General features: G+C 38.9%; 7 protein-coding genes across 9 annotated transcripts; 2 read left to right on the forward strand and 5 right to left on the reverse strand.

The window, feature by feature from the left end:
• The first annotated feature begins 4790 nt into the window (after positions 1–4790).
• Positions 4791–185288, forward strand: frmpd3 (FERM and PDZ domain containing 3). The gene is made up of 17 exons (XM_066649571.1): positions 4791–5135; positions 94149–94236; positions 157775–157887; positions 159036–159190; positions 159751–159853; positions 160036–160081; positions 160528–160632; positions 167377–167484; positions 172673–172804; positions 173312–173431; positions 175766–175902; positions 176596–176722; positions 177974–178063; positions 178166–178345; positions 178455–178590; positions 179225–180088; positions 180608–185288. The coding sequence occupies exons 3-17, from the start codon at positions 157847–157849 to the stop codon at positions 183391–183393; spliced, it is 5130 nt and encodes a 1709-aa protein (XP_066505668.1). The 5' UTR covers positions 4791–5135; positions 94149–94236; positions 157775–157846; the 3' UTR covers positions 183394–185288.
• Positions 185289–188610: 3322 nt separating this feature from the next.
• On the reverse strand, positions 188611–199102 carry znf711 (zinc finger protein 711). 2 transcript variants are annotated; one of them, XM_066649823.1, is made up of 9 exons: positions 198835–199102; positions 194732–194817; positions 194075–194174; positions 193376–193864; positions 192993–193151; positions 192419–192556; positions 190998–191135; positions 190671–190814; positions 188611–190584 (listed from the first exon to the last, which is right to left on the reverse strand). In XM_066649823.1, exons 3-9 carry the CDS (start codon positions 194151–194153, stop codon positions 189407–189409), a joined length of 2325 nt encoding a protein of 774 aa, XP_066505920.1. In that variant the 5' UTR covers positions 194154–194174; positions 194732–194817; positions 198835–199102; the 3' UTR covers positions 188611–189406. The 2 variants fall into 2 exon arrangements, with proteins under 2 accessions (XP_066505920.1, XP_066505921.1); XM_066649824.1 differs by having other exon boundaries at positions 194719–194817.
• A 630-nt stretch (positions 199103–199732) lies between these two features.
• On the reverse strand, positions 199733–219238 carry zgc:66447 (SLAIN motif-containing protein-like). Its single transcript, XM_066649692.1, has 9 exons — positions 219054–219238; positions 216702–217321; positions 211889–212028; positions 210357–210500; positions 208176–208316; positions 207344–207658; positions 206436–206576; positions 202214–202511; positions 199733–201777 (listed from the first exon to the last, which is right to left on the reverse strand). Exons 2-9 carry the CDS (start codon positions 217310–217312, stop codon positions 201708–201710), a joined length of 1860 nt encoding a protein of 619 aa, XP_066505789.1. The 5' UTR covers positions 217313–217321; positions 219054–219238; the 3' UTR covers positions 199733–201707.
• A 7076-nt stretch (positions 219239–226314) lies between these two features.
• On the reverse strand, positions 226315–232575 carry tmsb1 (thymosin beta 1). 2 transcript variants are annotated; one of them, XM_066649786.1, is made up of 3 exons: positions 232434–232575; positions 229725–229834; positions 226315–226813 (listed from the first exon to the last, which is right to left on the reverse strand). In XM_066649786.1, the coding sequence occupies exons 2-3, from the start codon at positions 229822–229824 to the stop codon at positions 226776–226778; spliced, it is 138 nt and encodes a 45-aa protein (XP_066505883.1). In that variant the 5' UTR covers positions 229825–229834; positions 232434–232575; the 3' UTR covers positions 226315–226775. The 2 variants fall into 2 exon arrangements, with proteins under 2 accessions (XP_066505883.1, XP_066505884.1); XM_066649787.1 differs by having other exon boundaries at positions 232429–232530.
• Positions 232576–235332: 2757 nt separating this feature from the next.
• LOC136673654 (solute carrier family 25 member 53-like) lies at positions 235333–242374 on the reverse strand. Its single transcript, XM_066649252.1, has 2 exons — positions 242230–242374; positions 235333–237340 (listed from the first exon to the last, which is right to left on the reverse strand). Exon 2 carries the CDS (start codon positions 237334–237336, stop codon positions 236494–236496), a length of 843 nt encoding a protein of 280 aa, XP_066505349.1. The 5' UTR covers positions 237337–237340; positions 242230–242374; the 3' UTR covers positions 235333–236493.
• Positions 242375–244358: 1984 nt separating this feature from the next.
• On the reverse strand, positions 244359–251988 carry prps1b (phosphoribosyl pyrophosphate synthetase 1B). The gene is made up of 7 exons (XM_066649251.1): positions 251581–251988; positions 249903–250086; positions 248530–248628; positions 248317–248441; positions 247979–248152; positions 247527–247686; positions 244359–245992 (listed from the first exon to the last, which is right to left on the reverse strand). Exons 1-7 carry the CDS (start codon positions 251700–251702, stop codon positions 245900–245902), a joined length of 957 nt encoding a protein of 318 aa, XP_066505348.1. The 5' UTR covers positions 251703–251988; the 3' UTR covers positions 244359–245899.
• Positions 251989–256359: 4371 nt separating this feature from the next.
• On the forward strand, positions 256360–259941 carry kctd12b (potassium channel tetramerisation domain containing 12b). The gene has a single exon (XM_066648998.1). The coding sequence runs from the start codon at positions 256985–256987 to the stop codon at positions 257837–257839; it is 855 nt and encodes a 284-aa protein (XP_066505095.1). The 5' UTR covers positions 256360–256984; the 3' UTR covers positions 257840–259941.
• Positions 259942–288358: the final 28417 nt, after the last annotated feature.

Below are 288358 nucleotides of genomic sequence, written 5' to 3' on the forward strand. Positions count from 1 at the left end.
CACTCTGAAAGCTGTCAGAATGGAGAACAGCTCCAGGGCTGACAGGTAGGATGCAAGGAGTTTGGCTGATGGAGTGAGGTAACACCTAAGTCAAAAGGTAAGGAGGTCAACTCGTACTGGTTGGGACTGCACAACACAAGCCAAGCTCATATTATGTTCCCCTCTTCCAGCTGGAATTTGAAGCTATGTGTAAACAAGGCTCTCCAGGAGGAGTCACCCCGGCAACAATTCTCCCAACCTGAGAAGGCGAATCATTGGATTGACAGGAGAGTGGTTTCATTCACTGGTGGAGTGGAGGGAACTGTTTAGTATGCGGCCCCTTACTCTCTGTAAATGTCCCCAGTCCTTCATCAGGCTGGGTGACATAAGCGCCATGCTTGGATCTGGCTCAGTCTAAATCTCTTTCACTCTCTGTCATTCCCCTTCCCATTCTTTATAACTCTTTGCTACTTTTCTAATTTTCATTATTTTCCCATTATTGTTTAGTTTTAGTTCCAGGTAAACAGATGCCATGTTGCCTAACGTAGCAATCTGCAATCTTGCTCTTAGTGTGCAATAGTTTCTTGACTATTTGACTGGCCACACAAATGGTGCTTTTCCACTGCATGGTGCCTGCTTGACTCAGCTTGGTTCTCTGATTTTTGCTTTTACATTAGCCGCATTCAATACTGTGTACCTGGATCCGGGTACTTTTTTAGTAAATGTAGGGGCTAAAAGTGACGCATAAACCTTTCAAAGCGTTGATTACAAGCCTTTTGTAAAATCTCCAGGTACTTTGTGTTTATCCAACTCATAATAGCTGTTTGTAAAATATTGCCATGGTCTTTTGAAGCGGGACATGCTAAAGATGCTATATATGCCATATGCAGAGATGTGTAGAGTTGAGTAACTTAGGTACCTTGCAGTGGAAAAGCACTGCTAAATGAACCTCCTCCGTGGGAGAATAAAAAAAGAATTCTATTAAATGTTTGGTACAGTGAAGCTACTAATTTGTCACTTGCTCCAGTGCTTCCCTTGTGTTTCTGATTGCACATCACAGTCACAAACACAGGGGATCACATGCTGTTTGTGTATGTCTCAGGAAATGCACAAAGACAGCTAAGAAACGCAAGCCTGTGGGGAAATCAAAGCCATATTATCACTCCAGTAAATCACCATGTAATATATGTCCACTATTCGGACATTAGCACCTCCAACACTTCTTTCAAAATGAAGAGTAATAATAGTTTATCTGTCCTCTTTTTGTGTTGTTCTATCATGAGCATATTAGTGAGGTCAGGTGCTGTTTTTGGATAATTAGAGCCCAAAACCCCTTCCAACTCCTCCCAAAGGTAATGGCTGGTGCTCAATCACTCCACAAAATTTAGTTCCATGGCTCCACAGCCCAGTGCCAGGGAAATATACCCATCTAGCCAATGGTCACCTTAAGCTCTCGAGGACCTATTCCAGAGGAGGAAATTTAATTTCAAGAGAGGATTATACAAGCTGTGTGTGTACAGCGGAATATCTGTGTCTACAATGGTGCAACATAAAGTACCTGGAGTCACTAATGTTTAAGAGTTGTCTACAAACTTTTGGTCATATATTGTACCATGCTTTCTATATGTTCTACATGTTTACCATATAAAATATGTATGCTTTCTTGATGAATCCAGAGCACATTGTAGATTAAGTTAAGGGAAATAACTAACTAACTAAATAAAAGCACAACTAACATATGAAAACACTCATATTGTAGACACTAGCATACATGCTAAAATCACATTTATAAGTGCAGTCAGGGTTAATGCTTCAATGTTCATTAATTCATGGGGTTATTTTAAGGGAATGTCAACAACTGTGGTGGAAAGGCAGTTCTAATCTCTGCTTCTAAAGTGGAATGGTGTGTCTGAGGGAAAATAATAACTGTTGTTAGGATGTGGGGTGGCATGGTGGTGCAGCAAGTAGTGTTGCTGTCACACAGCTCCAGAGATCTGGGGTTGGGGGTTTGAGTCCAGATCCTGGTGACTGTTTGTGAGGAGTTTGGTGTGTTCTCCCTGTGTCTGTGTGGGTTTCCTCCGGGTGCTCCAGTTTACTCCCACAGTCGAAATACACACGTTGTGGATTGGTGACGTCCACGTTGTGGATTGAGTGTGTGAGTGAATGTGTGTGTGTTACCCTGCGAAGGACTGGTGCCCCCTCCAGGATGTGTTCCCATCTTGTACCCAGTGATTCTAGGTAGGCTCCGGACCCACCAGGACGCTGAACTGGATAAGCGATTACAGACAATAAAGGAATGAATGTTTGTATGTGGCTGAAGTTTAAATTAAAGTTTTTATTCACTATTTGAATTACCACAGAAACTCATTTGTAACTCGAGTTTAGTTTTCTAGCACTTTCTGTAATGCAGTTTGGGGACATTTTACCCTTAAGTTATCTGATCCAGCAAAATTATGTCAATATTACCCACCTATGGAACAGGAATGCAGCAATCCTCATTACGGTTTGTGCTTTTCAACGTTTGAAGTTCTCTCTTTTGACTGAAAAACTCCAGATGGCATGAGCAGGGAGCAAGAGAGAAAGCCTAGCATACCGGACAGAGACAGTTTGTTTTTGTACTCATTCATTCATCCATTATCTGTAACCGCTTACCCAGTTCAGGGTCACGGTGGGTCCAGAGCCTACCTGGAATCATTGGGCGCAAGGCGGGAATACACCCTGGAGGGGGCGCCAGTCCTTCACAGGGCAACACAGACACACACACACACATTCACTCACACCTACGGACACTTTTGAGTCGCCAATCCACCTACCAACGTGTGTTTTTGGACTGTGGGAGGAAACCCATGCGGACACGGGGAGAACACACCACACTCCTCACAGACAGTCACCCGGAGCGGGAATCGAACCCACAACCTCCACAATTTTATTTTTAAAAAAGTGTTTTTATTACAATTGTGAACTTAATCTTTCATGTGAATTTTATCAAATTATGTACAGTACTGTGCAAAAGGTTTTGGCACCCTATTTTCTTGAGTACAAATTCTGTTATATGTATTTATTTTATGAATTATTAATTACTGAGTCAGTACCAAAACATTTTAGATTTCCTTTACCAATAATAATAATAATGTTAAAAATAATAATAATATTATGTCTGTAAACAAATCAAATTATTTAAAAAAAAATGCCCCTAACCCTTAGCAGTTTTTGTATGAAAAAAGAAGTGTGACAGTCCAACTTCTTAAAAGAACTGTGTCAGATTCTCCAAGACAGTAAAACAAGTCAGTAAAACTACCATCTAATTTCTTTATAAAACTGTATAAACTGTACCTAGGACTAATATTTAAGAAAAAAAAGCAACTGGTTGTTATATATAATACTGACTTTCTTTCATTTATTAATAATTACTGCATATTGCTGTCTTTTTTTTCAAGTAATAAAGAATTCATTCCATTATTCTTGTAGTCACCTTTACTTTCCAACTCATTTTTGCATGTGCCTAAAACTTCTACACAGTACGGTATTTTATGTATTTAGCAATGTAAATATTATTATTGAGTTTACAAGATTACAAGATTTACAAGATACATTATTTTTATGCTGAAATAAATGCTAAATATCATAACTGACTCTCATTCTTACTCTCTCTCTCTCTCTCTCTCTCTCTCTCTCTCTCACACACACACACACACACACACACACACACACACATGCAGGCAAAGCCCCTGTTTCATCTTCTATCTACCTTAATTTTGCTTTTATTTGTATTATTTTTTTAAGTTGTTCACACTGGAGCATGAAGGTGTTTATTGTTTGAAACAATATACTGTTGAAGCTTCTGTGTCCGATGCTAAAACTATCCATGATTTTTTTCTCAGCAAATCAATCACCAGAACTACACTGAAATATTATAATAAAGGTAAAAAGAAAGTTTGTTATTCATGTTACTCTACACATTTATCTCCCTCCCAAAAACAATGAAGTATTATATGTGTAATAAAAATTTTAAATCTATAGACATTACTAATATAAATATAATTCCACTTACACTTTTTAATCCTACACTGATTATTTTATTTCACATTTAATGTGCATTTAAAAAAAATCTAAAGCCTTAAGAAGGGACAAGCAAAGTATGTGATTACTTAGTTACTGCTTTTTCAATTGATCAACTGTTCTTCTATATACACCATTCTAGTGTAAATTCTGGTCAATTTAATGGTAATAAAATAGTGCAGTGACATTATCATCACCTGGAAGGTTAAAGAATTGAGTATCAACAGAACCTAATGGAGCTGGTTACAAAGGTTCCTAAAAGCTATCACATAGGACCTTTTCATATGACCAAAGCAAAAAGTACAGTTCCAGGTTTCCATAGGCATATTTCCCAGTTCTATCAGCATAGAGGAAAGGTCTATATGTTTACAGCCATACATACCTACACACCTCCCTCTGGAACATATGCACACAGCTTTCCTGCTCTTTATGTGAACATGACTGGCACGCAGTCTATCTCCAGACCCTCCCCTTCATTCTTCACTGATTGATGACGACGGAAGAAGCATCCCTCTCTCTCTTACTCCCTCCCTCCTTCTGTCCCTCCCTCTCTCCATGTATCCCTCACTCCCTCTCTCTCTCTCTATCCATCCATCCCTTCCACTCTCCCTCTCTACCTCACAGTTCCCCCTCCCTCTCTCTCTCTCTCTCTCTCTCTCTCTCTCTATCTCTCTCTCGCTCGCTTGCTCTCTCTCATCTCTGTGCTGCAGCCACATTCGCCAGATCTCGCTGGAAGGAGGAAGAAAGGAAACGCATGCAGAAACAGAGAGGAAGAAAAAAAAGGACGGAAAGTTGCAGCCAGCGGATGAGCGCTGGATCCGTGTCGGCAGACTCCCACCAGAGATGTAGGAGGTTCCAACCTTGCAAGTCTGCGAGTCGGTGTGGTCCACTGGGGGCCAGTTGGAATGACCCGCGTGAACGGGAGCACCCTGGAAACCCTCAGTGGGGCTACCCGCTAGGATCTGCCTGTGATCCCAGCCCCGATAACTAAGCTACTCACCCACCTGCCTGGCCACTAGACCTGCCTGCCTGGGTCAGAGGCTATGATTCCCAAGGCTCTTATCAGCTGATGGATACTGAAGCAAGCAGCAGCCCAGGTAAGACTTGATTACCGGTTCCTGACTCAACAGCTTTAACCTCTAGGGGGGACCAGAATGCTCAGATCAAGGAACGTTGCTTGCCTCTGCAGCGTGCCTACTGTCCCTTGGCTCTTGTTTAGTCTGCAGCCAAGCTTAAGGTCCAGTCAGTGGTGTTAGCACTGGGAAAAAAAAAGCTTGACTGAGTGTGGGTAACTGTTCCTAAACATGGATTAACATGCTCAGATTTATGGGTATTCATTATGCATACGTTCCGCTAGGCTGCCCAGACAGGGAGCCTATAGCAAGCTCAGAGAGTTCAGGGTGAAAAGTCATGCTCTCTCTCTGCCTTCTTCTTAATCTCTACCAAAGATGTTCCTTGCTTCTTTGCATCATGTTTTAAGTCTCCCTTTCTGTGACAGCGACTTGGATCGGTAAAAGATGAGCAGTTCCTGAGAAGAGCTAGTGGGGTTTTAAGTTGAGAGTGGACAGCAGGGGGTGGAGGGGATAACTGCAAGAGGGATTCTGGAGAAGAGTCGGTGTTCATCTACAGGTTCAGTGGCTATGAAAAACAAAAGCAGGCAATCTTTTTAGATTTGAACTCTGTTCACGTAAATCACGACAGATCCCTCACTTCTGTTTCCCTGCAGTCAGTGCCAGCACAAAGACTCACAAATGATTCATCAAGTCATTGGATATTGAAAAATCAGGGTCATATCCATGCATGCATAATACATGCTAGGCTGTTGTCAGGTATTTCTCTACTGGGCGAAATTCTGCCTTGCCTCACAACTAATAGAGATAAATGATCCACTCAGTGAAAGGCTGAAGTGCTCAGTTGTTTGTTGGAGCCGAATGCAGAAGTATGTATGAATAAGTGTTCAGTAAATTAAGTGTTTGTTTTTTTTTTCCTGATTACCTTTAGATTTCTTGAAATCTTTCTCTTTTAATTTACTCTGTTTTTGTGGCTCACCTTCAAGGCTGTGAATGCTCTTTGTACCATGTACCTTTGCCAGTCCTCTTTCTATTAACCTTGTAAGAGTTTCTTCAGAGCTGAGGACCATGGAGCTGGTTACTAAGATGAATGGCATTCAGCATATAGAGACTGGTCCCTTTGTACCTCTAAGATTGTACTCTAATTTAAACCAATGACATACATTACCATAATATAGGCTGTCTCCACTAAACAGGAAAGGTTTGGCAGTAGAAAGCAGTTCCAAAAGGGATTTCTGAGTCTAGAAATGGTGGAAAGGTCAACCTGCCCACTATGATTGTCAAGAGAATAGATACCTCAGGTTTGGGGTAGGGACCTAACATGGGGCCAAACAACAACCACTTTAGTGGGGACAGGAAATAGTGGATATTCTTTGGTGATAGCAACAGCAGAGCATGTCATTAATGAGATTAATAAAAACCTGAGGTTTTCAAAGGTCCTAGACATAGTGTGAATCATAGTTTACAACTTAGCCCTACCACCTAGACCTACCCCTTCCATTTTGCAGAGGGGTAGTGTCTCAATTTTTGTTGGGAAAGAGGAAAGAGGGGTAGGGCCAAGTGGTAAGGGTAAATACACCTTGAAACTGACTTTTGTTTTCCAGGGGAACACTTCAAACAAAGAGCTATGAATGCAAGATGCCACAGACGTTACGAAAAATAAAAAATTAATAAATACATTTTAAAAACCAACACAAATATTAGTATATTCTCATTATAAAATTACTGTTATGTTATGTATTATATTATCTTAGTTTAACATACTTTCAGTGCAGTATGTCCATTTATTTCATAACATGCATAAAACATTATTAGTATCTTTCCAATGTCTCAGAATTTCCAGTTTCCCCTTAGTTAGTGATGAAATAACATTCTCGCACCTTTGACTTTTGCAAAATTTAATGTGGAACCAGAAGTTTCAAACAAAAAGTCACAGATCCAGCAGATTCAGCTTAATATCACAGAGAGTTAGGATTGGGTGATAATATAGGTCTGTCGAATGATTTTGAAATCAGATGATTCACTAAATGTAACTATATTAATGTATAGCAACACTCTTCTGCTATCACTGCAGACTGGCAGCAGAGCACTACTGAAATACTAACTCAGTTCCAAGAGGTAGGGGTTAAACATGAGAAATGGGATTCATCCTTTTTCCCTGGGCTTGTCTTAGTTGCTTTCTACCACATTCTAAAGGCATTTATGTAAGGATACAATGACTTGCCTTAATGTTTTTCCTGGTCCATCAAGAGATATAGCACCGGAGAGATAGTTATCAACCCTGTCACATTCTCCCTGCTGATTGGGTGCCATATGACCTGAGGGAGGTCAGAGGCTAGGCTAAAAATAGGAACATGACTCCTGCCTGTTAGCACAATATGCCGAGGCAGTCAGGGTGAGACTGAAAGCCTAAAAGCATGTTACATTCAGACCACTAGAAGAGTATGATGTGTAGATCTCCCAACGAAAATAAATAAGGTATCAATTTGAAATCTGATATTATTGAATCAGTGTTCTAGCAGTACATTGACCCACAGCTGCAAGGATACCTTATTTCTAATTCTCTAAGACACTGGCTCTAAATCTAACAGGCAGAAGAGAAAATAAAATACAAGACAAACAGGCCATGAAAAATGCTGTTTTAAAAAAAAATAAATAAAAATCTTTAAAGAAATAACAGCAGTTCTCTAGTCAACTGGAAACAGTCATATCAATAAGAGGCATGCAATGTCATTGTGCTCTAGTCAATCGCAAGCTCAAGTTGATGCAAAGGCAGGAGAGGCCGTTGGCACGGGTTAGTGGCACTGCAGTGGCATATAAAAACCCATTTCAAAAAACATACCCGTGCCAGATAAAACTAGTCCGTCATGGCAATTACAATGGAGGGGCGGTTAAACATGGCAAACGAGGCCTCCGTCACAATCATCCTCCAGGACACTCCAGTCTTAGTGGTTAACCGCCGCCGTTCCATGCCACTGCTTCTAATCATCCGCACAGCAGACCTGCTGCTTTCTTTCCCAGTCCAGCTACTTTCATACATACAAAGCAGTTTGCCAAGCCTTGGGGGCATTTCGGAAGAAAGTTGAACACACTCATGGTATTTTTCAACGTGCTAAGATGCATTCTTTGAAATACATTCTAAACAATAATGCTTCCACTCAGGCGCTTGGCTTTAATTAGTATAGAACCCTTACATTATGCATAATACATTTTTTCATACATTACATTAAAAAATTACATAGGGCCCCTAATATAGCTGTTTCAACAATGAAAGTGGCCCAAGTTTTACATAGATATAAATATTATCAAATAAAGAATTTCCTGTTTAACTCATCAAAATGTCATCAAAATGATTCTGAATCTCTTAGCTCTGTTTAAATTAAATTAATATATTACTGTTTTGATTCTGTGTTGAGCTGCTAGTGAGCAATGAGGGATATTAAGGACCTCTGAGATAAAGAAGGCAGCAGAACTGCAGCTTTTTAATGTTAGAAATAAAGCATTTTAAAGAATATTAAGTATAGTACAAATGTTCATGCTATAAGAAGAAAATGAAAATAAGTTGCAGCTCTATTAAAATCTTTACAATAAACTTTGATGGAAAAAAAAATGATCCTCTAAAACAAATTGAAATTGCAATTTATCTGCTGTGAAAAAGGTAAATTTCAAGGTTTATTCATGGAACCAAATGTTTCTTCTATGTCAGGTGTATTCAGTTGTGGTTCTGGAAGGCCAGTGTGAAATTAGAGTTTGGTCATTTCCCAGTGCCAAAACACTTATTGAGCATGGTGATTAACTGATGATTTGATTGAGGCATGTCAGAGCATGTAAAGGTAGTGTAGGGTTAGGGGATTGTACCTTGGCTTTGTGTCAGAAATGCAACCAATTGCAAACTATATTTCATGTGAATTATATGAATCCAGGGGTATTTATTCAAATATGTTTGAATTAATGATGACACCAGACTGACTACTAGAGTCCATATTAGATGCCCTGTGTACTGTTCTAACTGATTCAGCTTAAGGAGATTTGAGAATATACCTGTTCAATAACATCCAGAGTCACAAAGTTGAAAACTGAGTCTAGACGGCATGTACTGAATTGACCACAATGCATATTTCTGTATTTCTTATCAGTGATATTGCTAAACATTTTAAAGCTATAATGAGGGTGACTGCCTATTTGTTCTGGTTCACTTTATTTAAGTTTATACCTAATTTCAAATCAGCCAAAATGGTCTAATACTTTAAAAAGCCAGATCTTAGTCATACTAAGATGAGCCCATAGATCAAAAAGCTCCTCTGTCCTGTGTTTCATTCTTTGCATACTCAGCTCTGTCTGCATGCCAGCCTGCTTATCACTTTTAATACATTCCCACTGCATAACATATAATGTACACCAAGGGTCCAGTAAAAATGAATGTTCTTCAAGGGTTCTTTAGTAAAGGCAATGGTTCTAGTTCGATATTGATGTATATGGTCCTGTACAACACATGGGTCTTGAAAATCATTCTATTTGGCACCAAAAAGAAAAATGGTCTTCTATTGATATAACGTCCATTTTACAAAAGAAAACTCCCCTTGGTGTTACATAGAACCAATATCTAAAAGATGCTATGTAGAACCTTATACAACAGATTCTTCATTAATTTGAAGAGTCAATTCACCATGCAGACAGTGCAATATATATATATATAACTCATGGTTGTAATTGAAACCATCTCTGACTAAATAGCCCTTTTTTTCTTAAGAACCACTACATAATATTTTTACCTTGCAATAACAGCTTCAAAATCATTCTGATACTTCACTGTTCTGTAAAAGGAAGAATAAATCCTCTGCCATTACTACTCTGGGCTCAGAAACTGCACTATGTGACTTGTTCGGGACCATAAGAAACCACTCCCAACTCCCTACACCCCCCACATTGGTTTCAGTACAGTGCTGTGAAAATTAATTACACTAACCCAAATCATACCTAGTGTCCCATTACGAATGAAGATTAAGTAATCATGCCATCAAACTTCCAAAAAGTGCTAAGAATTTGGGGGCCAAACCAAAACTTTAAATAGTGAACTTTGGTTGATTTTATGTTGCTCATACTGGGCAGTTTGCCACGGGTGATTGTGCATCATGTGGAGATGCCATTTTAGGGCTAGTGGCTCATGACAAACTTGGCCATGTCCATCTGGTAGCAAGGCCTCTGGCTGTCATCTTATTATGGACCACATCCATAGCTCAGACTACATCACGCTTCTCTATTTTTTTTTTTTTTTTTTTTTTTTTGCTTTTATTTCTTTATTTCTTGCCTTTTTGAGTGATTTCCATTTAGTTCCCATGGAAACCCCTTTGTAACTCATCGCAGGATAGATGAAAAACGCAGATACGCTGCTCAGAGAAGGAGCTGAGGATGAGAGTCCACCTACTCACTGCCAGAGCACTACAGTTCTCACCAAAGGCAAAGAGCAGCCACTTGCCACACACACACACACACACACACGCACAAACAAGCACATACCCTTCTGCCGCACCCTCGTCTCAGCAGCACTAGGGCTTAGCCAGCTAATTCTCTATAATACACACTCGCTCCCCTCGCTCTATCTCGCTCATCTCCAACTCGGCAGAGGGGTCACCTCTTCCCGGAGGCTACTTATCATGTGGTACGGGTTTCTAAAGACGAGATTTTATGCGAAAAACACACAGTATTCATATCCAGACTGGGCAGAAAGAGTTATAAAAATGCTGTGTAAATATTGTCTTTGCATATGCTAATTCAGTCCATATTAAATGAAGCACTTGGCTTGAACAGGATATTCCATTTTAAGTGAATACCCCCAGTAGGATGTTGGAATGGCAAAGGCAGTGGTCAAGGTCTCTACATGAAATCTGTTGGAATTTGGAAATCTGTTTGGGTTTTTATGTAAGACTGTGCAACCCCATATTATGCTAATGTCTTAGCGCTGAACTAGAGAAAGTTTATAGCTAAAGGGATTATGTCCATCTCCCTCCAAAATGGATTCATTACCCCAAAAAAATGATTCATTAGCACTGTAAATGTTCTCAGCGTGACATTTTCATTCTCATCCTGTTTTTATTAGGTTTGTATATGAATTTATAAGCAAGCACATGGCATTTATTACAATGCACGTCATACGCCTGTGTGGTTCCTTATAATTTGTCCTAAAAACAGTTCATGACTCTGTATATTTCTACTAATAAGAACATATGTTGATGAGAATATTACAAGCATTACAATAGATTATAACAATATTCTATTCTTCATAACTCACATGAGCACATGATTATTTGCTAAGTAGCCTGACATTTGGAAGTTATGACTTTTTGTTTGGTAGCGCAGAGATGATACAGGCCTCACAGCTCCAGGGTCCCAGGGTTTGGGGTCAAATTAGTCTGTGAATACTTTGGTGTGTTCTCCCTTTGTCTGCATGCATTTCCTCTAGGTGCTAGGGTATCCTCCCATAGTCCAAACACACATGTTTGTAGGTGGATGGACTGTGTGAAATGACCCATAGATGATAGGGTGAGTGTGTAATGAATCGCCTTCCTGCATTGTACCCAGATTCTGGGTAGGCTCTGGAGTCATGGCAACCTTGAACAGCAAAATATGAATAATTGAAGGAACAGACATACTTTTGTTTTGTTTTGGATGTACATGTAACTATGTAAGAACTGTAATGGTATTATATGCCATATAAAGGCATTAATTAAGCCTTATGAACACAGGATTCATAGGAACCCACATTACTCATGATCCCATAAGTAGTGCAGCATACACTTTCAGAAAAACCTGTCACTGTGGTAATAACCTCAAGGATTCATATTCAGTACATTTAGTCAGGGAACATAATTTTACCATGTTCTATTATATTTGTAGATTTTAAGTTGTGTTGATTTCATATGCCCCATTTTATCTCCAGGACTTTTATTATGTTCTTTTATTTTATGCAAGTCTACAATTAAATCGCCTCTGCTTACCTCTAGGAAACACAACTGGATTTTAACACCGTTGTTGTACCTTTAGTGAACAATATTGGATCTGTACCATATCTTTCTTTTTTTTGGAGAGTGTAGCTGCCTTCCCAATAGCAGACACAGCTTTGATTCCTAGCTCGAGCAAGATCACTGTGCTAGACTATTAGGCAAGACTCATACAGGCCGATATATGCTTCTGCATGGACTTAATGCACATTCTACACTTGAGCGTGCACAATTGTGAGCATTTATACTTGTGCTTTCTTGTGTCTAAGTCGCTCTGCAATTAATCTACAAAAGCACTAGGGCTGAATCACAAACATCCTCCTCAACCTATGTAGTAAATTCACTACACTATGTAGGGTGTAGGGTGTTATTTAGAAGTTTATGTGTGATGCCAGGAAAGAAACAAGTACAAGGCTGGCATATTTTGTCACGTGTTGTCACTCCTTGTAGCACTTTTTTTCTTTCTTTCCAGGAGTCCACATATTTCCCTTGTTCCGTGATACCATGATAAACTAATGTCTGAATTTGCTGCAGGTTTGTATTGAGGATATTTCTGGACTTCCTTGATTAATTTCTTCTCAACTTGATCCATATTTGTCCACCTGTGGACCAAACACAGTCGTTGCGGCACATAGCTACATTCCTGTGATGGGGGCTCATGTACGTGAGACCTGTGCATTGCTTACAGTGTAGGTTCCACACAGACGCATAAATTGGCCTTAACACTACATTAGCTTATACATGGAACAGGATTGAACTACTTGCTCTGCATAAGAGCATCTGCCCAATGCCATTAGTGTAAAAGCCAAATGCCATTCTTCAGCACAGTCACTGCTATTCAGCTAGACCACTTTTTGGTTGAGGAGCTGAGAAAAATGGAGCAGGAGTGGTGGTGGTGGTGGTGATGGTAGTGGTGGTGATATCAATGGTGGCAATGTGACGCTCTCGAAAACACACTCAAAGCCGGAGAGTGCTCGAGGGGGACTTTAAGGGTCCAGTAATAAGGTTTCCTTTGATGTCAGCATTCTCCGAGACCTGAGGAACCAGCTGTTCATAACTGACACCATGTTTCCTATGACGGCAGTGTGTCAAGAGCTCAGTCAGACCCTGTTTTGCTGCTTATTAGTGTGACAATGGGGCATGCACGATTTCTAAATGCATTGCATCTCTCAACACAGGAAGATGTGTAAAAATATCGCCAAGAGCCATAAAGCTAATTAGACTATTAACTATAGCACCCTCAACGACCCTGTCTCAATCACCATCACTCTCAGCCCAGGACCATTCACAGTGAAGCCCCCAAGGCACGATGACTCACCTCCACATTCACAACATGTGTGTGTACACGCATCAGCTTCCCGCCACAAAAATTAATCAGCCTAACAGACGCTGCTCCTACTAATCTAAAGTGCTAATCATATATGAATATGCATTCCAGACCATATGTTATTGGTGCTGGGGTTGTGCAACAGACAGAGTTCAGAAATGATTCAGTTTTGTTAGTAAATTTTCTGACTTTTATATCATACATTTGCAATCCCTAAGCCTGGATGGTTTATTATCCATATAATTATTGTTATAAACAATAACATTGTGATTCTGACTCAAATGTACACAACCTGCTGCATGTGAGTATACTGTGAAGTGTATTTTCCCTCAGGGTAATATTATACAACTACCAAATAACTACTATATAATTATTGTATATATTTTTATAGCATTTCATTAAATTACAGCTCAAAATTTTTTACGCTACCAACAAATATGCAGAAAAAAATATATATATATAAATAATCCAAGAATAATAAAACAATAGTAAATAAATTAATGCAATTACTATTTAAAAGTGATAAACCAGTGAAAATGGAGGAAACATACCTGCAAAATATACCAGTCAAAATAAGGGAAAATTAAAAAGATATATATTAAAGACACATTGGAATTACAACAACTATAATAAAAAGAATAGAGTAAAATAAGAGAAATCATAAAAATGAAAAACTGAAACTAGTTAATCTTTAAAGCAAAGAAATTCATTCTTTTTTTCTCTTGTTTGCTTGCTTTAAATCAGTGATAGAGGGACTCTGAGAAAATTTTACAGGTAAAATGTTCAAATGTGTATCTGTCTGTTACCCATAGTCTTGGCTATCTATATTCCTTCAGTCTAGAGACTGTCTAGAGACTTGTTTATAGGAAATAAATAAGGAGGGGGGGGGGGTAAACAATAAACCAAAACAGAATGCTGCTTCTCCACTGTTTTTATGTTTCATTCATGGAATATGAAAAAAGCTAGCACTAGATGATTTAGATGATAGGGAATCATATATAGAGGAGTAATGGTATTAATGGATTTGAGAAATAGTTATATATTTTCATAATTTATTCTAAAAGTAAACTGCAGAAAATGTAGGGAAGCTAACACTGGTCTGATATGATCTTGCTTTCTAGTTTGTATTAATATTCTTGCTGCTGTATTTTGTACAGTCTGGTTTGTTTATTGCAGTTGAAGGATATCCCATATTGCAGAAGTAGAATGGATTAACTTTGTAGCATCTTGCAGGCAGTAATAGGGTCTCACTTGGGCTTTTTACCTGAACTGAATGCAGATTTAGTAACATTACTGATAAATATTTTAGAGCTTGCAGTGCAGAGTTAAGCAGGTTCCTAACCTCAAATGTTGCCTGTAAAGGCAGATTTCAATGCTTTTTTTTAATTTTTAAACCAAGTAAAGATAGTGGCTACTAATATTATCGTAACACATGGAGCACTTCATTAGGCTCCACAACACACACATAAGCGTGCTATGACAACTATCATAAACATGGCCTGGTGGATGTCGAGCGGATTCACTACCTGCTTCAAGTGACATCAATGTTTCCTGACACTGTTCTGAGTGAAATATCTTCATAGCTTACTGCATTGCACAGTGACACAATGCTGACAATGTGACAAAGCTTATATCCTCAAAAACACTCGCTTATTTTCAACCAGGTGGATGTGGCAGGCTATGTCATATCATTATTAATGTTTATGTCATTCCACCTCAAAAGGCCAGGACACAGCCTAATGTCAGACAAGATCAATATAAAAATGGATGTTCTGTCAACATGGCATCAAAGCAACCTTGATAAATGAATCCTATAGGGGTGGGGAGGGGTCATTTATAAATGAGTATATCATTCTACATCAGTTGTCATGGAGGGCTTATGTAGGTGTCATGCAGCCCCATAAACACTGGTTCACAATATCATTTAATGATATCTATATTCTGCAATGTAACTGTCATGCAACATTGTTAATATAGTGTGATTCTTAATACCATGATAGACCTGGGCAATCATTGCTTTCCTCTGTTGCATGTTGGTCTTCCCTTAACTTTTCATTAGGCTGTGGTTGACATTACGTGTCTGAGAGGAAGCACCTGCTTGTCCACATTTTCTCAGTGTTAGTGACACTGGATGCATTTATATGCAATTAATAACACAATCCTTATTCAAGTGGATGTGTAAACAGCATACTCGGATTTCTGAGATTGGAGTAAGGTCTAGAAATCAGATTAATAAATCAATTTAAGGGGCACATCTGTAATCGGGGAGCTGCAGTTCTCTATGGTTTGTTTATGTTCAGAAGCTCCACATCTTTTAAGGTACAGTAGGTGTGAGAAGAAGAATGACTATTTGTAAGTGGCTGAAGTTGAACTTTTCTGTAAGATTTTATTCACTGTTTGTATTACCACAGAAATTCATCTGTAACTCAAGTTGTTTAGTTATATAACGCTTTTAAAGCAATTTTATAAAAAGTGTCTTTTGATTACAATCCTGTATGTAGACTTTAAGAGAGCTGGATTTAGCTCAGTACATGCATTCTCATATGCCAATTTCTTTTGGATTTCTATATATTTATAGCCATCTTTAGCACATAATTTGAATTGATCACACCATTCAGGATCTGAAAAATCGTCAAGTACCACTCGCTCCCACCAGACCTTTCTGTGGACATGTTTAGCCCCTCAGTTTTCTATCTGTAACGGTGGGACACACATACACTGCATCCAAGAACATACGCTCGTTTCAATAAAGCTTGTCTGCATCTCAGCAGCAGTGTGGAGAAAGCTGTGAGAAGGGCAGCACTCTTTAATAAATCATAAAAAAGCAGTTCCATATCTGCAGGTAATGTGGGTCCATGTTTACAAAGAGCTGCACATCTTTCTGTGATGTTATTGGCTGTTGCAAATAAAAAAAAATCAGGTCATTGCCAGATTCATGTAAACTTATCAATTATTAATGTGAGTTATCACATTATCTGATTTCCTAAGTCATGTAAACGTGTTGGTCAGATTATTTGGATTATTAAGTGCATGTAAACACTCAAACTGTGTGCAATAGGGGGAATTCAGCTAAAAGCTAATGTTATTCACCAGATGTATTTGCATGTATCCTAGCATTCATAGCCAGGCATTGTGAAGGTAATTACTTTCAGTTGATGTTTATGATTAAGAGCAGTCTTTTATATTGTATGTGTATTGTATAATGTTTTAATTAACCTCCAATTAGAACAATGTCCATCTGAGCACAATGGGAGGAATAAGGCCAAGTACAACAAAGATTCCACAAAAGAAAAATCAAAGAGGGAGGAAAGGAAAGAAAGCTAGTGAACTAGGCTATTCAAGGCTATAAAGCCTTCAAGGTACTAAAACCCAGCCTGAGCTAAATCTTTCATCAGTGTTTTACACTATAAAAAGGGAATGTGGAGAGCATATATATAGAGATATTTATTTAATATTTCAGGAGAATTTAATGGATTTCTACCTTTATCTATTACTAGTCCTGACCGTCTTTACTCCCTCAGTCAAGAGACTCTGGTTGGTTTACAAGAAATAAATTTGAAAAATGAGAGTCAACAATGCATCAGCCCTAGGAGGAACATCTAACGGTTCCAAGAAACACAGTCCAAAGCAGAAATGAAGCGAGGAAAAATATTGAGGCCATGCTAATGGGGATCAAACTCAATCTTAGTGTTGTCTCCTGGCTCCTAACTCAAGCTAATGATATTGTAATCATACAAAGTATAGCACATCTGACAAGAGTACCCTGTTACAGTAGCATATGATAGACAACAAAATAATGAATTGAGGTCTACTAGGAATGGCTTCTAGGATTAAGAAGCAACCGTATGAACTGCAGCTATAACCTCTATCCTTGAATCAATGAGATCAATTTTTTTTTCTATCTCAGCAGGCAAAAGGAAAACAAACACAATCCTGTAGTGAATTAACCCTAAGCCACAGCCTGCAGCCTTTGTAAAGTCAAAAGTTTGAAATTCCTGAACTCAAGGCCCAGTTTTTAAACTTTGTGGCATCGCAGCACACTTGCCACTATCATCTTGGTTTGAGCTAAATTTATAATAAATGTTTATAGCAATATAATCTATTTTCAGTACTTCATATCCTCACTGGCCAAAGAAAAACATTTCCTTTTTTTTTCTTTGATATTTTGTTTACTACATCACTTGAACACAGCACCTGTCTTTTACATTATGTGAAATGGTCCCACTTTATATTAAGTGTCTCTTATAACAGTGTAGTTACACATAACCAACATATGTAACTACAGATGAATTAGTACTTGTTACAGATGGATTGCAGTAGCAAATCTGTATGTAAATCTGTAATTACATATGTGTATCAACTTCAGTTTTGCCTTTTGTAATCACACATATGGATCTTCATAGTTGTAATAACATACTCTCTCTCATGTAACTACACACATGTAATAACATAGGCGCAATTACATTAATAATCAGACTGGACCAAGGAATATTTGGAATCTTTGCCGCAAGGCAGGAACTCACCATGAACAGTCCATTTGACACTTGTTTATAACAAATTCACCAACCAATATTTATTTATTTATTTATTTATTTTCTTGTGGGAGGAAATCCCAAAACCTGGAGGAAACCCACACAGAATCAAGGAGAACACACAGACAGTGTTTCTTCAAGTCTCAAACACACAATCCCAGGACCCTGGATCTGTGTGATACTGACACTAATTTTGGCAACATGCTTGTAAGTTAATATATCTAAATACATAATATAAAGTAGTGCCATTGTCAGTATGTATGAGGAATAAAGTCAAAACACACCAATAGTGGCAGGGCCCTTCAGCCATGGTTGTTAAGGGAGGAGAACAAACTGTTCCTTCACTCTGGGGATTGAACCAGTGACTTTTCAGTACCAATCCTGCTTCTCTTATCATACCTTTAGTCCACAGCTGCACCCTATGGATTTGTTGGAGTTAGACACAATTAAACATGCCCTTATTACCATAGAAGAACCAATCAATCAAATTTTATTTATATAGCTCTTTTCACAACAGAAAGTTATAACAAAGCAGCTTTACAGAGATCCATGTCCAAGCCTCCTATGACCAAGCCAAGGGCAACAGTGACAAGCAAAATCTCTCTCAGCGCATGAGGAAGGAACCAAGACTCATACAGGGGAGCCCATCCTCCTTGGGTTGACACCGGAGACACAACTGAGAACAGAACGGAAGTAAAAGTGAACTGATGACAGATAAATGGGTTATAGTAATGTGAAGGTAAAATATTAGAGATATATAAGTATGGGGGAAGAGGAGGTGGTCGGTGATCTTGTACAGGATACTCAGGGTCAGGAGCTGGATCAGGGCAACACCAGGAGGGCAGCAGGAACAGGGGGTCTCAAGGCATGAGAGAGACAGGAGAAAGAAAACCAGACAAGGAGTTAGTAGGTTCATGGTAAATCAGGGGCAAAATTGTCCTACAAAAAAAGCTTCCATGGACCAGGCAACAGGTGAGAGAGAGAGAGAGAGAGAGAGAGAGAGAGAGAGAGAGAGAGAGAGAGAGCAGTCTGGTTGGCGGTTACCAGAAAGCTAACTAAAAAGCTGTAGGTAGTATGACAGGGTAAATACAAAGTAGTGATAACCCTTTGGAAGACTGCATTATCGCAGTCTTAAAATGTGGTCTAGCCGTACACAAAGTTAAAACAAACAAGAAACATTGTTGTGAGGATCTGATGGCATAGAGCAACAAGAACAACTATTGACTGATGTTCAATCGTTTCAGCATATGTAGAAACTCTCCTCTCACAATAAAGCTAATGAAGATCAGTGAGTCTCATCAATCCGTAAGTTATGGCACACATAGCTCTGCATTATCACTTGTAAAAATATACTAAGATATATGTCCAGTTGTTTTAAATTGGGCAGCCTGAAAGGATTCAGTGAGAAATTTATCTATTTATGCTGCTGCTCACGTATCACTTTGGAGCCAGTGAGCACTCTGTTCTCAGACTTCATTTAGCTGAGTACAGCAATTAGTCCACTGACATTCAGAATTCAGAAAAATGCCATGCCAAAATAGATGAATCCTATGCACAGCTTGCGTCACAGACTCCTTCTTCACCATGTGTGATGTGGCATGATGATGCTAGGGGGATTTATATAGAGGTCTGCATCTCTATAGCACAGTGCTGGGGTGTGGGGTTTACATTTGAGTGAATGCTTAGCATTGGGTATAATGACCTTAACGCTGATAGCTCTCTGTGGGCAATGCTTCTCTGTAGAGTTTCTACACACTGTTTGTATAATTAATAGTCTGTATTGTCAGCAACAAGGTGTTTCTTAAATTACATTTATTGGATGTGCTGTCTCTTCCTCCCACAGTCCAAATACACACGTTGGTAGGTGGATTGGTGACTCAAAATGTCCGTAGGTGTGAGTGTGTGAGTGAATGTGTTTGTGTCTGTGTTGCCCTGTGAAGGACTGGCGCCCCCTCCAGGGTGTATTCCCGCCTTGCGCCCAATGATTCCAGATAAGCTCTGGACCCACCATGACCCTGAACTGGATAAGCGGTTACAGATAATGAAATGAAATGGATGTGCTGTCTATACATTAAGACATAAAAGATATTTAGGACATGCATGAGTCCCAGAATTCCATCCAGATATTGGGACGTTTGCTTGTATATTTGCATAGTCTATGATGTCTATTGTACATATTTTTGGCATAGAAATTAGCATAGCATAGTGTGTAACACCTATGGTTTACCACTGTTTTGAGAAGCCAAAACCAGGCAAAATAGTGATACATAATTGGTAGTTTTGCATGTCAATCATACTGACAATTGCTGACAATTGATCACACTGAGGCGGCACGGTGGTGCAGCAGGTAGTGTCGCAGTCACTCAGCTCCAGGGGCCTGGAGGTTGTGGGTTCGAGTGCAGCTCCGGGTGACTGTCTGTGAGGAGTGTGGTGTGTTCTCCGTGTCTGCGTGGGTTTCCTCCGGGTGACTGTCTGTGAGGAGTTGGTGTGTCCTCCCCGTGTCCGCGTGGGTTTCCTCCAGGTGACTGTCTGTGTCTGTCATAAATGTAAGTGTAAATACCTGATTCACAGTGTCTCGCTAAAAGGAAAGACTGGAAAAATCTATGTTCACAAGGTCTAAAAGTCTCATTAGAACTCATGCAGTGCCATATGCTTGATTTGTTTACCTTTAGAACTAGCTACGTGGCTGCAAATGCTAAGCAGTCCTGTGGCGTTGTCGTCTTGGGATGAAACACCGAGCCTATGTGGAGCACATGGGAGACAGCTTCAGGGATGGAGTGCTGACTTATCACATCATTAGGATGGAAAAAAAAAAACTCCTGCCACCTACGAGGGGAAGCTTCGCATGACACTGCATTAAGTACACATCCTGATTTATGGGACTTCCTGTTTGCGTGCATGTCAATTTATTTCCTGCCTTATCACATCTGCTGTCTCTGATCCCTGATGATTCCTGTTGTGACTCGGGTCCTGTGGAATCATTTGTACGGTTCAGTCTTAAGAGTTTGCCATGTGCAAATCTGGCCCTCTGCACACTGCCATCTGTCAGTGCCTTTACTTCGGGGCTTTCTGCTGAGCGCTCTACCTCCATTTACTCTTGCAACTCTTTTAATGTCTGACAGGCCTGTGTGAGCTCCCTGCTCAGGGCAACACACTCAGTCTGGACTGTTTTGGAGTTGTGTTGAGAGATGCTAGACACTGTTTTTTGGGAGTCGCATGAGAGTGCATAATTTCTATCTAAGACAATCCACCTACTAATGCACAGTATGTCTCCAAAATGTTGGTGACACGTTTAATCAATGTTATGACTGAAATCAGGAGCTGCTACAGTAAGGGTTTATACTCTAAGCCTTTGTAAAGCATGCTGGAACATTGCTGTGAGGATCACAGGAACATTATTTACAGTCAATAAGATTACAGTCTATACTGACTTTATTCACTATACAGTTACATGGGTGAATAAAGTGGATTACATGAAGGGATTTATCTATTTAACATATCGCTCTCCAATCAAAAACATGTATCTCCATTTTTGTTCATTTATAGTTTACTACATCCTTTGAACACAGGTGCTATCCTTCACACTGTGTAAATACTGAATGATGAATGGACCAATAGAAGTGCTCCAAAATTACTTGGAATAAAATCATTTTACAGTGACTTCCAGTGAATTTGAAGGCTTCTCTTGTAAAAATGTTTTTGATTGAAGAGCGACGATATGTTTATTAATTATGTAATTAAATGACATGATTGAATAATTTCCTAGAATCTGTTGAAATAAAGAATGCAACATGTTGGCAGTTAGATTACTTACATTAGCCTGATCACTCAGTGTCATGGAAATGGTATGACAAAACCAAAAGGGAAAAGCAGGTGTTCTGGAGCATCTGGACATATAAAACTGTAGAGAGACCTGAAAAGAAAATCATTGAAAAGCATTTAAAAGGTAGAGGATGCTGCCGTATTTCAGCTTCATAAAACTGACTCATTTTTGCTGTTTCAGGTGCATTACATCAGGCAGAATGGACTCCAAATTCAGGAGACCACTAACTCTCCATGAAAGTAAACACAGATCAAAAATGCTACAAACTAGTGCTGGGTGATATGAGCACAAATCTATATCATGATTAATTGCATATTTTACCACAATTTCGATTAATGAATGATTATTTTGTTTTTGTATTTTTGAATGAACACAAATGAGAGAGAGGCAGTTGTTTTGCTGTTAGAACAGTAGTTCTCCAGATTCATCCATGTTGTCTTTAATTCATGTGCAAATACACTGAAAAAACGTCATTTATTTTCATAATATTCATTCATTCATTTGCTATCTGTAAACGTTTATCCAGTTCAGGGTCACGGTGGGTCTGGAGCCTACCCGGAATCACTGGACGCAAAGCAGGAGCACATCCTGGAGGTGTGTCCTCCAGTCCTTCACAGGGCAACACACACACTTGCTTTTGAGTCGCCAATCCACCTACCAATGTGTGTTTTTTTGACTTTGGGAGAAAGCCGGAGCACCTAGAGGAAACCCATGCGGACACGGGGAGAACACACCAAACTCGTGGGTTATGTGTGCCCTCTTTCCTCCATCAGCAGTAATAGCATCATTCAGGTCTCAAGTGCACCAGAAACTAAGCTCTGTAGTATTTTCCCTGGGCTTTTATTTTGGTAGATATCTTGTTCTCACTGCAGAAAGCTTGGCTTGAAATAGGGTGAATGAAATCAACGCAAATCTAGTTATTATAGAATATGGTACAATGAATATGTAACTTTGAGGGTATTTTGACAGCAAAATATACCACCACAGTGACATTATAGAGCACAGGTACACTACTACCCTTCTATTTCAACCAGAAAGACACCACGTTAACAAACATTACAAATCTTTTACACATTACAGCCATTTTTAGCCAGGGTGTATAGCTCTGGGATATTATTAATCTAGTTTCTCCTTTTGTTGATGTACAAGTGAATATCTGAGTCATGCAGAGAAAAAAGAATCCCATAAAAATCCCTAAAAAACATTAAAAAAATGTTTAAGGGTAGACAACATATATCTATGTTTGATTGGGGTTTTTGATTTTTGAGCTAGAGTTAAAGACATTAGGGTTAACAACAGTAGTCACGGTGGAGGAGATTCAAAATCTCCCAAAATAGTAAATTTACAGGAGAAAGAAAAAACCTTCTTAACTTCCAACGGAAGCCAATGGAGTACAGCTGGGTGATTGCAGTCTGTCACCAGATATTCTGGAGTTTGGAGACTGGAGGTTCAGAGGTTTCTTCACATGCATACAGAAGAGCATAGCTTGGTCATCAGTTTGTCACCAGTTCCATCCCAATTCAGTCTGTTCCCAGCAATTTGGTTGTAGTTTTCTGTTGATGCAAGATGATTCTATGAAGCCCACTGCATTTAACCTGTACAGTGGTCTTTATTTATTTATTTTTTTAAATAAATAGTGGCTGTAGAAATAAGTTTCAGGTGTTTTATGTTTAACGTATGAAATGAAATTCAATATTCAACATCTTCCCACTCTTGTTATTTTATAGCAACATTTGCATAGTATTAAAATGTCAATTGACAAGTCTCGTTTTATTCAACAAAAAATATCATAAAAATAAGTAGTCTGAAAATGAATTTTTTTCCTTAATAAAGTGACAATTGATGTTTTTAATACTATGCAACAGTTACCAAAATGGCAAAAGAGCAGGAGAATATTTGAAATTTAAATTACAATAACAAATTACATAAAAAAGCTTAAAAACTAATTTATACACTTAACTGATCCACTCACATTCCAGTGCGTTTCGTAAGAATGGAAATTAAATAAACTATGGATACTTACCCTTAAGCGCAGTATGATTTACTAAGCTATTACTATGCTATACCACAGTGTGCCCACAATGAGTCCATAGGAAAAAAATATCCTATACCCCCTCCTTATAAGCCCCAGTGTGCCTCCAATAATCAGGCACAATTGCAGTCTCCCTTTAATGTATGAAAGTATGGATAAAATACCAGTCAAATGATTACTGCCTTATCCAAAAGCTCATACAAGGCAGGGAAAAATATAATTTGTGGATTTGAAACCCCAGTATGACTCAAAACTCAAAATCTAAATGTCAATCAGACACTTTTGAGCAAAGCCTGGTGTTTTGTGCCTTGAAAGTCTAAAGATTAGCTACCGCAGCTGTAAATTAGAAGTTTGAGGCATGACTCATGTTGCAATGTGGAAGAGATGACATTAGCTGGAAAATGAGAGAACTCTTTACTACCCACGTCTAAAAGCTTTTAAAGCAGACCTAGTCACAGGATTACGCAAAGCAACTAATATCTCTACAGTGTGCTTGGAAATGTCAATGAATCACCCAGCAAAACTGCCAGCATACTTCAGAGTAGCATCACATTAATCATAATGTCAATTGAGTTTTTTTATTTTTTTATTTATTGCTTCAAAACCTGCAACACCAAAGTGTTGTCAGTATACATGGTGTAAACAAATACACCTGCTTTTGCAACAAAGGTATTGATAAGAAGACTGTCACCACTTTGTAGCAGTTACAGATTCTAGTTTTCTCAAAATGCTTTCCTTGATGTTGAAATGTTGCTGTGGCTGTAAGGGTTTGACTGCATTCAGCTACAGGATTTTTACTGAGACCAGGTACTGATGTAGGAAGGATAAGTTCTGGATCACAAACAGCAATTCAATTCAAACCAAACATATTCACTGGTGTTTCATCAGTCCAGACAATGCAGATCCATAAGGACTAAGACCCCTTTAGCAAAGATGGGAACTCAAATCTGAGACTCGGATTCAAGTCGAACTTAAGTCACTCTAACAGTGGCATCAGACTCCACTTCAAATGACTCAGACTCAAGATTCAGGACTCGTAAACATGACCTGACCGCTTTTTATTTTTTACCATGCTATCTGCAGCAAAGCACAACCTACCAAAATAAAGGTACTATATTTTTTTATTTGGTTGATTTTTTATTAAAATTTAACAGCCCGCTTAAAAATAAACTAATGTCCACTCACAATGATGTAATCCGAACTAGTCCAAAGACCCCTCTGCCACTGCTAACTCCCCGTATGAGAGTTCACGCGCTCTCCTTGATTATTCCACAGTTCCATGAGTTGGATTTGGAGAGGGAGCACGAGGCACAGGAGGAACAGCCAGCACATTAAACGTGCTGTGTGATTTCCTATATTAATCAATGTGGCCAGTCACGTAAAGTGGGATTAAAAATCCTTCCCGCGCAGACCTGAATTTACCATTAATTTTTTTTCTTCAAAGATGGAAAAATGTTATGCTTCAGATGCCTGGGCTACACAGACAGCTAATAAAGAGTCATAACTGATGTTGAACACAACTAAAGAGATCTGTCCCAAAACCTAGTGTGTTTCCTTTATAGAGAACATTTTACGTCACAGTCTGAGCACTCCCAACACATAGTAGGCACTGACAAATTTTTGTCTGTCCTCATGAGGCAGCTGATTGAGACACTCTAATTATAGAGTGTTTGTTTTCCTGCCAAATGCAAAACTGGTGTTTTTTCTGTTTTTTTTTTTTTACCTCAGTGACTAGAAGTTAACATGATAATAACACATCAATTCAATCTCAATTTAACGTGATTCACAAAGTTTTATACCATTAACGCAAATTCTTTTTGGCCTTGCGAGTGTTCTGTAGTTGACTTGACCGAGCGCGGTATCTCTCATTAAGAGAAGAGGAGTAAGTGAGTGATGAAGAAAGGTCTTTTTAAAACATTCATTATCTGTAACCACTTATCCAATACAGGGTCGCGGTGGGTCCAGAGCCTACCTGTAATCATTGGGCGCAAGGCAGGAATACACCCTGGAGGGGGCACCAGTCCTTCACAGGGGAACACAGACACACACGGACACTTTGGAGTCACCAATCCACCTACCAACGTGTGTTTTTTTTTTTTTGGACTGTGGGAGGAAACCCACACGGACACGGGGAGAACACATCGAATCGAACCCACAACCTCCAGGCCCTTGAGCTTTGTGACTGCGACACTACTTGCTGCGCCACCGTGCCGCCCTCTCTTTTTAAAACAGTTTAATTATATTTTAATTTTAATTTTTAATTTTAAACAAGTTTCATTTCAAAAGTTTTCCAGATGGCTCACTTGAGAAAGTAAAAGTGAGCTGCTTTATCATTTAACAGTGTGACCAGACTTGTGTCCCTAAGCAGCTAGCTTGGATCAGTAAAATAGAAGCTGTGCCTAACTACATTATTTAAAATTAAGACCAACCTGTTGTTGCTGTTCAGATTAACTGGTCTAATTTAACTGGTCTAACCAGTTGCCTAGGCCTATGTTCTATTAAGAAGAGTTTGATGGGGTTGGTTTTTGTATGCACTTTGCATTAAGTGAGAGTTCAATATGCTATAGCACTGTGGTATGACACTAAATGTTTTTAATGCTTTGTGTAATTTATTTTTGTTTGCGCAGTACTGTTTAGTCTTATAGGCTGTGACTGAATACAACTCCAGCACAATTGAAGTTTTATTTACTTTTTATTTCCTTTGTTATACATATCTAAACTGAGTAGTAGTATGTGAGTATGTGACACAACAGTGCTCTAATCTATCACTAATCCAATTTTGTGTTTTGTAGGTTCAGTATTACTGCAGACTGCAGTGAGTGAATAACACTCCCTTAGTTTTCTCTTGTCCCAGCAGTTTTTAACTTTAGTACATTTAGCACAAAATGTGTTCACCATTTTAATTGGAACATATCACTTAAAAATCCTTATTTTCTATAACATTTACACAAATTAAGAAAAATGTGATGAATCACGCTTATTTTAATCTTCCCATTTTCATCGGAATTTTAATAATTTTTACTCTGGGAGAAGACCTAAATGGATGGGAGCTGTTCTTGCGTTGCATCCTGGGATTGCCTTTGCGGCTAATGAAGGGTTCGATGCTGCCTTAAATTTCGGCCAAATTCACAGATTCGGATATCTTAGTAGACAGCATAATGAGGTATTTAAGAATTGGAACAGCTTACGTGTCGGGAGCGTGCAAACTGTGACGTAAAATGCTCTTTAGTAAGACAGCTCACTAGGTTTTGGGACAGACCGATAGACTTTCTCAGTTCTTAGATACCTCATTATGCTGTCTACTGAGATACCTGGCCGAATTTTAAGGCAGCATTGAACCATTCCTCAGCCACGAAGGCAATTCTATGATGCAACACAAGCACAACTCCCATAACCCTATTTCATTCTTCCTCTAGAGCAAAAATAATTTAAATCACAATAAAAACAGGAAGACTAGAATCCATCGCACTGAAACACTGAGACTACGCTAGACAGTGAGGTAAACGCAGGTTGCGTGCAGTGGGAGGGAACAAGCCATGACACAATCACTGTCTAACTAGAATATCTCAATAATCTGCCTCATGAGGACAGACGTCTGTTAGAACGCTGTCTCATTATGCAGCTGTCTACGTAGTCAGTGCCTACCTAGGTTTTGGGACAGACCTTACATGCTACTGCTCCTTAAAGGAACAGTAGGTAACAGCTTGCATTTTCAGCACTGTCATGAAATCAAGGGTGAGAGTTTTTAACTACCAAGAGTTCCTCCTCCAAAATTTACATAGTGCAGTTTATGAAGTTCAGAAGTAGCAATGGCAGGCTCTGTTCTACCTGTTATAGGTCAGTGGAGCATCAAAATAATTTTGAAGCTGTAATTCTATGGTTAAAATTTTACATAGTGTTCCTTTCATTCCCAGCGCTTGTCACCAATGAGTAGGTGTAATTAAAAAATAATGACGCAGATCTCTGATGATCTTCAGGTTACTCAAACCTTATGTGTACCATGTTGTGTCAACAGTCCTTTCTTGTGGAAACTGTCTTTCTCTCATTTCTATGTAAATGTTCAGTACAGCGAGTTATTATTAGCTACACAACTCCAGGGTTCTTGGGTTGTGGTTTCAAGCCCAACTCCGGGTGACTGTCTGTGAGGAGTTTGGTTTGTTCTCCCCATGTCTGCGTGAGTTTCCTCCAGGTAATCTGGTTTCCCCCCCAGAGCCCAAAAATACATGTTGGTAGGTGGATTGGTGACTCAGAAGATTGTCCATAGGTGTGAGTGTGTGTACCTAGCCACTGCTTTGCAGTGCTGAACCAAAGCCCAGATGAACGAGGGAGGGTTGGGTCAGGAATGGCATCCGGTGTAAAAACTGTGCCAGATCGATGGTGCAGATCACAGTTGATCTGATGTGGCGACCTCTGACGGTTTATTGTTAGCGACAACTTTCACTGCTTCTGAAGCAATGTATTGCACTCTTTTGTTTTACAGGAATTCAGTTGTCAACAAAAAGAAGACTGTGAAGAGCTTAGTCAAATATATATATATATATATATATATATATATATATATATATATATATATATATATATATATATATATATATATATATATATATAAACCTGAAACATTGAAGAAACTCTGAATGTTACAAACCGGATTCCAAGAAAGTTGGGACACTAAACAAATTGTAAATAAAAACTGAATGCAATGATGTGGATATGGCAATTGTCAATATTTTATTCGTAATAGAACATAGATGACAGATCAAAAGTTTAATCTGAGTAAATGTAACATTTTAAAAGAAAAATATTTTAATTCAAAGTTTCACAGTGTCAACAAATCCCAAAAAAGTTGGGATAAGTAGCAATATGTGGCTGGAAAAAGGAAAATGAGCATATAACGAACAGCTGGAAGACCAATTAACACTAAGCACTAATACCAGAATGGTGTTACCCAGTGTAAAATAGCAAAGACTTTTACGTTATCATCATCAACCGTGCATAACATCATCAAAAGATTCAGAGAATCTGGAACAATTGCTGTGCGTAAGGGTCAAGGCTGTAAAACTCTACTGGATGCTTGTGTTCTCGCCATGTCATCCGGACCAGAGAGGACAAGGATAACCCAAGTTGTTATCAACGCTCCGTTCAGAAGCCTGCATCACTGATGGTATGGGGTTGCATGAGTGCTTGTGGCATGGGCAGCTTGCATGTCTGGAAAGGCACCATTAATGCAGAGAACTGTGTTCAGGTTCTAGAACAACTCATGCTCCCATCTAGACATCATCCCTTTCAGGGAAAACCCTGCATTTTTCAACAAGATAATGCCAGACCACATTCTGCAGCAATCACAACATCATGGCTACGTAGGAGAAGGATCCGGGTACTGAAATGGCCAGCCTGCAGTCCAGATCTTTCACCTGTAGAGAACATTTGGTGCATCATAAAGAGGAAGGTGCGACAAAGAAGGCCCAAGTTAGAGGCCTGTATTAGACATGAATGGGAGAGCATTCCTATTTCTAAACTTGAGAAACTGGTCTCCTCTGTCCCCAGATGTCTGTTGAGTGTTGTAAGAAGAAGGGGGGATGCCACACAGTGGTAAAAAAAATGGCCTTGTCCCAACTTTTTTGGGATTTGTTGACGCCATGAAATTTTGAAACAACATATTTTTCCCTTAAAATGATACATTCTCTCAGTTTAAACTTTTGATCTGTGATTTGTGTTCTATTCTGAATATAATATTAGATGTTGGCGCCTCCACATCATTGCATTCAGTTTTTATTCACAATTTGTTTAGTGTCCCAACTTTTTTGGAATCCTATTTATTGAATGCCAGTTTCTTTACAGTGCATCCAATTGGCCTGAGGGAATAAACGCTGATCTTTTAATCTTAGGCCTCTCACGCTTGTTTAGAACATGGATTACCATAAGCTGGCCAAGTTTGAAGCTTTGTGACTGCTTCTGTTAAACCCCTACAGACCACCTGTAGAATCCTACTCTTATTCTCTGCATTCATTTCTGACAGTAATCTGTGCTTTCATTGTAAAATCTATGCACTTCTGTCTAATCACAGACTCATTTCTAGTCTTTGCTACAGCTACACTTTAAATGGTCTTACTGTGAATTTACACAAAAATAAAATACTAAAAAACTCCACATGCAGATAGATATTTGATAATTCTAATAGCTACTCAATTCAAAATAACTTGATTTAACCCTGTCACTAACCCTAAGCCTAATCCTAGCCATATCTTTAAAACTAAACCTAAGCTTAGCTTTAAGCTCCAAATGGTGAGAAGCACCAGTTTTTTGTGTAACTTTCTCTCACAGCAGTTTACAGCACAGTTTCTGTAATACTTCTTTGGGTACATAACAGAGAATTTGTGTGAAATTAGAGAAACATCGCCACCAGTGGATGGGAGTTTGCTTAATGATTGTAAAATAAACATAATATCCACATGTTACAAATATCTGGACTGCTACTTTTAGTAGCACATGTACTAGTTGCTGGAGGTCTTGTTGATCTCTCATATCAGTCCCAAGGAAATGGTGGGGCAAAACAGGTAGCGCTGCTGCCACACAGCCCCAGTCTCCTAGGGTCCTGGGGTTTTGCATTTAACCCTAGCTTTGGTGTGTTTTGGGTGTGACTAGGTAGGCATCCTGTGCTGTATGTGTATTTCCTACCCTCCTCCAAAGTTAAATAGTGCAGTTTCTGTAGTCCTGAGCCTGGAGTGACAATGACAGAGGTTGTATTCTCCCGATTACAGGACAGTGAAGAATCACGGTTATTTTCAAGCTTTAATTCTACAGTACAAATACTACCTTTTTGCTGCTTTAAGTATCTTCCTAATTTGCTGTTTGACCTAAAATTGTTCAAATAGAGTTGCACTCTGGTTTCAGCACAGCATGAAAGATTGTTCATATTTAGTCTTTGAGAAAACCTCAAACATCCCAATAATAAAGCATTCCCTCAGGTTCCAAATCTCTTCTACACCCGTAGGTAAAAATATCCAAGTTCATTCACAGCAAAAATTCTCCCCTGTTCCTGGTATTCTTGGAAGATCACTAGGAACAGGTTAATGCCCTCATGTATGAACATGATGCTACATCTGTGTAATTTCCTTATCTAATCTCACTGTTGCCAAGAGGCATCATTGCAGATGCTCTAGACAAATCCCCAAATAAACACTCGGTAACACTTCCTTTGAGTCCTGAATTCATAAAAAGAAATTACATGCATTATGATCTGAAAACATAACAATGTAATTATATAGTATCTAAGCAAAGTGAGGTATATTTTAAATTGTAATAAATTGTAAAAAGCTTCAGTTGTGATTGTAGCCACAGCATAGTGCTGAGTAATATGAGCGCAAATCTAAATCACAACTAATTTTACATTTTACCATGATTACGATTAATGAATTATTATTTGTTTTTGTATTTTTGACCCTCATAGTTCAGTGACGAGGCTTGTAAATATGTATACTTTGTGCTGTAAATATGCTCCAGTATTAAATATGGGATATTTTTTCTAATGTTGCTGGAAGCTTGTGTTTACCTTTGACTTATTTTTGTTCAGTGTTATCTTAAGTATAGTCAAAACACAACACGTACAACCCACAGCATGGTTTTAAAGGACAGTACATGAACACACAGTGGGGACATAGAATAAAAATAACAGATATGATCAATATAGACAAAATTATGTTGATTAGAAGTTCTGATGATTCTGCTGATTTCAGTTAATTTTCGATTAATTGCCCAGCCCTACCACAGCATTTCAAATTTTCAACAGAGCTGCCCGTCAGACCCCTCCTCTGAGACCCCTAATAAAATCTTCAAAGAGTATTATAGATATACATGGTGTTCATAGAAACTGTTACCAGGTACATTTATAAACAGAGACTCATTGTCCATTTTATCAGCCCCAGTAGGTTTACAATATTTATACAATCAGTCCATCTGTTGCTCTGCATACTTTCTTTCCCTCTTTCATTCTGGCCTCCTGCTGTCATAAACCCCACAAGACCACAACAGGGCAGATAATATTTGGGTGTGGATCATTCTCAGTGCTGCAGAGACACTGATGTGGTGGTGGTGTATTATTGTATTGTGCTGGTAAAAGTGGATCAGACACAGCAGTGCTGCTGTAAATTTTAAACACTCTGCCCACTCACTATCCACTCTATTAGACACACCTACCGTGTTAGCTCACCAGTGGGAGTCCAGACCATTAAAGAACAGGTGGAAATGGAATAAACTTGCAATTGTAATTGTAGAAATGGTCAGTGGAGCTGACAAAATGGAAAATGAGTGTGGAAACACAGTTGTCTTTTGACGTTATGGCTGATCAATGGATGAAAGCATGCATTTGTATAGCCTTATGAGCTTATATAAAGCTCATGTTATATAAAGCTGTTCTGGACGGGTGGTTGCTGGGTCTCTAGCCTCGTGCAGTGCAGAAGAACTAATGGGAGAAATGTTGAGTCTGACTGGGCTTTGAGTCTGACCCAAGGCTCCTCTGTTGTTTTAGAGAGCGGTAAGTCATGCCGGACTCGGCCTGGACTCCCTGTTGGCATTTGATAAGTGCTGGCCCCTGCCATGTAGAAATAGCTGAGGGTCACATACATCAACGAGCTTCACTCTGTGTTCATTTTGATTAACAGCAATAGTTCATGGCTCTGAAATCACGGGCCTTGAGAACAACACACCTTAAAAGCCATTAGGACTCAGAGCAGATACACTGATTACAGGCAGACAGCGAATTTGAGTTCACTTCTATTGAAAAAGGCAAAGTGAAGAGCATGTGACATTCGTGACCCACTTTTAGTGCATTGAATACAGTGGCTACTTACTTCAAACAAAAAGAAAAGCTAAATATCACCATATTGAAAAAAATTATATAATAAGAGAATAATGCAGCTATTCAAGCAGAAAAGCATTTATAAACATCCCTAAAACTACATATACCTGCACGCATAGCTCTGTTTATGTATTTAATGGGAGTGTATCTTTAGTCCTTTATTTTTACAGATATAGATGCTGCACCATGTATTTATTTTCAAATGTTTGACATGGGTTAAATGTTCATCTATTTATCTATAAGTGCATTTATTCTGTTTTTGGGGGATAAGGCATTGAAGCCCCAAATGCCTGTTGGTGTCGGGGAAGGCTGCCCGCCACTCTGAGTGTGTGTTCACAGCCCCAAGTGCACCAGTGTGTGTGTGTTCACTGCCACTGATGGGTTAAATGCGGAAGACACATTTAGTTGTACGCGGTACAATGACAAATAATTGCACAATGCCATTATCATCATTATAATAATGGTAATGTAAAGATGGTGATGTCAGTGTTAGTGTTTGTGAATGTAACGTATTAATACTTAATTTTTAATTAAGTAATTATTAATGTATTTATTTATAATAAAATACCTGTTATTATTTTAATGCTGCAGTTACCATAAAATAAAGAGCAGGAGAATTATTTACCTTTTAATTACAATTATACAATACATGGAAACTATATACAGTGTATATATATATTACACACACACACACACATATAGTAATGATGCAGATTGTAAACAATGGCCAGTGAGAACATGAGAGCCAGAGAGAGCCAGAGTGTAATTTCTAGGGCTGTAAATTCCAGCTACCCCATGGTAGTAAGGTGGGCTGCGGAGCATTTTGGGAATGCACTCTTGTGCTGCAGTAATGCAGTCCAGATAAAAGTATTTACCGCTCAAGAGACGTGTGCACCATTACAGCCATCCCCCTGCTTAATTGCACCAATCCCAATAACGCATTGAGGAAAGAGACATACATTTATTTTTAGCTCTGATTGGTTATTTGGTGGTTATGACATTACATTACCCAATGTTGGATATATATATAAAACTCATCTTCTCTTATAGTACCCACTTGATAGATACTTTTTTTTAGTATCTGCTTTCGTGTGGTTCCAAACGAGTCGAGTAAGTACTAAAACATGATGTGCAAACATTGCAGGGTGCTTCTTGGCCAAAGAGAATCTAAGCATTTTTAAAATCTCCAATTAGCTTTGAAATTAGCTTTTCATAAAATATGCCATGGTCCTTTGAAGAGGTACAAATATTCCTTGGACTGGCGGTCGCAACAAAGAATGAATAAAATATACTACACTCATCTTTGATCTTAATGTTAGACATCACTCTGTTCTAAATAAAAAAGTAAATAAATAAATAAAAAAAACCACAGCAACATGTGAATACATAATGTGTAAACAATGCATTACAGCCATTGCTGTGGTTTCTGAAGGGACATCACTAGCTACATTTCAGGGGGTACCAAATAACCAAAACAGAGTGGAGTCGAGTGGAGTGTAGGCTATTAGATTCTCATCAAATTTCCTTCTTAAATTAAGAGTAATAATGAATGGTTTGTCCTACTTTTGCTGCAGTAACAGCTGCTACCCTAGAGGAAAAAAGACTTATGTTAGATATTGCAGATATCGCAGTGAGTGTTTGATGGCATCCAGCCACAAAACCATTAGCCAGCAAATTAGTTGGGTGAAGAGTTCTGGTTCACTGAAGCCACTATAACTCATTCCATTCCGTTATATCTGATGGTACGTCATCACACCAGAGAACATTATTCCACTGCTCGACAGCCCAGTGCTCAACATCTCATGGTGCCCAAACCATAAGCTCAAATGTAGTTTCTCCAGAGTGTCTCATTGGTAGGTGTACATATGAACATCTGAGTTACCTTAAAGGGGACATATTTTACAATTTTTCATAAGTGAACACTGTTCTAAGGTCTTAATGAAAGGTCTGTGACATGCTTTGGTCAAAATACCACAAGGATCAAACACCACAGCAGCATTCTCCCCTGTCTGTTTCAGCGCCGGTTGCTTTATATGAGCTCAGTTCAGTGTGAGGGCCCAGGAGCAAGAAACAGAAGCTCAGAGTTTTAGTATGTTTCAGTTTCTTCAAACCCTTTTTACAGGCAGAATATTTAAAGTGGCAGCACAAAATCAGAACAATTCATTTTATCTAATGTTTTCTATCTTAGGCATCCCACAGAAAACTGATTGGATTGTTTTGTTTCACAGTTTGTTGGTTGGTGTTCACAATATTTTTAATTATTATTATTTTTTCAGAATGTGCCCCCGTTAAATATTTGAATTCCCTCATTAAAAAAGGTTTAAACAAGCCTTTGGATATATTGTGCTCATTTTGTGAGATAAGTCCAATAAGAATTTATATTTATAAGAGACCTAATATAAAACCAAGCTGGATTAAACAAAGGCTAATCGTTGCTTGGTTCATATAGGTTTCATTAAGGTTTATTTAACACTGATGGTTGTATTGTGCCTTTCTAAAGACTTGTAATTAACTCAGTGACATTGTCGTCAAGGAAATGCCACTATGGCTTCAATATGGCTGAAAGGCCATGCTCTTCAAAGTGCACCTTGTATAGTAATGGCTTTTGATAATTAGCTTAGATCATGACTAAGCCACATAATTAAGTCCAATGGCTGAGAGGGTCATGAAGTAAGGTATTTACTGAGTCTGATCTCGCGTTGGAAATGTTACACAGGAAAACACCAAATCCAATTTCCCATGTCTTAAATGCTGCACCTAGAAACTGTACTCATTAAGCTGAGATCAAGCTGTGAAGTGCAAACTGTTTAAGAAGGTAATTAACCAGTAATTAACACATTATTAACAGAGTAAAAGCATGGGTAATGGGCACCAAAAGAAGCACTGGCTTGTTAAAAATGTGCTTCAACAAAGAGCTAGATGGTGCTTTATCATTCCAGCCAAGGCACAGACTGCTGCACAGTCCAATGTTGGGAGGCTTTCAGGCATTGCTGGGTTAGGGTTAGGTTGCAGCTGCTTTAGAATGTCCCATTCTAATGTTAATGCTTTTCTAAGGTGCTTATACAAACCATATCAACAATGAGTCCACCTTGGTCCAACTTAAAAGATCTGAATTTTCTGAAATATTTTTTTATACCACTTTAAAATAAGACTACACTGATAAACATTTATAAATGGTTTGATATATGTTTAATCAATGGTTATTAAATAGGTTGTAAACACCTTAAATATCATTAATAATCATTCGTAACACCTATATGAAGGGCAACAGTGACCTGATGTTTGCTGAATATTGAAAGTGTCAGATATCTTACTAAAAATGTCTGTAAAAAATGTAAAGTAAAAAATGCACTGAGAAGGTGAAATTATTCATTTGTTAAGGGGCAGCACATGATCATTAATGTTTAAAAAGACAATCTGTTTGTAGATTAAACTTCATTAAACTTAGATAGATGGTTAAACTTATTAGCAAACGACTGGCCTAATCTCGATAGTAAGATCAGTATCTGACGAGATCTGAGGTTTAGCAGTGTAGATGGATGTGGGTTAATTTGGTCATCTGGGGACTTGTCTTTTCTAGCAATGTGTTATAACTGTTTATTAATGACTTTTAATGTATTAATGTCATAATAAATAACCAATAACCATTTTTAAAGCAGGTACAAACCTTTGTATTTGTAGTCTTTTTCTAAATGAAAAAAAACATGTATGTATAAAAGGATATATACAAAGAAGCATCACAGTCTTTGATTTGCTGTTTCCCGAAAATGCCAGCAAGGCCAAGATCCATCCTGTTGTCAATACTGACCTCCACGTTCTTCACGGTACAGCTGTTTTATTGATGTATATACACACACTGTTCTGTGCATTAAGTGGAAAGGCCTCAGTCTATTTCCCTGTAATTTATGCCTCAGAAGGAAAATTCTATTTAATAATCTGGAAATAGAACACATAAAATGGCAGTGGAACGTCCCCAGCTAAATATATTGATGATGTAACTTTTAGGGTGCAGTTAGATGTGATCTACACCGAACGATGGATTAGGAACACATACCATGCATCAACACACAGTGACCATATAGGAGGAGAACTTTGTAGTTCTATAATACAATGACAATGGACAAAAGTCCACCTGTTTTTCTGCATACTTTCTTCAAGGGTCAGGACCCGGTCCACCACATAGCAGGCAAGATTTTGGTGGCGGATCATTTTCAGTGCTGCAATGTGTGTTGCACTGATTCGAGAGGATCAGACACAGCAGTGCTGCTAGAGTTTCTAAAGCCCTCAGTGTCACTGCTGAACTGAGAATGGTCCACCAACCAAAACAATCCAGCCAAAAGCACCCTGTGGGCCATGCCCATAGTCCACTGATGAAGTACACAGTACCAATGATGGAGGTGTGTCTAACAGAGTGAACAGTGAATTGACACTGTTTAACTGTCCAATCCACTCATACCAGATGAGAAGGTTGTATAGTTCTAAAATCTCTACACCTGACATCAGAAGCAGCACAAAACCAGAACATTTTATTTTATTCCACTTTCTGACTTAGGGAGCACACAAAATAGTCACTGGGACCTTTTTGTTTCACAGATTGTAGGTTGGTAGACATGCCATGTCCCTCAATTCATGTGCACTTGCGCAGAAGAAGTGATTTTTTAAATACCAAATTCCCTTTAAAGAGGTTAAAGAAATGAATTTTTAGTAATTAAACCAATACTATAATATTTAAAAATATATAAATAAAATACTTTTAAAAAATCATTAAAAAAAATCCTTCGGAGTTTAGTCAAAATACATGTCTGTTGCCGTTCTTTAAACAACAGCTTTCCCACTCTCTTTGTTTTTGTGCCTCATCATAATGTAATATTAATGCTGGCTATGATTATCACCCTGATGGAACTATTATCATTACTGCATCATTAGATTATATGTGGTGTAATGTGCTGTCAGTGGCAAATAGCACAAGGTTGTTTTTATTCTTTCATTGTATTTGCTACTGCCTATAGTGGACATAAATTGTCCAGTTTTATTCATGAGGCAGCTTAAACAATTATACCCTAAAGTTTTTGAAAACTCTAAGGAGTGGCTAATTTTATTTTGCTGTGGCCCACTGTTTAGACATGGGCCTATAGTCCCCAAGCCCAAAAGAGGGGTATAAAACATCCCAGAATTGGGCTTTGAAGCCATGGATCTGTGGTTTATGGGTAATGAAGCACCATCGAGTACATGAAGGATGAGTTTCCTCTGCCTTTGATACATCGACATTAGCAGCAATGAGCACACACACACACACACACAGAGTGGTGGACAGACATCCCAGCCACCAGAGCGCCTTGCTCAAGGGCACCACAGCTGTGGATCTTCAGTGAGGAGATAGCTCAGTTCCTCAATACCCGCAGGGCCAATTTTCTTTTGGAATGGAACCAGCAACCTTCAGGTCCTAAGACCACTCCTCTAACCATTAGGATATAGAGGCCCCGGAAGAGCAGATACTGTTACTGAAGCAAAGGTGGGGCAAAGCACTTTTACTGTACACTTTCAGAAAACAAAGGTACAGGTACATTATTGTCCCTAAAGACATAAACAGTGTAAATGTAGTTTTGAAGATACAACAGCGGTGTTCAAGTCCAGTTGTGTTCCCTAAAGATACATTGCATTCTTTTCTCCAGGAGGAGAGGTGAATATTTGTAAGTGAGCGTAATCTAATGTACCCATCGTGTCCTTGCTCTGTACGCTGCAACTTGTGATAAACCCATACACATGAATGATCAAGCTCTCACGATATTTTCAATGAATTGCCAGGCTATTTTATTTTAATAGAGCAGAGCAAATGCAAAATTGTGTTAATCAGGAATAAACGCTGCAGATGTATTCATGAGATGGACAAAGTGAGATAAAAACAAATTTTTATTTGATGTTTACCAAAAATGTCCACAGGCTTTTGCATGCGCTTTGATTTTCATATTCAAATGCGAGAGGGAGCGGCACTTCCACATTCGGAGGTTGCGTCGGGGCTGTCCAGCTGTAATGAAAAACAAGCGCATGGGAGATTGTACAAATGTAGCATAATGAGCATTCTGCTGCTGGAGATCCATGCCATTAAAAGAAAAGGGCTCTTTGCGGGGCTAATTCTCTTCATTAAAATGATCAATGATAATGAGCCAGGTCTGTGGCAGGTGTGAGAGCACATCACACTGAGCACCACCCCTCCTCCCCCCAAACACACAAAGTCTAAAATAAGAAAAGTTTGGAATGATTAGTTGGCGGGGAAAATGAATGATAAGTGTCTGAGCGGTTGTGCTCTGGTGATAAATCTGATGATTAGAAGTCTTCATGTAATGTAGCGTTAATCAAATATTGCATGTAATCAATGCATTCTCTCAGACTACTTCAAAATTATAAGTACACTGGTTTCATAACTGGTAAACTGGTATTCTAACATGAAAAGCTGTTTTTTTTTCTTTCTTTAACTCAAAATAAAACAATAATATTGTTATTATACACTAACAAAAAATGCAGTCCAAAATGGTCATTATAGTCTTACATCCCACTCCGGTGGTATACACCAAAATATTAATTTAGGAGCTGTCAACAATATCTCCAATAATTCATGCATATATGACAGCCATTTGTAATATATCTACTTAATGACTTATTATGATTCATATGATTTATCTCTAAGTAAGCTCCTGTCCACTGGGGGCACACTTTTGCTAAATCCATACAAACGCTCTATTACACCTGAAGAAGAGCTACAAAAACAGTGCTGTAAACTCTTCTGCGGGGATCATTGCACAGCAGGATGGCAAAAGAAAATCCTGGTTATGGTTAGATTATGTTTATGTTTTTGGTTATTATTACAGTTATGTGCAGGTTTAAGTTTTCACTCTGGGTATGTGTCAGAAATCAAAATGTAAATGCATTAAGGGTGAACTATGTTGAGAACACTTTTGTAAAAAACCTTGAGTAAAATATGTACCAATATACTCTGGGAGCAGGCCATGACTGCAACGCTGCTATTTTTTTGTGTTTTCAAATAACTGTAGTCAAGGCTTTGACAATAAGAAATCATTCATCCAGGAAAAATTTTAATCAGAATATCATGAAGGCATGTGTTTTTCTCTCTGTGGCGGAGTGAGTGGAGTGTGTTGTCATGCCACATAAGCTTCATTGGGTGTGAGGATCCATAAATATCAGGGTGTGCATCAATTAATATGTCTTTGAAAATAATTACATGCTTTTTCTTAACAGTCGAAGGCAAGTCAAATCGCCCAAAGGGTGCTTGCTCTCTCTCTTTCTCTATCTCTCTCTATTGATTAATGATTAATTGCATCAGTTCATGCATTTAATTGTGATTAATTATACTTTTATACACACTTTTCATATTTTTAGATTGCAAGAAATATTTTCTGGCAGTGATTTTGGCTAGGTGTTATTAATCATGGCAATATACAGGAGCTCATGAATACATGCTGATTGCACAGTAAAACAGTGACATAGTGGTTCTTTTCAATACAAGAGTTTGTGAAAGCATTTGTGGGGTCAGCCAGCAGCAGAAAATCATACTTTAAGCATCAGGTCTTGCGCTCACAGGCTGACATTCAGACATTTGACAGAATGCCATGCGGATACATCCTGATACAAAGGAAGGTGAATGTAGCATTAAAAAAAAAAACATTTCTATGTGAATCGTGGTATGATTGGTTCAACTCTGGTTTGCAACAGGGTTAACCATCCTGCTATCTCACCCTGGTAACTTGTGGCAAAATATTTAAATGCAATAAGAATATGTAGACATATGTATACAGACAAGCCAAAATCTGGCTAACCTTCTTTACTCATTTTTCAATCTAGTGAATAGTAGATCGACTCATTTAATGCTGATTTTGATGTTGTAATGGACAAGACAAATTAAATATTGGGAGCAATTGTTGTATTTTGTGCTGGGTTAGTCTGGCAGCTGGTGCAGCTGAGAATGAGTTGTACCATGTTTTGCTTGTCAACTTTCATTGTATTTCTTGTAAAATGTGTAGTAAAAGCTTTTCTTTTGTCTTTAAACTGTGATTAATCTTTCTCAGAGTGGAGCAGTGTTCAAAACGCTGCACTGAAACCTGATATTATTTTGAGAAATTTAATGTCTCATTTTTGTTGCTGCCTAAGTGCTCCTTGACAATAAACACTGTCTGAGATTTCCTTCCAGCACCTCTCTAAGAAAATGAGAATCTGAAAGTTTACTTGGAACCCTGTACTTTACAAATCCAATTATGAGTCACCTTTGTGAATCGGCACAATGCTTTTGAATTCTGTATTCATAAGGCTAAATAACAAAATGAATTAATAAGGCATTACACAAAGAAAAGGGGATGCAGTGATGTGGTATTATGGTCAGATTTCAGTCATGATATTAACAATATTAGCCGGATTGGGTATCGGGTAATTAGGCTGATCCATGGGACCAATCAATTCCATTTAATTTGTTTGTGGCATCTGCTACACCATACATCTTCCAACAAGACCAGCAACATGGAGTGAGCCAAAGAGTCACCTATATAGCAGTATTTGACAGCAATGTGAAATATCTGCAAAACAAATGTTTCAGTGGCTTCAGTGGATTCATTTATGGTCTTCAAAGCAAGTTGATTTATCACTTTATGTGAATTGCACATTGCAAAATTAATAATGATGATTAACAATCATTTAAAAATATATATTTACCTACTTTGGTAGTAAAAATGACTTCTTTCTCCTTAAGGAAAGACAAGGCATGCGTACCAACAGTGAGGCATTTGTTAGATGAGATCATTTCTGGTGTAAGGAGGTGATAAATGATAATAAATGAAGGTGGATGGAGGGCTGAAACACTATCAGTAAAATTGGTCTCATGTACTGGCCTGGAGATTGGGATCTTCAAAAAGTGCAGGAAGGAATGGACTGTCCGCTGTGAATTTAATTAGATGTCACATAGCCTTAACATATTGGAGATCTGGGACAAATTGTAGGTCATAAGGCCAGACTAACTCTCCATCTGGGGTCGGAGCCTGTCTACAGATGCGTGTGGGGCAGCTAGGTTCCTTGATTTTCAAAAGGACATTTAATAGGGAGACCAGGAATAGATTGAAACAAGTGATTACCCCGTGAAGCCAAGGTCCAAATTATATATTGTCTCTAATAATGGGGTAGTTACATATTACAACTGTATGTAATGACAATATATCTACTAGTACTTATGCTTTAAACATAAATACCAAATGTGCAGCTTATGTAAATATATAGCCGAATGAATTGCAGTTTCTTACTTATTATTATGTAGTAACTACAATGCAATACTTGTGTATTTACATGTAATCAAGCTAATTGTGACTGAAACAATGGTATTTCACTGCTGCCCAGGTAGCAGGCCTCATAGAGTCTTCTGCATTTTTCTCTGGTACTCTGTTTCTAAATCCAATTCTTAAGCTGCATCTGATTGTGAGTTAGTGGACGGCTGCTCTCCATTAAGAGTACTCATTTGCATTTTTAATGGTGACACATTGGTTGATAAATGCTCCAAGTTTCTTGCGTAAGCAAAATGTTGTTGCCGGAGGCTACCTGGAACTCTACATTGGGAGTACGCTAGAGAAAACTACATATATTTTTTAATGTTCTTAGTAGAAACGTGAAGTGATGAAAAAAAAGCACAGGGATGTTTAAGGAGGAGTGGCACACACTATAAATGAACTTTAGCAAGATAAACACTTTTTATACCTCAAACTACAAACTACAAAACGCAAACTATACATAACTGCAACAAATGAGAATCAAAACTCCTTCAATTTCTGAAGGGGGATTGTGGATATTACAAATACCCCATAGGCAGGTTAAACAGAACAGACTGAGGCAAGCTGAAACAGTCACTAATATGTCTGATCAACAGGCACAAAAGCAGATTTATATTCATTTAAATCAGATAAGCTTCCAGCCTCCATATACTTAAATGTATAAATATTTATTGATACATTTATTTAAATAGGGCAAACTATATAAGCACAATATTGGGGCATATTGTTTTATTAATGGATACAGGGAGTTATAGATTAATCTGTGGATGTTAACCTCTCTGTTTGTTGATTTGGTGAAGTACACTTAACTAACCCCACTGTGGCAAGCTGTTGTTGGGAGTTATTTACAAGCTTCAAAATACTGATATTTCACAGTTACCAAGAGAGTAATTCAATTATACCACAGTTAGCGCCAACCTCACAATGAGGTTGGCTGAGAGATGTTGCAGGAATGCCAATATTGCACAATAATTTCACTCTGACCGAAGCTCTTCAAGTATTACTCTTCTACATGCAAAGTGCCAGTGCTTACAAAACAGCAGCGGGGATCATTTTATCTGGAAGGATGTTGATAAATTAATGATTTTTCTGTCCTGTGTATCCTTTAATCTTACAATAAATGGTGGTAATGGAACTGTGGTATAATTGCAAAGATATCCTCAAACTTCATGTTATAAGATGAGATATAAGTTGGTTTGTGGTTGAGTGCTGATTGTAAAGTGTCCTTGGGTTTCTAGAGAGACACTATATAAGTCTAACATTAAATAAATAAATAAATAAATAAATAAATAAATAAATAATGGCACTGGTGTGCTGCCAAAAATCTGCCAATATATTTATGTATTTATTTATTTATGTATGTATTTATTTAACGTTAGACTTATATTGCTTCTGTCCAGAACCCCAAGGACACTTTACAATCAACACTCAATATCTCGTTATAGCACTCCTGCTCATGTATTATTGCTTAATTACAGAATTCTTTGACTTAAAGACAATAATCAAAGAAGTAATATATAATAATAATAAATACATTCTTTATGGTGAATGATGGGATGTCTTTCTAAATTCAATCAAAATTCACAGAGGTCAACATAAGCTGTCCGCCATGTCCCTGAAGGAGTACGAGTATAAGAACGATATAAGTACGAGAGTACGAGCGCTGTAAACTTTTATGGGAGAATATTACACAAGTAAATAGCAAAGGAAAAGCCTACCCTTCGTGAGCTTAGAGCTAGGCTTTAGTTTAGGGTTAGGGTTAAGCCCAGGGTTTTGGTTATGGTTTTTGTTGAGAGGCAGACTTAAGGCAGATTTTTCACACTGGGCATGTACCCAAAATTCACATGTATCCATAAGTCCAAGCTGGATGACACTGCTATGACAACAAAGAACAGATGGAAGAGATATATTCTACTAAAAACAAATTTCTGTGTTACATCATTATTCTTGTTGGTGTTTCTAAAGCAGCTTTATGAAAGCCCCTCCTCCAGACTGTCATTTGTGTTCCTTTTGAAAGCAGCAAAACACCAACGGACAGATAACGTTTATAATAACACCTCCAGGGCACTGAGTAATCTATTATTCTCTTCCAAAAAAAGAATTCACTATTCCTGGTAACTGTTATTACTGAAAAGTCATCATTGTTGATACAAATCCTTGTATCTCCACTTCATGTTTTTCAAATTTGCATGCAGTTTTTTTTAGTTCTTTACATGACATTTAATTGCAATTGAAGTATTTTAGAAGAACTTCAGAGATAATAGCTGTTGTCTAAAGTTTTGGTCAAAATGCCATAAGGATCAAACACTACACAGCCATCCAAACATCCCCATTTTAACAACTGGTTTTAGCACCCGTTCTTTTAAATGATAATAAGCCACTGCTCACACCACCGTCAAGTGTGCAGCAATGATAAGCGAATAAGCAGAATTTCTTTGCCATGTTTTTCCAGCTTTAGTTGGTTGTCTTCTTTCTCTTTTCTCTATTAACATGGGTCCAGTGTTGTGATTAAAGTGCTTATACTCAAATGAGGGGGAGTTACAATTCTAAATTCTCCACACTTGAAAAATCAGAACAGCTTGTTGAATGCATTGTTTTCTGACTAAGGCAGCCCACAGAAATCTGACTGGATGGTCTTGTTTCACAGTCTGTGGGTTGTACTCCAGGCACACGGTAGTGTGTAAATGCACTGAAGGATGTATTTCTTCATAATATTCTCCATTTTAATTGTTAAATAAGTGATATATTTAATGTAGTAAAATCATGAATTGACCAAGCATGCTAAGTTGAAGCTCTGGCATCTCTGACAGAAGTGCTACAGCCAGTATGTTCTTGAAGAGGTTCATTCTGGAGCAGAGCTCTGTTTGTGTTAGGCACTGCCCAATACCCAGTACAGTTTCAACTCCATGGGTTGCCAGGTATGACACCCAATAGTAGACACAAACATAATGTGCTGCAGCCAAGGAAGTGAGCAAGCAAACAGAGACCTTAAAATCCTTGGTATCCTTCTAAAAATCTCAGTTAACAGAGATGGGGTAAAATGAGAGGAAATATGAGTGATGTATTGGAAAGATGAAGACAGCTTAGAGCCCAGCAGGACTATAAGATAAATCCCTAGTTGGCTAACTTTCTCTTGAACAGGTAACAGTAAGACATTTTCAAAAAATCATAAAACTACAGTCACATATGTATGGATTAAAGGTGTAAACTTAATGGTTTGTGTTTTAAGGAATAAGAGTTTTGTTTCAAAAGCTATCTTTAGCCTCACAGCCTCCTATTTAAGGTGGAACAGAAAATTCATATAAGAATCTGGTGAATAATGCCAACTTTCTTTTATAACCTCATAAACTGACCTATTTTAAATTGGAAATAAATATTTGAGTATGAAATCAAACATCTACCTCTGTGATGTGGTGAACCATGTACACCCTCACCAGCTTGCGAGACATTATATAAAATTATAGATGTTAAAATCATGTATAAATAGAATTACATGTAATCCTTGGTAGGGGGTTTTACTTCAGGAGATGCCAGCGAGTGCACGTGCTTCTTTTATCCACTGATGGAGATATGAGGAGTTACTCTGCACCAAAACCTGTAAAAAAAAAGAAAAAGAGTGAAGATGGATTAATGATCATGATCATGTGAATATATAAATTCTTACCAGTAGATGTAAATGTGTAAGTTCCAACTGTGTGCATGATGCTATACAGATGATGTGTTTGATTCAAATAAGTTTATTATACTTACTCCTGGGGCAGGAATGGTATGGTTTTGGGGCGGATCTTAAAGTATTAGTGTGTAATGGATAACACGTGAGCCAACTGCTAGCGGTGTGTGTAGTTGTGTCAGTGTGTTCCGCCTGTGTTTTCTTTTGTCTGTCTTGTTACATCACACTGATAACATTTACACCATACTTCCAACAAGTCATTCATCAGCGTCGACCCACCTGCTTGGACCTCGACCTTAAGCCCACATGTAAATCTAAAATCCTCATTTACTCTTAAAAAGCAATGGGCTACAAAAGGTTCTTTTAGCAATGCCATAGAAAACCCACTTTTGGTTCCATAAAGAACCATTTCTTCTAATGTGTTCAAAATGGTAAAGAACCTTAAGATCAATAGATACATTTTTAAGGTTTTTCACACACAAATTTCCGTAAACAAAATTGTTCTTTATGGAACCAAATGTGGTTCTTTTATGGCATCGCTCAAGGAACCTTTTTCAACACCTTTATTTTTAAGAGTGTGGTGTAGTACTATCTAACAGCCTCCTAAATTGACATTTAAGGATCAATAAGAAAGATAACATCAGCTTTGTCTAGTGAAACATTCATTTCATTCATTCATTATCTGTAACCCTTATCCAGTTCAGGGTCGCGGGGGGTCCAGAGCCTACCTGGAATCATTGGGCACAAGGCGGGAATACACCCTGGAGTGGGCGCCAGTCCTTCACAGGGTAACACAAACACACACACATTCACTCACACAAACGGACACTTTTGAGTCGCCAATTCACCAACCAACATGTGTTTTTGGACTCTAGGAGGAAACCGGAGCACCCGGAGGAAACCCACATGGACACGGGGAGAACACACCAACTCCTCACAGACAGTCACCCGGAGCGGGAATCGAGCCCACAACCTCCAGGTCCCTGGAGCTGTGTCACTGCGACACTACATGCTGTGCCACCGTGCCGCCTAGTGAAACATTAAAAAGTCAAATACAGTATCATGCTAATACAGTATGATGTTAAATACAGGTTAAAGAGCAACAGATCATTCACTTTTAGCCTTTCTTTAGAGGTAGTTTTAGTGAGGATGTTTTAGTGAAATGTATGTACACTTTTCTGTGTAAATATGTTGATTATTCATCATCATCATCATCATCATCTCCTTCTTTTCCACTTCTCCATTTCAGGGTCGCGGTGATGTTGATTATTGCACATTATTTTTAGATTTGTAAGATTAGAGATTTGAGATTTGTGTAGGTTCAATTTTCCTCAACCTGGCAACCCAAGTGAAAGACAACTCTGTTTCCAATGTTCACTACAGTAGCCATTTTAAATTCTTGCTGTCAGTATTACATATTGCTCCTTTAATGAAGTGGAATTGCATAAGGCAATTATTAACAAACATTTTGCCGAGATTGAACACTGCCAACCCAACACCTAAACTATGATCTGAGCCAGAGAGCAGTAGGGCAGCCATATTCCCTTCGCCAAACAAGCACCAACCCTGGACATTAGCTATCTTTGAAGTTCAATAACTGGAGAATGTATAATTTATTGGAGAAAAAAACTTTGATCCATTGGTCCGGCCCCCCAGGCTCCCACCAGAGCCATTAACTCCTCGAACCCATTGTTCACACAGTCCCCTCAGTGAGCGATTGAACACGATCACGGCAGTCCAGCTGTGCGTCTTTGAAAGATCTCTTCCTCACATAAAGGACTCCAGAGAAAGCCGGGTGATGGGGGGATGAGGGGCGGTGGGAAGAGTTACACAGCACTCTACATTCTGTTATGCAATGCCAGGTCTCCACTCACCTCATGGCTGACGAGCCAGAGAAAGTGTTCAGAACGCCCACTCCACTAATTACATTAGAGGCCATTAAAAAAGCTACTCCATTGATGGATGCCTGGAAAACTAAGGTACTGAGAGGGGGCACAGTCACTGATTCACTTTGGCAATTTGACGGCACCTAATTGATGAGGTTTACGCAACATAAGACCACAACGAGAAACCCTGGCCACACAATTAATTCTCAGTGTTGCCTGTGGTGGTCCTATAGGCAATTCACTGTAAACTTGAAGGCTAAGGGTCTGCATCATATACACTTATTAATTACTTACACTACATGGTCAGATATCAAAAATGAAGGGCCTTAATAAGTAGTTTGCCCCCATTTTGCTGCAGCAACAGCCTGTAATCCCTGCTACAAGCCTTTGATGGTATTCAGCTACATAAATACAAGCGCATTGCCAGAAAAAAAAGTTGGGAAGATGAGCAAAACATAAATAGCAAAAGAATTCAATAGTGTGTCAGTCATTTAAACCCTACATTTAATTGGAAAAAGTAAATACAATACTTGATATTCATGTTCAATGTTGAAACAGGGATTTTTTTTTTTTTTGGAGCCAGAAGCAAGAATACAAAATCTTACATAACCTTTCTTTAAATTCATTTAAAAACATTTTTGATTGGGAAATTTGCATTTAGAATTATTCAACACTGCCCTATTGAGGGACTAATACGGTGCTGCAATATTTTCTAGTTACACACAAAAGGGCATTGTGCTAAAGAGTCCTCTGGGGGACGGCAGTGAAAAACAGCGCAGAGTATTAGAATCACTGTTGCATGTGGTTCATGCTTAAGGCTGGATTAGGAAACACAGGAATTGTAATCAGAGACTCAAGGGTGTATTAGGACTTGCTGTGTGCTGTGTGCCAAAATTGTCCCGAAGCCAGGGACCAGAGCGCCCTGCGGGATTACAGGCAAACGCTTTAGCTTCCAGAACAATAGAGCGTCAGAGCTGAAGGTCTCCCCACAAGGCTTCTAGTGCAACTTACAAATAACGGGGAGTAACGTGGGGAGTAGAACAGACAGAGGACATTAACCCGGAGTTTGAGGCACAAGAAAAAGGAAAGGAATATCTGTCCTGTTTTATATTAAAATAGTCTAGGATTGTCTTCCTCAAAAACTGCTGGGGTTCTGTGAGGATGTTGACTGGTCAGTTTTAGAAGAGTAGTTCATTGAGTTGCACCTGCTGGATCAGGATCACTCCGATACTAAAAAGAAAATGTAAACAATGCATTAATGAGCTTGTTTAAAAGTGGATCAGACACAGCAGCACTGCTGGAGTTTTAGAAATAGTTATGTATATATGTTTTAACCTCTGGTACCTATTACTTCTGTTGTAAAGTAGGTGCAATTTAAAGCAACATTATGTAAGGTTTGGCTTATAGTTCCTAAGCTCCCCTAAGAGTGTAATGCATTTTTACAGCATTTGTTCATTAAATCAAAGCAAAGGCCAGTGGAAAGGGGGTGTGTTTCCTACCCATCTCTAGAAGTTATATAGTGCAGTTTCTGCAATGCTGAGCCTGGTATTGCACTGTTGGAGTTACAATTCATCCAATTACAGCTCAGTAGACCATCACAGTGATTTTCAAGCTGTAGTTTTAAGGTAAAAATACTACCTAGTGTGGCTTTAAATGATAGATTTATATAGTTGTTTTGAGGATGTGTGAAAATTCCTTTCTGAAAGGACTTTAAAGCTGTACAGAATAGTAAAGGAAGTGTACAAAACCCTGTTTCTTGAGAGTGCTCAAGTACCCAATGCCCAGTTACTGATGTGCCCCAAAGGAGGATCACTAAGAATCTGAAGCCTGTGTTCCACATGGCCACTTTATTTCACTGTATTTGGCTGCTTGGTTGCATATTCGTAGACATCTCCCTAATGTCTGCAGCCTGTACACATCACCAGACTCAGGCTTTATTCCCAGGTGACACTCTGCCATGTCTAAAATGACACCAGTTCTTGTCTCTGCTTGTTTTTTTTTTTTTTTGGGGGGGGGTTATTAATTCTCATCTTCAGTAGGAGAAACACACACCCGGTATGATTCATTGTCCAGCTGTTCACCCTACAGCATCATTCACTGAATATTGATGTACTTGGTTGAATCTGGCAGCTGTTTCAAAATGTGAATTTTTCCTGTGGGTTCCAGTAAAAATTCTTTCAGTTTCATACATAAGACTTTGCCTCATTGTGAACCCATGTAAATAGATTCTGGCGTTTGTATCTTGAGATGTTATAGTCAGCTTTCGTAGCTCTGTTTCTATACGGTGTATAATGTGCTTCTTTTGATTTAGCCATTGTTAAATATTTGTTGGCATGAAATCCAAAGATGTATTTAGGTTTGACCTCCCTCTTAGATGTGACGTTGTATACACTCTGAGAAACCGCCACTGGCTTCTGATTAAATACCATATTTAAAACCATTCTGCTCACTTATAAAGCTCTCAACTATCTCTGATATAAATCTGTCTGATCTTCTTCAACTTTACACACTTAAACACACTCTCGCTTAAGGGGAAGGCCACCCTCTTCCTTGAGTTACTGAGCCTTGAGTCCAATGGATAAATATACATATGAAATATGGACATCTAAATGATGAATGCGAAATGTGATTTTGCAAGTAAAATTGAATAATAAAAAAAAAAGAAATAAAAAATCCAAACACACATACATCTTGTTTCCTGGGTCACTGCTCACAAATATTCATATATTTTTGTCATTGGGCCCCGTAAAACATCCAATGGCCACCTAACTTGTACAGTCTGCTTATTTATTAAAAATATTGTACCACACATAATAAATAACCACAAGTTATTTATTTTAATTTTTTAGACTCTTGATGCCCAGCCTTCCTATTGCTTTGGTCTTTGGTCTTCATGTTGAGTGACAACTCTAGCAGATGCAAATGTCACATCTGGAGTCCACTGCAGCCCTCTGGTTAGTCCTCTGGTATATGAACGAATGACGCAATGGCCAAGAAACATCTCAAAAGCCAACTGTCCAATCATTAACAAACTTGAGAGCAAAAAGGCTGGGCGTCCTATGATCCTCCTGATATTGGTATGAGCTTATGTGCACATAATTCCTTTTCACATATTTTCACAGAATTAGAACTGTACAACGATTAGGGAGTGGACAGATATTTTTTGATAATGTGTCAGAATTAAATCTTAATGAAATTATATATTTTTTGGACCTTCCTTCCTTCCATTTTGATTTTGCTAGACATTGCCATGTATATAGTTTGATATGAGTTATGTTTATTTTTTGTTGCTGAATAATAAAACATATTGATCACACACACATATAAAAAAGAACAATTGTAGCATTAGCAACATGCCTCTTATGACATGTTTCCACTGCATGAAACCTACATGACTCTGCTCAGCTCTTAGTACCAGGTACTTTTTAAGTCCCTGCTTGCTTCTGGTTCCAACTGGTACTAAATGTAGTAGGTACTATATCATGACGTGTAAACCCTGTGGAGCACTGACTGGCCAGACAGACCTGTCAATCACCATGAAAGGCAGAGCTCCAGCACAAACTTGCTGCTTGTAAAATCTCTGAAGTTACAGCAGGTTTCACATTACGTATTATTAGGTTCCAACGCTCCAGTTGGTCAGTGGTCGAGAAAAATCTCCAGCGAAAACTGAACATGCAACAAGGAAACCCAATCTGTGATTAAGGCATGGAGCCATATTCAGTCCAAAAATGCACAACTAGTAAACAGAGCCTAACTTTTACTGCTGGCGTTGTTGTTGTTTTCAAAGCATGCTGTTCTGATTGGAGATGGGGTTTTGCAGCGTCAACAGCTCCATTTTTTGGAGGTATTGCGCTAGTTGAAAATTAACCAGCTTAAAGTGAGTCGAGACAAGCTAAGATGAGTCCAGTCGAGCTGATCCCACGCAGTGGAAAGGCACTCTTACTGTAATTGTAAAAATAACCTGATTGGCTGCCTTGCATTGACCAATCAGTAGTCTCTTCCTGTAACTACTGAAACTGGGTTAAGCTAAACTGCTGTATGCTGAAAATGTGAAAACCAGCAAGATCTCCAGAAATGAACACTTATAAAACCTAAATATTTAGGAGAATCAAGAAACATTGCTATAAACTATTGTGGGAGAAAGAAAGCAGGGGATTAATAAAGTGATTCTTTTTCTTACCTCCTCTTTAAACCACTTGTGTGTGTGTGTGTTTGTTTAAGGCCACTCATGTTGTCACGTGTGGGCGTGTGCAAAATCCAGCTTTAAGGTTCACCAGAGACACTAAAAATACCTTTTACTTTCTTCCACGCTTTATTTTTCCTCACATTGTCCCAGTATATGTGCAAAGGTGGGTCATACATAATTGCAAAAAAAAAAAAAACAGCAGTTACGAGCCTCTTTTCCATGTTTACCACCACACTTGAGAATACAAATGAAATGTCAGTAGGAACCAAAAGTTCAGAGAGCAAAAGCTGAGCACCTCAGACCATTGTGTTTATGATTGATCAGATTTTTTATTTTTTTTGAGCCAATTGTTTAGAATCCTTCACCATACCATAAATCAAAATCTCAATGTCATTTGTCTCTTGTCACATTGTGGCCATGCTGCGCCTCACTTTTCAGATCTCTTGTTCCTCTGGCACCTGCTAGTCTGAGTAGGGTTAGAAGGTTAGGAATGTGGTTAGGATTAGGGGCAGAGTTAAAGATGATCTTTCATCCTGGGTAGGCACCAGAAATTCATGTGTACATCCACGAAGGGCAAGCTACATTTTATAGACATTGCACATTCCCAGTTTTTTTTTCTTCATATATCATGAATAAATATTTATATTCATATACCAAGGAAAAACATGTATCATTTAGTTTACTACATCATTCAAACACAGCAGCTGTCCTTCATATTGTGCGAAAATGTCATGATGAATGCTCCTAAGTTTCTTCCTTCTCCGGTGCATTTAATATTTTAGAGACACATGCTTTTCTTTGGATAGTGAGGATACATTGTTTGAGACCAGGCTGGTGGAAACATATGATTGTGAGAACACTTCATGATTCAAATATAACACATTTTGGTGACTCATAAGTCTCTTTTATAATGTAATATCAAACCTGAATAGGGAACAGAAGTATAAAATATTTAATATAAACAGAGAAAACTTCTTCAGTTGCACTCTCTGTATATAACACCTCAGCATATGTGAAGTCACTGAACTAACAGACTGTTTTTAATGCGCAACATGACTAAAGATCTCTCAAAAAATCTCTCTCTCTCTCTCTCTCTCTCTCTCTCTCTCTCTCTCTCTCTCTCTCTCTGTAATCACTAGTGTGTTAGTGTGTGTGTGTGTTTACTGCCACAGATGGGTTAAATGCAGAGCCCATATTTCGTTGTACTGCTGTACAATGATAATAAAGCATGTTCACTTTTATGTTCCTATATAACAGAGAAGATTTCACAACCAGATATTAATGATATTAGAACCCAGAATGCTGTATTTCAGGAGTTATTAGCCTGGCAAAGTTATATCTACACGGTTTTTGACCTTCCAGCTTGCATTTGTGGTGTGTGTGTTTGTGTGTTGGTGTGTGTGTGGGCGGGTGTCTCTGAAGCCCCTCAACTGTCAGGCCTACAACTCCTGGGACATGTTTTATTCCCCTATTGAGCTGGACAGCTGAGCAGGTCACGGGGCAGTGTAGCGTCACAGAGCACTGCCTGACCAAACAATCCATTTTTAGATGTGTCATGGTGTCATGTGGACAGTTTCAACATGCAAATCAATATATTGACCTAACACAATGGCTGAGAGCTTAATAACAGACTGTATCAGACAGAAGTGTGGAAGAACTTCAGTTCTAACACTATGGACATCTATGGGACATGAGCAGTTTGTTATTAGCTTATACTTTGTGCTTTTCATTCTGCTTCAGAAAGACAAAGGGTGTTCCAGTGCATCCCAGTGTATGTGCCCCTGCTCCCTATGACTCCTGTACTGATGAGGCTTTACAAATGAATTTACATGCTGCATACACAGCATATGGCCACGCAATGTTAGGACACCAGGCAACATTTGGAGTATTTGAGCTATTATCAGCCTTCCACGTTCTGTATGTTGTTCTCTTCATTTTATGGTGCTTTTCCACTGCATGGAGCCTATTCGACTCTGCTGTTTTGCTTTTCCATTAGGCAAATCTGGTACCTGGCCCCTGAAACTGGGTACTTTTTTTTAGTCCCTGCTCGTGCCTAGTACATAGCGAGCCAAAAAGGGACTAAACATGATATGTAAACCTTGCAGAGCACTGACTGGCCAGAATGACTTGTTTACAAGGTTAAATGCGGATCCAAGAAAATGTAGCGATCACATTTGTTTTTATGGCAGGTGGTAAAAATACCACTTAATATTTTGAGTCAAGTGCTCCTTGGATTGGTGGCTGATCAATACTCGGTACAAAATAAACAAAAACAACACACGCATATGACAAGTACCGCCTAACGGCTAACGTTACTGCCTCCTCTGTTTGCGTTTTCAAAGACAGCAATTCCCATTAGAGACAGGGTTTTGTGACATCACCAACTTCATTGTGCGTGGAAGCTGTGTTAGTGGAAAAGTGACCAGGGAAAAGCATGTCGAACCGTGCCGTTCTGAGCCGAGCTGATGCCATTCAGTGCCATTCAGGATCAAGAACCTTACAAAAGAAAGAAGACAATAATGTGATACACCTCAGACAAATTCATACAGATGACCACACAGTTTTCAATAATGCCCATCAGGGCTTTCTATCAACACAGGGGTGAATGCTTAAAAAACATCACATAGGGATGAAACAGCTCTCCTGAATGACATTTGAAAGATATTCAAAGAGAATGAAAGACCTGCGGGATGAATATAAGGAGGTAAGTAATGTACGCTTCGGTATTGTGTACTGCACAAAGAACCTTTTTACTTGTAAATTTATTGTGGGCCTATATTGAAGTGCATAGTGTTTTTCAGAGAGTTTGCAAATGGATGCTGATGCAATCCCACATGAATTTCTCTTCAGAGATGAGGCTGGGTTGGACTTGACAAAAGCAAGATGAAGAGGGTGCAACATCTTTGGCCACAGATCTATTCTGAATATTCTGAGTCAATGTGGCAGTAACTTACTATGTGTCCATCAATTTTGTGAAATTAAAATTAAATATTTTTTCACATTGTACAGTCTTTGCTAAATTGTGCCTCTGCATTTAGCCAATCTATGGCAGTGAACACACACACACACACACACACACACACACATACAAGCTTGCAATCAAAGATACTGATTGTCCTTGTTAGATAAACTACACACACAACTATCACAGCAGAAGAGGAAAACTAAATTAAATACATTGCCATCTGGGAAAATGTATAATATATTTCCACTGATCTGCTTTGGTTTCATCATCCACAATTTCACTCCAGTTCCTCCCACCTAGTCTCCCTTTCTAAACCACATTATGGAGTTATTTCAACATGGTGATAGAAGGTTTATGTCAGGATCCCCCACATTCAAGCCATGGAGGAGGCCTGGGATCAAACTGATGCATTCTCTGTGCAAAGATGGGTTCACCATTGATTCTTCCTTCATCTTCTTGTGAAAGAAGGCACAGTCTGGGATGTGGATGAAGTGCTAAGGTCAGATCCACCTAAGCAAACAGATAGGGCTGCGTATGTGCAATAATATGTTTAATATATGTTCTGTTCGGATTTCTGGTGATTTGTGTGTTGTTTTGAGTTAATAAAATCACATACTGTATCTCGTAGAGGGTCATGCATTGAATTTGTATCATTTACTATTATTTACTACTACTATTTATGTGTGCTTCAGATCAAGGTATATCATATGTAAGACACAAACACATTACTTACATATACAATGCTTATCCTATATATTTACCAGCTGCTTATTCGCATTTTGGTTCCACCATATATATATATATATATTACATAGTGGCCTAGAGAATGGTTTAGCATAGAGCAGAAGTAAAGTTGTTGTTTTAATTATTTTAGTATTTATTTAAGTTTCCTACTATAACACTGAAAAACTAAGACACTCCATGTATAAGACTTGAAAGAAGTGATATATATGTTATTATTCCCCATGTGCACAACTCTGAATGTTGCAGTTTTTGACCAAAATTCAGTGAATCTGGTCACTGAATTCTCCATCGTTTCTACTGCCCCATCATCCTGAAATTGGTCATAAAGTCTGAACCATCCAAAAACGTATTTTCACACTGCACATGACCCGGACCTTGGTTCAGCTTGATCTAGACTAAGACCAGTTCTTTTGGCCCTAACACATTTTAGTGCTTTGTTCTGAATTGTGGTCTGAGATGCCATTTTCTTTGAGGCCAAACTGAAACGTCTGAAAGTCCAAAATAAAAAGGCATATTTGAAAGCCCTTTTAAACATAAACCTAACCCTACCTCCATCACTGACTTTAAACAAAAAAACACCCTAACCTTAATCATAACAATTACACTAACATTAACCTTAACCTTAATGTCAAATTCCCAAAAGGTTAGAAACGGCAGGATTTTTCATCTGTGTAACCTTCTCCTACCACAGTTTACAGCACTGATTCTTTAATTCTTGTTCGTGTTCATAACACAGAGTTTGTGTGGACTGAGTAAAAGAGCACCACTAGTGGATGGGTGCTCACTGTGATTGTAAAATAATTACAAATCATAATCATAACACAAAATTCTGTAAAGCATCTGAGTAGTTCTTCAAGTTTTGTTTGTGACTGTGAGAATAATGTGTTCTAATATACTGATTTAAGTTCACAGACATTTCTGGCTACCCAGGGTGAGCTATCCCTAACCTTAAACTTACTTTAACTAGGCTTTAACCTCTAAAAGCCTGACCCTATATTTAGCCCTAAGCATAAGACTGAAATTAATTAATTCATTCATTCATTCATTATCTGTAACCACTTATCCAATTCAGGGTCGCGGTGGGTCCAGAGCCTACCTGGAATCATTGGGCGCAAGGCGGGAATACACCCTGGAGGGGGCGCCAGTCCCTCACAGGGCAACACAGACACACACACACACATTCACTCACACCTAGGGACACTTTTGAGTCGCCAATCCACCTACCAACGTGTGTTTTTGGATTGTGGGAGGAAACTGGAGCACTGAAATTAATTATAAATTTAATTCTAAGCACAAAAAATTTAGAAATGGCAGTTTTAGGCTTGTTTAATGCTATTGTTAAATTCTAAAGTGAACACTAAACCTAACCAAGACCCTTAATGATGATTGCTTAATGAGTGTAAATTAATAAAGATTTATAATTAGTCAAAATGTACAAATGTAAAGTTGTATCATACCATCCAATGAAATACATGGATCTGCATTTTTGTGGATTTCTACTTTACTGCATTTGAACACAGCAGCTGTCTTTCACACTGTGGGAACATTTTGTGATGAATAAACCAATAGAAATGTTCCAAAATTACTTGGAACTTTCTACGCTGACTTTCATTAAAAGAAGATGAGTCTATATTATATATATATATATTACTTGTCCTACAGAGTTAAGATTTTGGAGATACATGTTTTAGGTAGTGTTGCTCTCACACACAGCTCCAGGGTCCTGGTCTTACAGGTGAGTTGAGCTGTCAAATGACACTGCATTAGTGACAGTTTGAAAAGATGTTTGACATGCTTCTGCTCGTAACACAGTGGGCCCTGAACACATTGCCAGAGCAAAGTTACTCCTTCAAGGGTCCACTGCAACAGCTATGAAGGGGCTCACTTGGGAGATTCTAGTGTGGGAGCTAATGAATGTTATCTTTTTGTTTTCCTTTCATATTTGTGTGGACAGACATCCAGGGCTCTGGGACACAATTAAACATCAGTAGTTATATTTTTAAGCAATACATGTCAGTGCTTCTGGCCAGTCTACTTTCATTAAGGATAAACATTTCAAATCCACACATATACCTATTCTGTTGACCAATCCAAACGCAAGGCTCACAAGGTTCATCAGCTATTTTTAGGTCATGGCCATGTCGTTTGAAGTGCAGTAAAGCTCCCATGCTCTCAACACCTTATTTGTTTTCAGGATTTCAAAAAGTCTCTCTCATTTCCCTGAGAGATAGGACGGGTGAGACATCTGGTTACAAAGAGGCTGCTCTGAGAAGCGAGGAACTTCACAGGCTCGTTTAATCTCCGCCTCTCCACCCCCATTAGCTCCAGCAGCTGCTGGTGTCTGCTGCTTTGGTGCGACTTTTCTCTCTCTCTCTCTCTCTCTCTCTCTCTCTCTCTCTCTCTCTCTCTCTCTCTCTCTCTCTCTCTCTCTCAATTCTAACGTCACTCAGCTTGACACAGACTGGGCAAAACAACAACCAACAAACAGCTCCTCGTTTACCACACACTCAAATCCACACATTCACCTGCAGCTATAACCATCAGAGTGCAATATCTCCACACAGATGTTATGGAGACTTTGAGAAATAATCCAAGAGCAGTGGCAGAGTCATGAAAAAGAAGAGTGTTTTGTTTCAGGCCTTTTGGTTTGTTTGCTTCATATTGTTTGTTTGGTCGGTTGCTTGGATAGTGTTTATTTGTTGGGTAGTTGGTGGTGGTTTGCTGGCTTTTGAAGTATGTTATTGTTTGATAGATTTACTCGGACATGTTTTGTTGGCTGGATATTAGTATTGTTTGTTTTGTTTTGGGCTTTTTGTTTTGTTTTTTTGGTTGATTAATTTTGTGTGTCTGTTTGGTTGATTAGTTATTTTGGTGGATTTATTATTGTTGTTATTGTTATTTTGTTTAGCTTTAGTTGATTTTTATTTGTTTTGTTTGCTTGGTTTCTAGTTGTTGGGTGATTGTGCATTTTTGGTTAGGAATATCTTTTCCTCTGCTTTTTTTTCCTGTAGATTGTTTGCTTGGTTGATTTTATAATTTAGCATCCACTTACAATGTAGTATCCAAATTTTTCCATGCTTTAATTGCTTTAATTTTATGCTCATATTTGTTTACGTTTCTTATTATATTTATGATGGTATTTATTACTTTTTTTCAAGATTTCTCATTTTAATTAAAGCTAGTAAGTATGACTTCATTTCCCATTGAAGCCAAGAAGCAAGGCATGGGTAATTTTATGAATTTGATAGAAGGAGGATACTAACTGTTTAAAAGGTGAAGAAAAATTGTTTTCCAAAGTGTAAACCATATACATTCCTAATGGTTCATATCTGCAGCTATTCTCATTAGGTTTTTAATATACATTTGTTCATGCAATTACTGGAGGCTTACACATTGGTTGATTATGAAAAAAAATGCATGTATTCATTTATTGATTCACTTGTCTTTACTTTACTTGTCTGTTTAGTGCATCAGCTATCACCCCAGTAGAGCACAAAGACATTGAGATCCATTTCAGTCTAAGTCCTCGGTTGGAAACAAAATATGTTGCATTGCTGAAAAAAAAAAAAACATTTGGGCACTGCCAATGTGGGATGAGCCCAAGTGGAAATAGGGTGTGGGATTATAAGTGAGGGAGGACTTGATTGTTGGTTTCAATCAGTGACGTTATTGTTTATACCTGCTTATATATTCACTGCTGTCTACAATTTTTTGGTCAACCTCCTCTCCAAATAAATACGTATATGCCAAAAAGTATAGCAGCCTAGGTATTAATAACATTCATGCATCAATTTACCTTAAGATTCATAGTTATTTTATCACTGCTTACTAAGCAGACTCCAGCCCCCAGTCCACTTGTGGCACTCTTGCTAAAACTATTTTACACTTTTACAAGCTTACAGTTTGTGTTATATACAGGTTTAATGCTGACATTTGTAATGCCTCAGAAATGTATGTGTAAACACACAAACCTTTCATTGTGCAGCATTTATGATTACAAACTTCGATATATACACACTACATATTCTGCGAATGGTCTTTTAGTCAAAAATGTATTAATTCACATCAGCATTGGTCAGCTGATGACCCTCGGTTTGCATGGCTCTCTGACATGTTAAACTGTTCAGTGGCCTTGAATATCTATACACCAGTGCCAATATGTTATGTTAAAACACAAACCTCATGTGCACTGTTGTGATTATACCACCATTCTGATTATTGTTAAGCTTTATGATAAAAAGAATGGGAAAAAGTGTTTATTTATTTGTTTTTTTCCAATATTCCACAAGGTAAACAGTTTCATTGCTGGAACTGTGCCAAAACTAGACATAAGTGGACAGAGTCAGGAAAGTGTCATAGTTTATTCACTGTTTACAGTGGTTTCGGGTAAAATATTATACGCATGTGTACATGATGCCTATTTTGTATAAGTTCAAAGTGAGGATTTTAGTATTTTAGGCTTCAGGAGTTTTCTTGCTGAGCTTGTGAATGAGAGCAGTAGAGAAATGTAAACGAAGGCATCTTGGTTCTTACTGACCCCAGCCCCAGAGAACACACAGGTGGAACACTATCAAGTATTATTTCCTTGGGGTTTTATTTTCAATTCATTTTATAATCTGCAAACTGAGAAACATATATATGGTTTGCTGCATCGGAAATCTTTAGTCCCTGTACTCTTTCTTGAGCTCCTTTCACCTGAGACGCCAATAGACTAGTGCTGAAGAACCTACTATTATTTGATTCCAGCTGGGAACAAACCTTTTGGGTTCCGGCACCTGTTTATGTTGGTGGAAATGCGCTAAATGATTCAAAAGGAGGTTCACAAACGGGAACCAGACAAGTTAAACGTTGATGGAAAAGGGCTGTCAGCTCCACCCCTACCAGCACACATTTCACCCTGCTGTTTTGTAAACACTGGAATCATTGATAGGGTAGATGTGTATGTGGTAGAGTAATACATGAAGAGCTTCAGTCAGAGTGGCAATTATTGGCACTCATAGAACATCTCTCATGCAATCACAATGTGAGGTCAGACCTAAAGGTGGTGTAATATATTGTCAATGTCCAGTTTAAAACATGTATCTCCAAAATACAAAAAAAAGGAAAATTCCTTTCACTGGAAGATTATGTAAAAAGATTTTATTACAAGTAATTATGGCACATTTCTATTGGTGCATTCATTCAAAGAACTTTTCTTGACCTTTATTTTCAAAATATATGTCTGCAAGTAAGCACTATAGATGCTAAATTTAGAAAGTTTTTCCTGCTGCTGTAAACCAAGTCAATTGGCCTGAACAGGAAAAAAATCATTGAAATAAATCAAGGCAACTAACCACATTCACTGTCCTAGCCTGACATTTCAAGTATTTACACAGAAAGGGCAAGAATGACCATGGTTTTCTAAGAGAAATCCAGCAGATCACAACCGTAAACTGACTCTTAAAGAGTATGTGAGCTTTGAACCAACTTTGGAAATTCGGCCTAGTTAGTAATTGGTGTCAAAGATTTGAGTTCCCACTGTGTAAATGTGGCTTCTTTATATGTACATATGCTTCAAAATACACTGAGCTGATTATGATTGCAACTTTACCCTTTATAGCAAAGCCGTTGCTGATGATTGAGCCTATGAAAGTTGCAAACTAGTTCGACCCATGGATTTGGCACCATACTTCAAGCAGATTTCCACATGCTGTGCTAATGCCACTGTAATACTCACTTGAAGCAGTAGCTTGAATGTCTGAAAGAGAGATGTAGGCTATGAAGTGCTTCCGATGCTTGTGCTAGGCTTTGGATAGGCTTCCAGAGAAGCACGATTTGCAAGAGACGGCCTTTTAATAAGGGCGTCTGCAGCATAGAAAGCAATTACTCGCTAGGGGCCCTGAAATGGCAAAAATCAATGATCTCATGCCAAGGCAACCAGTAAAGCCCCCTGTGATATTACACCGTATTCTGTATCCTGTAAACACAGCACTGGGACTATAATATTAAACACCAATATGGGGCCATTCAACAAGCAGCACAACTGGAATGAATTTTAAAAATTCATTATAGATAAAATAGTAAGTGAAGGTACATAACCAACAAAACATGAAATATATGTAACATGTAATATATGTAATATGTAAAAATATATAAATTTGACAGACATATATGTTTATTGTGTTGTTTAAAATGTAACATGGGTTAGAGTAACTGATCGCTAGCAGCTTTCAAAATATGCTCTTTTTTGCCCATTTGCATTTATTTCACACTCATTAGATGATAAAATTTACACTCCCACTTCACTGCAGAAAGTAACAGTTGCAGAAATTCAGCATATCTCTAAATGTGTTTACAGTGTAACTGTATGTAAGAGTAAATGGCTAATGCTTGTGTGCATAAGTATTTCAGTGCGCTATAACAACAGATATGAATTATAATTACCACTAAAGAACTGTTTTCTACCCTGTTAAATATAAAGGTTCTGGACTGTGCTTTAAAAGTAATGAATCAATTTTGATGAAGCACATTTTGTCCATTATTTTATCTAAAACTAAAAGCAGAACTTAGGTGTTAGAGGGAAATATGAGCAAATGAATAAACTGGGTATAATTGCAATTAAGTACATGGACTGATGTGATTCATCAGATTGATTTTTTTTGTCAATAATTTGACATCACTATCCAAATGAGCAAGTTTTGCTTAAGCATTAGCTATCTATTGTGATTTCAAAATGACAGCGCATAGGGCCAGTGCAGGTTTTACAGGCTAGTTTTATGGTGGAGAAGCAGAAAGGCAGAAAGAGTGATGAATGAAGACTGAGGGAATGCTGAGCAAGCGAGGGATAATTTGTTCGTAACCCCCTCTCTCTCTCTCTCGCTCTCTCTCTCTCTCTCTCACACACACGCACACACACACACACACACACACACACACATACACACACACACACACGCTTTTACCTACACACCACCCCCTGCTTAGATTTATTACGTTGCAGATAAGAAAGGCCGTCATTCTGAATACTGTATTAGCCAGCTCTCTCCCAGCTGAAGAAAAATAGGAAGATTTCACAAGCAGCGGCTGCATGCTTTTGGAAACATACCGCACTACCATAGAGTTCTCTTTCATTTATTTATTTTCCAGTAAAAATAAACAGTAAGAATCCATTATTCAAGTTAAAAAAAAAACACTAATCATACATGTATTCTACAAATGTCTCCTCTCATCAATTAAATTGAACATCAAACATTTCTGTATGTGTCATGCCCTCGTCCTGTCATGTCTGTTTTCCCCACCATGTGCTCTCTTAGCACATGGCTCTGTTTGTTATTGTCCATGTCTCCGCCCATGTCCCGCCTTTGTTCCGCCTCCTTGTCCGTCCTCCTCGTTATCTGTTCCAGGTGTGTCTAATTTGTGTTACGTTTTTAAGTCCCCTTGTCTCAATTCCTCTCATCGGTCATTCTTGTTGTTTCCTTTCCTAAGTCATGTTGTGTTGCTTTATGTCGCTCAGTCCAGTCTGGTTGTCTCCATCATGTCATGTTCTCGTTTCACTTCTTAGTTATGTTGTTTTGCGTTTCAATACCTAGGTCATGTTGTTTAGCCTTCTAGTCTGTCTGTCTCTATTACTCGTTTCATTTTCCATTGTCTTGTTGCTCCCAAGTCTGTCTGTCTGTTGATCCTCTTTTAGGTTTGTTCTCTGTTTAGTCCACTGTTTAATACTCTGTTTATGATTCTGTTTAGTTCTCTAGTCTTTATGTACCATTAACACTGTTTAGCACTCCATGTTTATGTTTAGTCTGTTTGGTACTGTGTTTAGGCTTCGTCTGTTTAACTCTGTGTCCTAGTTTAGTTCACTTAGCTCCTTTTTGTTCAAGTCTCTGTTAGCTCTCTGTTTTCTTATTCTTTTTTGTAAATTAAATTTCACTGTTTTAGCCTCCGTCAGTCCGTCCCGTGATTCCTGACAGTATGTAGTGTCCATTCTCTTCCACACACTTGTTTTAATATTCCCACCTCCAAAGTTCAGTCCTAGAAGTTGCTTGCATTTTCTCCTCATCATGACCCAGGTAACCCCCAAACACCTTCACTAATGAGGATCTCATTCTTGCAATAATGAGGCCACTGCTCTGGGAGCTATACATCTTCTTGAGAGCTACACATCTTTTCAGACCCACACTAGTTATTTGCCTTCTCACAGTGGCATGAGGGACAGAACCATCTGTGGACATTTTCAGATCTGAAGCAAGAGACTGGAGTTTAATCTTAGATCTCTGAGAAACAAAAGCCTTCTGAGGACAGTTTGGGTCGTCTTACAGGTCTTGCGTGGCTGTTTTGACTTCCAATTTATCTATTTCTAGATTTTCATTTCACTTGTGATTTTTTGACATACCCCATTTTTCATGCAGGCAATAAGATAAGATAAATGTAATTGTCCCAAAGGATATATGTCTTGTACACATACAGTACCTGTTTTTAAATAAAACATTCATTCATTGTCTGTAAGCGCTTATTCATTTCAGGGTGCAGATTCACTACAGGCACTACATTTCCCATAAGGCTGCAGCATTGCAATGGGCATTATTTTAAATGTTATTTATTTATTTATTTATTTAAATATTTTAAAAAAAGTCAGCTACACAAAAGGAACAGTAATTATTGCTCATAGCGATATATTTGTGTTACAACAAAAATACATAAATACAAAAATAAAAAGTCATATTAAATAATTAAGAGCTGCAGAAGGGTAATAACACAACTCTTTCACATTTTCAGCAAACTCCATGTGCATTTCATAGGAAACGTAGATGCAGTGTTTGCAAATGGTGCAAAACTTAGGAGCTTCTTATGGATATAGAATGCAACTCATAAAATATCTTTAGTGTTCATTTGTTCTTCATTTCGCATCTATGGCAGGGTAAGGCACACTTCAATCTCTTTTTTGCACTACTTTTTTTGTTTTTGACAGGCTGTTTACTAGAACCATTTGTGCCCCTATGACTGATTGGCAACCAGAAGGGTGCAGCTGTGCCCCTCTAAATTCTGTGTGCCCCAGTACAACATGTATTCTGGGAACGCCCATGAATTACTTCAAGGCAGAGTTATGGAATTGAGCATTCACTGGGGGCCTCTAAAGCATTTACCTGAGGCAAGGCACTGATACTAAAAGAGAAGCATATATGTAGGTTCTGAAACAATTTTTTGGGCCAGCCTAAGGATTGTTTCAATAAAGTAGTGTGGGATACTACCTGATTCCTATCATTTTCATAGCCCTTAAGTAATCTTGAGCTCTCAGCTGTACACTAAAGATGAGAGCTTAAAGAAAATGGAGGGCTGTCTGTGGCACAGTGTTGTAGAATGCACCTGTGAATGCATCTATAAACATGAATGCAGGTATGTAACATACAGGCAGAGCAAATGGCTGCTAGATATAGAAGTAATAGTTCTTTACCATGTTGACGCTTTAAGTTTACCAGACTCTCTGGAGACAGGAAAGGTAGCCTAGTAACACTGTTGTCATGTGTCATGTCATGTGTGTAGTGGTATCGCTGAGATTTAGGTGAGATATTTATTGGGAATAGTTCCAGTTTTCGGAAAACATTGAACTACTTGAATAGGTGGATTACTTGTGCACATCGACCACATTATAGACAGCAAAATACTTATTAATTTATTCGTTCAGAATTATTTGAGTTTCAAATGAGCCTTTAATGCTACTTGCCTAAGTGATCTCCCCTTGGGTTGCTTCAAGGCCAGACACCTCTGGCTTTAAAATGCACCGCATTGAGAGACCCCTACACACTTGATTAAGTCAGGAAAAAGGCAGAACTAATTCAAAAGCAACTCACTACACATTAAATATAGAAATACATACACTGATTAGCCACAACATTAAAGCCACCTCCTTGTCTCTAAACCTGCCCATTTTATTATCTCCACTGACCACTTATGTGAATTTTGAGTCCTACAATTACAGACTCTAGTACACCTATCACTCCTCATACTTTGACCCCTTTAAAGCAATTTTTGGTGTATGTATGTCAGTGGCTTTTTGATTTGTTGATAACCTGTAAATAATGGCATTTTTACTAGAATGGAAATGTAGAAAAGGTGGTCACTGCTTTTTGCTCTGTATCTACTTCAGTATGTTGCAGCTTTAACTGTTTAAAAAATACACATCGTCGAAAGAACCTGCTCTTTCCTTGTCACATTCAATGAGATTATGTTTACTTTTCCCACAAGTAAAACCACTTGCTGAATAACTTCAGTCCCATCGTGTGCATTTTTCTTCGCTCTGCCCAGCAATTAGGAATTTAGCCTAGAGTTTACCCAGAGCAGCCCTTATGTTATCAAGAGAATAACAGTTTTAGCTCTTCATTCTGTGTCTAATCAAGCTTTTGAAGCAAAATGCTTCTACCGTTTCAGTGTTGCACCTCAGGTGATGTTTAAATTGCTCAAGTATGTCTCATTACATCTTCATTACAGCAGTAAACAATGTTTGTTAATGCTAAGTAGCCATCACACAAATCCCTCTCCAAAATTTTAATGGGCACCAATGAGCTTATAAACACTTACTGTAAATATGTAACACTCAATGTGTTGAATATACATCATTTGCCAAGGCCAAAAGGTCAGCAGCACATATACAGACCCATTCCAAAAAATTAGAATATCATGGAAAAGTTGATTAATCCAAAGATTATAGATGCAGGGCCCACAATTTAAAAGACTTCAAGTATTTATTTGTTTATTTTCACATAATTTGGGCTTCCAGCTCATGAAACCCACGAAAACAGGATTTCAAAAAATTAGCCAGTTGACCAGTGGTCCAAGGTCTTCTTTTCCAATGAAAGTAAAGTGTGCCTTTCATTCGGAAATCAAGGTCCAAGGGTTTTGAGGAAGACAGTTGAGGGACAGAACCCAAACTGTTTGAGGTCCAGTGTGAAATATCCACAGTCAGTCATGATTTGGGGTTCAATGTCTGGTGCAGGTGTTGGTAAACTCTGCTTTCTTAAATCCAAGGTCACCGCAACAGTCTACCAGAATGTTCTAGAGTATTTCATGATTCCTTCTGCTGAGGATCTGTATGGAGATGCAGATTTCATCTCCCAGTAGGAACTTGCCCATGCCGCCAAAAGAACCAAAGCTGGGTTTGATGCCCATGCCATCACAATGCTTGCCAGCCAGCCAGCTCACTGAACCTAAACCCCATAGAGAATCTGTGGGGTATTCTCAAGAGGAAAATGAGGGGCACCAGACCCAACAATAAAGAAGAGCTGACAGCAAGCATCAAATAAATCTGGTCTTCCATAACTCCCAGGCAATGCTACAGGCTGATTGCCTCAATGCCACGTCGCATCAAGGCAGTGATTAAAGCAAAGGGATTCCCAACCAAGTATTAAAAATTGACATGTCGTTTTGAAAGTACCATATTTTGATTGATTTGATGTGATCCTAATTTCTTTTTTTTTCTGCAAAAACTGAGAAGTAGTTTGGGCTGACTTCACCACAATATTCTAATAGTTTGAAATCCTGTTTTTGTGGGTTTTATGAGCTGGAAGCCCAAATTATGTGAAAATAAACAAATAAATACTTGAAGTCTTTTAAATTGTGGGCCCTGCATCTATAATCTTGGGTGTAAATTGGTATAAATTGGGTGGCATGGTGGCGCAGCAGGTAATGTCGCAGTCACACAGCTCCAGGGACCTGGAGGTCGTGGGTTCGATTCCCACTCCGAGTGACTGTGAGGAGTTGGTGTGTTGTCTGCGTGGGTTTCCTCCGGGTGCTCCAGTTTCCTCCCACAGTCCAAAAACACACGTTGGTAGGTGGATTGGCGACTCAAAATTGTTTGTCTGTGTTGCCCTGTGAAGGACTGGCGCCCCCTCCAGGGTGTATTCCCGCCTTGCGCCCAATGATTCCAGGTAGGCTCTGGACCCACTGCGACCCTGAACTGGATAAGCGGTTACAGATAATGAATGATATTCAAATTTGGTCTGTTCAAAGAATATATATATATATTATGCATTACCATATACATATTATGTAGTCCCACATCTATCGCATGCGTACAAATGTTTGTAGACAACCTATAAACAGGCAGTGTGCACACTTTGATGTTCATTTATGCACATACAGCTGCTATAATATCCACCATGAAAAAAAGCATGAAATGAAATCCTTACACAATGTTCAGTGCCAAGTGTTGGCTAGAGATGTATAAAGCCCACCCAGCATTCAATTGTGGAGCTGTGGAACTGAAGGAGCTCAGTACAGGATGTGTTAGGGGCATATGCTCCCTCACTGACAAGATCTAACAGAAATATATTCTTAGGTCTAGAGTAAAGTATTCTGTAACTAATAAGGGGCAAATTATCTGTTAATATTTTTCTTATTAATACATTAAACATTTAATAAATATTTTTTTAGAGTCCCTTAGTAAAAGATAGCTCTATTTAGAACCACCAGTTTTACACAGAAAGGTTTATATGGTAAAATGTTTCTTCAGACTGATGGAGAATGTACTGAATCTAAGAACCCAAGAACGGCTCTTCTATTGTAACAAGCTGGATATCATAACAATAAGACAAGACCTTTTGTAAACTGTCAGAAAAACTGGCCCTGTGGTGTATCTATAATTAGGGAACAAAACTGTACCATATTCTATTATAATTGTAGATTTCATACACCCCATTTCATCTTCAGGACTTATATTATTTTCTTTTATTTTACATAGTTCTGTAATGAAATATTAAAAATATTCACCTCTCCTTCTGGAGAAGAGAATGTAATGTACCACAATGGGGAACACAATTGGATTTTAAAACCAATGGTGTACTTTTAAAGGTTCATTTACATGGTTTGTACCTTTAGTGACAATAACATACCCCACCATAGCTCATTTTCTGAGTGTGTACAACCACACAACCACAAAAAAAGGTGCTAAATAGAAATATATACAACAGTCTCCATCAATTTTTAAAAGCCTATTTTTTTATACAAATGACTGTTTCACAACCCTTTTTTTAAATTAGCATATATGGTCAATGCTGAATCACTGGTTCTATTTTGTTTTGCTGATTTGTGAAGTGCATGCAATTTGCCCTCATGCATGAGTATAAGTCTGAATCAGAATCAGACTCTGGGACCCAGGATCACAGGTTCTAGGCGAGATTGCTTTGGCTGAATATGAGATGTGCTGTGTTATCAGAATTTCATGCTGCTCTAGAGTTACAGCCTAATACATGCTGAGCAGCTGGGATACATTTTTAAGCAGAATGCTGAAAGCAACAGGGAGAGCTTGGGGGAAGTTTCTCGCTGGTGCCTTATGGGGGCTTTTTGCCGCCTAGAAGCACTTGGCCAACTCGGCTTGCCAGTTTTCCATACGCAAATGAATGTGTGGATTTGCTCACTTTCCTGCGGAAGGAAATGAGGCTAGTGTTTGACTGGCATGTTGTCAGAAAAACTTTGCTGCTTCCGTCAAAATATGGAGAAATGCTCCCGCGAGTCACAGTAATGCATAATAACACGTCAGTTTGAATAAAATGGACATGTGCTATCTTCTGAATACACCTCTACCTGGAGTTGGGCGGCGGCAGAAATATCACTGCCGGAGCTCTTGATGCAAAGTTTTGGCTAAAACTGAGTGTTATTCTAATGGGTTGCGAAAAGGGAGAAAATCTCACACTCTTGTAATGTCGAGCTAAAGCATAAAGCATTCACACAACAAGCCACACATTCCACTATTCCGATTTTTTGCTTAGATCAGATTTGGTTGCCTTGACAGTTCACATTCATGAATGTAAGGCTATGTTCACACAGCAGGTAAAAATGAACCAAATCCGATCTGTTTTTACATGTGACACAGACGTTTGTGGGGCTGTGTTTACAGCACAAATCACAATGAATCGAACTTTTTGAAATCAGATTTGGGCCAGATTTGTATGTGGCATTGACATTCGATTGATATCCAATCTGTGGTAAAGCCACTCTTTTGGAACGGCCAGATCAAATTTCTTGTGATTTTATGGCAATCCAACCATTGAAAATAATTTGTGTTTTACACTTTTATGTTTAAAACATGGAAATGGTTTGGTCAAAGCATTTTTGTTTTCTAAAAATATATTGGGAAAAAAGGGAAAGTTCTTAATCCAGGTTCCTGTTTCAGGTTTATATGGTTATATCAGTTTTATATGGTTCATGTCGGGCGGCACAGTGGCGCAGGTAGTGTCCCAGTCACACAGCTCCAGGGGCCTGGAGGTTGTGGGTTCGATTCCCGCTCCGGGTGACTGTCCGTGATGAGTTGGTGTGTTCTCCCTGTGTCCACGTGGGTTTTCTTCTGGTGCTCCGGTTTCCTCCCACAGTCCAAAAACACACGGTGGATTGGTGATTCCAAAGTGTCCGTAGGTGTGAATGTGTCTGTGTGTGTGTCTGTGTTGCCCTGTGAAGGACTGGTGCCCCCTCCAGGGTGTATTCCCCGCCTTGCGCCCAATGATTCCAGGTAGGCTCTGGACCCACCGCGACCCTGAATTGGATAAGCGGTTACAGATAATGAATGAATGAATGGTTCATGTCAGTATGAGCTACTTAAATGTGGATCAGGGAAATATTAAACTCATGTCGGTGCTCGTCTCCTCTTTGCAGACCACATGTTTGTGAGAGACCCGGCAAATTTGCACTCATAAAATGTTTTAATATTTATTAAATATAATAAAGTCTTTACTCAATACTCAATTTTAACACAGAGCTCATATGAAATAAAGAAGAGACGCTTTTTGTGACACTGTGCTGCACAGTAAAACACCAGCTCGGCTCATTCCTTCAATTAAAAAAATGAAAGTGCTATGTATGAAAGAGAGACATTTGCTTCTGGTCTGGGAGCCTGAAGGATCATTCTTTTGCACATGCAGGTCAGTTTAGGAGCGTGATCTCCTCAGACTGATGTCAGATATAGTTCACATTATATAGACAGTAAATGATATGTTTATGCTTATGTTTTGCCTCCATCATCAACTAAAACGTCCTACCTGTGAGATGTCATGAACTGTGATATAACAAAACTGGAAAAACAGATGTATAGCTAGTTCACATGGGTGGTGCATGTTGCACAGGAGGACAGCAACCAGCTTGTTGACTGCACTTGATTAGGACAAAGAGACAAAAAAGGCTGGCTGTTATTTCTGCACCAAGAGAACAGCTATGTCTCAAATGTTTTCCTTCCACACCATGTAGTCCACAGTGTAGCTCGGTTTCTGTATCTAGAATTATAAAAGCAATTATACTTAGCAATAGACTTCACATCTGCCTTTTGATCTAGTGCCCTGTTTGTGTAGTAGTAGTTTTAGTTTTATAACCTATGAAGGGCTCTATGTAGGGAGTATGGCACTATTTGGGATGCTGCTTGTGCCTATCCTTCATTGATTTTTATGTATTTATTTTTTTGTTATGCTGTTGGTGATGGCTGAGGCAACCACTCTAGGTGCATGTACACACATTCAAGTCACATGTCTGTAAATTGGATACATATTTGATCTAGGACCACATACTAACGTGTCTCAAATCTGATTTTGTCCCCAGTTAGTTTTAGCCAAAATTCTAAATTTCCCATGTTATCCCATTATGCAAATAATGTTGGTGCTTGGCACTGTTTTAAACTTGTATTCTGGTGGTTTCAAAGTGAAGAGAGGAGACCAGTCTGGATATAATGCTGTTTATTGTGCACTCTGGTTGATCCTCAGACTGATCTCAGAATGATCTGGTCACAGGCTGAATCTCAGACTGATCTAATGGTTTGTAAGAGACACACATCTTTATACCCATTTTACAACTTCACACATGGATTGATCTTTTCCTAAAACAGGATCTGGAAGTACCAGGAACTGTCGTAACACATCACTGTCATGAACAAGCCATAAACAACCTAGGCCATATACATCATCTGAGTTCCTGGTGCACTGTCGTAAAGTTAACAGCTGTTCTTATCAAAGGTGTTTAAAACAGGGAATTTGTGATCTCTAAAACAGTCCAAAATGTTATAGGAGAAATGGTACAATTCAGATCCAAAGGAAAAAAACAATACAACAGCACTTTCCAGAAACAAAAACGAATGCACCATTGGGAAGTTCATATCTCTATCAACAAGAAATGGAGAAGAATTTTATTACAAATTTTATTACTCAAGTTGTAGAGAGGGTGCCCTGAATTTCAAAGCCACTGTACACTCATTTACATACTTTTCTTTTGATCACAATCTGTATGCTTCATGCTTTATGATTAATGTGCTCTGAAGTGGCTCAGGAAGAATGATGCAGACTTTTGTGAGAGATTTTTAAAAACTCTTTTCTATTTTGCTCTTTTCTGCTGTTGGATTGTAGTGGGTGGGATTAAATGTGGCTTATCTGATGTCAGGTCTGCCACAGAACAGATCAGAGTTAGCAAATGTGTGACTTCACAAACTTCAAATAAAGATTCTGATTGCAGCACATTAAGCCTCTAAAGTGCTGTTGGGATTGGGGTAATTTATCAGGGGGACATCTCCTTTACACATCTCCTCGGTGATAAATCTCATGCATTCGAACTGCTTTTAAATTATACAGGAAGTGTGAGATTCCTTAAATGCCTCACGGGCATTATTGCTTCTAGAACAGGATGTGGTCGCTCCCACTGCCCACCACTGACAGGTTTCATTCTCTCTTTTTACACGTTACTCACCATGTAAACAAGTGTGGACATTACTTTTAAGGCAGTTAAATTTCTGCATTTCTTGCTCATTTGTCACTATGTTGTCATCGGGCAAAGATTCCTCAATTCTATCTCATCCCAAAAATACTAGTCAGTTACTTCACAGCCTAAATCCGTGGGGTTTTATGCCACTGTTAGCACTGGTTCTGTCTTTGCAGCTACTCCAGAACATCTCATTGAAATGAATGCACCATAATGCAAGTGACCTCACTAATTACATGGGGCGCCTTTAAAATCTGGACATAGGTTGTGTGTCTATTAGTTGAATTAAACTATTTCAGAGAGATCTGCTCTGCTTTGTGCTTATGAAGTTATCACAAAGTGCTCCAAAAACATGATGTGTGCTGCTCTTCATAGAGATACATCATTCAGAACCAACCGTGCTCTTCCAGCGCATCTCTGGAGGAAATGAAAGCTTTGACCTTCAGCAAAGTATTGAGATTTGCCTGAGTGCATTTGACTTGTCCACCTGCTGGGACACGCTCAAGAAACACAGCAGCAGAGCGCACACAAAGTAGCCTGGCTGCTGTCTAAAAAAGAACAACGTCCTCTTAAAGCAAGGCATTCAGGATGAATATGGGACTGAAAACTTCAGTGAAAATATCTTTTGTTTATAACTGGACCAACAGTTTGCCTTTGGAAATATTATAGTGAAGTGCAGCCCCTTTTTAAATTATTTGTAATTGTAATTACTGTATTTACTTAATAACAATATGTTTATTAACGTAGGACAGAGTATATACTATACATACACATATGTAGTTGTTGATGTATTTTTGTGGGTAACAGCACTTACTCTAACACATCAGACAAGGGTTCAATTCTCCATCTGGGTAAGCACACCATGCTACACCAATTAGATTCCTTTACATCACTAGTAAAATCAAAATTGCTACATGTTTTTACATAAGCTATATTATTAAGAGTGAAAACATCACCTGTAATTACATTGTTGTGCATAGTTAATAATAATCAAAGACACATTACACAGTCAGCCTTGAGATGATCTTAATGGTATTCAAGCTTCAAAGGCATCCCAACTACCATTAGTAATCATTAATATAGCATTCCATAAAAGTAATATAATCCATAAATGGAGATATTAATAATACAAAGAAGGTCTGACAGAGAGCTGTCTGGTCCAGCGATGGCTTTGCTTTAATAAATAGGCATTTTATTGACAGAGAGCGAGACCATCTTCCCTGGAAAGGATCGAGTCATCGTTTCCAGCTCGAAGCCTAGAAGATGATTTCTGCTGAGCAATGATCCATTGATAATGGACAGCAAAGCATTCTGGGTGTATCCTGGCTGACCTCAGTAGATGGATCAAGGTTGGACTCCCTTTAGATTGCTTCACATCTATCTAGCATTACTAATGCACCCCAGGAAGCCCTAGTATCTTTCTATAGCCACTTAGAATGCAGGACTACAGTATAATACCAATGGGTAAAAGAGGAGAATCATATTACAAAGGGTAGCACACAATGGAGTCTCAGAAAACAGATGGTGTTTTGGAGTAGTGTGAAGACTATATTCCTAGACTATTACTCAACATATAAATAAGAAAACTATATTTTGATAACCAGCTGCACCTTGAGTAACAGCCTGGGAGCGTGAAGGCCATAGCACAGGCTTCTTCCAAGACAGTTGAAGCCAGCTACTGCCTATTTTGACATTGCCCGCTAACAAGACACCACTGTGCAGCTCAACAGGCTTGGAGGAGAATGTAAACTGCCCGGATCTGCCATGTCAGCCAAAAGATATCAAAACTAGCTAGTACTCTTCTTGTGTGATTTGGGCAGAGTGACGCATCTGCAAGACTTGTGGCCTCATTAATGGCATTGGCCTCATGACCTTCCAGCGATGAGGCCTAAGGTTAGACCACTGCACCTCTCGGGGGTCCACATGTTTGATTTTCACTGGAAGTTTGAAGTTCTTTCACTGTATCATTACCTCATCCTCTAGAGAACAAATTTATATAGGAAGTTTTATTGCATTCTTTTGTTATTTGGCACTAGATCTTGATAAATTGCTCTCAGATTTTGACAGCGTTCAGCCTCAGGAGCATTAGTGAGTGGTCAGGTACTGGTGTCGGATGATTAGTTCTGGATCACAAATGCCACTTCACTTCATCACGAAGGTACAGAATGGTGATCCATCACTCAAGAGAATGCATTTCCACTGCTTCACAGGCCAGTGCTTGGGGATTTTATACCCCTCTGGCTGATACTTGACCTTCAGCTCACGTGTGACTGCTCCAAAGCATCCCACGTAATTTTAAAGTTCTCTACTGGGTACATATTGTGTCCACACCTTAAATTAAATGAATTCATTTTTTAGGACACATTTTACCCAAGATTTGGATATGTGCCATTTGTGAAAAAATTAGCACAAAATATAAACTTTTTTATATTTAACTACTAGGTTGGCCTAGAAGGTTCCACACACTTCAAATTAGAAAAGGTACTGCAAAGATGGAACATGCTTCCAATATGAGTTCACATTGCAAAAGAACTACAACACAACAGCATTGTTGTTTCTAGAAGATAAAAAGAGGTGATCTAAGGCTTATTATTCTCAGTAAAAGTAGATATAACATGTTTATTTTTTTAATTTCACATTATGGCCAAATATTTGTGGACAACTGTTCATCCAGTTCATCCAACATATCTTTTGAAATGATACAGTAACATTACGTTTACTGTTATTTTATTTTCATTATAAATATACGTATATTATACATACACATTTGATCTTGTGCATTTTGAAACATGTTTCTATTTTTCTATTAAGATCAATGCCTACTATTGCTTTTATTTGGTATATCTGATATTATTATTATTATTATTGTTATTGTATTATTACTATTTATTTATTTATCATTAATATTAACTTTTTTAATATATGAAAGGTGCTATATAAATTAAGCATGTTTTTATGAGGATTATGAGCATTAAAAGAAAGAAATTAAACTTCACATCTTTTAAGGTGGAACGGTATGTATGAGGAGGGGGGGAAAAAACAACAGTTGTTTGTTGATGAAGTTTAACTTGTCTGTAAGTTTTTATTCACTGTTTTAATTACCACAGCACTTTCTGTAATGAAAAATTCCCACCTTTAGTGGAGTTTAGAATTTCCACCTTAAGTGATCCAAAACAGCAAAACTTAGTCAATATTCCCCACTTAGAAATAGAACAATATCCTTGTCTCGGTTTGCAATTTTTCTTTTTAACCTTTGGAGTTCTTTACATTGTCTTAAAATACTACAGATACCAGATGTTTTTTAATTACAATTGTGAAGTTTAACTGAGAGACAACCCCTTTACTGAATTAATGTTAACATATCTTTTGTCCACAAAAAACACAACATCTCACCAAGAGTTCCTTGGAAGTATGGTCATCATTATTGTAGTGTATTTCACTGAAAACCATTGGATTTTTTCACATTTTGAGTTTCAGGTGTACTTGTTTGGTGCATTAGAGCTTTGCAGGGCGTGTTTAATGATGCTGTAGAACTCATTCCCTTTAGATCTTCAGCTTCTGAATTAAAAGACTCAGGAGCTTTCCCACCACACCATTTTTACGAAACGGTTAACGCAGAATAGATATGTTACTCTTTTTCACATTCTCGGTGTTTGTTGCATGTTTTTTTTTTTTTTTTGTTAGTTTTTCTCAATCACAATTTCCTGCTTTCACCTTATTTTTATATTTGAAGCATATTAGGACCAGAGTATTTTATTTTAGTGTGATTTAGAATTTAAAGCACGTTCTCATATTCTAACATTGTCAGGTCATTGGTCATCATACATCATTTCTGCAAAGGTTACTTATTTATTTTCTCCATAAGTTAAAGAGTATTTGTACATTCAAATGTGCAAAATATGTTCTTATTTTTAATTCCCCCCACTGAGCAGTTTGGTACAGGGAAATTTTAAATATAAGTCACTAATCTGAACCCTGACTTGGAGATTGGAGTATCTAGAGGCTGTTTTGATTACATGTTGTCCCCATATGATGCAAAAGTAAGTAACTAAGGAGCTTCAACTTCTGAATTAACTTTTACTCAGGGTATGGTTTTTATAGACAAAACAGAGACAAGAGACTGTAAAAGTCTTGTAAGTTTAAGTTTCTATCAATTTAGCTGACCATTTGGACCTATTTTAAATAAACACTCAGAGATCACGTGAAAGAATCACTTGTATCTCAGCATCTGACAAATCAGTCAGAATTTTCTGCATCGTTTTCATTGTTAGCAACTCAAAACATTATCCTTCCAGTTCAACAGTAATGTTAATTTCTGATTGTAGTCAGTGGGTTTTTAAGAATGGAGGATCCAGAGGGACAAATATGTGAGGACTGCGATTAACCATCATACAGTCAAGGTCGGCACACTTGGTACCCCAACAACACAAAATGTAGCCATGACTATGGTTTTGCAACCACACTGGATACCCATAATACTTAGTGGAAGAATGTATTAATTCATTCATTAATTCACTGTATGTAACTGCTTATCCAGTTCAAGGTCGCGGTGGGTCCAGAGCCTACCCGGAATCATTGGGACCTACCAACGTGTGTTTTTGGACCGTGGGAGGACAACACCTGGAGCAGCCAGACGAAACCCATGCCGAAAAGGGGAGAACGCACCAAACTCCTCACAGTCACCCTGAGCGGGACTTGAACCCACAACCTCCAGGTCCCTGGAGCTTGGTGACTGCAACAATAACTGCTACACCACCGTGCTGCCGGGGACGAAAAGTGAATTCATATTTTACATGCTGTGCCACTGTGGAAAAATATAAGAAAATCTATGTAATTGGACCAGGGGCATCCAATACACGTAATATCACCTCTATTATTGTAAAATAAGTGTATAACTAAGTTAAAAGTGGCAAGCTGTAGACTGCCTTAACAGACCTGGGTTAAGCCTGGGCCTAAAATAAAAATGATAGGTGGGCATTTCACATTCACTCTGTAATTGAATTCAAAGTTGGACTTATTTTGAGTCTGTCCAAGTGGTGCATCTTTGCTCAAAGGGTTGCATCATATTGCTGTTACTTGAGGCCAAATAATGATGGTATCATGGCCATCTATATCTGAGGTTTCCCTTGGCTGCTCCGTGGGTAAGAGGGATAATCTAAATCATCCCTTTTGTCAATCTACAGCAGTGCTGAGCACTCGTGTGCATTTGGCACATCACTGGAGAGTCAGGGCTCTCCTTAATGCATCTAGAAGCCATTATTGTAAAAAAGGAATAAGACAAAAAAAAAAAAAACCCATCAGAAACCAAATAAGGACACTGTTGGAGTTCTGAGAATAATGGGCTGACTATCCCAGAACCCATATCTCAACATAACTGAATCTGCTCTCCAGCGGTCTTACATGTGCCTGCCACCCACAATCCCTCACCTCAGCCGCCACGTCCGCATACTTTAGCTTCTACCTTTCCAATGCTTCATCTACTGTATGCTGAACTGTTAACTCTATGAAATAAAATATCCTTTTAAAAAAGATGCAATTACTTGTCATTGTACCATGTACAACGAAACGTGTCTTATGCATTTAACCCATCTGTTGCGGTGAACACACACACACACACTACTGCACTAGAGGCTGTGAACACACACATCCACCAGAAATTTCCAATCTCATGCTTCACCCATCTACCAATATTTGCAGCATATGCATATTCTCAAAAACATTCCCCCTCACACACAAACCTAATTATTTTATTACTGCAGCCATTCGTCAATTCATTAACCTCTAGCAGGTTGCTGTCCAGCATACATGCTAAAGCCCTTAGCACCTGATAAGGTCTCCATGTATACTGACCCTGTGACAAAGTTGATAGAATATGCTTCAGTGTCCCAACCCCTGTATATAATCCACAACTAGAGTCTTCACCTATCCACTGTCCAAGATTTTGTGGTGTTAGAAGGACGTCGTAAGTTGCTCCAGGCAAAAACATAATACGACTTGTCTCCATCACCTACAACTCTTGCCAGGAAATTTTCCACTTCTTTAGATTCTCCCATCGAAGCCATTGGCCTTGTTTTGCCCATGCCACTGCTGTTGCACATATTAGCTCTAACAAGCTCCTGGCTCCTTAGCTCCCTTCCTGCTTTTGTGACTGGTGCTGCTGTTTGACCACTGCATCCTGCAATCATTATATAATCAATTCAGATAAGCATCTTTCAATGCTATTAACAGATTCACCAGTTCAGTTTTAGTCCCACAACTTGCTCGGTATCATTTATCACTGCACTATACCGTCTACCTAAACTCCTCACTGGTCTCTCCAGTACCGTAGGGATCATTTCTCCTTCCACCAAAACATTTTAGAGTTTGATACTTAGAGAAAATTCATGAAACAAAAACAGATCACACATTGCAAAGGAGTTGTCATAGAATAAGAATATGTGAAAAACTCATATGTGACAAAGAATGTCAGATAGAACATTATAATTCCAAGCAGATAATATCCCTTTGGAGTTTTTCTGAAAACCTAAAAGCATTTTTTTAGTCTCCAGTTTATTGTCCTCTATTAACATACAGAGTTGTAGTGCCCTTGGGCAAGGCACCTAACCCTCAACTGCCCTCTGGGTGCTTTGGTTAACTGCTGCTGCCCCATTTTGTGTGTGCTAGGATTATATTTGGACATTCATAATACTGTTTAAGTCTGGTTTGTGGAACAGAGACCAGAACAGTGAAAGAAAGGACTGACAGGTGACAGATGTACACGAGCCAGCTGGGAGTATTATCTTTTTTGACACAATAATCTCAAGGTGTCATGGGTGACATGGCGTGGGTGTCTAAAAAGCAGGTTGTAAGTTGTAATCAAAATTTCTTAAGGCCCAGCATGGTAAAAACCTCTATCATATTATGAAACCTATAAATACTATCCGTAGAGTGCTGTGCAAAAGTTTACTTAATTTTCAACCAGAACAGCCATTTAATGTAAGTTCCTCATTTTTCCATTTTTTAATTTTATTTTGGGCTCCCCCTACAGTTACCAAGTGAAATTTTCTTGAAATAAAGTGTGTGTGTGGGGGGGGTGTATATCCAAATACACATTTGTATATACAAATATACATGTCAGTGTATATGTGTATATTTGTCAATTATGATAAAATATGATTAGTAGTAATTTTACAATCACCAAGTGAGCTGTCGTCCACCAGTGGCACTGTTTCTCTAAACCCATGCAAACTTTTATGTACCCGAAGAAGAATTACAAAATTAGAATTTGAATTAGAATCATTTTATTGGCCACTGTGCTTGCACACAGAGGAATTTGTTCTCCGCACTTAACCAATCCATGCAATGAAACTCACATTTACACACACACTAGTGAACACTTGGGGGCAGTGAGCACACATGCCTGAAACAATGGGCCCAACAGTTGGGAGTTAGGTGCCTTGATCAAGGGCACTTCAGTCAAGATCTGCCGGCTCTGAGGATCAAACTGACAGCCTTCCGCTTACAAGCCCCGTTCTCTACTCACCAGGCCATAGCTGCCCCTGAAACATTGTCAGTAAACTGTTATAACAGTGTTGTAACAGAAACAGTGCTGTAAACTGTTGTGGACAAATGTTACACGGGATGAAAATCTTGCTGTTTCTAAAGTTTTTGGAGCTTAAACTTAGCCTTAGTGTAAGGGTCAGAATTGTAGTAGGGCTTTGGTTAGGCTAGTGGTGAGGATTTGGTAATGGCTAGGATTATGGTTAAGGTAAGGGATATGAAGCACGATTAAGGCAGAGTCATTTATTTTCTGCAGCTACTTCCTCCAGAGTTGAAGACTGTTTAAAATAAAGGTGCTACGAATGTTCTATGAGCAATGCCATAGAAGAACCACTTTTGGTTCCATAAATAACTATATTTACTAATATATTTAAATGCATATAGTACCTTAAGACTGAGTGATGGATTTTCAAGGCACCTGTCATAGCATCTTTATTTTCAAGAGTGAAGTTGGTCCAGAGGCTACCCAAGTTAAGAACACAGCCATCACGAGGCATCACACACTCACTCAGCCACTCACACACCTACACACATGGACTTTTTCACACAGACAATCCACTGTGTTATTGGCACTATCGGAGGAAATGAGAGCACTTCGAGGAAACCCACACAAATGCTGGAAGGACACACCAAACTCCTCACAGGCTGTGACCTGAAGAGGGGATGAACCCACAAATGATTGGACCAATGTGAGCAAAACTGTAAGATGGTGAATCATTGATATAAATTGCGACTGACGGCTTTGTCTCATCATTAAAGCCATGAATTTCTAATGAGAAGAGTGGTTGATATTCACATGTTTTTTTGTTGTTTAGCAGGATGTCATTGATTGAGGTAATTATGTTGCAGGAGGCGATGTCCCCTGGGGTGTCTCTGGTGCGTGTAATTCAAGGTGGCGAAATTTCCCACAATCCCAGTCTGATTTACACCTCCTGGAGCCAGATGAGTTGAGCCGATAGCAGATAACCTAAAGCTGTTAATTAAGCACTGGGCTGTGGAGAATCCCTGCAGGCTCTGACTCTTTTTAAGACCCGCAGGAATGGAATTAGAGCACATCATTCTACAGCTTTTTTTTTTTTTTTCATTTTAATGGAAGCAAAAAGAGCTGGAGGAGCTGTGTAGCATGAACCGCCGCCATTTAACAGATCAAATGTTTTAGCTTTTTGCACATTAGTCGAGAAGCCGCGAGGACTCCTCAATTAAAGCCCTCCAAGTACCCCTCGCTATCTCTGTTAAATCAGCCTCTCAACGAAGGAAGAAGCTAATTAAGTTTCTACACCGTCAAACACAATGCCTTGCGCTGTGCTATCGTAGATTTGTCTTTGTCCTTTTGTTTTTTCTGTTTGAACAAAGACACACCAACTGCTGTAAAAGTTCTATAATGCCTCAGACTAGAGGTTAGCAGCTTGTTGCAGCATTGGTATGCTGTTTAAAACTGCAAAATATGGGTGGTATCATTTTTAGATATACATAGGGTAACTGACCCAGGGCAATAAAGACCAGGTTATACTATAAAATCCAGTAATACTATAAAATTAGACTGGTTTTAAGCATGCAAACAGACTGGAGAGCTAGCAAATCCTAAGGAAACATCTTCTGAATTTTATATAAAACTGTTTTTTATTACAATCTTGAATGCTACCCTTATGAAAGTGTTGGGCCTTAAAGGGCAGACATGATGTAGTTTGAGCTCCCTTGGGTTAGAGGTACATTACACAACCAGTTGTGGACACTTGACCATCACATCAGAGCTTGTTGAAAATCTCATTCTAAACCTTGTTTTATAATATCACATACTCCTGCAGCCCAAACCCTGCAAAACAGCCCCAGACCATTACTCCTACTCAAACTATCTTTACTTTCGGCACCCTGCACGTGCACACTGAACTTAGATTTGGCTGTAGCTGTTCTGTCATATCATTCCCCATCTATATGATCACTGTAATAAAGTGTGTAATGAAAATGCTTAGAAGCAGCTGCACATGAGCTTCAGTCCCCATGCTTAGTGCTAAGGGGTAAACAGTGTTTGTTGTAGTGTTTGCTGGTGGAGTAGTTTTTGATAGAGGACTTATCATTTAACATCAGCCTGACCTCAGTAATGTTCTAATGGCTGAAAACCATCAGATCCTCACAACAATATTGAAAGATTTAGTCGTAATCTACCACTAAGTAAGATTTGGTATTTTTAAAGATCCCCCTTACAGTTTCAGAGTGTAATTTTTTGAAATCAAAGGGGAAGACCTACCCTCCTTCAGAAGTTACATAGTGCTGTTTCTGCAGTGCTGAGTTTGGGATCGCAACAGTAGAGGCTCCATTCTCACTGTTACAGGTCAGTGAAGCATCACAATGGTTTTGAAGCTGTAAATGTAAATTTGGTTAATAAGCAGCACCTACATATTCCAATATTATTAAGTTAAACTATCTTGGTGTTTTCTATCATTTTATCCAAAAGTTGAACTTCCTTTGCTGGTTAATAATAATATCTAGGGCCTGAGAGACATTGAAAGAAAGCATTGAAACATGTTCTATTTTAAGCGAGAGCATCTTGATGATTTCTTTATGTCTTGGCACGATGTGCTGAAGAGCTTAAGCAGAGCAGAGTAGAGTTTCTCAAATCCGCTCTCACTCAAAGACTCCCAGGCCACTCTTTTGAGTGGGTTTGTTTTTCGCCGTGGATCTTCACTACTGCACATCAAGTATATATTTCTCTCTCTCTCTCTCTCTCTCTCTCTCTCTCTCTCTCTCTCTCTCTCTCTCTCACACACACACACACACACACACACTATGCTGCCACTCAGCTGACAAACAACCTCTGACAAACAGCTCTTCGTGTATCAAACTCTCACAACCTCACATTCACCTGTAGGTGTATTTATATACCCTGTCCATGGAGTGTTTGCAGTCAGTGATTGCAGGTAGGCTCCAGACCCACCAAAACAATACTGAATTTGTATAAAATAAATAATGCAACAATTAAACCTATCACAAAATAAAAGTGCATATATATATATATATATATATATATATATATATATATATATATATATATATATATATATATATATATATATACACTCTAAAAAGAGAAGAGTTGATCCAACTTAATTGAATTGCTTCAATTGGTAACAAGTAATTCAATTAAGTTTATCCAACTTAATTTTTTAAGTTTTTGAAGGTTGAACTTAAAAAATTAAGTTGGATAAACTTAATTGAATTACTTGTTACCAATTGAAGCAATTCAATTAAGTTGGATCAACTCTTCTCTTTTTAGAGTGTGGTGGGCATGGCAGGTAGTGTCGCAGTCACACAGCTCCTTAAGACTGGCACTTGGAGGTTGTGGGTTAGATTCCTGGTAGGTGGATTGGCGACTCAAAAATGTCCGTAGGTGTGAGTGTGTGTGTGTCTGTGTTGCCCTGTGAAGGACTGGCGCCCCCTCCAGGGTGTATTCCCGCCTTGCGCCAAATGATTCCAGATAGGCTTTGGAACCACCACAACCCTGAACTGGATAAGCACTTACAGATAATGAATGAATGAATGAATGAATGTATATACTCAACTGGATGATTCTGTATAAGATGGTGAAACAAATTAGTTGTGTTTCCTCATTTATATCTTACAAAATACTGTATTTGTTGTACATCTGACATTCTGAAAACCATCCACATGCACAGAACAGAAGTCACTCCTCTACTTTGACCAAACTCTTTACCCATAGAGACATTTTTTTGCCATACTTGGTTCCGTGATTAAATAACTCACATAATAGAAGTGTACCATATTATGCATAGTGGCAGAACATCACAATCATCACAATATGTCAGCATTTCGTAATCGTTTAAAAATATTATATTGATATTATCACAACCGATATGGCACAGCCCTATTGGAGACATAGTGAATGGTAAACGTGTCTTAAACCGTTTCAATATTTTCTCCTTATTGCTGTGTGGACTCTAAATCTGACTCTGAGGCATCTGCAGATGTAACACGTTACTGCAGAGGAACACCCATCATTTTTCTCAGAGATAAGGAAATGGCATTCATCCATGACTGCAAACAAATTCTGAAATCAATATCTGAGCTTGAGGAAGACTTCAACCTTCAGCTCCAAGGCCCAGAGTCAATGGTGATCATTTGGCTTGAAAACATTAGGTGTAAAATGACACATTTATTGGTCAACAGTGTAAAACTGGTTCTCCAGTGAAGATACATCCATGTGTTTTTTCACAGTTGAAGGGCTTTTTCCACTATGATTGAAAACCAGGCACAAAATGTTCTTAGAAAATAAATAAATAAATAAATAAATAAAACAGTTCTCTACAGTACCAAACAGGCAAAGCTGTTTTTTACAACTGTATATAACCCACTTTAGAGTTTAGAGCTGCTTCCACACTTGCACTTTATCCAGGCATTTGCCAGCAATCCTTAGAGCCCCAAGCCACTACTATGCAATTTTTGATAAAATTAAAAATGAACACATTAATTAATTAATAGACCACTAAATAAAGTTTGTTTTTTTTGCTCCTGGACATTCAGAGGGAGGGAGTGGTTTCATACCCTCCTCCAAACATTATACAGTGCAGTTTCTGCAGTGAAGAGTCCAGAGTAGCAATAACAGGGGGCTCTATTCTTATTATTACAGAGCAGTAAAGCATCAAAGAAATTTTGAACATGTAATTTTAAGGTAAAGATACTAACTGTTGTTCTAGCACTATGTTTTGACCGACAGTTACTGTTCCAGTACATATTCAGTGTTTCTTTAACATATGTGTACAAAGTGTCTTATACTTATCACTGCTTCAGAGAAGCAGCCTGACAATGTTTCATTATACTGTGCAATCCTGGTCTAATGACAATGACGCTGAATAAAATAGGATAGCAAAGAATTGAAGTGTTAGGGTTGTACACGTAATGTCCTTGCAAAACAGCCCTCAAGAAAGTCTTGAGAGGGTATACTTGTAAGGAGCTGCTAAGCATTCCTGCTGAGGGTGTCACCTCCCATTTACCAGGATTTCCATGGCTCATATGAAAGCATGAACTGCAGCAAAATACTGTTTAAGGTCTGGATGTGTGAGTGACATGAATCCTGAACATTAATTGCATATACTAAAAAGTAGTTTTATGTGTGAAAAGGGCTTTCCTAAAGGCAGTGGACTTGGAATACCATCCCTGAAATGACACACTTCTGGGCTACTGGTGTAATAAGGTTTATGTTGGAGCTGCGGGACTAAATCCGCAGAGCTCATTTTTGTCATGTTATTTCCTGTTTCCTCCTTCTGTACGGTTCCGCAGCGTGCCTCTCGCAGATGTGCCACGGGTTTGGGTTGCAGCTTTATCTGCATGTATCTGCAAATCGATGCCTCTGTGAGAAGATGTGTCCAAAGAGCAAAAAACGCCTGCCCTTTCAAGGGCCCCTCGCTGCTTCTCTGCTTCTATCATTTCTAGCCCAGCTCCCAAGATCAATATATGTCTTAGTTAAAAAGATGCACTTTGAAAGCCCCAACCCTGACCATGCTTCTGTCACAAAATGACAGTGGAATCCATCTCCAAAACCAGACTGAGCCAGACTGACTAGAGGAGTGTGACCAGATATACTACAACAGGATTTGACAGATCCTTGAGCTAGACTCCTAATGCCACATTCGCTTATGATTTTAAATTGAAGTTGCTCTGGAAATGCCATAAATCTGAATATACAACAGACACTTGCTGGTGTGATGGTTTTAGATAATGGCACCACTCCTCTCTTTCCAGACAAATAGGGTTCAAACCCCTGCTTATGTTCAAAAGGCAACTTCCATCGTGGAGAGGGACAATAGTCTCGCTGTCAGAACAGGATGATCCTTAAAGACTATAAGGCATGAAAAGCAAGGCTGCAAGAGTCCGTCCAGACAGTGACCAGACACTAGACAACAACAGGATTTGACAGATCATGGCTAGCATGTCTCGTCGATCCAATGAAGGCCACAGTAATGTCAGCCTCAAGGCTTCGATCGATGGGTTCCAAGTCATTGTTTACTCTGGAAAAGGTAACACACCGTAATTATGAAGCACTACTAAGAATAGCAACCCTGATTGAGGCTCTAAGACCCGTGAAACATTAAAAATGACTGCCACACAGAGTTCAGACCTCATATCACAGTCTAAGCAGTTCCCGTGTTTTCTCCCAAATGGAACACTTACCGAACGTGGGTGTGTGTAATTGACTTCCATTTCGAAATACATCAGCATCCATATCTCACATGGTGCACTTACCATAATTACATGGCTTGTTTCTAAACAGGGTTCAATGTATGTCTTTAACTGACGGAGCCCCACAGGTGAGATAGATCTGCAGGAGACCCGTTTATGGAACACTGTGTATTAACAGCATCATACATGTGGGCCACAGTGAAAATGCACACTGGGTTGCACAGTTAGGAAATTGTTGCGGCTTTAAGGCAACAACAAAAGCTTGCGGATAACAACACTGCAGAAAGGAGCTTTGCAGAAAGTGTAAAATTCAAAACTCTTGTCATTTCATGGTACCTACTGTGTAGCATAAAAAATGACAATTATCATTTTATTCAACAACAAACAAAAAGCATAAATACTTTAAAATGGCAAGCAAGAACATTTTTGTCACATCATTCCTTATGAGTTCCATCAAGAAAAAAGCATATTGTATCCAAAAGTGCATGTCAGTTTTGCTTTAGACTAATAGAATGGCAATTTTTATATGAATATTAAGTTTTATTTATTTAAGTTAATAAAATCGCAAAATGGTGATTTCAATATTAGCGATCAGGAAGGTAATTAACATATATATATATATATATATATATATATATATATATATATATATATATATATATATATATATATATATATATATATATATTTATTTATTTATTTATTGAGCTTTTTAATAAAATTACATTTGTGATTTAATACTCTGCAATAGTTACCATAAAAAGACAAAAGAGCAGGAGAATATTTAAAATTTGAAATAAAGTTACACAAAAAAAAACATCTTTAAAATGTATTTGTACACCTAATACATGTTTATAATGAAGCAGACAATAAATATAAAAACATGTTTGCAAGGGGTCCCCACACATGATCATTTCCCAACCAAGCATGGCACAAACCCAGGGCCTAAAGGCTCCAGAGCAATCCAGCAATGGTAGGATCCTACCAAAAGATAGTTTAAATGTTACATCACTGGCCATCTTATTTCAAACATTTCTGTTACAGAGGGGAAAGAGTTTGAGTGCTTGTCACCACTGCCATATTTTCCAGCCCTTTAGTGATGACTAGAAGATGAATAGAGTATTATACAATAATAGCAGTGTGGGGGTAATAACTAAAATGCAGCACCATTTAATGTGCTCGTACCAAGCACAACAGACAATTTTCAAAGCTCTAGCACCAAACTCACAACTGCCTGGGTGTATACGCTGGGATTTACTGTCCATCAGAATGTGTAATTGGAGCGTTCTTTGTGCTCTGGCGCTGTCTATCGTTATATATAAATGATGCACGGTGCTGTCTTCATTGATGGGTGCACGTATACCGAACAGATTTCAAATCTCTAAGGGCTATTTATGAAGGAAACGGTGACTGAAGTATGAAGACTGTCTCCGTTTGTGTGCGCTGTGCCACAGACAAAATAGAAGTCTGTGAAAGTAAATGTGACAAGAGCACCAAGCAAAGGCACTATAAATAGAAAAGAGTAGAAAGACAGATTTGGTTTTGGTCTCAGGTCATGACACTGGGGACCATTATTTTTTTTATTTATTTATTTTTTATTATATCTACTGCTGAGTGTGTGATATTATTCAATTTTATCAAGTGTACAAATACGTTAAAAATGTTTTTTTGTAACATATATTCATTTTTCAAAAATGAAAACTCTCACTCCTCTCCCTCATAATTTAGTCAGATAACTTTTGTGTATTAAAAATTACATTCGTCATTTTACTTCAGATAAAAACTTAAACTTAAACTTAATAAAATAAAAATCAATATAAATTTTTTTTTGGCCCGACTTAATATTAAGTGTCTCTTTTAACTGTGTAGTTGCACATGAACAACATATGCAACAACAATGTAACTACTGATGAATTAGTACCTGTTGCAAATGGATTACAGTAGTAAAGCTCATGTAATTACATGTGTATCTTCAGTTTTGCTTTTTGTAATTACACAAGTGGCTCTTCATAGTTGTAATAACATATTATCTCTCATGTAATTACACACTTGTAATAACATATGTGTAATTTCACTAGTAATCAGACTGGAACAAGATTTTTCAGCTTGTTCCAGTTCCAGCTTTAAACCATTCTGTAATGTGATAGTTCAGTGGATGTCCATTCCACAATGTTACAATGTAACATTTATGAAATTATCTCTCACTCTCTGTCTACTGTGTAGTGTGGTGTACCCACATTGACCACACACAATCTAAAAAGCCTCTTTATTTCTAAAAACCCTCTGCATTTAATGTTTTTAACATCAGGTTTTCATTTCTGACATCAATGGAATATCAAACATTCTTGACTCCTTTACTAATGCATTAGTAAAGGAGTCAAGAAAGATCCATAATTTTGGTATTGGGAAAGCTTGTATGTACAGAAAATGTAAGCATATTAGAAACATGTTAATTTTGATTTGTGAAACAGGGCAGCATGTTGGTGCAGCAGGTAGTGTCACAATCACACAGCTCCAGGGACCTGGAGGTTGTGGGTTCCAGTCCCAATCCGGTTGACTGTCTGTGATTTAGAAAATGTGACTACTGATTGGACAAAATGATGTAATATTCTAATACACTATCTTTGCAATCGTCATCGCGATCTTTAAATCGTCTAAACCAAACCGTGTGTAATTTTAGACATAAAAGAACAGAACAAATCAATCTGTATGCTTTTGCAGCACTTTTTTTTCAAAGAACAGAACAAATCAATCCACATGCTTTTGCAGCACTTTTTTTTCAGTGATAAAGAAGGGATTGGTAAATAAATTCTTCTCATTTGCCATTTTTAAATAACTTTTTTTAGTAAATGGACAATTGTCATTTTTAATACTATGCAATAGTCATGATAATATAGCAATCAAGTGGGAGAATATTTGAAATTTTAATTACAGTTTTACATTACACATTAATGTGGTGCATGTGCACTTTTTGCATTCTATATACAACAGTAATAGAGCATTTGTATAATCACACTGTAATTTATAATAACTTCCAGTCTTCTCTCCCCTGAATGTAGGAGAAATGATAAATGCTTATCTTTTTGTTCAGATTTAACCTTTCCATTTTTATTTATAGCTCAGAATATGTATGCCTTTATCTTTTCATCTTGCCTTATCGTTTGGAAGCAGTTTTCAGTATGCAGTCTAAAAAGAAATCTCAGGTTCTGTCAAAACTTTTTTTTGTTATGTTATGAGTAAGTAGAGAAAAGTAATGAAAATGTAATGAATAAAAACTGTCCTGGCTCAAATAAATCCAGCAGAAAGAATGGCACATAACGTTGCTTTTATGCTGTGGGTCAAGAGGAGGCTTAAAAATGAGACATGAGAATTGCCTTTGTTTTACAGGGTCCAAAGTATTAAAAAACACTCAAATGTGTCTGTATTCACTCTGCACTTCAAATTGTATTCTGTGTCTTAAAAGCATTTCTATAGCCTTGTGAATACTTCAAAAGGTTATGAAGTTCCCTCTGTGAGTGCCTGGTCATTATGTACTTTTACAGATTTACAGTCTTCTTCTAATATATATATATATATATATATATATATATATATATATATATATTACTTATTGTTTAAACACTCACCACTCACTGTATTGGGCTGTATTTTGTGCTGCTGTGTACTTCCACTCACTGAATACATCTGATGTCTGTACTGAGTACTGTATTATGATTGATGTGGATTTGTCCATTACCCTCAACACATATCACTGACCATTTTCTGACTACACAAGACCTGAAGTTAGGGCCAAATAAAGGGATCAGCATTGGCGTGTGGAAACAAAAGCCTGCCATTAGTGTCTCATGTACATATCAAGTACATGACAATATTCCCCAGTCTGCATTCCCACACAAAGCATTAATGGGGAATGGTTGTTAAGTTCCAGGACAGGTGGCTCAAATCCAAATGTCCAGCATATTTGATTAAAACAGGACAGTTTCAATGTCACAAAAAACCTGACCTCTTCAAAGCCACAATTTTGGGGTTCCACCATTTTGTAGTAGTGTTGGAAAACAAGTGGACAATTTTAGTGCACTCAAACTATCCCACAGTGCTCCTCAAAAAATACTTTACTACCCATGTACACTAGTGGATAGTAGATACCAATCCAAATTGGTGAAAACCTGCATGAGGTAATGTACAAAATCATTCACTACTCTCTGGAAATCAATTCCCTATGTTAGTGCATTATATAGTGAGTAATGTAGGGAATAGTGGATAGGGAGCCATTTCTGAAACCGTGCCTAACTCAGGTGACTGTAAGAAGTTTGGTTGTGTTTTATTCAAATTCTACGGTTTCCTTCCATGTTCCTAGAAAAACACAATATAGGTAGGCCACAATATTATGTGCCTGCAGTACAGGAGGCTGCAGTTTCAGGACCACTGCAGTCTAAGGACTACAATGATAAGATTTAAGGTGTTCAGGACACTGCCCTCTAGTGAAGTGGATGACCAATACTCTTTTCTGTCTACTTATATTTAAAGTTTATTCCACCCCAATTTTACACATATATCTAAATACTTCAGTACGGTGGTGCAGCAGGTAGTGTCACAGTCACACAGCTCCAGGGACCTGGAGGTTGTGGGTTCGAGTCTCACTCCCGGTGACTGTCTATGAGTAGTTTGTGGTGTTCTCCCTGTGTCCAAGTGGGTTTCCTCCAGGTGTTTCGGTTTTCTCCCATAGTCCACAAACACACCCTGGTAGGTGGATTGGTGACTCAAACGTCTCTGTAGGTGTGAGAATTTGAGTGAATGTGTGTGTCGCCCTGTGAAGGACTGGCACCCCCTGCAGGGTGTGTTCCTGCCTTGCGCCCTATGATTCGGGGTAGGCTCTGGACCCACCGCAACCCTGAACAGGATAAACAGTTACAATGAATGATTCATTCATTACCCAGTTTCAGTTGAAAGTATCCAGTACAGCATTGTGGTGGGTTCAAGCAAGGCAGGAATGCATCCTGTACAAGGTGCCAGTCCATCACAGGGCTTAGATTGTATTAGTTCTTTCTATCATTTATACATTGGCAGACTTATTCCACATAAACATCACAACTTTATCTAATTACTTACAGTTTTGAAGGCTTATTCCATTTATATTCCATACAAATACTACATACTACATACTACAATATCTTGGAATGAAATTCAACCTCATATTTGAAACACATAGTCACAAAAGGATATAGGTGGATATATCCTAGAAGAATATTAAAAATATTTTTTAATATCCACACGCACACACACACACACACAAGACCAACTCCTGTCCATATTTTCCATGTCATATTTCCACTTCGCTAGATAGAAGTGTCACAAAAACATATGGTCTTAGAAATGCAGTCCTCAAACTCCTGTTCTGCAATTTTGCCCCCTGTGTTGAGTGACTGGGTGAGAGTGTGATGCCCTGTGTTGGACTTGCATTCAACAATTCCTGGTAGAAACCCACAATTCCTTCTGGACCCACTGCAACCCTGAACAAGATTAAGTGATTATAGAATGAAATTCTCAGAGGCTACTTTTACACACCAAAGATGACATGATGCCTAGGAACTATATATATATATATATATATATATATATAAAGCTTGTTTCCTTTGAGAGCATTACCATATGTAACTTTGAGGAATAAAGGCTGATGTCTCTTGTACTTGCCGGCAGAAAAGTTAGGGTCTTTTTTCCTTCATTAGTGGCCAGAGATTGTTTTCATTCACCTTTCTTTGGCTTAGAGACCAAATATCTGATGGATATTAGATGTGCCCGCCCACCCCTTTTCTTTTCCTTTCACTTCTAATTCACAGTAACATGAAGGTGCCCATCCCAACTCCCACTCGACAAATGGCCGCCTGGGGAGTGTCATGCCAACAAGGCTCTAATCTTCATCAGACACTGATCAGTTTCCTGTGATCCTCATTGCTGTGGGAACTCAGGATAATAAAGCATCCACCCTGTTCCCTTGAGACAGGGATTGTGCTTCCTCTTCTGTGCTTTAGTGCTAATTAATATGTATTTACCACTGCTGCCATGTGTCATATCTCTTTCTGGGGAAACAAAAATGCATTAAAAGCAACCTTGAGCAGCCTGCATTGTCACATTAGGGAAACAGAGGCTTCCTCACTGTCCGACTTCATGAGATTCTTATCTGACCTGAAGGCATCATAAACCCACATTTGACAGATTGAACATATGTCATAAATCAGACATAAATAATATTTCATTTAAAGAATTGAACACCAAAGTACATGATCTCAATGTTACAGAGTGATTACTTTAACCCTAAGTACATTTACAGGTTATACCCTGCCTATGAAAGATACTTCTCTAAGCAGCCTGTAAGGTGTGAAAGACCTACTTTGTATTCAGACATTAACTTACTGTAGCGAGTCTGATACTCAGCATAAATCCAAAATCTGCAATCCATTTTCAAGTGAAAGTTAAAGAGCATTAGTGAGATCGGGGACTGATGTTGGCTGATAAAACTTGGCAGAGTGTGTGTTACAATTCATTGAGGTTTTTGCTGGGCTTGAGGGCAGGACTTTTGCGCACAGTAGGCTAGTTTGTCCTCATTAAACTTTTCAAACCGTTTTTAAAGAGCTTTCTTTGTGCAAGACATAATGCTGAAACAGCTGCCACAAAGTAGGAAGCTGACATTACTCTAGAATGAGTTTAGATGCTGTAGAAGTAGATTCCTTCTCACTGGAACCAGGTTCAGCTCAGCTCTACACACTTTTTGGGACCTGGTCCCAGGTAGCTTTTCCATTAACACAGCTGACCTCCAGTGACGTTGCATAACACATATGACAACTGCTAGCTTTGGAAACCACAGCAATAGGGGAAGTAATGTTAAGCATTGTTTGCTCATTGTGTATTTGTGTGTCGTTTATGTCTTTTAACATTAAATACAGTTCTGTGCACAAGATCAGTACAGTTTATTTTTCCTTGTTGCGCCATCCAGTTCTCCCTGGAGTCTCTCATTCAACACATCTCCAAAGAGCATTTGAAGCTCTTCAAAAACAGTTTCATTTTACAAGCTGCCATTGTGAATCAGATAAATATCAATTTATCATAAATGTGATCACTGCTGTAGCTTGGAAATTTCACAAATTGTTAGTTTGTGCTGGGTGTCTGCATTTTGTTGTGATTGATAAGTCTCTTTGGCCAGTCATAGCTCTACAATGTTTATACGTCATGGTTTAGTCCCTTCTCAGTTCCAATGTACCAACTTGTTCTAAGCAAAAAACCTAAGTACAGCATAGTCAAGTATGTACGATTCATTCATTCATTCATTGTCCGTAACTGCTTATCCAATTGAGGGTTGGGGTGGGTCCGGAACCTACCCGGAGTCATTTGGCGTAAGGTAGGAACACACCCTGGAAAGGGCGCCAGTCCTTCGCAGGACAACACATACACACACACACATTCACTCACACACTCACACCTATGGACACTGTTTTAATTCACCAATCCCCCTTGTTTTTGGACTGTTGAAGGAAACCGGAGCACCCGCAGGAAACCCATGCGGACACAGGAAAACACACCAAACTCCTCACAGACAGTCACCCAGAGTGGTTCCTGAACCCACAACCTGCTGACTGTGACACCACCATGCGGCCAAGTATGGACCAAGCATTGGAAAGGTGTCATAAGAGAGACCTAGCCAGTACCATGACAAAATGAACTCAGTTATTCCTTCTCTACCAAACTTTACAGTTTCACAACATCCAAAGAACTCAGATTTCTTCATCTGATGGTGCTAGGTAAGACTTCAAATAATTCATTTGGCTGCCCTTATGCTGTATCCTTGAACCACTCTAGGAAAATACAAACTATATGGTTTACATGTACTACTGAACTTGATCAACAAATACATACCTTTGTGAGGAACATTTCCCAATGGCTTGTCCATCTTTGTGTCAGTCTGTAATCGGATCATCAGTGGATCCTGACACTTTGTAATGCAGCTGGAACAAATTAAATTAATTTTCTGCTTGCACGTTAAAATTAGCAGCAACAGGCTTGATGGGAGTTGTTAAATTGAGCCTGTATTTACAAATATCAAACTAGTAAATGTCCCTTGATGCAATACCTCATTATAACCCCTCTGAAAATTTGTTGTGGTATCTAATGACTGAGTGCCCATCAGATACTGTTTGCTTCAGCTAATTAATCCCCTGGTTGTCCAGGTTTAATTTAGTAGCTTCTTTCTAGGCTCTAAAAGGAATATTTTATATGTTGTTGCAGTGACCCTCTCTGCGTGCACAGAGGTGTTGTGGAAAACAAGATCCAGAAAGATCTACAAGCCATCTGCCGTCCAGGTCCCAGAGAAACCGTAAGTCTTGAGAGACATCTCTTGTACTCTGAGCTGTGATGAAGGGTGTATTGATCTGTGGCAAAAAGACTGGAGGCACATCCTTCCGTATCCCAGATTAGTGCTGTGTCCAAAAGTGTGCTCTACACATTATACAGTACACTATTTTCGAGTCCCGCCATTTTCTAGTTGACTCCAAAAGAATAATGAGCAATTTTCAGTGCACCGCAATGAGTAGTGTACAATGGGTGTATCCTAGCAGATAAGCATAATACACATCTTTGTTTGATAAATTCCTATGATGTCATGTTCAAAATCGTTCACCACCCTCCTGAATTCAGTTCCCTTTAACAGTGCACTCTATAGTAAATAGTGTAGGGAATGTTGAGTAGGGAGCCATTTCTGACACAGCATTAGTCTTTGGCCACTGTGCCATGTTGCTCCAAGCATAATATTCCCACAGCATTCCATCGGAATTCCATCCTTGTTCTCTGCATCTTCACTTCTGCCATCACTTCCCACTTACGGTGCATTAAAAATGAGTAGCTTGATCTATCATGCAGAAGCTATGCTACTGAACTGAGGATAAAGTCTTTTCAACCTCAGGTGACGGCATCGTGGCCTGAGTTATCAGTGCCTGAAAGTGGTCCGATTGAGCCTGAATAGATAGATAAGTAGCATCAGCTCTCTAGGGGGAGACTCTGTTTGTTGAGATCAGAGGACTGGTGCAGTGAAACGAATGGGACTGATCTAGCAGCATGTGGTCTTTGCTTGGGTGAGCAAAAAAATAAAAAAGGAGGGGAACGCGTCGAGGAATCAGAGTCTGTTGCTGTCGGCCGTCTCTGCTTCTCCTATGCATCAAGCCCCTTTTTGCATCTCCAACCAGCCACTGATTGCCAGCTTAAAAGCTCAGATTTGTCACTCACAGAAACAAACAGCAATTCATTTCCTTCCAAATGCTCAGCGGTGGACCATTACGTCCCACCGCAAGCTTTTCCCCTCTCTCCAAAACAGCCCCTTATTTGCTTTAGTCAGAGGAGTGCCACCAGCTGCACTTCTTCACAGAGACCACAATGCATAATATCTATGAGAGCAGGGAGTACCACAAGTGCCGGTAGCAGACACCAAAAAAGTTCAAGCTGTTTGATCTGGCAAATTGGCAAAGGCTTAACACGAATTAAGGGGAGGTTGGTGGCAGCCTCCAGATTTTGAAGGACTAAAAAAAACAAATACGAACAACACAACATCAAGATGTTCAACAAATCTGGTCAATACACCACCTTTGTCAAGTATATCTTTTACAGTTGATTATGCATTCAGGTTTCCCTGAGTCCCCTCGTTTAAGGGCCAGCTGGCCTTGTTCATCAATGCTGGAGTTTTCTTTTGCTAGAGGAATCCCCACCCTGTGATAAAATAAGAAACAGGCTTAGAACTTTAAAGACAAAGTAAAAGCGAACTAATTTTCTCACAGAAAAACTTTAAAAACAGAAACTATGAAAATCTTTTAAGCTAGAACAGTATGTTTGAGTAAAGCCCTATTCGTATGGGATTAGTACCTGTGGACATGGGGGTAAAGTAATTATTACCCCAGTATCTCAGTAGTTTTAATCTCATCTGAATAGACTATTTCGGTCATTTTTCCGGAGTGCACCCTCCCGTTTCAGAAAATTCCTGTGCCATTTCTCTACCGTAAAACACACAGTAAAAATGAACTCAAGTTATATTAATCCCATCCAAATTTTTATGCAGATTTCTTGAGAACGGAGGAGCTGAAGAAGGTGTTTAGTGATGAAATATACAGCTCAGAGGTTGAAAGAGGCACCACACTCAAAACCACAAAACGACCTGTAGGTTTGTTTTGTCCACACTAGTGGTCTCCATACGTGTTATGAATGTATGCCATTACCATTAAACGGTTTATAATATCGGTTATAATAACTGTGTGAAGGATTAGTAATGTTTCTTGCCACTTTCACACCTGTTGTCTATTATGAAGAACAAGAAGATGAAGTCATTTAGGGAAGTATACTTTTGGTGGGAAGGCAGAGATTTCTTATCCTGTGCAAATCCACCATAAATATTACTGACATCTTGTGGACAAATTACACATGCAAATATAATCCTGATGAAAGGTAATGCAAATGTAACAGCAAAATAGGTCAATATTACCCACCTATGGGGCAGGAATAAAGCAACATCATCATCTCCTTTCATGCTTTTCAACATTCTGATGTCTCTCTACCATCCAGACACATTCATATGCAGTTTCTCTGCTCCTGAGACAATTTAGACAGAGACATTTAGTTTGTTTCCCATTTACAGAGCCAAGGCTGCATACACACACCAGACTATTTTCTATTTTGCAAACAAACCAGAGATCTAGCAAATGGAGAAAACATTCTCTTAATTTTATAAAACATGTACTGGACAGTTTAGAACAGTGATTTTGAAACCTGCAAGATGATAAGAAGGGTCTAAGGAATGATCTTCCAGTTTGTCTGTTTAAAGTGGGTGAAGCCAAAGAAAATCTGGAGTAGAAGTTAGCCAATTACAACAAGACCCTGCGTTCCACTGCGATTGACCCTATACTTACATCGGAAATGCTCTCCAAAGAAGCTGCAGAGATAGACTTCCATGGCTGAATGGCAGAGACCACTAAGTTGTCTCAGAGATATCTGGCAATCCTTTGTGGATATGTAAGCTTCTGCGGGAGATACCATTCTTAAATGCTTTTGAGGCGTAATCAAAGAATCCAGGGCAAGGCCCAGACACAGACATTTTAGCGAGCCTCTTACTGCTGTGGTTGCATTCTGTCATTTGTTGGAAAGAAGTAAGGATTGATTCTTGTGCTGGTTTTGCTCACTAGTCCACCCACATCTTCCCAGTGAGGTTCTGTGAACAATTCCCTGCAGGTCTTGCTTCATGCCAAAATGTTCACTGCGCAAAACCTAGTCAAAGACATTCCGCACCCACCTGCGGTAAAGTGATCAAAATTAACAGAGTATTCCTGTGAGGTTTTTTATACATTCAGTGCTACAACAGTTTTCGTCATATATGTGCATGAATGTGACACAAAAGATCATCAGAAGACAATGGAGGGCCATATCTGCCAAAATGAAAATATAAGTCAATTAAAAAATGCATTAATCAATAAATTAAAAGGAAATAAAACAAAAAATGCATATAAGAATATATCCATTTTTGTGAATTTTTAATGTTTGAAGACATTTGAAGACAGCTGACATTCACACTGTGTGAAAATTTCATGATGAATGGACCAACAGAAATGCTCCAAGATTACTTGGAATAAAATCTTTTTACATTGACTTCAATTGAAAGTTAAGAAGGTTTTTCCCTTCTCCTGTAAAGCTGCTATTTTGGGAGCTACATGTTTAAAGTAATATTTAAAGTAATAAAAGTATGTATATAATGTCAATTTAATTTATCCACTTATTTTTTTCTGAATGTATATATTTCTCTGTTACAAACCGGATTCCAAAAAATTTGGGACACTAAACAAATTGTGAATAAAAACTGAATGCAATGATGTGGAGGTGACAACATCTAATATTATATTCAGAATAGAACACAAATCACAGATCAAAAGTTTAAACTGAGAGAATGTATCATTTTAAGGGAAAAATATGTTGTTTCAAAATTTCATGGCGTCAACAAATGGCCATTTTTTACCACTGTGTGGCATCCCCCCTTCTTCTTACAACGCTCAACAGACGTCTGGGGACAGAGGAGACCAGTTTCTCAAGTTTAGAAATAGGAATGCTCTCCCATTCATGTCTAATACAGGCCTCTAACTGTTCAATCGTCTTGGGCCTTCTTTGTCGCACCTTCCTCTTTATGATGCGCCAAATGTTCTCTATAGGTGAAAGATCTGGACTGCAGGAGGGTCATTTCAGTACCCGGGTCCTTCTCCTACGTAGCCATGATGTTGTGATTGCTGCAGAATGTGGTCTGGCATTATCTTGTTGAAAAATGCAGGGTCTTCCCTGAAAGAGATGACGTCTAGATGGGAGCATGAGTTGTTCTAGAACCTGAACACAGTTTTCTGCATTAATGATGCCTTTCCAGACATGCAAGCTGCCCATGCCACAAGCACTCATGCAACCCCATGCCATCAGTCATACAGGCTTCTGAACAGAGCGTTGATAACAACTTGTTCCTTGTCCTCTCTGGTCCAGATGACATGGCGTCCCAGTGTTCCATAAAGAACTTCAAATCGTGACTCATCTGACCACAGAACAGTCTTCCATTTTGCCACACTCCATTTTAAAAGAGCCCTGGCCCAGTGCCCGGAGATCACAAGCATTCAGTAGAGTTTTACGGCCTTGACCCTTAAACACAGCAATTGTTTCAGATTCTCTGAATCTTTTGATGATATTATGGACGGTTGATGATGATAACTTAAAAGTCTTTGCTATTTTACGCTGGGTAACACCATTCTGGTATTGCTGCACTATCTTTCTGCACAACAATGGTGGAATTGGTGATCCTCTTACCATCTTAGCTTCAGAGAGACACTGACACTCTGAGAAGCTCTTTTTATTCCCAATCATGTTGTCAATTGCCCTAATTAGTGTTAATTGGTCTTCCAGTTTGTTATATGCTCAATTTCCTTTTTCCAGCCACTTATTGCTATTTGTCCCAACTTTTTTGGGATTTGTTGACACTGTGAAATTTTGAATCAACATATTTTTCCTTTAAAATGTTACATTTACTCAGATTAAACTTTCATCTGTCATCTATGTTCTATTACGAATAAAATATTGACATTTGCCATCTCCACATCATTGCATTTTTTTATTCACAATTTGTTTAGTGTCCCAACTTTTTTGGAATCCGGTTAATAATTTATTTATTTATTTATTTATTTATTTACCAATTACAATTTTTTTGCATTACATTTTCTTCTATGTGTTTATGTCAAGGTAAGTACCCAGGGAGACAGATTAACGCAGGGTAGGTTTTTATTAAATGAAAATAATAGAAACAAATGAATAGAATAAACTAACTAAAAACAACTAATCAAAAGTAGACCTGAAGAGTAAGGTAGAGACCTAGACACTGAGGAGGCCTAAAACACATCTCAGAATTACTAGACAAAAACACAGACACCTGGGAAAGCTAAACTAAACACAGAGACCTAAACAGACCTAGAAAGGTTGACCCAAGCAGAGAGAGACAGGAATGTAAAATGGTGGACCTACACAAAGACTCAAACAGTACATGGTGGGAACAAGACAAAGCACAAAACAAGGATAGAAATCAAAGGACAGAGGGGCAAAGCATGACAGTAAACAAGGGAGACACAGACAGAGCAAGAACATACTAGACAGGGCAAAAACATGATATCTTAGCTATTTATTGTTGTATCGCCACGATTAATTCACTTAACAACAAATAAATAAAATAAAAACAATAAATAGAGTGAAGCTGGAGTTCAGGCTCTCGCACTTAATTTGTCTTACTGACGTCCCAAAAACTACAATACCCAAGCATAAGACTACAATTGCCTTGTACAGGACAGAACGCCATAAGGGTCAAAATGCATGTGCATATGTATTTGGTAATAGAGGAGTTCAGAGTGCATATATATAGGACCACATAGCCACTACTTCTGAGAGCTTCATCAGCTGCAGGAAACCCTCATCTTATTAAAGCCTTGATTCAAGCAGACTGTACACCTATCTTGAAGCATACCAAATCTCTACTGAGATGCCAGCTTCTGTAATAGACACCATACTTGAAAGACCTTTGGGTGTAATTAAAGACTCTGTGCCGAGTCTCAAAAACTCTAGTAAGCTGGTGGCATTCTGGCTGTTGTTGGAAAGAGGTAGGGGTTGATACTTGTACTGCTTTAACTCTCTAGCCCACACACACCTTCCCAGTGATGTTCTGCAAACGGTTCCCTACAGACCTTGGTTCTTGCCAAAGCGTTAATTCCATAAAAACCCAGTCAAAGATGATCTTTAACCACCCGCTGGGAGTGTTTAAGTGATCAAAACAAGTAGTGTATTTCCCCAAGGCTTCTGATCATTACTCTGCTCCACCCTTTTCGGTCACACGCTCACACTCACATGACCTAAAGGAATTGGGGATAAGGGTCTGTGCAAGACCGCTGTCGAAATCTACTGCAGCCCAGCTCATCAGCTGCAGGAAACCCTCTCATCTGAGGCCTCCAGAGAAGGGACCATCTCCAGTACTGTTTATGTGCCTTTTTCTCACTGGCTCCATGCACGTCCCAGCACAGAGGTGCGCTAAGCTTTGACATTCAGCTTCGGTTCCCCTGAGGCAGCCCAACTCTGATGTGCTGACAGATTCGCAGTGGCTGTGCCTGCCTCTGATGTTCTGATAGAAAAAAGAGAGTGACAGAGAGAGAGAGAGAGAGAGACAGAGAGAAAGACCGAGCCTGAGAGGCTGTTTTAAATATATGCAGAGGAGTTTTGTTTTTATAATCCCGAAGTGCATTTGCACAGTAATTTGACTGCTTACGCAATGACTGAATCGTGTTTATTGATGTGCACTATTCCGTCTCAAGCTTTCTCAACCTTAAAAGCACCTCACTCCATTCAGCTCAATCTGTGCTCGTTGCCATAGCAAGTAAATAAACATCAGTGATATATGCAATTTTTTTTTCCTTTATTTACAGATATGGCATACACACTGTAAATAATGTATGTTTTTTTCTTTCTAATCCAGTGTTGCATTGACATCAGTTTTTTTTGGAAACATTTCAAAATTGTTAATAAAAATTAATCATTAAATTATATTGTCATTAGAGACATATGTCTCTGGTGGTTTTTATATAAGGAATGGCGTCAGTGAATCAGTGTGTTGTTGTTGTGGGTGGAGTTATAGCTACAGTATCTATGGAACAAAGTCAATTTATATTTCTCTATTTGTGTTTCTATATGAGGCAGAGTCAGTGAATCAGTTTGTGGTTCTGTGGTTGGAGCTAAAGCTACAGTATCGACAGAGTGAATTAAATATATGAATACATGTATGTTTATTATTATCTTGTTAATTTAGTTTTATATGTGCATCACTACTTGAAAAACAAACCATCATTAAGGCCAGTTCCAGTCTGACAAACCATTTTGGCCAGTGAGTTTGCCGTTTGTTAAAATCGCTGGCATTTAAATTTCATTTATTTATTTTTTTTTTCATTTAAGTTTTTTAATTCTCCAAATTTGCAAATATGACTAAAAATACTAATGTACTGGCAACTTCAGATGAAAAATAAATTGCTTATGTGTGGAGCTATAGCCACAGTACTTATAGGATGAATCAAATTTATATGTCTCTAAGGGTGTATAAGAGGTGTCTATAAATGAGTAGGTTGTTTTTGTGGATGGAACTATAACTACAGTATCCATAGAGTGAAGTAGATTCAGTGAATCAATGAGCTGTTGCTATTGTGGGTAAAGCTACACCTATAGTATCTACAGAGTAAAACTGAAGTGGGATCAGTGTGGCTGAGGCCTCAGTCGCTGCTGACACGTTGTGATTTTAAAGGGGACATGTCATTTAAAACAGACTAAGTACATTAGCACATTAATTTGGGGATCTAGAGCACATACTAACCCACAAACTGTGAAATTAAACAACCCAGTTTTTTTGTGTGATCTCCCTAAGCTGGAAACCATGGGCCAGTGTGAGTCTTTGATTTTGTGCTGCTTCTTATATACATGGCATATACTTCTAAATACTGCTGCCTCCTAGTCTGAGTCACAGATCACATCACTAGACAGGTTAGAGCAAGCAAAACAAACCCAAGGAGCATGGAGATATAAGATTTTTTATTAAATATGGGTAAAACAATACTAGAAATAGAAGAAAGCAATTCAAAACATCAGTATGCTCTTGTGTCGCAGTTCCAGACACCTCACGTTTGGTTTACCCAGAAACACATTCTCAGGCTAAAACCTGTCGTCTTAACAGAGCTGCTTAGGCAGGGTAAGAAAAGTGTTGTGTTGTTTGATCCTTGTGGTATTTTGACTAAATCATATAAACATCTGCTTTCACTTATGGAAAAAGCAGTATAATATATACTTTTTAATGTGAGTGAGTGTAAAATGCAGCATAGTACAATATATTCATATATATTAGTATAATATATATTAACAGAACTGTACTCTAGCTAATCTGCCAGTATCTTAAACTTTTGTCATTGGTCATTTAGTAGAGAGCTTTTGCATTATGGTCACATTCATTGCTACCATTTAATGCTAAAAGATAATATCAGCACACTTTAATGCAAAACCCTCTGCAGGCTCAAGGATAATTAAATAGTTCCCTGAAAATGTGAAAGTTAAAATCAAGAGAAAGCCTTTTGCTGAAATGTGCAGTTGCACTCAAAATAGAGGCAATGCTAAGGGTAATGGCTCTTACTAAAATCTCCTAAGAGCTCCTTGTGCTTTTTGGTGCCTCTTCAAGCTTAAAAACCCCAAACCCATGATGGAAACACCATATTTGCACAGGAAAGTTTTTTTTTTGGGCTATGTTTTTGTGGTGCAGACTCCAACCACCTGAGTCATTGTCTCATTTTTAGCTACTCCTATCTTTCCTGTACAATCACAGGTTCACATTGAAGTGCACTAGGCCATTTATGGCTTCTGAGAACCCACTGTAACACTTGATTTCACAAACATTGTCAATGGAAAATGTACACACCGACAGCATCTACCTAATGAGACAATCTGTCATAGCCAGAGATACTGCCACGCTGCAGATTAATCACTGCCTTTCCTCTGCAAATGATAATGAAGCCATTATTTACATCTAGGCTTTTCTTTTGCAGCATCTAATCTTACCCAGAAAATACGGATTAGACGACACACATCCGAGCAGCACTGATCACAGTGAAGCTTGTTTGTGATCTTGGTTTTAAATGATTCAAGAATATTCACCAGCGACCTTAGACAGGGAATGGAGCTTAAAGGGCAGGAAAAGTCATCTCATCCCCAGGGAGAGAGGGGAGAGCTGTTTGTTCTGAGGTGAACCTGACCTCACTTTTCCTGCCTCTTTGAAAATTAAACATGTTGTCGGTGTATACCAAACAGTAAACAAGAAACACAAGCTGAAAGCTTTAAAAATATGTAAGAGGCTTAGTGTTACTATTATGTATTAGACCTAATAGTACACACAGTAGTCCTGCAAAAGCCAGGGCCAATAATGTATTCAATTTCCAGGAGATTTTCTTGAGATATTTATCAGATAATTTCTTTGCATAATGACGGGTGTATAGTAAATAAAACATGAGAATATGGAAATAACTGTCTCCAAAACTAGAGTTAAATTGTGTTTTTATATGCATTCAGAAATGGGACTCTGAAAGAATGTGCAACTAACTGTCCACAAGCTTTAAATAGGGAAAAAAAGTAACATGGCTGCTATGTTATGTTGCATATAAAACAGAAAGTTATGGCATTCCCAGGGATTATAGCCTGTCAACAAGATCTCCAAAAAATTTTACATACATTACTAAACCAATCACTCAAGATAATCCTTATATTTGTACTTTCTGATTGATTATAATTCACAGTCGTGTGTGTGCTAAGCAATCTCCCATTCACTGGTGGCACTGTTTTACAATATTAACTCAAACTCTCTGTTCTGTACATGAAGCTGAGCTAATGCAGTGCTGCCCATATGTTAGATTTAGGATGCAACAGTTGGGTTTATGGTCAAATATAGAGTTATGGTTACAGTTAGGGCTATGTTTACGATTAGGGTTTAAGTTCGATTTAGGTTAGGTTATAGTAAAAGCATTACCCAAGCTCAAACTTACATCAGCCCCATCCCCTCTAACAAGAGATGCAGACAATTAAAGACAAGAACTAACAGGTTGAAGTACAGCTTCTTTCCTCAGTCTGTGAAAGCCATCAACCACCCCCCACCCCCCCTCCCACCTTCACTCAATCCTTTCATACCGATGAGCGAACACAGAACACCCACCACTGTTTGCACATATCACTATAAACCATTAACAGATTTGTATTATTTATTTGCATTATTTACTATCGCTAAACTGCAGTTTTTAACACAGTTGATAACACTGTTATAAAGTGTTAACACTGTTATACTGTGTTATACATCACTGTTTTCTCAGTGACAATAAAAATTCTGTTCTATTGTATTCTTAGGTTTATGTTTAAGATTAGAATAGAGTTAGGGTTAGGTTTAGGGTTACGGTTAAATTTATGATTAGTTACTAGTTCTGGTTAAGTTTAGGGTTATGTATAGGGTTAGGGCTGTATTCGTGGTAGACATTTTAAGAGAAACAATTATGATAACAGGCTTCCTTTTTTTTTTTTTGCACCACCTTTTGTACCACCAGACTTCAACATGATTTAACATGAGGCTTTTTGTGTAACTTTCTCTTAAACATGTGTTTCTTCTTTTTCTCCAACACTGAAAACTGAATAAAACATACTCAGTTGTAGGTTTGAGTGGACATAAAATGAAGGATGTTTTTTGTCTTCAGCAGGGTAAAAGCATTATGAAAGGCAGCACTTGAGCAGAACATGAAGTGCTTTACAGAAGCTTGAGGTCACTGGCTTTTGACACTGTGCATGTTCTATACATTGTGGTTTCTATATAGGTGGGTGTCTGTAGACAGGCATACAAGAGTTAGCAGCCATTTTGTTCCATGGATCTTTTGTCTGGATCCACTGAATCAGCCACTATTCAAGTGTTATATACCTACAGACAGAAAAGAATTGGATCTTGATTGACAGGAGGGCAAAAAAACTCCTGTTTTCCCTGAGACGGCAACTGTCACTTAATACAACTCAGCATCAAACATATGTAGTGTTGTATTGACAGGAACACCAGTAGAGCGGCTTGGTGATCACTGCCCAAAAACTGCAGCTAGAAATAACTGTTTCAAAACAGGTTTAAAAAACCTGAGCCTATGGTCTCCTGTGGACTCATCTATGAATATTTATAGTGACATTCAAAAGTATTAAAAGGCAGAGTGCAACTCCTTGGCTGCACTAACAGCTATTACTCTCTGGAAAGGCTTTAGACCAGATGTTGTAAATTTGCTGTGGAGATTTGATGGCATTCAGATCTTCCCAGAGTTTTCTGTACAGTGGGAAGTCCATAATCCACTCCGATCTTCTCCCAGTTCAGTTAGAGTTACCCAACTGTGAATCATAAATATGAATATTTATAACACAGAATTCTGTAATGTGGGGTGCTCACCAACTTTCAGGTCTGAAACCTGACATTAACAACATAAGACCATAAACCAATGAGAGCCGAGCTAGATTCATGGCTTCACATCTAGCTTGCGAGAAACTCCCACCTGCTCTTGGGATGTGGCAGTTCACGAGAAACTCCTGCAATGTTTTGAGGACCAGAGGTGTCTGTTGGGCATGAGAAGAGTGTGTGGTGTTAATAAAGGGCAGATTGTATTGTGTGAGGACTAATATTGTCAAGCACTGACCAATGGGTCTGCATTAGAATTAAGACTTTATGTCCAAAAGTTCTGCCTAGTAACAAACTTATGGGCTCAGTTTTGTAACAAATATATGGGCAAGAGCAGAGAGCTCCAGCTGAGGAAATTCTGGATGACAGAAATGTATGAAATACAAAGCTGTAATTACAGACAGAGTACTGCAAACTTTTAAATAAATCTCTGGTTCCTTTGTAGTTTTCCCTAACTAGCTATTTCCAATGTTATCCCAGGGCTTCTCTTCCTCGTCTATGAGGATCCCATGCAGAGTGAATTACTGTGTTTACAACAGTCTAACACACCTGGTTTAACTCCTGTTCCAGTTACATTTGTTTCCCAAACAGGGCTTTATTATATGTGAGGGCCTGTTTGGCACATTCTTTGTTTCTGTAATCACCCCTAATTTACCACAGGTAATATCGGTTGAAACATCCCATTGAAATAGCCCAGATGTTCATATTACCTCCTCAGTCACAATAACAACACAACAGCACATGCTTCTGAATTTTTTCTAGTCAATAAACATGTGTTAATCAAACATGATTAATACTACTGGCAGAAGAAAGTGCCATGTTCATCCAATCAGAGAAGGCCATGCACACTAGACTTAGACAGTTCTATCACTTTCAGAGCTGTACAAACCTATCTGAATGGACTGAATCTCACTTATCAGTATCTGAAGAACTTCTTCAGCCGAAACTAATCCAGTTCACTCTTTTTAAGTCTTTTTCTTCTAATTCTTCAAAAGATCCTAATAAGAAGTTATTAAGATGTAATCAATGTCCTTCAGAGTTTTTGAGAACTGAGCCACTGTTTTACAAATATTATCAAACTAAAATATCTAAGTTTTGAGGCTGAGGGCCTCAAACAGTGCATCACTGTGATTGGTCCGAGGAGATTTTATATACAATCTTTTCTTAATTATTTATTTATTTATTATATCGGATAAATAATGTCATTATTCGAGGCGGCACAGTGGCACACCAGGTAGTGTCACAGTCACACAGCTCCAGGAATCTGGAGTTTGTGGGTTCAAGTCCCGTTCTGGGTAACTGTCTGTGAGGAGTTTGGTGTGCCCTCCCCGTGTCTGTGTGGGTTTCCTCAGGGAGCTCTGGTTTCTTCCCACTTTCCAAAAACACACGTTGGTAGGTGGACTGCCTGCTCAAAAGTGTCTGTAGGTCTGAGTGAATGTGTCAGTGTATGTGTCGCCCTGTAAAGGATTGGCGCCCCCTCCAGGGTGTGTCCCCACCTTGCAATCGGTGATTCCAGGTAGGTTCCAGACCCACTGCCACCCTGAACTGGATAAACAGTTACAGACAATGAATGTCATAACTCATAAAATACATGCACAAAAACATGGTTTCCTTTTGTGTCATTATAAGGGAAGCAGTCAAAACAAGTGATGCCATGTTTTTGTTTGGTCTCATTGTTCACGTAATACCTCAGGGTTCAGATGTAATAATATTTCACTCAACGTTCACGATTGTAATCAAAAAACTCTTTTTATAAAATTCAAAGACATTTCCTCGCCATTTGCGACAGACCACCTCCAGTCTGTTTGCATGTTGGAAACATAGCCCCAGTGTCATTAAATGAGTGAAAAAACAAACTGTCTCCATCCAGTATGCTTGGCTTTTTCTCTCTCTCTCTGCTCATGGCAGAAGCATCTGGATTTTTTTAGACAATGGAGAGAAATCCAAATGTTGAAAAGCGTGAACTGAAATGAGGATATTGCCCTGTTCCGGCTCCATAGATGGGTAATATAGATAATTTTTACCAATGGGTTTCTGTGGTATTTCAAACTTCACCCTCATCCAAATAACAGTCAGTTTTTTTTCTCTCAAACACGCCTTTCCACTTAATAAGACACTTAGCTTACGAATGTACACAACAGAGAGAGCTGTAATTGCCAATAATGGTTGATGATCCCTTTAAGGTGATTTAAGGGCTGATTTCAACACATTTCTGTTATTTTGTTTGTTTGTTTTGTTTATTTTTTTGTATTCCATCTTGTAGATATGTTTGAATAAGAGCTGTAATGAGCAATGGGGCTCTATGTTTGAAGTTATCAGACCTGAGGGCACTTACACTACCTCAGTCTAAATATTCTGGCATCAACATAAGAACAGGAAGGTGTGGAAATATGAATATTCATTCATTCATTCATTCATATGACTATATCACACATATTTTTTTGTGTGTGTTTTTGCATACTTTGTATGTTCAACATGCTTTTACATTGTGATAAAAGTTATAACAGCATTACAGAAATGTTATATTAACTTTGATTTGACCCTTCTGGTCATCAATTAAACCCTTAAAAACTAATTTTTGTTCATCTAAATTACAGATTCACAAGTTATTCCCAAAACATCCTTTAATGCCTTTAAAGTGTCTTAAATGTAACTCTTAACCTTTACCATTCACTATGCCTGGACCAATGAATATGCAATTATTCCTAACCTCTATCTCCACCCACTTCTGCAGCTTGAGCTTATCAGCTCACCTTCAACTCGGCTCATTAAACACACAAACCCACTGGAACTTCACGGGGTCCGTTCCATATCACCGCTGTACCTCACATGAGGGCTTACCACTTCCCCTTAAGCAACTTTGCAACCAAGAGCAGAACATGTCTCTGCCATCATTTTAAAATTGATGAGACTGAGCTCACAGAATCCTCTCTTCTGGCCTCTCTATTATATCATTATGATAATATATGGAAATCACCCCCACGACACAAGTGGGTCCTTAGGTGTGTGACATCAGAAACCCTACCTGTCTGAATTCGCCTTTTTAAGACTGCCGCTGCGGTTTCAAAGGGCAAATGCTCAGGCATGGTGTTGACTGCTTATTTCTTCCATGCTACATCTTCTAGTGTGTTTAATGTGACAAAATTAAAAGTTTGTGGACATATTTTTATCCAGGAAAAATAAGATTATTCTGTCTTTACTGCAGTAATAGTCAGTCCCTAATCCTATAGTAAGGCTTTACAATAGATGGTGGAACATATATGTGAGAATTTCATGGAATTCCACCATTAAAGCATTAATATGCTCAGGTACTGGGGTTGGATGATTTGTTCAGGGTCATTCCTCGTTCCGAATGAGTTGAATGATGCTGCATCAGCCCAGAGAATATAATTCCACTGATCCACACTCCAATGCTGAAAGGTTTATATGGCTCTAGTTGGTGCTTGACATTATGCTTGGTGAAATTATGCTCATGTGCAAAAAACTAAGTCTTAACTTGTAATATAATTAATATAACTATTAATTATATTTGGCTATTTCCTAGTGATTTTGGACCATTTGTGTTTGTCCATTTATCAATAACCTGTGACCCAATGAATGTGCAATAAGTGTTTTCATTGGTGCTACAGGTAGTGTTGCTTCCAGCCAGCAGCAGAGTACTGCAGTTGAGGGCTCAATTCATGCTTCAGGTCACTGTCTCAGAGTGGTTTAGTGTGTTCTTCCTGTGTCTGCATGGGTTTTCTCCAAGTGTTCTAATTTTCCTTCCATGGTCCAAAACCAAATCCAAATCCAGATGTTGATAAGTAGATCAACTGCAAATGTGTCCACAGGTGTGTTTGTGTGTGTGAGATGCCCTAAAATATACTTGGGGCCCTGTCATCATATGCATATTCCTTTATCCTTATTCATCACAGTGTAGCTTCTGGCCTAAACATCCTTCATTGTGGGCATGCCCACTGTAGAACAAATTAAAAATTAAATGAAACATAAGTCAAACGATTTTAGCTGATATCCAATGGTAGCAGAACACAAAGATACAAAGCCATGGTTATTTACACAGTATATGTGCTTTAGAGCAGCAGAGGATTCATGGGCTTGGTTTCACTTGGCAGCTTTCTCAATGAGTACTGGCTACTTTCCAGTGTTTGTCATCTAGTCCAGCATTGGATTAGCCATGGGGATAATGCGATCTCCTGATTCATTTCCATATTTGATTTTTGTTTTTGTTGTAGTTGTTGTTGTTTTGTAGACAAACACAAACAAAACAAATTTATACAAATATGGCTTTCATCATTTGTTCAGCATATGTTCAGAGAAACAAACTAATAATAAAAAATAAAAAAAACCTTAAAAAAAAAAACCCAAAAACTAAGCTCTTGCTCTGTAGCATATGCTTCTGCAGAGTCCAGGAATCTCAGCACAAAGCATAATAAATATTTCACACTGGTTCCCCTCCTAATGTTCATTCTGTGTGATTTATGCTCTATCACTATTTCCAGTGCTGATGTGATGTGATTTGTCTGATTTTTCACTGCTGTCATAACAAAATTCATTTTTTCCTTTTGTTTTGTTTACACCAGCAGCCTTTTACATTGTGTGGGCATTTAATCAACAGTGGACCAAGGGAAATGGCTGAGAACAAAATCTCCTTACATCACCCTGCATTAAAGTTAAACTTGTATTTCCTAATGTTGCTTTTCACACTTGAATATGAGAGTTAATGCATTATTGCAGTATTATTTTCCATAATGATGGTTTTTGCAGGTCTTTCCTTTGCATCAAAAGTTCTTTAGTTTATAGATTATTTATTGACTTTGCTGGAAAAAAAATGTTACAAAAGAAGAAAAGAAATATTGAAAATCCTTAATGGAAGCCAATGTGAAACCATTCAACTTTGGAACATTTCTATTGGTACCTTTAATATGAAATTAAAGGTCATGCTTTCAAACTATGTCAAATTAAAACAACTACAGACAGGTTTTATTCTGATGTGATTTTAGCATTTGTCAATAGTATTCCTTGTGTATATTTATTATTAATTTACTTTCCACTCAAGACTCCCACTAAAATTGACACAGATGGCCCCTGGTTGAAAACTCTAATATTTAAATCAATAAATAACTAGGGCAAAATGAGAGACAAAAAAAGAAAAAAAAAATGTAACTACAGTGTAATTACATGGATACATTTCCAAGTAATTTTGCAGCATATTTATTGATCCATTCATAATGAAATGTAAACACTTTGTCATGGGCAAATGGCCTTTTCAAATTTGGTCAAACAAACAAACAAATAAATACAAGTATTAGTATAGGGTTTAGTCCTGATGGCAATGACATGAATGGGTTCAGATTCTCATAGACATTATGTTCTTTATTATGACTAAATGGCCTTCAGTACATACAAATAAGTTTGTATTTGAAACCATTAGACATCATCGATTAGCAGCTTCATTATTTGTTTAGAGTGGCACAGTGGCACAGCAGGTAGTGTTGCAGTCACACAGCTCCATGGACCTGGAGGTTGTGGGTATAAATCCCACGCCAGGTGGAGGAGTTTGGTGTGTTCTCCCTGTGCCCACGTGGGTTTCCTCCCACAGTCCAAAAACACACATTGGTAGATGGATTGGTGGCTAAATATTATTCGTAAGTGTGAATGTGTTAGTGTGTGTGTGTCGCCCTGTGAAGGACTGGTGCCGCCTCCAGGGTGTGTTTTTGCCTTGAACCCAATGATTGTGACCCTGAACTGGATAAGCCGCTACAGACAATGATGAATAATTATTGACATAAATCACTAGCAGTGGGTTGAGTTTAAATTCCCACTGTTTACTTGAAAGTGACACAGTGAAAAAATATTTTTTATGAAGTGCTGATTGATGGTGGAACTTGAAGCTAGACAGAGTTTGACAGCTAGAGATTCTTTAGGATCTGTGCTCTGTTGATCCATGCAGCCAAACAGTTTATCCAGCGGGCTTGTAGTAAGCTCACTGGATGAGATATATGTGGGTGTGTGTGTGTGTGTGTGTCTTCATCCTCAATGCCTTCAGCAAGCATTTTGTAAAGCATTTGAAATAATTTCTGGGAATGTTTTTGGCCGCTGCACCACAGCAAATCTGCTCCCAAAGCTGAACTGATGTCTGGATCAAGAAAACTTGCCATTTCGTAAAGTTTTCCACTGTCTATTCAATGTTTGCTTGCACATTTTTGCTAATTTGTCACATTTCACTGACTGACAAGTTTTCATTATTTGGGTTTCTTTGCTTCAGACCAAAGTAGAAAATGCTACATTTCAACATTAGTCAGTTCAAAGCCCTGAGCATTTGGCAGTAATAACAATATCCATCAAACTCTCTGAAACATGCTGCACTCATGGGTTTTATGGATATCTTGTTTTATCTTCTTTTGTCTGATCATCCAATCCAGTACCACAGTAAAGCATATCATAGACACATTAGTGAACCACTAGTGTGCTTCCTTCCAAACAGTCCAGACTAACCCTAACCCAAGCTGCTGTAGGTGGATGCAAATATATGGTTCCTAATGGTATATTATTCTCAGTATCATGCCTAAAGCTTGGGATACAAACATTTTCCAACTTGGATCTAAGAGTAGTAATATTTTTTGGCATGACATGGGCATTGTACTACAATACCAGCAAAAACCTAACTCTAACCATAACTGTACACACTTAAAAATGATGGTTCTACAACAGTTCTTTAGTACATGAAATGCTTCTATATAGAACCCTGAACCCTTGTAGATTCATCATTTTTAAGTGAATTTTGCTAATAATTTTACTCCAAGGTCTTTTTTTTGCCCCAGTCTGGACAGGGTTTTTAATAAGACACATTACAAAGCAGCAAAACAAACAAACAAAAAAATTAATAATCCATTAATTAATCAATTAATTAATTGTACAAATAAATAAAAAAATATTTATATTTTGTATATTAAATATTTATATATAATTCTTAATGACTAACAAAAACATCAAATTTCATACTAAGGAGTAAACAAGGTTATAAAGTGCTCTGTTAAAATTAATTAAGACTTCTGTTGATATATACAACCCCATAAATGTCGTAAGTGGACCACAGGGAGAAGAATAATACTCAAGAAAAATGCAGCTAAGGCCCTTTAGTGAATAGTTTATGTTTCTTTTTGCTATCATCACTTGCAAGAGGCACTAAATCCACTAAAGGGCAGCGTTAGTGTTCTCTAAGCTTCAGTTTGAAATTTAAATGTACAATGTCTGCTGGCCATCCCCTTTATTAGAAATACAAAGGTGGAATAACTACTCAAGTATGTGTCCTTGGTTTCAAGCTGCATTACCTATATTGCTGCTAATAATGTTAATAATACTACTTGCTTTAAAAACTTTCTGCTCAATTTTATTAGTAAATAAAGGGTTATTTATTTCTCTGACCCAGGACTTACACTCCAATATACTGTTGAGTGCAGAAAGGTTTAAACAGTGACAGAATTTTCTTAATTTAGCTTCTGTACACCATCGCAATGGATCTGAAACCATGATGTACCTTGAGTGCAGCTTTAATTAGATTATGCACAAACTGACATCACAGCTCGGACCATCATGTCAGTGTGATGGTTTTGTGCCCCAGAAGAGTGAAATGCACATGCATATTGGTCAGGGTGATGCTCAGTGTTAAGGCTAGGATAGGGCTTAGGCCCTGTGGTGCATTTAGAGGTATTTTGTGTTCATATCACTCATATATGTCATTCATATTATTGACACAAAACCTCCCATTGGTGCATTAACATGTGTGTTTACCATGATACTGGGCAGTTATTTACACGGATTATCAGTGTCACATCTGTAAATTTCAGACTCACATTAGATTACCATCTTATTTCTTGGTCACTGCATCTCAACCCTGGTGATTACATCAGTGCTTCAGTATAATGAAGGGACCTGGTGTAGCTTCTCTTTGGTGTCATGGGTAAAGTCCATGCCTTCTATATGGGGCTGAAAGGGAATGCAAGAATTTGATTCCTGGTATGTACAAATATAGATGAGTAAGATCTGAAAAGAGTCTCAGCGGAACACGCTGCATAAACAATAAAGTCATCTGGCTTTTTTTTGGGGGGGGGCTTAATAATTGAAAATGTCAACAATTCTGCAGGGAGGGGGTGTTAGCGGAGAGAGAGAGAGAGAGAGAGAGAGAGAGAGAGAGAGAGAGAGAGAGAGAGAGAGAGAGAGAGAGAGAGAGAGAGAGAGAGAAAGGGTGAAAGTGAGATGGAAGAGGGCAGAAAGGTGGCTGAAGAGAATAAGAGTAAGAGAGAGAGGTAAAGACAGAGGGGGAGTGAAAGAGAGAGCGAGAGAGAAAGAAAGGCAGAAAGAGGACAGTAAGAGAGAGAGAGAGAGAGAGAGAGGAATAGAGAGAGTGAGAGAGAAGTAAAGGCAGGAAGAAGGGTGGAAGGTGAGAGGGAGAGTAGGGCAGAAAGGTGACTGGAGAGAGCAAGAGTAATAGAGGGAGAGGTAAAGACAGAGGGGGAGTGAACAAAAGAGAGAGAGAGAGAGAGAGAGAGAGAGAGAGAGAGACAGAGAGAGAGAGATCCAGTGAGGCATGAAATAAGCTTTCCTCCAGTTCGGTGCCAGGGGTTTTTGGGTGATGATGGCTGATGTCTTATGCTATTCCTTAATTAAGAACGTACACCTCTCCACTCAGACCCATACATCCAGCGTTTTCAGTCCTCCAGGCAAGTCTAATGCTAATTTGCACAGATAGAAATTTTCCATTAAAGCAGTTCTTGAAGAGTGAAAATGCAGGGTATGGCAACCCACTCCAGTTTAATTGATTTAAATTAGAGCTCAGAAGCCTCTCAGTCTTTAATGAGGAAGGATTTGAGAGTGGATGTTGCTGGGATAGTGTCCATGAGGCAATCTGAATTGGTAAAAGCTTGACCGTTAAAATACAGCTCCTTAAATGAGAACTGCCCACTGGGCCCTGGTTAAAAAGACACAGAGAAGCCATTTTTCACTGCTGTTAGTAGATGGCTATACACTGCTCAGCCGTAACCTAAACTAACCTCCTTGTATCTACACTCACTACATATACAGGGGTTAGACAATGAAACTGAAACACCTGTCATTGTAGTGTGGGAGGTTTCATGGCTAAACTGGAGCAGCCTGGTGGCCAATCTTCATTAATTGCACATTGCACCAGTAAGACCATGTGCATCCAATGGTTCAAACATTGTGTCCTGAAGGCGGTGCCGTGTATCAGGACGACAATGCACCAATACACACAGCAAGACTGGTGAAAGATTGGTTTGAAAGTGAAGTTGAACATCTCCCATGGCCAGGGTGTTTTGGAGGAGCGAGTCAGGAAACGTTTTCCTCCACCAGCATCACGTAGAGACCTGGCCACTATCCTGCAAGAAGAATGGTTTAAAATCCCTCTGACCACTGTGCAGGACTTGTATATGTCATTCCCAAGACGAACTGACGCTGTATTGGCAGCAAAAAGAGGCCCTACACCGTACTAATAAATTATTGTGGTCGAAAACCAGGTGTTTCAGTTTCATTGTCCAACCCCTGTATATATATATAGGGCGGCACGGTGGCGCAGCAGGTAGTGTCACACAGCTCCAGGGGCCTGGAGGGTGTGGGTTCGATTCCCGCTCCGGGTGACTGTCTGTGAGGAGTTGGTGTGTTCTCCCCGTGTCTGAGTGGGTTTCCTCCGGGTGCTCCGGTTTCCTCCCACAGTCCAAAAACACACGATGGTAGGTGGATTGGCCACTCAAAATTGTCCGTAGGTGTGAATGAATGTGTGTCTGTGTTGCCCTGTAAAGGACTGGCGCCCCCTCCAGGGTGTATTCCAGCCTTGCGTCCAATGATTCCAGGTAGGCTCTGGATACACCGCGACCCTGAACTGGATAAGGGTTACAGATAATGAATGAATATATATATATATATATATATATATATATATATATATATATATATATATATATATATATATATATATATATATATATATATATTATATATAATATAATATATAATATAATATAATATAATATATAATATATATATATTTTTTTTATATCCACTTCAATGACCATACAGGATGACTTTGTACAGAATGTAGTCCATCTGTTGCTCTACATACTTTGTTAGTCCCTTTTTACCTTGTTCTTTAATGGTCAGGACCCCCACAGAGCAGATACGAGCTGGGTTGTGCATCTCTGCAGTGACACTGATGGGGTGGTGGTGTGTTAGTGTTACTGCTCTGCAGTGCTGCTCAAGTTTGTAAACACTGTGTCCACTCACTGTCCACTCTGTTAGACACACCCCGTTGGTCCACCTTGAAGATGTAAAGTCAGAGACAATAGCTCATCTGTTGCTGCACAGTTTGTGTTGGTTGTCCTCTAGCACTTCATGAGTGGACACAGAAAGCTGTTAGCTGGATAAATTAGGGGGCTTAAGAGTACTGCTGTGTCTGATACACTTGTACCAAAGCAACACACACTAACACATCGCCACCACCTAAGCCCCAACTGCTCCCAAGGCACTGTAGGGGCATGACTGTGCACTGCTCCGAGGGTGTGTGTGTGGGCTCGCTGCCCCTAATGCACTAGTGTAGTTGTGTGTGTGTTAACTCCCATGGATGGGTTCAATGTAGAAGAAAAATCTTGTTGAATCTTGACATTAAATGCAGGTTGACAAAGTCGCTGTGGTGGTCCTGGGTTGTTGTGACCAATGAAGAGCAGGGTAAAAGTGGGCTAACAAGGTATGCAGAGCAACGGATGACCTACAGCTTGTATCTGTAGTAGTATTACAAGCATTTCACCGTGTCCTACCTTTTTCAGAACTGAAGTTTGCACATTATTCTTTGCTTATTCATGCCTTTTGAACCCCCTGTGCAGGCACGTAGAAATTCTCTTTATCATAAAAACAATACCTCTCTGAGGCACTGAACTAGAGCAAAAAAACAACCAAAAACCACCAGAACAAAAGTAATGAGACAAAGAACCACCAGAACATCAAACTCAACACAACAAAACAGAGGATAGCAAACACAAAGAACTGAGAAAGATAGTGTTTCTTATACACAGACACACGCTGAGAGGGAGCTAACAACTCACAGTGGGAAAAAAAATCTAATTGGGAAGGTGAGACTGGTCAAGACAATGTGGAGAAAGAGGAAAAGCAGAGGTGATGGCACAAAGTGAGGCACAGTGGGGGACAGAATCTGGCCAGAAGAGCATGACATATACCTCACACATCTAAATCATAGACATTTTGACTAAATAAATAACAAAAACACTGAATCTGACTGCAGGGAAATCAAACACTCAAAGCCAAGCTCAGGGAGTAGAAATCTCACAAAAAATGGTAACACTTTACAATACACAATCCATGATACATAAAACAGGAATAAGCGTAAGTAAGTTGTTAGGTAATGTCACACTTAACCATTAATAATGAAAAAAATAGCTTCGATTCGATTCGATTTTAGAAAATTATAATAAAATAATGCTTGTTTTTTTCATTACTAATAATGAATTGTGGGGCGGCACGGTGTGTCTCATGCAAATAAGGTAGACGTGTGTGTGTCACTCTTTCGGCTCAATGCTGGTCCTAACTATTCATTTTCTCATGGTTCACTGGCGTCTGGTATACAGGACTATGGACTTCATTTCCCAGGAGCCATCAGGGAGTTACATAATAATCCCAGCCAATTTCCCACTTGTAAATTGTGTCCGAATGGCTGAAAAAGTATTTACCACTGGGATTCTAGATGATGCATGTGTTTTTGAGAAGTGATGTACAACACAACCATTCACCTCTTCCACTGGAGAAAATGGGAAATTGATCTGTGAATTGTTTCATTATGTTTTCTGAATAGAAATATCAAATACTAAGATCAGATATCTTCTCAAAGAGTGCTAGTTGTTACAGAATGAAAACATTCCTGTCTGGGTTCTTATGCTTGAGTGTCTCATTTGTTTTCAAAGCCTGACAGTGTGTAGGTGCTGGTTTCATGATTTGTGCTCAAATTTCTGCTTGTTTTGCCAGTGCACACTTTGTGATTCATTAGTTAGGATCCTCAAATCTGCACTTATTTCCAAGTAACTTTCATAATTAGGGGCCAACTGCTGTTGAGTTATAACAGTCAAGAGTACTCTTAGGATGTTACTAAAAAGGTAGCTGAATAACGGAACAGAAGTGTTTCTGATGAGCAGGGCTACATTCAGCATCATGCACACATACTTGGAGCTGGAAAGCAAATGCGTCTGTGAGAGGGTTTGGCTGGAGGCGTCAACAGGCCGTTTCGCATACATTCCAACTCATGCAAAACAACTGGGCCCAGGCCATTTCGTCTGAGCCAAGGAGACGCTTGCTGAGAAGATGACCTCTGAAAACACTATCCATCCTTAAGATGTGCCTCACACTCTGCTCTGAGTTTAGCCACAGCAGGAAGTTTCTCACAGTTTTGGAAGATGCTAGCGGTGGTAAAGGAATCATATCATTCTACCAGACTGCCAACTGCAAACCGTGCAACACGGTGTTAAATTCAGAAAAGGCCAGAAAAAAAGGGGAAATGGAAAAATTGGCATTCTTATTAAAATAAAGGTCAGCAAGTGTTGGCTTGAACAGGATGAATGTCTAGGAAAGTCCCACAGAGAAATGTGGTTATTTCTGCTATTGAATCTAAGCAAGATTTGAATTTAGTCAAACACCAGTCACTTTGATCATATTCTGATCAAACAAAGCATCCATCCATCCATCCATGGTCAGAAAGACCAGATGGGGTCGTGGTGCGTAAGTGTGTGTTGCTCTTGTACAACATGGATCAGACACAGCAGTGCTGCTGGAGTTTTTAAACCCCTCACTGCAACTCTGAGAATGATCCACCATCCAAATCATTCCCACTCTGTGGAGGTCATGTGAGGGTCCTGACCATTGAAGAATAAAATGAAAGGCAGCTAACAAAGTATGCTACATGTGGACCACTTTCTGTAACTGTAGAAGGTCAAAGTGAGCCTAGATGATAACTAGAGCTAATAATATGGATGAAGAGTGAAGAAACATGGAAATAGTTGTAATGTTATGGCTGATCAATGTAAGCCCTTACTAATTAAAATTCTGCACTGATAATAGTGCCTCCAACAATAAATGAAGCCTCCTGGACATTTCATATAGTGATGGTTCACACAGTGGCACACACAAAGCTCAGGTTCAAACACCTCTTTAAGATTTTAGTCTGTGTTTATTAAATATTTTGATCTTTTAATGAACAACAGTGAATATGATTAAAGAATGTGGTCACCCACCACAATCTGCTGCACCAGACCTTTGAGAAATCATTCCATATGTTGTTGTTTCCATGTTTTTTTTTTTTACAGAAAACATAAACACAGTAGCGCTTGTAATCAATGCCTAACAAACAGAGAATGTGCCTTCAGATTTTGTGCTTTCATGTACACAATATACACACAAGTCACACAAAAGTTTGTGTAATAACCACATAACTCCAGGGTCTCCTGGGTTTGAAACTTGTTTAGGGCCATTGTACGTGAGGAGTTTGGAGTGCTCTCTCTGTATCTGCGTGGGTTCCCCCCAGGTGCTCCAGCTTCTTCCCACAATCCAAAAACACATGTTGGTAGGTAGATTGGCTGTGTAAAAACTGGCCACTGTTGTGAGTGTGTGAGGTTCTGTGATGAACTGGCATCATGTCCAAGGTGTGTTCCTGCCACGTGCTCAATTAAATCCAGATCCACCATGATTGTGACCTGAATGAAGCGGTACCATAACATGAATGAATGAAATCTACTGTATTATGGAGTACCCATGTTTTTGTTTTTTGTTTGTTTTGCCCTTCAGCATTGGTATGAGGAGCAATGGAACTGCATTCTCTGAGAAACAGAGTACCACCTAACAACTTTGGGATGAGTTGGACTGGTGTTTGTGATCCAAAACTCATTACACACCCTACCTCAATCTGTTGGCTGAATGAATCTGTTGGATGAAAGAATTGCTCTCAATGAGGGAAAAATGGCATTGATCATAGTCTGGAAATCATGCCTGGTTTTTCTAAGGCCTTCAAGCAACACTTTTATTTTTAAGAGAGTAAGAGTATAAGCAAGGGGTGGGAAAGGAAATGGAGGGGGAGGTGGGGGGCAACCAGGGCTCTGCTGATAAACACAATTTACATTTTCCACGAGCGGAGCAGTTAATTATCACTGCTCTCGCAGGCTAATGAAGGAGTCACAGTTGCATTGTGGGGTGTGTGAGGGATGAGGAGAGTGGGTTTGTTGCTGGAATTATACACAGCAGCCCGGCCTTTGCTGGGATTCTTCATGTCATAACACCTTGTGGCGTCTTCCGACACTGCATTCTCCTTGTTTATGCTCTGTCGTCGTTCGGAAGTTTCTCACGCTCTGATTAGCGCTGGCTGTCAGGCGCTGGCTATGGAAGAGCAAGGGCACAAGCTATAAAACATGTCAAAGCATATTTGGTTCTGTATAACATACACTTTAGCTGTACGCTGTAACAAATGCTACCTTAGATATGGAAATCATTATGTATCTAGTCGATATAGATGATCTAAACATTTTGAGTTACATGTTTTACAGATCAGTAACGTGTGTAAATATATAGCAATATTATGTTACTATTTTATATTTACCCTTAAAGCACATATCCTCAAGAACTAATTATCTGGGTTCGATTCCCTGCTTGGGTAAAACACAAATCAGTAGAAACTGATGCTGTCAGCTGGTGTGAAATGCAAGAACTCACACTGTAACCAATCATTTGAAAACATCACATGGACGAAAAGTTCATTCATTCATTATCTGTAACCACTTATCCAGTTCAGGGTTGTGGTGGGTCCAGAGCCTACCTGGAATCAATGGGCACAAGATGGGAATACACCCTGGAGGAGGGCACCAGTCCTTCACAGGGTGACACACTTACACATTCACTCACACCTATGGACACTTTTGAGTCACCAGTCCACCTACCAATGTGTGTTTTTGGAGCGTGGGAGGAAACCGAAGAACCCAGAGGAAACCCACGAGGACACAGGGAGAACACACCAAACTCCTCACAGACAGTCACCCGGAGTGGGACTTGAACCCACAATCTCCAGGTCCCTGGAGCTGTGTGACTGCGACACTAACTGCTGCACCACCGTGCCGCCGGAGACGAAAAGTGAATTCATAATTTACAATAATATCACACCATTTCAGCACAACTACTGCACTGTGTTTGGGGCAATAACCCTAATATTACACAACTAGTTTATCGGTAAAATTGTTTAGTAACAACTAGAAAACAGACCATTTACAGGTTTCACCTCGAGAAAGTGTATTATTCCATTGGAAGATAATTTGCAAACATAAGCTGAAGACAATAATATATATGCAGTTGAAATAATCTTAAACCTAGTGATTATGTCTAATATGTATCATCATGATTTTAGGAGTCATACATTCTACAATTATTAAAGCTACTTCTAAACAACTGAACTCATTTAAAGGGAGCAAAAGTAAACACAGCTTTCTGGGGTCTTAATAAAACATCTCTGACATGCATTTGTTAATATACCACAAGGATCAACAAATACTGCACTTTTCTTAAAAAGACTAGTGTCCAAACAAGCAGTTTTAACCCGGGTTGAGACTGAGCTTCTGTGTAAACCAAACGTCAGGCGCCCAGCTCCAAGGAACGTTTTTGTTTTTGCCATATTTAATCGGCACTCTTATTTCTTCACGCTCCTTGTGTATATATATTGCTCCCTTGCAGTGTCTAATAAAAGTGGGTGTACTGCTGTATCTGAAGCTCTTCAGAGGGGTAAAGCACTGTAATTGGATTGATTCAAACAAGGGGGTGGGATAATTCTGTAGTGCCTGCTCTCCATGCAAGATCTTTTCAGACACAAGAAACTTTTAATGGTTTCATAAAGTAATGAAGATAATTTTGCCTTTTTATCATTAAATAATGTCAGTGGATTAGGATATATTCTATTAATCAAATATATTTAAACAAATGTAGTTGCCTAGAAATACTTTGAATCATCCTAAAATATTCTTATTCATAATCTCATAATTCAGGGTCGCGGTGGGTCCAGAGCCTACCTGGAATCATTGGGCGCAAGGCGGGATTACACCCTGGAGGGGGCGCCAGTCCTTCACAGGGCAACACAGACACACACACACACATTCACTCACACACTCACACCTACGGACACTTTTGAGTCACCAATCCACCTACTAACATGTGTTTTTGGACTGTGGGAGGAAACCGGAGCACCCGGAGGAAACCCACTCGGACACGGGGAGAACACACCAACTGTTATTCATCTGTCAGTGTAAGACGCTGAATAAATTTAGTCATGTAAAATAAGCAAAACTTGACTGAGACTTGAATATTCTTACAATATTCTTACAACAGTCTCATTTATGAAGTGGTAGATATTTTGACCAGACTGTAGAGGATTTCACTTGCTAAGATATCATTTTATGCAGTGTATTTAAAGCATCAAATCACAGTTCCTCGCTCCCAGCTCCGGAATTCCGCAGCTCTGTAAAGTTTGATCTTTCCCCTCCCCCAACACGATGCAAGTCATGAGGAATTTCATCAGACTCCGAGTAGAACATCTCCAGGCAAAGAAAACACGAAACTGTGGAGTGCTGCTGTCTTCCAGGACCAAGTAAATAATAAAATACATTCAGCAACTTTATAGACAGCCTATTAATATGCATAATGTGCCCTCCAGATTTCTTGGTAAAATATCACTACAAAGAAAGGGAAGTTTAATTTTCCCATACAGTATATGTCCGAAACTATATGAACAAAGTTGCAGCTGCAAGATGGAGCCTCTACTCTCCTCAAAAGCTTTGCACTAGACAGTGGAACATGCTTGTGAGGATTTCACAAATTTAAACATGGGCAGATACTGATGTTTTATGATTAGTTCTGGTTCACAAACACCACTCTAACATGTCCCAAAATGTACTGGATGGCATAATCTGTCCAAACAATCTTTACAGCCCAGTGTTGGGGGCTTGATACACCTCTATCACTGTGCATGGTGACCTTAGGCTCAAGTGAGTCTGGTCCAAAGCATTACATATAACTGGCAATGCTTTCCAATGGAGTTTTGAGTACCCCATCTCTTTGTCAAATCAATAAGAATAGGCATAAATATGTGAGGCCAACGCTTTATAGAAAACCTAGAAATCCTTCAGAGTCCTTTAGAACTGAAGTGGGATTGGTTTCAGATCAAAAGCTACATGATGCAGTAAAGCTAACATCAACCTGGAGCTGTTTTTTCCCCCTTTCTCTATTTTTCTTCTCCAGAATCACTTGACTGGATCTTTTCTAAGGCTGCAGTACTAAACAAAGACGATGATGTGAGCAGAAAACAAAAAGCCTTATAGAATAAAACATAGGCTATTGGATGAATAAAAAGGACCTATGCCATTTTCTCCTCACTCCATCACATCCACTTCAACTTTGCAAGGTGCTGCTAGTTAGCTCATTAGTTGTGTTAGGTGTGTTGGGAGCAGAGGAATCTCCAAAATGTGTAGGGCAGTGCCCCACCAGGACCAGGATTGAGAACCACTGCTTAATGCTAACTATTGGCCACAGAAACATATCCCTTAATCCTAACCCTCATCCTAACCCTAAGCTCAAAAATGTCAGCAGCAGGATTTACTTTCCCCAGCTGAGCTCAAATAACCTTCTCCTATAAGAGTTTACTAGTTCTTTAATTCTTCTTCGAGTACATACCATATACGCTGTGTGAATTCACAGAAACTATGACACCAGTGATTGAGATCTCATTTGTAGTGATCACAAAATAACTCCTTGCATCATAGGGTGTCAAAGTTAATGCATAAAAAATGGCCTACTTATTCATTATGGTGACATCACCAAATGGATAGAGGGATGACATTTTATCACGTTCTACCAGTACGGAAGGCCGTTGGGCTCAGAACATGTTGGACTCTCTGTGTTAACATGTAGAGTATAATTTTGTGTTAACACGCAAAGATATTTACATGTTAACACATTTAGAATGTGTTAACTTGATATTATTTTGCGTGTTAACACGTTAAGTTTGTGTATTTGAATTTTTTCATAGTGGAGAATCATGTTGTTTGAGAATAATGATGCTTGAACAATTTAAAGCGTGTATTATTTTAAATCTTAAAGCATAACTCAAACACACACACACACACACACACACACAATCACACACACACACACACACACACACATATATGGGTGGCACAGTGGCGCAGCAGGTAGTGTCACACTCACACAGCTCCAGGGACCTGTCCCACTCTGGGTGACAATCTGGAGTGTGGTGTGTTCTCCCTGTGTCCGCGTAGGTTTCCTCAGGGTGCTCCTGTTTCCTCCCACATTCCAAAAACACACGTTGGTAGGTGAATTGGTGACTCAAATGTGCCCGTAGGTGTGAGTGTGTAAGTGACTGTGACTGTGTGTGTGTTGCCCTGTGAAGGACTGGCGCCCCCTCCAGGGTGTATTCCAGCCTTGCGCCCGATGATTCCAGGTAGGCTCTGGACCCACCGCGACCCTGAAATGGACATATATATATATATATATATATATATATATCCATCGTGTGAGAGAATAGTGATGCATGAACAAGTTGTATAATTATATGCATGTTACAAGTCATTAAGCACCAAAGATTTTTATTGTGAAAAATAAACTTACCAATTGCCGTGGGTATCAGCTACGTTCACAGAGGCTTTATGTTTCATTCTCAGCTACTATGTGTGATGTAAGTCCTTTTATGAATATGTAAGTATGCCCGGATTTGAGGCCTACCATTGGCGAAAACCTTAAGAAACGTGTAAACATGTTCTTTTTAGTCATATTATCAAGACTACATTTTAAGTGTTAACTAGCTCAATTTTAATTACGTGTTAATGTGCATGTGTCAACATGTTTTGAACCCAGTGCCCTTCAAGTGTTATACTTCCTGTAACTGTCTGAAAAGATTTGTCTTTTCCCCGAGTATCATAGTCCATTCAGCGTCAAGTCTAAAAATCACTTCGATTGCACTACAGACTCTCATATTTAGACATATTTATTATTTTTAGAGGCTGCCTACTTTTCATCACATGTAACCTAAGAAGTGTTCGAAATGGCCCCTGCACACCATTCCCTACATTGCTCACTATATAGAGCATTGTCATAGCAAACTGAATTCAGGAGTGGTGGTTACTGGTGGTACTGCTGCATGAGGTGACCAGACAAAACAAAATGTTTTGTGAAAGTGTCCGTTTAGTTTCCTGATTAATATTTATACACTGCAACATGCCAACGCTTTACAAGGCTAGCTCTTGTTTGAATATGTTTCAGTAAAAAAACAGGCTGAGGTTTAACTTGCCTACGTTTGCTACTAGGAAAAAGCTAGTATCCACATCACTATTTGGCATCTACGGCATGTGTTTGGTGTCTCGTATGTTTTCTTGGTACCTGTTAAAACACATGCACACACACACAAACACACACACACACACAATTTATAAAAATGTAAAAGAAATGGTGGTTATGAGTCACAGTTAACAGCACAAACTTATGCAATTAATTATGGTTAATTTTTAAGCATTTCAAACCCACATTATGTACCGATTTTGTGAGATTCATTTGGAATGGAACCTGTAATAAAAGCACAGTGTGAGCTTAGTGCAAATATTTTTTTTTATTCCGGATGCTGATATGTGAATAAAGAACTTGAATTATATTTTGACTGGAAATGAAGAAAACAAAGGATGATCTCTGACTTTTACTCAGCGCTGTAGGTCTAAGTTCAAGTTAAGCTCACTTGCTTTTCCTGGCTTCTGCTTCTTTCAGCTTCCCTTGACATTTCTAGGGAACAACACTGTTGTAACACAGCAGAGAGCAACATCAGATTTTGTTTTGGATTAAGTTTCCAAGATCAGGGATTCAACAGAGGTCCCGATGCGACAGCTTGCTTGCACAAGCTAAATAACTCTCTCTGCATGGCTTTGATTTTTTTGCTTTCTTCTGTGAAATACATCTCTCATCATTCGGCAAGTGCTAAAGGCAGTTCTGACTACTGTTCCGAGATCATTAGGAAAACAGATTACTAAGTTTGTGCTCAAATTGTACATGGTTTTATGGGAACTGACAAGTCTGTCTCTTACTCATCTGGCCACCCACGCATCAACGTAGAGTCCGGCATATTTCCCTGAGTATATTTTACCCGTCTGCCAAGATCTTTCCTTCATCTGTCAGACCATGGATATCCTGCTGAAAACACCGTCACAGACCAGCGACTAGAGTGGTGCCGCTTGGCATTTCACAAAGCAAAAGAAACCTTTGAAAAATGCTTGGTTATTTCACATCAATGGCTGAAGAAATGCAAAAAAAAAAAAAAAGAAAAAAAAATGGCTGTAGTGCACCATGCTGGTTAAGATATTCTCTTCATCTACCACACTGTCCCTTATGACCTGCTGAGAGAGCTGTCCCAAGAACTCACAAGGATCCCTTGTAGCAGCAAATAAAGCTTAAAAATATGTCCAGACTTTTGTAGGCACACCTTATAAACTGTAAATTCAGCTAATTTAATGTGCACACATTGTGAATCCACGGCTTGTATAATCTCAATACAATTTTTTTAAAAAGCTTGAAATGAAATGAGACTCTTCAGGTCTCTAGGCTCAATGCTAAGCAATAGCCAGAGGGGGTCTAAAAACCCCAGCTATGATCTATAAAGCAATGAATCTCTGTAGGCCATTTGTGTTAGAGAAATGAGTTGCCATGTGACACCTTGGAGCAGCTTCCTAAGAGCACATGGTCATCACCATGCTCAGTGTCAAGCTTTGGCTAAAGCCTCTCAGCATTGGGCTGAGCTGTCTGAAATAATGGAGTACTATCCACTGCCTTTGGGATGAGTTGGAATGGCATTTGTACGGTGGCCCACTGACTCCTATCACGACAACATTTACAAAGCAAACAACACAACAACACCTGAGAGTCTTACAAGCATATATAATCAACTATATATATATATATATATATATATATATATATTAGGTGTGGGCAATAAGGCCCTAAAATAATATTCTGATATTTCAGGGTATTTTGGCGATAATGATATAAAAAAAGAACACACTATTGCATCAAAATAAATGTTATATTAATATAACTCTATTTCGTATTTAAATTCTATTTAATTACATTTTATTTTAGTACAAATCTAACATTTTCAAACAATCAGTTCCGTAACTTCCAAGATTTTGACATTGTTTAAAAAATATTTAAGATAGTGATATTTTATATCCAAACCGCCTCCACACAACTTAAGTCACTCCTCTTTGGGAGCAAATTTTTGAACGCAGGGCAAATTTCCACCATACCTCTCGCTGTGCCTAAATGATGTAATGAATGTACGCCATATTACGTGCAACTGCAGTGATGCTGTGCATGATGCTATGATTTACATAAACAAAGAATATCATGATTTTTTTGTTGATATTATTACACATGATGTGATGTGGCACAGCCCTGTATATATGTGTAGTCCTTTACTCTGATTTCTATTTCTGTCCTGGTTGTTGTAGTTCTGTTTCTCAGGTTTGTAGTTGTGTTCACTCATTTGTAGTTCTGTTCTTGGGTTTGTATTTGTGTTGCATTCTTCCTTAATGCTGCTGTGTTCTCAGCTTTTGTTTGCTTCATAAATGTTGATGTGATATGACTCAGTGGACCAGCATACATTTGTGATCCAGAACTGGTCCTCCAACTTTAGTATCTCACCTCTTTAATGTTCATGGTGTGAAATTACCTCAAATACTTGTACACACATTTATGTCCAACATCTAAAGCCTTCCAAGAAAATTAGAAGCTGTTATTGCAGGAGAGGGGGAGAAACACCTTGTTAAACCCTTAATTTCAGAGGGAATGTAGGTATTGTCCAGAACTGTAGGAATGAAAACTGTATGTGTGCATATATGTCCTGCTATAGCTGAATTGAGGAGATAGTTGACTGCAGTGCATGTATAACCTCAGTCTCTGCCTGGGGCACATTAAATGTATTAAAGTGTTGAGGGCAGCCAGGCGTTCACTCATTTTCCTCGAACTGAAGCCTCAGACGACAGACGTATTAAATCAGTGAAGAAAAGCCCCAGGACCATTGCGGCAATCATTACTGGAGTATAAAGAGATATCTGATGAACAGTTAGAATCTCTTTTTCTTTTCCCACTCCCTTCGTTTTTACTTTCCCGCCTTGGATAATGAGGTGGAATTTGCCCAACAAAGTTGAACCTTATCAAATACCATTAAAGGAAATGGACTTTAGATTACAGTAAGATAAATTTGACACAATGCAGTTGTGTTTGAGGAACAGGGCATTGCTTCATATTTGGTGTAGTTGATGTCCTTGAAATATCCTGATTATCTTGAGGATAAAACACTAAAAGTATGAAAATTCCTTGTCCTGAAATCAAGGGAATCAATAAAGACATTGCCTGCTCTTTTTCAATCATATACAAGCATCTTTTTCAAGCATTTAAACCCAGGTGGAAAAGCATTCACTATTATAACATTACAGAGGTCAGATATTGGTGTGGAATGGTTAGTTTTGGATCATAAATGCCACTCTTTTATTGCCTCTAAATCACCTCCACAACCTCTGTCCAGCACTCAGCGTTTTACATGGTAAAGTTAAGCATGGTACATACACTACTTTAATTTTTTTTTTTCCCACATTAGGCTAATTTGCTACCTGGTATGAGAAACCTTTCTTTTACTACCTGCTTGCTTTTGGTTCTAGGCAAGCTGAGTGGGGACTGAAATGTGACATGTAAACCTTACAGAGCATTGATTGGCTCAAGAGAATCTATAAAATCTCTAAGCTACAGTAGCAATCACATATTGTAGAAATATATCCTGGTTTGTTGAAGAGCTGCATTCCTAGTGGTGGCCAATAAAACATTCCAGTGGGAGAGGGACGGTGCAAAGGAATGGAAAAACATTTCTGAACGAATGTGGGGAGCTTTGGTCGGTCCTAAAAAAAGCAAAAATAACACACAAATATATGAGGAGTAAACAATGCTTAACGTTACCGCTCCCATAGTTCCCATTAGTGACAGTGTTTTTTGACATCAGCAGCTAAATTTCTGGGGGAACTGTGGTAGTGGAAAACAAACCAGGTACCTGGTATTAAAAAGTATGTTGAGTCAAGTAGATTGTAGGCACCATGCAGTGGAAAAGCACCATTATATAAAAACAATCCCAAAACAATGTGTGTTTACTGTCATTGCACAGCACTAAAATAAAATGCTGCCACTCTATTTAATACATCCAAAGCAATTTAGACCCACAAACACAAACAAGTTTGCTTCTCTTACAATTAAGCCATTGCTGGTGTATTAGCATCACTTGCGCAGCTTTTACCATATTAGCAATGCTTTTCTATGGGTAATATACAAACCGTGTGTGCACCTTTTAGGATGTAGCCTTGTAAAATTCGCTGAATTTACTCATCATTAAGAAGAGGGTGGTCTGCAAATGATTGCACATAGAAAAAAAAGGCATTGATTTTTTTGTATAATTTGTTGACCTTGAAGTATCATATTTATCTTGAGGATGTAATTCCCCTCACGTGTGTGCTGTTCAACTCAATTCCACCAACAATGGATCAAAATACGAGAACGTAAATGATGTTGTTTATTAATGGGCAAAAGGTCTGCTTATCTTGGGTTCCCAGAAATTCTTCTCATTTTCTAAAAGCTTGAAACAAGTCCAGGCTACGGTGCTTCCAATTTGTTTTTCTGAAATTAAGAAGTGAGTCTTTAATATCAAGATAGATTTTAATGTCAAGGACACAGTAAAAGGTGGCAGTTTAAGATAACTACACTAGAGGAATGACTGAGTGCTGGGTTGTTATGAAGCAGCTGCATTATAAAATAGTCTTTCATCTTAGTCTGCAAATTGATATTAGAATCAGCCATTTAAATTCTCCTCCCCAGACAAGTGCATCTGGCTAAAAGTGAGCTGTAATTTTTCTTCTGCTTTGTCTACGAGCTCAACAAATGACTGGAATATCAGCTTAAACTGTGTGCGAGTCTGAGTCTGGAAAATTAGACTTTAAAAAGATTGTTTGGTCTGTAGTATGCAGCAGTATGAAAAACGAACAGCAATTACAAGGTGCAAAGATAATAAAATGGCTCTGACAACATGGCAAGGTTTATTCATCAAATAAGACATTTTAGGCCTAGAAATATAATGCTCTATAATAAGAGAAGCAGGAATGTAGGAAGATAAAAAGTTCAAGATTGATGGAAGAAATATCAACAGCATTTGAAACAACAAAATCTTAGGGTCCAGGGTTCAGTCCCTGCCTTGAGTATCTGTGTGAGAAGAGCTTGGTGTGTTCTCCCTGTGTCTGTGTTGGTTTCCTCTGGGCGAAGCAGTCCACGGCCGTGTGAGAGACTGGGTGTGTGTGTGTGATGCACTGTGATGCCCTGTCTAGGCTGTGTCCCTGCCTTGATCCCTGTGATTTCGGGTAGGCTCAGGACCTACAGCAAACCTGAACAGGATGAAATGGCTCCCATCCACTGGTTACCAGAGACTCCCGCGGATGAACCCAGGACCCTAAGGCCTTGGAACTGTGTGTTAGAGACTTCCTGCCACATCACCAAGCCTTCATAATTATGTTGTGTATATTCAGCTGAGCCCCAACTAAATCCCACTGAACCTGACAATCTAAACTGCAGTCCTTGTTTTCGATGAGTGAGTGATACGTATATACATTGGATGTCCCATTATTCCTAAATATTTCTAAAGCGTGAAACCACTAAAATGTTTTTGGATGTGGCCATATCTTTTTACTGTATATCATCGCTGTCCAATGAAAAACATGCATCTCCCAAAACTGTAACTTAATTTTCAAACCTTATATTTCAGTAGATGTAAATGTAATTTCAATTGGTCCATTCATCACATAATCGAAGGACAGCTGGTGTGCCCAAGTGATATAGTAAACTAAAAATCCACAAAAATGGAGATACATGTTTTTCACTGGACAGCGACAATAGTCATTTATGCATTGCCTGTAATCGCTTATCCAATTCAGGGTCGTGGTGGGCCCCGGAATCACTGGGCCCAAGGTGGGAACACATCCTGGAGGGGCGGCAGTCCTTCACAGGGTGATACACACTCACACATTCACACCTATGGATATATTTGAGTCGCCAATCCAACTAGCAACGTGTGTTTTTTGGACTGTGGGAGGAAACCGGAGCACCCGAAGGAAACCCACGCAGACACAGGGAGAACACACCAAACTCCTCACAGTCATCTGGAGCGGGACTTGAACCCACAACCTCCAGGTCCCTGGAGCGGTGTGACTGGGACAATATGTCTTTTGATGTGGACTGGGTGATGTCTGTGAGAAAATACAAGACTAAAGCTTGCTTTCATCAGTTTGGTTGGAATTGAGTATATATATATATATATATATATATATATATATATATATATTTTGGCTTTCTGAGATCAGTCTGGCGACCTTCTCAACATTCATTTCTCCTGAGCCACTTTAAGTCATGCACAGCAACACTGAACTTTTCTAAACATCACCTTCAGGAGCTGTTTATGACAATGCAAATGTCTGAATCAGTTGTACCTGCCATTAAATGCTCCCTGTGAGCCCACTGCTACTGATACAGCCCATGTGTGAATAGAGCAGGTAATAATTCAGAAAATTCACAGTGAGGTAGGGGGCATGCCTCCAAGTGTAGGCTGGTGTAAAGGTGAATTTGTACATATTTGACTAAAAAATACAATTCCCAGGATTTATATAATGTGCACTAATAATAACTCTCATTTGTAAAATATGTACGAAATAACTTAGTGAATGCTTACGTGTAATTCAGATTATCTAACATGAGGATAACGGTCCTTGGAAACACCTTTTTATGGTTATGGAAAATGCATATATGATGGACACTGGAAAGATAACTTGATTAATACTGAAACCGAAACAAAGACACTGGCATTTTATGGACTAATTTCAGTCAAGTCAAGCTGGCCCAGTAATTAATTGTCTTTCATTTTCTCTGGTCCATCTGTGCTCACTGGGCTTCTGTACCCTCTACCCACATGTCACTGCTTGCCTAAACCAAACAGAGTATTTCCAGTAGGTGAGAATGTGTCTGATATGGTCAATCTACAGCTGTGCCCTACAAGTGTAAAATGGCAATGACTGGACCTCATTTTCTGGACACTGTCCATAGTTCATATGTGAAAAGGTTTCGGTTAGCACATCTTCAATGGGCCTTAAACTGTTCCCATTGATTGTGTGCCTGGCCTCCGCACTGTGTGTGTGTGTGCGATAACCCACTGAGCTTTGAGTGAGAGCAAAGAGAGAGATCATGTGTCCTCGTGCCTCCAGACCAATCTCCTGGCACTTTTCTGTGAGCCGAGCTAAATGCACTAATGAGAAGCAGTGGCCGTGCCATTTTCAGTGGAACGGAGGCTGTAGCTGGTGTGACTATGCCTCACACACACTCACCTTCATTAGTGTCAGCATGCAGGCTTGTGTGTGTGTGTGTGTGTGCGGAGTTAGGGCTAGCTTGCCGGACTGTTCAGCCTGCCAGATAATTGCACTCTGGAAGGCCAGGCACTTGGTATTCTCAGCACACGAACACAAAACACACAGCCCAGATAAGGCTGCTGAAAAAGGCCATCCATCACCCCTCTGTGCTGCAACGCTACACAAGAGTGGGGTGTGGGAATAAGGGGGGTGGGGGGTGGATGTTGGGGGCTGCAAAGCAGAGCATTGCTCTCTCACTACTCAATATTGCACCAGTGAGATGGCCTGAAATTACACCACAGAGCAAGTCGCACCATGACTCTGCACTCATTCGCACGTATGATTACCTAGTAAAACAGAGAGGTTCTGAGCTGCTGCACATGAGTTTACAGACTATGCCTATGGGACATGTTATAACCCGTTGCCACAAGTTTACACACTTGTCTGGATTCTTATTGAAATGTCTATGAAAGCTTTGGTCAAAATATCTGAAGAATCAAACAAAAACATATATTTCTTACCCTGTCTAAACTACCCTCTTGAGAAGAGCCAGTTTCAGTGCCTCTTCTTTTAAATGAGAATGAGCTCATGTCCATTTCACTAAGGACCCCAGGCATATACAAAAACAATTTGCAAAATAAAAACTGTTTACATCCTGAAGTTGTTCCAAAACCTTCATTATTTACAAGATACTCCTGACCCTTCTGTGATATGTAGCTGAATTCAACAGTAGGTTTCCGTTCAAACCTTCCATTTTCGCCTAAAATTTTGCAGTTGCCTCAGATGTTTACAATTTAAAAGAACTCTATCAAAAGACTTTTGCTCCTGGACTCCTCTGAAAGTTGCAAATGGTAATTTACTTTTACAGCATTGTCCTGAAATCAGGGAGAAGCAGAAATGAGTGGAGGTGGAATCCTACCCTGCTCCCAAAGCTACATAATGCAGTTTCTGCAGTGCTGAGCTCAGAGTATCAGGGACCAGAAGCTCTATTTTACTTATTGTCACCAGTGATTTAAATCCTTTGTTTGAAGTGCGGGCAACACGGTGGCGCAGCAGGTAGTGTCGCTGTCACACAGCTCCAGGGTCCTGGAGGTTATGGGGTTGAGCCCCGATACAGGTGACTGTTTGTGAGGAGTTTGGTGTGTTCTCCCTGTGACAATGTAGGTTTCCTCCCACAGTCCAAAAATACACGTTGGTAGGTGGATTGGCAACTCAAAAGTGTTCATAGGTGTGAGTGTGTGCTTCCCTGTAAAGGACTGGTTGACACCACGATGTGTTCCTGCATTGCGCGCAGTGATTCTGGGTAAGCACTTACAGACAATGGAAGGATGGATGTTTGGAATGTCTAAAAGGAAACCTCAGTTTAAAGGGACATGTAGCCCTAACACTTAGCCCTTTCCTTCTATCCCAGCAAGAATTGAACCTCTTTCCTCACAGGCAAAATGTAGTGGTAGGGTTAAGTGTTAGGGGCAAGAGATTAAATGGAACAGGGCCTAAATCTAGATTTCGGCAGGTTAAATGTATGAATGCTATGTTACTGCTGGGCCTACTCTGTTCTCTGATACAGCACAAAATGTATTGCATCCTCAAAGCATTTCTGGGCTTCCTGACCCAGACTAACCTTCTAACTTCAGCCTAACTCAGTGTGTCACCTCAAAGCCCGGCCACTATGACTTGGAGTCACATTGTTAGTCAGCAGCAGGCTGGCTGCCAGTCATCCGTGAGGCTGAGGGTGAATGGGGGAAATCTGCCGCCAGTCGTGAAGGATGACTGACCCCTCCTTCGGGTAAGAAAGCAGAGAAAGTGATGGAACCAGGCTGCTCATGTCACTCTCACTCTGGCCCTGGTATGCCTTTACTAGCCTCGACTTCAATCTGTTCAGCACCACTGCTCAAATCACGCTATTACAGAAACGGAAGATCCAGACAAGATGGCGGATGGTGGGTGTGCACTGCCAGGGGAAATCCTCAATTCTGCCAGTAACTGAGTGTTTGTCTAAGGTTTCCTCATCACCTATTGCCCCCTCGCCTGACTCCTTATAATGGGAAGTGGAACATAGTTCTGAAAGTGCGTCAGAACAAAATTAATGTTGGCATAAAATGGGGTGCATACATTATATAGACAGAACAAAAATGCATGAATATAGTTCATAGCCATGACATATCAATCATACAAGAGCATTAATAACACCTAAAACCTATGACAGAATTGAGATATTTCCCAGGAGTTTGTAGGGAGTTTATACACCCCTCCAGGGTGTGTTCCTGACAATATTCCCTGTATTATAAATAAGAAGAGTATTTTTCTTGTGCACAGAACACAACCTCCCCTACATTTGTGGAGGGGCAATAGTACAAGGAGGGGTGGGAGGGTGAGGGTTGTTGTTAGGTGTTAGGGTACACATGCCCATGGTGTGACATAAACTAGAACCACCATTGTCTGGTCATCAGAATCTCATATTTAGAAGTCATTTAAAACATAAAATTCCCTAACACCTAAAAAGTGGTGTAGATATAACTATACATCTTTGCTTTAATTCAGTACACGCAGAGATGTATATATGATAAATCAATCCACTTACCCCTCTGCCACATGGTTTCAGCTCAAAAACCCCATCCCACAGTATGAAAGGATTGTTTCCTTAGGTTTATGATGTAAGAAACCCTACCTGTCTGAATTTGCCAGTCTTCGGAATACTGCACTTTCAAAGCTGAAATGCTCAGCCATGACTTTGACTTCACACATGATACATCTTCTAGCATAAAACACCACAGCACAGTCATGGTAACAAGGTAAAACACATACTGTTCGTATGCAACTGTAGGGGTTTTTAAGCTGGAACTGGTCTTTATGCTCATGTGCATTTGCCAGAGAACATCCTCATTCGCTCATTACATGAGTTGTCCCTAAAAGGAAAGGCATATCTGTGAGAGCAATCTGTTTTCTGAGCATTTTTCTGTAGGCTGCTTGGAACTGTTTCTCCGGTGGAGACACTACAACAGATCAAGAGTTAATATGTGTCGAGTCTGCATTTAATTTGCTGTTTCATCACTTGGATCTGACTCTGCGGCAGGAATAAACTATGGCACGGTGCTTCTCTCATCACTATTCTAATAAGGAGAACCCACTGTACCTCCACACCTTGAAGTGATTATGTAATCCACGCCTATCTGTCATATATATGTAATTTACTGGTGCTGAAGCCTCCACTAATCTAATAAAGCACTGGCTCCTCGCAGGCTAAAGTGGAATGTAATGAAACAGAATGCTTGGGCATCTGTATCTTCTGAGATTTGGCTGGGAATGACCAGTGTGCAAATCTTTAGATATGCCTTCTAAAGAGTGAGTTTCTCTCAGTAGAAAAGCATTTCAAACAAACTGTGACCGTGCTCAATGACGAGCATTTGCTCATTCATTCATTCAATCATTCATTTATTTACGCATTTGTTTATTCATCATTCTACCTCTTCTGTAACGTGTAACCGCCTCATCCTAATCAGGATCATGTGAGTCCAGAACTGACACAGAACCTTTGGGACCAAGAAAGGATCACACCTTAGGCAGTGTGTCAGTCCATCTCAGGGCAACACATACACACCCAGTTATTCACACACTTAAAACTGAGTTTTTTTGTCTGCATTTTGTACTCCCATCCACACAAAAATGGCATTGCAGGTCACTGAAAACAGAGGTTTTCAAACACGCTCTCCAAAGTGGAGATTTATGAAAACTTAGTTTTCAGTGGTCTTGTGTTTATGGGAAATAGTAAACTGTTCAAAAATGCTGAATTCACACAGTGTGCCTGTCTGAGGCAGAAATTCAAAGAGTGTCTCATTTCCTACATAGTATCAGGACTGAGCGGACTTTTATTTATAAATAAAGATAACAAAAACAGAGACAGACAGACTTGGATAACGCGACAGGATACTTAAACAAAGAAAGACAGAGACAGAGAGACTTCGACAGAAGGACAATACATGGAGAGCTTAACAGAGACCTAGACAGGGGGAGCTAAACTAAGACCTAGACAGGGGGAGCTAAACTAAGACCTAGACAGGGGGAGCTAAATTAAGACCTAGACAAAGAAGCTAAACAGTCTAAACTTGAACACAGAGAGCTAAACAGAATAAACCTGAACACAGAAAGCTGAACATGGATAAAGAGAGAGCTAAACAGACTATATTGTCAAAGAGAGAAGCACAAGGAAGGAAACAGACAGACCAGACCGACATACGCAAAGAAACACAGAAACAAAGGAACTTAAACGCACACCACAGACAAGGAACACCTGGGACAGATAACGAGAGGGCAGGACTACAAAGGAGGCACAGCGAGAGGGTGGAGCTAAGGCGGGACAAGGGCGGAGAGAGGAACAATAACAAACACAGAACCAGGGTGTGGCACATCCTTTTGCACAAGTCATAATCTACAATGTATACATGCAGATAGCACTAGATTTTATGTTCCCATGAGTAAAAGATGTATTAGAAATATTTATTATTATGTATAACACACAGCTAATGTATTGTGTGGCAGCATCACTAAATGCAGCGCCACCATGCCGACCTATGATTGATGAATTATCAGAAACTATATCACTATCCCCTCTGGCCTTAGTTATTGAATGGCTTGGAGTGTGTGAATTTGGTGGAAAAAACTCTGATTTTAAATACTATTACTTTATGGAGCTATGGCCGACTCCAGACTGGCTCACCAGGTCTATAAATACTGCATTTTACTGTGCTGAGTAATTACATGGATGAGCACTGTTTCTTGACCTCATCTCCCATCAGAGTGATGGTCAATGACCTACAAAGGCAAAGCAAGCATGTCTGGCCAAAACTGCCCATGCTCATTCTTTACACCATCAACCCTTTCGGCTTCAAGCCTGGATATGTCTTTGATTTTCCCAAGCTGTGTGTTATCAATGTTTGCAATGTACACACTTTAACTAGCTGAGTGTGAAACCAAGGGCAATGTGGTCATTCTTTAAGGGTTCCTGAAGACTGACCATCACTGAAAGTAGAAGTAGTAGATCTTTGAGGTGGCAAAGGCAAACAGTGTTTATGTAACACCACATGGAAAAGGACATAGATTTCCAAAACTTTGAAGACACTCCTTATAATTTGTGTACAATCAAGGGGGTGATTTTAATGTTATTACTAGATAGGGTGCAACTGATGTGTGACTTATGAGCTTTTGTGTCTGAATAATACAATATAAATGCTATTTCCTGGTCCAAGATTTGCTGGAATGCACAGATTTATTTACAGCATTATACATTTCTGCGTCCAATTTTAGTTATGCGCAGGAGTTGCAAGTGCCACAGCTGTTACCACCTAGTCACTCTATACATCTGCCTGTGTTATGGCTAAAACATACAAAGTAGAATCTCCAGGTGTGAAAATCTTACAAACATAACGGGAAAGTCCAGGCTTGGTGCACCATGTCCGTTGACATCCTACCTGCCTCTTGACATAGCTGACAGGCTGCAGGCTGCACTGCAAATGAGTTGCTTCTGAAGGATTTCAAACGCTCTTCCTTCGACGTGACATTGTCTAAAGCTTGTCACAACATTTCACAAGCAGCAGTGACAGGGAATGTCGAATACGTGGCATGGATTATAACATTTTAGCTGGGAAACATTTTAATATTTGGAAAACACACCCCTATGCTTTCTCTGTAAATGTTAGCACTGGGCCAGTAAGTTAACGGATTCTCTGTGTGCTGCCACACAGTCTTACAATGAAAACAGATGATTCATGCTTTTTGTGGTGCTGTATTACTCTGAATTCTGCAGTGTGCACAAGCTGGAATTTTAGCCCACTCAGTCTTGCCCTTGAGCTTCTTTTGATTTAAAATAAAATGCCCACTCAATCCCTGTAAAATGTTTCCAAAGTAATGTGTTCCCTCAAAATCTTCAAGTTCAGTACAAAACTTAGAGCTTAGAGTTTCTATTTCTGAGAAACCTACTGTATATATACACTTTGTGGTAGATTTTAATCTATTCTTGATTGGATAAACTGAATAGTCTCCTCCAAGTGTGTTGAACCCGCAATGCTGACTGTTCTCAATTGGAATTTGCAAGTGACTAATTTAAGCACCATTCCCAGGATTTATATAATATGTATGAAATATAAAATACAGTAATCCCTCGCTACTTTGCGGTCCATCTTCCGCGGATTCGCTACTTCACCGTTTTTTTCAAGGGGGTTTATGGCCGCTATATCGCGTATATTGAGGGAAAATCTAGGAAAACCGTGAAAGATGAATAGCTAAAAAGTATTTTTTTTTATTATTTACATGTATTAGACTAGGCCTGTAGGTGACAAAATATAGTATTTCTTACGCAGAGTACATGTATTGTTCATGTCCACATCCGAGTGAAATTTACTTACGCTAAATCACAGTTTAGGAATTACTCTATTAAGGAAACTGGTAGGATATCACATGTAGTTCCAGCTGAAAAACATTATAGAATGACTGTTTAATGCAAAGGGTAGGTTGTTAACAGCACAGGGAGGGTTTCAAAAGTCCAAATACTCATTAAATACATAAAAAATATCTTTCCTCTACTTCGCAGATATTCGTTTTTCGCAGGTGGTCTTGGAACGCATCCCCCGCGAAAAACGAGGAATCACTGTATGTACTAAATGTAATTGTGTATATTAATGTCAATTTAGTGTGAAAAAACAGCCTTAAAAGTTACCCCAAACCTTGAACATACCCCTAATCATAACCCTAAACCTAAAGCTAGGCCCAAGTTAAAGCCTAAACTTAACCTTCCACATAAACATAAAGCTAACTCTAACAATGGCAGTTTTTGTGCTTCTTTAAGGCTAACACTAACAATTAACCTTAAACTTAATTCTAACCCTAAACTAAACAGTAAACCTAACTGTAAGTTCCAAAATTTTAGCCTTGACAGTGTTGGGTGGACCTAGTTTTGGGGTTTTGCCATTTTGTATTAGTGTCCAAAATCATAACGGACAATTTTCTGTGCACTCAAAAAATTCCACAATATACAGGAAATGTATTTAACCCATGTACACTAGTTGACACAGATATCCATAATGCAGTGCCATTTGGTAAAAACCCACTTGAGGTAGTGTCTGAAATAATTCACTACCCTCCTGAATTAAGTTCCCTATATTAGAGCACTGTGTAGTGAGTAATATAGAGATCAGTGTATAGGGAGCCCTTTCAGACACAGGGAGATTTTGTTTTTGTGAAACAGCGCCATCAGTGGATGGTAGCTCTCACAGTGTACACAAGTGAATTATAATGGATCAAACTGTACAAATGTTAATACAATGTTACAATGTGGAATATCTGCAGTGTTCCTTTTTACTAATATGTCTACTGATTTGTGGATATCTTGTTCAAAGGTGGTGATTTTTTTGGGTTATCAAACCTAAAATGCAGCAAAATCAGAGCACTGTCTGTAAACAGACAGCAGGTGATATCGGTAATGCTGACTTATGTCACACGCTCATAACCATTATCACATTGTGAAACCGGAACTAATGCTTTGTCCTGGCCTAAATGGTGAGGAATATCTAGTGTCTGGCAGAAGCTGTTAAAGCTGTCATTACACACTCATCTTCACGCCCCTCAGACGATTGCAGAACACACAAAAATGCCTCACACAACTACTAGTCTGCCCTCAGGCAAGTTCACTGGCACACACTCCAGTCTTCCCTTTCCCTCATGCAGTTGGCAAGAAATGCCTCACAGCTTCAGTTAGAAACCCACCAAGTCTAGACTGCCAGCTTTTCTACAAACAGCATGAGATCATGGGATCTATACAATTTGAGTGTCCAATGGCACAATTAATCCAAATAGACTTGAAACACTATTGTACTCTGCAAAACAAACCACTGACTCAGTTACTTTGTGTTAAAGCTTGACAGCTTAATTGAAATGTGGCTTCCTTCTTCTATTATAGAAGCTTTGCTGCATGAAGAATATGATACTGATTCTGGAGAATAGCCATAAATGACAATAAAAACATATTCTGCACCTTTACTTAGGGAACATAATTGTACCGTATTCTATATTAATTTTAGATTTTAGAAGTTTTGTTGAATACACCCCATTTCATCTCCAGGACTAATATGAAGGTTTTGGGGTTTTTTTTAGTTTCTTTAAGTGAGGCATGGTGGTGCTGCAGGTAGTGTCACAGTCACACAGCTCCAGGGACCTGGAAGTTGTGGGTTCAAGTCCTGCTTCGGGTCTGTGAGGAGTTAGGTGTGTTCTCCTTGTGTCCATGTGGCTTCCCTCCCGGTGGTCTGGTTTCCTCACATGGCCCACGGTGTGTGTGTGTGTGTGTGTGTGTGTGTGTGTGTGTGTGTGTCACCCTGCGAAGGACTGGCGCCCCCTCCAGAGTGTGTTCCTGTCTTGCACCCAGTCATTCCGGGTTGGCTCTGGTCCCACCGCAACCCTGAAGTGGATAAATGGTTACAATTTCTTTAATTACATTCCACAAATCGTCACTGTCCAATGAAAAACATGCATCTCCAAAATATCTACAGTATATAATTATAAAGGAGAACGAAAAACCTTCTTCCTTTCCTATTTTCAATGGAAGTAAATGTAAAAAAGTTATTTTGGAACATTTCTATTGGTCCATTCATCATGAAAGTTTCACCTAATGTGAAAGACAGCTGCTGTGTTCAAATGCTGTTGTAAACTAATCTATAAAAATGGAGACAGCAATTTAATATTCACTTCTTCTTCTGGAGAAGAGAATGTAATGTACTTTTAGGAAACAAAATCGGACCACTGCTGTACTTTTAAAGGTAAATTAACACTAGGAATAAATAGTGCAGTAAAATCATCATTGTTGGTTGTCTCGGGCACATGATAATGCTTTGGAAGATTGAGGATTAAGATGTCAGCTCCAACTGTGAGATAAAGATCAAGAAACCATGATGTCTATTCTCATGTGTTGAAGACAATCTCACTTTTCAAATAACATCATTTCTCCTGCTTTTGTGGCAGGAGAGAGAGGATTATATTGAACGCAGGCCATTTTGGTCTGGCGAAACATATAACTGCCAGGTTGAGTAGCACAGGGCATAGCGTGTCCAGTCAATGGCTTTGTTCACTGCCTCAGTTTTGACGGAACCAATCACATTGCCATCACACACACAAACACAGACATCAACACCTTTAGACCCCCATAAACAAACTCAGTACTGCATTGAGCTGAGAGAAAAAGAGACAGGTACAGCCTTGGTGTGTGAGGTTTTGGGCTCACAGTCACCATGCAGGGTCACAGTAGAGGGTTGTAGTTGAGTCACTTACTTGTTTTGCTGGTGAAGGTCACAGTGCAATGTAATTTCATTAATAATTTCTTGGATGAGACACAGCACAATGGACTTGGCATGGAATCTCTTGGGTATCAAGTGTGAAGGACATGGTGAAAATTGGCATTTCTCAAAATGGTCTTGCCAATCAGCAATGGAGGGGAGATATCCTTATCTCGAAAGATAATGTCATTAAAATCCTATTTAGTTATCAGCAGATTAAGTGATAGAAATCAGATGTGAAAATCTTGAAAGCAATGTTTGAGAATGTTTTTGGGAACCACTGGTCCACTTGTGCTACCAGAGATACCGCACCCCAGGCCACAAGTTTCTCCAAAATTCAAAAACTGGGACTCTGACAGTAAGAATCTCCTGAACAACAAAAACCTATTCCTTAGGAAAAAGAACAAAACTCCAGCCTTGAGCGAGGAGATGCCTTACACCAGGAACCCAAACACACAATCCAAAGAGACAGTTTTCAACTCAAAAGAGGTGTAATATAAACAGAAATTGCACAGTCAATACAGCATGACCCCATGATGCCAAACAAACTCAGTTCACGTCACACCTCTAGCAAGGTTAAAGGTGTCTCTCAAGATTGCACTTTCAGCTTCACGAAGGGTTCTCGCTTAAGTCAGTGGCTGCCCTGGGATCCCTAGGTTTCCAAAGGTACAAGAACAGTCCAAGTGACCACCCTGTTCTTCCAGGTTAAAGTGTTTGTGGGTGTGTTTGTTGGGGTGTGTGTCAGTGGTAGCACAAGTAGACCAGCAGTTCATCTCATGACAGAGAGTAACTGTAACTGTGTAGGCCACAACAGTAAATAAATACATAAATAAAGCTTTCACCAAAAAAAAAATTATATATATATATATATATATATATATATATATATATATATATATATATATATATATATATATATATTACTCAAACATAACATACATGACTAATTTCTAATATTTAAAAAATGTATTGCGTCGTCTTTGTTTTTTACTGTATTTCTTTATCATGTGTATTATATGACTGTGGGTGAACATCGAACATCTGCTCATCTAAACTTTCTTCTTAAATGAAGGCTATTAATCAGGTGTTTGCCCTTCTTGGCTGCTTCTTTTTAACAGGCCTTAACAGCTTTACACTAGATGTTGGAACATTTCTATAGGAATCGATGGCATTCAGCCTCAAGATCATTAGTGAGGTCGTTAACAGGTGTTGCATGATTAATCTTGACGCACAAATGCCACTGCAACTCATCCTAGAGGTATTGAATAGTGCTCTATCACAGTTCTACTGCTCCATTAGTGACCTCTCTAATGCTCTTGAATGCTTTAGATACTCCATCATCTAGTGTAAAGCCATACATCCCAGAAGGGTAGATGCTGTCACTGCTGCAAAAGGGACAGACCTAATACAAACAGCATTGATATCATCATCATATTACATATTATATCATATTTTGGAAATATTGTATATTAATTGTTGTTAATTGATTGCTGTGTCGACTTCTATTTTGGACACAGTTGATTGTTTAGGGTTTATTTGGTCTTTTGCTCTTTGTAGGTTGAAATGCTTGATGTTGTTTTCCACATTTTTCATGTTATGCTGCTGCACTATATTGGATTTATATTATATATTAGTATTTTCCTGTTATTTTCCACCAATATCACCCGATGTAAAGAAATGTATATCTTGGTAAAGTAATCAAATGAATCACAGAATACATTGTTTTTGACATTGGAGGGCTCCTGAAGCAAAGGCAAGACATTTTAATAAGTCTCGACTTCAAACACAGCCACAGATTGGGCTGAGGATCTAAAAATTCAAAAGCATCCGACTTAAAAAAAAAAAAAAAAAGTTAGTCATAATGACTTCATAAAATGAAGAAAAAGAGCACAGCTTCAAAGAATGAAACCATAGGAAATGTCGCTGCTGCTATAAAGCAGAGTAATTTAACTTCTTACCTAATGAAACTCAGACAATTGAAGTATCTCTAATATCTATTCTGAGAACTCTTATTAAAGACAATGGGAGGAAAAACACTCCGCAATTCATAAATATGTACAGGCTTCTGTGACAAAGTTTCAACAATCCCTTTGAAATAGCATATTTTGTCTTTTAATCCCACATCTGCTGCATCATACTTAAATTGGACATATTTCTACAAACTATTTTTTATTCTCTGGATTTAACAAATTGGTACAAAATAAAACATAAAATGTTGGCATATTCATTACTTTAGGCAATGAGTAATATTGTGCCTAAACTAATGGCATATTTCATGTTTTATTATGGTCTCAGGGGTTACAATCCACAAAAAGTCCCCAGTTAACAGTCCATTTCTTGATTAGAATTATTCCCTACTCTTCTTTCTAACTTAATGCTTTCTGCATTTACTTCATTTCAAATATTCTACCAAAATTTAATTTTATATTGAATATTGCCTCACCACATATAAAAATAAAGACTAAATGACATTGTATATTGTTGTTTATTATTCATGGTCATTTATACATTCAGAAAGCTCCCATCTACTCACGACCCATCTACTCTAAAGCCATGCAAATGATCTGTCCATTACATGAAGATGAAATACAAAAACAGCACTGTACACTGTTGTAGAAAATCATTCCTCACTTTCTAACAATTTGGAGATTAGGGTTAGGTTTAGGATTATGGTTAAGATTAAGGACAGTTGTGTATTTTGTCAAGCTGAAATCAGAAATTCACAGTAACATCCATGTGAACCAGAAGTGTGTACTATTTTTCATACAAGTTGATCAACTGCCATTTTAGTCAAATTGTACAAATTCATGTTGACACCAGGCTGAATATTCTGGGAGGAGGTCTGGGGACAGTGGAGGTTATCCTTATTTTCCCTTATACTTTTGTGTATAGAAGTAATTCAATGTTGATTTTGCTATATGTTTTGGATCATGGACTTCCTCTAACTCTGGGACACAGATTTTTTTTGCATCCTTTTTCTATTTTCCCCTCATTTCCTGTTCCTTTTTCTGGCACAAACATACCCAAAGCACCACAGATAAAACTCCAGATAGCAACATAGTGTTTTATTAATTTTACTCCAGATATATCTCTAATGATTGTAGGCAAAGATGTTTTTTTCAGTCCACAGCACAAGATTATAAAATTCCTCTGGTTTAATTTTGTCTTGAACAATTCAGATGTTCACTGTTGGGATAAGATCACAGTTACAGGGGACATATTATTTAAAAATATAATAAATAAATAAATAAATAAATAAATAAATAAATAAATAAATAAATAAATAAATAAAAATCTCTTCCACTGCATGTTCTCATTATTTTGGGGATCTGAAATTCTTACCAACCCAAAATGTGTGAAACAAGCCACAAGTCACAAGGCTGCCTAAGTCTGAAATCATGGGATAAAATGAGATGATCTGATTATGTTCCACTTCTGACCTCAAGTGGGGACACTTTAGAAATGTACTTCCCCCTCATCTGAGTACCTCCCCTCACTGCATCAGAACTGTGTTTATCTGAGAGCCCAAAGACAGGGTTAAACCATTTTCATTTAAAGGAACAAGTGCTGAAACCTGTTTTTCTGAACAGGGCTGTTTAGACACGACGAGCATGGTGCTGTGGTGTTCGATCTTTGTGTTACAGTATTTTGATCAGAGCATGTCACAAACATTTCATTAAGACCCCAGGGAACTGTATTTACTTGAGGAATAGGGGTGTAATATTTCACCTTGAAGGTCAGCTTATAATAACCCCTTCTATGTGGATGATATCTGTCCAACAATTCTGCACAGCGGTCAGCACATCACAATTCACTTGTCAGCCCAGTCTGTAATCTCTGCGGGTCCCTAGCAGTGATAAGATGGTTTTGCCTTTCATATCTGACCAGTCTACAAGCAAATTTATTCAGAGAATTTTTAGTGGGTTCTCCAGCTTTGTGAGAGTGAATAAACTGTAGCTTCAGATCCTCAGTCAGCTGTTCACATGGGTCTATTATTGTTGCACAACCACCCAAAAGCTTTGAAGGGTTAGAATGTATTCCTCACTGGAACTGTAAACGCTTGACTCAGATTAAAGGCTAATGTGTCAGAGATCCTCTGAAATCTTACAAAAGAAAACAAACAACTGAAATTTTTGCAATCAATAAATAAATGCTACCCATGCATTAGATTAATGGAACATGTATACTAGAACTTTAGACTGCCCTTATAAAGTGTTTATAAATATTTTAATATTTGTTTATTGCAGAAAAATACATGAGATGGGATGAGATATTGGTTTATCACTGTTTATTGATAAAAATCGTTAATAGGACATAGATAAGAAAGGCAATAGTGATCTTCCGTTTGCCAAATAGTGAACCCACATCTTTCTATACGGTTAAACCTTAGATCTTAACAGATACCCAGGTGTGTCTAACAGAGTGGAACGTGTGTGGACACATTTTTCAAAAATTTAAGCAGCACTGCTGTGTCTGATCCACTTGTACCAGCACAAAGCAAAAACTGCAGAGCTGAGAATGCACCACCCATATCATATTTGCACTGTGGTGGTCCTTTGGGGGTCCTGACCATTGAAGAGCAGGGTGAAATGGGAATAAGAATGGATGAAGAGAAGCAGGGAGTACAGTTTGTAATTGTAGAACTACAGCATGTTCTTTTATGGTCAGTGGAGCTGATAAAATGGAAAATGAGTGGAGATGCATGGGAGGTGTTTTTAATCCAGTGATTATTGTGTATATGGAGGTTAATATTTCAGTGTAATTCAGTGAATTGTGGTAATTTAAATGCTTACAAGCTAAATGTATGTCACTGGCAATAACACTGTAGAAACCGCTTTATATTAAGAGCTCTTCTGAATATTACAGTGAAGTACATGCAGCTGATTACAGCTGAAGTCTGAAGGATATAAAGATGGCACCAACTGAGGTAATTCAAAACTTGGATTGCTCCCTTGGTTCCATTGTCTGTAATTGATCTATTCATTATAAAGCGATAACCCCTATGCCTCTGTACACCGTTATAGCTTGTCTTACCTAGATGAGCACAACGTAAGTGGACAGCATGTTGTTGTAAGCTTTTTGTAAGAAATGTGAACATGGTCCCAAATAAACACCAGACTAAAAATTAATGGGCCAGCACCACATAACTCTGATAATGGAGCCTCATCAGCTGGTCCAGCAATGTTTTATACTATGCTATACTATGCTAGGTTTTATATTTGTTTTATTTTGGAGGGTTTCAGAGGAAAACATTGAAATGCATATGTTCTAGATGTTGGAATATTGCTGTAAGAATATATTGATTGAAGCCACAAGAGTGGCTTAGTAAAGTCAGGTATTCTGATGATTAGATCTGGATCACAAAGACCTGTTCAACTCATCCCAAAGATATCAAAAGGAGCTCCATCACACCAGAAAACACAAATCCATTGCTCTACAGCCTGAGGCTGGGTAGCTGTATACCCACCTAGCTGATGCCTGACATTGAGCTTGGCAAACTGGGCTCATATGTAGCTGATACAGAGTGTCCTGTGTTTTATCGTGGATTTGTGTGTAGATTATAACAGCTGTGTCAAAATTTAAGGTCTATTTCAAAGTTCTATGACAGACTATGTAAAAACAAACAGTTGCCAAATTTGAGCGGGTACATGCCAAGTCACAAGTCCTCAGCTGCCACTGCTCCTTCAGCCAACATCATCACGAACTGCACAATTTCACATCACCCACCCCCCCACACCTTCGAAAACTTAAATTTCGTTTTGAGCTGCCATCTCTCACCACTGCCACAATGAATTTTAGAGCCAATGTTAGGCTAAAAGGCAAGCGACAGCTTCAGAAGGTAAGCAAGGACTCACTTAGCAGCTCAGGCTAAATGGACGCCATCTGGCAATGGCAGGGGAGCAATTTGTGCAGCACAGTGAAGAAGGTGAAGGGTTGCCATCTCCTCCACAATCCCAAGCACATGGACATGTTTCTGGTCCAAGTACAATAAGTGTACAGCCAAACAATAGCATCACCCATTGAGAGGAGGGATACTTAACTCTACTCCACATGTAAATGATACATTGCTGTACTGTGGGGTTATATGGTACAGTTATGTAGGATAGAGGCAACTTAGAAGTCATCACTGGCATAAAATTACTGCATACTTCGATAATAATTATATTACATGTGTAAATGATAGAAAGAAGCAATGACATCTGAAAAGTGCATACAGTGTAAAAATATAAATTTCTTAAGTAAAAAGGGACATATATATTTCTCAATATACTGTAAACACACATAACGTATAATCTCCATTTAAAATCATGCAACAAAGATGGGAGTGTGGAAATGACTGTGAGTGTGATGCCCCATGATTGACCGGTGCTCTGTCCAGCTTGTGCCCAATGATGGTAGGCTCTGGATCTGAATGAAGCAGTTACAGAAAATGAATGTATGAATGAATGGATGGATGAATGAATGAATGTGACTATGAAAAAGCTGGATCACACTTTCTATGAAGCTAGTATTTATAAGTTTTTATAAGTGTGGTGTGGCTCTTTGTAGCTTGGTAATAATGCTTTGTAAGAAAAATTAAAAACTCTACAAATGCCTCATGACTTTTATAATGAGCTACAATTAATTTATTTTTTAATGTATACATGTGTCACTATTCATTATAAAGCCTTTTTATAATAAAGTCTATAATAATATGTGCAGAATTGTAAAATGCCTATAATTTGTATTAACAATTATGAATTCATTATATATGTTTAAAATTTCATCAAAGTGCTTAATGTGATTGACTCTTTATATTATTTATTATTAAAAAATGAGGAATAACTTTACATGAAGCACTTAATGATGGAATTTTAAACATTTATAAAGTGTATAATTATGTGTTAAAGTTACAAAATAATCACTCATTATAAGAGCCTTATGAGACATTTTAGGTGGTTCTAAATTAAAATACAAATAACAAAAAAGAGTTATAACTGCACTTATGAAGGCTTATAAATATGAGCTACTAGAAAGTATTACAAAATGGAGTATTCTACACTTAAGCAAGTTTTGTTTTTTCATTTGATGATATAAAAATTCTAATAAGGCAAAATATACCTAACTACACAATTACATACAATAAAGAGTTATTTTTAAATACTACAAACAGATGCAAGAACAGCCTCATTTTAAATGAAACACTATGATTCAAATGAGATCAGCACTGATTAAAATAAAAATTACTTCTGAACTGGATGACACTAAAAGCCTGCCTTTTCCATAAACCAATCCCTGAACAAATGAAATGGTGATTAGTAGAAACCATAGTTAATGATCTCACATTAAACCACATACACAGAAACAACGATTAGGTCTATTCAAATTGGTGCATTTCTGAGGCCAAAAACACAGCAGCTTGTTTCAAAGCATCATTTATGTTTGAAGTATTCTAGCTTAAGCGTTAAAAAGGCCCATGTTATGGTTTAAGAGCCTGGAGTCAGTGAAATAAATTTTCAAGACTAACCATAAGCTTTTTCCAAAAGGCACCCTGCTGGAAGGGAACATACACAGAGTGTGATCCTATACAGGATGGATTTTTGAGCTCTTTTGTGTTGCAGGCAGTGCAGAATGAACTGGAAAGAGTTTCGCAGCCTCGATAGGAAGCAGCACAGTGCTCTCGAGGCTTTACATTCCAGTCAGTGATAGGATTCCAATTTCAGCTTGAGATAGGGATCTGTCCTGGGCAGAAAGCTGGAGGCAAAAAGGAGCCAAGCTAAATACAAACTCCATCTGTTTTGTACAGAGAAGGCAAAATACAGTATTTTGGCCACTTTCAAGATTGCAGTGGGTCACAAAAAAGCGGAGCAATTCCATTAGAGGTAGGGAATTCTGTTAGGTGTAGACACGATTAATGATGTTTTGCTGCAGCTGTAATGCAGCTCGCAAAACTCTGAACAGGAGAGCTCTCTCCTGCAGGGTTAAAATAAAAGTGTACCATTAAAAATACACAGGGAACAGCATCTACTTTATGTTTCCTAATGTATAATGATATAGTCTGGATACATGCGACCATGTGCCCAATGATGCACAACAGAATATCTGTTCCTCCAGCGAGATTAACCATTATACATCCTTTTCTACACCAATAACAGGATTTATGGATTTGCTGAGAGTGATACAAAGACATAAGAGGAAATCTCTCAATCATAATATAGTCTGAGATCCATGTGATTCACTGCCAATCAGGGCATCATTGTATTAAATTAAGAGTAATTCAAATATCAAGAGAAGAATATCATCTGGGGACCAATATATGTTTCATATACACACCAATATATTTCACAAATAGATTTTCTCCCAACTCTTAACATATTTTGTTCAGATCTGTGATGGAGGTCAGAATCACTGACTTAACTCACATTTAAGTCTCAAGTTACCTGCCTTGCTCTAATCTCCCAGATTTTTTATTTAGATACAGGTTACATTTATAAAGCTGTCCTAACATTGTGGGGTGGCAAGGTGGTGCAGCAGGTAGTGTCACAGTCACACAGCTCCTGGGACCAGGAGGCTGTGAGTTCAAGTCCCGCTCCTGATGACTGTCTGTGAGGAGTTGGTGTGTTCTCCCCGTGTCCACGTGGGTTTCCTCCGGGTGCTCCGGTTTCCTCCCACAGTCCAAAAACACATGTTGGTAGGTGGATTGGCGATTCAAAAGTGTCTGTATTTTGTGAATGAATTAATAATTATTTTAAGATCACTAAATGAGCTGTCCCGACTTTACAGCACAAAACTATATTTTGTTCTCACTGGGCATCATTCAACAAATGTGTAAAAAAGAATTAATAAAACAAAATTTCATAAAAAAAAGTGCACAAAAACTGTGCATAATTTCCAAAAGATGCAGAGTAGCGTTTGACATGACTGCACTTTAATGAAAATGTACTGCTTTGGTCTGCCGGTTTGAACTGTCAAAAGTTTTGGGAAAAGCCCAATTTACTAGTAAATTTCTCACAGTTTGCTCAAGTTTTTAACAAGATTCCATTAACAAGGCCCATTGAACCTCACAAATGGTCTTTTGGTCAAATATTTATGAATTCATGTTGAGGCTATAGACTGGCTCTAGACCAAATTAATATGTCTGTAAACAAAGGCTTTTAGGAAAATATTGTAAAAAGCAAGAGAGTTGTAGTTTAGTTATGTTTCAGAAAAGGATTTCTATCTAGGTTTGATAGTGCTGTCCATTGAATTCACCATATACGAATGAATGTTCCTGTATTGATTTCTCTGGTCGTCCCTGGAGGAAGATATACTCCTGTATCCAGTATGGCTTTTAAAATGGTTAAGCTCATTAACAACCTTAAACGCTGGAAATACTACAATATGCTGGACAAAATACATTACTTATTTTTGTACAATGCAATGCCTGCAGCTTATTATTCTCTACTAAAGCCCCTAGACTCAACGTGAACTCATACCTCAGAGAAACAAACTGAACTCATGAATCAACTTAGGACTGAATAATGTATGTACATTTGAACAGGGTGCAGTTCCTCAAACTACATGGAAATAAAAAATGAGAAAAACTGACCAGTGCTACTCAATACCTTGAATTTGAGGTAGAGTATATCTACCATATAGGTGTACTTTGAACGAATACAGTTACTGACTATATTTCAGCAGTTACACAACTTATCATCCATGCTTTTCACTCTCCATTAGTAGAAAGGGGCAACCACAGGACACCTGCTGACGGGATATTAGTTGAGAGGTGGACAATTCTCAGCACAGCAGTGACGCCAGTTTGCCAGTGGCATTTTAGTCCATTGCTGGAGTTTTTAAACATCTCAACATCATTGCCAGGTTGAGAGTAGACTGCCGTCCAGAAATATATTGCCAGCAGAGGTCTTGTAGGTAGAAAGTGAACACTGATGAAGGGCTAGGAGATGACTAACACAAATGCTGCAAAGAAATGATAAGCTATAGTTTCTAACCGTATGTGTAGTACATCCTGTACAAAGCAAAATTTGGGCATAATAAACTGCCTTTACACAGCTCAGTCACTTATTATGGTGCTTTTAAACTGCAGGGCACCTACTCAACTTGGCTCGACTCTTTTGCTTTTCCACTAGGCAAATCTGGTACCCGGTCCCTGAAACCAGGTAATTTTTTAATCACTGTTCACGCCTGGTACGTTACATCTGATGTGGCACTGACTGGCCTGAGATGCAGAATATGGCATCAAAGTAGGGCCAAAAGTTTTGAGAACCAATAAGCTGAATCCATAACTGGTAAAATTTGCCATAGCAGGGTATGTAGAATGTACTCAGTGGTAGGGGCCAGAAATGGCCAGAGCAGAAGCGAGAAGCTTTTTTTAAACTCTCAATATTAATAACAGTCCTCTCATATTCAAAATTTATTTTCTTACCAATGGTTCCCAAAATGTTTGGCCATACTTTGAAACCATAGCAGCACAAACTACCTACTTCTAAAATCTAAAGTTACAGCAACGGTCACATTTACCTCATAACATTACCCCAAGGAGTTTTGAAGAACTTCAAATGCCCCTTTGGGTCAGTGACCAACTCTGTGAATCTCTAGTGAAATCCGAAAGCACAACAAGGAAAACTCTGAGAACTTGGACGCTGAGCCTGGTTCAGTCCAAAACACAAAAACAGCACATGAATACACAATGAGTAAACAGTGCCTAACTTTACCACTGGCATTGCTGTGGTTTTCAAAGCCAGCAAAACTCCGTCAAAGCCCGACATCACCGGCTCCATTTCATAGGGGAGCTATGCTAGTGGAAACGCGACCGGCTAAAAGCAAGTGGAGCCGAGCTGAGTAGAGTTGAGCCCACACAGCCAATCTTATTACCAACATTCTGCCAATCACACCTGCTAGAAGTCTCTTATAATGCGATCCTATGAAACTCTGGTCAGCATTTTTGGAGAAAACTGCCTGGTTTTCATCACAAGAGGGAGGGTAATACTTGCCATATTAAAGAGCCTTTTTTGTTTTTATATATGAAGGTAATGTTTTATTTTCTAGATTATATTAAAGAAAATGCATTGCCTATTTTCAAGCAGGCATCTATTGGGGATAAGGCTTTTCGTGAACCTTTGTGGTTGAAAGATAGTGGGATCTTGTTAAGAGGGACTAATATTTTACAGAAAGCTATGGGATTGAGGTGTATTACTTATGCAAACAGTTACAGAACAACTTGTACAGCATCTGGCCTTGCAAAATTAAGCTACAGAAACCTGAACATCTCCCTACGAAAAATCTATTCCCACAAGTATGTTTGCATTTTAAAGTCTCAGGGAAAAAGCTGTTTTTTTTTAAACCACAGAATAGAAGATGCTAGAGAGAAAATCTTGACCTGTATCATCTCCTGCCCATACTTTCTAAAAAAGACTATCTTGACTCAGCCACAAACCTCAGGGCTAGGGCTAGGGAAAAAAATGGAGATGTTAATATTCATCTCTTCAGGTTAGATTAGGTTGAGCTAGCTCTGGTATCTGGACACAGTGTCTGTGCAAAAGACTGAAGCCATCGTTTGTACCGGTCATTTCATCATACCTTGCTCCCTGTCAAGCCGAGTGCAGCGGTAGCCATGGAAACACTCTGGCTTGCCAATGCCCTTGGGATGTGGTTTCTTCTTGACAGCATTCCCCCGTCTCCTTGGCTGCAAAGGTCGGCGAACTGTTGTTTATCTGTGCATCTTCTGACTGTTTCTCTCTAACTTTGCCCTTTGTGCGTGAATTGGTTGCTTGAACATGGATTTTGTTACATGCACCTTTCAATTTCTTTCAGTGTCTCAGTGTGTGTACTTCTCAGTGCATTAACTGGGTTTGTGATTATATAACTGATTTTTGTTTCTTAAGCCAATCTGCTGTTGGAATTGCCTTGAGAAATTGACAGCCAAAGATTTTCACCTAAAAGCAACTCTGTTTTTGACAAGAGAAATCTCAAACATAAACAGAAATAATCAGAAGTAAAAGTAATGATGCCATCTTTTGAGAGTATGATGCAAGGGCCATCAACTGAGGCTGGGTTGTCCATCTGGAGCCCAAAGTACAGAGCCCCCATAAGCAACATTGACTGGCATCAGAAACTTTAGAAATGGCAAAGCAACACAGGCAGTAATCAAAAAGTGGAAAAGGCCAAACAAAATTCTTCATAATTCGTCATAATGTCATTCATTAATGTCACTTCATTTCTCCACTGCATAATGAGCAACCTTAGTTTGTTTATTGATTGATTGATTGGTTGATTGTTATTTATTTCTCTAGAAATTAAAAATGTGTGCCTGGGAGACACTTACAAGTGAGAGTTAATACCCTGAAGGAGTAAAGGCCTTTACTATTGGTACTGCGATTCAGGCCAAGACTAGGCTTAATCCATATCTGAGTAACCAACCCCAAAATGTATATAAGCAAGTGTGTTACTTTTCTCACAAGCGTTTGGTTTCTGTGTCTAAAGCAGAATTATCATAAGTAATATTAAGCCAGTGAATATAGTGCCATAAGTGGAAACAGCACAGGTAAGAGATAAAAACAGCACAGAATAGGGCTGTCAAAAAAAGTACAAAGGCCTATATTTTGGAAAACATTATTGTAAGCCATTTTCTATCATATTTCTCTCATTATGTTGCAGCTGGAAGCTAAGCCAGGGTAAACCCTTACAGAGTGAAATATACTGAGAAATGTGCCTAATTTATATCCAGTTTGGCAGCAAGGACTTCTCAGTGAAAATCAAGCCTTTAGCCTTTAGGTTCATGTCCGTATGGTGTTTATGCAATTGGAGAAGTATCATGAATGAACTTAGTAGTCAGTGCCATTACTGAGCATTTCCACTTTGAATGTTTTAGACAGCTAGGATTTAAGAACATCTTGCAGTCCAGGGCTTCCGAAGTGCAGGTGAGCGGCAGTGTGGTATGCGGAGTTAGAGGTGGGGACCAATTGTGTGTTCTCAGATCTCCATGTACTGAATGAAGGTGAAGATATATTTATTTGCTTTAGACATCTTGGACACAAAACCTTCCTTTGCAATGAAAGTATCTGATCTTACAAATATATAGACACACCCAGTGAACAGTGGGCTTTTACACCATTCAGCAAAGATTCAAAATTCAGAGCACATCAAAAAGACAGTGTGTAGACATCCATTCAACCCTCAGCACCACTAAAGCCTCCTCACTCAGTCTCTATACACTTGAATACCTGCCCTAACCCATCCGACCCCCAGTTTTGGTGAATCATTGCTGTGGCTAGAGAGATAACTGGAGGCCACACTCCTTCTCCAAGATATTTATGGAGTTTCGTCGTTGGGGACACAAATCCTGCCTGCTCTTCACACCCCACCTGAGGCTTTAAGGAGCACTGACATGCATAATAACACACAGACATCTCAGCCACTTGACAAATGGCTTTGGGTTTGCCCTCCACTTCACAGGCCAAGCAGGAGCCAGCAGCAGAGAAGTGAAGCATAAATCTGCCAGGATTTCAAATTTTCTAGAAATTCTGGATTGATTTTCAGGGAAATTTCACACAGGAAAAACTGTGGACCAAGAGGCTGTTTTTAAAACATACTTAAGGAAGCTTGGAATGCAAATATTGGGCAGTAGTTTTGGCCAGTTTCCTGCATGGATATATACATTTTATGAATAAAAGTATTGGTTAAAACCGCCTAATTACTGAATTCATGTGTTGCATTCAGTCCCATTGCCACAAGTGTATACCACATTAGAATAAGAATACACTTATAAAGGTTTATAAATGGTTTAACACCTGTTTGTTAATGGTTATTTATTAGACTGTAAATGCATTAAAAGTAATTAATAATCATTTATAACGATATATCGTAAATAGGAAGTGCAAATGACCTGCTGTTTGCCAAATAGTGAACCCACCGTTAAACCTCAGATCTCTGGATACTTACCTTACTTGGTATTCTTCATCACTCAACATTAACCTTCAGCTTCAGCACACATTTGTTAATAAGTGTAACTATTTAGCTAACATGTTTAATGAATTAACTTCAGAGAGAACCTCTTTTTAGACACTGATCATAATGTGGTGCACCTTAACATACGAAATGAATAATTTCATATTCTAAAGTCTCAGCTTATTTTTTACCTTGATATAACCATGTATGATTTATAAACATTTTTAAGTGTAGTCTTATTTTGATGTGGTAACATAACATCAAGCATCTAGCCATGCAGTTTGTTTTATAAACTTTTTAAAAAAATGGGTCTTTCTAATGTGCTCACTGAATTCAAGCTTGGTGATGTAATAAGATGCCACTTTTGCAACAAATCAGTTCATGAAATTTCTTTCTCCTAGATATTACACAATAAGCTCTGAGTGGTATTACAAAAAGTGGAAACATTTAGGAACCACAGCAATTCAGGCACAAAGTAGCAGACCACATAAAGTTACAAGGTGGGTTTGCCTAGTGCTGGGGCACAGTGTGTTAACACCTCTGGCAAAAACATTTGTAAAAAAAAATTGTGCACTGGTAGCTTCATGGTATGAGTTTTCATGGCCAAACAACTGTATGCAAGCACAATGCCAAGCATCAGATGGAGTGGTGTAAAACACGCTGCCTCTCTAATTGGCAGTCTGATGGATAAGTCTTGGTTAGGTAATCCCTTCCAAAACCGTTAGCATGAACTAGAATAGAGATTGCAAGAAACTGACAAATGCTCTTCCCTCAGACACATTCAAAAATATTGTAGAAATCCTTCCCAGAAAAGCAGAAGTTGTTATAGCTGCAAAGTGTTGACCAACTTAATGCAGTTTAGAGGTTGTTAGAGGTGAATGAAGGTTTTGGGCACTTAAACCTACAACCTCAAATAATCAGTTAACATTGCTCACTCTGTTAACTGATTATTTGAGGTTGTAGGTTTAAGTGCCCAAAACCTTCATTCACCTCTAACAACCTCTAAACTGCATTAAGTTGGTCAACAACAGCAAATTGTGTATTAATTGATTTTTTGATTATAACAGTGATCAGTAATGTAGAATCAAATAAATCAAATGTACCTCTACCAGTGATATTAAAACAACACTCTGGTGTGGCTGTAATATAAGGATGCAAAGAGGAAAGATGATGTCTCAGAGAAATCTATATATATCAGAGATAAAAGCAGTTAATATTTTAACATTTTTACATATTTATAAAATGTCAAGGTCAATGCTCATTCTATTTATACATTTTGACAGTTCAGTGTCTGATATGAACCTGACTGAGAATCTCTGGAACATCACTGGTGTCAAATTTATGGCTAAGAAACCCATTTAAGTTACCCAGCCATGGAAAAGACACAAAGAAAAATGTCAAAAATTAAACCAGAACAGAGTGAGCAATGAGTTTGGAATGAAGGAAATGTAAGTTCTCTAATTATGATCTCTACTGTATATACACCCTGTTCACTTGCAGTAAAATGTTATCATACTTTGTGAATGTTGAACTATGCACAGTCATATTTTGCAAAAAATAATAAACGCTCACTAGGGTGGTCTCCTAAAGGGGCACAGAACTTTACCATATTCCAATGCGACTGTTAGTTACACTGTATGTTTTTTATTTACATTTGAAACAGTATGCTTGTAGCAGTATGTATTCCATATGAATTGCATTGTCTCCATAAACCTGTCTTGACTTTTATTTTTTCTTTCATTTTTTTTAAGAAACCTTGGAACATGCACTGTTTATATCTTCAGCAAAAAAAATAAATATTGGCAGTGTATGCGGATTCAAATGCCATTCTTTTCATGGATTGATGCATAAAAGGCTAGATAGCATATCCCATAAGTACTGAAAAAATTGCCATCCTCTGTCTTCCAAGTTGCTCATCTCTCACTGCATTTGTCTGGCACTGAACGATGGCATGGCAAGAGATGTGAAAGCTAAATGTCACTGTACTGCATCGCTTAACCACATATGAGCTTCCAAATGGGACAGGCATCAAAATACATGAGCATGCATGGGCTAACAGGGAAAAGCAAATATTGGCAGATGAGCTGCTGTGTTATGGAGCATTGTCCAAGTCCACTCACAATTATGACAAAGGTTGCTCAGTAATCTGTGTAAACTGCCTATGTCAGAGATAAGAGTGTTCATCTTTTATCTTCAGACTTTTAGACAAAGTGTCACAAGGATGGTGCCTTTCACATCACTAGGGTGGTACCTTCTTCAGTACCTTACTTTATTGACCAGCACTGTACTGTATTTTAGTAATAGATTACTTTGCATTGATTTCATATAGTGCTTCAACCAAGGTTTTTAATCTGCTTTTCCATTTTAGTAAGGTGTAGTAAGAATGTAGTGTACCTTTGGGGTAATTTATTGGAATTTAATGTCTCTTAGCCTACACCCTTTGCACTTTTAGAGAGTAACAATATATTTGTAAAGTACCTTATTTTCTGACAGTGTTTCTCTCCACTCCTGTAGGTGAATGAGTTGGAAACAGAGAGACCCTGACGCTGAGAGACGCCCCCTCCTCCCGTCCTCTCCTCTCAGGGCATGGCCCAGGTCCAGGATGGACACCCAAAAGAATGCGACAGGTGCGCTGCCCAATCAACATGCACTGAATGTAAAGTGGGTGAGGAGAGTGCAGTAGATTATGCAAGGAAGCGTCACCCCCATCCTCTCACGTCCCAGTTTACAATGGTGAAGAGCATTCGTGAAATATGCATGGTAAACAAGCTCATCCGCACAACTAATAAAGCATGCAACGGCAAAATAGCAAAGCTCTCGCAAATCCCAAACAAAGCAGGCTGTGACATGAGATAGAGTCAAATGGATTGATACTATGTAGAGGTAATCTTATTTTAGACCAAAAATGGGAGTTCCTGTTTACATTCTTCTCTACTTTTTCACTGTCCATTACCCAGAGGCAGTTTCACTGCAATGCTTACATCTTATTAGTACAAGTAAGCATGAGCTTATGCAACTACTCATAGTAATCATTTCTCTTCACCACCTTGGCCATTAAATTGTGACGATTGCAAGAACAAAAGTTAATACCGCTTTCAAAAAGAATCGTAATAAAACCACGAGGATAAGAAAATGCCACTGGACAGGTCAGCATGCTTGGAGAAGGGTTTTAACCAGTAGTTATGTTAGATACAAGACTATTGAACTCACATTAGTGTTCCCCCCGTGTCCGTGTGCGGGCTCCTGTTTCCTCCCACAGTCACCCGACAAAGGACTGGCGCTCCCTCCAGGGTGTATTCCCACCTTGCGCCCAGTGTTTCCGGGTAGGCTCTGGACCCACCACGACCCTGAACTGGATAAGCGGTTACAGATAATGAATGAATGAATGAACTCACATTAGCCCAATGTTTGAGCAAACACTTCCAAAATTATGTATTTTACGTGCCATTCACATTCAATAATTTTCAAGCAATTTCTTTTTGTAATGAATGTGTTCCTATGAAAAATAGAAACTCAGAAAATAAATCCTTGTAACTCCACATTTTAACAGGAGAAACCTTTCCAAAAGTATTTCCCATGTAATTTTATACAGCTATTTTTATATTTATAAAAGACCACTCTGCAATTTTAATTCTAATTGATTCATTTTAGAGATACAACACTTCCATTTTGTCCCAACACTGCCAGTATACAGTATAGTATGGGGATATTCTGCACCTATGACACTCCCCTGATAGTGACCCTTATACATTATATCTTTGCTGTTTTGCTCCAGTCTTGTGATGTTGGAGGAGGGTCAGGATGGTATGGACAGTGGTAGTCTGACCCCTGGCACAGCTCGACAGGTCTGCATCCAGCGCCATCCCACCCACGGCTTCGGCTTCATCGCCGGCAGTGAACGGCCTGTCATTGTACGCTCTGTCTCTGCGGGTAGGACGCGTGTCTTTAGCAGGACCTGGGGGCCAGACCTCTGCTGCCCACTAGGACAAAGCAGACATCTGGTCCACCAGGCCACCCAGTCTCACCTACTTAAAAAGCTGACCACTGTTGGGTTTTTATATTTGTTTATATTTTCTTCTTTATATTTTTCCTCATTCAAATAGTGGTCAAGCTTTTAATAAACCGGTGTATAAATACAGTACATAGAGCTGATGCTGAATCTTTTATTTATATTTATTTGTATTATTCATCTTTTATATCATTTTAGGTTTTATATATTTTAGGTCAAATTTTAGGTTTAATATAATAATATTATCCAATGGCTATGACAATGAGTGTAGTATATTAGTGTGTGGCAGTGTGTCATCTAGTTGATATCATGATGTAATATGTAATACTGTTTTTAAGTGTATAATTACCGCTAATGTACAATCCTATTTGGGCCAGTCCTAATGAACAAACATTTGACTCAAATGTGAAGTGCCTTTGCGATCAAGTAAATAAAGTAAAAATCAAAAAGCCTATGCCTTTGATATGTTCCCATATTTCAGACGGACCATCTGACGGCAAGCTTTTTGCTGGAGATCAGATCCTTGCAATCAATGAGGAGCCCGTCAGCGACGTGCCCAGGGAGAGAGTCATAGACCTTGTAAGGTAACATCCTTTACTGTCGCCAATGGTAGAAAGCCTTGTCAGAATGCATGACTGACTTTGCTTTATGTATTTGGTGTACTTCATGTCTCCCTCAGATAAGAACTTTATTCCTGATAAGATGCATCCATCTCAATTTGATGAATCTCACTACATGGCTTTTCTTTCTTTTTTATAATCCACAGACATTGCAAGGATTCTATTGTTCTCTCTGTGCTGCAGCCCCAACAGGTGAAACTATCCCTTTTCATCACTGACTTCCCACTGCAATATGATTTTACACTGAACAGGCGTTTTCAGCACTTACTCTAAAAATGCCATCTGTACAGTCAGTTTGTGTGGAATGGGCTTTTATCGCCCCCCCACCCTCACCCCCTAATTTGAGCAAGAATTGCGTTGTGTACACTAGCATGTTGAGCTCCTTTTTTCTGCCAACTTTGCCTAATTACTGAGTCGTGGGCATTCGTGCATGTAATGAAACTTTAATGCGAAATGTCCCATTCATTTAGAAGTCTAACAGAATTACTAATCAAGTATGAAAACTTTTATTGCATTTGTTTCCCATGACTGTTTGCATGACCTGTCCTCATAGGCCCTTACTGAAATTTTAAATGACCACAGTGATACAGCAGTTTTTGACTCTTCTTCCCTACTTCTCTCTCTTTTTGTTCCCCCAGTCACCTAAGTCTGCCTTCATAAGTGCAGCCAAGAAAGCTCGCCTGCGAACCAATCCCCCAAAAGTGCGCTTTTCTGAGCAAGTGTCCATCAGCGACCCAGACTCAGTATGTCCCGCTGCCTCTCACGCTCATCTATTCCCTGACTCATCTCTATCTTAACGTGCTTGTGCCAGGGTCTGAAATGAGAACATCAAGGAAGAGAGTACAGGGCTGTTATTGAAGTATGCCAAACACCATGCAAGAAGTCATAAATTATGGAAGTCTTGTTATTACAAGGTCATGTGGTCCACTGCATTATGATTCGTGTCTCTGAATTTGAATGCTAATGTTTTATTCAAGTCAGTGGCCTCTGTCAACTTTGACAACGCTGTGTAGTTGTCATTTCAGATCCTAAGTCTAAAGTGAAACTTCACTCTTCCTTCCCTCTTCATCCCATTGCATCAGAATGCAGGTCCATTACCCAGAGGGGCCAAGCCTGAATTCCCTCCCAGATAGTTAGCCTCTCTCAGTGTAGACCCATTTCATCATAGGAGCTAAGAGGAATAACTCAAAACTTTCTGAGCTTCATACTCACCAAAATATTCTTTCGACTGTGAGCTCTCGAAGTTAAAACATAGGCTTTGGAAAAGGCTCTGTGACTTAAGAGGGTTCCAGAGTCGCTCGACCAAAATGCCATAGAGGAGATTAGCACAGAAGCCAGACTGGAGGCTATGGTTAGATGCAAACTTCAAGAATAACATACCAGACAGAAATCCATTTGTTCTATTATCTAGGGAGAGGGACAGCTTTAATGTGCTCAATACCAAGCAGGTAATGACTATTGACTGAATAATGAAATTATGTAGGCAAACGACTAGTCATAGATACAAAAAGAAAATGACCAAAAAAAGGAATAAGCCAGTCCATGTACGATTTCACATCCTGAGCTTATTCAAGTGTAATTAAATGTAGATGAGAAAAGTAATCCACCCCACCACAAGCTGTAGCTTTCCAATAAGCGTTAATGTTATTTTGTAGAGGTCCATTCATTTGTAGCTTTTCATTAGCACTAAAGCTGCCATCCCCTCTAGCTGGGCATGGGTCGACCGGCACCCATGTTAACGTCTCCTTCCATGGATTATGTCCTATACAGTCTCATATCTGCCTTGCGAGCAAGGAAGAGTGAACACAACACCCTCGGGTGCTGCCCACACCAATTTTAAAAAGAGGAAGGATGGGAGGGGCGTGCAGCTCTCCTGGAAGAAGAAGCTCGCTGATCAGGCCTAGAGGGCCCAAATCGGTAAAGATCAAACCACTTCACCTGAGCCTCCCCTAATCATGTCAATCCATCTCGTGCGGTCAGCAGTGGGCTGACGGGGGGCTGCTTCATCCGACTCGCCAGCTGTAGCTTTCTTAGACCATGAGGAGGAGGAGGAGGTGGAGGTGGAGGAGGAGAAGGGAGTGGGGTCAGGCTTCATATCCATGTCACGTCATCTTCCATCAGTTAATTTTCAGACGTTCTCAAATTCACAAGGATCACATCACTGTAATCAGCAATCAGCTGGACCCTATAAGGTCACCAGTGACCCCATCACACGGCAATCAATAATCATGAAAAGTCAATAGGTCATTGAGAGATATGAGAAAATGCATTTGATTTTTGAGACTAGCACTATATGTGTTCTCTACAATTTGTGGCTAACTTTAGTATATCTTTGGTTTCAACTTTATAAAAACACAGTTTTTAGCATCCCCTAATATCCTGTAAAAAGCACCTAGGCAAACTATTGGTGCTTTTCCACAGCATGGTACCTACTGTACTAGGTTCTACTCACTTTTCGGAACCTGGTACGTTTTCCAATACATGCCCCCCCACCCAAAACGTATCCACTGGCATCACACAACACTGTCCCTTAATGAGAACCACAGGCCTTGGAAACATGCATCAGTACGGAGAATAATCAGTAGAGATTTTTTGACCCTTGTTGCAACATTCAGCTCTTCTCTGCCACCAGTCCAAGGAGGGTTTGTACATCTTCAATAGACCAAGGTGTAATTTTACAAGATGCTGTTGTGAGTAGGATAAAAAAAAGTGATCTCCTCTGTTGTTTAGAGATTTTATAAAACGCCTAGTTTACACTTCATGATTAAGTCTCTACTTGCTTGGAACCACAAGTGAGCAGGTACTAAAAATGTACCCGTTTCCAGGAACCAGGTACCAAATTTGACTAATGTAAAAGAAAAAAAGCCAAACAGAGCTGAGACGAGTCAAAAATCATTTTATCGGGTGCATTTTACCAACACCGTTTTAGACAGTGAAGTTGCACCAGAGTTTAAACATCAAGCAAGATAGTAGCATACATAGGAAGGGCTTGGGGGCCCTAATATTTAAAAAGATACAGCTGTGGTGTACAGTGATAAAGTCCATTTAATATACTATAAAAATATCAAGCCCTGACTAGTCAGAAAATCAGAAAAAAATTTTGAGGAACACAGACCCAGCTTGTCATTTCTGGGTTTTCTCATAAACATAGGCTAAAAAAGACAGTTTACCACTTTAAAACAAATTGAATTGGTTGCAAGGTATGTTTTGTCAGACACACATTCTTCAGCACACATTTTCTAGAGCTCCTGTTCAAGAGCCCAAGCCAAATGAAGAAACAGTAAGCTATCAATTTAATAAGATCGAATTACATATGGACCAGTCTGTTTGGAGAAGCACCCCAGATATTTTTAACATTTTTATGCAATAGTTCAGCTATTTTATAATCATCAAGCGAGCTCCTGTCCACTGGGGGTCACTGATTAAATAAATACACACAAATAAGCTGTTATGTGCCTGAAGGATTACTATTGTAATCTGTTGTAGGAGAACATTACACTGGATGATAGCAACAAATAAATAAATAAAATAAAATTTAAACTATAATAATAATAATAATAATAATAATAAATTACTGTTATTAACCAAATGTTTAAGTTTAGGCTTTATGTTTATGTGTAGGTATGCATCAGAATTTATATATATTTCATGCACATATTACTAATCCTGGGTATGGTTTTTTATTCAAATATAGGGGCTACAAATTCATATTGTGCAGCATGTAGTGTCACTCTTGCACAGCTCCAGGGTTTTGCGGCTGTGGGTTCATACCCAAACCCTTGTCAGTGTATGGGAGGAGTTCTATGTTCTCCAGTACCTGCATGGGTTTACTCTGGGTGATCCTCTCTCAGTCCAAAAACACATGCTGGTAGGTGGATTGGCTGCTCAAAAAATTGTCTGCAGGTGTGACAGTGAAGGTGTGAGTGTGTGATGCCCTGTGATGGACTGGCAGCACATCTGGTTCCTTCATTGACCCCTAATGATTCCAGGTAGGCTCTGGATCAACCATGACCCTGAACAAGATAATGCAGACTTATGTCAACAGATTTAGAATTATAGAATATAGATTAGAATTATACATTAAAAAGAGGCCTAATCGTTAATGTGGGGTCTATTTACTGCATATGTGTGGGTAATGTGTATGTGGAATGTGTATAAAGTTTGAGTTCCAGGATGGATTGGCTCATAATATTGTAATCTGGCATTTGGTGCAAAATACAAATAAAGGCCCTACATGTCACATGAGCTTAGATAAGAGAATCTTTCACATGTTGACAGTTAGGATATCATAGTGGGTAATACAGTAGCCTTCCTTGTGGGAGACATGAGTTTGATATTCCACTCAGGCAAGCACAATACCACTTGGTGTCCTTGAGCAAGACTCCTAACGCTACATTCACCTGCATCTGTAACATGATTAATATTAAGTCTTTGTGGATAAGAATATTTCTTGTGCTCAAGATCATTCTGCAAAAATGCATAGATGTAAATGTAAATGAATAAATAAATAAATAAATAAATAAATAACTAAAACAATTTGCCAAAAACACTACACATCAATGTCTTTTATCCAAATATTTCAGATGCTCGTCTCATTGAGGGTCAATATTTCCCCGCAACATACAACAGTTTCTAACAGCATGAGTGGTGAGACACAAGTCTCCCATTGATACAGAATACTGAATTTTTCTTTTTTTTTACTGTAAAAAAAATGATATAGAGGAAAATAGAGGTAACCTTGAGCTGAGCTCGTGTTCTGCAATGTGAATGAATTCCAGCCCCAGTGTCCAATTGTGCTGGCAGCACATACATATTAAAAGGATGCACTAGAGAAATTGAATAAGCTGCTCTTTGATCGCTCCACAATGTAGTCCCGCAGACTCCTGGAGCACAGTTTTGTCCCTGTTCTTTGCTCTCGCCTTCAATTAAGGCACTTGCCTGCTAGATGCAACAGACCTCGCCCTTTTGATTGTTAGCAGGTCTACGCTTCTCACACCTACAGAGACTCGTTTTCAACACTTAAAACAACAGCAGCTTAGTATGTGATAATAATGAGAAAGTTTCTCATAATCATGATTTATTATCCTCACAATAGTGAGAGTTGCCTCATTATTATGGTTTACTATCTATTAACAATGACTTACTCTATAGGTTATGTAAAAATAAGAAAATTAATGACCTAATTTTAAAAGATAATAAACAAATTACTAGGAGATAACAAATTATAATAAGTAAATAACAATATAAATAATAAGCAAATGACTAGGAGATACTGTTAAGTTATATGAGACAATCTTATTTATGAGAAATATTTATAAAATACTAAGTCATTATTATTATATACAATCTAAGTTATGAGACAGCAAGTCATCATAGACAGTTATTGCATTATTAGGCAATGTTGAGGCATTACTGTAAGATATTTCTGTTTTTTTACAATTGCTAACAAGCATTTACCAGTATCTAAGATACTTTTTCTAAACTCTTAACACAGCAACACAACTACATCACACAAGTATTTCAATATTCAAACAAAACTTTCTCTAAATACCCTAACCCTCTTGAAACACGACAAATTTGCCTCAATATTGAGTCATTCTTTCAAAACACCGGCACATGTTTTCTATCCAAGAGGAACTAAAGCAAAAAAACAGACAGTAGTGTCAAATGTGTGCATTTTTGGTAACATACTATCTACAGGTGAATGATTACAGTTTTTCCCCAAACATTTAAACACATTTCCAGAAATTAGGCTCAATAGAGTTTCACACTTTGTCACAAAGCCACAAATCTCTGGCAAATTAAAACACAGCACTCAAAACCATGTTCTATCTCCTCAAAACTGACCCTTTTCACTAAAACACTAGACATAACTATTATATGCTTATGTCCTGCAGAGCATCAAACATACGATATGACAAACTCATAACACTACCATCAAATGTATGGATGGATGCTTTTGCTTAATGAGGCCATATTCAAATTCATATGAATATGTGTGGAAAATCCATATTTTTCTCATTTTGGTGAAGTGTAGCGTTCTTTGTCCCAAAACAGGATTGGGAATCAGGAAGTTGCAGTGTGTGTTTAGAGATTTTTAAAACTGCGATTTAGTGTGATATTTCAGTGAAAACAAATGGAATTGTGCTTGGAGCTTAGCAGTTTAGAGTCCTGTTGTTTATACATAACCTTCGGGTTTTCAGAATTGTGTGCATAGATCCATTTTTTGTGTATGTAATAGAGAAAAACTGTAATATTTACTGTATGGCAGACGAAAACAAAAAGTTCATGACAGACTTGGCGCAGTAAAAGTGTTTATAACTGTACAATCTCAGAAAATATGTACTGTACAGGTACATCATTACAAACGGTGCAAATGTACCTTTAAAGATACAACAGAATTCAGTTGGTACATTACATACTCTTCTCTAGAAGTAGAGGTAAATATTTGTAAAATTTCATTATAGAACTGTGTAAAATAAATTAAGAGTCCTGGAGATGAAATGGGGAGTATGAAATCAACAAAACTTTAAAATCTATAATTATTATATTCCCTAACTAAACATATGGGGTATGTACCATTGAGGGTACCACCACAGAGAGATCAAAAGGTACCACCACAGTGACAGTTTTTCTGAGTGTGTAGGGTCAGAACCTTTCAATCAGTAATCAACAAAAAAAAAATCCAAAAACCATGGCCTTTAGTCCCAAATGTGTAAAAATGAAATACACAAATACAGAAAATAAGGGCATATAAGGTGTGGAAAAACATAAAATGTACATCCTTTTTCAAGCTCTCCCTTGTCCAAACATTATTTTCTTTTTCTCTCTCACTTTCTATTTGCTTCTGTATGATGGTGTAAGCCCCTTTGAATGAGTCCATGTCATTGGCTGCACTTCAACACCAGCTTATGTCTCAAAGTGTGTTTAGACTCAGCTTAGTTTAGTGATTCATCTACACCAGATATATTTCAATGTGTCATTGATTATGGGCACAAAGCAGGAAAACACCTCGGCTGGACATCACACACTCACATATATGGAAACCGTTACACAGCCAATCCACCTTACCAATGTGCTTTTTTGGACTGTGGCAGGAAACCTGAGCATCTGGAGGAAACCCACACAGACAGAGAAATTCTCACAGTCAGTCACCTGAAGGCAGGTTTTAATCGCACAATCAAGAGGGCCCTGGAGTGGTGTGACAGTGACAATAACTGTTCCACTGCGTCACTTGAACTCATTAGTACGGGATAGCGAGTAAATATGTACAGAAAAGTGCTTCCATACCCACCTCATTCCTAAGTTCCCCATCAAGTTACAGTTCTCATCTTCTGCCCCCTTCCCCACTTCACTTATATAATTTCCATACCACATCTTTAATGTGTTTCTGTGATATTTCACACTTTCTTGATAACCCTTGGGCTCCAGGAATTGCTGACCATGGGAATGTCTTTACTCTCTCTCTCTTTCTTGCTCTCCGTCAGACCATGCTGAAAGACGACTCCTTGCTCCTAATACCAAACGTATTGAAGGTGTTCCTGGAGAACGGGCAGATCAAGTCCTTTACCTTCGACAGCCGCACCACTGTCAGGGTGAGTGGGTCGTGGAACTGTGGCATTATAATGGGATGCTCTGGGATACAAGTGAAAGATGAAGACAAGCAATGGGAGAGGGTCTTATAATTACGAATTAGCATCTCATAATTATACCTTAGTATCTTGAAGGCCCACGATCCACCATTTTAAACTTTAACATACCACCAAATTATGATTCATTTCAATGTGAAGATGTAGAGAAGTAAAGGGTGTCTTGAGCAGAAAAAAGCCACACATTTGCTGTGTTGTGCTAATCTCAGCCCCTTGTGTTCATTACTGGGACAGCCACATGGCAACGTTGATCCCACATTGTGAAAATTGGGCCCACCTTTGTTTTGGCCTCGCCTAGAGACAAGACGGGCTGCCCACAAAACTTTGTTTATAAAAACCTGTTGGGTGACAAAATGAGACTGAGGTCAAGGGTGAAGTGAAGACAACACCTCGTCATAATGTTTCACATATTAATGACTTGACATCTCATATTAATGATTTAAAATGACTAAAGAAAGAGCACCTTAAGTTTAGTAACACCTTACCGTCTCATGGGTATGACTTAGAATCTTACAATAATGACTTAGCACCATCTCTCATATTATTGAGAGCATTAAACCACCAGCATTGTACAGCATCCACCTGGATGATACATTTACCACATATCAGATATTTAAGCAAATAGGCAAGAGTACATGGCAGGAAATACACCATGGATGGAGAAACAGTCCATCACAGAGCATCATACACGGAGCATATCAGCATACCTGTGGACTATTTCACACAACCAGTCAACATACCAAAATTATTACTTGCTTTCAACTGAGATTTTTAAAATTGATACATTTATTTAACTTTATCTCACTTCTCTGGCTCCTTTTGCACCAGTGCATTGTGTTAGCAATGTGTTGTTATATCATTAAATGTTTTATGCCTGATTGTATTACAATTCTTCATTTTGTTTTATCAACTGTTGTAAGTTTAAGGCACTTTGAACTGCCTGTGTATATGAAATGTGCAATATGTTTAATATAATGTTTAATATCATAAACTGGGAGTTGTACTTGATAAATGTCGTAGCATGATCAACATACTGGAGAGCAAAAAAGACAAAGATTAATTGAGCCTAATAAAAAATCCAGCTACTATTATTCCCCTTGGAGTCAGTACAGTTTCCACAGATAACAGCTGATGAATAGCACTGGGTTTGCACTTCATAAAATCCTGCTTCTCTGAGCTAAAAGCCCAAGCCTATTAAGTCCATCATGAGCCTGACTCTAACACAATTAATTACCAATATTTAAATGAAATCAAATCTCCTCAATGATACATAGCTGTAATAGATGAGAAAGGCCATTAGTGTCTTTTAAAGCCACGACACCAGGGGGACCCTGACATCTCGTAGCATGAAGTCATTAGACCGCATTATTCGATTTTTCAAAAAATCTTTTCTTCCTCCACGAGCAAGAGAAAGAATGAGAAGGATCACATCTGTCTGGCTAATTATACCCAGCCAAATGCAAATGAAAATGAAATGCAAATCAAGAAACATATCCAGCAGCTAAAGTCAATTACAGTATGTGCGATGGCAGATCCGAAATCCAATCACATCTGCTCCCAAAGGCTCTTTGTTTTCACAAAGAATGAATGTCTAGCACTGAATAAAAGATGATCACAAGTCCTAGTAAAAGCCAAAAAAAAACCTTTAGGTGATGATATCCAACTTAATACCATTATGATCACAATAACCATATTAGCATTGGCCTAGTGCTTCCATGTTGCATGAGCAACTGTGAGAATGATTTGGAAAGAAATGCTCGGACCTGGAGTTCGTCCTCCCCCAACTGTGTGAACCCAATGGCATTTCCATTGATTTAGTTTTCAGTCAATATTAACAAAATAGATCAGCACTGTTTGAGTAGAAGAGTCAGTAGAATGGTAAATAGTGAATGAGTCTCTGTAGCCCTTGAGAATAATCCATGTCTCGCCGCTAGGACTATCATCATCATCAATCCGCACATGTAGTGGATCAGTTTATATCAGCACGGCTCCACCAAGTAACTGCATGTAAGCCTGAATAGGATACAGAATATACAAGGTCTGCATACCTCTATTAATGAGCGTCTCTCATTACTATTCCCAGACCTTTTCCTAAGGCATAGCCACAAGGCAGTGTGAAGCCCTGTGCATGTGCCTCTAAAGCAGCAGGCTCAGGCCAAACTCCAATCATTAATTCAATTGATTTCACTGCTGCATCACTGGAGCAAATGTCAACGGTGTTTACTAAGCAAACACACCTCTGTCACCCTCGTTTTTCCGCACCAAGTTAAATACAGAATATCTTAAAAAAACATGCATGGTCAAGCCCTTTATTTGGTAGGTATTCATTGCGATGAGACTTTAACAAAACCTTTTTAAATGGTACAATATGTCAATTTAGTATTATCTTTTATTATTGATTATTATTATTATTAAAACTTCAAGGGCAATCTTATGTGCTTTACCTTCTTGATTCTGTGCTCAATGTCCATTTCATCAGCTCCACTGATCATAATGGTGCACATTGAAGGTCTCCAATTACAGGCTGTAATCCAGATGTTGCTCTGCACACTTTTTAGCCCTTTTCCCCCTTGTTCTGCAATGGTTCAGACCTCAAAGGATCACCATAGAGTAGGTATTATTTGACTGGTAGATTATTTTTCAGCACTGCAGTGACACTGACATGGTGCTGATGTTTTAGAGTGTGTTGTGTTGGCATGAATGGATCAGACACAGCAGGAGATGCAAATTCAGAGGCAGTAGCTGACTAGTAGTGTGTCAGTGCTAAGAATGCTTCACCATCTGCTCTGTCGTGGTCCTGATGCTTTAAAGAACCTAGTGAGAGGGGATAACAAGGTATGTAGATCACCAGATGGACTGCACTCTGTAATTCTAGAACTATAAGGAGCATATATATATATATATATATATATATATATATATATATATATATATATATATATACACAGTGATCCCTCGTTTTTCGCGGGGGATGCGTTCCAAGACCACCCACGAAAAACTAATTTCCGCGAAGTAGAGGAAAGACGTTTTTTATGTATTTAACGAGTATTTGGACTTTTGAAACCCTCCCTGTGCTGTTAACAACCCACCCTTTGCATTAAACAGTCATTTGTTATAGTATATATATATATATATATATATATATATATATATATATTTGTTATATAATGTTTTTCAGCTGGAACTACATGTGGTATCCTACCAGTTTCTTTAATAGTGTAATTCCTAAACTGTGATTTAGCGTCAGTAAATTTCACTCGGATGTGGACATGAACAATACACGTACTGTACGTAAGAAGTACTTGTAAATGATATATTTTGTCACCTACAGGCCTAGTCTAATACATGTAAATAATAAAAAAATACTATTATTAGCTATTCATCTTTCACGGTTTTCCTATATTTTCCCTCAACATCCGTGATATAGCGGCCATAAGCCCCCTTGAAAAAACCCACGAAGTAGCGAATCCGCGAAAGATGAACCGCGAATTAGCGAGGGATTACTGTATATAATAATTACTTTCATAAGTAGTTTGCAACTTATCGATTATAGAAATAGCCTTTTTGCATCTTTAAGAGGCACTATGTCTAAAATGATTAAATATAACCATTGTTTAGCTTGCTACATCTACCTAACCTTAAAATAATCTCTCACTTCTACATTTATTTTCCATTTTATCTGCTCCATCACGTGTGTGTGTATATATGTGTGTACATATGATATATATGAATTAATGATTGGAGATTGGCGTGTGTGTGTGTGTGTGTGTGTGTGTGTGTGTGTGTGTGTATACCTTCAAGATACATGATCAGATGCAAGAATGGTTGTATTTATTTATTTTAGACATAGTGCCTCTTAAAGGTGCAAAACGGCTGTTTCTGTAACCGATAAGTTGCAAACTACTTATGAAAGTAATTATTTTGCATTTTTACAATTTTTTCTAGAGTCCAACTCACAAGTAATGAAGAATCAAATGACTTTGTAACTCCTGAATGAACAAGTGTAAGCTCCAGAGGCGATTGCTCTAAGACTGCAAGGGAAGCTCAGCTTCCCCTAAAATGTCAAAAAAATAAGTGATCAAATGTATACTGTTGTGTGTACATGTTATTGAATAAATATGCACTACAACACGCTCAACCTTTGTTCAGAATCAGCTTCTTATCACTGGTAAAGACGCGGCTTTCCTCTCAATCATTCCCTCACTTCACAGTGCTTTAAACAGTGAGGACGCTGAGCGTCCACAGAGTTCAATAGCGAAGCAGCGAAACAAGACGAGTCATTGGATAAATGCTGGGCTTTGTCCCGCCCATCGGACGCTCAGCGTCTCTGGGGGTCAATGGGGCAGTGGGCTGGCCTCGGCTGGCCAGGACGCTCAGCTTCTGCATGATGATTGGATGATCTGTCTGAGGCTGAATCCCTTTTGATTGACAGCGAAATGAGCGAATCAGCGATCCTTTGGTGTAACGATCTGTGGACGCATTACATTTGCATTCTGTTCTGAGTTGAACCAGACTTTCTTAAACCTCTTAGCGGCATTTTCTTTGTTAAAAACGATTAGCGACAAATCGAGCTTCTATTTCTGGTGGGTTTTTTGTAGCTGCTTGTGTTTGGAGACTGACTTCTATCACTCTTTCTGACTTCTATCGCAGTTTCTGTCCAGCGGGTGCTGCTGAGCCCCTCCACCGTCACAAAGCACTCACAGGCCGACACACTTCACATGGGCCAAGGCCGTTTAAGCAGCTTAGCTCTGCTGGCCATTGAGAGGACACTAATCAAGTCCCTGGAAAAGACGCCTTGTTGGTACGACAGGGTCACAGATCATTTTCTTGAAAAGGAATGGAGGGTAGAATTTACGTATAAATAAACCGACACATTTTATGATGTAGGCCGAAATTAAGCTTCCCCTCCTTGAAAGACCAGCATCCGCCACTGGTAAGCTCCATGCAGTGGGTTCCTTAAATGGGGGCAGCCATGTGTAAAATAATTTTAGTACAGAATCTCAGATACATCCAGACAACTATGTGTCAGGTTCATAGCATTAGTGACTGGTTCACAGCCTTAAGGACAACCGCTGGAGAAAATGACAGTTTCTTTCCAAGAATACAGTAATAATGTATTTCTCTTGCTCAATAGGATGTGATATCCTCGCTACAAGATCGCCTCTCTTTACGCTACATTGAGCATTTTGCCCTGGTTCTGGAGTCCGGGGGACTTGACCAGAACCAGAGACTTCACCTCCTGCAGGAGAACCAGCCCCTGTCTCATGTGAGTGGCTCAACGCATCTCATTATAAATTTTTCATATTCTCACCAAAGAAGTAATATGAATAAATAAAATATTCATGTTCAGCTATTTAATAACTGGAAGATAACTGAGCAGTGGTAGACTGTAGTATGTTGTCAGTAGTGAGTCACAATTCTGATACCCCATGGAAACATTGGACTGGTTTTTGGGCATAAACTTTGCCCAATGTTTAGAGATTTCTTCTGTAGCTAAAGCCCTATGGGGAAAATTGTTGAAACAAATAAATAAATAAATAAATGACACACACACATATATATATATATATATATATATATATATATATATATATATATATATATATATATATATATATATATATATATATGTGCAGATGCCTCTCCACAGCAGTTCAGGCATGGATGACGACCCAAAAAAATAAAAATAAAAATACAGACATACTGAAAAATTTCAAAACTGTGTTATAAAGTATTTCTTGTTTCAGAAGATCCATTTGTTCTATCCCTTCAGGTGGTGCACAGAACCTACTTCCAGGGGATGAAGTGTCTATTCCGGATATGTTTCTTCCCCAAAGACCCGGCTGACTTGTTGAGGAGGGACCCTGCTGCGTTTGAGTACCTCTATATACAGGTAGATATTTTTAAACTGCTGTGGGCTTGTTCAGAAAAACTGCCAGTGTAGAGGTAAATGGTGAAACGGTTGGCAAATTAAAGGAAAAACTTTAAAACCTACAACTTTTGCTGGGATTATGATCAGATCATATTCAGAGGTGGCCAGAGACAGTGCTCGTCCATAGACAGAGTTACACAAGTGGAAAGGTGAAAGGAGGTTTAATGCAGGTGTGTTGTTTTTCTTGACATCAAGTGGCTGGACTTTTTCACAGATTAACTCTACAGAAAGAAATGAATACAGAATTATAGCAGCAGCAAGACAGTGCCTTTTCCTTTGCAGATGCAGACAATTCATTGCCAGTTTTATCTTGTTCCCGAGGGTTGAGCGTGTATAATATATGTGTATTATTATATAATGTGTATAATATAAATACGGTAGTGTTTACAGCCAGTTTGAGGGAGTAAAACGGAAGTGATGTACACATTGGTGTGCTTTTTACACATGACAGTAAAACCAGATCTCATTGGTCAGGCTGGGGATGCATTTTAATGAAAAGTGCAAACAGAAACCTAAATATATAGTATATACAGTCTACTATCTGGATATCAAACTCATGTTAATGAATGATAGTAGTTTTGCATAATCTCAACAGAAAAGCACTGACGTAAAGCATGGGGCACTCTGGAGCAGCTGCACATGAGCCTACGGTCACAATTACCAATGCCAGACACACCTAGTATTGATCTAAAGGTCCAGTGTGTACCCTTGGTTTTAGAAGAAACTTTAGCCAAGAAAGTGTCTACAAATTCTTGGTGTGTGAATATTGTGTGCTGGATCAGCTGACCTCCATTTTCTCAGGAAAGGCTATTCAACTGGCTACTATTTCATTTAGATTTATGCAAAAGACATCAATGATGGGGTCAAAGTGCACTTTCATTATCATGTTCATGTTTCATATCAACGCACAGACACTGATCTACCAAAAAAAAAAAGTGAAATGGTTAGATATACCAACATACACTATATTATCCACAAGTGAGTAACTGCATGTGTGTTGTACACCATGAGAACAAAACAGGCCTAAATGCTTGACCCTATCATTTAGGGGGCTCTGGTGGCTCTATTATGTTGTTAGGGGTACTTACGGATGGTCTGGTTTGGGTCCACTGCAAATCAGTATAGTGTTATTCTATCTGAGTACACTTATTCTATGATGAAACATTTTAATCCTGAATGGAAATGATCTATTTGAGAATGACAACACCCCCATCCACAGGGCATAAGGAGTCACTTGATGTTTTGATGAGAAAATTATGTAAATCGTATGCGATGGGCTTCAGTCTACCTTAGAGTTAGACTGCACTCTTATTCGAATACATATTGAAGGTATAAGTTTTTGGAAGAACTGCGTTCCATCTCTGGAATAGAGTTCTACAGATTTATCCCAAGTCTGCAGATTATGCCAGAGTCTGTGCCAAGATGCAACAAAGCTGTTCAAGTGCCTCAAAACCGGGGATTAAAAGTAATTCTGGAAAACATAGGATTTTGAAAGGAGAGTCCATTAAATGGAGAACAACATCGCTGCTGGAGAAAAACCTTGTCTCTCCATGTGTGTTGTTTGTCCATGTCTATTTATCTATGCAGTATTTATTTGCTAAAAAAGCAAACAAACAACAAGTAACATCCAACATTAGAATAAAACCAAATAACATTACTCCAGTGAGTGTGATGTGTGTGTGAATGTGTTGGTTTAACTTTTTATTCTTTTTAATTATTTGAGGTTACCAGTTAATAAATAATGATTTTAAATAATGTGTGCTGTTGATTTAACAAATTTATGCAAATCAAGGAGAATCTGAACAAAACATTGTTCTTCAAACTCACTCACACCTACTACTCTTTAGAAAAATATCTTATATTTCTTATTTGTTTTATATTATTATTATTTGGTATTTACTGTGATTATATATAACTTTATACAAGCACCACACTCACTGAGAAGGCATTAGTTTAAATATATATAATTAACTTCTGTGCCTAAGAATTCTACACAGTACTGTATACATTGGTTTCGCATTATGTCAAAATGTAATCACAAATGTACCAATAAAAATACTCCAAAATAACTACAAATATAATGCTTTTGCATGAACTTACACATAAATTAATATATTTTTCCATCTCCTTTAAAGTGACAAATTTAAATAAATAAAGTCCAGGTCCAACATGAATGATATACGACTAATCTTAATCCCTGTCCAGAAACCTAACACTTTGCATTGGTTTCCCTTTAACTTGTAATCTGTTCTTGTGTATATAATCTCCAAACTGTCTATGTATCTTATCGAACAGAGCCGCAACGATGTGATCAAAGAGCGCTTCGGAATAGACTGGAAAGCTGATGTCACGCTCAGGCTGGCAGCCCTCCACATCTATATCACAGTGTCAATAGCAAGACCCAACCAGAAGATCTCCCTGAAGCATGTGGAGTAAGTGTTTAAATATTCATGGAAATGTCAGGCATCAAGAATCCCACTTTACCAATTTATGACTTAAAGATCATAGCCAAAACATTGATTTGCTTTTAATGTAAACATCAAATCAACGAAAGGCAGATGGGTTGATATCACCACGTAACAAAGCGCCCAATAGTTTAAAGGGTGACCATCAACTGATTCTATATACATTTGCTCTAATGGTATCCTATAGGTAACTAGAAATCTCCAGTGTCAACCACTACGCCAATACCCATTAGGAAACAAAACCTTCGGGTTTCTGTTTTCAGCAATGATCTCTCAAGCTCCTTCCCATCTAACATTCTATAAATCTAAACCCCTACCTTCTGTTTTCTGTGGCACAGTCTTCACAACCCACATCTGATTAAATTCTTTCTCAGTCTCAGCACTCAGTCTTCTGTCTGGTCAACAAGGGGTTACAGCCCTCTTAATTGAAGCGTTTTCTCCCCTCCTATAGTCATGCAATCTCATCAAGCATTAAATACTTTAATCTCATTCCTCAGACCTTGGCTCAGTCTAAACAAGTTAAAGCTTTTATGATAAGTTTTACTGTATTCGGATCTGTGCAACATACATTCATGAATACCATAGAAACGTAATATTCCTAATAACATTATCCAGCTTGTCCATCCAGGCCGTGACAACAGATATGTCTTCCCTTGCCAGGAAGGAATGGGGTCTGGAACCTTTTCTTCCTCTCACTTTGTTGCCAACTGTCAAGGAGAAGAATGTCTGCAAGACCCTGTCCCAGCTGCTTAAGACATATCAACACCCTCCACCTGCTGGCAACAAGGTACAAGCTTAATATTAAATTATGCAATGTAATATTAGTCCTGTTAAAGCTAGAGTATTTAACATTGGTTGTTAAACAGAACTCCCCTGGCAAATTGACAAAAGTTATTCAGAACAGATGTTAATCATTCAGGATGTAAGACAAAATATCAGCTAATAATTTTGAATACAGTTAATTTAGTGATATAATCTTATCTGCAGCATGTTATTTACATTTATATATATACTTATACAGGGTGAGTCAAAAGTCGCAGGACACACTTTTATCTGAATACCTCAGCAAGTAATGATGAGTGGGCCTATCTTTTAGGCTATATCTGGAACACGGCCACCAGCTTGATAGCTGCCATATTAGATCAAGGCCAGTTTTTCCAATGGGAAGGTATCAAAAAAATAAAATGGCGTCCTGCTACTTTTGACTCACCCTGTATATTAGCATCACAGTTCCCTGGTCTAAAAAGTAGGGGTGCAAAATACGTAAAAGGATCTTGATACCATGTGTCACAAGAAAAGGGATGCTTTATTACATTTTTTTAGTTACTTACTTTTGTTTTTTCATGTAGTTCCTGTTGTGGTTTAGTTTCAGGTGTGTGTGTGTGTGTGTGTGCATGTGTTACTTGGGGTTTTTCTGTCCATGAGGATAATGGGTTCCTGGTGATGTTTTAGTGCTCACCTATTTCTAGTTTATTTAGTCTAATATTATTATCTAATATTTTACTGTCACTGCTCAAATAACTGACAATGAAAGGTACTAGAGTCTCCTTTTCAGTTATACTGATCTGAATAAATGATGAAACTATTTCATGAACCATATATTGGACTAATATAATAGTCATGTTAAATGCAATGATATATGTAAACACTATTACTCACCTGACCCATACTAGATAAAACGGCATGTTTTGACCACAAGGTGAACATGTGATTCAAAATGCTGCAAAACTACACTTCTCGCCCTTTCAAAATCTTTCTTCGTGTATCTTCTTGGAAAAAAAACAATACACAGATTCTAGACAGATGTTAAGCATGTTTAGGTGGCTGTCCATAAAGCCTGTTGAAATTAAAACCACTGGATGTGACCACAGTAATATTAACATCGCAAATTTCTACCATTTAATGCTGCAAGGTCTTCTCAGATATCAAAAACACATGTGGTTTGTAACTGCCAAAAAGTTCAGTTACCGAACCAGGACCAAATTTCATCTCACTCTGGAAACGTACTGCCCCCTGCTGGATTTTGTCCTCTTTGCAGGTTCCTCCTCTTCAAGGAAAATTACAATACATGCGTGTGCTCAATGACCTTCCACCTTTTGGAGGATTGCTGTTTCACACAGTTGGACTGGTAATAATTGTGTTAAATATATAAGAACTGCTCATATTTGAAACAACAGTAACAGATAAATCTGTCTCTAGACTGAACTACATTCCTCTTTCTCTTATAAAGGATGAAAAACATACAGCCACTACATTGCTGGTAGGTCCAAGACATGGCATCAGTCATGTAATCGACCTAAAAAATAACCTCACAACTGTCTTGGCTGAGTTCAGCCGTGTAGCAAAGGTACAACTGTTCCGGGAGCATCAGGGAGTAGCCCGAGTCGAAGTGGCTATTGTGGAAGCTAAGGTAATTTACAGATCTACCAAGCTGTAATCACAATAAAGGAGAATGTAATTTTCCCAGTTTTCTAACATCTGTAATGTACATTTTTTGTATGTGTCCATTTGCTGTTTAGCCCCTGGTATTGTTAATGGAGTGGCCAGATGCATCAAACTTTGCCTGTATAATCTCTGGCTATTATAAGCTGTTTGTGGATCCCAAAAGGACTATCTACTACAGGACTCCGGGTCAGTCCCATTTGATTAAGGCAGGTATGTTAGTAATCATCTCCCTTTTTTTAAATGTACATTAAAAGCCAAATATTAAGAGCTCATACTTTTCTTATTCCATTGTAAATGCATTGTGCTCTACATAAACATCATTTAATGTTGCAGTTTAATTCAAAGTTGGTAATGGAAAGCAGCCTGATATTTTCCATATTTGTGCATGACATCCCTGTCAATAGTGAAGAAAATGATCAGTATATTATTTTAGAACTTTGCCTGAAAATGCATCAGGCTCTTCATGTTCTTTTGGGACGTGCATTAATCATGGGAATCATTCATTTATTCCTGCTGTCCTTGATCCTTCCATCCTCATATCGAATTAACTCATGGATGTCTGAGTCATTTTCTGTTCCTAACTGAAAGTACATTCAGGATTATTCATTTCTCTGTGAGCTGAGAGCATTAAATCCATAATATTCAACCATACATTGGATACTGTCCATCTACTGTGGTCTGCCAACAAGGAGGACCACAACATCTCATGACATCCCAAAAGACTTTTTTCTTCAGCCTCCATCTCTGAGATTCCTTCACCGCTTCTGCTTGTGCCATCTGGACTCCCTCCCATCTGCCATGTGAATCCTGTCTGTTCCACTCTTCTGACGATTCTGTCCTTCAGATTTCAGAAGCTCCTATCCTCATTCCCGGTCTGGGGCATCTGCGTCAGGTAGCAGTCGACGAGAAGAGAGAGAAGGGTCCACCAGAGACGCATCACAGAAGACGTCAGCGCCACCACCATCGCAACACCTTGGCCTCTGCCATATACATTTAAAAGAGCAGCAGCAGTTGCATGAGCTTCAAATGCAAGCAGAGGAGCAGCTGGACATTAATGAGAACTTGATCTCCCAGGAACAGAACCGCTCGCGCACCAAGTCCGATCCCACCCTCAAAAGCACAGAGTCTGTTGCTGAACAAGAGTGCCCTAACCAGGACAGCTCCGGTTTCAGAGGTAGGGCTAAAACACTGGAGAACTCACAACGTACAGGGAGATTCTTTTGTGACTCCTGCAAAGCAAAACTTAAGGCTGGGGGAGCGTTGCTTGAGAAGGGAGGGACTGGGAAGCTTGCTCTACAGTGCACAAATGCATGTTCCTCCAGAGATGGAGGAGCTGTTGATCTCATGGCCCTCCCTCCTCCTGGGAGTGAAGAGGATGAGGAGACTGATGAAGGAGGAGGGAAGTTGCAACCTCCCCCTCCTGCTATAGCAGCACCACCCCCAGGGTTTCGAGATAACAGCTCTGATGAGGATGACTCGAAAAAGAACCGAAAAGCAGCTGCAGCTGCTGCCAATGCAGCTGCAACACCTGCGGCCGCCAGTCAAGAGGATGTGCCAGTGACAATGATTGATAATGTGGCGACCAGGACAGTGAGAGACCATGCTCAAGAGCTAGATGATGCATTAGTGTCCACTCTACAAGCCCTGGAAGCACTAGCTGCATCAGAAGACTATCCCCATCATCATCAGCAGACTCCACAGACAGCAGGTGGACATATAAAGTACTTCTTAAACAAGTGCTAAATGTCCTTTCTGTTGGATTTATTTGCATTTGGAACAGGCAAAGGACATAATGGAATTTAATTCCCAATAATTAAATTAGTTCAAACTAAAGCCCATTTGTTTTATGGTTAAATGTGTATTAAAGTAGTGCATGTAATGAATACATATAATGTAACATTTAGAACTCTTTGGGTCTATGCAGATTCATAGAATTTGCATAGACCCAAAGAGTCGTCTCTCACTGACCTGCAATTTGCACCATGTTAAATAGAGAATAGTCATTTACACTTTCAGTTTCAAGCATCCCACTGCATTATGTCCCAACAAACATATTTGACATAAATTACATAGGTTCATACAAGCAAAAAAATTAAAAAAAACCTGTGTTGTACAAAAAACTGGAATCTTACAAGAATTCCTCATTGGACTCATTGGGATCCTTTGTTTTACTGTTTATTAAGACACTTTATCACTCTAATACTTTCCTGTTTCTCGTCTCTCTTAGGGTTGATTGTTCTGGCAGCCATTACTCCAGAGTCTTCTCTCGACTCTGGACATGAAACTAACTCATCAGAACTAACTGATGTGTCTGAAATGGTGTCTGCCATGAAACAGCATCAGAACCAGGCCTACCTTTTGGCCCATCACATCAACAAGGAGCGGATATTCAGTCGACGAGACTTTCCTCTGACAATACCTGGATGCACAACCCAGGCAATTGGAGGAGGGTCTTTTTCTATGGGTCAAATCCGTGGTGGCTGCCCACCAAAGCCTGTGATCCTCACAAAAACAATGCCCTTGAAAATCAGTCCCAGTCAAGGGGCGGTACCCTCCGGCACTCCTTTGGAGCAAGGTAAATCACAAGATGCAGTAAAGAGTGACCAGGATGCAGAGAAAACAGTATCAGAACCCACCAAAGAGTGCTCTGCAGACCTGGTTTCTCTTACCACTGATGAGTTAAAAGTTCCTGAACAAGATGACATTTCTGCGATCAGCAAAGAGGAAAAATCACTTTGTTCTAAAGAGGGTAAGCTGAGCCCTGCAACCTTTGAAAAAGACAAGGAGAAAGGTTCTGGGCATTCAACCCCAGAAACTACCAACAAAGCCTTACCTATACTCTTGCCTGTGGACAGAACTTCTTCTGCCAAGATTACTCCAACAAACATGTGCCAAGATGCCGAGACTGCCTCAAGTGAGACCAATAAGCCTTCTAGTTCAAAGGCCCTACTGCCAGCTGATGACTTGTTCTGCACCTGTCCAGTTCGGCAGGAGCCTGGGCCACAACTGCGAATAAAAGACCCACAGACCCAAAAAGTGGTTGTGTTCCACTCATCATCCCCTACTGATGATGAGCGACTTCGTGCCAAAGGACTGCAGTTAGCCAGCAACAAAGAGAATACAGTCAGAACACCTGATGTAAACTTAGCTAAACCTAAAGTCCTTCCACCAACAAAGTATTCCCCAGTTATGCCTGTGAAATTGGAAAGAAAAGATATACCTGAAACCAAGACAGATAGTTCCAAGAGTAAAATTTCTGCTGAACCACAGAAAAGCACTAAGAGTGTGCCTGTGCTAGTGGATACTACACATGTTTTAAGCAGTGCAGAAAAGGGTGCAACTATTCCTGGAGCAGAGTATAAGAAACAGGCAAACAGCAAAGCCAAATCACAGCGTAGTGCTCCTTTTTTGAGCATCAGAAATCTAATTTCAGCCACATTTCCTGCCCGTCTGCGGCGGGAGACAGATGAACGCCGTGCACAACTTCAGAAGGTGAGGCAATACGAATTAGAATTCCTGGAAGAACTGCTGAAGCCTAAAACTTCACAGGGGGAATTCTTGCCCCAAGGGTCATCTCCCATCCCTTCTGGTACTCCATGTTCCTGTCAGCTGCGCACAAGCCCAGTACAGAAAGTCCCTGGCATCTCACGAGAGCAGCGACGTAGCTGTGATTGCAAAAGAATGTGTAGGGGAATGCGTCTCCCTGATACTCCAGTAGGTTCAGTAATGGAGCACAGAGGAAGAGAGAGGACAACCTCCCAAACTCCCCCTGCAAAGCCCAAATCCCCACATATTCAAGGGGCCACAAGGCGACCTCAGACTTTGGAGATCAAAACAACACGAATCCGCTCCACAAGTCTGGAGTCAAGGGAGCCCAGAGATTCTACTTTGTCATGTTTACCAACATGCACCTCTCGCTCAGAATGCATTGGAGCACCACACTACAAAAAGCTACAACGGAGATATAGTATTGGGGAGATTGACAACAATGACAGCACACCCCTTTATGCTGAAGTCAAATCTACCAAAACAAAAAGTTTGGAGAAGGAGATGGAAAGGGTTAGGGCTACAGGACTAAGACTACCAACTCCAGTGGAACCAATACACACTCAAGGTGGAGATGCAAAAAAGAAGGGAGTATTCTTTATCCAAGGTGAAGAGCTTCTTCGTGAGAGTCGGGAGGGAACCACGGAAGTTCTGCTAGGTATACCGAGCGAAGACAATGAGGACAGGGAAAAATGCTGCTCCTTTTGTTTTTGCTATCGAAAATGTGAGGCAGCTGATGAAAGCAGTGAAAAGGATGAACTATCATATTCAATTCCACTCCAGGTCTTGCCTGGAATGCAGCTGGATTCAAGAGCTATGCCTGTAGTTAGCAAGACACTACAGGTACTTGATGCTGAGGATTGCAGTGGAGAGGAAGAAGAAGAAGAGGAGGAACCACAAACTCAGGAGATTGACCTGCGGGCCTGTGGCAACTTGGAGTCAAGCTTGGCACGTGTGCAGTCCCTGCAGGGAAAAACGTTCTGCCTACCTGATGGTTTTCTAAACGCACAACTTGATGCCAATGAGCTGCTTTCTATTTTACGTCAATGTGCCAACAGTCCCCAGATTGAGAGTGAACCTCGCATGCCTCCCGCAAGGTTGGCGGAATATAAGCAGGAACTTGCAGTCCGCTTCAAAGAGTTCAGGGCATCGTGTAGACGAGTGGCAAGTGTTGAGAAGAGTCCTTCACGAATGTTAAGTGCTGTCACAGCCAGCTTCCAAGTGCTGTGCAGCTTAACTCAGACATTTATTCGGTTAGTGCGGGGTGTACGATCTGAAACCCAAAGGCTACAGCTTTTACGAAAGGTAGAAGAGGTTGCAGTCAACTACACTCTTCTTCTTCGTGCTGCTGAGGAAGCAATGGGACATTCCAGCAGCTTGCCCACAAAAAGTGCAAGTCCACAACTCCCCACCTCAACCAACATGGGCTCTCTTACTCGTTCCATCAAAACTTTGCCCAGCAAATAAACTTCCTTTTGCACAAGAGGATATGACAGCTCAGCATGGGTAATGCTGTACAACACTCTTGGTCATCTCTTATTCATTTTGTTTACATTTTAATAGATCTTTTCGTGGTTCACTGTCAGACAGATTACATAAAACCCATTACATGTTTACAGAGTAGTGCCAGCACTAAGTTGCTCTACTTTCCTTGCACAGGACCCCTGACTACCTTGTACTTTGGGACAAGGGAAGCTATAGAACCATCTTTCACCTCCCTGCCATTTGGATGATCAACTGGGCTACACACTTAAAGTCCTTTTACATGATTTGATCTTTGCTGTTGACTCATTGACTCAGTGTTTGTTTGTTTGATTGTTTTTTTAATTTTCACATATTTAAAATATAAATTTGGGGTACTTATACACTATGTAAAAATCTGTAACAAATATTGCAGAGGAATAATATATAAACTCAGATACATGCCCTGGGGCAAAACTATTGCAGAGAAAATGTTCAGTAGCAGATTCTGTGAATTAGGTAGTGAAAGCGATGGTTATTTGGTGATGTGCTTGTTTGTACACTTTTGAAACTTGTGACATGAATTTGAGTACTCCCTTGTTGCAATCTCACAATCACTGTTTGGACATACATCTCCACCAGAGACTAAATTGCCACGTTTGAAAAGGATGTTCATGAACACACTAGGGCCCACTCTCACAAGGTGGTGGAATGGAACACCTGCTCAGGGCAGACGATGTAGCAGATTTCCAATCTCACTGATGTAAGTTCCTTTCAGACCGGGTTTTGCATCAGAATAGATATCACTTGACCTCATGGCAAAACGAATGGACGGAAAGAAAAGAGTTCTGTCTTGGGAATGCACAAACAGTGTCACTTTCACTTTCACATCAAATACACAATATATATTTCACTCCACACTTTGGGAAGTCCCAGAAATGTTTCATCCAGGAACAGTGTGATAAAGAAACTTGTGAGATCTACATACAAACCATTTTATCATGCTAAAATTGAACTATTCCTACACAAGGTTTTGCTTTTCTAATAATGTTAAAAATGTAATGTTTAAAAATATTTCAGCCTTCCCTATGTTTAGACGTCTCCCCTATATCTTATTTGAAACCCTTTATTATGGAAATTTCTTGTGTTGTCATTCCATTGTGCACCCTACAGGATATTACAGAAACTCACAGAGTAGTTTTATATGTATTTTAATAAAATCAACAGCTGTTTTCTGTCTGAAGACGTCTGCCTCCTCATCTTGCAGTTTCTGAACTAAATGATAAAAATGAAAGATCACCATAATAATAACCTCTCTAGCCGTGCTTTGTTATGTACCTGTAACATTTCACATATCATTGCTCTGGTGTTTTGCATGCTAACCTCCTAATCTTTTACCCTGAATTTATAAAGAGCGGACACTGTCGAGTCAACACTTTGCTGGATGACTGTTACTGGGTACGGAAGAGTATACAAGTCAAAGAGAATACAAGTGGGATTTTCTCACAAAAGTGTACTCTTCTCTATTTAACTTGTAAAGAAAAACACTGTAAAAGATATGATATCTTTGTGAAGCTTAAAACCATTTTGAGAATATATTCAATACTAGCATTGTGAAGATTTATCCAAATCTTTCACTGTTTTGTACAGGACAAATATCACAACTCTATCTTATAATTTATAGTAGTAATGTATCATAGAGATTAATAGTATATATATTTTAAAGAGTATATTATAAATATGCAGCATGGGACATGTTTATTTTTATAAAATGCATTTCAATGCTAAGGTTCTCCATGGTTCAGAAAATAATTTTTAACATTCTCTGTTATGGTTTGGTTGCATTACCGAATGTGGTTTGTCCCTGTGTTTCATTAATTTTCTTTTATGTATATGTTGTCATCTTAAGTTCGTTTTTGAGTTTGTCAATATGTTTGCCCTCACTGTGGTCTTCTGTCTGTGTGCTACGTCATGTTTAAAAGCAATAAAGAATACTAAAGTTCAAACTTTTCAGCTAAGTTTTGCCAACACAATTTTGACTTGTTAATGGCTCATGGCTTGTTTTAATGCTGTTTCATTAAGTACTGCAGGCATTGTTTAATGTTTTAGCAGAATAAGGTCGCTCCTTTTAAAATGGTATGTAAAAACAGGAATTTTATTAAATTGTGCACAAAAGAGATGAAGATAAAACAAGACACAAGCCACAGGAGGAAGGCTGTCATCACAAAGGTATGTCGACCTGTTTTACTGAGGTAAGGTTGCAGTGTCTGTTTTAAGCCAAACAATTAGCCCCTTATAGAATACATTCAATTAAGGTAGGGTTTTCCAAATGTGGACATAGATTTGTACACACCCAGCTCAGCTTGTATAATCTACAGAGAAATTAAACAAGGCGTTTCCTCACCATTTGCCAGCTCTCCTGTCTGTTTATGCACTGGAAACCTGTCTAATATGTTTACCTAGCCAAAGTGTCAGTAAATAGGTAAAAAGAAAGGGTCTTTTTTCCAGTATGCTAGGCTAAACCGTTATGCCAGTTGTAGGCTAGTGGGTCTGGCTGTGTGGCCTTGGAGATGTTCTCGGAGTTATAGGAGCTCCATTGAGAAATTTGTGATTAATCATCTATCAGCACAGGACCTCCCTATTATTCTTGTGGTTGTATGCCGTCACAGGCTGTTACTTCAGAAAAAAGGAGGAAATGCTGGATGAGCATATGTTCACAAATTTACAGTAGTTTAGTCCAGCAGCAAATCAGGAGGTTTGCCTCAATGTTTGCAGTTACCCCAATGCTGCACTGCAATGTACTTCAGTCTTCTAACATACTGCTGTTGAGTTAAATTGTTGTGTTTTAAGAACCGATTAAAAACCTTATATATATATATATATATATATATATATATATATATATATATACACTGAAAAGTGACATGAAAACTCATCCAGCTACAATGGCTCCTCTCAAGTAGTGGGGTACAATAAGCATGTGTTTGAAGCAAGGAAATCAGCAAGTGTCAAGATCTGGGTAAGATTGGCAGAGGCCAATTTCTTATGTTCTCTTGTTGTATTCCCCCACTGTTTGCAGTGGTTAGTACCTACCAAAAGTGGCTCAAAGAAGGACAATCAATGAACTGGTGACCCAGAATTCACTGAGGAACACGGAGAGGGTTCGTTAGTCCATCTGGTCCATACCCACAGAAGAGCTACTATAGCACAAATTGCTGAAAAAAGATAATGCTGGCTCTGATAGAAATCACGGATTGCTATGTACGGGGCTTTGAAGCCACAGACCAATCACAATATTCATGCTGACACCTGTCCATGGCTGAAAGAGCCTACATTAAGACCATCAGTACCAGAGTATCAGAACTTGAACATGGAGCAATGAAAATAGGTAGCCTGGGCTAAAGTAACATGCTGCCTTTTATCCAGTCGATTGGCTGATGCATGTCTCATTTAGGATGGGCAACATTCTGCTGGGAAACTTTAAGAACTGGAATTAATTTGGATGTTACTTGATACATACCATCTACATAATCTTTGCTGAAGACCAAGCACACCCCTTCTTGGCAGTGATATTCACTAACGACAGGCATAATTTCACCGTAATTCTCAAAGAGAGGGAACATGTCTAGGTCTTCCTGCCTAAGACAGTGGTCCTCAATCCCCAAACACCAAGCTTTTATTCTTTGCTATATTTCACTCAAAACTAACATATATATATTTTACTGCAGGAAGAACTAAATATTTAATTCATACTAGGATTAATATATATATATATATATATATATCCTCTCAATACTGGGCTCATTAAAAAAAGCTGAATAAATTGAGTATAACCATGTAATTGAGTGTTTCGGGAAGGTTTGTACGTGCTGATATTAGTAATAAATGCTATTTCGATTTTTTTATTCTGCATAACTGAGATGTAATCATTTGGGCTCGTTTGATTTAAAACGCACTGTATAAAACAAACTGCTCACAAATTTATTCCATTAATAAATCACTACACCTGATGCCTGTAGATTGAGTAAAGCAAAATAACCACCCCAAATAAAGCATTTTCTCGTTTGTTTTACACAATGGAAAAAATAAAGTCTAGGGTTCTTACTCAGCCCTGACTCTGTAATAGGACACAACACTATTTCAGTCAGTCAGTCAGAGTGTGAGTTCATGCTCATGCACAGGCTGAGGGCAGGGGTGTGGCAGGGGAGACTACATTAATTTTTGCGTGTTCCTTCTGAAGCAGCACTTAAGGATGGGTGTGTATACTGAGCTTTTGTTATCAAATATCAACAGCTATTCTCCAGAACCTTATTCAGTGGCTTTAACTGGATTTTTAAATTAAATGACCAGTGAACCAATTATATTTGTTGTAGACATCATGACCACCGTTGTAATTAAATCTGAATCAGTTTCTCCACAGGGCACTATTTGACACCAAGCCACTGAATGTGTGTGTGTGTGTGTATATAACATATTTGCATTGTACCATGTTTTTTTTTTTTACAAAATTAAATATACCAAGGCTCTGCCAATAACGTTTTTGTAATGCCTGATAGAATACGAACAATACAAGGATTCTGTGTGCAGACTCATGAGTCTATGTTTTAATTTGTGTAATATACTTACCCCCACGCTGTAATTCCGTGTGTAATATGTGCTGTATTTACACACACCAGATTTAAAAATAAATAAATAAAATAAAAAGTGCCCGACTTTGGGTGCCATAAAACAAAAATAGTAACTGACAGTCAGTATCAGCATAAATGTTATTTGTAACATATTTTCAAATGTGATAATTAGCCATTTACACTCATATGCTCATTAAAAGTAGAGAATCATCAAATTTATGTTGACATGAAGAGTTTCTGGTCTTCTTATCACCTCCAGGTAACACCTCAGTATATTTTATTTTGCATAGTGGAAGAATAGACTTAAGTATCTTGGATGTATGAATAAAAAATAAAATAAAATATAAAAACACTCTCTGACCTTGCTGTAAATGAGTAGCTAGATCACAACTGTACAATTGCGATGTGTTATTTAAAAAAAACAAAAAAGTGTTCAATTTACTGATTTCAGTGCAAGAAAAGTACAATGAAAGTAAGGCATGACTGCAGGTTGAAATCCAAATAGTTGCTCATAAGTGCACATTTCGCAAGTTACATGTGTTACACGTAATTCAGTATACACTCACGTTAAATCTTATAGTGGCATTCACAAAGGTAACAGTTAAATGCTCAATTTATTTTTACTACAGTGAATTCATTTGTTGACCAAGAAGAAGAGCCGAGCATGTATCAGCGTGAAAACCTTTGGGAAAGGAACCTGGTGTTCAGCGAGACTTCTACTTCTAAGTGTATGTAGCTATATCCTCTCACACTAAATATGCATGTTTACAAATGTGCAATACATATGTAAACACGCGAATAGAGATAATTTAGATACCACAGAAGACCAGTTTAAACGCCCAGCGAGACTGATATTGCTTTGAAAAGAAAAAACATAAAAAATTAAATAAATACATTTGGGGGGGGGGGGGGACATCAGTTTGTAAAACACTTGCTGAAATAGTACAATGCAACCAACACCAAAATGATTACAGGAAGGCTTGTTAAGTGTCATACTAGGAAAATGTTTTTCAAATGAGAGCACATTTCAAGCATCACTTAGCCAATTAACGTTGAGGACATTATTTACTCGCAGCATTTGGGAATAGTACAAAAATATAAACATTTGGGATGCAGGCAGGTAAGTGTTTTTGTTGTTATTTTTCATGGACAATGATGAACTAAAAACTGACTTTGCTCCTCTAATTTCATACATTTACATAAAACCCTCCTCTGCTTTCATTCTCGAAGGGTTATCTGAAAATGCTTTCGAAAAACCTGCAGGTTAAAAGAGTAAATAACAATTCAAACGTTTTTGCAATTATGAGGCTACACTCTCCTATTTGTGGTCATTGTCTGCAGTGTAATTTGGGCTCTAGTTTATGAGGTGGAGGGAAGGGATGGGTGAAATGTTACATCAGTGTCTCTTTGTGATGCCGCATTATGTGCTGGTTCTTTTCGGAGGGCCGTCTGAAACCCTTCTTGCAGTAGTCACACCTGTGAGGGTAGTCCTTAGTGTGGATGGATATGACGTGCCGTTTGAAACCCGAAGCATCTGCCGTGTTATATTCACAATACTGGCACTGGTAGACCTTGCGGCCATTGTGTGTTTTCATGTGTTTTTTGAGTTCGGTCTGATGCCTGAAGCCACGCTTGCAGCGTTTGCACTTAAAAGGCAGGTCCTTGGTGTGTACAGAGAGGATGTGCCGGCTCAGAGTAAAAGGGTCTGAGATTTTAAAGTCGCAGTGCCGGCACTGGTGCACCCTGTTCCCCTTGTGTGTCTCTGAGTGTTTCTTGAGTTCTGAAGGCCTGTGGAAACCTTTCTCACACACATCACACTTGTGTGGGAAGTCCTTGGTGTGCACAGAGATGATGTGGCGCTTCAAGTCACTAGAGTTGGTGCTCTTGTGATCGCAGTGTGGGCACTGATGAGTCTTGTGGCCCTGGAAGATGTCCATGTGCCTTTGCAGCTCCTTGTCATCTGCAAAAGCCTGTGGGCAGTGGCCACACTTGAAGGGCAAGTCAGTGCCATGTTTGCTCTTTATGTGAGTCTTTAGATTGGACTGGTCAGCACAGCGGAAGTCACAGTGCTGGCAGTGATAGGGTTTCTCCCCTGTGTGTGTCCTCATGTGCTTCTTGAGCTCAGATGGATGGCGGAAGCCTTTGGCACACTCCACACACACATGGGCAAAGTTTTTGCTGTGCACAGCCAGCAGGTGCCGATTGAGCAAGCCCTGTTCTGCAGTCTCGTATTCGCAGTACTTGCACTTGTGGAGCTTGGGCTCCTTGTCCCGCAGGATAAGCTTGTTGGGGCTGAGGGGGCTAGCCTCTCTGTAGTGCCGCGTGTACTCTGTGTACTCTGGAATCTTTTCATTTTTGATGATTAGCTTGTGGCTCTCCAAGTGGTTGTGAAAGCTGACCTTTTTGTTGGTGGTGAAGTCACAGTCTGTGCACTGGTACTTTTTCTTGAACATGTGATCCGGATGGTTCTTCATGTGGCGCTTCAGAAATCCCCGCGACTTGAACTTCTTCCCGCAGATGTGGCACGGATAGACTGTCAGCGGCTGACCATCAGGACCAATAATTACAGCTGAAACAGAGGATTGCTTGCTTTATCATCTGCAAACTTAATACATCTAAAACTCATTCATGGATATGGAGCAATACCAGTCATACCAGTTTGGCACTGACGAGTCTCTCCTTTCCGCTTCTTCTTGATCTTCTGTTTGAGAGCTCTGCTTGTGCTGATGCTGTCAGTAATTTGCAGGTAGGGAGTGGCTGCACCATTCTTGCTCTCCAACTGGGACTGCAAATTGTTTCCTGTATTAAGACAGCAGCATGGTTAATATATGTTCTGGCCATCAGGTTGTTCACAGGTACAGGGTATGGGGAATGTTTTTTTAACTGTATATATTTCCTCAAAACACGTCTATAAATACATCTTCAACTGACAGAATCTGATGAGTAATATTGCAAAATATTGAAAATAGAAAACTGACAAACCATAAGCAGCAGCCCATGCCACAGGAACAAAGGTCTTTTTAGATGGCAAGTCCTCCAATTGTGCTTCCTGAATGGCAGGAGCCTCATCTTCTCCAACAATCACCTCCATGTACACCTGGTCAGTCATCTCTGAAACATCTACACACAGAAACATGCCATTTGACTTTAAATACAACATACTGTCTTGTTCATTATTAGGATTAGAAGCATCATGACATGCATCTCAACGAAGAAATGTGACATTCTGCATATTTTGCCATTGAATGCAGTAGTACTGTTTGAACATTAGAAGTCACAATCATTTTAACTCACATTAGCACATCCCATGCCACATTCCAGCCCTTGTTAGCACTGCAGCTGATTTCTCTGCAGTGGAAACTGCTGAAGGGGAAATTGTGGATGCTCGTTATGTTTTGAATCTGCAGCAACATTTTTCTCCATTTTTCCTGAAAAGCTGACTGAAGCATGCCTTGTTACATTTGTTTCTTTCACAATCGCCTAAACCTATATTCCACTTCTATCTATGTTTGTAATATACACCGTTCAAAGTCTCTGGGGATGTGTTTTTACTTAAATAACTCAGTGGGGAGTTTTTTTTCCCCCCCTAGAAACTTAAATGGTAGATATTTTGTTTTATTCCTCCCGGAGAGCCAACTTCAGGGGGTTAAGTATATAACATTAAAGGAATATCCTAAAATCTAAAAGCCCAGAGGGAAGCAGTTGTGCACGCTGTGACTACTCCAAGCTCCATGCTCACTTCCCACATGGCGCCAATCTCACATGGCGCAATCAGATGACCTGTTCTCGAGCTTGTTTGTGTACCTTGACTTTTTAAAATTGGTTATTTAATGTATGGCAAAGCTTTTACAATAGCACCACATTTCCAAATTCCATATAAGAAATGCTCGCTGTATTTTACACTGACAGTGCTTCAGAAATAAATAAAAAGGGTGTTTATACTTTAATTTAATACGGTGAAGGTACAAGAGTAAAAATTATTTTCATGGCAGGGGACCAAATATGCTGTTTTGTTCAAATATCATGAGTAAATCAAATTGTGAATACAGAATGCAGAATCGAATTGAAAGAGTGCATCTTTTCACACCTATTCATTATTAAATTTAACAATGATGCAACATAGTAAAATGTTCCATATCACTTGCCTCTATCGTTCCAAAAACATACCAACCATATTCTACAACAGATTAAAACTCATTACCTATCAGAATTTAACAACCATCAACAATTTTCATTACATGAAATCTACAAGTGTTAAAACAAGCTGCTGTGACTCTAAACTCAGAGCCACTGTAGAGGTCTCAATCCCTCCAAAAAGTGAGCATGAACAACACTTCATTACTAGAGTAATTATTACCAGTGTGCTCTATGCTTACATCACCCTTAACCCCCTTAAAACTCACTGATGTCCTCGTCTCCTTGGCTGGTGTCCTTCACTGCCATGTAGACCATCTTCTCCCTGGGCAGTCGACCTGTGCTTGTTGGCTCCAAAACTACATGCCCATTGGGGAAATCGTTCTCTGACACCACCTCTGTTTCACCTACACCAACATCAGTAACAGTCAAAATAGTGCAAATCAAAAACTATAGCAAACTGAAAGAAGCATGTTTTCAATGTCAACAACATTAACCTTGAAGAGTATTTGCACATAAATTTGAAGATGTGGTGCTCCCACCAACCCACACACTGTGAAACAAGGCAATCCAGTGAGCTTTGGGTGGGCTGCCTAAGTCAGAATGCATTTAATTAAACATGTCATTCTCATTTTGCTCCACTTCTGATATCAAGTGCTGCCCCTTGATCTGAATATCAGTGTTGGAAATGTAGGAGTGCGAAGATGAGTTTGAACTGTGTAAAACAAACAAAATGGCAAATATGTGTCTTTAGAAGGACGTTAACTGTGACATACATTTAAATCAAGGCAGTGGTGTCAAATACTCTGTCATCTGTCATAAAATGGTCAACCAATTTCTCACCTATTTCCACATCTTCATCTCCTTCGGCCTTAAAGATGTACACTTTGATGACCTCAGAGCCAAATTCATCCTGCTTTGATCCATCATCATCTTCGCCCACCTCTGCACTGATCTTTAACGGTGTGTCACCGATATCCAACTTCTCCCCTACATCATCCACTGCAAAGTGGGGGGGAAAATTACATTTATGAGTGCATAACCAGGTGCGTCTCACATTCTGCTTTGTAGATATAAATATTTAGGTTCCAGGAGATCTACACGGAAGTCCCTGAAGGTTACTGCCAACCAAGTCACTGGGAGCTTCTTAATTTTAGACCCACTATACACAGATCTGTACTCAAACAAAAAGAGCAGGTCAGGTATTTAAGTAGGCATTAACTAACATGAGATCATGAGGTAGTCCTCTGAAGTGCTCTTGCCATCATCATCATCATCGTCAACATTCTTGAGGGTAACAGCGGTAGGCATTGTCTCATGTGCCTGGATGACAGCCTCTGTATCTGCAACCATAACCTCTTCTGAAACCAGCTCGTGGTCCAGAGGACTGTCCTCATGCACAGACATGAGGTCACCGACAAAAACCTGGTCAGGTACCGTCTCCCCGATCAGGTCAGCAGTTAAGACATGGTGATCTCCATCCAGAGCCTCCTCGATGGCTACCTCTGCCCCCAAGATGGACTCTGACATGATTACTCCCTCTGCCGTGATCACGTCTTCGTGGCCAATGTCAGGCCCTTCCACCACCTCTGCCTCCAAGCTTTGTTCCAACAGGATGCCCTCATCAGTCACCACATCTGAGACCAACACTGCTTCAGGGACTGACACCACAATGTGCTCACCATCTATATGTGCCATCCCCCCCATTCCGGCAACTGCAGAGAAAGAACAGAAATCAAATCATGAAAACAGACCACCAAAGTGCAAGATAAACACATCTTGCAAAAACCATAATTATCATGATCAGACAACTACATAAATTTACTATTCCTCATTGCCAACTGGCAGAATATTGTTCAGATTTATCCATGTTAACAAAAGTATGTTGCATGTCTGTTCAAAATATAATTTATAACTTCTCTTACCAAAGTCTTGCATTATCATTGTATGGGGCATTTTCAAATCTTGGGAGTGTAGCTCCAAGACACCTCCACCTTGATCCATTGTCTGTGATTTTTCACAGTGCTATATTCAATAGACATACAACAACAAGACAAAGTAAGAACATGATATTAACAAGACAATAAAACAATAGGATAGTTATTTGTGACAATGAAAACAAATGTAATCATGTCAATTTTACTTTTACATAACAGACATTCACACAACTACAAGGAAGGTTGTTAACTTTATTTATTTATTTATTTATTGTCTGTAAACGCTGATCCAGTTCAGGGTCGCGGTGGGTCCAGAGCCTACCTGGAATCATTGGGTGCAAGGCAGGAACACACCCTGGAGGAGGCGCCAGTCCTTCACAGGGCAACACACACACACTCACACCTACGGACACTTTTGAGTCGCCAATCCACCTACCAACATGCATTTTTGGACCGTGGGAGGAAACCAGAGCACCCGGAGGAATCCCACGCAGACACGGGGAGAACACACCTAACTCCGCACAGAGTCCCAGAGCGGGACTTGAACTCACAAACTCCTAGAGCTGTGTGATTGTGAAACTTAGATGTTCTTATGTATTACTATGACAACACTATTACAAAAAAAAACTTACATTTTTCACATACCTCTCCACATACGTTCACATTTGTTTATTTGCAAATGTGCCAAACCCTAAGCAAATCTGTACTTGCAGCATCTGGGAGGCAAATGTCTATTCAAAAGAGAGAGGGAGAAAACAGGTAATTAGTGAAGGACAAATGACTGCATTGTGGAAATAACCTGAATTGTATGGAAGGTAATGTAATTTGGTAGGCCAGTGCAAGTTAACCTGAGCCTGCTTCTGTATCACAGTCATTTCAAACAATGTGGAGGTGATTTTTATTGGGGGGGAAAAAATACCATTTTCCATTTTATTAGCTCCATCTACCATATAGGTGCACTTTATAGTTCTAGTGTTCTGCATACTTTGTTAGCCCCTTTTCACACAACTCATTGCAGATATTATTTGGATGGTGTATTACAGAAAATGAATGAATAAATAATACAGAGCACTGCAGTAACACTAACGTGTGGCTGGTGGATGCACAGTTAGTAAGTGTTGTGCAGAAACGGGGATTAAACATAGAAACTAAAAATATTCATCCAACTTTGTCAGTGGACATAGGACACTTCCCACAGGATGATAAAGGACTAGAGGATGACCAACACAAATAGCAGTAACAGATGAGCTACTATCTCTGTCTTAACATCTACAGTGAACCAAAGATTGTGCTGTGTCTAGTAAGTGTGGCCAGTGAGTGGGTACAGCATTTAGCCCCCCTCCTGCTACTATCTTTCCACAGCACATATCGCTAGAGATGGGCGGTTCAAATCACTTTACCAACTCCTTTAAATGGTCCAGTACAGTGAATCAAATAAACATACGGTCACTGTCCAATTAAAAAACAACATATCTCCCAAAATCACAACTTTTCAGAAGGGGAAAAAAAACTTTCAGTGGAAGTCAATGTAAAAATATTTTATTCCAAGTAATTACAGCATTTAGAGCAGATGGTCCAATCATCATGAAATTTTCACACAGTGTGAAGGACAGCTGTTGAGTTTAAATGATTTAGTAAAATAAATATTTACAAAAATTGAGATACATGTTTTTAATTGGACAGCGAAAACATTCAAAGTCTTAGTAATTCAAGTCCGTTCAACTTGATAATTTAAAATAAGATCTGGTTTGGTGAGCGAGTCTGATATTGATGTTTATATTGACTGACAGGCTGCACAAAACTAGAACACTCAAAAAGCATACGGAGAAAATAAAACCTTATTCAAAGATGTAATTTTCACTATTCTATAAAACGGGTACTTTTGCTATTTTGAGTAGAACTAAGAATCCCCAAGATCCACCAAATCGAAAAACCAAAGTATGACTTTAAAATGAAAAAAAAATCTGTATCTGCAGCTTCAATGTCTGTATCATTTTAACTTTAGATGAATCTGGGTTGGCATCAAACAAGACATTTGCACTGGGTTAACTGTCCTTCATTAAACCACCAAAAAGCCTTTACAAAGGCCCAGAAATGCCACACCCTCTGCATGCTAAAACACACAAAGCACATGGTCAAACACAGTCCCTGCATGCAAAACAACACAAAAGTCTAAGCTAACATACTACAAAACTAGTCTACACAACAACAACAAACAGTTTTAGAGGTCTCTGCCCAAGTGGGTCTAAGGGTCCCTTTACGGTCCTTGTCCACCATAGGGATTGTGGCAAATTATATAATGACTTTTTCTTGCCGTTACAGTGGAATTCAGCTACAGACACCAAGTATAACAATTTTCATCATTTTAAAAACTCACTTGATGTTTAAAAGACAGCATGATACTCATTCTCCTATTAAAGGATCAACTTTATCCAAAGATACTTTTGGAAAATCCAGCCCTGTTACAATCCCTACCTGGGGGGGTATTCCACAAAGCAGGATTTCTCATATAGCCAGATAACAAACTCACAGTCAAGTCCTTTTATTTATATAAAATCTGTGTTAATCTTAAAGATATCTAATGGAATAAGTATTTAACCATGTTATATTCAACAGTTTATTCATAGAGTAATGCAATATAATAGTGTTTAAAAGCTCCTGTCTGGTCCAAATTGCAGAGCAGTTCAAATCACAGGATGACTGACAGTAACATTGCAATGGCAACTTAATAATATGGTGTCAATAACAAAGAAATAGCACAAGCAAAAACTTGTGAAAAACACCATAAAACCAGCCTTGATTTTAATGCTCCTGCAAATGACAAGTGCTGAGAGGTGTCAGCTACAAAACCATAGTCTATATGTGGAATACACACATGCAGCCCAAGTTGAATTATACAGTACATGGAAATGCAGGCTGGCTGTAATGTATGTAATGCAGTCTTGAATGTAATGTTGGGTGGGGGGAATGGAGACAAAATAACAACCGTCACCCTAATTAACTCCTCCATTCACAGTAAGACTTGCCTTTATCAAGGTGAGTGATGTAAATGCATTGCTAACTTTAATTGATTCTTTAACAGACATTGTCATGTAAGCCAAACTTAGTCCTACTGACTATAATCCAAGAGAACTGGAAGAAAGACCATTAAAAACTCTCAGAAGACAACAGCATGCATTATTGTCTCTGTGCCACTTCAGAGCATATTCATCAAGTTCAAGGTTTATTTTTCATTTGCATAAAATGTCAGGGCATCTATACATTAATATGTTTTAGGTGAGGCACAGGTATTTACTCTACTGCAGAGTTAACACTATAATTTACAAAGTAAGCAATAGCAGTAGTATCTTGGTGGAGAAATCCTGGCTGTTCTCTGAGAAGGACGTTCATAAGACGTCATCTCAAGTGCAAGTTCATGAACCCGCAGCACATGATGGAATTTAAAGGTTGTTCTCGTCATGAACGGGTGCAGTCTCATCATTTTGGGCGGATCGAGAACAACATCTGGATACTTTACCCAGGGGAACTGTTCTTGAGTATTGGAATGTAACCTTGGCAGTGGAAAATGACATCAAGCAAGTACACAAGAACGTAAGAACACGCAACACATTGAGCAATGGCCTGTTTTGTGGAATGGCCTCAGATTTGAGTGAGTTTCTCATTGTGGAAAACACAAAGACATGCAGAGACCTTATTATTATTGTTCAAAACACATACATACTGACCCTTAAATCACAGCACAATCTGTAAATGCACTCTTCACTATTTGGGACCACGAAATTTTGGCCCACAATCTATTTTAAGTTCATTCTGGAACTATATATCATTACCCGTGCCTTTAACTCAGACTGCGCTTGTTAGCTGTATTATGAATATAGGCATAGTAGCATTGCACAATACACATGTTTGTTAATTTCCTGAGATAGACATGGTGGTTCAGAAGAATATTAACGATTTCAGGGGTATTAAAATACAAATAAAATTTAGGGGACGTAATTTGCCAAGATCTAATACTGTCACACTGCCCATAGTACAGTACGAAGTGTTTTGGGAGCGAATCAAGATTCAGCCACAAATTGATTCAGCTGTAACTTGACTCGATCTTCATGTCGGATAAAGGAACCGATTCTCACAAACGACTCGTTCAGGAGTCGGACACCGCCGGAATCATGGCCATCGCAGGCGCGCGCGCACCCACATGGAGCTTCGCTCTCGATGACGTGAACGGGTTCACTGCGTTAACGCAAATTTAACCGTCCTAGCATTTTAAACTATATCCCAGCATTTCTCTCTTGTCAGCAGTTTTAAGTTAGACTCAGGGGAAGGAGCCGGCAGTACTCGTGCTTCGGAGGCAGACAGTTCCCGGTCTGTTTTTTTTTTTTTTGTATAAATGAAGCAGCTGCGCGGAGCCGCGTCCATCTTGTAAACCGCCATCTTACTTACTGCTAGTTAGCATCGGCGGCGTTAGCCAAGCAGAAGAAAGACAGCGGGTCGGTTTTCCGGGCGCCTACAACACATCAGCAACTCCCTACAGCATTAGAGCTTCCCGCGTATAGTCATCCCCGTCTCCCCGCTTACTGTTCAAGACGTACAGAAATGTCTCATTCAGGCTCTCGGAGCTGTAGGCGAGTCCCCCCCATTTTTCTCACGGAGCTCGGCTACGCAGGCTCGTTGAGGCCCGCGCAGGCCCTGCGGACCCGCCGCTGCACTGTTAACGTTTTTCTAACGCGGGCGGAGGCTGTTTTTACCTGGTCACTGGCTCCCACGGGCGTGTTTGACGGGTCCGTGCTCCTAACGAAAGCCTGCAGAGCGCTTTCGCGTTATTTTTCTCGGGTTGCACCGCTGCGGCCTGTACATTCTCTGAATCCCCGAGCAATGTTTTTTTCCAGGCCTGAGCTCGGCCAATCAGGCGGCGCGTTCACGGCGGAGGGGGGAGGGGGAAGGGCAGAGACAATGCGCGCGGCCTGAGCCCTGTCTGTTTACGTCACTTCATACAGAATCACAGCATCAAAAGCCACGAACTGCTGAACCGATCAAACTTTCATCTGACACGCTTTCAGATAAATAAATAATGAGTTCCTGCAGGGCAAGAGTTTTAAACACGGCAGGCACTCTGCAGCATGTATCACCAAGTCCAAAAACACCTCACTGTCTGGGTTATACAGGCCAAACATGATCACACCTGTGGTTTTGCTCTCAAGTGCTAACAATTTTTATAATACCATCACTTAGACTAATTAATAACACACCTGGACCACTTAAATATTGCATGTGCAATGAGACATAATTACATGTATTTGGACATTTTATATTATTAAACAAGCTTATGAGCACTTGCAAAACATCTCAACTGGGCTGCATGAAACACCTGTAAAACCCCAGTAATGTAATTTTAGACCCTACTGTTGTTAAGTCTAAATATTCATTGTGTTTAAATGTATTTGTTAAGCATCCCACTGAAAATACTCTTAATAAAAAAGTTAACACTGAACAAAATTCATGATATATATTTTTCCCTTCATCAATGGACAAGGTAATATAAAATAGAGAATAAGGATTGAGTTTTAAAGCTCCATGGGGGATTCAGGTCTACTTTAAAATTGTAGTGAGGGTTTTGCAAAAAGTATAAAGTTTAGAGTCAAATCATTCCACTGTATTTACCTACAAAATATTGACAAACATACAATTTAAAACAAAATATACATAAATGCATATGTTGTATTTCAAAAATGCAACAGCAAAACCAACAACCAAAACTACAACTGATAGCAAGTATCTAAAAACAGGACAGGTCTGCATACTTAACACATGAATATGCCGGTTTTTGACAGAACAAGGTCTTAAAATGTATGATCTTAGTCAGAAAAACCTTGTCAGGTTTTGGTCTCTGCAGTTCCTTATGGGAATGAAAGCTATATGGACTGCACCTTTTATTAATAATAAAAATAATAATTTGTGAATATGCAGGTGGCTGGAACTGTTTGTGGAGGCAAAGGAAGTACTTGACCCCACATCCTGCAAGTCAGGCGTCTATAAAGCAGGAGCTTAAAACCAATATAGAAGCAAAAAATATTGAGCTGCTACAAGGCAAACCATTGCATGGTCAATTTTGTTTTTGACAGCCCATTCATCGACAAGGAGGCTAGTCTTGAACAGCCCCAGGCTTAAAGGAGAGAGAGAAAGCCTGATAACTGTAGCACCGGTCCACTGTAAATGCAGATTATGCAGCAAGGCAGAAGAAGGAACCATCAGCCAAATGCTTGCCAGCTACATGGTGCTGGTGTCACTGGGATTCATGAACAGACCACAAAACAGCAAGCAACCAACACTACTCAAAGTACTTTGGGCTCACATGACTGACACGGTAATTAATAACCAGTGAAATTGTTATCATGTGAGACCAGGAAGTTCAAACAGATTATGCTGCTCCGCAAACATAATTCCAGATGATCAAAACATCATCCTGAAAGAAGCAGAGAATTTCCATACAAATTTCTCAATACTCAAATGAGCAGAATGTAAAGCACCATTTGAAAGTAATCTTTGAATCACTGTGCCAAAATATCGCACATATGGACACTGCACAAAGAGGAGGGGGGGGGGGGGGGGGGGGCTATTAGGCCAAGGCCCTGTCTCTAGCCAGGACATTGCATGTAATCTGTCAGCAGAAAGCTGAGATAACACTACTTGTAAAATTCCAAACTATGACATACAGTATTTCTTGATTTCTGATCATAGACTTACATTTGTAGCTGAAATAAGCAAACTGGTATTTATGTTTATTGTTGAAAGCCCAGTTGCCTGAGGCTGGACATTTGAAATTTAACACGCAGATAAGCTTGTGCGTTTTTGGATAGTTACTTCTTAATGTTACAGGCATTTTAAAAATATTTATTCACACACTCATCAGGAATTTGTGAAAAGATCACAAGAACAAATTCAAACACATTTTGAACCAATATTTGTTTTTCTTCTTCTTCTTCTTTCTACAGTAGTACCTTGGCACACAGACATGAGTTTTATTTTTTCCCTCTTTTGAGATCAGAGGAAAGAGGACTTAATAGATATTGCATTGTTGTGCCTTGAAAATGCAAGTCAAGGATCCTTCTTGGCAGAGTACAACACTTCACTCAAATTAATCTTGTGTCCCAAGCTTTGAAACAATCCATATAAAGATCATACACATTTTGTTTTCAAATTTCCTGGAAGAATAAAATACACAGCATTCACTTCAAGTTATCTGAAATAAAGGGTCTAGGAAGTCAATTCCAGACTTAGTAGTTAAAACAACATATGTTCCATGTGTTATTACAAGACAACATACATTAAAATGCCTAATGTTCCAGCAGCTTCTCCAGTTATCATGAAAATAAAGCAATCTGACGATTTAAAAACAAAAGACAATCACAACTTAATTTAGTGTCTGAAGAAGCCAAAGTGTAATCTTGTAGTTTTAGCATAATCTTTCCTCCAGCTATTGTGGCAGTCGGGTAAGAGGATTCATGCTGTGGTAAAATTTTTGGGCTTTGTGTCAGTGTGTCTTGTTCTTGGGGATGTCTTCAGAGGCAGTAGTGACATGATGGTGTTTTCTAGGAATGAGTGCAGGAGAACAGTAACTGCCTCAGTAACAGCCCTCTTTCCAGGACTCATCTGTGAGCGGACCACAAGTTTTCATCATTCCCAGAGACCTACTGCAAGAAAAAGCAATAAGAGTAGCAGATGATTACATGTTCATTGTTGGGTATTGCTAAAAACTCATATTTGGGGAGGGAAAAAAACTCAAAATAAAATATTTTACATTATGTAATTTACTGCAAAATATTACTGCTTGCCAAGTTTTATATTATCAAAGAAAAAAAAAAAAAAGGGTTTCACACTTTTGTATTTCTGACTATTGTTCCCTGACTTCATATCCTCCTGATAAGCACTTCCCATCTAGAAATACAAGCAAGTGAAGGGGACATGTAATTCTGCTGGGCTATTCCCCATGATCTTACTACAACAAAACACAGCTTTAACAGAGCACCTTTATTAGATCAGTAATTAGCATAGAGTTCAGATATTATTATCAAAACGGAACAAAAGCATCAATGCATCCCTAGTGTGTAAAAAGTAACTATAAGCTACCTCCTAGGGGCCTGGGCAAGCCTGCCTCTGGAGGAAGATGCTGTTGATGCCATGCCTCTTCCCGGGGTTTGCTTGGGCCCAGTGGCACCAGTCCTGCCTGCTGTGTAAGCCGCTCCATTAGCAGGCCCTGGAGACTGGACTCTCCGCCCCCCTGGAGTGGGACCTCCCTGAGCTCCAGGGGGCCCTTTCACGGTCTGTCGCACAGCAGTCATGGAACCCACCGGACTGAGAGCTTTCATGGGTGTCCGCAGCGAAAGGGGTGACTGGCCACTGCTTCTCATTCGGTTAGAGGATACACCTAGGAGAGCAAGCGGTTACTAGCAGGTTTAGAAGAGGTCCAATTTGTTTAAGGCTACAATGTCCTATGCTTAAGGTCTGGCCAATTGGGTTAGGGATACAATCCCTTTAAAGACAATTAAATAAACTAGCACTATGTGTACAAAAAAAAAATAATCTCATAATATTCACATTCCAAAAAGCAAACGTCAGTTCTAAAACGCACCATTAGAGGGCACCACATCAACTGTAAATACACAATACTCCCTGGATTAGAAACACCTACCTTGTATCTGCATTCAATATGAATTCTATCAGCTCCACTGACCATAAAGGAGCACTTTTTAGTTCACCTGTTCTCTGCATACGCTCATCCTGCTTTTCAATGGTCAATCACCCTCTGTTACTGTGTGTTATGCTGGTACAAGTGGATCAGACACAGCAGGCCTGCTAAAGTTTTTTACAGCCCTTAGTGTCACTGCTTGACTGAAAATAGACCACCAACCAAAAATATCTAGACAAAAGCATCCTGTGAGTGGCACCCAGTGTCCACTGATGAAGGACTAGAGGACAACCAACAAACTCTGCAGCAACAAATGAGCTACTGCCTCTGACTTTACATCTACAAGGTGGGTGTGTCTAACAGAGTGGACAGTGAAAGGACATGGTGTTTAAAAACCTGAGCAGTACTGCTGTGTCTGATCCACTCAGACTGAACTGTACCAAAGTACTCCTGTATAGTCAGTAGAGCTCATACAAGGAACAACGAGTGCAGGTACAAGGTAGGTGTTCCTAATCCAGTGACTGTTCAGTGTTCTCTGGTCTACTTAAACCAAACCTCCTACCCCACATCTCTTTCAACAGCACAAAGTGCAAGTGTTATTTTGGATTCAGTGTAACAGATGAGATGTTGATTTGAATGTTTTAATGTGCAAATATATCTAGAGGCTAGAAACAAAAGAAGCAGGCTGACTAAGGTGTTGGATACCTAGGTAATAGGACAAGTAGGATCTGGTATCTTCTGATTCAGGTAACAAGACCTTGTCTCATGAAGCAGGATATCCTATTTGGCAAGTTAAAATCTTATTTACATCTTTAAGTCTAAGCCTCAGACACTCCTATGCACGAACAGAGAATCTGAAATTCACTGCATGTAAAGACGGCCACAATTATAGGCTTTATCTACAGCCTTTTGATTGGTTATTCACACAGATATTTAAAAGGTTTTATTTGAAGCCTTTAACCTTAAAGCAGGATGTTGAAAAATTCAAAATTTTGGGATATGCAAACAGCCCTGTGTGTCTATTCACAACTGTTTTTGGAGCAGAGAGTTAGTGGAGTATATATTAACTGTAAAATGTGAAAAGCATGACCTGAAGTTTGTTTTCAGTCCCCATAATGCCAATGCTCCAAAATTAAAAGGCTGTGCTGCCTCAAGTTTAAATGATAAGACATGTAATAAAACAAAAGCATTTTGAAAGAGCTTTCATAAGATAGGTAGAATTATTACATATGAAGGGGTGAAACTGATAGTTGGATTAAGACAGAAATATATAACTTACCACAAGAGTTATGTAATATTTGATGACATACAATTTACATACAAGAAATCTCTGTATAAACGTTAGAGATGACAGCAGCTACAAAGTTGTGTGGTGCACAAAATACAAACCGGATTCCAAAAAAGTTGGGACACTAAACAAATTGTGAATAAAAACTGAATGTGGAGGTGCCACCATCTAATATTTTATTCAGAATAGAACACAAATCACAGATCAAAAGTTTAAACTGAGAGAATGTATCATTTTAAGGGAAAAAAATATGTTGTTTCAAAATTTCATGGCATCAACAAATCCTAAAAAAGTTGGGACAAGGCCATTTTTTACCACTGTGTGGCATCCCCCCTTCTTCTTACAACACTCACAGACTTCTGGGGACAGAGGAGACCAGTTTCTCAAGTTTAGAAATAGGAATGCTCTCCCATTCATGTCTAATACAGGCCTCTAACTGTTCAATCGTCTTGGGCCTTCTTTGTCGCACCTTCCTCTTTATGATGCGCCAAATGTTCTCTACAGGTGAAAGATCTGGACTGCAGGCCGCCATTTCAGTACCCGGATCCTTCTCCTACGTAGCCATGATGTTGTGATTGCTGCAGAATGTGGTCTGGGATTATCTTGTTGAAAAATGCAGGGTCTTCCCTGAAAGAGATGATGTCTAGATGGGAGCATATGTTGTTCTAGAACCTGAACACAGTTCTCTGCATTAATGGTGCCTTTCCAGACATGCAAGCTGCCCATGCCACAAGCACTCATGCAACCCCATACCATCAGTGATACAGGCTTCTGAGCGGAGCGTTGATAACAGCTTGGGTTATCCTTGTCCTCTCTGGTCCGGATGACATGGCGTCCCAGTGTTCCATAAAGAACTTCAAATCGTGACTCATCTGACCACAGAACAGTCTTCCATTTTGCCACACTCCATTTTAAAAGACCCCTGGCCCAGTGCAAACGTCTGCGCTTGTGGAGCTTGCTTAGAAATGGCTTCCTCTTTGCACTGTAGAGTTTCAGCTGGCAACGGCGGATGGCACGGTAGATTGTGTTCACTGACAATGCTTTCTGGAAGTATTCCTGAGCCCATTCTGTTATTTCCTTGACAGTGGCATTCCTGTTTGAGGTGCAGTGACGTTTAAGGGCCCGGAGATCACAAGCATCCAGTAGAGTTTTACGGCCTTGACCCTTACACACAGCAATAGTTCCAGATTCTCTGAATCTTTTGATGATGTTATGCACGGTTGATGATTATAACTTAAAAGTCTTTGCTATTTTATGCTGGGTAACACAATTCTGGTATTGCTGCACCATCTTTCTGCGCAACAATTGTGGAATTGGTGATCCTCTTACCATCTTGGCTTCAGAGAGATACTGACACTCTGAGAAGCTCTTTTTATACCCAATCATGTTGTCAATTGACCTAATTAGTGTTAATTGGTATTCAAGCTGTTTGTTATATGCTCAATTTCCTTTTTCCAGCCACTTATTGCTACTTTTCCCAACTTTTTGGGGATTTGTTGACACTGAAATTTTTGAAATTTTTCCTTTAAAATGTTACATTTACTCAGATTAAACTTTTGATCTGTCATCTATGTTCTAGTACGAATAAAATATTGACATTTGCCATCTCCACATCATTGCATTCAGTTTTTATTCACAATTTGTTTAGTGTCCCAACATTTTTGGAATCCGGTTTGTAAATAATAAATCTAATCATAAATAAATATTCAGATGATTATTTAAAAAAAATAAAACTTTAAATAACATGCTTATTGTAAAAATGAGAAATATTAATTAAATGTTAACTTAATTTAATGGTGATGATAGAACTTGCCTACAGCTGCCAGAATCATCACTTCCTTGACAAGTCCGCTGGATCATCTGGATTTAAAATTGTAGTTGTAATTTGGGGTTGTACAAGGTTTGACACAGGCCCAAGTATTGCCTTTGATTTGTGTCGTGCAGGAAATAAGTAAATACCTCTTTGTGCACATTCACACTTGAACAAAAAGAATATTTTTACAGGATTAAAATAATCTGGGTTTATATAATACAGAAAAGGCACTGGAATCTTTACAGGTTTGGGAGTGGGAATTTGATGTGGCATATTCGGACAGGACATTGTCCATAACCCATAAGTTGAATGCATTTCATGAGACAGGTCTTCTTTCTGTTAAGTGCCCCTTTCACACATGTTTCTGTAGTCACATGTACATTGTGTGCAGATAAGCATGGATTCACTGCCAAAGCCTGGACTTCACATACTCACCAATGTTAAAAGCATCCATGCTAGTGTTTCCCATAGAGTGAAGGGAGGGGCTACAAAATCTTCCACCTAACCTGAGGAACTAGAGGTAAGATCAGGTGAGGGTGAGGAAGCAGGGTGGGGTACCGACCTGTGGGGGACTGGGGCAGGCGGGACATGCGGTTTCCTGAACTCTGCAGGTTAGCCTCCATGCTGCGGCTGTTTCTTACTGCCTCCAAGGAACGAAGGCTGGTGCGTGGGGTCAAGTTAGGCATGCTATGCCTTAACTCTTCTGAAATCCACACACACATACACAAACACACACACACACGGTCTGCTTTACATATACTAAAATATCTCAATTGATTTATGGCCCAAAAGGAGAAGGCTACATGCAAAGCCCTTTCCTTTCTATGAGAATGAAGAGCTGAAAGGCAGTAAAAGCAGCTGTAGCTGTTAAGCTTCATTCTTCATTATAACAAGAGGTCCCTGACAAAGACATGACATTTAAATGGGCTAGTGTGCATTCTCGGGGTACTTTTATGCAGCCTGTTCTTGCTACAGAATCTTGGAAAATAACCATGGTAAACAGTTAAATTAGGTCAGGGTGGAGTTTGATTTTCTTTGGCTCTACATTATATTTGACAAAGATTAAGCTTCAATTTACATGCTATCCTTTTCTAAACTGTCTATTTAATCCATATTTGTAGAGGGGTTTAAATAATGAGCTATGTAAATAGGATTTTTCTGTGTGTTGTGAAAGTGCAGCTGTGTCAGTATCTATATAGAAACTAGTTACAGCACTGTTTCCATGCAAACTACTGAACAAATAGGAAGTTAGTAATATTGTAAAATGTGTGGGAAATGCGACACCCTAACAACAGGCAGGTATGCACAAACTGGTGTGCACACATACACACCTAGATGCTTGTCCCTTTAGTTTGATTGTAGATAGGCTTCTACCCAGCCAGATGTGATTAAGAGAAAGCATTGTACAGCACTGATATCAATCTCAAGAAGTAAACATCTACTTTGTATATGAATGTTATCATATCCTACCCTCACTCTTGGCGAACTTGAAGAGATCTGGCCCAGAGCCCTGCAGGGAACGCCTGGGCGCTCGAGTGCGAGGTGCAGCCAGACGGCTGTACTCAGCGAGCGTGCTTGGGGACAGGCAGCGGGGCGAGGCACGAGGTGAAGGGGAGTAGCGGTGGAGCCGCTGGGGCAGAGACGAGCATTCATCCTCTCCGTCCTCCAGGCTGTAGGAGTCAAACTCCTGATCGCTGTGGGTGCCCCGCCTCAGAGACTGCAGAGAGGCTGTGGAACTCCGACGTGAGGCTGATGCAGAGCTAGAGGCATAGTCCTGCCTCAGACCTACACACGGGAATGGAAATTAACATGCACTCATTATTTTCAACTCAGATTCATAGCACACTAGAGGATACTGTGCACAGCTTTCTCTTTATTGTAATTAGTCATTATCTGGTGTGCTTGATGTCTGAATTTCAGTTCTTTAGATCTGCACTGAAGCTCTGAATTTCATAATTAATTAGTAATGTATGGATAATGTTCCTCTGTGTTACATTTAGTCATCACAGTGTATGATAAGACATTTACTTCCTTGCTAACATTTAAGCCTAAAGTAAAGTAGGCAGTATAATTAACATACTTTAAGGTAGACTTCAGGGCCACTAAAAAGAACAGCTTGCACTACGTAAGAAATTTGCATGTCCAATGCCTTTATCTAGGCTTGTTTCTAAAATTAAGTAACCTTTGCATAACCATACCACTTAATTTGAATTTGCCATACAATGGGGAAAGGTGACATTAAGGGATTTAGAAGTTAATGCATCTCTGTGGTTTTAGGGCATTCGAAAACGTCCACACTCACTCTCTTCTTGAAGCCGGGCCATTATCTGTACATCTGTTAAGTCTTGCAGCTTATAGCCCATAGAGATAGAGTCATCTGATGTGCTCAGTTCACTGTCGATGGAAGACTGTGAGCTCAGTGCAGAGTGCATGCCCATGTAACCTACAATCACAAAATACAGAAAAAGAGCAGGTCTGTAATTACACTGAAATTCTCCACTAAATGGGCAAACTCTATATATGCGACAGTAGAAACAAAATTGTACAACAAAGAGTAGATGGAGCTAAAACGTGGGAGCAGTCCAAGTATCACAAATTGACAGAGCTATTCTACATTTACCTGGGCCACTTGTGTATTTAAAATTACATACTTAGGTGGCCCATAAAACAGAGCAAGGAAACATACCTCCAGGCTGCTTTATAATCATTGCTTGACTTTTGCAGTTAAAGTCATGGAGTGATGATAAAGCAGCCTGGAGGCTGAAGGAATGTTTTCTTGCTTATGTGAGATTTGAGTTTGAAGGAGGAGACTCCAGTATTTTATAATAAATATATAGCAGTTCCATACACCAAACTCTCCTTATTCAACTTCGCCAAGGCAAATGCAGTTTTCATTCTAGGACACCTTTTAAATGTGTGTAATTTATTGTAATGAATTTGAGTTCATACAATGCGTTTTTTTACTCTCTCCTTAGATAAGAACCAGCTGTTTGTCCATTCCATAAAATGTATGAACATTTTAGTACTACCCAGATACACTTCTTCCTGATTTTCCAACCAGAGGTCACACAGAAAGTAAGAAGGAACAGGCTGTTACATGCAACATATAGTTTCCTACTGCTAATTAAACACCTTATGAAATCTTTAAAAACTTTGATATCTTCAGCCTCTCTACACTGGGAGTGAGAGGAGGAGAAATGAAAAGGGAATTTGATTTCAGGATTTCCATAATATGACTACATGTGCTGTAAACACATGAAATTAGAACCCACTAGATATGTACTACAGTACTGGCATAATTATAATACCCTCCAGATGTGAATGTTGTATTGTGAAGATGATCATCTAAAAGATTTGACATGTTTAACTCATCCAATCTGAGTAAGGATATGTGCTCTGATTTATCCAAAGTGGAATTGCACATTGTTAGCAATGAAATAGCTGTCTTAGCTATTCACTTTACTGTGCATTTTCAGTCAGATGAAAAAAGTCATTCTGTTTATGAGGTCATATTTAACTAAATACAGATGCCAGGACATTAATGTCTGTTGTAAAATTATCACAGAGGCAGGGGTCAATTTATACCACATGCTGAATGTTTATGTCTTCAGATTATGACAGTATCTCTTTGTAAAAACAAGTTAAATAATATGTACTATGCCAATATACATAGGATTTTTCTTCCTTCTGTCAGTCTGGAAAATCCTGTCTAACAATAACATTTAATGTGTAAACACCAAAGTGGAAATAAATAAATAAATAAAAATTGGTACATGCAAATGCTGTTAATCAAGAGCTTAGCTCACTCAGTTGACAGGAAAAATATTTATCACACACCCCAAGCATGACATCTGATCTTATTAGTCATCAAATATGCAGAGTGGACACAAAAATCACACAAACACTTTAATTAATAAAAACAGAAAAATACACACGCTGCATAGTCGTGGCTGAAACCCCAAAGGTTATTGTAGGTTACTGCATTTTCAAATCCCATTTCCAGAAAAGTTGGAACAATGTAAATAAAACAGAATGCAACTGCAATGTCAAAATTGAAAATTTAGTTAGTTTTTAGATGAATTTAGAAATTGTTTCAAAATCAATTCAGCAATGTTGCGAGTTCTCTCCGTCTAAAAAAAATAGAAAAAAATGACAGACGCCTTTTCTCTGCCATGAGCAGAGAGAAAGAAAGCCCAGCATACAGACCTGACTGAGACTTTTTTTATTCATTTACTAACACTGGGGCTTTGTAAACAGCTTAGATCAGTTTCCAACACTCAACCAGACTGGAGAGCTAGCAAATGGTGAGCAAAATTCTGCCTTTAATTCATTGTTGTTTTTTTTAATATTTACAGCATCCCAACTTTTTTGGAAAAGGAGTTTCTATTAATTTGTAGAGATGTTCTGGCAGTGAGAGGCGCTGTGTGTATACTATGAGGTCGAATAAAAGCGTGTTCAGCGCTGTGTTAACATCATGCCATACCTGAGCTGCCACAGGTTAGTAGGGATTTGTTAGTTGATTTGTGGTACCCAGGAGAGAGCAGTGGAGCGCCTGAGGGACCAGCCTCAGCTGATGCTCCTGCCGAGCTTTGAGAAGGGCTACAGTACATGTTCCTCCACCTCGAGGCTATGGGAGAAAAAAGGGAAAAATTACCATAATATAAGCATTTAAATTAGCATTATATGTACAGGTCCTCCAGGCATTGTGTTCCATTACATTAAACTGATATGACAGATCTTATATTCAGGACACAACCTAACATTCTGTAAAGGCCGTCTGAAAAGTCTTTTTAAAAAGCAGTTTTATGCCCCTTTCACACAGTCTTGGTTTTCCAGAAATGTTAAGGAATTTAAGATCTTATGGTATTAAGATGATATATATTCTACAGCTATGTGACACTGTGGTTTCAAGAGTTCACCCTCATGTTTTGCCATGCAATCGCATGTAAAGTAGTAGTCAACAGGATAACGTGATCATAACTGACTGAATATGAAACAGTGATGGTACACACTCGCTAACACTAACAATACTATAGGGACTATAGGGACAGGCTCAGCTGTTGGGCTGAGAAGTATATGGCATAAACACAAATATACACAATGTCACTGAGCATTACATTACACTGCTTTGCTGGCAGTGCAAGAATGTAGGGCAAGCCATTTAATAGTATATCAGACAAAGTTCAGTAGTCTATGCAATATGATACATGTACAAGTAACTATAAACACTAGCTTTGCTACACCCTTACCATGAAGTTGCTCCTGTTTACATTCAAAAGAACATGCTTTGTCAGCCCACAAAGCTGTGTAAAAAACATACTAGCAAACTCTGTAGGCAGCACTTTAAATAAGAAATATCTGCTATTATAAGAACAAGCAAGCTGATGACACAGGCATTCAGCTGTGCACACAGTTTGTATAATCTCCATAGAGAGAGATTGAAAGTCCCCAGCATATGGTTTTGGAGTAATGAAACATGGTTTTCTGGAGTGGTGTAGCTCCATTCATAACTCCAGAATGATTTAGGGTGGTGTTTCTGACCCATAAAGAAAATTAACCAACAATTTAAATCAGTATCTGACCTCAGTAATGTTCTTGTGGCAAAATGCAATCAAACACTCACACACCTCTTTCAATGTTTTTTAAACAGTAAAATCTCATGTGATACCCATGACTTAAAAGAAAACACTGGGCATGCTGGTGTCTACCAATTTTTGGCCATATACTTCATTTCATTTTGGCATTCTGCATTACGACACAAACTGATCATTATGACTCAATCTGATTAGATTCCAAGTTACTGTTGTGAGACTAATGTACAGAAACCATCTTGATATTTTGTATTGTTCTTATGTCTGTGTTTTCAAGAGGCCCTGCCTTTTGCCAGGCTGCCACTGTAAATAAGACCATAAAAAAATTAAATAATAATTAGCAATTGCTATTACTGAAAATACAGTGACCTGTTCTTGGGTCCACAGGTGCATGTATACCTTTTATGTTACCATTTTTACATACTTTGGTCCAGACGTGTGAGGAGTGTCCTGCAAGCCACCTCAGTCTCAGGACTTGGGTGATCCAGCACCTTCCTGCACCATTTCAGAGGGGACTCTGGGCCCTGTTCTGCCAATACCTGCTTCTTCGGGGACACATACAACCTAAGAAGAACAACAGGAGCAGAAACTAGTTGAGCCAGTTTGTCCAGGAACAACAGGTCTGCAGAAAGGTGAAAGTAGAACATGTATGATATGCATGACTGACAAGGTAGCAATACATCAAAATACACCAAAAAGATTTGTACCAAGTTCACTTGTTGGGAAAAAAAAAACAGACAACATAATTCAGGCTATCATATCAGCCTTTGAACTGAATCATGGTGCTGCCATAACAAATATACATCATTTTCAGAGGAAAGCTAAGCTAGCACTACATTTACAGACTTGGACAATGAGCTAAAAAAAAACTCCACTGCCTCAGGGACTGGCACTTGGCACTGTTAGTTTGGAAGATATACTGTTATAAAGACTGGAAATATGCTGCCTGATGATAAAGATTTTAATTGCCTAAAAATCCTAAACAATTATGGAAATTCTTCAAACAGAGTTATTTAATAATAATGAAAATGGAGGGGAAAAATCATCCTACATCAGTGGAGCAAATATAAAGTCAATTATATATTACAAACCCTAAAAAAAGATTTTCAGGTGTTTCCGTGATTAACTATTTATTTAATAGAAACAAATTTACAAACGGATACCTCCAAAACACAACGTTGGGACGAAGGAATGTTTACCATTGGGTCACATTACCTTTTCTTTTAATTCTATTCCTTAATCATTTTGAAATAAAACATGCTAATTTTGTTTTGCAAGTGGATTTTCTGACTGTTCTTGCTATATACAAGATCTGGGCTGCTGAACAGTCTGCTATTGCCATTGTCTGATTCTCCTTTTCATCATGTGCCATAAATAGTCAATAGGAGACAGACCTGAAGACAGATCTGGACTACAGAATGGCCAGTCAACCACACACTGTCTACAAAGCCATTCTTTGCAGAACAAGTCCTGGCATTTCCCTACAGAAACAGACAATAATGCCCTGATGGCAGCATATGACTTTAAAATACACATACAAGCCTCCAAATCAATTATACTTTCACATCTAGGATATACTGATGTTTGCATTTCCCAAAAATAAGACACAACCTGGACTAGTCTGGCCATGGTATATTGGTCCGTCTCATATGACCCAGAGAACTCACTGGCATTTCTGCACAAAATAATTTGCACCATATACGACTTTCACTTTGCATAATACAGTTTCGGGTTGAGTATCTTGATACATCTGCAGACTGCGTTGTGACAATGAATTTCAAAAGTACCCCTGAGCTCATATGTCTATGTCCATCACAGTAGCATGACAGTTTTCCAACAATACCGCCCAAGGGCTCAATAGTCATTCAGCAGACTTCCATTCTCGGCTTTTCACACCAAGATTTGCCTGACCCCCTGAAACTTTTCATGATATTATGAACAGTAGCTGATGAAAGACCTAAATTATTTTGAAAAATGTTGTGTCTGAACTGGTTGACAAGTCTCTCACGAATTTAGGCCTAAAAACTGAGCAACAAACGTTTTTCTTGTTTTCTTTGTTGAATGCTTCTTTTTTTAAATCATTAAATTCACAGGCTTTAAGTGTAATACTTCAGAACAGTGTGACATGCACTTTATATAAATTATTCACTCGTTTTGCCCCAATCTAACTGGAGTGTGCTGCAATAGCCCTGACATTCTTGTCTTTATACATTAGTCTGTTAAATAAAGACTGAAGAGAATTAACAAATCTAATATTGATTTTATTGCATTTCACATAGCTGCCTGTTCAAACTGTGTACAAAACGAAAAATGAATTTTAGTTTTCTACCCATTCCTAGTGCATAGCCCAGTTCTCTAAAGATCTGTGCATTAGCCTGGTCATCACTATACATTAGGCTCACAAGCCAGGCTTCACAGACGAAGGCCAACCCCTAAAACACTCACTCAACTCACACCCGTCCACAGAAGGAGTGCTTCCTCTGAGCTGTGAGATTAGGGTCACTCTGATGTAAATACTAAGCAAATCAATAAGTGGCTTGAGAGTATCTGCATTCGTCTATTGAAAGCCAAGTTCATTAAATGCTGCAAAAGCTACTCTGTGGGCGAATGTTGTGTACTGATACAAAAAGTTGTTCTAATGGTGCTCATCCTCCTTTTATGAGACTCACAAAGGCACTAGGCTCCCACTGGGAACAACAATAATATGGACTGCAGCATTGAGGTCACAGATCTCGTTTGAAAGTTAGGTCAGCAGCACTGACACTCTAAGCCTTTTGTCAGGATTGAGGAGTTGTTCTAGGAGTTCTCAGATTTAATAATGTGCCTAGTTTACCCATTTCTACAAGGTAAAAAATACCGCTGAGTTATCAGGCATTATAGCTACACTGCTTCCCATTTTTGGTCACCTTTTTTATTTCCTCTTATTTCTTATTAATAAATAAATAAATAAATAAATAAAAAAAATCACATGTCGTTCAAGTCCAGCCAAAGCAGTTTACCACCCAGCCCAAAGAAGATTATATACTGCCTTTAAACAGATTATAAATGGCCATGTTCATGTTAACCTCGAGCCCTGCATACGGCCAATTTACTAATGTGAAACTGAGAATAAGCTACGCCAGTCCACCCTTGAATAAGCAGCTTAATAGGCCTTCAGAAAAAACAATGTGCTACCTATTTCCAAATTAGGCCTGTAAATAAGGAAAGGCTCTAAAATCCCAAATCTATCTAATCCCTGGGGCCAATGCAGCCAGGGACAGATTAAGCAATGAGAACCAAATTAAAATAGCTGGATTATTTAGATTAGCGACATTCCATTACTAGCAATTTACAGCAAACAGGCATTAATTAAATAAAAGTGAGTATGAACACATTTCAAATATAACAAAATTATTCCACTGCACATTATTTACTGTTATAATTTAATATAAATATCACGCTGTCTCACAACTTGCATTTTGTGACATGAGCTGTATACAGAAGCTAGTGGTTTGTAAATATATTAATATAAAATCAATATGTTTGGGGTTTTGTAGCTATCTGAACATCCCACTCAGATACAATTACAAAATACCTATAATTTTGAAAGAGTGAAAAGATATTCTAAGGATTTTTTTGTCATTCTTTCACTCCTCACAGGACACTTCACGCTACACAGGTTATATCCAGGGTTTCTCTGATTTGTTTTCAGGCTTTGGTGGTTAACCAATGTTTATTGACTATGAAAAGACATTGTGCTGTCCACTTTATATTATTCATTTCGAAACACTCCTCCAAGACAGGCAACATTGAAGTATTGTGAATACAATTGATGAAGCATATTAAAACTTAATAATGTATAAACAAATCCTGTATCCCATTCAGATCCTATTTTTACTTAGGAAATGACATGCAGGAACTTCAGGAAATTCCGTACAGTGACGTACACATTTTAAATTGAAGATCAAACATGGCACTGTTGCCAGTGTTAGCAAATATCCTGCTTTAAACACAAGAATCTGTTTCTGAAAAAAATCTGTGTATCTCTATTTAAAATATTTTTAATGATGCACGCACAGGCCATAAGTAATATAGTAACAAAACACCACAAATTCACATTCTTTGACCCATATTTCGGGGAATCTGGTGGCTCAAAGACACAAACACACATGGAGCTGGCCAACCACAGAGCAGTGCCTTTGGAGAATGGCAATGGTGGATGCTTCATGCAAACAGAGGAGGCTCCCTTTAAGGGCGAGTGATCAGTGAGGCATGCAGTCACACCACTGCCACGCACTCATTACGCTATTGGCAACATGGATCACAGCATAGCAAACTACCATACTTTCCTATTTCAACTTGACATAGTACAAAGCTGAAAGCTTTACACAACCGAATTTAGTGGAAGCTGTGGTCTAATAGTTTTATGGTTTTGTCCAAACCTATATTATTCTCTGACTTTATTGACAAAAATAACACAAAAGAAAAAATAAATAAATAAATAAATACAATCAAAAGAAGCACAACATTTTTTTTGTGCAATGTAAAATGCTTTGTATATTATGTAAATGTTAGTAACTATCATAGCTGTATTACACACTAACTTTGTCATATTTGGTATTCTAACCAGTTACACCAATGTTAGAGACGTTTATAGGCAAATTAAACACTGTATTCATTCAAACAAAATATACTCAACAGAACATACTGCATAAACAAGTTAGCACCATGCAGTTTCACAGGTTCTCCAGGTGTTTAGCTGCACTACTAGAATACTATTATAATACTGACATGGCTTATGTGACAAATTAAGTTGTAATATTATATATATGTGATATATAACGAGTAATGTTGGATTTATTTTGTATATTATTTATTATTATTCCCCCAGTGTTCTTAATCAAAAGCAGATACTTCACTGTAAAAATATTTATCAAACATTACACTCTATCACTTTATCATGTTATTTTTTCTTATGATGCTGATCATTTAAAATGCTGGAACTTGAAGTTCATCCATAGTCATCTATACAATTAACAACTTATTTGTACTGTGTATCGTAAATTTCCAATCACAGTTTCTGGGGTGTTTTACTTTTTGGTAGTTTGAGAAGTCAAGATATGCATGTAATCTATCAAACTGATACTAATGCTTCAATATAGCATTTTAGACTCACTGTTGCATTGAATAGCAGTGAACAAAAGCAGTGCTAAGGAAAGTCAGCTCCAAACCAGAGAATTTAAAAATTACAAACTTACCAGCTGTCCTCATCCTCTGTCTCAACACAGTCCTCCAAGTCAAGCACATCCACCTCATCCAGAGCAGACTGGTCCATGCCTGTATCACTCCCGCCGAGTGTCTCTGAATCATAGCTATCAGGAGAAGGGCTGGCCTGAGTTTGTCCTTCTGTGTGCTCCAGCCCTGCACAACACGGAAGACTCAAGAACTGTCCTGGCTCCCCCTCTTCATCTATCAGCCTTGCAGCTTCAGGGAACGGAGACATGTCTTCACTGCTACTACTCTCCGGAAGTGGGGACTGCTCAAAGTCTCTGCCTGTGAGGCTGCCACCATCCTCAGGCATGGCAGAAGAGATTGTGACCTTTTCACACAGCGTCCTCTGATTAATGTTGCTGCTTTCTGGAAGGTTGCTGTTGGTGCCCCTGAGATGATGTTTGTTTCCTCTGTTGCGCAAGCTCTGGTTTTGAACCTCCAATCGTCTCACAAGCTCCTGCAGCTTGCGGACCTCCTCCAGTTCCACTCCAGCCATGTCCTGCTCATCCTCAAATCCTGGCTGTGCACTCGCCATAAGCCCACTGGTGCTTCCGTTGTCTGCCTGCTGGACCATACTTCCACTGTCCGGCACCACCATTCTCCCACTCTGCAGAAGTTAGAGTGGACTATTGTGAACAATTACTCATAAAGGTCAGACCCTATGTCCCACATAGCCCCTTAAGGGCACAAAAGTCTTTCTTATATAATCAGTTAATAAAGTATGAGTTTTTTTCATGCATGCAATTCTGAATATAGCCTAAATATATGCACACTAAATTGTGCATATTTCACATGCATGAATCTCCATGAATCATGAATCATTTCCATCTGATGAGTCAAGGCATATGCATGTAAACAAATAAACCAGAAAACATGTTTATTGATCATGAGAGACTAATATTTGTTTATTACAGTTTTGGTTGTCTGTCAGGTCGACAGCTAGAAAGCAAAAAAAATACAGATTTAACAAATGTGACAGACGTACACTGGGAACTTCTCATACTTAAGTGGAGGTGTTATAGCTTAAACCAAAGTAATGTATTCTAATAGTGTAAGACATGTAGGGAATGGCTATCACCTTGGGACAGGTACATCAATGGTTACGTTGAAACATCAGCAACAACAACAAAAAAGGTTATGTGACAACAGTGGTCATAACCTTGGAACACCAGTGGCATTACCTTTATTTACGCATGGATTAAGCCTTTTCTCCAAGTGAACTACAGAATCTCTACTGGAGATTCACAATTGAATGTAAACCTGGGCCCTTTTTGTGTCTTTAAAACCCAAACGTGTTCATGCTCAATTAAACACAAACCTAGTATAAGCGTATGTATTTAATACAGCACGTTCAACTTTCCTTCCTGTCACTTTAGCAGGAGAAATGTCCATGTAAAAACTGATAACCCAAGTACATGAAATATCAGAAAATGACACTTCATCAGGGCTATAACATATAGGCCTAATGCTTTAATTCATGTTGCTTTAAATATATATTTTGAAAAGCACTTCAGTATCAAACTAGGGTGATGTTATATTTGACACATATCTACATTTTCGTTCATACATTGTTCTATTTTTTTGGCCCTAGGTCCCACCACAATCCTGCCCTTTGCCTCCATCAAAGACAAAAATAATATCGAGTCCCACTTCCCTTGATTCTCGTTTCTTGGGTCAGAGAAGCTAAACTACTTAACTGTGTGTAAAAAAACAAACAAACAAAAAACACGTTCATTTACTGGATTTCAGCAAATGGAGAAAGCATTTAAAACTCAGCTAGATTTAAACCAACACTAAATGTACAAACCACACACTTCTACAATAAGAGTGACGTTACTGATTATTGTCCATTTCGTACGAAGCTTGTACCGTTACTTTAGCTAACTTACAACATAGAGTCCAGTCCATCTCCAAAAGAAAAGCGGTTGACTAACACAGCACTTGTGGTTAAACTTAAGTTGCATTTTAACAAATGATCTGCCTGCCCCTCTTCTAGCTACCACCGTTTATTTCTCGGTGTTATAGCCGCATGTTATATGCACGGAGAAACGAGAGCCGTTTAAAACCTGAAAATAACTAACCGTTGTCGATAAAACGCGATTGAGCTGTTGCAAAAACCCGAAAGGGTCCCAAATTTATAATCGTGTACCTTCCCGAAAAACCGCAGCCTGTTTTAATTAGGGGTCCACGTAGGATAAGGAATAAATTACCTTTCCAGCTAGCAGCAAAACAACACCAGGCTAACGTAACGTTAAGTGTTGGTGCTGATGTGAGCCGCGTTGTCCAATGACTTTTGGAATTAGCTCGTTAGCTGCACAACACACATTTAACCAACGTACCTCTCCGACGCCTTCCAATTCTTCAGTTAACGGCTGCCCCGCTCCGACATTTAAAAAATAAACACGTTAACAGAATAGCAGCCTCCCGTTGCTATGCAAAATTACTGGCCAACGACCACCTTGCGGTTCAGCTAGTTAGCTTTTTTTTTTACCCCCCTTAATAACAAGCCAGTTTGTAACAGAGCAGGAGTTTGACGGACACCAGTTGAGCCAATCAGACTAGAGGTCCCGCCCATAAATGTAAGCCCCGCCCGCTGCAAGGTCCCGCTCACTGTGTTTGGAGATGTAGCTCCGCCTACTGGACATTTTGTGTATTAACTATGTGGTTTCTCAAAAACCGCAGAAGCAGGGTTTACACAGCAGGTGGCAGTAATGCTTCAAGTTCAATTAGAGTTGAACATCTAGTGGTTTATTGGTCTTTACCAAATAATTACCATTTTACATCTTCATTTATTAATTAAATAATTCATTCTTTCATACGTTTTAACCACTTAATAATGAACAGGTTTTGCATTAAAAACGAATATACATTGCATGTCCAATAATTTGTAGACAACCCTCTAAATTATCCAATATAGATACTTATTGTGGACACTTCTGTTATGCAAATACAGCTTGTATAATCCCTATGGAAAAGCATGAGGCAAAATGGAACTGTCTCAGGCAGCTGCACATAAAAGGTCACCATGCTTAGGCCCAGCACCTAGCTATGGAGCAGTGGAGCTGCATAAACTGCACTCTCTGAAGTGAGGGAACATGTTTGGGATACGTTGAAGTAGATTTGCTGTTTGAAATCTATCTTCCAACATCCATACATGATGCCCTCTATATAAAATCTCATTTTAAAATTCCCGTGAAGGCAAATCAAAGTACTGAGACCTATAGATCCACAGATGGGCTGTGAACTACAGTGAAGTTAAGTGTCATGGACGTTTAAAGTTCAGTCCGGTTTACCTTCGCACTCCACCCTTTTTCTCTTTGTACCCTTTCGTCACTGATCTAATCCTTCCCTGTAATTCTGATGTTTTTTATTGCAGTATTCCCGTTGAGTAAGTTTGAATATATATTTTATCATATGAACATTTCCTGTCCCTCCTACTTTAGTTCCTGGCTTCCTGTTTTTCATGGTCTGTTTTCCTTCTTCTAGTCTCATTCCAACACCTGCCTCATCTCTTTTTCAAAAAGTACCTTTCCAAGTATCTTTTTCAAAAAGGCATCCACAAAATCCACACTTTGGTGTCATGAAAATATTGACTTAGAGGATAAGGGACACTGAGGGCGGTAGCTTTATAAGGTTTACATATTTGGAATCCAGAGAAATGATATTAACAGTTATATTCATTTTTGTTATTGAGCTAAATTTCTGTTTGACAATGGTATCCAACATCTGCAGCAAAATAACATATATATACTTTAATTAATATATATTGCAAGCATAATGAATAGAGTTAGGATCTATAGATGCATTCAATGTGGAAAAAAATGCTACAACCTTAAACATGGTGTATATTGATCAATTCCAGAGCAAAAGGGTTTAAAGGGTGGAGCAGAGAGAAATCAGGAGATGTAAGTTTGAGATCCACCCATTTAAACTTTACTAGTCAAAGCTTGCATAATTTCTCATTGCATTCAGTTGAATGATTTGGTAACTGTCTAAAAAGCTTCCAAGATTACTAAAGAACACACATGTGGTTGGAGCACTGATAAATAAGACACTAGTGAAATAAGGACTATACTTAAGTAATTGTGATTATTCCATTAGTACGAGCAATGAAAATTCAGAAATATTGAGCATTATGTATGTCTGCAATTACCATGAATGAGGCTAGTTTTTTGGAATGTATGTGGGTGCAAGAGTTGTAGGCTACTCATGTCTGTGCATGTAAGTGATTGCACCATGTGGCAGAATCATTGCCAGGTGTTCTTGAATGATAGGCTATGGGTTTAAACCATCTTTTTAGTTGGAAGGGTGATGAGTGCCTCTTATGTGGAACTTCGAAACACTCTCAGATTAAAAAGGCACTATACAGGTACATTATTATCGCTAAAGGTACAAACAGTGCTAATGTACGTTTAAAGTTACAGCAGTGGTTTCAAAGTAAAGTTGTGTTCCTCAAAGGTGCATTACATTTTAGTCTACAAAAGGAGAAGTGAATATTCTTAAGCCTTCATTATAGAATTGTATTAAAAATGAAATAAATAAATAAAAATAAAAATCCTGAAGATGAAAAGGGGCATAATAAATCAACACAACTTTAAAATCTACAAAAACACATCTAACACAATTATCACTTGCCTCAATGAACTCATAAACCTGCATCAGGCTGAATGCAGACAACATGCTCTGTTCCCTCATTCTGACAGCTTGCTGTTCACTGCATTCCATTTTGAGTTAACTTGATACATCACAGGATCCTCACTTTGTATGGCCCTGCACCCTTAACATTGGCAGATGCCACAATATAATACAGGCCATATTGCACAATGAACAACAGGTTTACTCTGGTCTGAACAGCACTTAAAAATGTTATGGTTTGATTAACTCAATGCCGTATAAATGTACTGACCTTTTAACCTAAACTAGGTGCTAGTACAATACTGTCACGGTCCAAAGAAAGCCAAAGAACTTTCATTTCATCTTCATCTGCTCTTTACATTAAGTGCAAATTGTACAATAGATGTTTCAGTAGAAATTGTCTTTTGATATCAGTCTGTTTACAGTACAGTAATCAAATATTTTGCATACAACATTGCTTTTGATTGCTTCTTCTTTATTGACAGTTGCATGGAAATTCTACAGCATGTAATGTACAATATGCCATAAGTTGCACAAAAGTTTTAAGCCAGCCTTAGTTAACACGAAAAGATCATTTGATGCTTTTGCTAAACTCATCCAGAACCGTTAAGAAACAGTTGCTGTTCTGTATATTTTGAGCTGTAATATGTATTTGCAGCATCATTGTGTCTTTTCTGGTTTGGCAAGGTTTTATGAATGCTATGAAATATTTGCTGATCTCATATTTCTTCAGAACTTTAATGGTCATAATGGTATCTGAACACAAAAACTAATCAGAATATGTGCAAACACTGAGACACTGTAAACTTCTTGCTCAACCAATACTTTGAGTGATATTGTTTATATTGTTAGGGCAGTTTAGGGAAAAAAATTAAAAGAAAAATATTCATATTACAGCTTTTTTAATATCATGCATCAAATTTGAACTGAGCAATCAATTGAGTATAAAGAATGAATTTAAACTATTTAAATTTAAATTAAAATTGTTGTTGTTTTTTGTAATTAACAGTATGTTTTGACTTGAACAGTGCATTTTCTGAGGAAAACTCAGAATGACTGTGCAGCTGAATGGGTTCCCTCATTTGCTAGGAGAATCCAGGCAGGTGCTAGGTTGTTGTGTTTCCTAAAGTTATGCTAGTGTTGCTAATTTTTTTTTGTTTGTTGCTTTTTGTTGTTGTTTTATGGTTGTATCTTATGCCATTTGACTCCATTTTAAGCTAAGGTGCTATTAGTAGTTGCCACGCCAGTTGCTATGGTATTTTAGGTGGTTGCTAAGTTGTCTATGGTAGCTAGCTTATTGTCAGGTGCTAGCTATGGTTCCAGGTGGTTGCCAGGGTGTTGCCAAACATTTGCTGTGGTATCCCATGTGGTTGTTTCAGTTATGCTAGTTTATTTGTGTCATTGTGACAAAAAACAGGGAGCATGAAATTTGCCCCAGTTAATTCCTGTAGGGAAGTAAAAAACTAGTTGCTATGTGGAAACTATACAACTGATGAGCATGCTTCGCAAAATCAGACTGAAGAATTTGAGGTTGGAACTGTATAAATATCTGGAAATGGAATATGCAACCGTAATGTTGGCATTATTCATCATATTTTCTGGAATTATTCTGGAATTGGAGTTTATAAAGATTAGAGTTGTGGCAGAGCTTATATGTTTCTAAACAAAAATATCCCACATTTTTGTATTTGCAACTATTTGCACATAGCCTGCTATCTGGCCAAACTACCGGCTTTATGTGTTGCATAAAGAGTCAGCCACTTTGCATGCTGGTAAATATAGTAGTAGGTTTGCAAAGTTTAAATACCACTGGTCAAATTACTATATAAACTACATGGATACACCACATGCTCATCCCTTTAAATTTAAATCCCACTAGGTAGAGCGATGGCATCAGCTCTGTAGGGAAGGCATCTGACTAGAATTTGGAACATTTCAGTTTGATTTAAGGATTTGATGACTTTCAGACTACAAATATACAGTCAAGTCAAGGGGAGATGTTGATCAGTTTTAGATCACAAACATCACTTCAGCTCATCCCATTGTTGACTGAAGTTCAAGAGTACGCAGTTTTAGTGCTCTACTGCCCAATTCATGGGGTTTTTACACCCCTCTAGCCATCACTTGGCACTTGAAATAGTGATCTTAGATTCATGTACCGCTGACCTAGTGCATCCCATTCCATTCATTGGAGCACAAGCTGTGTGTGCACAACTGAATATCAGTGTCTGAACCGGCTGAATATTTCAGTAGTGTCTACCAACCTTCAGGAATACAACATTGCTTTAAGGCACTGTCTAAGTGGTGAAATGCCACCAAACCCTCGCCGAAATGTTCCTACATCAAATGTAAATCATTTTCAGAAGAGTAGAAAATGTAACTGCTGCAAAGAGATGGGAGGGAAGACCAGAACCTTGTATTACTTTTTATTTCAGTTGTTTTAAAAATTCAATTTTGAAGAATGTTTCTGTCATTTCCATGTACAGTTTTTGTAAAGCACTTTGAATTGCCACTGTCCACAAAGGATGCTCTAAGTAAGCCTGCCTTGCCTTGCACCTCTTAATAATACACAACATTTCAGAAAGCAAATGGCGGGTGGCAGATATCCAAAAAAATATTTGGACTTTTAATGTATCAAGTTGCATTTTGCTGGGTTTTAAACATGGGTGGGGGAAAAAAAAACGCTGTACTCTAATCACAGCTCACACTTTGTTCTGTCCACACAGGCAGTTCTGGAGACTCTGCCTACATGCAAAAACATGTGGCACTGCAATCATGCCCAAACAAGTCAAGTGCTGCAAAACATTCTCGTTTGCTTCAATGCTAGGGACGCATTCTTCATCACCCACACGTGTTTGTGACTACATGAAGTGTGTGTCTGTGTGTTTGTTTTCTGATCTCCATGCAGAATTATCTTTGCCATTTTTCCAGAGCCTATGCCACACCCAGCAATGGACTGACATTCAGATTGAATCTATGCCTAGAGTGTTTGAGTGTGCACATAGAGCGCCATACTGCAAAGGATTGTCAAAGGCTTTAATTTGTGCATGCAGAGACGTGTTACTACTTCTGTGCTTTGAACAGTATGAAAATGAATGTGTATTAAAGCAGTTTTGCAATAGCACAATCTCTCACTGCAGATAAAAAATCATGTTTTGTAAGTAGGGGGCAGCACAGTAATGCTACAGATAGCGTTGCTGCCACAGCTATAAGGTCTTATGGGTCCTTGGTTTGATCTTTGCCTCAACAAGTAGTTATATATCTTTCCCCTGGGTTTGATCAATTTTCCCTACTATGCTTGAGTATTCAAATACATTTTATCCTAAATTTTTTATTTTTTAAGTTTCTAACTGAAATTTTCAAAATAAAACAACAAGGACATTGTCACTGCAAAGCAACAAAAGCCACAAATAAAGCTACTTTAAGGTGCCTCCATTCTGGACATTTAACTGTGCATGCATGCACAGCTTGTGCAATATCTATAGAAAGCTTAATATAAAAATCAGATGCTCTGGAGTTAGTGCACATGACCAAGAGTTCACCATGCTTATTGCCAAGCACTGGATAGAGGGGTATAGCACACACAGCTTTGGACTAGTAGGACATTCTCTGGATTGATGAGGCCCTCCTATATCACACGCTCACATTTACAGACATTTTGAATAACCAATCCACCTACCAACATGTGTGTTTCAGACTGTGCGAGGAAACCAGATCACCCAGAGGAAACCCCCACGCACACTGGGAGAACACATTCACATTCTTAAAAATAAAGGTGCTACAACGGGTTCTTTAAGTGATGTCTTATGAAAATCAACTTTGGTTCCATAAAGAATCATGTTTAAGAGAGGTTTTTAAAAAACTTCACTTGATGTAAAGGTTCTTACTAATGGTTCTATGGCATTGCTCAAAGAACCATTTAAGAGTGCACAACCCTAGAACCATAGATTTGTCTGAGAGTGACACCACCTGTTTTTAGCATTAAATATTGATATACCTAGTGCAGCATTTATCCCAAAGTGTCTCTACCAAACCTGTGATCTGAAAAGCTTCAGTGTTTCAGTGTGAGAGTTTACTCTAACCACACCTTTTGGCTCAAGTCACCCGTTTATAAGTGCAGTAGAAAGTTAGAGGGAGAAAAGCAGTGCAAGGCACGGCCCTCTCTCTTATCAGTCTTCCAGTAGTGTGACTGCACTGAGTGAAAAGGTATTATTTACCTGCCTGTCAACCATGTGATCACACATTGCAAGTCACAAACCAGCACATACTTTCTCTGAGATGAAGCACAAACAGCAGCCTCTTGTTGGGCAGCTGCTATTCTTGAGTGTCTTTTTAATGTCTTTTCTGTGCATTCCCTTAAATGCAACGTTCACAATTTTTTTAAATCTAAAAAAGCTTTTTTATAAAATTCTGAGGCTGTTTCCTCAACATTTGGTAGCTCTCCAGTCTGTTTGCATGCTCTAAACTAGTCTAACGTGTTTACAAATCCCCAGTGTCTGTAAATGGCTAGAGGCACATTGTCTTGGTTCAGTATGCTAGTGTTTTACGTGGTAGAGTGAGCATCACACTGAACAATCTCTCTCCGTGTTAAGATGATATTTACACTAAGATGATTTTGGGAAACTGGGCCCAGATAGGTAACTCTTCTAACAGGTCTAACCAGAAGAAAATTAAGATTTAACTCAGACTTTAACCAGATACAGATCTCTGTTGCAAAGTCTCATATTTCAAAAATAGTATCTTCCTAGAAAAATTCTTTCCTTTTTATTTGTGATTTTTTTTTTGTTGTTGTTGTTTTGCATATTCACCTTAAACCATCAAAAACTACCATACCACCTCTTTTCTCACTGCGGCTAACAGTGTCACTGGACAGTTTAACTTATAGGAGAATGCTCATTTCCCAGTTTATTGCTGTTAAAATGTAGAAATCTGTTGCATTTAAGCAATAACACTGAACTCGAGACATGTTTTAAAACATGGTTTATTTACTTTTTTTTTTTAAACAAAAATATCATTTTACATATCATTTATAGAATTAGTCAACCAGAATCTGGTACCAGATACAGAGACTGACATCTGACATGATCGTAGTTTGCAGAGTTAACTCATTGGTGATGAGAGATTTCTTGTGCTTGACTTCTCAAATGTCAGCTTCTCAAATGTCTCCAATCTTAAGAATGCAAGCTAAAAAGTTTCATAACATACAGAGCTGCAATTATACATGGCTTTACAAATGCTCTCAAACGCCCTTTTAATGCCTCCCTTCCCATGGCATTGTGGGGAATTGCGATAAGATTTAAACATAGGGTTCATGGGAAATGCAGAAGGTAAGGGTGGTGATCAAGTGAAATCTCTTAAAAATGGAAGAGGGTAAAGAAGGAGGAAGGGAGAGTGAGGGGGGCGTGAGGAGCCTTGGAGAATGGGTCTCATTTCGATGCCTGTGCTGCCTTCTCTTTCTCAATATCTGTAAAAAAAAAAGGAAACATGAAGAAAGATGGTGATGCAAAAACTGACAAACGCTACACGACAAGATACGACAAGGATAAAAATCAAAAGCTGCCAAGATCACAAGAGCATAAGGCATCATGGGTATATCCATTTTGTAAGCTATATGATTAGTTTTTTAAATAGTAAAATATTATCCTTTCTTTTAATAATAAAATATGATTACTTCATGCCTGTGACAACCATTTGAGAGTTCCATGTTCTGCAGTATGCAGTATGTTACATAACCCTCACTGTAACTGTCATCCATTCAGGTTTTTGAGTGTTTGCTCACCCTAGGAAAGTACTGCATGTAAGAAATTAATAGGTTTTGCTCCTGCTTCTACCGAATCCAATGTAAAAGGACACAAATACCCACAAGTATGTTTAAATGAAAGTGCCTTTTTTCATAGGATTTCACCCACTTCAGTCCTCATTTAGGCTTCACAAACCTGACTGAAACCTGATTGGCCAGTATGATGAAGTACTTTCATAAACAGATTTGATAAAAAATATATATACCCATATTAATGATTTATATGTACACAAACACACCAATACAATTTATAAGTTGCTATGAATAGAATGCAAGGAAATTCACCACTAATTCAGGGATGGGCTAGAGAATTATTAGTGTATTAGTTATTCATATTTAATATGCATTTCCTACATCTTGTACTATTTCTAGCAATCTGTCTGCAAATGATTTTCTCTGAAATATCCTAAACTACTGTCCAGTCACAATGTACACAGATCAACAATAACATTATGGCCACCTGTTTGTTTCTACACGTACGGTCCATTCTCTCTGCTCCACTCACCAGACAGGACCACTTTGTAGTTGTACAATTACAAATTGCAAGCTGTAGTCCAGCTAGTATGATTTGGGTGATGGATCATTCTCAGCTCTGCAGTGACACTGTGGTGGTGTGTTAATACATGTTGTGCTGATGGATCAGACACAGCAGGGATGCTCGAGTTTTTAAACACTGTGTCCTTTTACTGTCCACTCTGTTAGACACACCAACCTTGTTAGATACCATTGATTAGTGGACTATTCTCAGTCCAGCAGTGACAGTGTGGGGTTTAAAATCTCAAGCAGCCCTGCTGTGTCTGATCCACTCATATCAGTGCAACACGCAATATCCCAACACCACCATGTTAGTGTCACCGCAGCGCTGAGAATCATCCACCACCCAAATCATCCCTGCTCTGTGGTGGTCCTGACCATTGCAGAACAGATTGATAGGAGGCTAACAGTTTACGCAGAGAAATAGATAGACTACAGTCTGTAATTGTAGACCAACAAAGCACTCTTGCATGATCAATGGAGGTGAGAGATTTGAATGTGAGTGTAGAACCATGGTTGATCAGTGTATATGTGAGTGTTGAACAGTAAACGTCTACAATTATCATTCTTAAGCACAAATTGTGCATTACAGAAAGGATTTAGGTCCTGGAACTCAAAGTGAGTGCCTCCTCATACTACTGTGCTTTTCTGCTGATCTATTTGAACTGAAACACAAAAGCATCAAACAAGGCCATTTCAATTGTATAAAACAACTTAAGAGCTTTTTCCTGTGACGCTCTGATACAAGTAGCCTCATAAAAGATATTATGCACGGTTTTATCCCTGATTGAGTTTGTATTAAGATTAATTCACACACACAGTTGGATTTTAAGGTTGTCTTATATTGTCTTCATCAACATTCATGCAATGTCTTTGCACTCTTTAAGATGAGTGTCACTTCACTGAGCAAGTGTTGTAGGGCAAAATTTCCCCTTTGATGTCAGTCAACAGCCTTTTGTTACTTTGGTGTCAGTAGGTTTATCTTACCAACATGTTTACAGAAATCATGCAAACAGACATTTCACATGATTACAGTAGACCTGTTTACATGCACATTGGCATTCAGCAGTGGGAGCCAGCCAATGCCAAAGAAGTACAAAATCTCAAAGGATATGCATGGGAAATATAAGATAAAGATCAAACAGACCGGAGATCATAGTCGAGCGGATGCTAGTTCTCCTTAAAGTGTGTAGAGAATTTAGTGGAGATAAGAATAGCTGATTTTGCTTGAGAATTTTAAGAAATGCTTCCCATAATATGGTGTCACTGATGCAAAGAAATGAATAGCACTCCTTCTGGAGATCTTTGTTACTCATGAGCAAGTGAGTTGCAATCCAGTTCATTAAGGCATTTCACATCCAACAACTGCTGACTTAATATAATGAGCCAAAAGCAAGCAAGTACTGACATGTTCTCCCAACCTTGGCTGATGGATTCCACTCATAAAACTGTAATTACTTCACATCTTTTGTGCACAGATCTACAAGTTTGCAGTTAACATTTTGACAAGAATTTGTGCTACTTCACAGGCTGAGGTTGTGCTGGAGACCATGGTGTTTCCTGGCATTTTTTCAGCTTAATGTGCTTCTGCTTGCCTGGGAAAGTATTACTGTTAGTACAGGTTTACTCTGTAACTACATGTTAGTATACTATCTGTAGGCTACAGAACAGTGAGACAGTTAACAGGATTAAAATATTCAGCACATAATATCAACAGAATAAAAATGTTGTATGATCTACTTCCTAGGAGCCAAATATAATATGAGGGATCTTCCACAACAGTACAATTACAGGAAACTCCCTCTGTGTTTTGATTGGTTTTCTTGGAACAAGCAGGCTACAGGTGAAACAAGGACAAACATTCATTTCCACTGTTTATACTCTGTATGTTCTCTATGCCCCAGATAAATCACATATCTGCGCTTATGATCTGCTGTTTGTTTTCCTCTGCAGTGTTCACACAAAGGCATGTGTGGACACGACTCTCATGTCGGAACAATGGGACAGGCCAGTGTTTAAGGAGGCTACCAAACTCTCTTACCCTCCTTAGTCGGAAGGGTGTTCTTCTCCGCCGTGTTCGTCTTCTTTAGACACTTCTTGTCGAAATTCTGGACTTCATCCTTGACAGGGTTGTCACTCATTTTGGAAGTTCTTTAGAGACAGAGGCAAAATCATAGAATCATTTAAGTGAACAGGAGCAATTCCAAGGACTAGGCTGTGGTCAGACTTTGTTAGTTTAAAGAACAGGCAGTTCATCTCCTGCCACTATCTGCAAACAACCAAGCTTTCGGATCAAAAAACCTTGGGAAAACTAGGTAATTATGACTTTAAAACAAGCTGAATGCCACATATATAGACTGAACACATTCTTTGATGTCTTTTGTTTTATTGTTATTATTATTATTGTTTATTTTATTATTATTAATTTTTTTAAAATAAAGCTAGCCCCCTTCTTTGTCTCTAAGGCCAAGTCAGCATTTCCCTGCTACTTCACACCCTTTCTGTTTTCCACAGACTGCCTGGACACGTAAACCAGACCCACCCAGCCCTGAAGTTAGCTTAAGGTTACATAACACCCTCTTATCAGTGAACACAGTTAGTTTGAATCTAAACATTCAAAGGCTCCACAAATTACATTCCTTGCAGATTTCAAACTGATGTGATTCTTTTCAAAACAGCAATTAAAAATCAAACCACTGAAGCCAAAGGCAACCAATCCTCAATAACTGCCTCATAGTTGCCTAACCACTCTGTCACACAAGCTGTGCACAGGATATTGCACTTTAAAACTGTAACCTCTTCATTGAGCAGAAAAGTTATTTTCCACCAAATATTTTTGACTAAATAATATTGAGTTAGTAACTAACAAATATTTAAATATATTACGGATGCCCATGCAACCCACACGATGTGAACTCATCTGATTCACTACAGAAATATTGCTTAGGGCACCGACTAGTCTCTCAGATTAATTTCACCCCAGCCTTTCACAGTTAGCTGACTGCTAAGGTCACAATTATGATTTCAGTGTTAAACACTGGGCCTTTTCAAGGACTTGTCCACTTCTCCTCAACACTCATGACCATGTTTCCCACCTACCCCCAGCCAGGACATAAAAAGGTCACTGTTGTCCTATGCAGATTTGTTACTGTGACAAGCTTGATGCAAATGCAGTCTTTTTAATAGTAGTTTTCAGGAAGAGAAACAAACATGTTTTTATCATGCAAGTTGCTTATCTGTGGGTCTACAGGTGCTATTGCACAAGAGCTGGGTGTGGAACAGGTGGAGAAACACACAATGAATCAAGTGTTCTTTCAAAGCCAAGATCAATACAATATGAAATCTATTTGTCATTACTTGCCAAATAAGTAGACTTAATTCAGTCTGGTCTATTAAAGAAGCCTATAGGGTATTTAGGGAGTGCTGAATAATCCAAAAGCTCATTGCCTCACCCCACCCTTACACCATTCAACAGTTATTCAATAACAGTTTCCTAAATATAGGACTGACCTCTCTTAGTCTTAGCACTAGATAATTGTAGTTATATTTATATTTACACTCCACTTATTATTTTTATAATTACACTTTGGATGTAAAGAAGGTCAATCAGAGACAAATAATTTGAGATATTGCATGGTACACTAATGATTGACAGATTTTTTTACAATGGTGGTAATAGGAAGCAAGCGTGGTGACGTCTACAATGCAAATATAACTATCTAACTTACAACACTAAATGACTTCTTAGTTTTCTATTTGTATCAATAATAATGATAATGGAAAGTCGGAATTAAAAAAAAATTCTTAGAGAAATACAATGTCTCGTATGTATCTCACTACCTGGAATAAATTACAAAACCAGTGTTTCCAGTTGGTGTCTTTATATCTGTATCTAGATCAGGTGAAAGTTTTCTGTGAGGTACTTTTCAGAGGCATTCAACTGTTCAGTCGTCTGTTTCCTATCACAACAATTGTGAACAAATCTTGGTGTCTAGAAAATAATTTTTACAAATCAAATTTTTTGAATACTTAAGCAACTAATTATGTCTGCAATGTTTTGAAATCCAGAGAATAGCCCTTGAAAAATATATTTTAAAGGAAGGTTTAGGAGGAGATAATGAACTTATGGCACATTGTTTACTCGATGTTTACTTACTAGATTTAATATCTTAATAAATAAAAGAAAATACAAAATGTTGGTAAAAATATTAAGGCTCATCTATGTACCTTAGGCTTAAGGCATATGTATCTTATGTGTTCATATATATATATATATATATTATATATAAATTATTATACATAAATAATTATTTAAAAATATATATATATATATACATATATATGCTTTTTAGGAGTAGGAGAGACTGGTCTCTGTAAGTGTATAGTTGTATATAGTTGTATAACTGCACAGGCACTAGTTTGCAGAACAGAATGCTGCAGTTGGAATGAGTAACAGTCTTGGTTTCTGAGTTTATCTACAAAACCCACAACCTTTTCGGGGGGTTTATAAATAGTGGTTTAAACCCAGCCCTTACACTATAGACAACGGAAGCACATTTATAAATGCGATAAAACATATATCCTTTCCGAGGTAAACACAGGGGGGGCTGGGCACCTGCATAGCGGTGAAGCCTACCTTCTCACGCCCATTTAATTCTAACATCCAAAGGCTGCAAATAACTGACCATTTTTTAAAACTCTGTCCACTACATGCAGGAGAATTCAAGGCGTTTTCCTCGACCCACCTTACCTGCCTGTCCTCGTTGAGAGTCCTGTCCGGGTGTTTTATTCTGGAGCTGTTCTGTAATTCGCGGAAGAATCGCTCGGTTTAAATAGAAAATCACGCCCTGCTCGCGTATAATATGGAGGCGAATCGCTAGCTCTCATTGGTCCAGACAGAAGAGGCGTCCCAATTCACCTCTTACTCTCTACATAGTGCGGTTTGAAGGTCGTGATAATATAATTTCCACACTCAGTTAGTGGCTTACATGTAAGAGAGGGACTCGTGTATCCTACGGCTGAATACGAGAGCATTTAGACTAGAGACGAAATCAAATATCTGTGTGTTGAAGTCATTATTTTATGACCTGCAAAGTGAACTCCATAGAGAGCAGGCAGTTATTTGAGATTCCGCCTAATGCCTTCGGATCCTGCAGCCAGAGCAGTTTCAAACGTCAATAACAATCATGTTCATTTCATGGTTTATTAATGTTTCTTTAGATCTTGACAAAGCACTCACGCGTTAAAGACAAAGCGATAAAGTCTAGGTAACTCAACAAAATAATTAGTGCTAATCTTCTTTCTGAAGTACGCATGCTGTGAACACGAGAGGAGCAACACCACCGCCCTGCGGCGAGCGGTTGTAGTACACTTGAACATTTTGGGTGAATTATAATGCTCAACTAAAATATTTTGATAAAATATGTCGACATATCGGTGAATGAGACTTTCTTAATATTAATTAATGCACAGTCACCTTTTCTAAAACCAAGTGCGAGCAAGAGAAAAATACCAAATTACTCCAGACTGGGATGTGAAGCAGTGAAACTGCATTCTGTGGAGTTAGGAAAAGCTCATTAATTATGTGGCTGGATGCCATACAATTCTAAGAGAATTATATATATATAAATATAGTTTCTAGAAGAAACTGGAGAGAACAAAAATAAAAAAACAATTCAAGCAAAAACATGTCTTGAATATACGTACAATACTCAAGTAACCATAAATATAATGGGGTTACTGAGAGAACCTTTAATATTTTTAGCTCTAGCAGAAAATCTCACTACATCCCAATTAATAATAATAATAATAATAATAATAATAATAATAATAATAATAGGGCGGCACAGTCACACAGCTCCAGGGGCCTGGAGGTTGTGGGTTCGATTCCCGCTCCGGGTGACTGTCTGTGAGGAGTTGGTGTGTTCTCCCTGTGTCCGCGTGGGTTTCCTCCCACAGTCCAAAAACACACGTTGCAGGTGGATTGGTGACTCAAAAGTGTCCGTAGGTGTGAGTGTGTGAGGGAATGTGTGTGTGTCTGTGTTGCCCTGTGAAGGACTGGCGCCCCCTCCAGGGTGTATACCCGCCTTGCGCCCAATGATTCCAGGTAGGCTCTGGACCCACTGCGACCTTGAATTGGATAAGCGATTACAGATAATGAATGAATAATAATAAGAAGAAGAAGAAGAAGAGGAAGTATTAGAAAAAGATCATATAAATATAGCACAAAAAGTAAGGAAAATTTTGCTTGGTGGATTATTTATTTGTTGTAACAATGCTTCTTGGCAATACATCTTATACTGTTGGAAATCCTGTTAATCCCCCTTTTCAATGGTGCCACATTTGTAAGGAACATGCATTTGTGGGATGAGCAGCAGAGCTGTGTATGTGGGTTGCACCCATGAAAAATTTGCCAAATCCTCTTTTCCAATGCCAAACAGCTTATTCTGCCATTGACTCGTTTGGTGTTTGGTGGACTGGATGATTGAGGTTTGAAGAAACGAGACAATGCTGGCAATTTAACAAGAATAATTAGAAAAAGATTCATGAATGTAATTTATTAATATTTAATTGTAGAGCATCTTTCATGCCTAAAAATACACAACACTGTGCTTTCATAAAACTGCAAATAAAATAACAAAAACATCATTATAAAAGTAGCTTTGGGGACAGAACAGCAAAGAAAAAAAATTCAAACAAAAGTATTATTTCTAGGATTCATACATATTCATCACATTACATTTACATTCATTCAATTACATTCATTACAACCTGAAAATTGTATGCAGTTCAACCAATGTTTCCGAATAATCAAATAAATACACAATGCTATTAATGTTAATTACAAATCACAGATTCTTGTTTATACAGCATTTTATGAAATGCCACAACTTTTGGTAAATTAACAAAGCTGCTTCGGTCTCAACTTAAATACTCAAGACAATGCTATTTCCTTGTTATGAGTTTCTGTGTCTAAGTAATTAACACCAATAAAATAAAAACAGAAATAAATGTTCAGTAAAGGATTAATCCAAATTAAATGAATCTAACAAGAAAACCTTAATGCTTTCTGTAAAAGCACCTGCAAAAGGATAAAGCCTGTATACTCTGAGTATTTGCTTAATATGTATTACGATACATAAAAAAAACTAGCATATGGTTCCACTGACAGGTCTTCGCAAAATACAGCTAATGTAACCTTATTGCACGGCATCATACTGAGACATCCAGAAAGAGAGAAGCCAATTACCTTCTCTTGGTTCCATTGAATTTGTTTCGTTGAATTATACTGAATCAAGGGTAGGGTCTGAAAGAACACCTACCGGAATTTAGCAAACATTTTTTCACTGGAGCTACAAGGCTAATGTAGCTAACAAACTAGTGGAGGTTTCGCATGTTTGAATTTTTGATGTGCTAACTGCATGTCTGAATCATTGCAAACTTAAATTACACTTTCAAATTAATTAAAAGGTGGATGCTATTATATGTTTTTAAGGAATTATAAGCTTCCATTACTTTATGGCTTTAGTAAATTTCCACCACTAAAAAAAGCACACAACTTAAGTATATACTGGAGAAAACTTGAATTTGACCTAAAACATGGCTTTAAGGTATATTTGTATTTTATGTATATTTCTTTTTGCATTTCTATACATTTATCTTGATATGAATAAAAGCAATGGTATTTATGGATTATGAAAACAAAAATTTGAAACTGTTTGCATTGCTTTGCGCAAAAAAAAGGAAAGTACCTTTTCATCCACATGAGTTGAGACAAATACAAAATACTCAACATCAGAATATTTTCTTAACTGAGAGTATTGATGAGTAAACAACATATTAAACACTGCTCTCTAAGGCTGCAAGGCTCTTAAATAATAATGACTACTGTACTTTAGAAAATGATTCAGGGCATAGTAAAACCTTAAGTTTCACAAAAATCCAATTATTCAGTTTAATTATTCACAATCATTTTAAATGTGCACCGAATATACTCATATCTAATGAACAGTTTACACTATATCAGCACAAGGGCAAGTGATTTAGCCAAAAATGTACTTGTATTATCACTATATTTTTAAAGAGAGTCGCATGGCTACCATCAGGAGAGTACAGTATGATACATTTTACACACTGATTTCATACAGTAAATATATGATAAAAATTACAGAGGCTACTGGAGAGGGGCAATGAGGGTATCTGACCATTTTAATCAAGACTTACGACCCACCCAAAAAAAAAAAAACATACATACTGTATATATCTGTCGTACCTCTAAATGTAAACAATACAATATATTTCCCATATTCTATTATTTCAGATACAACTGAAGTGGATCATATCATGTTTCACTGAATCTACCTGCCACACTGCCATCATTGGTTGCATATTCTTTAAGCTTTCCATTGTTCAAGCCAGAAAAGGCACTGTATGTAAATATAAGCAGCTAACTCAATAGTGTGTTCATACACTTCATTTCCTTCTGATTTTCTGTGTTAACTGTTTATGCATGAATGCTAACATCTACTGAAGCATGCACCTGCACTGTACAGGAGTCCCATTATGTCCTGGAGAAAAAGTTGAACCCCCCCACACACACACACACACCCCCCAATTATCACTGTATAATTCAAATTCTGTGCAAAAATGTGTCATATCATATCTAATAACATATATAAAACACAGTATTTGGTTGTTTGTCATATAAATATTTGCAACACTCATCTGTGAACCCACATCTTTGAGTCCAGAAGAATACAGTGGTTTCTAAAACTAGGAGAACATCTGTAAATCGCTGGTGCTCATTCTTTTCAGTTTCTGCGCCGATTCAGCTCATCGTAAATGGCAGTGGTGATGCCCCAGGAGATGGAGCGCAAGATGACCAGTGAACCTCCGCGATATAACAGGGTCAAGCGGCCCTGCCTGGCCTTCCAGAGCTGCTGAACACTGGAGCTCAGCCCAAGCTTCTCTCCACCCACCTGGGCCTGCATATTGACCACCAGCACAGAGAGAGGATACAGAGGCAAGCTGATGACCATGGAGTTGAACACACCAGAGAAGAAGGAGGATGCTATGCGGTGGAGGCCATAATCCCTTAAGACACTGGACATGGGATCTTTCAGACCAAAGTAGATGCAGCTCCCTAAGGCATTTCGGACAAGAATGGGCACAAAGGCTCTGTAAAAGCCAGAAGGTAAACTTTCAGATCTTAGCCGCACCAGGATGCTCCGTAGAGTGGGCAGGCTGTGGTCGTTTTTGCTGTTTTGCAGAACATTCTGGACACGCTCTAAGGGAGTAAAAATCAGTGCCTCAACCACTCCGGTCCCAAGCCCAGCTAAAGCAGGAAGGCTCATTCTAGGCAAGACTGGGTGAGCACAAGAAAGCTGCTGTTGGAAAGTGTCCTGGAGGCCAAACAACAGGGTCCCATTGAGAGTCTTCATTAGTAGAGGGGGAACCACACCTCTGTAAAGCTTCAATGGACCCTCCTTACACAGCTGTGCCACCGCCTCTCGAACCATGGTGCTGTGCAGCTGCTGCCGAAACATTGTCTTGTGGATGGGGAAGGTGACCATAGTGGCGATGAGGCTGGATGTCCCACCGTGCATGTAGCTGCAAAACCAGCAACCATCTCTGTCCACAGACCTCTGCACCATTTTTCTATGCATAATGATGGACAAGGACAAGTGCATTATTAAGTGAGTATTACAGACATGGAATATCTTTAATATGGAAACAATGGGGTGATATAGGCATCCAATATTTTTTATGTGCATGCAGTGATATGAAAAATTTGCGTGCCACTGGAAAATGTAAAATATACAATACTGTGCAAAGTATTTTTAAGAAAGTTTTCATTAACATTCATTGAATAAATTAACTAAATTTAAGCAAGAAAATGATGTAAATGTTAATAAAATGCACAGTTAAATGTGTTGGATTTAGTAATAACATGCCTACATATGAATTAATATAGCTCAAAAATATTTAGTAAATACAAATTAATTTCACAAGGAAAGTTAATTAATATTGACTATTTATATGAGTAAACGTAATTAAATAATTAAATTAAATTAATATTTACTAAATATCTAAATATCAAGTATTTATTTACATTTACTAAATATCTGGAGAAAGCTTGTTTCTTTTTACTAATTATAGTAACTTCATATATATTCAACAATATCACGTGTCACTTTGTTGCCATAATTTTTTATTTTAAATCTACTTAATATGTCTTTTAGTGCCCTGTTTGAGTCAACAGATCAATAAGAATAAAAATAATACCAGGTAAACATTTATTCAACTCTTGCAACATTTATTCACACAACTACAACAAGGATCACAGGCAGAATATATTTTGGGGATGTGATGCAAGGTCAAAACTTGCTGGTCCACATAAATCACAGCAATGTTTTGAGACTGCACTCATCTTATACCAGATCAATTTAATTAGGATTCAGCATGCACCTGCAAATAGATGAATATTAGTTTTAACTTCATAAGCAAGTGTAATGTTTTAGAGTTGGTTTTAGTTCATTTTGGTTTGGTGATATATGAAGTTAAAACTAATAGCTATTCATCTATTTGCATCCTGAGTCCTAATTAGATTGACTGGGTATAATTGTAAACAAAGTATGATATCTGGTGTTTCAAATACATTATGTACATAAAATATAAACACACATAACCTTGCTGTAAAGTCAAATAATTGACTGTAGACACAGTTCATAAAATTTTATAAAAATGATTGGAATTGGAATTGTTTTTAAAAAAGTACTAATTATATTGTTTATAGTAGTGCCCTCAGGTCACGCTCGAACTTTGGTTTTACGATTCAGATTCACAGCAAGAAAGTAAACTGGGAGCCATATCAGCTGCAGCCTGTTTTCGAACACTACAAAATGGCCGAAACACAAATTAGTGCAATTAAACTGTGAATATAACACCGTTTCTGAAACAGAAATGACATCAGCAGTAAAAATTAAGAGTGTGGCACGAAAAGAGAAAATGCTATTGTAGCACTAGCTCACTCTCACTTAATACATAGAGCTACGTTTGAATGCAGAGTTCAGTAAATTAGAGGACAGATTTGTTTACTAAACATTTTACATTTTACATATTATGTTAGCATTCCATACTCAATATATCAGAATGCATTTTTTCATAATATTGTGTAGGAACACCTGGCTAAATTTGTTTTTATTTTTAATCTCTTCGGTTTTCTGCTAAGTTTTTAAAAAAAAATCTATTTCCCAATGACAGTTTGAAAGTATACTCTGACAGAGACTGCGCGTCCTGTTATGGCTTCATTATACCATGAACAGACATATGAAACGACATGCTAACTACGGAAAGCACAACATCAGCTTCTTAAAATCGTAATAATAGAAACAAACGTTTAATCAAACGTTGTTCATCAACATCTGCTAGCTCTCCAGTCTGTGCTCGAAACCGATCGTGTTTACGAAGCACCTGTGTTTGTAAAGAAACCGTCTCAGTCTGTTAGATATCTAGGTCTCTCTCTCCCTGCTCATAGCAGAGGCATCTGGTTTTTTTTAGACAACGAAAAGAACTCCAAACGTTGAAAACCACGAACAGAAATAGTATTACTCTATTCCTGCTCCATGGTTTTGCTGTTTCGGATCACTTGGTGGAAACGCCTCCAAACCCGGCTAACTGTGTTACTGAAAGTGCTACAAAACTAAACATCTCGAGTTATAAATGAGTGTCTCTGTTATTCAATCAGTGAATTAAAAACTTACAGACAAGTTAAACTTCATCCACATACAAACAACTGTCGTTTTTCCCCCTCAAACACACCGATCCACCATAAAAAATGCGGAGCTTAGAACTGTGTGTCCCCACATTTAAGAGCGTCTCAAACAAAATACACAAGTTTAGATAAAAATGGTTCTTTCCCTATTAATAATTTAAAAGCTGTTCACCTTATCCAAGGACGTTCAGAATCCAGTAATGCTGGTGTCCACGAGTTTCAAAATGCGTTGGGCAGAAGTGTATGATGATTAAAATTAAAGACCTTCCAATGAGTAATGTTTATTAAATTTTCTGGATCTTTGGCGTTACTGATAAAATATGAATAAATCCTATTCAAAATATCCCAGCTAATTGTATTCAACCTGGAGATTGTGGGTTCGAATTCCCTGTGAGGAGTTGGTGTGTTCTCCCCGTGTCCGCATGGGTTTCCTCCTACAGTCCAAAAACACACGTTGGTATCGGGATTGGCGACTCAAAAGTGTCCGCAGGTGTGAGTGTGTGAGTGAATGTGTTAGAGGTGGGCGTATCGATCCAAATAACGATAATATCGATACCAACTCTGGTATTGGTATTGATCAATACTCGTGGAAAAAGATCGATATTCAAGATTTGTTTCTTTTCCGCTAAAGTCTGTGAGTGAGGCAGCGCAGAGCACCCTTCCCCCGCTTAGAGGGGCGTGCGCACCCCCTTGGATAAGCGCTTGCAGATAATGAATGAATGATTTCAAACTACATAAAGACTTTTTAATTAAGTGTAAGTTACTATTAGTTTTTAACTAAATATTAATTGACCCCAGTCTCACTTTTTACAGTGATGCTCATATAAAATTATATATAATTACCATAAATTCATTCATTGTCTGAAACTGCTAACCCAATTCAAGGTCGCGGTGGGTCTGGAGCCCACCTGGAATCGCTGGGCGTAAGGCGGGAACACACCCTGGAGGGGTGCCAGTCCCACACACACTCACACCTACTGACACTTTGAGTTACCAATCCACCTACTAATGTGTGTTTTTGGACCATGGGAGGAAACTGGAGCACCCAGAGGAAACCCACACGGACACAGGGAGAACACACCAAACTCCTCACAGATAGTCACCCAGAGCAGGACTCGAACCCACAACCTCCAGGTCCCTGGAGCTCTGTGATTGCGAGACTACCTGCTGCACCACCATGCTGCATTACCATATATAAAAAAACATAAATATGGGGGAAAAGATTTTGGGGTTTAGGACATGTGTTGTGAGCTATTGTGAAGAACAAAGTTTGTTCCAGCTATTCTCCTTGATCGTATGGATTTGTTAAATCAACACAGGGCTGGACAATAATTCAATATCAATATATATGGCAACATAAAATGTTTCAGTAACAATTATATGATTTTTAAACACATTTTCAATGTTTCAATACACATTATTTACAGGCCACTGCCGTCACTTCAGTGCACTCAATTTAAAATTTAGCTTAAAAACATGAATATAGACAAAGAGAATAGGTTTATATTTGATGGTGATGTCATGTTTCTTGTTTGTTCTTGAAAGTTTTTCAGTGGATTTTATACTGTTCTCATCGATATCGGAATTATATCGTATCGACCAAATTTAACAAATATATTGTGATATAAATTTTGGTCATATTGTCCAACCCTAAATCAACAGCACTCTTGATTTAACATAATGAAATATTTATTAACTGGGGAAACTAGGTATTGGATGACAACCTGGACTAGCACAAGGAGAGATTTAGAAAAAGTTAAACCAACTAGAAAATTAGACTTTAAAAATAAATAAATAAATGCAAAATCTCTGCTCAGATAAATAGCTTTGTAAACCTCATTGTTTCAGGTGCCTAAAACGTTACACAGTGTGGTATAATATCAAAAAATATGTAACATATCACAGTATGTTTCTATATAATTAGTTCAACTCTGTTGCAAACTGTACACTAAAATATCTTGACCATTTGCAGTGGTCACAATCATATCCACAAAGGGCACTTGTGGCTGCAGGTTTTCATTTCAACAAAACAGAAGCCCACCTGATTCTAATTGTGTAATCAACTCACCTCAGTCTTTATACAGTTGGTTAGTTTTACAGGATGTGCTCCTGCTTCGAATAAAATCCTGCAGTCACACTGGTCCTTTACACATAGTACTGAGGACTCTTGATCTATAGCATGTGTTAATATATTTTAACTTTCAATTTCAATTTCTTGGTTAGCCAGAAATATTAAGGCGGATCTAGTTACTGTTCAATAGGAATGTGCTTCAGATCTTTTCCTATTGGACAGGCTTGACTTTGGATTTAAGATATTAGGCTAAACTGAAAAATCCTGCTTTGTGGACTACTCAACAGGGGTGCTTCAAATTTTGCATACGATTATCAGCCTTTGTCAATAACCATGTTCACACAAAACGGTTTTAAAAACAGATATTTTGACTACATTTACCTGGACTAGACTTACAGAAAAAATGGCTCTAGAAGATAAAAAAAAATAAAAAATAAATAAATAAATAATCATATAAACTTTGTTTTGTCTAAGTATCCTCATCAAATATTAGTTTGAAATACCAACCAGATTGAACAAACTGCACAATACCAATATTTTCACAGTCATATGACAATTATTTCCGTTATCATTGGGCAATCCCTAATATAGTAAGGAGTCTAAAAAACTGATTAAATAGAAAGGTTTATAAAAATTCAAGAAAAGACTAGGAGAGACTGAATAATGATGTCTGCAAGGTCGTTCTAAACGTAGAAAGCGTACCTTTCTTTCTGTCTTCCTCTGAGGACGAGAGCCCTTCCAGCATCACTTCTGAAAGGCTTTCTTGATGGTAAAGCACATGTCAAAAATAAACATGCATTCTAACATCAGTTTGCATTTAGTTATTTGATTCTATACACTGCCGTTTCTTTCTGCAACGAGTCTTGTAAATCTAAGATGTTATTTCCGTTGGGTGTCAGGGCGTTTTCTCTTGCATTTGGTCTCTCGCCCCTCTCTCATTCACTGGATTTGAGGTTTTCCTCACGGTCTCTGACGATGCCGAGACGTCATTGACCAATAAAGGCTAGAGTGCATTGAATAAAGGCACATCCGTTTGCAAACACGCCCCGCCCCCTGCGAGACGATTGGCAGGTATTTCTTTCTGATTTCGACGGATGGAGGATGAGTGGCAGATGCATCCTGATGAACTCAAACAAGCGGCTCCAACAAATCAGGGCAGGAGGCGGGACCTATAGGAACCATGGCCATAAACTGGTACGATGCTTTCTCTACCCGTACAAACTGCACACTTCCTTTTAAAACGAGATCCCAGCTCACACACTCGAAGCAGTTCATTTTAATTAATGCATAACATTTAAAGTGTTCAGAATTCAGCACAGTAGTTGTGAAAACAGGGTGACCATAAAAGTTTGGTTTTCACAGAAAGTGGACATAGGGCAGGATGTCATTTTATTCCATTAAATTCGGCATTAGGCTCTAAACAAATATGTAAACTAAATAATAAATAAATATTAATAATAAACCTGTATTTTTAAAAACGAGCTTGTCAGTTCCTGCCAGATTATGATCATGGAAAGCTTGTTATTTTACATTCACACCAAACCACAAAACTGAAGCACTGTATTTAAACGACGAGGCTGAAGTTGGTTCGTCATTTTCGCAGATCCCGATTCAGCGGTGAACGGAAGGGATTGTTCACTGTGCACATAATGCTGCGCAGATTGCTTTTAAGGGTTCATGGACAAACGAATAGCATTAAATACAGAAAGTAATGAACTGTTTACCTTCACAACACACAAAACAAGCCAAAAACACGTACGAAATCTTTTATCTTCAGTTTAAAATACATAATAAATTAATAAAATGATATATTGTATGGTATATAAAGATTTAAATGTTGGATTAATTATTTTTTTACTTGACCAGTCAAATTAAAACAGAAAATAGCAGGTTGGTTAAATGAATATTTAATTATTAAACTGAAGGACTATATTGAAGATACTATCAGGTTGGAACGCCACAATTCTCATCCTAAATACAGCTCTAATGCCACACAGTTAATTATGTACACAGGACAGTAATCTAAGTGGTCCAATGGTGGACCAACAGTGGCCAACCTTTTTACGCCAGTGGTCCAACATATGCAGCAATACTTACATTTTATATAAAGGATTGCTTGGTAGCACTGTTCCTCGTTCTGGCTTTAAAAATCCAGATATATTATATCTTGTCGTGTTATGTTAGTGTTAAACAAAAGCTGTCCAATTGAATGTCAGAAAGTCAGTTCTGTGGGTCAGAGAAACACCTACAAACACGACTAAGAGATTATTATGAATTATCTTAAATTTCAACACATGTCCAAGACACTGTAATATTGAGTATAGCTCGGCTGAAAACCAGAGTGAATGGTGTTTAAAGCCTAGCAATGAACATAATGTATGCAAATCATGTCCCAATTCTGCTCTCCGACCCCTTGAACCATGACCCTTTTGCTCACCATTCAACGCTACCAAAGTACACATTTAAACAAACTGGTGATAGAAGTGGGGACTAATTGCATATTAATGTCTGTGGGTAGTTAATAAAGGCAAAGTAGCTATATCTTAATCCATATTTAAGGCATATGGGACTTTTTTGGAATAAACTTGTTCATCTCATGAACAGAGATTAGTTTTAGGGGTTTAATTGATGCCTGGACTGGGACTTTAAAACAGACACTAAATGTTCAAAATTATGAATACATTCATTCTAAATAATCATCAAATACTCTAAACGGGCATTTACACCTACATCAATGATGTAATATAGTTTTAATTGGCTCAAATTCATCTCTCATCTTTGTATTACCAAAATAGCCAACACTAGGTAAAAATCTTATACTATGTCCAAACAGTATGGACACCCCCTCTAATGAGTAAATTCAGCTTGTTTGCCCTCCTTCTGGACACACCAAGTTTGTACAAAAGAGATCTTGAAGAGCTGCAGAACCTTAAATTCATGCCCAGTGCAAAGGGTTTCAGAAGAGTGCAACTGTTCTCTCTGGAGTGGTGGAGCACTATTAAAAAACTATGGGGCGAGTTGGAGTGGTTTTTATGATCCAGAACTAATCCTAATATGCACTTATATTCTCTAGTGTTTTTGAAGTTTAACGTTCATTTTTCAATATCTAGTGCATCCCCCTTGGTTTCTGAAGATGCTGGATGAGTGACAAATAAACCTAGACTTGTACAGACTTGCTTGTGCTTTTCCAAAATGTTTCTCTCACCTTTAAGGTACCCTTCGAGAATGTGACACCAGATTACTGCTTACAAGAGATGTAGCAATGGTTACATTATTCTTTTGGCCCAGAATGCGCCTTTTGATGCACCTATCTGACACAATACACACATACTTGTATTATCTACACAGAAAATCAAAGATTACACCAAATGTGCTGAAATGGCTGCATGTGAGTCTAAGGCTACCCTGAGAATTGCCCATCATTATTTAGAGGGATCTGTTGCGCATAATCTATTTTTGTGATGACTTTAAGTGGCATTTGAGCGGCACTCTGGCTGAATTCAGTTAAGACAGCAATGGAGGAACATTACCACAGAAAGCGAGGCAGAATCTATATTACTGCTCTTAATTTCAGAGGAAAGGCTGGATATGAAGGTGTCTACACGCTGTTTTTATATCAAGCATATTTAAGTTATACAATGCGTTTTAAGGAATGTCACTTCTTACAGACCTTTTCAGGGCTCTTTTAATAAGACCACATTTTGCAACCTGAAACAGATTATCCAACCAAATGAAACCAACAAATATAAAAGATGGATACTAAGAAAAGTGTGAGCGAATCATTTCAGAAAATTCATACAAATTTCTTTTAAAAAAGGGAAAAAAAGAATAAAGAAAATAGAAATGAAATCGGCTAATAGACTCTATCAAGGAAGCTCCAGCCTGCAGAGACCCCGAGCTACAATCCCCAGCATCTTCTAAAATCTACGCCCAAAAAAATCCAAAAATATAAACCTCATCCAAAGGTACACTGATTTTTCTTTTTAAGCAAGCTGTCAGCCTCACTGCCTGCTAGAGAACTCAGATTTTCTATCATTTACTTAAATGCAATCCCAATAGATCTAACTGTAACAAGTAGTCATATCTATTGCAGTCGGTATGTTGTAACAAAAAGGTGGCTGAGAGACCTGGAAATAAGCCTCATTTAACAGAATCAATTTAAAAGCTCTTGGTAGAATCCTGAACTACAGATGAATGTTCCAATGGAGGGAGGGGATGAATGGTGTGACTGCCGCTGTGATTTCACTGGAGGTTGATTCCCTTTGGGGTAAGACGAACTGAGGTCTCAGCAAGATACTGCTGCTGAGGATTTGGGGGTCGGGCTCCCACTTTTTGGTAACACAGCAAATAGACAAGCACCAAGAAGGCAAGGTTACAAGGGAACATGGCTGAAGAGATAGGAGACTGATTCGCCGTTGTGGGTCCTTCGAATTGCCTCAGCTAAGATCATGGAAATATCAATCACCTGGAAGAAAGATAGATGAGGAAATCATCATTAGATTTCATCTACTTAAATGAACAGTAGTCAAATGCCCCAAAGATAGAAATGCATAGGTAAAACGGCATCATAAAACATGAGCAAGTGCTATTTCAGGTTGGATTTGTTACAGGGCTGAAATATATTCCCAATATAAACAAGTTCAGAAGCCACTTCTGTGAAAATGGTCTTGCAGCAATATTAGTACCAAAAAAAAAAAACAAACAAACAAACAAAAAAAAAACATCCTGATTCATGAAAATATTACTGCATTCTGCTGCAATGAGACTATAATACAGTGAACACTAACTAGTTTTGACTGCTAAATTGTCAGTGTAAAAGTCTACAGAAATCAGTGGAACCAGCTTAATTTGTGTGTATATATATATATATATATATATATATATATATATATATATATATATATATATATATATATATTTCATGCATTTGATTTATTCATATTTTTCCCCTCTTTGATAGCTTCTACAGCATATAACTATGGCATTGGATCTGTACACTCTAATGGAACTCTTCCACTGCATGGAACCTACATGACTTGACTCAGCACGGCTCTTTTGCTTTTCCACTGGCCAAATCTGGTACCTGGATGCTGGAACCGGGTAGGTTTTCGATCCCACCTAACCACACCGAATAGGTACTAAATAGTGAGATGTATACACTGCAGAGCGCTGATTGGCCAGAGCCATGTCAATCACCACAAAATGCAGAACTCATTCAAATGCAGCACATAGCGCCGCTTGTAAAATCTCTTAAGTTACAGTCGCTTTAATGTTTATGTTTATGGGACTCACAACAGCAGCTCATAACTTTACCTCAAGGAGTTTTGAAGAGGTTTATATGCTCCTTGGGCCGATAGCAGACGAAAACTTCCAGTGAAAGCGAAACATGCAACAAATAAACCTAATCTGTGGAAACTGGGGCATGGAGCCTTGTTTAGTCCAAAAAACAAAAACAACATGTGAATAGACGACGAGTAAACAGCGCCTAAATTTACCGCCACCGTTGTTGTGGTTTTCAAAAGACAGCGATTCCTGTTAGAGGCGGGGTTTTTCAATGTCACAGGCTCCATTTCGCAGGGGATCCCTGCCAGTGGAACAGCGACAAGCTTTAAGTGAGCTGAGCCGAGTCATGTAGAGCCAGACCCATGTGGTGGAAAAGCATCACAACACTCCACCAACAAGATACAACAGGCTTCAGAATGACTTACTGATAGTAAAGAGACCTGTAAACATTCCTTAGTCTAGAATGTTAAAAACTAAAATAAGAGGCCTATTGATTAGTGTGCTTATATCAACTGCCACTATAAATACACTTTCATATTAATCACTCATAAAAGAAAAATAGAACAGTGGCCTGTATTTTTTCAGTGTTTTAAAGTGCTGATCTCAGCTATACGCACTAACACATCTATATCACTAAACCTGATCCTGAAAAAAATGTCTCTATAATTTTACATTAAAAGAAATATCTTTTCCAATTAAAGACATTAGGGTCCAACCTGTATTTTAGGACAATGTTTCATCTTCTCCTCCTGTGGAATGGTATTAGTCACAACTACAGCCTCAAAGCAGGCATTGTTGATACGCGATATTGCAGGGCCAGAGAAGATGCCATGGGTGAGGATGGCATAAACCTTTGTGGCACCTGCTGAAATTAACCTAAAACAGAAATAAAAAAGTAAAAGGAAATAATTATAAAGAGTCCAGACATCAGGATTACATTGAGCGCATTGGGCACCCTTTCCAGATTTGTTTACGGTTTTAATCATTATACAATTATGTATGAACCTTGCGATACTGATGAACCTGGGTGGAGAACTGAACCCTAGCCTGCTTTGTAGAATTTACACTAAAATTCAAATTGTAATTTATATATACACTCATTAATACAAATTATAATTTTATGCATGAAGAATTAATAGGACACATTAGAAAATATATAGTGAATTACTTTTCAGCTGCATGGCAGACGGTGCCACATGTGTCAGCCATGTCATCAACCAAGATGGCCACACGGTCTTTCACATCTCCCACCAAAACCATGCGATCCACTTCATTAGCCTTCTTCCTCTCTTTGTGGATGAGGGCAAAGTCAACATTTAACCTGTCTGCTATGGACGTGACCCTGCCAATGGAAAAACATGTCAAGTGCAAGCTACGTCAAAGCGAGAAAAACACTGTCTACATGACTGAGCTTGAAGTTGACTCCCAAGGTAAACACAATGTTCAGGTTTTCACACATCCATGAAATGCTCATGTCTGACTGACATAAATTCAAGCTGTACAAACCTCTTGGCTCCTCCAGCATCAGGTGAGACAATAGTGCAGTTCTTCCACTCAGGGATATTCTCTTTAATCCACTTTAGCACAGCAGGCTCTGCATACAAGTTGTCCACGGGAATGTCAAAGAAACCCTAAAAATACAGCGCATTCAATAAACAAGCACCAGAAAATTACACAAAAGCACTAAAGATCAGCATATATCAGCATGGACAGACTCACTTGTATCTGAGAGGCATGCAGGTCCATGGTTATGATATGATCTGCACCAGAAACCGAGAGCATGTTGGCTACAAGTTTGGCAGAAATGGGTGCCCGGCTCTGCAGAGAGAAAGAGCAATACACATTAAAATATGCCCTTAAGCCCATTGTAGATTATTATAACAACGTGGATAATAAAATCCTCCACAGTTCCAATCTTTCCTTTTATTGGATGGATACACATTATGTGCACATAATATAATTTCTTCCCCGCAGGACTCTACACCTGTTTACAGTTACACAGACTTGCTGTCTGTTTGTGTATTAAATATAAATACTAATGCTGTCCACACTCTACAGTGCTACATAATCTGGAAGGTTCTATAACTATTTCTAACACAGCTACCCAGTTTTTAACAAGGCTTCATTTCAGCCTTCTTATGGTTACAGCAGTACATATAGTTTAAATTTTACTTACAAATTTTCTGACTGCAATTTATACTTCAATTATATCCTATAAAATGACACATTTTTGCCAAGAACCACCAAATTCACAGGTTGTGACTGATATGGCTCTCTAATCCCTCACTAGTACTGTGCTATATAGAGATGCACTGTGCATTGTGTGCTCTCAGATTGTAGTGTCTTCAAAATCATGTTCAAATTTGACTGTAGAACTCAGGCACAAACCAATGATTCAGAAAATGTCTCAGTAATGTCCTAACACAAATAAGTTTAGTGGCTCCTAATTTATCTTAATGATGAACCAGCCATTTACAAGCTTTATGTAACTAAATTATATTTCCACACTTCACAATTAAGAGAATATTGTTGATGACTCTCGACTTAAAAATTACACAGCTGTAATTGAGACTGTGAAATAAAAACAATGAACATTTTGAACCCTTCTTCTAAATCAATACAACAAACAGGCTAAATAAATGTCATTTACCAATATCAGTCCACTCTACAATGAGACTACCAGCTTTTATCAATCACAGCTGTACAAAGTTGTGAAATTATATGGATTTCTACAGGACTGGCTGCTTAAATTTGATCTGCCTTTTGTCTAAACATAATCCCTTTAAACACATACAAGATCACAGGAAAAAGGTATGTGGACGTAAAATAATCCCAAAATGTTTTCCCTCACAGTTTTATTCATGATAAAGCAACATTCAGAGCTTTAGTGCTCAACACTGGGCCTGAATCAGATTTGTTCAATTTGGTTTGCTTCCTAAAACATACCCTATGAATGATGAAAGACTATCCCCTTATGTCTAAAACCCATTTTAATCATTAACTGCTAATTAGCATACAATGTCTTTCACACTCTGATAGAGTTAACAAAGCACAGCACAGTGGCTACAGACAGGATCCATGTGGAACTTTACCTTGTCCTTTTTGTCTTGCCGGGCGTAAGGAAAGCAGGGGATGACGGCAGTGACTCGGGAGGCAGATGCTATCTTGCAGGCATTAATCATAATCAGAAGTTCCATCAAGTTGTCATTGATCTCACCGCAGCCGCTCTGAACGATGTACACGTCCTCCCCACGAACACTCTCTCCAATCTCCACACTGAAGCAAAAAACAAAAAACAAAAAAAAAAAACAGAACTAGTCAAAAAGTGATGGGCCACGTCAACATTTATATATAGAATATTTAGACATGGATTTGTTATTAATGCATTTGTATCTACAAACTGTGTGGGTGGCTTCATCAAAGAACTTAGTAACTTATCAGTAAGAATACACAAGTACGCAATATTTAGCATTACTTAAAAAGTACATTGCCATTTTTTCCACAAAACACAGTTGTACGCAACGTTTTGGTACCTCACGTTTTTTTTAAATTACACATATTCTATAAATAAACAAACACACATAGAAGCAACTGTGCAAAAAACACTTGCTGACAAAATAAGGTTGTTTTTTGGATGTGTTCAAAGAAGCTCACTTATGTAAAAATCAATAAAACATGACCAGAAATGTCCAAATGTTTATATGCAACTGTATGAGCCTGACACGAAACACAAAACATATTTAAAGTTGCAACGGGCAATACCAATTCAGGTGTTTTGTAGGTCATATATCTAGTCACCAGACGTATCCTGTATCCAGGATAAAACGTCAGTGCATCAGGCAATGTGACCTCCAGTAGCCAAGCAGGCAAACCACAACTACAAAGACAGCAATTCCGGTCCAAAGTGTCATTTATTAAACAGATTTTCTTAGGTACAGAACGCACTGATGCCACTGCTAAATAAATGATTTCTAAGTCATGTTCCTAATAATTTAGTTAAATTGTACTAGTCAGAAGAAGGAAAAATTGCCTTGTGCACCTTTTAACCAGTGTACTACTCAAAAGGCTCAGTTAAAGTTTTGCTCTCACTCAGCAGAGCGCGGCAGAGTACTGAGGAAAACCCCGCTGCATTCTGGGAGTAGTAGTTCTTGCCGCCCCCACGTGGAGGGACCGACAGCATGACCCGAACTAACGATGCTGGAGTTGGCGTATTCGCACGATTTTTAGATTCTACCTTAAAGAGAAAAAAAGATTGTGATTATTACAATAACCTAACTATTTTTTCAAAAGTGGAGGCCAGTTTTATGACAAATCCTATGACAGGCCTATGACTCTCTCAAACATCACTTGTAACGTTACACGGCATGGGGTGTTTCACCGCAGAATTAGAGTTAAAATAATATTCTAATAATAATCTTAACAGCACCGCTTAAATCTTGCACTTTTAACACTAAAGAGTCGCCTCTGGTCGTATGACAGGTTTTGTTGACCTAAAGAAGCTAGCCGGCACCACAAGGCAAATCCTATACCATTTAAGGTGGAACGGAGAGTTCCAATAGCAAGCCGGGGACACCAAGCTAACTTCTTGACTGTTGGAAAGCAAAGACGCGCCAAAATGTCACCGCGGCAGCATTTAAGGTGGAACGGAACATTGGGAGTATGAAGCCAACTTCTCCATCATTGTGAACTACAAGTTCCGGAGGCGCATGAGCGACGGGGATCGCAGCAACGCTGCAAAGTCTTGGAGGAAGCGAGTTGTCAGAGACTCACCATGTTTCTTGGTTGCTGAACTTTTTGGTGACGACCTTCCCGAGCTCGAGCCCGAGCCTGTCGGCAATTCTCTGAGAAAGGTCCTGGTGTGAACTCCCGCTGAAGATCTTGATGTTCGGCATCTTTCCACGCGCTAAGGCAACGTCTCGTGGTGCGTGCGACAAAAAAGACGGCGTGGCGAAACGGCCTGTAGCTGGACACGAGGCCAACCTCCACTGAGCACGAACAGCTCGGCTGCTGTCGGTGAAGTGTCGTTTGCCGGTGTTGATCTTCCCCCGTTAAGCAGCACGTCTCCACTACCTCTCCGCCATAGTGTGTCTCTCACGAGTCTCCCGATGGCGCGCGAGACAGAGCGTGCTGACGTCACGGCAGCGCCCACTGAGGGAACGTCAAGCCTCTGTAGATGAAACCTACCTAGGGCACTTGTGAGGGAAGACAGTCACTGGGGACATTTTGTGTTATTGTGTTGTTTGGTAGCTGGAAACGGTACCACACAAACACACTTTACAGTGTGTCAGTAACACGAGTGAACTTCAGCAGAAACTGGATTATGTTTTACCAGCAGAATAACCCCTTTATATCACCTTTATTTAAATTAGATAGAGTTCTATTAATTAATTTAGATAATGCCATTCCCTGTAGTGATCCTACATTAGAAAAAGTAAAATATCGATTTTTTTAAATAAACATGAAAGCACTAAACCACAAGTAAAACAAAAAAAAAAGATTGCCTTAGGGTAATTTCATTTTTGACTCAGAACATCCCAACCTCCATCCCACACACACCGAATAATAATAATAATAATAATAATAATAATAATAATAATAATAATAATAATAATAGCCACCTAAATAATACTCCTTATCCTTGGTCCTGACCATTGAATAACATGGTGAAATGGCTAAAAAAGGAGAAACAAATGAACAAGAGTCTGTAAATGTAAATAAATAAGTGCATCTATATGATAAGTGGAAGTGGAAGTGATAAAATGGGCAATTATGGTAGACACAAAGGGGGTTATTTTAATTTATGTATTTACTCACCATATTGCATCTCAAATGTGGCCTTTTTGTACATAATCATTCATTTTTAATGACTGCTGAAAAAGGAGGAACTATTTTACTTAGCCTCAGTGATACGTTTCATTATAGTTTTCTTAAAATGTATTTCTCACACCTAAGCTTTTTTTTTTTTTAGTCTATTAATGAAGTCCCAGGGTTTGTTTGTGTGGTGTTTGCTTCCATCATGGACACTGAAAACGACTACTTCTTCTTATCTCCTAACCTTATCACAAGACATGTTGGTTTGGCCAGTGACAAGTGGAACAGTTTTTCTTTTTTCTTTATTTCACATCAACTGAAAGCTGAGTGGGCGGCACGGTGGCGCAGCAGGTAGTGTCGCAGTCACACAGCTCCAGGGGCCTGGAGGTTTTTTTACTTAGCCTCAGTGATACGTTTCATTATAGATTGGTGTCTGTCTGTGAGGAGTTGGTGTGTTCTCCCCGTGTCCGCGTGGGTTTCCTCCCACAGTCCAAAAACACATGTTGCAGGTGGATTGGCAACTCGAAAGTGTCCATAGGTGTGAGTGTGTGAATGAATGTGTGTGTGTCTGTGTTGCCCTGTGAAGGACTGGCGCCCCCTCCAGGGTGTATTCCCGCCTTGCGCCCGATGATTCCAGGTAGGCTCTGGACCCCCCGCGACCCTAAATTGGATAAGCGGTTACAGATAATGGATGGATGGATGGATGAAAGCTGAGTGAAAACTGACTCAAATTTCTTACATCAGATTAGTAAAGCTTTGAGCATCCTGATGATTGAGATATCAACAGCTCTATGAAAAATGAGTATTTTAGGGGAGTTGGATGTATTGTGCCTTGCAGCCTACAAATGAAACCTACAATGCCAAAATATTTTTTGTATCATGTTTTTGTTGCCACACTCATGAGACATTTACATTTTTAACCATCTGTCAGTTACACTTCAGTCATTAAGAAGGAAAAATGGGCTAAAATATTTAAATGTTGTGTTGGTCATTTCTATCAAGAAGTGAATATGAGCACACCATTCCAAAGGATCCAGGCATCAAATAGAAATGTATTTTTCCAGTGTCATATCTGATGAGATTTTTAGTCGAAACGTAATGGTTTTATCTGAACATTTGAATCAGGAAACAGATCATTAACATACCAAAATTAAAGGCATTGCAGATAAAAACACATTCTATTTTGTGTGGGATAAAAAGAACATCATATATTAAACAGTCGTGGCTGTTTTAAGCACACAAAATGACACAAACCTCAGCAGAGTAAAAAGAAATAAAAACAGAAAATGAAACAAGTATTAATTATGACATCAATTTTAGACCAGATTTTAAGGTAAAGCTTTTGTCATTTAAAAATGGTTTAATGCATTCTGATCTTTATGTTTACACTTGCGTTTATGATACCTACTGTTGAATAGAGGATTGTTTCAATAAGCATAATACAAGAAGCCCTGAGATGGACTTGTACCCTGTCCAAGGTCAATTATTCCAAGTAGGCTCCACCACCACCCTGAACAGGAGATGAATGAATGAATGAATGAATGAATGATGCAAGTAATTTCTAAGAATAATTTTGAACAATATGATTACATTAAGTTCACAGAGAATGTGAAACATCTCCAGAGGTAGTGGAAATGATTTTGGGAACAATGAAAAAAGATAGCGTCATCTTCATTAGTTCAAGCCCATGAGAAAAAGATGATAACGGTATTTCAAGTCCTTTGTGTTTAGTGAAAGCAATTGAATGACCTTCATTATGTGCTTCTGTGTATTCATTCAGAACAGAAAATGAAAGGCTTGTGGGCCGCAGAAATGCCTCCACACATGGATATGAGTGAATGTCATCTGATTATGATAAACGGTCTACACTTTCTACACTCTCAGAAAAAGGTAGAGTAGAGGTCACTGAAGGTACAAACAGTGTAAATGTACCTTTAAAGTTACAACAGTGGTTTTAAAGTCCAGCTGTGTATTCTAAAGGTACATTACATTCTTTTCTCCAAAAGGAGGAATGTATATTTGTAATATTTCATTTTAGATCTGTTTAAAATAAAAGAACACAATATAAGTCCTGGAGATGGAATGACCTTAAATTAAGACCTAATATCAAGTACCCCCCCCCCCCCCCCCCCCCAAAAAAAAAAAAATCATAATTTTATTTATGTTTAAAGCATTTTATCAAATTGTTTTATGGACATTATTATCTAAATATTATATATAAATCAATGGGTCCAAGGTGAGAACACAGCCTGGATGGGGCTATTTATACATTAGCCATATATTGACGTTAAGCATTCATTAACTGCAAGTTGAAATTTTGTTTTGCCTCAAAGCCTAAATATATTTAATATCTGGCATTAGCTATAAAAAAGAAACTTAATTAATTAATTCATTCATTCATTCATTATCTGTAACCGCTTATTCAATTCAGGGTCGCGGTGGGTCCAGAGCCTACCTGGAATCATTGGGCGCAAGGCGGGAATACACCCTGGAGGGGGCACCAGTCCTTCACAGGGCAACACAGACACAGACACATTCACATTCATTCACACCTACGGACACTTTTTGAGTCGCCAATCCGGAAACCGGAGCACCCGGAGGAAACCCACACGCACACGGGGAGAACACACCAACTCCTCACAGACAGTCACCCGGAGCGGGAATCGAACCCACAACTTCCAGGTCCCTGGAGCTGTGTGACTGCGACACCTACCTGCTGCACCACCGTACCGCCCTAATGTTAAATTATGTAAACAAAAGAAAATATAACAAGTGCAGAGATAAGGTCTTAACATATACGTAGACACATCAAAAACAAACTGGACCAATGAACTGACACTATCATTGAGACTAAACCAAACATGACCTATATTCCTCACATCCCACACTTCCATTAGCACAACCAAGCTCAATTATAATATTATAATATTTCACAACATATTTTAACCATTAGCCGTTGGTATCGTCCTCTAGATGTCAGTGTTGCATCATAAAAAATGCACTATTGTTTTTGAGCAGGCCCATTGAAAATACTATAATAACATGAGTTATGAATTGTAAGCTTCTCTGGGTAACACATTATAGACTGTGTTCAGGTTTGTCGTTATATTATCCTGCAGAGAAGTTTGTGGAAACATGCACGCTGCTTACGCGAAGGTCTCTCTCTCTCTCTGTATGTGTGTCAATAATAAGTGGTGCAGGGAGTCGATTATGGGCATTTGAGACTCGACTCCAGCACTTTGATTATATTCTGCGGTAAATTTCTAGGCCAATTGTCTGAATAAATTTTTCCTTCTGCAACTAACTCTCCCAGTTGTTTTGTAATTTACACCACCAAACAAGGTGCAATGTAAAATGTATTCAACATGTGCTTAAATCAAAGAAGAGTTCCTGGGCCAAGACTCATATGAAGGAGAAGTGGGAAGTGGCTTAATATTTTTAGTTAGAAGATAACACTTCAACTTTAATTTTAAAAGTCATAAGTTATACTGTATTATGCATAGTTCTTTAAACAGACTAACCTATGTTATTTAGTAATATGTTGAGTCGACTCTTTGAACAGACTCCGTAAGCTTATTCCATTATTGATTCCGAGTCGACTCCACAATGGGGTGAATCGAACAGCCCTAGTAATTAGAATGAATTCTGCTGGAACGTTGTGCTCGTGGCGTCATAAGCGCGGGGGCGTGGTTAAGCGGCTGGATCGCTGTAGCAGTCCGAGCTGCGCGAGAGGAGAGCGGAGTAGAGTGCGCGGCTGAGCGTCGCGCGGGGTCTTTAGTAATGGAGGGAACAGAACCGGAGACTTGCGTTTACACGGTTTTCTTCAAAATGTTTTTCTCCGACGTCCTTCTAGTTTACGGCTTCGCGTTCACGGGCGGAATATTACACGTCTAAGAGGTTATTTTTCGGACAGCGCGGCCATGGACATAGTTAAATGAGCGCGGGGTCATTTCAAAGCGAATGAACGTGAGTTGTGAAAGTCTGGGAGCATAATGTAGATAGTTTTCACTCTGAATGCTGTAGCAGTGATTGAAAGGACGACACAAGACGCGCATCTAACCTACTCTCTTCTTTTTTCTTGATGGATGAATCTATTCTTTTCTCTCAACTCCAAAACTACGTTTTTGAACAGGAGCATTTATTTGTGTGACTTCACTCAGGATTTAATTCATGCTTGAAACATTAAGTCACTATCCAGCTACTGGCTGTTAGAAACTACTATCATAATATAGATCTAGGTATTTCTCAACTCTGTGTGAAATTCAGTGCATATTAGTCACTAGAGTGTAAGGCAGAGGCTTATACTCTATAGTGTAGAAAATATTTTGAAGGACTGTTTCAACAGCTCTTACCTCACTCAGCCATGGCTTTACCTGACAACTCCAGTGGTCTCTCAGAGGAGCTTTCCTTTCCAGAGATTATTGAACTAAATGTCGGGGGCCAGGTGTACATAACCCGCTACTCTACCCTGATCAGTGTGCCAGATTCCCTCTTGTGGGAAATGTTCAGCCAGAAAAACCCCAAAGGTTTGGCTCGTGACACCAAGGGTCGCTTTTTTGTTGACAGAGATGGCTTCCTTTTTCGGTACATATTGGACTACATGAGAGACCAACAACTCGTCCTGCCTGATCATTTCCCAGAGCGAGGGAGACTGCAGCGAGAAGCTGAGTACTTCAATCTTCCAGAGCTGGTCAAGCTGCTGGCCCCGAAAATCAGCAAACAGAACTCTCTGGGTGACGAGGGTTGTCAAAGTGACCCAGAGGATTCATCACCCAGTGCTGATACTGCTCGCAATCTGACATCTCTTGGGGCAACTGCAGCTGCCTGCTCCAGCCTAATGTCCGGGGCTGGGGATGGGAAGCGCTCTGGCTTCATCACCATTGGCTACCGGGGGTCCTACACATTGGGCCGAGACAGCCAAACAGATGCCAAGTTCCGGCGAGTGGCTAGGATTATGGTGTGTGGGAAGACCTCTCTGGCCAAAGAGGTTTTTGGGGAAACTCTAAATGAGAGTCGGGATCCCGACCGGCCCCCGGAGCGCTACACCTCCCGTTACTACCTGAAGTTTACTTTCCTCGAGCAGGCCTTCGACAGGCTGGCTGACGCTGGCTTCCACATGGTGGCTTGCAACTCAACGGGAACCTGCGCCTTTGCTCACGACCAGACGGATGACAAGATCTGGACCAGCTACACTGAATATGTGTTCTACCGTGAGTGAGCTCAGACCTCTGTTCCTGCGCCTCCTCCCAGCCTCCTGCCTCTCTCAGAGATGCCGCTCCCTGCATTACATATAGATGCTTCTAGATTACCATCCCAAAAACACCTCCAATCCAGACTTTCCCTCAGCAGAGCCCTTGCTGTGGTCAACTACCCCCTACTTTGAGCTAACTGTCCCTTCCAAACGTAGCCCTCCCTTTAGCCAGAGACTGCTCCTGATTCCTTTATAGCCATCTTTAGCATTCCTGGCCTTTGTGAAGTGGTGTCGTACTGTATAATTCATTTTGTGGTGTTCATTTGCTATTGAACTGCGCAGAGTGACAAAAAAAAACAGTTGAAAGGGCTTGGAAGAGTCAACCAAATAGTTGGACATCCGTTTAAAGCGGTCTGGAATGAATTTTCATCCCTAATGATAAAGAAATTATATATATATATATTTCTTCAGTCAAGCCACATTTTGAAATGTTTTTCGGGACCAAACAGTTAGGAATCCAGCACATAGACATGATAGCTGTTTTATTTGATGGACAGGCATGTCACTCCGAAACTGCAATGGGACTGCATGTAAATACACTACAGCTGTCAGTATGACACCAGAGTATCGATTAATATGTTTTAGTTTCAGTCTTCTGGCAGCAAACAGTTTTAGCAAGAAATGATCATTGTGTCAGTACTATTTTATGGTACGAATAATTAGCATATAGTGTTCAAAAAAAAAGAAGGAAAATTTGCTCTGTTGCAAAAATGGGTCAGTAAGGTGAGCACAGAGTTTATAGAAAGAGCTCGTGAAAGGCACAAAAACAAAAGGATTAAGACGTTGCCTGAAATCTGCTCAGAAGAAAAGACTGGTGAGATGTATTGATAGTGACTTGGAACATTCAGTATTCTGATTGCCTACACTGCAAGGGGAGATGTTAGGCTTTGCATCACAACATATGTTTTTTGTTTTGTTTTGTTTTGTTTTTTGAATTTCTACATCTGGTTTTCAGCCAGACTCTTTGATATGCCTTTTTGAAAGTAATCACTTATTTTGTGTACATGAATCATGGAAGACCCATTTTCCAATTTTTCATTAGTTGTAGTCCAATGTATAGGCAAACAATATATTGATTTCTACTACAGTTCAGTGCCAGTTCTTCCTTTGGGTGGCGTTTTTTTTGCGTGCAAAATTAAAGCTAGATTCTTTGAGGGTAATGTAAACCCTTATGTTAGCAGTACACCAAACAGCTTAAAGGGTGTGATATGTCTGGTGCTTCAGACAAAAAGAAAATACAGTGGAGACATTTTCAGGTACACCCTCAGGACAACCATGGCTTTGCACAGCATTTATTACCTCAGATTTAAAGGACAGAATTGTACAAATTGTATTAAGACACAATTATGAACACATCTCTTTAGCATAAATATCTTCTCTAGTCTCCCTCTTCAGCTGTAGATCCTGGCCAAAAAATTATTTATTAATCTACAAGCCAAATGGTGTACAAGTGATCATTTGGTGAAATGACTTAATCACTCTGAACCTATTATTCTCAAATGAAGTTCATGTGCAAGCATTACGTATTTTAAAAGGCTAGCAACAAAATGTCCTGAAGCATGAATAAAACAGCAATTATCGAAGATGTACTTTGTGATGAATTAAACTGACAATCTTTCATTTGTGTATTACCTTCATAAACCTCTGTAAGCACATCCTCTAATCTCAAAAATGCACTGTAAAAAGGAAATAAACAATTCCATTAATAGCACATGACCAAATGCGCAGTAAAAACGAATGCGCTTTTGTTCTCGTTGACTGAATCCGAGGATGAAGTTCATTTGAATTTTTATCTATTATTTTGAAACCGGGGCACACGGGAATTATCATAATGTTGCTGTGTGGTATATGTGGGTAGTTGAAGTGTAAGGCGTTGAAAGAGATGGAAGCATTAAAGCATTTTTATCATGCATGTGTCCCCTGAGCACACTTCTCCTCCCAGCAATGAACACAGTCTCCTCTCACTTCTTCTCACTCGTCCGCCTTCTCATCTTCCTTTTTTTCTGTGGCAACTTCAAAGGCTGACCAAACACAAGGCCAGAATAGAAACAAGGGCGAACGTATATCCGTTTCCCTCAAAGCAGATTACCCAGCACTTGTATTGCTGTGACTAATCTAAGTAATTAACCTTCAGATTAAAGTCTCAGGTGGCACACAGAGGACCATAAAGTTGCACCAAAATGGCAAGAATACATTTGTTAGATTTGCATGATGACACACTTTACTGTCTGTGAAAGAAGTAAGGTTCTTATTTGTCATAGAAGGTCCCCTGTTTTAATATAAACTCTAATCTCATTAAGTTGGTATGATATGTTTGGGGACTTTCATACAGGTAAAAAAAATATTCAGAGGATCAAGTTTGTTGAATAGTGATAAACTGTTATCATTTAATATTTTATAAGAAGGTCCAAAATAACTTCCATGCTTTTTTGCTTAAGACACTCAAGTGTATGCAGTCAGTACTTAAAGGAAGAATTTATATTCATATACAATGAAGTTAATTGTAAACTTTGTATATCGGAGGTACTAAATAGCAGTGAATTAAGTAAAAGAAAAACAAAATAATGGTTATTGGCTTCGACAAATGGATGGAAAATAAAATAACCCTAACCCAGAGGTCAGCTTTTAAAGGTTCTACATATACACACGTCCCTTTATTTTTTATGGACCCTTCCATATGTTTTTTTAAATGAAAAAAAAAATTTGACATAAATGTATGTAAGCAGTTCTACGTTTTTTACTCCTACAATCAACAGCTGTCAACACGTTCTGAGGGAAAATACAAAGCCAAAATCAACCTTTATATAAATTATTGCACACTGGAATAAGGCTATAAGTCTTATTTTGTTTATCTCAGCACACTCAATGCAAAATTAAATAATGACTGTATATTTAAAGTTCAGAATTTTGGTTTATATGATAGGGTTTATATAAGAATCACAGCCCTTGAGGGGCATAATCTCCTGATTTCACAGAGCCACAAGTAATTGGACGGTTGGCTGCTCAACCAGATGTGTGTCACTGCATCATTAGTTCATGATCAAGAGAGCTAACAATTTGTGACATCTGCATCTGGTGTCTGTTGCTGTTGTCTCTTAGCATGAGGACTGATCAGCCATAGCTAAAACGTGTTAAAAGTGACCTGTTTGGCAAACAGCCCGGAGGACCCCAGAAGACCACAGCAGAGAATGATGGAAGACTGAGGGAAAATGAACAGGGTTCTGTTTCCCCAAGTATTTGGAGCGTTAAATAAAACACTTACTTCTCCAGTTAACATGATACTAATAGTAGAAAGCTGTCAGGCATCTAGGCTCTGACTACTAGGCTCTGAGGCACTGTTCACCTGTACAAAGCAATGGAATGAGGAATGTCTTAGGAAGAATCACAATCTAAGGTTTATATAGTGTCTGACGAGTTTTCAGTTCTTTTCTCATGATGAAAATGCCTCAAACCCAATGGATGATACTTTACCTCATAGCAGGAAAATAACCTGAAAAGCGAGGGATAAAAGGCCTCCAGCATTGTGCTGTGGACCTGCATTCTCTGGAGTGATGGAGTTTCCTCCTCCACCATTAGAATGACTTGATGTGACAGTTGTGTTCCAGATCTTATCCTCCAGCACCTAACCTCACTAATGTTCTCATAGCTGAAAGCCATCAAATCTTCAGAGATATATTCCAACATATAGTTTTCAACCTTCCCAGAATAATAGAATCTGTAATTGCAGCGGACGTGAACCTATTAATGCACTTAATTTCAGAAATGTATCAGCAGGTGTCCACGCACATTTCTGTTCTTTGTATTTAGACTAAATTAGTCACTCAATCGGAACCCCTTAATCAGTCCCTTAAAAACAAGCAGGAGTTGAAAATAGCTGCATTGTAATGCATCCCCAGCCACTGCGCTCTGTGTGTGAAATTAAAATACATTTAAAAGAATGTGACAATCAACATTCTGCACTTCAACAAATGAGTACTTGTTTTCATTTTACATCAATGTGCTGAAGAACAGAGCCCTGCTCAATTGCATCACCATCCATTTACTTTTGTGCTCTACACAGAAAACTGTGAATGCAGTTCATCATACACTGTCACTTGAAGAAAAATTGACTTTGGCTTCTAGCATTTCACTTAGCCTTTATCTTCAGGCCAAAAAGAAAAACTACAAAGTGATATATGGAACGACGGCTTTGGATTCTCCGCCAAGGAAATATAACTTCAAATTATTTCAAATGTATTAAAGTGTTGTCACAGAATATGAAAACTTAAATGCAACTAAAATTATTCGAAATTGATAAAACAATTTGTCATCATTGGGTCACTGTGTGATGCTCTGCAATGGACTGACACAATCTGCATGCTGTGTTCCTGCCTGGCATTCCATGAATATTTGACATCATTAATAAACTGGATCGTCAAATGCCATGCAATAGCCAGAGGGGTATAAAACCCCAAACATTGGGCTGTGCAACTGTGGAATTTTTCTCTGTAATGATGGAGCTCCATCTAGAACCTTCCATCCAGAACTAATCAGCCAATATTATTACCTGACCTCATTAATGTAACTAAATTTAAGAAATAGGTTTGATGTTTCGTGTAATGCTTGCATATTTATTTATAGATAGCATATTAATCTCACGCTCTATGAAGAGCCAGCATAAAATATCCAACCATTTTCCTTTTTTTTTTTTTTTTGCAGTTATGTACAGTGAGGATGATGCAATTTCAAGTTATTCTGGTTCAGGAGACATGAGGTTTTTTAAATCGTTGCCACAGAGAAATTACTACAAAATCATTTCTGTGGCCACAGGGTAGAAGCTCTGACACTGTTAGTGTACGTCTGAATATATTTGGTCAGAAAACTGCAGAACTTTGCTGGTTTCTCTGAAAACTACATACGCCTAATAGCACCAAAATGTATTTTTTATTTTATTCTATTTATTTATTTATTTATTTAGCATTTTATTAAGTATAACTTCTTTGATTACATTTCAGGAGCTAAACAGAAAATATAGCCCCAACCACTGTGATACTCTGCAGGATTCTGACATAATTAAATCTGTTAATCAAATCACAGCAGTGCTGCAGCTGCGGTGAGCTACAAGCGCAATTGCAATCACAAACTGTATGTTAGCAGCCTCCAGCACCCTTCTTCACTTTCAACACTGTTACTACTTCAATACAGCAAGGTTTACCACTTAGCTTGCCTTTTAGAATAAGCCAATGCCTTATGCTGAGAATTATACACTGCCTGCTTAAAAATAATAAATAAATAAAATAAGGACACAGTGTAATATTGTGCATTCTTTATGTAAGCTCCACTTACCATATAAGTGTATTTAGTCTTTCTACAATTACAGACTGTTGTCCATAGATTGCTGTGTATACTGTGCAGGGCAAGGTTTAGCCCCTTTCTTACCATACCGTCATAACAAAATGTTAGCCCCCTTTCATTCTGTTCCTCATTTGTCATTACCCCATAGTACCACCACAGATCAAGTATTATTTGGTTGGTTGATCATTCTCAGCACAGCAGGGAAACAGTGGTGACATTATTGTACATTGGTACGAGTGGATCAGACACAGCAGTGCTCTGTGGTCTGTAGTTATAGAGCTGCAGTGACACTGCCTGTTTTATTGATCTAGCTGTGTATCATTGAATGTATCTATACATACACAAGATGATTCATCACTGTGACAATGACAGAAAGCACATTTAATTTATTTATTTTTCAGTGAATATTATGTCAAAAATATTTAGCATCAGAAAAAACCTGAAAAAAATCTACCAACAGTTATAAATAATGTATATTCATGGGTATTTTTTTCATTTCTTTGAGAGATTTAATATTTTTGAGAGACTTGCTTTCAGATTTTGGAAAGAATCCTACAACTCTAAAGTTCAGTCCTAGATATGTTTGCTTCACTCAACCCAAGGTCACTCATTTAATGATGCCAAGATCTGGGCTTTGGAGGCAGTCAGTCCACTGTTTTAAGAACCCCAGTAGCTTCATTTTTTTTATTCGCATTTTTTTTTAAGTAATAGCATTTTGACTGCTACACATCCTTACAGACCCATGTGGAGTGTTGTGTTGTTTTCTCACAGTGGAAGGTTAAAGTGAAATACTATGTTCTCTATGTTGAATGTTTTCAGATCAAATTTAATTACTGTCCACCAGGTCTTCCACAGTGGTTAGGAGTCTTATACCTAATCTCTTCATAAAAATGACTTACCTTCACCATATTGCCTGGAAAAGGATAGGTAAAAGGCAGTCTCTGACATTTGCATCGTAAGTCTTTCTGCCCATGTCTGTGTGTTTGCTCGTCATGAAACTTTAATACATATTGTGAAGGACAGGCGCCGTGTTCAAAATAAAAGCAAAACAATGAAAATGGTAAGGTTTATTATTATTATTATTATTATTATTATTATTATTATTATTACTGCAGTAGTATGCTAGAGATGTGGACGACAGACAGGGTGATAAGATCTGGGGTGTTCCTTTAAGTAAAAAGATGACATACTTCTTAATTTTTCTTGAGTTTTGAGACAGCTATTGTAAGCCCCTATGCTTTTTTCCAGAAAAGTTTGGCCAGGTGTAAATGCTATCATTCTTTCCCTTGTTAATACTCCTCTCTCTGGTTAGATTCAGTAACTTGACCTGCTCTGAGGCCTGAGAGGTCACTGGATTGGTCCCAAGACGCCGGAGCAGAGATGGAAATGGTGTTCCACAGCCAAGTGCTCTAAAACAAAGGTGTCAAAATGGGTTTTTGGAAATATGCCATGCACTCTTACAAGAGACACTTTAGTAAATGTGCTAATGGACACTGTTAAAGAAATGGTTATTGGGGCTTCTTTAGTTAAGGCTAAGGTTCTATTTAAAAACATGAGATCTATATAGATAAAAATAGTTTGGTATAGCACCAAAAATGTTCTTCTATTGTAAAATGTTGGACAATAGAAGAAAACTTTCTGGTGCTTCATAGAACCACTTTAAAAAAGGTGCTACACAGAACCATGTTCAACACATTCATTCACTCATTATCTGTAACTGCTTATCCAGTTCAAGGTGGGTCCGGAGCCTACCCAGAACAATTGGGCACAAGGCAGGAAAACACCCTGGAGGGGCCACCAATCCTTCACAGGGCAACACACACACACACACGTGTGTGTGTTTTTGGACCGTGGGAGGATACTGGAGCACCCAGAGGAAACCCATGCAGACACAGGGAGAGCACATCAAACTCCTCACAGACAGTCACCGGGAACAGGTCTTGAAACTACAACCTCCAGGTCCCTGGAGCTGTTTGACTGCGACACTACCTGCTGCACCACTGTGTTGCCTTATATTCAACACATTCTCAATCAATCTGAGGGCACAATTTCACCTCACAAACTGCTCTGTACAGAGCTCATGGTTCTAAACAAAACCTTAGCCCTAAAGAACGCTTGAAAAACCCTTGGTTTCAAGAGCCAGGACAACTCAAAGCATTGTTTGTATGCTTACATGTATATTTAAATGTTAAAATGTTGAATTTAAATTTGATAGATACGTTTTGTGTTCTATGTTTTGCAAAACCTTGTAAAGGGGATTTTGTGAAGAAGAAATCGGTCCATATAGCACCAATGGGTTTTTCTATTTTTAGAAGTCATAGAACACTATTAAGTGACTATATTGAACCCTTATTTATAAAAAAGGAAAATAAAAATAGTAATAAACCCAGGGAGGCACGGTGGTGCAGCAGGTAGTGTTACAGTCACACAGCTCAAGGATCCAGCTGGTAGTGATGCAGATACAACTCTGGGTGACTGTCTGTGACGATCCAAAAACACACATTGGTAGGTGGATTGGTGACTGAAAAGTGTCTGTAGGTGTGCGTGTGTGAGTGAATGTGGGTGTGTGTCGCCCTGTGAAGGACTAGCGCCCCCTCCAGTTTGTGTTCCTGCTTTGCGCCCAGTGATTCTAGGTAGGCTCAGGACCCACCGCAACCCTGAACTGGATAAGTGTTACAGGCAATGAATGAATGAATGACCCTATCCTAGAGACAGATCTGTGCAAGGGCTCCATCTCTTTTTTAAATGCCCTTTCAAAACAACCATTAAATTAACATTAACATTAAAGGAATTAATAATAATCAGGGAGAATATAAAATAATAAATACATTTTAATGTATATTTAACAAGAAAGTACACAAACGTTTCAATAACTAAATATGATTATGGATTTTACCTTCTGTGTGGTTTTCAGTTTTTCTAAGAACTCTGTGGGGAAACTTTTCCACACCTATGCAACCAACTTTATAGAAGGGTGGTGGTTCAAATGAATTAATGTAGAAATGCAATGACCAGCCCAGAGCCCAGACATAAATATATTCAATGACCTTGAGTTTTGGAGTCAGGGGAGCCCAAGTGAATTGATGTAAAAATGGAAATACCAGCCCAGAGCCCAGGCCAAAATACATTCAATGACCTGGAGTTCTATAGTCATGGAAGACCAAAGGAATAAACAGAATGACCAGCCCAGAATCCAAAACACATTCAATGATTTTGACTTCTGGAGAGAGAGGAGGCCAGTCCAATATTCGGAGAACACCAGCAGCATAAATAGAATGACGGGAAAGTGAATGCAAGTAAATAGTGAATTATTATATTTGGGTGGTACTATTTTTCTAAGCCTAGAACCATTTAGGAAACATTTTAGGAGTGTAACATCTACTGGATTCACCATAAATAAGCTCCAAAAACCAAAATACAGTAACACTGGAAGGAAACATGCTAATAATGAATGAGGTGTAGTAAATCAGAATGCACTAAGGGCATGAATCAAGTGAACTGAGGTTCTCTGGATTTTATTCATTTTGAAATGTGTTGTGGAGCACATGTTATTTTAAGCCAGCAGCATATGTAATGTGTGGAATGTGCATGAGGAACCCTGCTGCCTCAGATGGCCTAAATCATTCCATCATGGCTTTGCACTCTTTGTTTTTTTTTTTACGTTATGAGAAAAAACACTGATGTTGTGCACATTCTCATGATCCCACTGAGTCACAGGTGCGGTGGGCCATTGAGGGGAAGGGTAGAATTACTTCTGTGATTTCTGCAGCATGGACAGGTCACTGCTTTTTGCATGGAGAGCTTTTTTTCCTATATTGAGTGGGCACAGTAATGTCAGGTAGAAGCCTATGAGTTTCCCTCTACACATTGTAGGCCTGCGTACTGTATCTGAACTGCTGACATATATCATAGTGGTTCCTTCAAGAAAATGAAAACAAGAGAATCACTTCTTGCTCTGTCAACCCCAATCTTATTTGTTCATTAGAAAGAGAGAGAGAGAGAGAGAATATAAAGAGAGACAGAAGGGGATAAAGTCATTATAAAAACAGCTGATAAAACACGGTAGTACAAGCAAGTTTCTTGCATTCTCTCATGGCAGCTCTGAGCAAAAATGAGGCAGCCCAAAATTGTTACCTTCAGTTTTTGAGAGGGGGAAAAAAAACAAGCCCCATTCTTGGTTCAGAGCTGAAAGTATCAACTGTTGTTTCTGTCAATCCATCCACTTCTAGTATAGAACCAAGGGTCAGCAAGAATATGTATCTGTCAGAAAAATAGACTGTACCCCAGAGCCTACATTCTTTCACGCCCCATTCTCAGCTGTCTACTCGCAGTGAAAGTTTGGACTCTACTCGCAGTGAGAGTTTGGACTCGCAGTGAGAGTTTGGACTCTACTCGCAGTGAGAGTTTAGACTCTACTCGCAGTGAGAGTTTGGACTCTACTCGCAGTGAGAGTTTGGACTCTACTCGCAGTGAGAGTTTAGACTCTACTCGCAGTGAGAGTTTGGACTCTACTCGCAGTGAGAGTTTGGACTCTACTCGCAGTGAGAGTTTGGACTCTACTCGCAGTGAGAGTTTGGACTCGCAGTGAGAGTTTGGACTCTACTCGCAGTGAGAGTTTGGACTCTACTCGCAGTGAGAGTTTGGATTCTACTCGCAGTCAGAGTTTGGACTCTACTCGCAGTGAGAGTTTGGACTCTACTCGCAGTGAGAGTTTGGATTCTACTCGCAGTGAGAGTTTGGACTCTACTCGCAGTGAGAGTTTGGACTCTACTCGCAGTGAGAGTTTGGATTCTACTCGCAGTGAGAGTTTGGACTCTACTCGCAGTGAGAGTTTGGATTCTACTCGCAGTGAGAGTTTGGACTCTACTCGCAGTGAGAGTTTGGATTCTACTCGCAGTGAGAGTTTGGACTCTACTCGCAGTGAGAGTTTGGATTCTACTCGCAGTCAGAGTTTGGACTCTACTCGCAGTGAGAGTTTGGACTCTACTCGCAGTGAGAGTTTGGATTCTACTCGCAGTGAGAGTTTGGACTCTACTCGCAGTGAGAGTTTGGATTCTACTCGCAGTGAGAGTTTGGACTCTACTCGCAGTGAGAGTTTGGACTCTACTCGCAGTGAGAGTTTGGATTCTACTCGCAGTGAGAGTTTGGACTCTACTCGCAGTGAGAGTTTGGATTCTACTCGCAGTGAGAGTTTGGACTCTACTCGCAGTGAGAGTTTGGATTCTACTCGCAGTGAGAGTTTGGACTCTACTCGCAGTGAGAGTTTGGACTCTACTCGCAGTGAGAGTTTGGATTCTACTCGCAGTGAGAGTTTGGACTCTACTCGCAGTGAGAGTTTGGACTCTACTCGCAGTGAGAGTTTGGATTCTACTCGCAGTGAGAGTTTGGACTCTACTCGCAGTGAGAGTTTGGATTCTACTCGCAGTGAGAGTTTGGACTCTACTCGCAGTGAGAGTTTGGACTCTACTCGCAGTGAGAGTTTGGACTCTACTCGCAGTGAGAGTTTGGACCCTACTCGCAGTGAGAGTTTGGTGAATGTTCTGATGGTCTAGTTGAATTTGTGTGGTTGTTAGGAGTCACTTATTCTCTACATTTACATGTTGAATGATGTTGACAAATTTGTGGAGTTTTGCCTAAGGACTTTTACTACACAGTGTACATGCCTGGTGGCGAATAGAAGTCTAATGGAGAGATGTACTAAGCTATAGTACATCTTTTAACTATTTATTGGACTACATGCACTACAGTTTTCAAAGCTTATTTTATTAATTCTCATATGTAATATGCACTGGATTTCTTCTGGGAGCTCTGGTGTTATCACACATCCCAAAACACATTTTTGCAAGTTAATTGGCTGTGCGAAATTACCAACAGATATGAGGGGGTGAGTCTGTCCAGGCTGATATCCTGCCTATATCCCGACTAGAATTTAAATTTAGAATTTAAAGATATATCCTACTCTTTTTCTTAAGTGAACACATTTCTTAATGAAAGGTCAGTGACACGTTTTGGTCAAAATACCACAAGGAACAAACCACACAGCAGCGTTCTGCCCTGTCTAAAGAGCCCTGTTTAAAACCACCAGTTTCAGCACCTGTTCCTTTAAATGACAATGAGCCACAGCTCACTTCGGCACAAAAGCCCAGGAATGAGGACTGAGGAGCAGAAGCTCTAGTTTTTTGTCATCTTCGCTTGGTTCTCTTTTTTCTCAGTACTCAATTCACCATATTTAATCAGTACTCTTTTTTCCCTGCACTCCTTGTGTTTGTTTGATTCACTTAATTTTGTCTTTGCGCTTTCAGTGCTGTGATTGGGTATACTCAAACAATGAGGTTGGAGAATTATAAAATGTCTATCAGCACAAAACCTGAATGGCATATTTCTGCCCATGAATCCCATTATTTCTCCCATATCATTCTTCTCCTCAAACATACCTTTCCACCTTAAAAGACACAGAACTTCTGAACACAAACCAAAGAGAACTGTGTTTCCCCACATTTGTATGTGTTGCCTTTAAAGGAGCACTCAGTCATTTACTCCTATTATTGTCTTTATTTTAAACAACCATTACACTGACACCTAGAGTCCTGGGTGTATCATCGGGTAGATTCTGCATGAAACATATTGCAAATGCAGCCCCCTCTATGTAGGGGGTCCTGATTAATGGACCTAATATTGTTTGCTACTTTTTGTAGGTAAAATTACTTAACAAAGGCATAAAGAAAAACATTTAGACATCTACTACTAAAATTGGGATTATAACACACTATATCATTGATTCCCTCTTAACTCTGAGGCCAGGAGCCTCATTGTCACACTGTACATAAAAAAATAAGGGGTCGTTTTTGGGGAGGGGTTATTTATAGTTGTCTGGGCGTCATTCCAGATGTGCACCTTGTTGCATGGCCCTTCAAGCTGAACTGCACCCTGGTCACTTAATCCCTCCCTGGAATCTCCACTGAAGCTCTTTGGATGCAGTTAGAGGGCACGATGGGGGAAGAGGTGGAGAATGTTGAACTGGGACTCTCTAATTAAAGGAGAGCCAGAGGAGAAAGAGAGAAAGTGATCTGATCTGGGACAGGCTGATCGAGCCCCATCACTCTCCATCTCCATCACCGAGTTCTATCAGTCACATGCCTACTTTCTGATTCCCTCACAGCTCACACACACATTCCCAGCTTCTGTTTTTGCCCCCACACACTCCATCCTGAAACTCTCCCTTATTACTATCCATAGCTGTGGATTTCAAGGCCAATGAAGAAACATGTGTCTGTTTAACCAAGCATCAAACAGATGTCAGGCCAGATCTCTCTCTTTCTTTCTCTCTCTCTCTCTCTCTCTCTCTCTCTCTTACTCTCTCTCTCTCTCTCTCTCTCTGTTTCTCTGTCTCTCTATGTCTCTCTGGAGCAGACAATTTATACTCTTCTTTAACTCTGCATTTTTCTTTCCACCCCCTCACTATCTGTCTCTTCACCCTCTTGCTTTTCTGTTTCTCTTGTTCTATTTTTTCATTCTTATTTTCCTTTTTTACTCCCTGACACCCTCTGCTCCTTCTGTTTTCCTTTCTCTTTGATTTCTCTATCCATTTTGTTCCTTCATTTCTCTGTTTCTTACAACTCAGTTTAGGGCCATGGCATTGAAAAAAACTGTCTAAGAATAAAATCAGAAAAATTTTGAGAAATAAGTCAGAATATTTAGCAGCACGTATAACGAGGCAGACACAATCTTTTCCAGTGTAATTGAGGAATGCAGTGTATGGTTGAAGTCATACTTTCGGATAGTTTTCAGGAATAAAAATTCAGTCCAGATTGCTATTAGTATCTGCGCGCTAAATCTGTTGTGCAAGATCCCATTTATTCAGAAGAGAGCATGTAGTTTCACAGGATACAATTAGAATGACCATGCAAATGATGGGTCCAGAGGGAGTGGAACTCTGGCGTGTCCATATGGCTCCATTGAGTTAAGGGGGCAGCCAGTTTGCCAGTTCGATTCCCAGGACCGGCAGGAACATCCATTGCGGAAGTGCCCTTGAGCAAGGCACTGAAACCCCAAATGCTCCCCAGGCACCAGGGATGGCTGCTCATCACTCTGGGTGTGTGTTCACAACCCCTATTGCACTAGTGTGTGTGTGTTCATTTCGTTGTACATTGTACAATGACAAATAATTTAAAGGTTATGGACTCGTACGATAAACTAAAGCCGTGTGGCTGCACTGACAGATTTAGTTGTCATGTCATGTGGATGGAAGCGTATAATACATTATTTTGTTCACTTCACTTGACTGCATTTTTCACAACACTCTACATAGTGCACAGACTGAGAGCCTGTCTCTCTAAATAATATAATAGATAATGATTCAAACATATTCTCTAAATATTCTGGTTTTATTCTCAGAATATTATTATATATTTTTTTTTAAAGCAGTGAAAATTCTCTCCTGTTTCCCTTCCTCTATTCTTTCCCCCTTTTCCTTTCTCATTGCACCTTTTTTCTCTCTTGTCTTTTTTCCCTCCGTTATGTTCTCTTTCTCATTTCCTCATCCTTTTCACTCTGTCATTCATTCTTTTCTCTACTCCTCTTTCTCTCTCTTACACACAAACTCTCTCCATTACTATCTGTTTCCTTTTCTCTTTATAGCTCTCTCGCTCTTTCCACCCCTCCCCACATTGCCTTCCTCAAGAAAGAGGCTGCAGCATGCGGCAGATCGCCAGTAAAGCTGAGCTTAATACAATTTTGTCCCCTAAAACCGCTGAGCTGTAATTACAGTGCAACCATTAACGCTGTGATTAAAACCATCCCTGACAATGCTGTGGTGTGTGTGTGAATGAGAGAGAGAGAGAGAGAGAGAGAGAGAGAGAGAGAGAGAGAGAGAGAGAGAGAGATTAAAGTGTAAGAGATAGAGAAAGCAAGTGTTACAGAAGAAAGACGAGAGAGAAACAACATGAATGAAGAGATGTGGAAAGCTATTGTAAGAGAGGAAAAGAAAGGGAAGTGAGATATGGAAACGTGGAGAAAGAAATTCAGAGACCAGGGAGAGAAAGAGAGAGAGAGAGAGAGAGAATGGAGAATGGAAATGAAGAGGGAAATGGAGCAGGAGGGCAAATGTAGGATATAAGGAAACTGAGAAAGAAGAGAAAGAGAGGCACAGGGAAAGAAAAGCAGGCACAGAATATGTGTGTGTGTGTGTGAGAGAGAGAGAGAGAGAGAGAGAGAGAGAGCAGTGCCAAGAGAGGATCTGTTTTACTTTACTCTACTGCAGTAGAGCTGGGAGTCACCTTCGCCATCTGCCCACTCCAGGGTCTAATCTTCACTCTAATTATCAATAAGCTCTGGAGGGCTCTGTCCTCAGTGGCCCAACCCAAGCAGATTTACAGAGCTGAGCAGCTGCCTGTTGGCCAGACACTCACACTGGGCCAATGGTCCACGGTTTTGACCTACAACATGTCATTCGGTCAAGAACTGCCCCTGGGAGTGCATATCCAGGCTACACTTGTTACATTTCAGAGCATTTGGAAAAGCTAGCTGTATGGACATTTGGAATCTTTGTTAATGTATTGTTTAGACCAATTAAAAATACCAACTATACATTACATTGTAAGAATCTTTACTGACAAAAGGACAATCAGAGCTTTATCGTTACAGTATATTAACTTACACTGTAGTTTGTTGAAAACCCTTACAATTTGTGAGTGGATCTACATGAGGTTTCATCCGCAGTGGGCAGAGGTGTTCAGCTGTACCTGCAAAATGCGTATAACCTTCATAGAAAAAGCACTTCCAATAAAATGGGATGCTGCACATGACCCTAAGGCCACTATGCTCAATGCCAAGCATTAGCAAGAGGGATATAAATCCTCTCTGCATTGGGCTGTGGACCATTGGAACTGTATCCTCTGGAGAGATGGAGCTCTATTCAATACCTTTGGGATGAGTAGTGTGAAGATTTTGCAGTACTGCTGAGGCTGTTATTGCAGGGAAGGTGGGGGAACCCAAAATTAATATTCATTCTCTGTAAGCTTATCCAGTTCAGGGTCGTGGTGGGTCCAGAGCCTATCTGGAATCAATGGGTGCAAGGGCAACACAAACACTCGGACACTTTTGAGTCGCCAATCCACCTACCAACGTGTGTTTTTGGACCGTGGGAAGAAACCGGAGCACCCGGAGGAAACCCACACAGACACAGGGAGAACACACCAAACTGCTCACAGACAGTCACCTGGAGGAAACCCACACAGACACAGGGAGAACACACCAAACTGCTCACAGACAGTCATCCGGAGTGGGACTCGAACCCACAACCTCCAGGGCCCTGGAGCTGTGTGACACTACCTGCTGCGCCACCATGCCACCCCAAAATTAACATTGTTAGTTTGCTATCTATCTCTTCATCTGAAATAACAATAACACCACCTCCTTGTCTCTTTCACTTTATTAGACTTACCTCATTGATCCACCTTGTAGATGTAAATTCAGAGACAGTAGCTCATCTGTTGTGGCAGTTTGTGTTGGTCGTCCTCTAGTCCATCACCAGAGGTTAATGGATGCCACTCAAAAGACACTACTGGCTTGTTATTTTTGGTTGATGAAATATTCTCTGTTCAGCAGGGACACTGAGGAGCCCTGCTGTTTCTGATCCATTTGTATCAACACAACACACACTAACACACCACCACCACATTAATCACTGCAGCACTGAGAAAGATTAACACCCAAAACAAAAGGGGGCTAACAATATTTATACTGTATAGGGCAGAATGTGGTGCAGCAGGTAGTGTCGCCGTCAAAGGTCTGTGTCGCTTCAGGGACCTGGACGTTGTGGGTTCAAGTCCCACTCCAGGTGACCCTCTGTGAGGAGTTTGGTGTGTTCTCCCAGTGTCCGCATGGGTTTCCTCCCATGGTCTAAAACCACACGTTTGTAGGTGGATTTGCGACTCAAAAGTGTCTGTAGATGTGAGTGTGTGTTGCCCTGCGCTCAGTAATTCCAGGTGTGCTCCAGACCCACTGCGACCCTGAACTGGATATAATTGAATATACTGTATATAGGTTCTGTAAAGCTGCTTTGTGACCACATCTGTTGTAAAAAGTGCTATATAAACACATTTTGATTTGATATGATATATATATATATATATATATATAGTTCATCCAGTTCTTTGCATCTTTTAAGATGGACCAGAATGTTTGAGTTTCTGTAGTAATTCAAACAATGAATAAAAACTTCTTATAAATTGTTTGAATTACCACAGAAACTCAACTGTAACTCGAGTTGTTTAGTTTTGTAGTGTCAAAGTAAAAATTCAAACACAAACAAATCATCAAAAATCAACTGCCTTATGAATGAGAATGGACCGCACATCGGCTCACTCTCCCCGTATCAGTGACACTTTCCTGTTCATATAGTTCCTCACAGTCTGTTTGTTTCACGTGTCGTATGCGAAGTTAGTGAGGTCTGTTTTCTCCATTGAATAGTTTGTTTATCATTCATGTGAGGTTTCCCATACCTTGAAGCCACTCACTGACACTGTACTGACTATGCTCTCTAGCTCTGTCAAACCCCTAAAGAGAGCAAAGGCTCTATCACCTAAATGGTATCCCCTGCAAGTCATACATTTGAAAGGTTGTAAACATGCATTGTCTTCAGAACCCCTGCAAATATCAAGTCATAAATTCTCCAAAGCAGAAAAGAACTGTTTCTACTTTCTACTTTACTTTACCATTCACATAGTTTGAAAAACTTAAAATTAATACAAATTAATCATGTATTTTTCTTGGATGAATATGGAAAACAAACAAATATACTGAAGAAATGTCCGCACAGTAGCACTTAAGTTTGTATTTAAAGTGATGTTATTCGTTATTCATCATTCAATTAGCGCTCTCCTGAATTTAAAGATAATTTCACCTTAAGTCGTTTGAAACAGCAAAAACAGGCCAATATTTCCTACCTACGAAGAAGGAATAGAGCAATATCTTCATCTTGGTCAATGCCTTTCAACATTTGGAGTTCTATTCATTATCCAGTTGCATCTTCTCTGCTGTGAGCAGACAGAGAGAAAGCCTAGCAAATTGGAACTCCTTTTTTTTAACCATTTGTTTAAAGTCATGAACGTTGCCTTTAACACAGAGAAAACAGCTGTTCATTCATGACGCTTTTGAGATTATTAACAGGATCATAGCTTGTTTTCTCACACCTGTCTATCTCTCTGTCTTTTTCTCTGTCTCTCTCCCTCTCACTCACACACACACACACTGGCCACATGATGAAGACTGGCAGATGCATAATTCCTTGGGAATCTGTCAGGCTTTGGGCAGCTGTTTCAACACAGCACAGCACCTTAAATAAGGAACCTGGGGAGAAAACACAGTGAATCAAAAGAGAAGCATTGGCACAGTGGGTCTAATTACCCACTCCATTGTTAGCAAATACAGGAGGGAGAACAGAGATATGTATCACCCAGATGGAGCCAAAATAGGAAATATATAAATAAAAATTCAACAAAGTTATTGTATCCCCATCTGCTCTTCTTCTTAATCCTTGTGCTTCTCTCTCTATTTATAACTGTCTTTCTCACTCACAAACACACACACACACACACTACATGCATATACATCTCAATATAACTGGCTATGTGAAGATGTGTGAACTGATTACACAGCAGGTGGCTGTTATCCCTCTCCTTTAATGCTTTATTGCTCACTAGCAGCTCAATACAGAGTCATAATATTTCACATAGAGTGAGACAACAACATTCTAGTTAATCTAAAAATAGAAATAAATAAATAAATAAATAAATAAAATAAGGGAGAGTTTAGAGGGAATGTTTCTACAACATAGAATGTGCAGGTGGCATTTTCTAGTGTTCAAGAATTGGCCAAAATGGCTATAACCATGTGTATAATTTACATCCCCTGCCTACTTATATTTTTTTGTCGGTCGATATCTTGTTTTTTAATTGCTGTTATACATATGGGATTTATACAAATGGTCACTAAATTGTAAAGTAAGCTGTATAGCTACTTATATTCAACTGAAGTTAAGCTTTGAATGAACTAATATAAATTTTAAATTATATTAAGATTAACAGAATCTATATGTACATCAATTCAAACACAATTTCAAGACACACATTCCATGTTCTACGATTTACATAAAAACATATTTATGTATTTTAAACATAATAATGATCCCTAATGTGTTAACAATTTAAAGAAATCAGGTTAATTATGATTATTCAACATGCTTTGTTTTTACAGTCTAGATTTAGTCGTTAATTTAGAATACTAAAATATCAGTTCTTAATCTGAACACATGTCTCTCAGCACTGATCTTTTCAAAGCACTTTTTTAAGTCTCTGGGGAAGGAGTGGGGGGACATAAATACATACTAGAAAGCGCCATGATGATGAGGCGTAACCATAGAGACAAAAGCTATAGTTTTTACTGAGCTTCCCACATCCCACTCAAGGCTACCTCACAATGCTCTTAACCAGTAAGAGCTGAACCCAAGATCTTCTCACATGGCTCTCCAGGCATTCATTTACCCAACTGAATATGGAGGGATGTCTCCTCTTGCAGACTGAGCGTTGAAAGAATGGGTTGGCTAAGAATGCAGCATTGTTTCTAACTCACTTCCAGACTAAAAGTTTTTTTTTTTGTTTTTGTTTTTTTTTTTAATCTTGTATTTATTTATATTCTATTATTCTGGGATTTCTCTACATTAGATGCTAGAACATTTCTGTAAGGATCTAATAGATTATATACACAAGAGCTTAGGTCAGGCATTAAATTTAAGTCAGGCATTGATTTCAGACGATGGGTTTTGGATCACAAACCTCGCTCCAGCTCATCCCAGAGACACTGGATGGAGTTCCATAACTAGAGAGAATGCTCTTCCACTGCTCCAGAGACCATTATTGTGAGCTGTATATGTTTTGTAGTTGATGATTGGCATTGAGAATATTGACTTTAGGAAAATGGGCTACTGTGTTGACCTTCTGAAGGTCAGTGATGTTTTTAATTAATTTATGAAGCTGAAAAGTATTTATCATTATATTATATGGAGTAGGACATTCATAGATTAGTGGCAGTGCTGTTAACAGACATATTTATGCTGGGCCTAAGCTAAGCAAAGCCAGCTATCTGTTAAAAAATTATAATAATTAGATCACTATTAGAATATAATAATAATAATAATAATAATATAATTAGAACTATTAGCAAGGCAAAGAAAGTTTATTTATAGGTAACATTTCATACACAATGACAATTCACAGTGCTTTATTAATGTGAAAGTAATTTATAAATTATTTTTCTTGTAAAATGATTTTGAAAGTTTTGGTTTGACAGAAAAAAATATGATGATTGACTAATAATACAAGAGATTTAAATAACAATGTATAGTCAATTTGTATTGATATGAGAACCAATGGTAGACTGTATTTTAATAAATATTATTAATAACAATATACAGCCCATTTATATTTATGTCAGAACCAATATCAGACTGTGAAATATAAGATAATAATAGTGACTTCTATTGACTAAATTTTAAGAAATCTTCTTTTCCAAATCTGCTCGCCTTGATTATGCTTGTTCTGGCAGCAATGTGAAGCCTGTGTAGTATAATATTTAGAGAGACAAATGTAAAGTAACCACGATGTTGTCATATGACATAAATCTGAAGCAAAAAGTACATTTTTAAACCCTTGAGGTGCACGATAATTCACAAATGTTTTTAGCACCCTGCCGCTGTGTCTTCTGAAGTGATGGAGTTCCATCCAATACTTGTTCAAAATGTATTTTGATCAAAAACTAATCACTCAACATCAGTACTCAACAACACTAATTCTCATAAATCTTCAAAAATCTAGTGTCAAGTCTTTCCAGGATAGCACATACTTTAGCAAAGAACTGACAAACCTTAAATGAATGCCCTTGATTTCAGAAGAACAGATGTCCTCATACCTTTGGCTAAGCCTATAGGGTGATTTTTTTCACTTGCTCTAGAGTGGTATTTTGATCTGAAATATTCAGTAAGATAAGTCTGAATCAAAATTGATAATAGGTTTGTCCATTTCCCGTTTCTGACATGCTGAAATGTAGCAATTGATAGCATCCACTCTCTCTCAACACACACACACACACACACACACACACACTTGTAAATGATGGCCTGATACTGGTGACACATTAGTATTGCTAATAGCAGCAATTGCAGTGCTGCAAAAAATAATGTGCCACAGACAACAGATGGGCTGCCTGGGTAAAAAATAAATAAATAAATAAAAGTACAAGAAAAAAAATGCAAAAGATGCTCGACAGCGTTTTCAAATTTTAGCAGAGTGACAGAGAAATGGAAGAGTATTTTCCTCTTTACTCCATAAGCCTCGGCAGAAAAATGTGGCCCATCCCCCCCACTCCCACACCACCACCTTCTCTTTTCAGTAGATAATTCCACTGGCACTCAAACCTCCTCCCTCCCAACACACACACTCACACACACACACACACACACTCACACACACACGTCTAAAGCCTGCAAAAACCCACACGCTGCCATTACAAGGTTTGGAGAAAATAAAAAGAGCGCTTGAAAGTCTGCCTCACATTTAGTGGAAAAATGCCCAGGGCCTATATTTACAATGCCATTCACTCACTTACTCAATCTCTCTCTCTCTCTTTCTAATGCACTATTCATCCTCAAAAGCTTCAGAATAAAAATATCGAAGCCAAAATTACTTTAGGTTTTCAGTTACACTAGTGTCCACGACTTAATACCACAATCTAAAAGAGTAATACTAGCTTTTATTGTTGAAAGCACTCCGTTATTTTTAGCAAGCATTCAGAGAAATACAGAACAGAATTAAGATCACTAAGTTAGCCAAGCAAGCAACTATTTTTTGAGCAACTATATGTGCATTTGGACTATATGTTAGCATGAAAGATGACTGGCTTGAATTAGCAGAAATAGTTGCTAGTTTTTGCCTTGCCATTAAATGGTTAAACTGCTTGTTTTAACATTTTCACAGTATCTGTGATGTATCCATTATTAAAAAGACTCTGACCTCCATTAGCTGACATAGCGCTAACATAAACAAATGCTGGGGCAGAAATTCTCCCCAGTGGTGTTCCTACAAACTTTTCTCTACCCGTACAAACCATCATTGCCAAATTACCGGCTAGCCCTCTTTGTAAGGTAGACCACAAATCCTCTCTTCCCAGCCCAAACTACTCTCACCTAAGTCCCAGAAGCTAGCCCGCTCTCACAAGCCAGGCTGATCCCAAAGCCGCTCTGCAATCGCTTTCTTTCTTTGCCAGCTGCAGAAATGACAACACTTTGATAAAAATGAACAAAAAAGAGGAGAATGCAATCAAGTATTCTGTGTGAAGTTTCTATGACCACCTAGAAACCGTGTTCAAACGAAGCAGCAGCCCACCGGGAGAAGCCCCAGACTCTGTGGTGCTGCATGCTTCTTCCCCTTGTCTTTTTCACTCTTGCTATTTTGGCTGCCTCAGACAGCCAAAGAAAAAATATTTGGAGACAGTCATTCCTTTATTTTTCCATTTGACAGCTTAAGGAAATCAATACTTGTACTGATCTCTTTGTTTAATGTCAGTGGCTTGTCTCATTCAGTTTCAGTCCAGTTACTTGTTTAGTTGGAGGTAGCTTACTTGTTCCCTACTCAGTGTTGTGTAGGATGTAGGTTACAGTTTGACAAATATTCTGACTATTTGTTTATTCTAAAAGGCTGAAGTGACTTTGCAGTGCTGTGTAATATAATGACAGCTGGCAGGAAAGATCCTCAATTGCACTTACCTTGGCAGAACATCTGCAGAATGTGTCTCAAGTTGCTCTTGGTTTTCATGTCATGAACAGGATGGAGAGAATATTTCTAAATAAAAAAATAAATCTACCTTGATTCTTTTGTTGTGTCTGTCCACAGGTGGCAAGGCACCATCCCTACCATGTATACTTGACCCTGATGTTATGGAAAAGCCAGATGACCAGCCAATAGAAGATCAATGCCAGGACTTTTCAGATACTGACCCAGACTTGCAAGATGTGCCTCCTCTGGACCCTGTACCCCCTCTGTCACCCCAGGATAGCCCTGACCTGCCACTCCCTCCACCCCCACCTCCAGTTTTTGAGCCTTTTACACCACCTCTTAACCCTCGTCTCAACATCCCTATCAACCCTTCTTTGAGCCCCCCTCCAGTACCTACCATCAGCCCTGCCAGGCCCACCACCTTGGCCCTGAAAACTTTACCCCATCCTGTTGCCACCAAAGAGAATGGTGGACCTTTGGCCCGGGACCCAGAGGAAGAAGAAAAAAAGATGTTGGAGGAGGAGCTTAAGAAGTGCATAGAGGACTTCCGCAAGATCCGCATCCCCAAGCTCTTCCCTGACCGCAAGAGGCATTGGCAGAATGATCTCCTAAAGAAGTACAATGCCTGAGTTTAATACAATGAGGGCAAAGAAACAGCAACCTGGCACTAACATTGCAGAGACATTTTAGCCTGCAAACGTTTTCTCAGATGTTATTATAAACTGACTTACTAAAAACACTCTCTTCACAAAGATACAGTTTATATAAATGGACTCTTTACTGAGGATATTTTTGATCCCATACAAATAACTGCTAACCTAAGATCAGAATCATCTTGGGAAGTCTAAAACAACAAAATTGTTGGTGCAAACAGCAAAGATTGTAGGTAGTCACTTGGTTGTTTTAGCTTGTCTCACTGGAACAGGTTTATGAGCAGTCCTATTTGAAACTAACTGTAATGATCTTGATTTTTTTTAATTTGTTGCTAGGTAACAACCTTGATTTCTTACTTTCAGAAGGGGTTGGGGTATTAGGGGGATGGTTGGGTGGGATGACTGACATTGTGCTGATTGTGCTCCATTCTGTCTGGCATACACTGATTGCAAATCGCTGCCGACAGCTGAGTAGATGGTAGTATCGCTGCAACGATGCTAAATAAAGCAAATATATTTAAAGTGCTATTAAATGTCTGCATGTTCATAGGCCTGATTAAAATTGTCACGTGACCATTGTGGAGACTGTAGTCATTATGTACCAGTGCTCCCCATAGGACAGTCTAACTAAATGTCTTCCATTAAAAATCCATAAACGGTACTCTCATAGAAAAACAGGCTTAGAGGCATTTCGGAAAATAATGCCACATATTTATGACTATTCATGTTACAATAGGCTTTTAAATGTAATAGAGCGTGAGAGCCTGCAGTGGTTGGATCGATCACCCTTGATTTTTCTATGACCCGAGAAATTGATGCAAAACTCATTATCTCACAGCAAAGCAATTTATGGAAGCTCATTATTTCACTTCCCTGAGACAGGTAGAAGAGACTTTAATATTGGCTAAGCCATATTTGCTCTGGATTTGCCACACGTTTAAATTCAATCCTGCCTTAATTCATTAATTCATTCATCTTCTATAACCACCTATCCAGAATCATGAGTAGTGTTCCCACACGTCCTGGTTTTCCCGGGATTGTTCTCTTTTTTTTTTTACTGTCTGTCCTGGAAAATTAATCATCCTTCTCAGGACGCCCGTTGTCCCGATTTTTCAAGAAAACACACAACAATTCATATATTAATTCACCTTTAAAGAAACATATTCTGCTGTTGTATCAGTGTTCTCCTGGTTTTGCACTACTCAGAAGTGGCAACCATAATCATGAGGCAATAAGCAGGAACACATCCTGTACAGTCATATATTTCAATATTGTTCTTATTTGATTTCAAGAAAGTCATCATGTTCTAAAGCTGCCTTTTATGCCCACTAGAACTACTCCCTGCAAACTCTTTCCATGTTAATTATGTAAGGACCATATGTCAAATTCCAAAACCCACAGGCCCAACCTCCCCTTTGACTCACTGATTGTTGTAGGAGTTTCACAGAAGATTTTTTTTTATTTGTACACTCTGGGTATACATGTCCACCAGAAAGGCGCAAAGCCACAGAACATCTCGTAGTAAAGACCAACAGGCTCTTCTTAACTGTTGAACAAATGAACTAGGGATGAAAGAGCCCCAGGCAAGCTTCAAGCTCAGTGCAAGAGACTGCTCCCTGGAGAAGACTGTTCAGTAGCAGGAAAGCACTAAAAAGAACTCCTTTTTGAGGCTGGTGGAGAGGCACTTTCTGATTCCCTTCCAAGCGCCGCAGAGAATGGGAACTTTCCCCAGCTCCGATAGTCATTCTACTGCAAGATCCAGTGTCCTTCTCCAATACTGCAACTCATCAGTAACTATCGCTTCATCAGCTCATTTCTTCCATGACGGGCATCAAGCTCTGGTTTGGATTAGTATGCTGGCTGTTCTCCCAGCGCAAAGCCGGGTCTTTAGAGAAAAGTACCATCAATCAGCACCCTGCTTCAGAAGGCGAGAACACTACTGGGTGCATTTCACACACCCAATCAATAATGCGCAGTCAAAGACGAATATATGTACGGTATGTACACATGTGTACACGGTATGTGTTTGGTTCTGCTAAGCTAGTTGCTGCAACACTTACATTGCTTACACTTACATACGTTTTGCATCTAGTTCTATTTTTAAGTTGTGCAAACTTCTGCAAAATATGGTGTAAGTGTGATTTAAGATACTGAATGATTTTCTATACAAAGCTTCAACGTGTATAGCTGAATAGAGTGGGCAGCCATTCATTAATTCATTCATTCATTATCTGTAACCGCTTTTCCAGTTCAGGGTCACGGTGGGTCTGGAGCCTACCTGGAACACATTCTGGAGGGGGTGACAGTCCTTCACAGGGCAACACACACTCACACATTCACTCACACAATCACACTTGAACACTTTTGAGTCACCAATCCACCTATCGCCGTGTTGTTTTTGGACCGTGGGAGGAAACTGGAGCACCCGGAGGAAACACACGCAGACAAGGGGAGAACACATCACACTCCTCATAGATGGGTTTGACAACACAACCCCAGGACTCTGGAACTGTGTGACAGCGATGCTACCTGGAAAAACAAGAGTTAACTTCATTTTCCAAACTGAATATATATGTTTATATAAAGAATCAACAGAATTCACTCATGTAATGTAGAGGCAGATTCTGAGGGAGAGTCAGAATTTGGTATAACATCAGTCTGCAATGGCTATCCACTACTTTCAGCTACACTGTGGATTTCCGATGTTTCGTAGTTCAGTAAATCACGGTGTTCATTAACCCATATTGACATGTTTGTGTGATCTTAATGAGCACCTGGACATTAGGTGAATATTGACTTTGGCTTCTTTTAATAGCAACATTAGCTTCTTACCCCCAGCACTATTACTAAGTAGTAAAAAGCACTAAAATAGCAAAACAAAGACACCAAAGATATCTTGCTTGATCGAGTACCTTTAGGCTAAGTGGATTTTACAATGAACCATTCCTTTAATTAGCAAGCAGAGGGAGACTATGGCAGGGAAAAATCCCAAAGGGGATGTAGAAAAAGCCATGGCAGGAACTGAGACTCAAAAGGGGAATGCATTCTCCTGTGGTCATTGCTGGAGAGTGGAATTAGTATTCATTTCAGGTTTGCTTCACCTGGTTCAGACGTACAGAGCTGTGAAGCAAGAAAATGTGGACTGGCTCAGCATCCCTGTTAGGTCCATCTTCCTGCCTCGAGCCTTCAAACGCCGGTGGTAACAAAGTGAAGAAATCCATCCGATGAGTGGTGACTGCTGAGTCAGAATCTTTTGAACTGACTGTAGAGAATTCACTTTGTGTTTTTTTGCTGACACAGAGCATCAAAAAACCCTCAGAGGTCCACAAACTATTTACATCTAATTGTTCTGCTGCATGTCATCTTAAAATTTACCAGCCAAGTCAGTTCTTGGACTGTGTCTCAGATCTTATTAGGCTAGAGCTCATTTGTACCTCAGATGTTGCCCACTATGCCAGAACTTTTTTCAGATTTGTCAAAACTCCTGGAGCTCATGTACTAGCGTATTCCTTATCATTAAGGATCAAACAAGACCCCTCTGGGTCTGGCTTTGTTTCATGTCACTCAGAGACCAATTATATTCTCACCTCTCCTAATGCAAGATGACTGTGGTCATGATTTGTTGCAAAAAGATATGAGTTAAGGTCAGGGCCTTGAACGTTATGAATTCTACCTCTGTGTCAGACAATGTAACAGCAATCCCACAGGCTTAATCAGCAGACCTAGAATATTAATTCCTAGAAATGCAGAGCAATGCTAACAGGCTACACCACAATCTAGCAGAAAGGTAGAGAACGGCCAGGATTAGTCTTTGTGAAGGTGATTACATGATTTTACTAGATTCTGATTGTGAATTGGGAGTGAATTGCCCCCATTGCGACTCCCCAGAGAGTCTGGTGGTTGTAGAAAAAGGCTTTCATGACTGTAGCACTCATGAGAGAGAAATGAAGAGGGAGAGAGAGAGAGAGAGAGAGAGAGAGAGAGAGAGAGAGAGAGAGAGAGCCAGAGAGAGAGAAAGAGAGAGAGAGAGAGAGAGAGTGCCAGAGAGAGAGAGAGAGAGCTGAGACCCAGTAATGAAGAAGACTCTTCTCTTCGCAGCATTACCAGTTCCATTTGCATCATTAAAACCTGCTCTCTAATCCTGTGCTGCTACTTTAATCTCCCATTTCTGCTCACTCTCTCCCCTCTTACCTCATCAATCAGTCCCCTCCATTGGGACCAGGCTCTCTCTCTCTCTCTCTCTCTCTCTCTCTCACACACACACACACACACACACACACACACACAAGCTCTACTGAATAAGCTTTTATTTAGCAATCTGTCTCATCAAAGAAATATGAAGCACATTTTATATCTGCTACAAAGACCCAGCATCGATTGGGGTTTCGCAGCAGATGGGCTGATCTTCTAAAGAAGCAAACCAAGTCGTCCCATTCAGTTTTAAATTTTAACACAACGGAGGTGTCATCTGCCTGTTATAATCCCAGCCACCATTCACTTTCAAGTCTGCAGCTTCTTACAGAAATATCATTTGCTTGAAAGCACCAAAGAAAACTCTCATGCATGATAATCCCTTCTTGTTTCACTCTTTTTCTTTTGCTTTGCGAATAGCAATGAGTCCCCCACTGACTTAAAGTGCTGGGCAGGCAATGCCATCTGCTGTCAGGACCATGGCCCAGGTCGTAGAGCACCACTTTAATGGGCTTTAATCTTCAGCGCAGCAGCTAACACCAAATGGCTTTAGCCTGGGCACTGGACCCTGGAGTGGGAGAGCACTCAAAGAGGCCGGCAAGGTCACTGAATCCTGACCAAGGACCAGCAGATATCATCTTTGTCATGACATGTACAAATGTGACTTCACGCTTGATGACTTTTGCTAAATTCCTTGCCTAGACCAGCCATGATACTAGTTTCACCTCACTGGCCTCCTCCAAAGAGTTAATATATCTGGGGGAAAGCCACATTTTGGGGGAAATTTATGGTTATTTTTTTTTATGTGAGCAAAAGAACATATCACTTAAACCACCCCTAAATTAATTGAATATGTGTGAAAAAAGATGAACAGACTTGTTTTACTAATAGAACCTGTAGGTGGCCTTTTAAAAAATTGCACCAATTTTACATTCCTAGGAAGATCACCTTATGGAAAGATGTGCATTTATTTAATTAAATGGATTTAGACAATTTATCATAGAATCAATGATGCAGGATGCAGGTGCACATGGTTTGGTTTAAAGGTTGCATGAATCAAGACACAATCATGAAGCAAAGAAACAAGACTAGACGAGGATTTCTAATTCAGTTTATACACTAGAAGACTTTGATGACTTTGTATAGATTATGAAAACACTGGAACCTGACACCCTCTCATATCTAAGGACAGAGTTCGTAGTCTTAAACTATAATCTTGTAAAGACTCTTGCAGAGTCACAAGACTAAAACATGATGATACAAAGTTGATTCTACACAATGAAACATCAAGTCAAGAACAAAGTATGACTTATAACAGCTATCCTTACCACATTTCACAATACAATTGAGAAGTGTTAAGCATCCCACAACTCTAGCACTTGTCTCTGCAACAGTTATGGCTTGTGCAGCCATGTGGTGTAAAGTCAGCATAAGAAACAAACGATTTTATAAAAAAAAAAAAAAAAAAAAAAAAAATATATATATATATATATATATATATATATATATATATATATAAAAAACAGTAAAATAGTGTGATAAAATTTGTGTTACACAATTACAAACACAATGTGTGTGTGAATGTGTGTGATATATATATATATATATATATATATATATACACACACCAAATTCACACACACATCAATGGACCTTACATTGCACACTGGTGCACAGTCAAGTTGGAACAGGAAGGGGCCATCCCCAAACTGGGGGGAAAATTGTCCAGAATATCTTGGTATGCTGAAGCATTAAGAGTCCTTTCACTGGAACTAAAAACAACCCCACAGCATAATCCCCCTCCACCAAACTTTACACTTAGCACAATACAGTCAGACAAGTACCGTTCTCCTAGTAACCACCCCAGTCTTATGTGCCTAAGCATCTGCTGACCCCGCCCTGTCATTTTTACATGGTCTACCACCTAAGTGGCTGTCATTCCCAATCACTTTCACTTTGTTATAATATCACTGACAACTGACTGTGGATTATTTGGTAGCAAGGACTTGTGGCACAAGTGGCATCCTATCATGCTGGAATGGAGCTCCTGAGAGTGACCCATTCTTTCACAAATGTGATTGGAACACCTGAATTCAATGATTTGGTGAAGGGGAAGTCAACAAAGAACAGTTGAGGAACAGTTGCTATACTCAGATTAAAAAGGATTTGAGGCCTGTTTTATGATGGAAATGTAACATTTGTGGCAGCAGGTCATCTGATGTTCCCCCTGAGGTAAACATTTCTATTCTGTTCTGTTCAAGCTTTCACCATTTGTTCTCATTTATTTCATGCTATGATGGTGCCTCCAGGTGTGTGTGTGTGTGAGAAAGAGAGAGAGAGAGAGAGAGAGAGAGAGAGAGAGACATATGTAAATGAATCTTGAAAAAATGTACCCTGATAATTCCAATAAATTAGTGGAAAACATTTACTTTGCAAGTAGCAGAAACCAAAATCTCCATGGGCAACTTCAAGGAAGCTTTTAGACAGAAATTAGCCATTAATCTTAGTGCCACAGGGTTCCCTACTTAATGACTCTTTTAAAAAAAAGAGCCAAATCTCACTCCTTCATCCCGTTACCTGCTGCCTCCATCAATAATACAACAAAGAAATGCCCACACACACCCACACATACACTTTTCTAGCGCTAGTGTGTAAACTTCTCCCTTTGATGCTGAAAACACAGGGATTTCGATGCCTTCCACATAAATAAAGTGGATCATGCATTTCCCAATAGTGTATATATGTGGGACACAGGGGTTATACACCATTCCTACAAGTCCAAACATAAAAAGGCCCGTAAGGAGCAGCCTGCCTTCCCCAGCATCATAAGACATCTTTTAGAATAAGAGGAAGCTAAAGTATGCACAGATTAAATTAAGAAATCACGTCAAGGGAAATTCCACAGAGTCTAGAAACCAAGAAAAATAATCAGGAAAATTAACTTTGCAACAAGGAATGGAAGAGTTACACATGTCCAGTGTATGCATGTCAGTGCTACCAGGACAAAACTTTCTTTCAAATGTATGATGGCTACACATATTTTTAGAACATAATCTTTGTTTGTTCTGTCATGGTCTGTAATGGCATCATACAATGGTTTCAAAGTGGGTCCAGAGCTTATCCAGAATCATTGGATGCTAGACAGGAACACACTCTAGACAGGGGACCAGTCCAACAAAGGCAATCAAACACTCATCCAGTAATTCACACACAGACCTGTGGACAATTTCACACAGCCAGTCATGTTTTTGAACTGTGGGAGGAAACTGGAATCGCCAGAGGAAACTCACGCATACACTCTCAGGAAAAAAGGTACGGTAGACGTACATTATTTGTCACTAAAGGCACAAACAGTGTAAACGTACCTTTAAAGGTACAACAGTATTTAAAAGTCCAGTTGTGTCCCCTAAAGGTACATTACATTCTCTTCTTTAGAAGAAGAGATGAATATTTGTAAGTTTTCATTATAGAACTGTGTCAAA

The sequence above is a fragment of the Hoplias malabaricus genome, chromosome 17 (genome assembly GCF_029633855.1).
Source record: "Hoplias malabaricus isolate fHopMal1 chromosome 17, fHopMal1.hap1, whole genome shotgun sequence".
Taxonomy (NCBI): domain Eukaryota; kingdom Metazoa; phylum Chordata; class Actinopteri; order Characiformes; family Erythrinidae; genus Hoplias; species Hoplias malabaricus.

Excerpts from the sequence above, each read along its gene's own strand:
- kctd12b (XM_066648998.1), top strand. The coding sequence starts at position 256,985 with ATGGCTTTACCTGACAACTCCAGTGGTCTCTCAGAGGAGCTTTCCTTT.
- LOC136673654 (XM_066649252.1), bottom strand. The coding sequence starts at position 237,336 with ATGGTGCAGAGGTCTGTGGACAGAGATGGTTGCTGGTTTTGCAGCTAC.
- frmpd3 (XM_066649571.1), top strand. The coding sequence starts at position 157,847 with ATGGCCCAGGTCCAGGATGGACACCCAAAAGAATGCGACAG. Across the intron at positions 159,854-160,035 it reads AGAGTCATAGACCTTGTAAG|ACATTGCAAGGATTCTATTG; the intron begins GTAACATCCTTT and ends TATAATCCACAG. Across the intron at positions 178,064-178,165 it reads TGTTTCACACAGTTGGACTG|GATGAAAAACATACAGCCAC; the intron begins GTAATAATTGTG and ends TCTCTTATAAAG.
- prps1b (XM_066649251.1), bottom strand. The coding sequence starts at position 251,702 with ATGCCGAACATCAAGATCTTCAGCGGGAGTTCACACCAGGACCTTTCT. Across the intron at positions 250,087-251,580 it reads TTCAGCAACCAAGAAACATG|TGTGGAGATTGGAGAGAGTG; the intron begins GTGAGTCTCTGA and ends TTTTTGCTTCAG. Across the intron at positions 245,993-247,526 it reads AACATTGTCCTAAAATACAG|GTGATTGATATTTCCATGAT; the intron begins GTTGGACCCTAA and ends TCTTTCTTCCAG.
- zgc:66447 (XM_066649692.1), bottom strand. The coding sequence starts at position 217,312 with ATGGTGGTGCCGGACAGTGGAAGTATGGTCCAGCAGGCAGACAACGGA. Across the intron at positions 210,501-211,888 it reads CCTCACACGTCTGGACCAAA|CCTCGAGGTGGAGGAACATG; the intron begins GTATGTAAAAAT and ends TTTCTCCCATAG. Across the intron at positions 208,317-210,356 it reads ACTAACCTGTGGCAGCTCAG|GTTACATGGGCATGCACTCT; the intron begins GTATGGCATGAT and ends TTGTGATTGTAG.
- znf711 (XM_066649823.1), bottom strand. The coding sequence starts at position 194,153 with ATGGATCAAGGTGGAGGTGTCTTGGAGCTACACTCCCAAGATTTGAAA. Across the intron at positions 193,152-193,375 it reads GGACTACCTCATGATCTCAT|TGGATGATGTAGGGGAGAAG; the intron begins GTTAGTTAATGC and ends CCCACTTTGCAG. Across the intron at positions 190,815-190,997 it reads GGCATGGGCTGCTGCTTATG|GAAACAATTTGCAGTCCCAG; the intron begins GTTTGTCAGTTT and ends GTCTTAATACAG.
- tmsb1 (XM_066649786.1), bottom strand. The coding sequence starts at position 229,824 with ATGAGTGACAACCCTGTCAAGGATGAAGTCCAGAATTTCGACAAGAAG. Across the intron at positions 226,814-229,724 it reads CACCCTTCCGACTAAGGAGG|ATATTGAGAAAGAGAAGGCA; the intron begins GTAAGAGAGTTT and ends TTTTTTTTACAG.